This window comes from Meriones unguiculatus, chromosome 17 (genome assembly GCF_030254825.1).
Source record: "Meriones unguiculatus strain TT.TT164.6M chromosome 17, Bangor_MerUng_6.1, whole genome shotgun sequence".
NCBI classification, from domain to species: Eukaryota; Metazoa; Chordata; class Mammalia; order Rodentia; family Muridae; genus Meriones; species Meriones unguiculatus.
Window position 1 is genome coordinate 18,051,742 of NC_083364.1, and position 250,319 is coordinate 18,302,060.

At 50.1% G+C, this 250,319-nt stretch overlaps 13 protein-coding genes and 2 long non-coding RNA genes across 45 annotated transcripts in view; 7 read left to right on the forward strand and 8 right to left on the reverse strand.

Moving 5' to 3' along the window:
• Ncln (nicalin) overlaps nucleotides 1-300 on the reverse strand; it is a 9,706-nt gene extending 9,406 nt beyond the window's left edge. For both annotated transcript variants that reach the window (XM_021636887.2, XM_021636885.2), the window contains exon 1: nucleotides 3-300. In XM_021636887.2, coding sequence (XP_021492562.1) covers nucleotides 3-186 — 184 coding nt within the window. In that variant the 5' untranslated portion in view covers nucleotides 187-300. The remainder of the gene's footprint in view (nucleotides 1-2) is intronic.
• A 1,745-nt stretch (nucleotides 301-2,045) lies between these two features.
• Nucleotides 2,046-3,942, reverse strand: S1pr4 (sphingosine-1-phosphate receptor 4). The gene has a single exon (XM_021636888.2). It carries the CDS (start codon nucleotides 3,871-3,873, stop codon nucleotides 2,719-2,721), a length of 1,155 nt encoding a protein of 384 aa, XP_021492563.1. The 5' UTR covers nucleotides 3,874-3,942; the 3' UTR covers nucleotides 2,046-2,718.
• A 1,725-nt stretch (nucleotides 3,943-5,667) lies between these two features.
• Nucleotides 5,668-27,332, reverse strand: Gna15 (G protein subunit alpha 15). Of its 2 annotated transcripts, none has more exons than XM_021636833.2 (7): nucleotides 27,188-27,332; nucleotides 18,896-19,080; nucleotides 17,311-17,462; nucleotides 16,738-16,866; nucleotides 10,889-11,018; nucleotides 10,199-10,352; nucleotides 5,668-6,648 (listed from the first exon to the last, which is right to left on the reverse strand). In XM_021636833.2, exons 1-7 carry the CDS (start codon nucleotides 27,330-27,332, stop codon nucleotides 6,422-6,424), a joined length of 1,122 nt encoding a protein of 373 aa, XP_021492508.1. In that variant the 3' UTR covers nucleotides 5,668-6,421. The 2 variants fall into 2 exon arrangements, with proteins under 2 accessions (XP_021492508.1, XP_021492507.1); XM_021636832.2 differs by having other exon boundaries at nucleotides 17,311-17,465.
• LOC132648774 (uncharacterized) lies at nucleotides 25,446-29,824 on the forward strand. The gene is made up of 3 exons (XR_009587182.1): nucleotides 25,446-25,717; nucleotides 27,133-28,527; nucleotides 29,072-29,824. It is a non-coding gene; the product is annotated as an uncharacterized LOC132648774 (long non-coding RNA).
• Nucleotides 29,825-31,869: 2,045 nt separating this feature from the next.
• Gna11 (G protein subunit alpha 11) lies at nucleotides 31,870-48,100 on the reverse strand. The gene is made up of 7 exons (XM_021636884.2): nucleotides 47,772-48,100; nucleotides 38,565-38,749; nucleotides 36,388-36,542; nucleotides 35,497-35,625; nucleotides 34,392-34,521; nucleotides 34,157-34,310; nucleotides 31,870-34,044 (listed from the first exon to the last, which is right to left on the reverse strand). The coding sequence occupies exons 1-7, from the start codon at nucleotides 47,905-47,907 to the stop codon at nucleotides 33,854-33,856; spliced, it is 1,080 nt and encodes a 359-aa protein (XP_021492559.1). The 5' UTR covers nucleotides 47,908-48,100; the 3' UTR covers nucleotides 31,870-33,853.
• An 8,723-nt stretch (nucleotides 48,101-56,823) lies between these two features.
• On the reverse strand, nucleotides 56,824-60,897 carry LOC132648776 (uncharacterized). The gene is made up of 3 exons (XR_009587183.1): nucleotides 59,016-60,897; nucleotides 57,062-57,314; nucleotides 56,824-56,952 (listed from the first exon to the last, which is right to left on the reverse strand). It is a non-coding gene; the product is annotated as an uncharacterized LOC132648776 (long non-coding RNA).
• A 172-nt stretch (nucleotides 60,898-61,069) lies between these two features.
• Tle5 (TLE family member 5, transcriptional modulator) lies at nucleotides 61,070-67,720 on the forward strand. Of its 2 annotated transcripts, none has more exons than XM_021636839.2 (7): nucleotides 61,070-61,295; nucleotides 62,827-62,924; nucleotides 65,575-65,638; nucleotides 66,085-66,129; nucleotides 66,279-66,341; nucleotides 66,726-66,800; nucleotides 67,002-67,720. In XM_021636839.2, exons 1-7 carry the CDS (start codon nucleotides 61,269-61,271, stop codon nucleotides 67,221-67,223), a joined length of 594 nt encoding a protein of 197 aa, XP_021492514.1. In that variant the 5' UTR covers nucleotides 61,070-61,268; the 3' UTR covers nucleotides 67,224-67,720. The 2 variants fall into 2 exon arrangements, with proteins under 2 accessions (XP_021492514.1, XP_021492516.1); XM_021636841.2 differs by having other exon boundaries at nucleotides 67,005-67,720.
• A 7,408-nt stretch (nucleotides 67,721-75,128) lies between these two features.
• Tle2 (TLE family member 2, transcriptional corepressor) lies at nucleotides 75,129-90,977 on the forward strand. Of its 6 annotated transcripts, none has more exons than XM_060371192.1 (21): nucleotides 75,129-75,327; nucleotides 76,517-76,629; nucleotides 76,738-76,835; nucleotides 77,180-77,243; nucleotides 77,472-77,516; nucleotides 78,746-78,808; nucleotides 81,221-81,295; nucleotides 81,427-81,610; nucleotides 81,832-81,851; nucleotides 82,753-82,860; nucleotides 83,871-83,915; nucleotides 84,196-84,345; nucleotides 86,125-86,263; nucleotides 86,749-86,906; nucleotides 87,346-87,416; nucleotides 87,583-87,832; nucleotides 87,922-88,169; nucleotides 88,247-88,394; nucleotides 89,077-89,227; nucleotides 89,874-89,950; nucleotides 90,753-90,977. In XM_060371192.1, exons 2-21 carry the CDS (start codon nucleotides 76,606-76,608, stop codon nucleotides 90,858-90,860), a joined length of 2,226 nt encoding a protein of 741 aa, XP_060227175.1. In that variant the 5' UTR covers nucleotides 75,129-75,327; nucleotides 76,517-76,605; the 3' UTR covers nucleotides 90,861-90,977. The 6 variants fall into 6 exon arrangements, with proteins under 6 accessions (XP_060227175.1, XP_021492510.1, XP_060227174.1 ...); XM_021636835.2 differs by lacking the exon at nucleotides 75,129-75,327 and adding an exon at nucleotides 75,628-75,833; XM_060371191.1 differs by lacking the exon at nucleotides 75,129-75,327 and adding an exon at nucleotides 76,101-76,251.
• Nucleotides 90,978-91,412: 435 nt separating this feature from the next.
• On the reverse strand, nucleotides 91,413-100,184 carry Tle6 (TLE family member 6, subcortical maternal complex member). 5 transcript variants are annotated; one of them, XM_060371196.1, is made up of 16 exons: nucleotides 100,054-100,184; nucleotides 99,278-99,357; nucleotides 98,673-98,734; nucleotides 98,255-98,300; nucleotides 96,589-96,654; nucleotides 96,295-96,514; nucleotides 96,160-96,176; nucleotides 95,931-96,006; nucleotides 95,778-95,830; nucleotides 95,664-95,701; nucleotides 94,620-94,872; nucleotides 94,280-94,527; nucleotides 93,354-93,495; nucleotides 92,319-92,469; nucleotides 91,738-91,814; nucleotides 91,413-91,658 (listed from the first exon to the last, which is right to left on the reverse strand). In XM_060371196.1, exons 2-16 carry the CDS (start codon nucleotides 99,320-99,322, stop codon nucleotides 91,554-91,556), a joined length of 1,599 nt encoding a protein of 532 aa, XP_060227179.1. In that variant the 5' UTR covers nucleotides 99,323-99,357; nucleotides 100,054-100,184; the 3' UTR covers nucleotides 91,413-91,553. The 5 variants fall into 5 exon arrangements, with proteins under 5 accessions (XP_060227179.1, XP_060227178.1, XP_060227177.1 ...); XM_060371195.1 differs by having other exon boundaries at nucleotides 95,778-95,860; XM_060371194.1 differs by lacking the exon at nucleotides 96,160-96,176 and having other exon boundaries at nucleotides 95,778-95,860; nucleotides 96,278-96,514.
• A 598-nt stretch (nucleotides 100,185-100,782) lies between these two features.
• On the reverse strand, nucleotides 100,783-105,701 carry LOC132648777 (large ribosomal subunit protein eL38-like). The gene is made up of 2 exons (XM_060371200.1): nucleotides 104,340-105,701; nucleotides 100,783-102,630 (listed from the first exon to the last, which is right to left on the reverse strand). The coding sequence occupies exon 2, from the start codon at nucleotides 102,571-102,573 to the stop codon at nucleotides 102,394-102,396; it is 180 nt and encodes a 59-aa protein (XP_060227183.1). The 5' UTR covers nucleotides 102,574-102,630; nucleotides 104,340-105,701; the 3' UTR covers nucleotides 100,783-102,393.
• A 10,318-nt stretch (nucleotides 105,702-116,019) lies between these two features.
• Nucleotides 116,020-121,388, reverse strand: Sirt6 (sirtuin 6). 4 transcript variants are annotated; one of them, XM_021636871.2, is made up of 8 exons: nucleotides 121,229-121,388; nucleotides 120,240-120,367; nucleotides 119,484-119,666; nucleotides 118,830-118,889; nucleotides 117,915-118,010; nucleotides 117,759-117,839; nucleotides 116,943-117,066; nucleotides 116,020-116,862 (listed from the first exon to the last, which is right to left on the reverse strand). In XM_021636871.2, exons 1-8 carry the CDS (start codon nucleotides 121,292-121,294, stop codon nucleotides 116,614-116,616), a joined length of 987 nt encoding a protein of 328 aa, XP_021492546.1. In that variant the 5' UTR covers nucleotides 121,295-121,388; the 3' UTR covers nucleotides 116,020-116,613. The 4 variants fall into 4 exon arrangements, with proteins under 4 accessions (XP_021492546.1, XP_060227200.1, XP_060227201.1 ...); XM_060371217.1 differs by having other exon boundaries at nucleotides 121,249-121,356; XM_060371218.1 differs by lacking the exon at nucleotides 121,229-121,388 and adding an exon at nucleotides 120,710-121,071.
• A 786-nt stretch (nucleotides 121,389-122,174) lies between these two features.
• Nucleotides 122,175-140,338, forward strand: Ankrd24 (ankyrin repeat domain 24). Of its 13 annotated transcripts, XM_060371205.1 has the most exons (22): nucleotides 122,175-122,314; nucleotides 123,628-123,692; nucleotides 127,973-128,059; nucleotides 128,163-128,293; nucleotides 128,364-128,452; nucleotides 128,963-129,027; nucleotides 129,674-129,731; nucleotides 131,324-131,394; nucleotides 131,547-131,653; nucleotides 131,806-131,993; nucleotides 132,501-132,538; nucleotides 132,908-132,988; nucleotides 133,075-133,182; nucleotides 133,843-133,887; nucleotides 133,988-134,086; nucleotides 134,923-134,995; nucleotides 135,247-135,365; nucleotides 135,459-136,877; nucleotides 137,850-138,017; nucleotides 139,072-139,203; nucleotides 139,577-139,642; nucleotides 139,891-140,338. In XM_060371205.1, the coding sequence occupies exons 2-22, from the start codon at nucleotides 123,657-123,659 to the stop codon at nucleotides 139,966-139,968; spliced, it is 3,258 nt and encodes a 1,085-aa protein (XP_060227188.1). In that variant the 5' UTR covers nucleotides 122,175-122,314; nucleotides 123,628-123,656; the 3' UTR covers nucleotides 139,969-140,338. The 13 variants fall into 13 exon arrangements, with proteins under 13 accessions (XP_060227188.1, XP_060227186.1, XP_060227184.1 ...); XM_060371203.1 differs by lacking the exons at nucleotides 122,175-122,314; nucleotides 123,628-123,692 and adding an exon at nucleotides 126,093-126,241 and having other exon boundaries at nucleotides 128,163-128,283; nucleotides 139,897-140,338; XM_060371201.1 differs by lacking the exons at nucleotides 122,175-122,314; nucleotides 123,628-123,692 and adding an exon at nucleotides 126,096-126,241 and having other exon boundaries at nucleotides 128,163-128,283.
• Nucleotides 140,339-141,592: 1,254 nt separating this feature from the next.
• On the forward strand, nucleotides 141,593-155,705 carry LOC110548524 (zinc finger protein 431-like). Its single transcript, XM_021636870.2, has 4 exons — nucleotides 141,593-141,739; nucleotides 153,116-153,242; nucleotides 153,425-153,485; nucleotides 154,195-155,705. Exons 1-4 carry the CDS (start codon nucleotides 141,737-141,739, stop codon nucleotides 155,402-155,404), a joined length of 1,401 nt encoding a protein of 466 aa, XP_021492545.1. The 5' UTR covers nucleotides 141,593-141,736; the 3' UTR covers nucleotides 155,405-155,705.
• A 22,657-nt stretch (nucleotides 155,706-178,362) lies between these two features.
• On the forward strand, nucleotides 178,363-194,737 carry Znf554 (zinc finger protein 554). 3 transcript variants are annotated; one of them, XM_060371213.1, is made up of 5 exons: nucleotides 178,365-179,147; nucleotides 191,974-192,026; nucleotides 192,202-192,328; nucleotides 192,526-192,586; nucleotides 193,166-194,737. In XM_060371213.1, the coding sequence occupies exons 2-5, from the start codon at nucleotides 191,991-191,993 to the stop codon at nucleotides 194,298-194,300; spliced, it is 1,359 nt and encodes a 452-aa protein (XP_060227196.1). In that variant the 5' UTR covers nucleotides 178,365-179,147; nucleotides 191,974-191,990; the 3' UTR covers nucleotides 194,301-194,737. The 3 variants fall into 3 exon arrangements, with proteins under 3 accessions (XP_060227198.1, XP_060227196.1, XP_060227197.1); XM_060371215.1 differs by lacking the exon at nucleotides 193,166-194,737 and having other exon boundaries at nucleotides 178,363-179,147; nucleotides 192,526-192,590; XM_060371214.1 differs by lacking the exon at nucleotides 191,974-192,026 and having other exon boundaries at nucleotides 178,366-179,147.
• A 19,216-nt stretch (nucleotides 194,738-213,953) lies between these two features.
• Nucleotides 213,954-225,165, forward strand: LOC110543096 (zinc finger protein 431-like). Of its 2 annotated transcripts, none has more exons than XM_021629533.2 (4): nucleotides 213,954-214,198; nucleotides 218,279-218,405; nucleotides 218,610-218,670; nucleotides 219,412-225,165. In XM_021629533.2, the coding sequence occupies exons 1-4, from the start codon at nucleotides 214,196-214,198 to the stop codon at nucleotides 220,976-220,978; spliced, it is 1,758 nt and encodes a 585-aa protein (XP_021485208.2). In that variant the 5' UTR covers nucleotides 213,954-214,195; the 3' UTR covers nucleotides 220,979-225,165. The 2 variants fall into 2 exon arrangements, with proteins under 2 accessions (XP_021485208.2, XP_060227202.1); XM_060371219.1 differs by lacking the exon at nucleotides 213,954-214,198 and adding an exon at nucleotides 214,931-216,347.
• Nucleotides 225,166-250,319: the final 25,154 nt, after the last annotated feature.

Consider the following 250,319-nt stretch of genomic DNA (forward strand, 5'->3'; position numbering starts at 1 on the left):
ACCATATGGCTGGCCCTGCAGGTCGTACTGCTGCATGCGGTACACAGTGAACTCGTGCGCGGCGTCGGCGGCGGGCAGCGGCGGCGCCACGAGCAGCAGCACGGCGGGCAAGAAAACGATGAAGCCGAGCGGCAGGCACGACGCCTTCAGTACGTTCTCCAGCACTTCGCCCGCTTCCTCCAGCATCCCGGCGGGCGGCAGGCCGCAAAGGCGGCGGCGGACGGCGACGGGAAGCGGCCGCGGCTCCGCGGACTCAGCTCGGCATGGGCGGCCGCTGAGGTCCTTCGGGCAGAGCCACGGACAGCCCGCGCCTGCCAAAGGGTCCTTCGGGCAGCGCTGCGGACGGACCTGACTGTCGCGCTGCCTTCTGGGAAATGCAGTACTTTTTTTGTGAACTCCGCGGGGTAACGCTGGTAGTCGTAGAAACACTGAGACTCGTGCTACGTCCTCTCGGGAACTGTAGCAACCTTTGCGCGCAGAGCACTCTGGGAGTTGTAGTACCACTGTCGCGCTCCCAAAACGAAGTCATGGCGGACTGTCTACCGCTACTGAACTCATAAACTCCAATTCGCAAAACGGCAATGATTTTAAAGAACTATTAAAAGCAATTTACAGTAAAACTTGCTTAAGCCCAGTGTTTGGCATTAACATCAAAGACCCTAAAAATGCAGGACGTGACCTTCTGACCCGGAAGGCAGTAGGGAGAACGTGCTTTTTCTGGTGCCTTGATTCTCCTGGGAACTGTAGTCCTGTTGGGCAAGCACAAAGGATGATGGGAACTGGAGTCGTTCTGTAGTCTCTGAAAGAAAAGGGGTTTAAAATGTGCTAAAAAGCAGATGTGGAAAATGAAGGCTCCCATCTTTGTCTTAAAGGTGCCTAGAGCCCCGATCACAAGACACGGCACCCAGGATGGTGGATGTGTGAGCTACAGGATTTTAAAATGAATGAATGAACAGATGGTTTATAAATAAATAAATAATTACTATTCGGGCAAGTGGTAAGGTAGTAAAGAAGAAATTGGAACCGGCTTTAACTGAGCTTTAATGGGGGGCCTAGTGTGATGGTGCGAAGGTCTTTATTTTTCCTGTTCATATTTGGAACACAATTAACCTAAGTATTTTGGTTTGCCTTTTGCAAATGCAAATCAAATTTCAGAATACCCAATACTGCTACGGATTTGACCAGTCCTGGTGACTCAGGGTAACTTAAGGTGTGAATTAAAATTATATGTCACTCACACTTCTAGAAATACTTTAAACAAGAAATAAAAGACCGAACAATGCAGCCACCCACCTCCAGGCACAGGTAAGAATTCAACACACGAACTGTCATGCCGACTTTGAGTAAGGCATACAGTAGGTGCTTAGTGGTTGTCTTTAGAAGAATGCTCCAGCACTCCGGGAGCCAGAGGCAGGTGGATTTCTGTGAGTGTGAGGCCAGCCTGGTCTACAGAATGAGTTCCAAGACAGCCAGGGCTACACCGAGAAACCCTGTCTCAAAAACCAAACAAAAACAAAAAGAAGAAGAAAACTCCAAGCTTGTGGGGACTGGGGATGATGTGTGCTCTGGTGGCCTTGGCATTTGCCTGAGGTGAGGAAGTGGATATATATATATTTTTTTAAAGATTTGTTTTATTTATATGAATACTCTGTTTTCACACACACCAGAAGAGGGAATTAGATTCCATTACAGACGGTCGTGAGCCACCATGTGGTTGCTGGGAACTGAACTCAAGACCTCTGGAAGAGCAGCCATTGCTCTTGACCTCTGAGCCACCTCTCCAGCCCCAGGAAGTGGATTTCAATACTCAGACTCCTAGCCCTTTCCCCCAGGGTGATTAATCTGCAATGAATGGATGCCAGCTGTATACCACACTCCATGCTAAGCACGAAGGCAACATCCCATCAGAACTGACAGTATAGAGGAGTCAACAGATGTGTGCCCAGGACCTTGACCGTCTCCCTTCCAGAACTCAGCGACAATCACTGCTGTCCACAGAGTCGCCATCAGCGGGACTCTTACAATACACTGACGAACCCGACGTGTAGGTTTCATTCATTTTAATGATTTTTTTTCAGCCATGCCTGGCTTGTGGCTGCGCTATGGCACCATAGAGTCCAAGGCCTTCACAACACATCACCGTGGTTCAGTACCGGAAGGGTGAGGCAGCTGGGTTACTGGACCAGTCAAGATTGCCCCAGACCTGCGGTGAGGGGCCTCCACATACAGAGACAGAGAAGCTGAACTGGAGAGAGGCCGTGGGGGGTGGGCTGCTGTCCCAAAGGGGAAGTCACCGGGGAGAGGGGTGGCTGTCCCCCCAGCTCCACCTGCTGGTCTTTCAATGTATCAACAAAGCTGCCGCCTCAGACAAATGGCCTAGGTGTCCCCCACCACCGGGTGTGCAGACAAGGATCACAGGGGCTCGCACCCCGACACACACACACACACACACACACACACACACACACGTGTGACTGTGACAGAACCACAAGGCCCTGTCCTGTTCAGGAACCCGGACATGTCACCTCCCCTTCACAGCCTGGGAGCCCCATCAAGGCCCAGAACCACTGCATCTGGCTCCAGCCGCTCTCTGCCAGACATTCGGCAGGGGGGAGGGTCTGTGGAAGGCCCCCGGGGGCTGCTGGCTTCGGGCCCCTCCTCACCTCTCCCGGGAGGGCCTAGGCGCTGCGCACCCTGGGCAACCGGCTGGTCCCAAGTCTAGGTGCTCCGGACGCTGGAAATGCTGGACAGCGGCTCCCGCATCCTGAAGCTGAGGGACCTGGAAGTCCGAAAGCTGTCCCTGGGCCTCAGGGAGCTGTCGGTGGTGGACGCTCCGGAGCGAGCCTCGGTGAGCCGGGTCAGGCAGTCTCCGGGCCCGCGCAAGCCTAACCAGAGGCAGCCGCAGCACAAGAAGGCCAGCACGGCGCGCTGCACCTCGCGGCTGCGGAAGGAGTAGATGAGGGGGTTGATGGCCGAGTTGAGCACGGCGAGGGCCAGGATCCAATCCATGCCACGCAGGTACTCCTGGGCCCAGACGTTGGAGCCAAAGATGTCGGCCAGGAGCAGGCCGAAGAGGGGCCCCCAGCACACCACGAAGGCCACCAGGATCATCAGCACCGTGTTGAGGAGCCTGCGGGCCTTGCGGCGGGCGGGGGGCCGCGGGGCCTTGCGCCCGCTGGTCCGCACCACCCGGAAGATGGCCCCGTAGAGGCCGAGGATGGCCGCCAGGATGAGGGCGAAGACGACCACGCAGAAGAGCACGTAGCCCTTGGAGTAGAGGGGCAGCAGGCTGGAGCAGCGCGGGAAGGCGCACACGCAGTTCCAGCCCAGCAGGGGCAGCAGGCCCAGGGTGGCGGCCAGCAGCCAGCACAGGCCGATGCAGCCGTACACGCGGCCGCTCTTGGTGGCGCCGCTCTCGGCCACGCGCACCATGGTGGCGAAGCGCTCGGCGGCCGTGAAGAGCAGGCTGAAGGTGGAGGCGGCCAGCGCGGCGAAGAGCAGGCCCTCGCGCAGGAACCAGTGCGCCGGCGCCAGGCGGAAGGTGCGCGCCCCCGACAGCAGCACGTTGGCCACGTAGGCCAGGCCGGTGAGCAGGTCGCTGAGCGTGATGTTGAGCAGGCAGTAGTAGACCCAGCGGCGCGAGCGCATGCGGCTGGCGATGGCGGCCAGCACCAGCGCGTTCTCCAGCACCACCAGGCAGCCGGCCGCCACCGACGGCCCCCGCAGCGCGCCCAGCCCCTCCGCGGGGCCGCCGCGGCCCGCCAGCCGGCCGCTGTGGTTGTAGTGGAGCACGATGAGGAGGCTGTGGCCGCCGGCCGCCAGCCGGTGGCAGGCCTCCGGGCTCACCCCCGAGGGCCAGGTGCTGGCGTTCATGGCCTCCCCCCGGGGACAGACTGAGGGAGGCCCCGGCAGGGTGGAGTCGTGGCCCCGCGGCCCCGGCCTGGGTTTCCTGTTGTTTGAAATTTCCTGTTATTCTCAAGGTGCCTCGGGGTGGGTGGGGGTGAGACCAGGGCAGGGAGGGGCATCCTGAGCCACAGTTGAGGTGACTCTAGGGGCTCGGGGCACCCCGCCCCTGCCCAGCTGTCCCTCCTGGCCTCAGAGGGCAGGCGTGGACCCACCAAGGGCGCCGCCTGGCACTGGCCCCGTCCTGAGAAACACCTCACCCGCCACCTTCGGCCCGACTGTTCCAAGCATACTTACACACAGCAGGTGCCCAATAAATGTCAGCTGTACACAGAAAGCGCTTCCTAAGTGTTCGCCACTTGTACACAGCAGCCAGGCTTTAATAAAGGTCACCCAAAAACATCAGGCACCACCCACGCACAGCAGACGCTTAGTAAATTTTTTTAAAATTTTTTGGTTACTTTTAAAAATATGTCTTCTGTGTAGGGATGTGCGTGTGTCCGTGGCAGGTGCAGAGGTCAGAGGGCAACTGGCAAGAACCGGTTCTCTCTTCCCACTATGTGGGTCCCAGAACCGAGCTCGGGTTGGCGCGCTCGGCCACAAGCACCTTTACCCCTGAGCCATTCTCTGGTGCTCACTGGGGCAGTGTCCGCTGCATGCACACAGAAGGTGCTTAACAAATGTGTGACACATTGAGGGTAGCAGCCTTTATCCCAGCGCTTGGGGAACAGAGGCAGAAGACGCAGGTGAAGTGTGCGAAGAGGCGGTGGGCTCGGGACCCCTTCCTGCCCCCGTCGTGGGGCTCCGAGCAAGCCTGGGCTACCGGAGACAGGCTGCCTCACAACAAAACAAATAACAAATGTCTGCCACCCACACATAGTAGGTGCTGAATTAAAAGTCACCCAGTGAAAACCAAGCCACACACACACCAGGCACTTAATAGGATTCTGTCGCCTGAGCTGCGGTGCTTAATAATGTTTGTCCACACAGAGCAAGTGCTTAATAAATGCCCAAACCCAGCAGGCGCTTAATCAGTGTGCAAAGACTCCTACAACTCCCCTGGCCTCGCCACTCCCACTGTGGGTCGCTCCTGTAGGTCCAGGACCGTTGGGCGAGCCAGGGAGGGGGGGAAGAGGGGGAGGGGGGAGCCGGGGAGGGGGAGAAGCTGGGAAAGGGGGGGAGCGGGGGAAGGGGGGAGCCGGGTCTCTGTGTACGGGTGACACTGAGTGTGGTGTGGCCAGGAGGTCACTGGCACCCGGTGTCAGGTGTCGGCTCGGCTGGGGCTTCCCTAGGAGAAGGAGACAAACTTCCCACCCCTCCCCACCCCCACAAACCCCTCCCATCCCACCCCACCTCTCCTACCCCCAAACCCCCTCCCATTCCCTCCCCCTCCCCCACCCCCTCCCTGTCCACTGGAGGGGCCCGGACAGGACTGCCCTGAGCCCTGATCCCGGCCTTAGCACACAGCTGTGCTGCTCCTGTCCTGGCTGCAGCCACACCCTGCCCTGAGCCCCTGTCCCACCGCGATCTGAGGCTGAGCCCTTGCTCTGACCTGTGACCCAGGCGAGGCCTGAGGTCAAAGGGCCCTGGCCCCTTTGCCCTGACTCCCTAAGTCTCTATCCTGCACTGGGCCCTGGTCCCAGGATGGACCATCCCTGGCTCAAGGTGAGGATGCTGCGCTGTAATTCAGGACAAGAGACTCGCAATCCTCCTGCCTCAGCCCCCCTTAGAGCTGAGAACACACAGGAGACAGTATTTCTCTGTTCCTCAGTTTCCTGCTTTTTGGTTTTTCAACGACCTTTATTGATTCGCGCGGGGAGGAGTGTCACCATTGCTGAGGGGCTGGAGGACGTCTTGTGGGACTCGGTCCTCTGCCCCCCGCCCCACCCCCACCTCGGGCTTCCCCTCGGTGTCCGCCATGCGGAGGCTGTGGAGGACGCGAGCACACAGCGGCGCCGCACCGCGTGGAGTAGTGTCGTGGGCTGGGGCGTGGGTGCGGAGGGCTCCCCCCAGCTACGGATATGTCCAAAGTCTGTCCTCGGCCGGAGCTCGCCTCAGTCCCGAGTGGGCAGACACCAGGCAGGACTTCCTCGCTCCCCCCCCCTGCCACCCTTCCGCACCCCAGAGTGAGGCTGGGGAGGATGTGGTCGGCGACCCTGGGGGCTCGCAAGCCGCCACACTGTCCCATCCGGCCTTGGTTTCTGGTGTCTGACACGGGTAGCCCTGGCTGGCCTGGAACTCACAGAGATCCCCCTGCCTCTGCTTCCCGAGGGCTGGGGCTAGAGGCCCGACTCGCGTCCTTCCTCTAGTCACTAGAAGGGGGCGAGGGAATAAATTACAGACGGGTCGGGCCTTGGCGGCCCGGTGAGGAGCTGGGCGCGTCTGGGCCTGGCTTCCGCGCTCTGCAGGCGCCGAGGCAGGGGCGCGGCCGCGGGGAGTCTCCGCGCTGCGGTTCCAGGCGCGGCCGCCAGGGGGCGCGCTGCTCTGTCCCCGCCCGCGCCCGCAGGGACGTCCCGCGTCACAGCAGGTTGATCTCGTCCAGGTACCGGGCCAGCACCGAGTCCCGCACGTCCTTGAACACGCTGCGGACGCTGTGCGTGTCCGTGGCGCAGGTGAAGTGTGCGAAGAGGCGGCGCGCGCGGGATCCCTTCCTGCCCCCGTCGTGGGGCTCCGCGCAGCTCGCGTACACGCGCGCGTACATGTCCATGATGAAGCGCTTGGCGGCCTCCGCGTCCCGCCGGGGACCTGCGGAGAGGGCACGGGGGCGGTAGGCGCCTTTCTGTAGCTGGCCTCGAACTCCCTACATAGCCCAGGGCGACCCTGGATTCCCTGTGTAGCCCAGGCTGGCCTCCAGGTCAGCCTGTAGCCCGGGCTGGCTTCGAACTCCCGACCCTCTTGCCTCCACCTCCCCAGGGCTGGAGGGTGGGCGAGAGGCATCAAGCCGGGTCTGTGCGGAGCTGGGGAGTGAACCCAGGGCTTGTGACAGCTCTGGCCATCCTGCCCCCGGGCGGGGAAGGTCGGGCAGAGCCGCCTGGGCCGTCTTTGCCGAGGGCAGCGCCAGCTTTGCCATTCCAGCCAGCAAGCGTCACTCACGTGAGCAAGAACGGAGGGTGGGGCTCAGCTTGAGGAGCTGGGGGGTAGAGTGGGGCGGGGCCTGCTGCAGTCATATCAGGAGCCCTGCAGCTGTCCAGACCCGGGGTGTCTAGCCCACGGGGTCCTCTATAGACACTGTCCATCTTCTTTGGGAAGTGTGGAGTTCACACAGGGCTGAGGGGAGAAAACTCCAGGGGCAAACAGTGTGGGTTCGAACCTGGCTCCCAGGGCAGAGGCCATGGCCCTAAGACCGCTTGCTGCCAAGCACAAGAACCTGAGTTCGAACCTCCAGCTCTGATAGTGGCTGAGCATGCGCCTGCCGTGGAGGGGCGGAGGAAGGGCTCCTGTCGCCGCCCAGAGAGAAGGCCTGTCCCGAGGGAATGGGGCTCACTGGCAGCGCACAGCAGAGCCTCCTGCCTTGGCCCTGCACGTGGGCACCCTCCAGCCACCGGCTTACTGCCAGCCGGTGACTGCCTCGCTCTGTGCCTCAGTTTCTCCATCTGTGCAATGGAGATGTCCTATTCTGTGGGCTTCCTTCCTTCCATCTTTCTTTTCTTTCTTTTTTTCTTTAGGTTTTTCGAGATGAGGCTTCTCTGTGTAGCCTTGGCTGTTCTGGACTCACGCTGTAGACCAGGCTGGCCTCGATCTCACAGCAACCCATCTGCCTGACCCATCTGACTCTGCCTCCACCGCCCGACTTTGTTTCCTGGCAATACTGGGGATTGAATCCGGGGTCTCTCACTTGCTAGGCCATCTCACCCTGCCATCGAGGATTTCTCAGTCTTTTTAAGCAGTAACTATGAGAAAATTGTCACAGAAGGCAAAACACCGCAGTAAATACGGTCTCTGGAATCTGTCCACGGGGTTTGAGTGAGAACAGGCCCCACCAGCTACTGTGCTGGGATGCTTGGGCCCCAGTTGGTGGAACTGTTTGGGAAGGATGAGGAGGAATGGTATTGTAGAGGGTGTGGCCTCGTTGTAGGAGGCGTGACCTCTAGGGGTGTGGCCTTGTAGGAGGCGTGACCTCTAGGGGTGTGGCCTTGTTGTGGTGGCCTCCTTGAAGGAGGTCTGTCTTCTCGAGGTGCGTCATTGGTAATGGGCTTTGAGGGTTCCAAAGCCACCACCAGGGATCAAGATGTGAAGCCCTCAGCTGTGGTCCAGCACCAGGTCTGTCTGTCTCCCGCCGTGATGACCTCAGACTAACCGTCTGAGTTATAACCCACAACTGTAACTCTTCCTTTTTAAGAGCTGTCTCCGCGGCTCTTTGCAGGGACAGGACAGCGGTTAAGGCACTGCCCCAGCCCTCTGCTGAAAACGGCCCTTCCAAACCACTCACTTTCTCTTCCTGGCCTCTCCAGGCCACAGCCTGGTCCTCAGGACTGCTCAGCTAGACAGGGCTGGGAGCGAGCAGAACTTCACATCTGTACCCAGTCAGTCAGCCCTGGGGGATGTAGCAGCATGCTGGGGGGAGGGGGTTAGGGACTCTCGGCCTTGACAAAGTCAGTGGGAAAATTCTGGCGCCAGAGCTGCCTTTGGCGTGGCGTCAGGCATGGACAGTAGCCTGGACCACAGCTGAGGGGGGCTGGTGTCAAAGTGTCCCCCCCCCAATCTTAGCTGCCCGCATTGCAGATCAGCACCTGATCCTGAGTAGGCACGTGGTGCTTGCCAGTTTTGGGTCTCAGGTCTCCTAAGCTGGCGGGAAACTCACTTCTGCTGGCTTAGGGCCCTGAGCACCTTCCCTCTGTCCCAGCAGCCACAGGACAAGAGAGAGCTGGTTCCAAGATGGCCTCTGGCAGGCCTGCCTCACCCTCCAGGGTTAGACAGAGCGGCCTCGCCTCTTGCTCGGTCAGTTGACGAGCAAGATAGACGCACACAGACAGCGCTGAGGCTTGACCACGACAGGCAGGAGAGTCTGGCCACCCAGAGCCGGCCACACTGAGATGTGGGAGGGGGAGAGGGGAAGAACTCCCTAGTGCTCACAGCGCAGTACTCCTGGGAGAAGGCTCCTTCCTGGTGTCTTCCTGGTCCCACCCACCACGCAGTCTTACCCAGCTCGGTTCTTCCCAAATGCCTGACCATTGGGCTGGGCCCGATGGTGTACAGCTTTAATCCCAGTGCTCAGGAGGCAAGGGCAGATCTGAGTAACGAAAGGGCAGCTGCTCTACAGAGTTGAAGGCCGGCCAGAGCTACACAGTGAGACCCTGTCTCAAAAGGGAAAGAAAGACAGAACGAGAAAACCAAATTCCTGACTGTGGGACCTTGAGCCAGGCAGACTGGCGGGCTTAGGCAGGGAGGCCTGGCATGGCCTCCTGAGCAGCAGTCCCCGGCTCTTCTAACACTGTCTCCCCCAGGAAGGATCTGAGGGAGGGTGACAGTGCTCCCCACCTAGCTGCCTCAGCCTGCCTCATTTTGTGGGAGGCGAGTTCCCAACATTGTTTCCGAGAGTCGCACATTTCTGCATGAATATGCAGTCAAATGCGGGAGACTGTGGCACACGCCTATAATCCCAGCACTCAGGGGGCTGAGACAGGTGGATCTCTGAGGTGGAAGCCAGCCTGTTCTACAGGGTGAGTTCCAGGAAAGCCAGGGCCACACAGAGAAACCCTGTCTCAAAAAACAAAATGGGGGAAAAAAAAGGTTACACAAATGAAATAAAATAAAGATGTTACAGCCAGACGCAGTGGCACATGCCTGTAATCCCAGCACTAAGGAGGCAGAGGCAGGCAGATTTCTGTGAGTTCCAGGCCAGCCTGGTCTACAAAGGGAGTCCAGAACAGCCAGGAAACAGAGAAACTCAGTATCAAAAACAAAAACAAAAACGTGTGTGTGTGTGTGTGTGTGTGTGTATTTATGTGAATGCTACTAAAGAGAGTTGATGAAACTATGACAACCACAGTATAGGACAGAAGTGGGGATCAGCAGTCCAGCCCCGCCTAGAATTCCCCGTTGAGGGGCTGGGGGCGTGGCCGGGGGTGGAGCCTCCACCTAGCATCTCCCAGTGAGGTAGATTTTTATAGCATCTTTTCTTATTCCATGACATTTGCTCAGAGGGTCACCTTCACCTCCATTCCACAGAGGGAGAAGCTGAGGCTCAGGAGGTATCAGAAGCAGCTGAGCTGGGAACCCAAGACCCCTGAGTGAGGGCTGAGCCTTGGACAGGCTCTCGCTGGGGAGAGATACGGAATGTTCTAGAACCACTCACCCTGGAAGCTGGGAAAGTACGTGGCCAGGTGGGAGGTGTGGATCTTCTCTTCTAGGATGTCTGTCTTGTTGAGGAAGAGGATGACGGACGTACTCTTGAACCAGGGCAGCTCCAGGATCGTGCCGAACAGTGCCAGGCTCTCCTTCATGCGGTTCTGGGTGAGGGACAGAGGTGGGCAGTGACCCCAGGAGGATAAGAAAGACTTGGGGTGTCTCCCCCCTCTCTGGGTGTGGACCTTGTGTGCCCGACATCCTGTGTTGATTGACATATTTTTTGAGTCAGTGTGACACCAGACACCAAGAGGAACCTGGGACGAGGGGGGGCCTCCACACCTGCCCTCATGCTCCCAGTGCCCAGAAGTAAGAACCCTGTCCCAAGCCACCAAGCTGCTCTTTTTGGTCATGGCGACCACAGGACCTTGCTATAGCCACATGGGAGGTTGCGTCACCTTGTGTGACCTGAGGTGTGATCTCTTCTGGCCAAAGCTGTGTATAGGTGTGACAGCTGCTGCTCCTGGTGAGGGCAGCAGAGGATGGTAGCCTCATGTGTGCTGAGGTGGGCAGGTGGGGGGTTAAGATCAAAGTCGCCGTGAGACCTCACAGGACATTCCCTGTTCAGGCAGGTGGGGCTTCCTGGGTGGGGGGTCCTCCACCCCCAAGGGCGGGGTGCCTGTGACACAGCTCCCCTCACCTCCTGGTCATTCTCCTCCAAGCACTGGTCATACTCGCTCAGGGAGGCCAGGTAGATGAGGGCTATGACGTTCTCAAAGCAGTGGATCCACTTCTTCCGCTCCGACTTCTGGCCACCAACATCCACGATGCTGGAGAGAGACCAGGAGACCCACCATTCGGAGGTCACATGACCCAGTCCCTGCTCCGCAGTCCCCGGGAGGCAGCCGAACCGGACTTGTGAGGCTGTTATATCAAAGGACAGGCTGCACAGCTGTGTGGCCGGCCGTGGAAGCTGAGGCAGGAGGACACTGTAGAGGGAGCGTAAGGCCAGCCTTCCCTCCCTCCCCTTCCCTTCCCTCCCCCATAGGTATATATACATATGTTCCCTCTCTCTGTCCCCCTCCCTCCATAGATGTGTGTGTGTGTGTGTGCGCGCGCGCGCGCGTGCCCTCATGCACGTGTTAAGAGTAGAAACCTCAGGGCTGAGGAGTCGGTCTGTGGCAAGCAATGGGATGATGTGATTTTGGATTCCCAGCATGCAGCTGTAACCATAGCAATGAGGAGGGAGGATGAGCCCGAAGGGGGCGGAGGCTGGCTGAGGGGGTGAGCCCCAGGCACACCGAGAGACGCCGTCCGCCGAAAGATGAGAGTGAGTGGAGAAAACAGCCGACCCCAGCCCCACCCCTGGCCTCCACATGCACGTTTCTGCACACGCATGCAAACGCGTGTTCACACACAGAGATCACAGAACGCTCTTGGCGCAGGCCAACATTTTCTCTGCGACGGAAGCATCATCAGCACCGGGTCCATTTGGGCTGGAGAGACGGCCCAGAGGTTAGAGCACCGCGGCTCCTGCGGAGAACCCAGATTCCATCCCAGCGCCCCCGCGGTGGCTCACAACTCTCTGAGTCCAGTTCCAGGGGATCTGACGCCCCCTTCTGGCAGCTACCTGCTCACGCACACAACCCCAGCCCATCCCCCCGCAGGCACACATAATTAAAATCTTAATCAGTTAGTATCAGCTGTGTGTGAGACAGGAAGCTATTTAGCTGTGGGGCACAGGGGCTGATGGAAGGCAGGGGCTCTGCTCACACCTCCTCAGACTCAGTTTTCCCATCAGTAGAATGGGTCACTCTGCCCTCTGCTGGTCCCCAGAACGGATGCACCCTCCCTTCCACACACAACAAAAGCCAAGAGCATCCCCTTCCCGTGGCTTCTAAGAAACCGAGTCACTGATATCAAGCTCCATGTCATCCTCCCCAGAAGTAGCTGTGACTGAGTGTAGATTACAGACAGATGATGGCACTAAAAATTCTCAGAGAAAGGAGGGCACAGAAGAGGAAACTGAGGCAAGCAAGCTAAGCAGCTGCATTTGAGAGAGTTCCTCCATCTTCACATGTGAAACTTCAGTCACACCTTTCAAAAACCCACAGATGCCCTTTGCAGATCAAGCAATGTCACTCAAAAGAGGGCCCAAGCCGGGTGTAGGAGCACACGCCTTTTACTCCAGCATTCAGCATGCAATATCTCTTGAGTTTGAGTCTAGCCTGGTCTACAAAGAGAAAATCTGTCTCAAAAAAAAAAAAAAATAGTGGGGCTATGCTAACAGACAGGGCTGGTGACAGACTTCTGATATCACTGCCTCAAACTGCACCCCAGGTCATGAAAGGCCAACAGAGCATTTGTGAGTTTCTATGCCAGAGCACAGAAGACTCAAGCATCTCTCAAAGAAATACATGTCAGCTCTGCTTCCCATGTGCTTCTGAACTGGGCACAGTTCCTCAGCACTCAAAAACCATCCACCAACCCATCCACCCACCCATCCACCCACCCATCTATCCACCCACCCACCCACCCATCCATCCAACCACCCATTCATCCACTCGCCTACCCACGCATCCATCTATCCACCCATCCACCCATCCACTCATCCATCCATCCATCCATCCACCCACCCATCCATCCATCTACCCATCCACCCACCCATCCATCCATCCACCCATCCACTCATCCATCCACCCATCCACCCATCCATCCACCCACCCATCCACCCATCCACCCACCTACCCATCCATCCACCAACCCATCCATCCATCCACCCAACCATCCATCCATCCATCCACCCATCCATCCACCCTCCCACCCATCCATTCATCCATCTATCCATCCATGTTGGAGAAAATGATACATTTTTTCCCCTTAAGTTACTCTGTAAGTTTTTTTTTTCTTTACAATGGATAATAATGTCCTTACTGAGCTAGAGAATGGATACACATCAATCTTGGGTTTCTGTAAAGAGAGGATGATATTGCACTGCCCTGAGAAGCCAGTCAGTCTCCTTAGGAAGTGGGGCTCTCTTGGGAGAACTGGTGCCAAAAGGCGTTTTGGCCTGAAAGGGAAATTCTGTTAATCAGTGTAAGGACCCAGAGTTAGGCTGAAGGACGCAAGCTGCATGCCTCCACAGCCCAGAGCTATTGAGACCCGGCTGAGGTGAGGTGACAGCTCCTGCTCTGGGGAGCTGTCCTGTCCCCACAGACATGAGGTGCTCACAGGGAACAGGTGGCCACTCAACCTGGCACAGAGGGGCACAGGGGACAATATGGGGGGCGAAACGCAGGCCAGCCTGAGTTAGGTCCCAAACGCAGAGGCCACCCTCCTATGTTTGAAAGGCAAAACTACACATTTGCTGTGCAGAAAGGGCAGGGCAAATATAGCCACGCGAATGTAGAAAGCCAGGCCCAAGCCTCTAAACAGGCACAGTCTACGTAGGGCGGGCTTGAGCACTACAGGTAAAGAGGAGTTTAATTAAAACTGATATAAAAGGCAAGGCCTTCTCTGCTGCTCTGAGCAGCCAGCCAGGCCCCACAGATGTGGGCTCTCTCGGGGACAGGTGGTGGCTCAGCCTGGAGCCACGGGGCCCGAGGGCCCAAAATAAGATTTTTGACACCATACAGTCTTGTGTCAGTATTCACACCATCCTTTTAAATGGCACAGATAAATCGGTTTACAATCTAGACTGGCTTAAGGAAAGACAGATGCCTTTCTTCTGCTCGTACAAAGAACAACAGCATCTTTAACTGCCCTGTGCTTCCTGTGCATCTCATGCATTCACAATTTTAGGACTATGTATGACTTGTGAGAAATTATATGTTTTCAGAACAAAAGAATCGGACAAATCTGACGCGATTCAAACTGCAGGCTGCTGAGACGCTGACACATTTGTTCCAGCACCCTGCTTGATCCAGCTCAGCTGCTTCCGGTGCTGCTCCCCGAAAGTCTGCTCCCAGGACAGCGTCAGCGAAGCTGCTGATCTCAACTAGTCCAGCCTTTCAGACTGTTCCAAACAAGACTTTAATTAAGCCGAGATTTCACAGCATTTAGAGAGCGGACAACAAATGCCATTGCTAGCTTGCTTAATCAATTTTTCCAAAATTAGGCGGGCCCCCAAAAAGGACTCCTTTGCCCCCAAATCAGCAGGAAGCAACTTTGAGAAGAATGATGTGCCATTTCCCTTTAGGTGGGGTTGGTAGGTTTTTTTTGTTGTTTTGTTTTTTTTTTGCTGTTGTTATCATTTAGAGGATTTGGTTATAAGTTGTTAATTGTCTTATTAAGAGAAAAAAACAAGGTATAAAACTTAAAATCAGGGATTTATTTCTTTTTCTCTTTCTTTCTAAGGTAAGGAGAAAATGGTTGAAAAGAGAGGCGGAATATATAACTAGCTTATAGGAATAATAAGACAAAAGGTAAATTATTGAATCTATGTTTCAGTTTGTAGCTTTAATTGTTATTTTTTTTGTTTACATTGTTATGGACTATCGTATATTGATACAAATGTAAGGTTTTCAAGGTGTGAATTTTGGTGCATTGATACAAATGTAAGGTTTTCACTGTGTGAATTTTGGTGCATTGAAACAAATGTAAGGTTACTTTTTGTTACACACATATACATGTTTAATACAAAGCTTACTTCCAGTCTTTTTCAAAGCTGCTATTACAAGCTGTTTTGTATAGTTTAAAAATATAAATTAATAGTTAATCAAACTCATGGTCCTGTCAGATAGTCTAGTTTATCACAGAACTACACTTCCTATGTTAAATGGATAGTAAATAGCTAAAAACAAGCAATGTTTTGCCTATTCAGATATAATATAGGTGATGATGATATGCACAGTTAAATAGGTGGTCTTCAAAAGCCTCAGAGACCTACAGGGCATGGCATTTAAAGGTGTGTTTATTACCTTAAGGACTCTTTGATAAGGAGACAAGCTAGCTCCTGTATCTGCCCAGTTCAGTGTATAGACTTATTAAAATTATATCAGATTTGGGAGTGGTGGCACAGGCCTTTAATCCCAGCACTCAGGAGGTAGAGGCAGGTGAATCTGGCCAGCCTGACCTACAAAGTGAGTCCAGGACAGCCAGGGCTACATAGAGAAACCCTGTCTCAAAAAAAGAAACATAAAAATAATCCATCCGGTGTCTATGTCTTTTTAACTGATATGGTAGCAGATTAATAATAACTGCTATAATAATTATAAGCTATTAATAGTAAACATTAATAGGTTTATATTTTCTACAATACATCCACCCACCCACCCATCCATCCACCCACCCACCCATCCACCCATCCATACTTCCATCCACCTGTCCACCCACCCATCCATCCATCCATCCATCCATCCACCCATCCATCCATCCATCCATTCATCCATCCACCCATCCACCCACCCATCCATCCATCCATCCATCCACCCATCCATCCATCCATCCATCCATCCACCTATCCACCCATCCATCCATCCATTCATCCACCCACCCATCCATCCATCCACCCATCCATCCACCCACCTACCCATCCATCCATCCACACACCCATCCATCCATCCACCCACCCACCCACCCACCCACCCACCCATCCATCCTTCCATCCACACACCCATCCATCCACCCATCCATCCACACACCCATCCATCCATCCATCCACCCACCTACCCATCCACCCATCCACCCATCATCAGTCCTGTTCCTCTGTAGCCCCTGAGCATCCGTGTCCCTCCCCGTATCTCTATGCTCTTGGTTCATGGCTCCAACCTTGCTTCCCAGCTGTATCCTGCCTTGGGCTCTCTGTGGATCACAATACCTCAGTGGCAAACCCTGGGGATCACCTGGCTGGGATGGCCTGGGCCCTGTTCTAAAGCATGTGGAGGATCCAGACTAAGCTGCCTCAGGAATGTGCTGACCCTGACCGTGACCCTTGTGGCGTAGTGTCCCCCTGTGCCCAGCCTCAGACACCTGCTGGTGGCACAGATGGTTCTCTATCTCAGGTGGCGCCTAGCATCGATTGCATGGTCCCCTCTCCCTGTATTCTTGTTGACCCCTATTGACCCCTGTCACTGGCCCAGTCTCTTGGGTGACCTTGACTGCATGATGCCACTATTTAAATGGGGTTCCTTAATCTCTTTCTCTTCTTTGGTCTCCTCACTTGGGGCCTCTTGGCCTCCCTTCCCCCATGGATGTTAAAATATTCCAGGACTACCTCCCCTCAGCCCGAGCCATCCTTCCATCCCTGTGATGACCACACGATCTGTCCTTCCTTCCTTCCCCAGAGGCATCCTTTTGAGGGCTAGAACCAGAGAACTCCTGTCCATCCTGCAACACCCTAATAACAATGTCCATCCTCCACGAAGATCCGTGGTGGAGTTGTGGTACCTCTCGCTCTGTCCTTCAAAGTCTCGGGCTGGACCACAAAGGGTGCTGGAGGCGCCTATGTCGGGCTTGTCCTCCTTGAAGGACGGGACCGGAGAACTCATGTTGACCCCTCGGGGCCCCAGCCTACACCCGCAGGCACTCCCGGGTCAGGCCCCCACTCACCGGAGCTTGGTCTTCTGCACGGAGAAGCAGTACTCGTTGATGCCCGTGGTGGGCATGCGGCTGCGCAGCACGTCCTGCGCCGTGGGGACGTAGCCCTCCTCGGCGATGCGCTCCAGGTGAGACAGGTAGCTGTGAAGGGAGGCCTGTGAGGCCGGGCCTGCCATCGGCTGGGGCCCCTGAAAGCCCGGGGTGTGCGGTGCTGCCCACGGGCCTGGAAGGACACTGCCCTGGGGTCGCACATCTGGGCCAGCCACAGCTCGGACCCCACGGAGGACTCGGGTTCCCGGTGGAGCCAGGCAGCTGCCACTCAGCCTCCCCCTGGTCCCTCCTTTCCATCGCCCCCCCTCCTGGCTCCACATTCGGAGGCCCTGGCCACACCCCCTTGCAGACCCCTCTCCCTGGGTCCCACCCCTTCCGCGCCACGCCCCCGCGACCACGCCCTCCTCCCCTCCCCGTTCTCCCGCGGCCACGCCCTCCACCCGCCCCTTCCTCGGCCACGCCCTGAGGCCACGCCTTCGTCCTCCCCGTTCTCCCGCGGCCACGCCCTCCACCCCCAGAGCCCGCCACACTCACTACAGGGCGGAGTCCAGCAGGTGGAATTCACGCCTGCGCTCGTAGCACGCGCGGATGCCCGCGTCCCGCCACAGCTGCTGCATGGCCGCCGCGTAGGGCTTCCCGAGCGCGCTCACTTTGTAGGGGTCCTGGCTCATCACCAGGCTGGCGTGCTGCTGTAGAGACAAGGGAGAGGTTCGGCAGCCCGCGGGAAATGGGCCTCACACCCATCCCCGAAACACAGTCCTTCTCTCCCTTTAACCCACCCTGGTATCACTGCGGCCGAGCCTACAGCCCTACCTGGCCCACACAAGGAAAGGCAGCCTCTTGGGAGGGAACTCCTATTCATCCTTCGGTGCCCTTGTACAAATACCCCCTCCTCCAGGAAGGCCTCTCCCAGAGCGCTGCTGCCCCACTCTGGGCTCCGCCAAGGACCAGTCCTCACCCCAGATGGGCGGGAGATGTCAGGGAACAATGCCTGAGGGGTGGCACTGGTGAAGTAAGACTCCGTAGTTGTCCCATTTTATGGAGTGAGGCACAGAGAAGAGCATGGGTCTCCCAGGGAGGGGAAGGCAGGGGCAGGAGAAGGCAAGGGAAGGCAGGGGAAGGCAGGCCTCCCTCTGCCAGGCCCCGCTGTCCCTGCGGGGGCAGGAGGTGCGAGTGGGGGCACCGTTGTATGCATGAGACTTGAGGCCTTTTCTCCTCAGACCCAGGGGACCCAGCTGGCCAGGGGCATCTTGAAGACAAGCCCCCTGTGCTCGCTGCAGAGTTGCTGTTCTCTGGGGGGAAGGTCATCCCAGCTGGCCTGTTGCCCATTCCCACCCCCATGGAGGGCTTGGGGGTCACAGGACCCTCACCTGAGTGCCCAGCCTCTCCCTCAGCCTTAGGCTGGAGCCTGAAAGCTGAGGAAGGCTAAGGCAGGGGCCTGTTCCTGCCGGGTAAGGCTTTCTGGGGCCTGTCGGGGAGGAGGGACACCCGCTCCCCTCCGGCTCCTCCATGTGTTCTGTAAGGTGACCCAAATGAGCCCTGTCTGTCCTTGGCACCTCCGGGGGAGGAGGACGGAGTTGTTCATGCCTCTGCCTGGAGTCATGAGGGCGTTACAGGACTGGGGAGCATGTGGGTGACCCTGGGTGACAGGTAGGGGTGTCCCCAAGGGCCTGTCAGGAAGGCAGGCTGTTCACACAGAAGCAGGGACCCTGGGACCACAGCATGACTCAGTGTTTGGAGCTGGACCGTGAAGGCCACTCCATCAGGGTGGCCCTAAGCCAGCAGGAGTGAATCCTTAGACAGAGGGGACCTGGTGACTGGGGAGTCAGCTCAGTGGATAGAGCGTTTCCTGCGAACACGAATTTCACCCTCACGTTGGTTAGTGCGCTAATTTAACGCCAGCCCCGCGGGATCCAGCGCCCTCTTCTGGCCTTTGGGGGAATGCACTCACATGCACAGACACATAATTAAAAGAAGAGATCAGCTGCCCTAGGAAAGTCGTTTCCAGCATATGGGGGAACTTGACCTGTGGTTCTTGGAATGTTCCTGGGATCCCTGCTAGGAAATGCTGTTCATCCACCTCCGAAACGCCACGCCGCCCAGGGGTCTCTGTGCTCACCTTGCTGTCGGGCCTGCTGAAGGGGATCTGCAGCCGGTCCATGGCGTCTATCATGGCCTGCATGGAGATGAAGATGTTCTGGTAGACCAGCGGCCGGAACGCTCTGCGGTCCTCCTCGGAGTAGCCTGCGCCGTGAATGATGCGCATCTGCTTGATGAACGTGCTCTTCCCGCTCTCCCCTGGCCCTGGGGACAAACAGCGCGCTCGGGGGAAGGGTCCACGATGGGCGTGGCGACCCCCGGGACCTCGGCGACCACGGAGCCCTGAGCCGCTCCATGGGGACCAGCGCCTTCGTTACTCCTCACAGTGTTGTGACAAAATGTCCGGCTCGGCAGCATCAGACAAGGCTTGTGTGGCCCACAGCCACAGGGCACAGCCTCCCTCTAGGAGCAGATTCAGCTGCTCACATCCATCCAGTCCCGTCCCCGAGTCCATGGCGCCTTCACCCTCAGCTACCTCCGGCCACACAACCCCACCAGGCACAGCCTGAGGCTGAACTAGTCTGCATTTTTTCGTGCAGTTGCGCGTGAGGCTCAGAAGGTTTTAGACAGTCCAGCTGACCATCAGTGTGAAGCACGTGGGTCTCTGTTTTAGTTCATATTGTTATGATGAAACGCCATGCCCAAAAGCAAGATGGTGAGGAAGGGGTCTATCCGGTCTATACTTCCAAAGCATTCAAGGAAGTCAGGGCACTAATGCAAACAGGGCAGGAGCCTGGAGGCGGGAGCTGATGCAGAGGCCGTGGACGGTGCTGCTTACTGGCTGGCTTCTTGAGGCTTGCTCAGGCTGCTTGCTTATAGAACCCAGGAGCACCAGTCCAGGGCGGCACCGCCCACCATGGGCTGGCTCCTCCCCCATTGATCACTATTAAGAAAATGCCAGCCGGTTGGGGGGGTAACACATGCCTCTTTGGGAGGCAGAGGCAGGTGAATCTTTTTGTGAGTTTGAGTCCAGCCTGGTCCACATAGTAAGTTTGAGGCTAGTCTGGGCTATCTACAAAGAGAAACTCTGTGTCTAGATAGATAGATAGATAGAAGAAAGAAAAGAAGGTGGAATAGAAAGAGAAAGATGCGCCTGACATTGGCCTCTGACCTCAACATGAAGAGGCAGCAGCACCACACAAGCACGCAGAAACCCAAGTAAAAACATCGAAAGACAAGAACGACAGCGATGGTCACAGGAAGGCCAAGCCGGACCCCCTGTCCATAGCACGATGTGGCTGAGTTGTGCTCTGGATGGAACTCAGTGACTCAAGCAGGCGAGGCAGGCGCAGCTGAGCTGGGCCCCTGGCCACCAATAAAGTTTTATTAGAACCTAGCTCCTGGATTGGCTTTTGTGCTGAAAGGGCAGCAGTAAGAACTGGGTGTCTGCGGCTGGAGAGGTGGCTCAGCACTTAAGAGCAAGGTCCTGAGTTCAATTCCCAGTGACCACATGGTGGCTCACAACCATCCATAGTGAGATCTGGCGCCCTCTGCTGGCGTGCATCTGTACATGAGGACATAAAACACCCAAATAAATAAATGTTAAAAAAAAAAAGAAAAGAACACTGGATGTGTAAACTGTCCTGCCACGGGATGGGGTGGGGTCACCCACTCACCCACAGCCAGGTCGAGTGGCATTGGAACCACTCCAGCGCTCCTGCAATATTCTATGTCTGTTTCAGGAGGAGCAACATTTTTACATCGCTTCTTTCAGGTCTGTTAATTTTATTTTACATGGATGTCTGTGTTGCCTGCACATGTGTCTACATGACGCATGTGTGCAGTGACCGTGCTGTTCTGAGAGGGTGTCGGACCCCCTGGACCTGGAGTTGCAGACGGTTGTGAGCTGGGTGGTGCTGGGACCTGCACCGGGATCCCCTGCAGCCAGAGCTTGTAATGGCTGAGCCCTCTCTCCAGCTCATGCGCTGGGGTGGGACGCGCTCTCTGCCGCCTGGGCCTGGAGCTCACAGCCCACCTGCTTCCCGGGGCGGCGGTGACAGGCTCGCACCACCATGCCCCGGAGGAAGGTGGACCTCAGTAAGAGAGTGAAAGCTCCTGGCCGGAGCAGCCACAGCGAAGCCATGGCTCTAATGATCATATTAAAATCTTCAGGACGTACAGACACGCCGCAGCTCCCTGCCGCCTGACTGGGGCGCTGGGAGCACCCCCACCCCGAGGCCTACCAGACGGACCAAGCCTGGGGACAGGAACCAAGAGGCTGGCCCCAGTTGGTCAGCAGTCCACCCCTGGGACACTCCACACAGCCTTTCCAAGGAAGGGAAGTGGGGACCAACCACATGAGACTCCCCAGGTTGAGGGTCAGGGGCTCATGCAGGAGGAAGTGGGAAAAGCTACAAGAACAGAAAGAGGAACGAGGGCCGGGGGCCGCGGCCCGGGGGCTCACCTGTGGCGCGTGGTGGGTTCCATTCCCACACCACCTAAAGCTGGCACAGAGGCCCAGGCCCATCGTCCCAGAGCTCGGGCTGGGGGAAGGAGGTTTAGAGTTCAGGGCCATCCTCGCCGTCATAGCAAGTTCAAAGCCAGCTTGGGCTACCTGAGATACTGGCTAAGAAAAAAGGGGCGCGGGGTGGGGGGTGGACGGAACGGGACTCGGGCACTACTGTCTGCAAATCTGAGGGTCATGTGGACAGGACAGGCAGGGGCGTGCGCTCCTCTCGAGACTCAGTTTCCCAAGGCGTTCAGTCTCTTAGAAGAGTCCAGAAACTCCTTGTCATTAATGATGTTTGCAGGAAGACAGGGGTGAGGGGTGGAGGAAGCTGTGTGTGAGCCGCGTGGAACAGGGCCTGCAGATACCGGAGCTGGGGCCTCCTTCAAGGGGCTGAACCCAGATCCTCCTGCGCCCTAGGCAGGGCTCCACGCCCCAGCCCCTCACTGGGGAGTCTAGGCGGAGCTGCGCCATGACCACACCCCCATTCCCACCATGGCCACGCCCCACCCCTCTCTGGGGAATCCTAGGCGGGGCTCCACCATGACCGCGCCCTCAGCTCAACCCTGGCCACGCCCCCAGCCCCTCGCTGGGGAATTCTAGGCGGGGCTCCACCTCTGAGCCACTTCTGTTTACTCTTGAGACAGGGTCTCACTAAGTTCCCATGTTGGCCTGGATCTCACAAACCTCCTGGTTCCACACTCCACTCCAAGGGGCCTGGGTCACAAGCGTGCGCCGGGACCCAGCTGACTCAGACGCCAGGACGAGCCCGCGTTCCTTCCAGCAGCTTTTAGAGTGATGATGAGACCGAGTTCTCCTTGTGTCAGTGTCTCCTGAGATCCTGGCTCAGAGGCCGCACAGCTGCACAGCCGTCACAGACGACCAGCATTTCTACAGTTTCCCAGGACGCAAAATAAGGGCAGGAATCAGGCCCCCGAGGGCGCCATTAGCAGAACCGGCCACAGGCATCGGCCTGCGCAGACGGCCTCCGCCCCGTGAGGTTTTCCAGGGATGCTGTGCCAGGGGGTGGGGGTGGGGGGACACAACAGGGCAAGGACATGACCTGTGACCTCCTGCTCAACCCTAAATACTCACATCCCACTTCTGACTGAAGGGGGAGAACAGTTAGGGGCTCCCCGCACTCACTCTGTTGTAACTCAATGACCTGAGTTTTTAAATTTTGCCATTAATTTATTCTTCATTTTATTTGCCTGCGCGGCTCTGCGTGTGTGCAGTACCTGCAGGGGCCAGAAGAGGGCGGTAAGTCCCCTGGACAGGGATCGCAGGTGTTTGTGGGTGCTGGGAACGGAACCAGACCCTCTGGCTCTAACCACTGGCCCATCTCTCCAGCCCCAGCGACATTACTCCCCTCCCATGGTGGCACATTAGTGGTCACTGCTCCAGACACTGGCGCAAGAAGACTGCTACTTGGAAGTCACCCTGGGCAACATGGCAAATCAAAACCAAAACACAGAGCGTGGGCGCTGGAGAGCAGTCTGGGTGGCTAGAGAAACGGCTGCTCCTACGGAGGACCCAGGTTCGGCGCCAGCACCCACATGGCGGCTCACGCCCGCGTGTGACTCCCGTTCCAGGGAATCCTACTGTTATCAGTGTCTCCTGGCCCCTTCAGGTACCGCACACACAGACAGACAGACGCCCAGACACACAAACTAAAAATAAAGTAACCCTTTAAAAATTACTTAAGCCAGCCAGGCGTGGTGCCTGCACTCCACAGGCCGAGGCAGCTGGATCTCTGTGTCTCTGCCAGTCTGGTCTACAAAGCGAGTTCAGGACTTTTACACACACAGAGAAGCCCTATCTCTAAAAACAAAACAAAAAGAGAGTTAATCTGGGCAGTGGTGACTCATACCTTTAATCCCAGCACCCGGGAGGCAGAGGCAGGTGGCTCTCTGAATTCCAGGCCAGCCTGGTCTACACAGAGTGAGTTCCAGAAACCCGTTCTGGAAAAATAAAAGCAAGCCAGGCTCGGTGGTGCAGGCCTGTAATCCCAGCACTCTGGGAGGCGGATGCAGGCGTGTCTCTGTGAGTTGGAGGCTGGCCTGGCCTACAGAGTGAGTCCAGGACAGCCAAGGCTACACAGAGAAACTGTGTCTCAGAAATCCAGAAAGAGAAAAAGAAAAACCAAGACAAAAGTCAGTTAAAATAACACAGCCAGGGCCAGCCACGAGTTAGCCACAGGGGGTCCGGAGGCTGATGCCTAGGGAATCTGTGACACTCTAGCAAGAGACTCTGTCACAAAACGAGGGGCCAGCGACTGAAGCAGGTGCCCTGCGTGGACTGTGGTCTGCAAGTACAGGACAGAAACCCAAGGCCCAGGAAGAGCCTGTGACAGTCTCTGCTGGAGCTCTGAAGCACACAGAAGCCGATGCAGCTCTAGGGCAAATCCTGGGGCTCTTCTCCTTCCAGAAACTTCCATAGGGGGTTTGGCTGTGGCAACAGCTCTCTCCACCTGGCCAGGCTGCCCAACCCAGACAGGAAGTGGCTGCTTCCTTCTGGAGATGGCAGGAGGAAGTGCAACCAGGCTGGGGACAGCAATGTGGGGGTAGTCATGCCAAAGGCGGGTGCCACGAGGACTCAGCATCTCACACCCAGGAAATGGGGCACGTGGGGAGCCCAGCTACCACATCTGGGTATGCGCATAGCTGTGCAGACCCCAGACAGATGCTGACACCTCCCATGACCAAGTTTCCTTAGTTGTCATTTGATATCTGGGTTCTTCAGTCCTTGACAGAAGCACACGTGGAATACAAGCCTGAGAAAGCACACTGTGAGCTGTGTGGCTTCGGGCAACTTGCTTCACCTCTCTGGGCTTGCTCAACAAAGCACTTTTCTGCATTAATCCTGGCTTTTCACTCTTGGTCACATGCTGGCTGCCGCATTCTTGATGCAGACAGTCTCTCTCAACCCCGCCTCGGCTCAGCCCAGCCAGCTTCCTCAAAATCCCTGCCCACTCCAGGAAAAAAATAATATGCTTTTGGATTCGATTCCTGTTTTCACATGGAGTGAGAGGCATCCACCAAGAAAGCGCATGGCAGTGCCCAGGGGCCGCACAAACCCCAGGGTCCACCTGACACTGGAAGAGGGGACAGGATATGCAAAGAGGGGAACACCGAAAGGTGGCTGTAGGAGACAGTCAGAGCAATGCTGGGAAGGACTAGAAGGAATCTGTCCTGAAAATGGAATCATTCATCCGTCCATCCATCTTTCCATCCATCAAAACTCACAAATAAAACTCTACCTACCTACTCATTCATCCACCCATCTGTCCATCTGTCCATTCATCCACCCATCCACCAACTTACCCCCTTACCCACAGATCCACCCATCTACCCACCCACCCATCCACCCACCATCCATCCACCCACCCATCCACCCATCCACCCACTCATTACCCACTCATCCACCCATCCACCCATTCACCCATCCATCCACTCATCACCCACTCATCCACCCACCCACCCATCCACCCATCTCCCACCCATCCATCCACCCACCCATCCACCCACCCACCCACTCATTACCCACTTATCCACCCACCCACCCATCCATCCACCCATCACCCACCCATCCATTCACCCATCCACCCACCCACCCACCCACTCATCCACCTATCCACCCATCCACTCACCCACCCATCCACCCATCCACCCACCCACCTATCTACCCAACCATCTATCCACCCATCCACCCATCCACCCACCCACCTATCTACCCAACCATCCACCCACCCATCCATCCACCCACCCATCCATCCACCCACCCATCCATCCACCCATCCATTCATCCATTCATCCACCATCCATCCATCCATCCATCCATCCATCCATTTATCCATCCATCCATCCACCCATCCACCCACCCACCCACCCATCCACCCATCCACCCATCCACCCATCCACCCATCCTTCTCTGTGTTTACTGAGCTCCACCTGAGTGTTCTTACTGTGCTCTGCTCTGGGAATATAGGACTGAAGACAGGCTCGGCCCCTGCCCTTCTTTGTTGTGTAATTAGAGACACAATCAGTTAGGCAAGTAGAGGGCTTTGGGTACAAACTGAAATGATAAAGAGGAAGGAGATATGCGGGAGTGTGAAAGTGGCCTGGACACCAGACAATGCTGTTTTCCCAAGAGCTGAGCCCTGTTCTCAGACTCACATGGAGCAGAGCAGGCTTCGAAATGCCTGAGGTCCGGAGGCTGAAGGCTCAGGTGAAGCGGGGCAAAGACCCTGTGGCGGAGCCAGGGATACTAAGGCACACCAGAAATACTGCTGAAATGACAAGCCACAGGCATGACGGATCCAGGGCGAGAAATGACTTACAGGAAGCAGGCTCAGTCAACAACAGTGAGAACCCCGACTCGGGATGAGGGGATCAGGTAATCCGGTATTCTTAACGGCTCTCCGTTTCTCTTTCTGGTTCTGAGCATGGATCCAAGGCCTCACAGGCACTAGATGGGTGTGTTCCCCAAAGATGCCTGCCCCGTCCCCTCACCCCTGAGCAGTACTTTCTGGATACAGAATACACTCCTCTCAAGTGTGAACATGGGATGGGGAGCGGTGTCATGGCGTGCATGTGGAAGTCAGAGGTCTATTTTGGAGAGTCTCTTTTCTCCTTCTGTCTCAGTGCAGGCTTTGAATGCAGGTTGTAGGTCTGTGCAGCAAGCCCCTCCCCTCCCCACCCCACCCCCAGAGCCATCTCACCACCCTTGAGAATTCAAAACCTTCGTGCAAAGCTTTCTGGGCTCGGAAGACTTCTTTATGAAAGTGACCGAACATTGAAAGAGGAGAGAATAAGGCAGAAAAACAGATGCATCTATGCAGGACTGGGGGAGAGCCGTGGGGACTCCCTTCTGAGGAGTGAGGCTGCGGTGGAGTGTGGCTTTATGCCAGAATTAAAGGGGGAGAAGAATTCTTCCTTTCAGAAATAAGAATTAAAAAGCACTTGTTGAACACTATTTCATCTGTCCTGTCCTTCAGTGAAGATGCCATTCTTGGATAATGATATCATCATCATCATGATTATCATCATCATCATCATCATTTGGACTGGGTCTCACTGTGTAGCTCAGGGTAGCTTTGAACCCATGACAATTCTGATTTATCAGTCAACCAAGTGCTGGGACTACAGGTGTACACCACCAAGGCTTCATTTTCAAACCAGGGTGTCATGTAGTGCAGGCTAGCCTCAGACTCCTGTAGCCCAGGGTGATCCTGCACTCCTGATCCTCTTGCTTCCATCCCCTGGGTGCTGTTTGACAGATGGGCACTCCTCACATCTGGCTCGTGTGGCCCTGGGATGGAAACCAGGGTCTCCCTGACACTCAGGGATCTTTCTTCCTGCCGATCTGCCCCTCCCCCTTTTGTTGATTTCTGAGACAGTGTTCAAGCTGGCCTCTAATTCACAATCCTCCTGCCTCAGGGTCCCGAGTACTAGGTTGAGAGGCATGGAGCACTTTGTTTGGTTCAAGAGTTCAGAGTTGATGAATGAATGAGTGAGTGAGTGAATGAGTGACTCAGTCAGCCCACTGATATACATAGGCCCAGAACAAAGCCCTTGGTGGCCAGGACCCAGTGGCTGGCAGCCTGGAGCCCTGGCTCGGGCGGCTGGAGGAAGAGGCTCAGCCCCTGCCCGGGCTAGCCTGGACAGACGCTCACCTTCATTCCCTTCCCGTGACACACATGGGTGTGTTTATGGAGCAGCGCCCGCCGGGGCCACCTCCCCACAGTCCGAGGCACAGCTGAGCCTTTGGCGAGAGACCCAGCTTCCTGAAGCCTCGCTCTTCCCACCTAGAGAACGGGGCTGCTGTCGCCGGAGTCGCCGACCCTGTGCCCGGCCGCACACTCACCCAGCAGCAGCAGCTTCAGCTCCCCGCGCTCTTGCTTCTTCTGTTCCAACAAGATCTTGTTGATCTCCTGGTCGATTCTGGCAGCCGTCTTCTCCTCCTCCGTCAGGCACCAGGGACAGCAGCCCCAGGTCAGAGACCTGGCCATGGTGGATGTCTCACAGGACAGCAGGTGACATGGTTCCTGGGGCCCTCACAGCCCCAGCTATGGGACTCTTCCTTCTCTGGATGGAGGGGGGTGGGGGCCGCTCCAGGGGCCCTGAGGTTCCTGCCTAGGGCATGCAGGAGCCCAGCAAGGGCTACGAGAGAGGCCTGGGTGCTGGAAACAGGGCGGGGACCTGGGTGCTGCCTCCCGCCCCCTCCAACTTGCCTAGACCTGGCCCTGCCCGCCAGACAGGTCGGTGGCGAGGCGGGAGGCTCCAGCGATGGGAGGGAGGGGTGGCTGCCTCCTCACAGCCCGGTCCCCGTGGTGTCTGGCTTGGGCCTCCTTCCTCCTTTCCAGAGAGGGTGGCCTCACCCCTGAGCCTCTGACGCTGCTGGCCCCAGCTGGCCCCCTCCTCTGGGCCAAGAAGGAAGCAAGAATGGGCACAGCTATTGCTCAGAGATCCTTTCAGAACGGCTGAGGTGGGAGGGAAGCCCGTGCTTCCGTGTCTGTCTGGGCTCCCTCAGCACACACCCCAATTTGACAGCTGAGGAAACCGAGGCATGGGGTAAAGGCAGGGGCTTTCCCGAGGAGAGAGGGGGGAAGCCGAGGGAGCTCACGTCTGGCACCCTGGGTCCCAGAGAGATCAAAAGAAGCAGAAGAACCAGAGAGGGCCTGGGGCCTGCATTCCTGAAGCACCTAGACGGGGAGGGCTTCTGTCTTGCTCCACATGGGACAAAGCAGAACTTTTTATGTGAAGTCGGGGGTGACAGCTGCGCCCCAGCCTGACGCGAGTTGTCCCCAGGCTCAAGTGGCGGGAGGAAAACCCAATTCTACAGGTTGCCCTCTGCCACCCACCTAAAACCAAAACCAAACAGAATGATGAACCCCTCAGGGCGCCAGGTGGTGACACATTCTAAGACCAAAGTGAGGCAGAGCTGTTGACGGCTGGGGGCGTGGCTTTAAAGAGTCTGCAGAGGGCACAGCGACACTAAAGGACTTCGGGAGCTGAATCTCCGCGCACGGCCCCAGGCTCCTCAAACTACAAGCTCTAGACCACTCGGGCTCCCATAGCTCTAGTCCGCAGGGAGCCTGCGGGCCTCACGACTTGCCGCCAACGAAGCAAAGGCGAGGTTCAGAGAGGGCGCGCACAGCCCCCAGGGAAACACAGCTTCTGCCGTCTCTCCCTCCCGCGCCCCAGGTGGGTGGCCCACGCCTGCCCCACTGACTTCGGTTGACAGTTGGTTCGCTTCGCAGCAGATGGAAAGCGCGATAGGGCCGGGCCGGGTCACCGAGGCCACAGGGAGCTTTCCCCCGCCCACTGAGGCTGGGGCGGTCCCAAGACTTGCTCTGCGGGCGGGCGGATGGGAGCAGCGCGCGGGAGCGGGTGGGCGGGGGGGGGGGGGGGGGCGTCAGAACCGGCCTGGTGGTAAGGAGGCCGGAAAGACAGCACGGTGCCTGGCCCTTTGGGACCAGACACTCAGGGCTCTCAGGACACCACGGTGTGGACCAAACGCTGATACCCTGCGTGACTCCCACCTTCGACGCGGCCAGGATTCTGGCAGATGGAGCCTGTGCTACACAGGCTGGCCCTTGTCTCAGACTTCACAGGGTCTTGTACTGGGCAGTCAGTTTCCTGTACCTCTGGGAGAACATTGCATCAACCAGGAACAGGAACCTTTTCTCTATGTCTAATGTAATAGGCACCTTTCTCTTTTTTCTTCTTCCTTTGTTTCTTGGGACAGGGTTTCTCTGTGTGGAACTGGCTGTCCTGGAGCTCACTCTGTAGACCAGGCTGGCCCCAGACTCCAAGCTCTGACTGCCCCTGCCTGCCCACCCTGAGTTCTGCTTACATGTCCACCTGCACGACACAAGAGGACATCAGATCTCACTATAGATGGCTGTGAGCCACCATGTGGTTGCTGGGACTTGAACTCGGGACCTTTGGAAGAGCAGCCAGTGCTCTCAACGTCTGAGCCATCTCTCCAGCCCCTGACCTTTTTTTTTCTTCTTCTAAGAAAAAAGCTGGATGGTGGTGGCTCATGCCTTTGATCCCAGCCCTTGGAAAGCAGAGACGGGCGGATCTCTGAGTTCCAGGCCAGCCTGGTCTTCAGAGTGAGTTCCAGGATAGCCAAGGCTACACAGAGAAACCCTGTCTCAAAAAACAAAAGCAAACAAACAAATCTCTTTCTTCTGTGTGTGTGGATGCTCTGCCAGCGTGTGCATGGAGTGCCCACAGAGACCAGAAGAGGGCATTGGATTGCCCAGAGCAGGAGGCACAGGTGTGAGTGCTGGATTTGAACCCCTGTCCTCCGAAGCTCAGCCAGACCACAGCTGCGTGGCAACCCACTACATGGCTGTTGCTGAGCAGCACCCATGAGCACACTTGCGGACCTGCTGATGACTTTCGGTTTATGTCACTGCCCTTCCTGCATATGGCGTCCAGCCGCAAGGCCGCCCTCGAACCCAGGACCCTCCGTCCCTAGCTGCAGTGACGGGGGGGGGGGGGGGGGGGGGGGGGAGGCGGCCTGGATGCAGCTGTGTATGTCATCTGGCGACACCTGCTGGCCATTGGCGGAGCGGCAGGCACCTGCGCTGCGGAGGGGACCAAAGACCTCCACCACCTCCACAGCCTTGTCCAGTCTCGCCCACCGCGGCCTGGTTCCCGCCTAGCTCTGTGACCGCACGGCCGAGTCCTCCCCGCTCGCCCAGACGCGCCTGACACTCCTCCCTCTGCTACGGCCACACAGGCCTCAAGCTCCAGCCGGACCCCAGAACCCACACGGTGGAGGCCCGACCCCTGCCAGCTCTAACCGCCTGTGTCCTCAGCACCGACCCGGCTGCTCGCCCGGCACTGGGACACAGCTGGAGCCCTCTTAACCAGTGATTAAAGGAGGAGGGCCCAGCCTACGGTGGGTGGTGCCATTGCTGGGCTGGCGGTCCTGGGTTCTAGAAGGATCGGGCTGAGCAAGCCGGGGAGCAGTGCCCCCCCGTGTCCGCGCCGGCTCCTGCCTCCAGGCGCCTGCCCTGCGTGGGTCCCTGTCCTGACTTCCTTCAGTGGGAGGCAGCGCAGTGGAAGTGTGGGGAATAAACCCTCTCCTCATCAACGTGCTGTTGGTCATGGGGTTTATCACGCCTACAGAAAACCTAAGAGCAGGGTGCGCTGGTGCACGCCTGTGATCCCAGCACTCGGGGAGGCAGAGGCAGGCAGAGCTCTGTGAGTTCGAGGCCGGCCTGGTCTGCAAAGGGGATCTCTGAGTTGGAGGCCAGCCTGGTCTTAAGAGTGAGTTCCAACAGGACAGCCAGGGCTACACAGAGAAACTCTGTCTTGATAAAACGAACAAACAAAACAAAACGACAAAAAAAACCTAAGATACTCTAACACAGGAAAAAGAGAAACAGTTTTCTGAATGACTGATGCAGGATACCCCTCCCTTTTCTCTTTTTTTCAGTAAAAGTTGTGTTATGATGGGAACTGCGCTGCTGGGGCACGGTGGGCTTCCCGCAGTGGGCCCTGCAGTCCCTGTGACTGCTGACCCCGAGGCCATCTGAACGGATGAGGGTAGTCCGGAACTGTCTCCCATAGCTGGTGGGACTGCCACAGCACAGAAGCCGAGAGAAATGACGATGGTTTGTAAAATGCAGAATCACCGTCACCATCCTGCCTACTCGGGGGATGGGCTCCAGGGCACCGACAGCCAAAGGCTGAGGACACATTTGCACATCTGCATTCCTGTTAGCCAGGTTCACAGCGGCCAAAGAGCCAGAAGTCACCCCAATGCTGCAGACACACACCACGGGCCACCCCAGCCAGAAGTCACCCAATGCTGCAGACACACACCACGGGCCACCCCACGGAGGCAGGGAATATTGCTCAGCTGTGAAAAGAAAAAAGGCATGTGACCCCTGTGCCAGTGGATGGCCCCGGTCTCGGGCTCAGTGGTGCCACAGGACCCCACACCCAGGAGAGACAGGGGGTGAGAGGAAAGGGGTGCCAGGGCCTGGGTATTAATGCTGAGCGAGGACAGAGCTTTGGTGCAGACAGGATGCTTTGGAGGTGGACACGGGGACAGCTGCACAGCTGTGGGAAGAGCTCATGCCCCTGGATATCTTTTCCATCTTGTGTGTGTCCCCACGTGCCTACGGAGGCCACCCATATCTTTCTCCATCGCTCCGCACTGGAACCCGGCAGCTCACGGACTGAGGCGCACTGGCGGTCAGCAAGCTCTAAGGGTCAGCTCATCCCTCTGTCCGCAGCGGTCCCTGGGGCACCCCACCAGGCCCACCTCAAAGGATAGGATTGAACTTGGGTCCTTCTGTTTGGATGGCTGACACCCTACCCCCTCAGGCATCTCCCTAGCAAGGCTTCTTTGAAGAAGTGTGGGGCTGGCCTTCCTCCCCGTGAGGAGCTGGCAGAGCCCTCTCTCCAGGCGAGCAGCACAGGCTGGGCCTCAGTCTCCCGGGAGGCAGGGCGTCAGGTGACCAGGTGAGGCCTGACCCCTCCCCTCTTATACCCATAACAATAACCCCAAGGGAGCCTGAGTTTAGGAACAAAATTTATTCCAATTTAAAACAGAATTCAAGAGAAAGATATGAAAAGGTGGCTTCAGCAAGATCCTCTGGGTTAGGGGGTCAGGGCCCCGACCTGCTGCTTGCACCCTGGCGCCCGCCCTTCGTGGGTCTGCAGGAGCCTGGCACCGAGACGGGTGCCTGAGCCCCCCCACCCCTCACACAAGGAACATGCTTTGCAAAGGACAAGGGTTAAAAACAGTGTTTTGAGTGTTCTCTTAAATAGGCTGAAGTTTGAAATCAGGACTGTGTAATATACAAGGGTCGCGGCAGGCGCTGGCAGCCACCGAGGGCCACGCCTAGGCTCCTGGACCAGGCGCTCGAAGGCGGTTGGCACTCCCAGTGCGCTGGGGCAGACACAGAGAAACCAGGGTCCCCCCTGGGGAGGGCCAGGCCGGATGGAGGGAGGCTGAAGTCCCCATCCTGACCTTGCGGCACACCCCCAAAGGCCCCAGCATGGTCCCGACAGAACCCGCCGCCCGCCGCTCAGGCGAGCTGGGCCCAGGGCTTTGGCTGTGGCCCCCATGGCCTGATACACTTGGCACACTGTCTAAAGAGGCTAACACTTTGCCAGCTTGGGGTGGCCGGCCCTCGGACACCTGTACAGTCCCAAGTCCTCTTCCTATTGTGCGACACAGATGCCCATTCTCTGAGGACCGGGAGCTCCCAAGGGTGGCTGTTTGGCTCGGGTGGCCTGGATGACCTTGCCTGGCACCCATGCAGCCCTGCAGTGGGTGGGGTGGTGTGAGACTGCGCCTCAGCTGCAGACAGGAGAGAAGCCCGGGGTGGGAGGGTGGGGGACCCATGGGGTGGAGGCCAGGAATGTGGGGGACCGTCACGGCCACCCGTCCACACCCTAGGGCTCTGTCATGTCCACTGGTCCCTTGTTTCCTTCTGCCTGGGACGGCAGTGTAGCCCACTGCCCAGATTGGCGTATGTCTGAGTGGACAGTCTGGGGCCTGGAGTCCAGCGTGGCAGGCAGGACAAAGGCATGGCTGGATATCCAAACCCAGAACGTACGTGCAAAAGTAAAGAAATCTGACAGACAGACACTGTAGTGTATATGAGCAGCAGGGGGCCGCCTGTGTCCTCTCTGGCCATGGCCATCACCTCCTGGACGCTGGCATCCGGCCTGGGAAGCACCAGCACGGTGCAAAGACTGGAGCCGGGGACCAGTGCGTGGGGCGAGGCCACTGCCCGTGTCTGGGGACAGACCTGAGAATATTCGGAAGGAGCCCCTGAGCACCCCGCTCTCAACGATGGGGGGTGGGTAGGGGCCTCACTGAGCCACAGGGCCTTGGACGGTCCCTCCAGCTGCCCCTCAGGCTCCCTAGGGCTGCTCCCAGCCAGGCCAATGAAGAGCAGATCTTGGGGACACAGGGGTGAAGGTCACTCAGAGCAGGAGACCCTGTAGTGTGTCATCTGCCCTGACAAGCCATAGTGGAGCAGAATATATCTCTTTTCTTCAAAAACAAAAACAAAACGAAAACGATTAGGCACTTCCCAGGGTGGGCACAGGGGCCGCCCACCCCCACTTCTTGGAGTCTAGGGAGCGGAGGGTGCGGGCCCCGAGGGCACATGGGATATCAATAACTTAGAAAAGGGGCAGTCCGTGGTCCCCCAGCCTGCAGCCTTCCCCCAGGATAAGGACTGGAACTCAGGACCATGGGCTCGGGCTGAGCGGCCCTGACCTTGAGAGCCTCGTGGCTGTGGGGAGTCCCTGGGGAGGGCACGCTGACGTTCATGGTTTTTTTCTTTTTTGTTTGTTTGGGTTTTTTTTTTTTTTTTTTCCTAGAAAAAAAAAAAATCCCTCAAGCCACAAGGAGTCAAGGCCAAAAAGAGGCCACCCCTGCCCCTGAGGAATGGTGCCAGGGACAGCAGTGGGCAGGAGGAGAGGCGCCCAGCCCGTGCGCCCAGGCCCCGGGTGCAGGCGGCTGGACTTCGGCGGCTGGGCCAGGTCACACCAGGTTATACTCCTTGAGGTTCAGCTGCAGGATGGTGTCCTTCACGGCGGCGAACACAAAGCGGATGTTCTCCGTGTCGGTGGCGCAGGTGAAGTGTGAGTAGATGATCTTGTCGCTGTCGGGGTTCAGGTCCACAAACATCTTCAGGATAAACTCACGTGCAGCCTGGGCGTCCCGCTGCGGCCCTGCAAGGAAGTGGGCGAGTGCCCAGGTCAGTGGCCTCTCTCTCTGGGGCCCGGGGTGGTCGGAGGCAGCAGGGCCCCGGGGGTGACAGTGGGGACGAGGGGTGGGGCTCACCGTCAAACTCAGGGAAGTAGTCGACCAAGTGAGAGTGCAGAATCTTGTCTTCCAGCAGGTCCTTCTTGTTGAGGAAGAGGATGACGGAGGAGTTCTGGAACCAGGGGTAGGTGATGATGGTGCGGAACAACGCCTTGCTCTCCTCCATGCGGTTCTGTGGGGACCAGAAGGATGCACTGGTGAGCAGGCTGCCTGTGCCCACCCCTGTCGGCCTCCAGTGCACCCTCAGCCTCACCTCGTTGTCCGACTCCACCAGGACCTGGTCATACTCGCTTAGGGCCACCAAGAACATGATGGATGTCACGTTCTCGAAGCAGTGGATCCACTTCCTGCGCTCTGACCTCTGCCCGCCAACATCCACCATCCTAGGGGAGACCGCACGGCCGCTCAGCTTGCGGCTGCTGCCTGCAGCTCGGCCCCATTCCCCAGGGCCAAGGTGGCCGCAAGCCCAGGATGACCAGGCTGATGTGCCTGTGGACGCACAGGTCCAGAGGGTTCAGGGTTTGCCCAGAGCCTGGGTGGCCTTGCACACCTGAAGCGGCTCTCTGTGGCGCAGAGGCACAGTGCCTGCCCAGGTGGGGCATACTCCACTTCCCCATTTGTGTGGACGTCGTCCGGCCAAGCGGGACATGATGGCCTCTGCCCACTGACCATGAAGCCAGAGGGCTGCCCGCCTGTCCAGATCGAGGTCCCTGAGTGTGCACCGTGGGCCCTGCCCTGGCGGTGGCGGAGGGACACCTGCCTGGGGGAGGGTCTCTCCTGGGGAGATGGCTGCGTCAGTGCTGGGGAGGACGACACTGTAGGGGCCACCAGTGGGACCTGAGGACAGGGATGGACATGGACGTGCCCACATCGGCACCGTCTACCCTGCCCAGGGAAGGCCTTTAAGTGGGCACAGGTGTCTGTCCTCTGTCTACACTGTTACCACCAGGAGCCTTACGGAAAGCAGGTTAAGAGAGGGAGGGTGGGGTCGGAGATGGCACCAGATGCCTGAAGAGCAAAGGCCCGAGCACAGGATGATGGGGGGTGGTGCCTAGGCAACTGTCACCCAACTCACCCTGACCTCCTCCTGCCCTGGCCCTTCTGAGTCTGTGGGTGAGAATGCTGACTCAGAGCAAAGTGTGTCTGTGTCCATGCGCCCCACTCATCTCCAAGGCTTCTCCTGTGCCCTTCAGCTTCACGGGGCCCCCAGGGAGGAGCCCTGGGAGGTTGTCCAGCTGGAGGCCACAAGGCCCAGCACTCCAAGCCCCAGGACCCCTGCCGACCCCCTCGGCCAAGCCCGAACACCTCCTCCTGCAGCCCCTGACCTTCACCCCTGACCTGCAGCCCCGGACCGTCACCTGAAGATGATGTTCTCCAGGTCGAACGGGTACTCGATGATGCCAGTTGTGGGCACGCGCACCCGCAGCACGTCCTGTTGGGTGGGCAGGTAGCCCACTGTGGCGATGCGGTCCACGTCCGTCAAGTAGCTGCAATGCAGAGGTGTCTGCTCAGGAGCCCAATGGGGACCTTGGGCACCTGGGACATGGCACAGAAGCCACACCCACAAACAGACAGGGACTTGGCACTGGGTACTGGCCGGCCTGGGGGCCTAGCTGAAAGCACACTGCCTCCATGGGCCTGGGGTCACAAGTGTCCGACATAGGGACATAGGAAATGATCCCCAGAAGAGACGAAGTGCTGCAGACAGCTGGAGGGTGGGGCCCACAGCGCAGAGGTGCCCACAGCACAGGGGACACCTCATAAGGCTCAACTCAGGGTCAGGGTGGCTGTGTGTGGGCTCAGAACAGGCAGGCCAGACAGGAAGTCCCGGATACCTGCCACACTCACTACTGACACAGGTGTCTTGCTGAGTCCCCAGAGCCCTGTCAGCTGGGACTGTGTAACAGCCTCCCAGCCATGGACTCCCTGAGCTGTGACTGCCTCCTAGATGCCTGCATGGTTAGCCCTGAGGGCAGCCCGGGCCAGGGCTGGGCTCTTCTCCCAGCCCGGCACGGACACATGGTCAGAGGCTACAAGCAGGATGGCCAGCTGGACCAGCTGAGCCCTGCGTCTTGCCCCTGAGGCAGGCATGCTCAGTGGGTGGTCAGGAGAGCAGACTGCTGGCCGACTGTCAAGGATGGCCAGCTCTGTGGGTTAGGAGGCTGTGGACAGGCTCTTGGGCCTAGGTCATGGCCACTCTGACCCTATCTGTGTCCACTGGGTCAGCCACGCATGCCAGCCCCACTCACTACTTAGCCGAGTCAGAGAGCTGGAACTCCCGCCTGCGATCGTAACACTCCTGGACGCCAGGGTCACTCCACAGTGTCTTGATGGCATTCACATACTGGTGCTCGAAGGTCGTGACCTTCTCCACATCAACCTCCCGGATCAGGAGTGCATTGGCCTGAGGGAGGGGGGAGGGTGTGAGCCCTTGGGAGGACCCTGGCCAAGCAGGGAGCCTGCAGGGCGGCGAGGGGAGCTGGGGCTGGGGTTCGCAAGGCCGAGGCCTCTGGGAAGCAATGAGGCTGCAGGGCCCCAGCAGCCCCCTCCTGTGCTTCCTGACCGCTCAGACTCAGCTGCAGTCATTGTGTGGGTGGATGCTCGGGCTGGGAGACGTGAGCACAATCTGCGTTTCCCTTTCTGTGCTCTGCCGAGGTCTGAAGTGAGGTCTTGTGTAGCCCAGGCTGACCTCCGGATGCAGCAAGGATGACCTTGACTGCAGGCTCTACATCCCCCACACTGGGATGGCAGGTGGGTACCGAATGAACTGATTTGCTGGGGATGGACCCAAGGCAAGCACTCTACCCCGGGGGGCCCACTCCTGGACTGTTCCCTGGACGGCCACACAGGGCACGCACGGGGCGGAGCTGCCTCCCTCGCAAAGGCACCGGGAGGCGGTCCTTCCACACCCCAGACCCCTGAGGGCCTGACCTGGATCACAGTCTCCCCAGCGTGGCCTGTCTTGGGCCACTAGATGCAGGCATGGCTCCCGGCCTGACAGCGTGTGGCTCTACACTGCTCACCCAGCACCCAACACGCCCCAGGCTGCCTGGGCCTCGATGGGCCCTGGAGGGGTCCTTTGGAAGAGCAGACAGTGCTCTTAGCCACTGAGCCATCTCTCCAGCCCTGACTCCTTTCTTTTTGAGATTTATTACATATACAGTATTCTGCCTGCAGGCCAGAAGAGGGCGCCAGATCTCACTATAGATGGTTATGAGCCTAGACCACATGGTTGCTGGGAATTGAACTCAGGACCTTTGGAAGAACAGTCAGCGCACTTAACCTCTGAGCCATCTCTCCAGCCAACCCTCTCCCCCCACCCCAGCTTTTAGTTTTTCAAGACAGGGTTTCTCTGTGTAGTCCTGGTTGTCCTGGACTTACTTTGTAGACAGGCTGGCCCTGAACTCACAGAGATCCACCTGCCTCTGCCTCCGTGTCCTGGGATTACATGTGTGCCGTCCTGCCTGTCTGACTCAGGGCTCTTTTTTTTTTTTTAACATTTATTTATTTTATAATGTACACCTGAATGCCAGCAGAGGGCACCAGATTTCATTATAGATGTTTGTGAGCCACCATGTGGTTGCTGGGAATTGAACTCAGGACCTCTGCAAGAGCAAGCAGTGCTCTCAACCTCTGAGCCGTCTCTCCAGCCCTGACTCAGGGTTCTTAAGAGAAGAGAATACCTGGCACTGGGGAGACTGCAGTGGAGGGGTGGCAGGTTCCAGACCGACCTGGGCTACTGAGCAAGAAGGCCCTGTTTCTAAAGCACAAGAGTTGGGCGCTTGGCTCAGTATGAGTTCAGGCCTAACAGGTCCAAGACCCTGAGTTGCATCAATTAAAAAAAAGAAAAGAGAAGGGAAGAGAAGAGAAGAGAAGAGAAGAGAAGAGAAGAGAAGAGAAGAGAAGAGAAGGAAAGAGAAGAGAAGAGAAGAGAAGAGAAGAGAAGGAAGGAAAGAAAGAAAGAAAGAGAAGAGAAGAGAAGAGAAGAGAAGGAAGAGAAGAGAAGAGAAGAGAAGAGAGAGAAGAGAAGAGAAAAGAAGGAAGGAAGGAAGGAAAGAAAGAAGGAAGGAAGGAAAGAAAGAAGGAAGGAAGGAAGGAAGGAAGGAAGGAAAGAAGGAAAGAAAGAAGAAAAGAAAAGAAAAATCCAGCCCAGTGGGGAAAGAACAGAAAAAGTGAGGGAGAGGAAATAATAAGATCAAAACAGAGGAAATTCTCAAAGAATAAATACCGTTATTTTTAAATGCTACTAAAAACCACACAAACAAGCTGGAGAGGCGCAGTGGGCATGGGTCTCCAGGAAGCCAGGTGATACTGACACCCAGGCACCAGGCACCCGGCACCCAGCCACCCCTTACCCTCCACCTTCCGAGCCCCGCCCTCAGGAGAGAGCCTTGGGGGAGCAGGCCCCCCACAGGCCGGCCCTCACCTTGTTCTGCTCATACTTGTAGAGGATCTTGAGGGTCTCCATGGCGCGCACCATGGCCTGCATGGCGGTGAAGATGTTCTGGTACACCAGCTTGGTGAAGCCGCGCTTGTCCTCCTCCGAGTAGCCGGCGCCGTGGATGATGCGCATCTGCTTGATGAAGGTGCTCTTGCCGCTCTCCCCAGTGCCTGCGGACCACACCCGGCACAGTCACCTCGCCGCGTGCCCCAAAGCCTCACCCACCTCCTGCGGGGCGCCATACACCCTGCCACCGGTGAGCTTCCGCAAACTCGCCTACCCAAGAACTCGGGGTGCTCCCTTGGGGTGCTGCCCACGCCCCAGCTGCAGCAGACAGGAGGCCAGGAGCGACACGTGTCCCCTGGCCTTGCATCTCTGAGGTGTGCCGTGGCCGAAGGCCCAGCAGCTGCTTAGATGGCAGTGGCACCTGGGGCCTCGCCACCAGCCTGTGTGACAAACAGTCCCCAGAGGCCAGTTGCTAATTCCCACTGACCCCTATCCTGCAGCCAATGGGCCAGGCCTGCGTGGGGTCAGCCCAGGAGTGCTCACTTGGTCACCGCAACTCTGCTCTCAGCGGGACCCTACCCACACCTCCTGAACTGAACGTGTGCCTGGCACCCCACCCACGGAAGGCGGCAGAGAGGCTGCTGGGCCTCAGGCGGAAGGCTGGGGACGCGCGTGCAATCGCCTGCTGTGCGTGTGGCTCCCCCAGGACCCCATGCTCTTAAGCACTTCAGTTGTCACGGCTCTCTGGACGCCTCAGCCATTATCCCCACTCACATGCTTCAGCCACATCTGAAAGGGTCCCAGATCCCCAAACTCTAGCTGTTATGTCAGCACTCAACAGTACTCTCTTGAGGCCAGCCTGGTCTACACAGAGATTCAGGCCAGCCAGGGCTACATGAGACCTTGTCTTTAAAGAAAGAAAAGGAAAAGCAGAGAATGCTATCAGTTCTTTGGCTGTGTATGTGTGTGTGTTGCACATGTGTGTTACACACCTGTCCACACATGAACGTTTGTTCAGAGGCCAAGGCAGACACCTGTGTGGTTGTCAATGGCTTCTCCACATTTTGTTCCAAGGACGGGTAGCAAAGAAAGAAGTAACAGCAGGCTGAGGGTTGCTCTGCAGTCCAGTGTTGGCTGTGTCTGCCGAGGGCTGAGTCAGGAGCCCAAGCCCACAAGGACCCTGGGAGGTGAGGGCACGGTGCCCACCTGTAACCTCAGTGCTTGGGGCACACAGAGCACCCTGCTAAACTCGCTAATTAGCAAGCTTGGGCTCAAGTGAGACTGTGGCTCAGTTCAGTGGGGGAGTGGCTGAGAAAGACACTCAGCTTATATCCCTTCTGGAGCTGCAGATTTTAAATAGTAAAACCCAAGGCTCAAGAGGTAATGCTGGCTGCTTTTGCAGAGCACCTGGTTTGGGTTCCCAGCACTCAAATCAGGCAGCTAGAATTCCTGCTCCAAGGGATCTGTCGCCCTCTTCTGGCCAGCACAAGAACTGCACTCGTGCACAATCCAACACATACAAAGTTTGAAAAAGTAAAATGAAATGTGAACAAAATTACTAAAATCTCCATGCTCACTTGACCCAGGCTCACAGAGACACACGGGTGTCACAGCTTTTCATCAGTGTGCTTTCGCCTGCAGCCAGCAGGTCCCAGTGCCCTTTTGACCCACTGAGCTCAAACCCAACACATTGCCTGAGGATGCCACATGCAAGCAACTGCCAAAAGGTGATGAGACATGATAGAGGTTGGAGAAAGGCCATTGCAACAATGGGCTCAGACCAAGGAAGGCCACCTTGGGCATCAGCCGAGGCCTGGTTGGCCTTGGGCTGAATTCAGGCTACCCTTTGGTACTTGGCTACAACCAAACAGCATGTGCCAGGGCCAAGAGAACAACTCAGACCAGTACCCAGGCTGGGCCACTCCAACACATGTGGCTTCATCAGGGGCAGGTCTCTGGGAGCCAAGTTTGCCACCTGTCATGTCCTGTCACCAGCACCTGGGGGCTGGATACAGGCCCAGGATCCCCATGCATCAGACGAAAGTCATGCCTGGGACCCAAAATGGTACCCCGTGTCCATGGTCAGGGATGGGGCAACATTACGGAGCCTGGGGACTGGAGTTCCTTCCCCAAAGCACCCCCCACCGTGGCTTGCATGCCTAGGGTGGGTCAGGGTTCACTCGTGGGCTGGCAGCAGGATAGGATGCTGGAATCGGTGTCCCTAGGTCTGACTGCTCAACCCTATCCACCCCCGAGCCCACAGACAGCAGACTTTACATGCATGTCTTGACAGGCCAGGAGAAACACTGAGCCATGGACCCTGGAGTCCTCGGCAGCAGGGCCAGGGTGCCTGATGTTGGAGGGCTCCTCCTCCAGGGGTTCTTCCACCTGGCCACATCCACCTGAAGCTCAAGGTGACCCGTGGAGAGGGGCAGGGGCTGGAGCTGCCAGATCACACAGAAAGCCCACCACACCATCAGGAGGGGCCGTACTATGCCAGCACCAAGCAGACGCCAAGAAAGGCTGGCCCCGAGCCAGACCTGAAACAGGCCACTCAGAGCTCCTCACACAGGGAGACAGGACATGGGGGGACTGAGCCTCCACCCTGGGAGGACGGCAGGACAGACAGGTGGATAAATACATGGCTGAATGAAGGGATGAATGGATAAGTGTGGGGAGAGGGAGAATGAATAAGTGGGTGGGTGGATGGGTGGGTGGGTGGGTGGATGGGTGGGTGGATGGATGGATGGATGGGTGGATGGATGGGGAGGTGGGGGTGGATGGGGGGTGGATGGGTGGATGGGGGGTGGATGGGTGGATGGGGGGTGGATGGATGGATGGTGTATGGATGGGGGTGTGGAGGGTGGGGGCGTGGATGGTAAGTGGGTGGATGGATGGATGGGTAGGTGGGTAGATGGGTGGGTGGGTACATGTGTGGGTGGATGGATAGGTGGGTGGATAGGGGGGTGAATGGGGGATGGATGGGTGGATGGATGGGTGGGTGGATGGGTGGATGGATGGGTGGGTGGATGGGTGGATGGGTGGGTGAATGGTGGGTAGGCAGGTGGACGGATGGGTGATGGGTGGGTGGATGGGTAGTTGAGTGGATGGATAGGTGGATGGGTGGGTGGGTGGATGAAAGAAGAAATGAGTGAGGAGGGGAAGCATGTGGGGAGAACGGGGTTGAAGGCACGCAGCCGCTGGCTGTGCTACCTATATCCCTGACCTGATATTCACAACTGGACTCAGTGTCTTACTTAGTAAAGGCCATGGGGGGTCAGAGCTGCCTCACAGAGGTCGCCAGATGGCTCTTGGTGCCGGGGACTTGGGTGGGAAGCCCAGGCAGGAATGCCCTCAGACCCTGGATAACCTCATCTACAGGTGATGCTGGACAGGCAGGGCCACCTGTTTGTATACCCAAGTTTATGCCCTCCCTGGGGAGGTCCTCAGAAATCCTGGAGGAGGTGAGGAAGTGTGGCCCCAGGGCTGATGTGGAATCCAAGCCACAGCAGCACCCACGGGGCCTGTCACTGGGAGCCGCTTGATGTCACATGGCTATACGTGACAGACCTGAACACGCCTGTGTGCTGTGGCTGAGGCCAGGTCCCTGTCCCCGTCTCCCGACAGTGCCCTGGACGGTGCAAAGCACAGCTGCACGCGGACGCCTGCACCAACAGTCACAGGCCACAAGCGGCAGCCTCTGCGCCCCAGCCCTGATCTTATCTCTGGGCCGGTGGCAAAGGCTCTCAGGGGCCTCAACATGTGGGCACTGCTGGCCTCAGAGGGCCGTGGGCCATGCCAGTGGCTAGTAGTGGGGACGTGTTCCCTGCCCCAGGTGGGGCCTCCAAAGCCTTTATGAAACTCCACAGAGACAGGGAAGCCCGGTGTGACCAGGCTCCAGTACCAGGCCCCGAAACGCTGCCGGCGGCTGATGCTTGCTGACAAAGGTTTGTCTTGACTACACGTTGGAAGGTTTTGTTTGCTCAGTTTTCTTTTTTAGGATCTCACTGTGTAGCCCAGGCTGTCCTGGAAGTCACAGATCTGCCTGCCCCTGCCTCTCCAGGGCTGGGATTGAAGGCGGGTACCACACCTCGGGAGTCTGAAGGTTTGGCCTCCGAGCTTTACCTGTCTGAAGGAAATGCACAGAACAGCCCACCTGCGCTATGGGTTGGAAGTGGGAAACCAGCTTGAGCTACATAATGGGGCCCAGGCTCAAGAAAGACCAGGGCAGCAGCTACAGCTGAGCGGCAGAGCACCTGTCGGGCACTGTGAGGTCCCGAGTTCCATCCCCAGCACCCCATAAACCATGCTCAGTGAGTGGCCAACTTCTGCCATCAGGAGAATCAGAAATTAAAGGTCACTGTCAGCTACCTAGTAACTGTGAGGCCAGCCTGGGCTACAAGGCAGAAAACAAAATCCTGTTCCTTATACAGGAGAGGCACAAAGAAGAGCAGCAAGGCTGGGTCCCTGGCCCCTCAGAGGCCTTCCCTGTAACACCTCATGCCATCAGGCTCCTGGATCCAAACAATGCCAAGCCAATAAACCTGTGTCCAGCACACGGCCCTGCAGGACACTCTGTGGGCTCAAACCGCAGCCCTCTGGGGCAGGGGCAGAGCTGGGCTGCAATGAGGGTCAAGGTTACCGGGGAGGAGGGTGGAGTTAAGGAGCACAGACCCTGGCCTAGCAGCCCTCGTCCCCACTCTCTCCCAGATGTGTAGTTCCCCGGCGCAGGGCTGCGCTGACTGGCACCTGTGACAGGCTTGTCCCCACCAGCCGCGGCAACGCTGCCAGGCCAGGCCTGGACTCAGGACTGTCAAGAGCAGGCCCGGCTCTGCAGTCAACTAGCCATGGCAGGGGCCCGCTGCTGGCCACGTGTAGCACAGAGGACAGCCATGAGGCAACATCACTGTGATCCCCACAGTCACCACATCCTGTCACACGGACACCCTCAGACCTTGCGGTGACCCAGAAGCTGTGGGGCCTGGGGACACCAGTACCACCCCAGCCCAGGCGTAACACAAGACAGAAAACCCTTATACCTGGCAGCTTGGCACCCCGAGCACCGCAGATTCTGGGGACACTCTTTTATGTGCACTTGGGTCCCCAAATACATACAAGTGTGTCAGAGAACACTGCCCTAAGTGCCACACTGCCTCACACTGAACCCAAGTATTTCCCACGGAGCAAGGACATTGTTCCCATTTGACAGATGAGGAAACTGAGGCCCGGATACCCAAAGAACTACTTGTGGCCTTAACCAAAGCATATCCCCACTCCCCTCTGGCTGTCATAGGGCAGCCTGAGCTAAGGGCCTCCTGGGGGCTGCCCAGGCTGATCCCATTGGCCAAAGGGCACTCCGTTAGAACAACCCAGCCCACGCGTGTGGGTGACCTGCACTAAGCTGAGGGCACAGAGCATGGGGGCAATGGTGGTACCTGATCCCATCCCAGGAGCCTGTTGGGGTCACGTGGGACTGCCACACTGGGGGAGCTCCTGCCCCAGCAGGTGGAGACTGCACAGTGCCCTCCAGGGTCTGGGGTGACCCACGGGGAGCAACAGCCAAGAGAGGCCTGTGTGTGGTGGTGGTGCAGGTGCTGAGGAAACAGCGGAAAGACGAGGCACAGACCTGCAAACACAGGTACCGGGACAGCGGGGATGCTGAGCCACAGTGAAGGCCCACCCAAACACACTGGCCCGCCCACATGCTTGCCACTGCCCGGACCCTGCCGCACACGGCCCTGGCCTCGGCCTGGGCTATGGTGGGGAGCTCCCAAAGCTACGGCACACATCCGCATCCCCAGGCTGCTGGCACCCCAGGCTGCTGGCATCCGAGCACTGGCACCCCTCGAAGTCACAAGCGCCACAGGGGCTGACTCGTATTATGGTTCCAGCTGAAGCAATGGGCCCGTCTGTAGAGACAGACGCAGACCCTGCTTCCCAAAGGCGGCAGGCCACAGCACAGGGCCATGCAGACACTCTCGGGGAAGTGCGGGCACAGGGTTGGGCTGGTCACCACTACTCCAGCCACCACCACAAAGTGGGGGCAGCACTGTAGTGGTAGAAACTCTGAATCCATAGAGATATAACCTGTCCCTTTGGGAGTCAGGGTCTCATGTAGCCCAGGCTGGCCTTGAGCTCCCTATGTAGCCTGAGATGACCCTCAACTCCTGCTCTTCCTGCCTTAACCTCCCGGGCCTGTGCCCAGGTGGTGCTGGGACAGAATACATCTTGCTGGCAATCAGTTCAAGGACCCCATGGAGGAGGGGCAGCACGGCCTTGGCCTCCTGGTGAGTGGCCTGAAGCCACCAGGGTCTGGGGACAGGAGCAGCGAGTAGGGAACCAGCTGAGGCCTCCTTTCCAGGGCGGGAGGCCAGCCCAGCCCTTGGGCCACCCCCGCCGGATCCCCGGCCTTTGGCCGCCCAGCCCGCGGCTCGGGACAGGAAGCTGGGAGCCAACTGCCTGCTTTATTTAGAAAGCTGGGCCCAGCCCTGCCTGGCCTCGGGGACAGGGATTTCCAAGGAGAGTTCTGGGTGGCTGGCTCCCCAGTGCAGCTCTGCTCTGCCCCGGCCTGGGGCTGCTCGGGGAGTCGAGGGCCCCAAGATCTGCAGAGTCTGAGGACCACAGGGACCACAAGGGTGGGAGCAGAAGCTTGCTGGCTGGAAGTCCCACCAGGGCTGCCAGTGTCACAGGACAGTGGGGAGGTGCGCCCACTCCTGTGTGGCTCCAGTTCTGAGAACTTGCTCGGGTCCCCAGTCAGTTTTGCAAGTTGTTATTTTACATCAGGCACCACCATGCGTGACATGGGGAGGGGGCTCTACGCCTGGGGACACTGAGTGATGTCTAGGGATGCAGTTCATTGCCCACCCCGAGGACAAGCCGTAGTCAGTCTCTGCCTGGCTGAACAATCTCCCCAGGCCACATGGGGACTGGCAGGACAAGATGGGATGGGACACGGCGGTGGAAACTCATTCCCAGACTGTTCCCCAGGAGTGTAGACCCATTGGAAGGGCAGTAGCTTCCAGCCTGGGGAAAGAGGCCAGAACCCTCCTCGGAGGGGGCTCAGGGTACGGGGTCCCTGCTGCTCCAGAGGGCAGGGCTCCAGGACACTAAGGCCTGGCTTGCTTCCACCTCAGGGGGTAGGACAACAGGGGTTCCACGCTCCATACAGCTGCTATGAAATGAGGGATGGTGCAGGAGCGCAGCTGCCTGTAGGGGGGTGGGGCAGGGCTCATAGGCAGACTCTCTCTGCACTGGTCACAGTACCCACACCCCCCCCCCAACGCCCAAAAGCAAAGACTGCTAAAGAGCCAAGGTCACGGTCACCTCCTCCGGGAAGCCCTCCCAGCAAGGCCCTGAGCAGTGCCCAGCGCTCATTCCTGTCCTCCCCCTTCCCCTTCTGCTCCCCTAAAGCAGCCACTCCAAAACAGGACAGGAGCCTTCTGTGTAATGGGTGTGACTGCAGACACAGGTGCCCCGAGGGAACAGGTGGGAGCTGAGACCAGCAGTGCCCAGGGTGGAGGCACGGCACTGTATGCAGGTCAAAGCAACGCCCTTCAGCTGCTGGCCAGCTTACCAGGCTGCAGCACGGAGACCAGGGAGTACCCCTGAACGTGAGGGGACTCTGAGGCCAGGGTCCCGGGGACAGCACAGAGCTGGGAGGACACGCTACTCTGCTCATTCACCTGATGTCCCCCTGATCCACCGTCCCAACAGAGAGCTGCTGACTCTGCAGAGGTCAGTTGGGGCCACACTGTGGCCCCCCAGTGGCTACCCTGGGGCCTCTGCTGCCCCCTCTGGGCTGCTCTGTCCTCTCCTCACTCTTCCCTTCCTGGAAAGCTGCTTGGAACTCTGAGGGAATCCCAGAATTGTGGGGGGAAGTCACTGAGGCTCTGCCACCCTGAGACCCACAAGGGCCACAGCAAGAGGAGGCAGTGTGTCCGCCCCACTTGTCCCCTCTTTGGGACAGTGATGGCATCGCTGCCCTCTACCCCTCTTAACCAAAGGCTCTACACAGTCCTTTCCTCAGGTCATCCAAGGCCACCTTTTGCCCTGAACACCCATTCCGGGTCTTTGGCTCACCCAGGAGCTGGGAGGGGAAGGCAGAGCTCCCCACTCTCTGTTTTGTAAACCTCCATAGGGCCCGGGCCACCCTGCCCTCATTCTGGGCTCTTATTTGAAGTGACAACAAGAGGACAGCTGGATCTGGGCTCCCTGGCTCCCAGCAACAGGTGTGTCTTGAGGAGTCAAAACCCCAGGGAGCAGGAGACACAAGTTGAGCTGCTCTGGGGTAGGTGTCCTGGGGAGAGGACAAGCCTGGGCGCCAGGGAGGCAGGACCAGGGCAGGGAGGGTGCAAAGCTGCTTGCTGTCAACCTACCAGGCTCAGGCGCAACAGAAGCCCAAAGGAGAAAAGCCACCCACTCTCCAATGTGGAGGAATTCAGAGGATCTATGGAACACGGAGGGAGGTTGGGGAGTAGCCACGGAAGGAACCAACCATGAGCAAAGCAGGACCTTTTGGGCGTATAGTCCTTGGAGGAAGAGAAGTGGGTGCAACCCTTTGGGAACTGTCCTGGGGAATCTGGAAATCAAAGGGGTATCATGGGGGCAGAGCAGCCCACAGGGCAAACCCGGGGCTATGTGGGTACAGCAGAGAGGAGAGAGCCGCCTTGGTGCGGCAGGGCCAGGGGCCAGTTTTGTGCAAGAATTCTCAGGAGGGACAGAAAGCAAGTCTCCAAGGGTCCCGGGGGCCCGAAGTGGCCAGCAGATGCAGAAATCCCGCCTCGGATAGCAGACGCAGGAGGCTGACCCCCGAAGGAATCTGCGGCCTGGGCAACAGAGGCTGGCCACAGAGGGTTGCATAGGCTGAGCCCCGGGGACGGCACGGCGGAGGCTGGCCACCACAGGCCCAAGCCACCTGCAGAGCTAGGGTGCAGCGATCCCGGAAGGGCTGACCGCTGCGGGGCAGCGCTGACCAGTTGCACCGGGGACACCCGGGGTGGCCAGGCCGGCCGCGGGCAGCGGGCTGGGGGGTTCGCGGGGAGCTGTCACCACACACTGCTCGCCCAAGACCGGAGCTCCCGCGGGTGCGGGCGCCCTACGCGCGTGGAGACCCCGGCCGGGCCCGAAGCCCGGGTCGCCCACCCGGTCCCCATGACAGAGGTACCGCGGTACCGGGACGCGACTCACCGAGCAACAGCAGCTTGAGCTCGCGCCGGGCGTCGCGCTTGTCCCGCCGCAGTTGCTTTTCGATCTCTGCGTTGATGCGCTTCGACTCCTTCACCTCGTCGCTCAGGCAACACGCCATCATGGACTCCAGAGTCATCGTCGCGGTCCCCCGGCCGCCGCCGGCCCGGCCTCGCCTCGTCCCGGTCCCCCCAAGGCCCGGCCCGGCCCCAGAGGCGCGTCCGCCGCCCGCGCCGCGCAGCGCAGCCGCCGCCGCCACCCGCAGCCGCCGCCACCGAGCGCCGGCGCCCGAGGACCTGAAGCGCTGCACGGGCCCCGCGACGGGCAGGCGGCGCGGCCAATGGGAGGGGCCGCACGGCTGCGCGCGCGCGCGCGCGTGTTATGTGTGTGTGCGCGCGCGCGCGCGCCGCAGGGACAGGGCTTGAGCTCGGCGGGGGCGGGGCCTCGCCGCTCGGGGGCGGGGTCTGGAGGGCGCAGCGCAGGCGCGCGTGAGATTGCGTCGACGTGGGAAGGGGCTGAGCGGTCCGCGGCTGGGCGTGGACGCCGAGGATTGTGGGAATGGGGAGGACTCGGCGGTCCGAGCTCGATTCCTTTCTGGAGGCGAAGCTTCACGAGGTTCCTCTAAGGAAAGGCTCCGCTCGGCTCGGGGAGGCGCCGCTCGGCTGCACTCGGCTCCGCTCGGCTTCACTCGGCTCCGCTCGGCAGCACTCGGCTCCTCTCGATTCGGGGAGGGGCCGCTGGACTGCGCTCTGCTACACTGGGCTCCTCTTGGCTCCGGGAGGAGCCGCTCGGGCGGCGCTGGAGCCTTCTCTCTTGGAGCCTATCAGATTCCGGCTCCGAGAGGCTGGTCTGGGTTCCTCTCCGGGGCAAGAGGCCGGGACAGAGGCTGAGGTTCGTATCTGACGTGAGCGCCTGCAGAGGCTAACACCGCCTGCGGATATGCGGAAAGGCCCAGGCCTGGCTCGCGTGCCCACTGTTAAGCAGGCCTACTGTGTGCCAGGCAGAAATGCATGCCCTACTGTACATTCGTGCAGCGCCCGCTAAATACCACACAGGCCACCGTACGAACGGAATGCTTACTGTAGCGTATGCGCTGATGCGGCAGCCTCCGGTAGCTCAGGCATTAATGTCTCGTCTACTGTATACCAGCCTAAGGGAACACGTGATTATATAACTGCCACATTCAAGACAGGGTACATGAGCTGAGTGTTTTCCAGCGGACACAACGTGTGCCAAGAATGAGTGCTGTGCCTGCTGTATACCAGACACTGTATGCAGTCCCTACTGTGTACTAGGCACTGATGCTGCACCGCCTATTTCTCCACTGTGTATCAGACATGATAGAGCACCTGCTGTCACCCAGACACCCTACCTGCCGGGTGAGGAGCAAGCATTAACAGTCTGCCTGCTGTATACCGAACACCAACCGTGGCTGTGCGTATGCGCACGCGTGCATGTTTGGTGTTTTCCAGCGCTGCGGTGGAACCCGGGCCCCGTGTTGGTGGGCCAATCTGAACCCTTCCTCGTGTTCTCCACCTTCCAGGTGGAGGCATGAATACACACTCAGTGCCAATCGGCGAGTTAAGAAGAGACAAAGAACTTGAAGGCTAGGCACTGTCTTGGGCGCAGGTCTTGGACAGAGGAGGGGGAGGGTGCTGGCACCTGCTCCCGGGGCTGTCCTGCCTGGCGGACCGCTGATCGCCCAGCCTTGAGATAAGAGGCAGGAGGAGGGTCAAAGTCTCCTTTTACTAGCTGATTGGGGCCGTGGGGAGATTACTCCCCGAAACTCTCCCATCAGGCCTCTGTCCCCACCCCAGGTGTTCATGGCCCCCGCAAGGGGCTCTCCGGTGGCCGGGGAGGTCAAAGTTCCTCTTGCAGTTCACAGGTTTGGCCCCTCGGGCCTTCCCAGATGCTGGGTGACAGGCACGTGCCAGCATACCTTCTCACACTTAGTCCTATTTGATGTGCACTGAGGTTTGGCCTGCGTGCTTGTGTGTGAGGGTGTCGGATCCCCTGGTGGCTGTGAGCAGCCTTGTGGGTGCTGGGAATTGAACACGGGTTCTCTTCGAGAGCAGCCGGGGCAGAGCCGGGCTGAGCTGTCTCTCCAGCCCCCACAGTTTCCTTTTTCTTGCTGCATTATATTCCGTCCTGTGGCTGGAGTGAGTTGTCGGGCCACTCCTATCCTGGACAGTGCAGTGGTTTCCAGCCAGGGAATGGCCTGAGTCATATTCCCATGAGTGACCATGGCCCTGTGTGGATCTGTGCTCTGCTTTCTTCCCGTTTTTAGAGATTGATTTTATCTAAAAGAAAAAATGTCAGTTTGTTTATTTTGTGTGTGAGAGGGTGTTTTGCTTGCATCTGTGCACACATGTGCAGTACAGGTGGAGGCCAGAAGGGGGTGTTGGGTCCCCATACATCTGAGTCACAGGTGGGTGTGAGGTGCCTGGTGGGTGCTGAGAATCGAACCTGGGTCCTCTGCAGGAGCAGCTGGTGCTATGACTGCTGGGCCTGTTTCTCCAGCCACTGTGATCTGCTCTGTTTGGGGTTCATGACCCAGTCATCAAGAAATTAACCCTCCCCAGGGGATGAGGGGAGGGCTCAGCTAGTAAGAGGGCTTAGTATACAAGCATGAGGACCAGAGTTCAAATCCAGCACCCACATATGGCTGTGTGCGTGGGTGACCCGCACTGAGGTGGAGAATACCAGATGGCCAGCACACCCTGGCCTCCACCTGGGCGCACATAGGCAAGCATAGCCTGCCCAACAGAGGCTCTGGAACCCAGACTGTCCTGGGCAGTCTGGACCGCAGCTTTTTCCTGCCTCAGCCTGAGTGTGGGCCTGGTGAAGGCGCCTCCATCCCTGTGCTCAGCATGGTGGGACCTTTTAGGGGCCAGATCCAGGCTAACTCTTGCTCTCAGTGATGGTGACGCCTGAGGCCCTGGGCAGGGACACCCAAGGCCATTAAAGAACCCAGAAAGCACCAGGTACAGTGGCACACATCCTTTTCCCCCTACATAATATTTTTTTGATTATCTGGGAATTTTACCTCATGTACCACGCTCAGCTCCCAGTCCTCCGATGTCCTCCCTCCACCCTTGTGACCACCCTTCCCCCGAAAAAGGAGAAAAGAAACTGAGAAATAAAACAGTTGTGTCCAATTTGTGCTACCCATGCTCACTGGAGCATGGTCAAAGCCCTGGTGGCACGCCAACCCTGCCAGGAACCATCAGCTGTGGAGAGAGCTACACTTGAGCATCCTTACCATGATTTTATTTGTTTGTTTTTCTGAGACAGGGTTTCTCTGTGTAGCCTTGGCTGTCCTGGACTCACTCCACAGACCAGGCTGGCCTCGAGCTCAGAGATTCGATGGCTGGCTGTCTAGGCAGTTGCTTTTGGTGGGTAAGTGTAGGGTTGTCTCCTAAGCCCTCCATGTCCCGCTCTCAACTGAGTCTGCAGCCATCAATACCTTAGCGAAAGTGCTTCCTGCCCCTTACAGTCAGGGGAGCATGGAGCATAGTGGTCCCCATCGGCAACATGGCCCATAGACCATGGCATTAAAGGCCTGAATGTGTCACTACATCCCCAGCACTTGGGAAGCAGAGGCAGGCGGGCCTCTGAGTTGGAGCTAGTGAGTTCTAGGACAGCTTGGTTTACATTGTGAGACCCTGTGTGAAATAAAACAAAAAATACAGCAATCCAAACATCTGGGCCTGTGATGTAGGCCCGTGATCCCAGCAAGGAGGAGGCCGTGTGTGGCAGGGGCATGGCGACTCTGAGGGTACCCTGCAGAGCGGAATCTGGAAGTCACCCAGTGGCTTACTGAGCCTGGGTCTCAAAGAGCAGCGGGGGTTACCACCAACACCAGACAAAGGGAAACTGAGGCCAGAGTAGAGGCAGCGACCTAAGTAGACTCCCCCTTGAGGCCCCAGAGCCAAAGTCCAGCTGCCACATCCTGAGGCCTGGCTGGCCGCTCCCTTCTTTCTCAGCCTTGGCCTGTGGACCTTGGGGATAGAGGATTTATGGGACCATCTTGGGCTGGGGACAAGGCCACTCCCTGTCTCAGAGCCCGGACAAAGGTACAGAGGCCACACAGGCCTTGGGGAGCTCATTGAGACACTCTGGGTGGGAGGACCCAGGGCCTTTGCACAGCCAGGAGATGGCTCCCCAAACCCACCACGCCCAGCCATGGGGAGCTGTCTGCCACCTCTGCCTCCAGCCTGTGACTTGCAGAGCCGTCCCCTAGCACCCCTGAGGGACAGGCTCACCCTGTCCTACTCAAATTAAAACATCTTTAGTTCTCTCCTTTACTCTCATAAACAAACAAAACAAAACAGAAACTCTTAAGATCTCACTATATAGTCCAGGCTGGTCTGGAACTCACAGCTACCGCCCTGCCTCTGTCTCTGAGTGTTGTGATGGCAGTCATGACCCACATGTCGGCTTTCAGGTCTCCTTTGAAGTCAATAACTGAGAGTTGCCTTCCCAGGCTGCCCCTCTCCATATTAGTGGAAGTGAACACAACCCCCACCCCCGGAGGGGGGCAGGAAGGACGATTACAGCGACCAGGGAAGTCAGCAGGAGGCTCACAGCAAGCTGGTCCCAGCCCCACAGGCAGGGGAAAGGGCTGCAGCCCCGGGCCTCAGCACACACAAGGTCCCGGGTTCCATCCCAGGGTACATACACCAGGTGTGAGGCACACTGGTCACTGGGAGGCGGGTCAGTAGTTCAAGGTCATCCTCAGCCACATGGTGAGTTGGGGGTTAGCAGGAGCTGCAGGAGATCCTGTCTCAGAAACTCTGGTAATGAATAGTGATGGAAACCAAACTCCTCTGTGATCCTTACAGCCTCATTCAGAAAACCCCAAATGGGAATAGCCCAGTGTTTGTGAAGGTTGATGGGCAGGCGGTGCTGTGCCTCACACACTGGAATATAACTCAGCCATGAGCAGGAGTGAGGCTCTGACAGCTCAGAGCGGGAGGGACCCTGGAGGACAGGGTGCATGTGTGGGGGTGGGACAGAACTGAGTGAAGATGGCATATTCTGGATCAGAGTTGAACCCAGTCACACACTCTGCAATGTGAAATTCATAACATTTGAATTATACTTCAAAAAAATATACCAGCCTGAGTGAGGTGGTCCCGGTACGTGGGAGGCTGAGGCCGGAGGGTGAGTGAGGAAGTGAGTGAGGGCCTTACTGGTAAATCTCCAAGACTGTCCCAGGCAAGGGGTCACAGCCTGTGCAAAGGCCCTGGGGCAGGATGACCTGTGCTGGGCAGCCAGGAGGCTCCTGTGGCTGCATGGGAGGAAGTGGCAGGGAGGAAGGAAGGAGGGGAGAGGGTGGCAGGGAGAAATGTGGCACGGACTGGGCTTTGACCCTGAAGGATGGTGGGGGAGGGTATGTGTGTGCTCTGGCTCTTCTATGGCGCCCTCTGGTGGCTGTGTGAAAAGGAGAGCCACAGAGGAGGAGCCTGATGGGGAGAGCCTGCGGATCGGCCAGTTCCGGGGTTCAAATCCCAGCTCTCCCTTTTTGTTCTTCCAACTCCATGCTCTTATAACACTACCCCGAACCCTTGGCCCAGCCTCTTGGGGGCACCTCCATTTCCTGCCTTCCAGGCTGCTTTGTGTTTCCTGCCTGCAGATAGCTGTGGGAGAAATTTGGGGTGGGGAGTGGAGGTGGGTTTTGTTTCCTTTTGTTTGAGACAGGGTTTCTCCATGTAGCCCTTGGCTGTCCTGGAACTTGCTGTGTAGGCCAGGTTGGCCTCGAACTCAGAGATCCACCTGCCTCTGCCTCCTGAGTGCTGGTATAGATATTACTTGTCCCTCACTTTCTCACACTCACTGCAATCCTCCTGCCACAGCGCCACCACTTAGACACGCACTCCCCAAGAACTGTTTTTCTTCCTTCCTTCCTTCCTTCCTTCCTTCCTTCCTTCCTTCCTTCCTTCCTTCCTTCTTTCTTTCTTTCTTTTTTTTTTCCTCCCAGCCTCTTTTGAGACCAGACCCAGTCTGGCTTCCTGCAGGACCAGGACCCGTGCTGTCCTGTCCCCGGGGTCAGGCCAGGCAGTGAGTAGCTGCCTCCTTCACCTGCTTAGACCGGCTGTCCTAACAGCAGTAGTGAACTCCTACGCTTGCTCCAGAGCCTCAGCGCAAACGCTCCCTCCTCCAGGGAGCGCTCTTCAGTGTTATCCTGTGAGATGTTCAATCGACCTCCCCGTGGATTCACCCAGGCCCAGTCCTTCCTTCCACCCCAGCCAAGAATCACCAAGCTTCCAGTGAAAACACGAGCTGCCTCTCACACAGCAGGCCTTGTAGCCTTGCAAATTCAAGGCCTACCAACCCTTAGTGAGGGGCTGGGGGCGTGGCCAGGGCGGAGCCCCGCCTAGAATCCCCCAATGAGAGGCTGGGGGCGTGCTCAGGGTGGAGCCCCGCCTAGAACGCCCCAGTAAGGGGCTGGGAGTGTGTGTGGGGTGGTGGAGGGTAGGGAGAATTGGCTCAGCCCTCAGTGAAGACCCCGGAACATAGCTGTCACGCTGGGAAGAGCTCCTGGCGTGCAATGGGTGGAACACGCTGTGGACCCCAAGATGCCCCACGAGGGATGACGTAGCCCCGGGTCTGCATCACCCTTACGGGCCCCCCTGGCCACGCTGCGTCAGTCTTGAGGCACCCTGAGGGAGCCCGAGCTCGCCAAACCTGGAAATGACGTCACCACCCGCCAGGCCTTCCACGAGGGGGCGGGTGGTGGGGAAAGCCAATTCTGGGGAGCCGCCGCCCCCGAGTGGAACATGCTGGAACTGCAGCCTTCTGCGAGGATCCGGCATTTTCTCACTTTGGATGGTGAAGAATTGGGTGTGGTCCTGGAACTTCGTCTCCCGCGTCTCCGGGGGCGGAGTCGCTGCGTGGGTCCTGGAGGGCCAGCGGGAGGGTCTGCAGGAATGACCCATCCGTGGCTCCGGGCCTGGCCCAGGCTTAGGAATTAATGTACTTGGAGAGCTGGCTGCTTCCGGATTCTTTTTAACTTAAAAGCTCAAGTTCCAGATACATGTTTTTGTTTTGTTTTGTTTTTTCGAGACGGGGTTTCTCTGTGTGGCCCTGGCTGTCCTGGACTCGCTCTGTAGACCAGGCTGGCCTCGAACTACAGAGATCCGCCTGCCTCTGCTTCCGGAATGCTGGGATGGCAGGTGTATGCTACCGTGCCCGGCTAAGTTCCTGCGTCTCTACCTCAGGCCCAACACCCATTTCAGAGAAAAAGCCACAAAGGAGCAGAGACGACAGAGCTTTGTGCTTTCAAGAGTACCCCAAAAGAGAAGTGACACGGCGTGGGAAGGCACACGAGAAGAATTATGGGAAGCAGGTGAACAGTCCCTTCACAAAGGACCCAGGTTCAGCTCCCAGCACACCCCAGGGCACCAATAACATGGCTTGCTTCAGTTCTCAAGACCCCCAGAGCCATGAGCTGGGGAGATGTGTGCTGGGCAGTCATGAGGACCAGAGTTCGAATCTCTCCCTCGCCACACAGTATGGCCATCAGACATTCCAAGCAGTAGCAGAGGATGACAGTGCCAGTACGTGGGGACACCAGTTCACCGTGGGGTTGGTTCTTTCAAGCCAGGCTCCAGTTCGAATCTCACTTTTCCCAGGAAGCTGTGTGTCCTTAGACTGCTGTGTGGACCTCACCGAGCCTCTCCCAGCTTCTTACTGGGAGAATTCCCAGCTTCAAATTACAGAACTCATGATGCTCAGCCTACTGTCGCAAAGGAAGCACAAACTGGATTCACTCAGGATGACTGCCGCTGCCCACTCTCTGTCCCCTGGCTGCGACTGCCCCTTCCCTGTACTAAATGGCCGCGGTGGTTTGAAGCCAGAGTGTGGTGGCACTAGGGAGGCTGAGGCAGGCAGATAACTGAGTTCGAGGCCAGCCTGATCTACAGAGACCCTGTCTCAAAAGAGAAATGCACTCTGGCCTCTTTCCTTACTAAGCTGTTTTGTTTCTTCTTGTTTGTTTCTTTGTTTTAGATTTCTTTATTTTTTTATGAGTTTATCCGCTTGTCTGTGAACGTGCATGCAGTTCCCACAGCGGCCAGAAGGGGGCGCGTTGGGGTCCCTGGAGCTGGAGTCGCAGGCGGATGTGCGCCCGCAGTGTGTGCTGGGAACCGAACCGGGGTCCTCAGCCGGTGCTGAAACCACTGAGCCGTCCCTTTAGCCCCTCCATTTTATTCTGGGTCTGGAGTGCAGCAGTGAGGCTGGCCAGCCAGGGCTCCCCAGGGCTCCTTCTGTGTTCCCGTCCTGCACACAGGAGCGGCACCTGCGCCACCAGACATTTTGAACCCAGGTCCTGGTGGGCCCATGAGAAGTCCCCTACCCACTCAGTGGACCTCCCAGCCACATTTTTTTTAAAGATTTATTTATACTTATACAACATTCTGCCTGCACACCAGATCTCACTATAGATGGTTGTGAGCCACCATGTGGTCGGCTGGGAATTGAACTCAGGACCTTTGGAAGAACATCGAGTGTTCTTAACCTCTGAGACATCTCTCCAGCCGCCCCCCCCCTTTTTTCTTTTTTTTGAGACAGGGTCTTCTGGAGAAAGACTGGCTCCAAGCTCAAGTAAGTAACAGAAGGTGGCCTTGAACTCCTGACCCTCCTGCCTCAGCCTCTGGTGGGCCACCCCACAAACAGACGATGGACATCACCTCACTCAAGGCCTTGCCTACTGAGCACCTCCGGAATCAGGAAAGGCCATCTGGGAGTAGCCCAGGCCTTTCTGCTCTCCAAATAACCCCAGGTGTTTCCGGGGAGACGCATTCAGCCTCAGAATTACTCTGATGGACCCCCTGGGAGGCTGGGCGAGACCTTGAAAGCCCTTAAACACCCAGGTGACTCCCTGATCTGGGGTGCCCTCCCCCAGGGGTGGGTCAGGTGGCCTAGGCAGAGGGAAGTCTCACAGGCACAAGCCTCTGTCCCTGAGGGGCCTCGGGGTGGGCCTTGGGCAATTTCCAGTCCCCCCAGCTAGGCCGCAGGCTCCATCAGCTTCCGCTGTCTCCACATAGCCAGTGGGGCACTGGGCGCCAGGCTCGGTGTTGCGAAAACCAGGTGTGGTGGCAGACAGCTGTCATCCATCAGGTATTCCGGCTCAGCCTCAGCTACAGAAGGAGTTGGGGGCCAGCCTGGACTACATGAAACCCTGTCTCAGAAAGAAAAAAAAAAAAATACACCCAAACCTTTTAAGTGTTGGTCCTTGCCCCAGGCTTTGGAGATGGATGGAATAAAGGGATGAGGAAGAAATTAAATACCTAAATGCACACAGCACCAACGGGTGGGGAGGGCGGAGCTCACGGCCGCCATGGGTCGAGGCTGAGTGGTGGAGAAACAGGAACCCCAAGGTGGCCGAGGAGGGTGCAGCCCTGGCCTGTGTGTGTGGCCAGTTGGTTTTGTCATTTGCAGCACTGGGGAACCCATGGCCTGGCAAGCCTACACTGCCCGGCCTGGAGGTGATCCTCCTGCCTCATCCAAGAGGGATGACAGGTGTGTGCCCACCATCCCTGGCTTAAAGGGAAGAAAAGGAAATATAAAGTCCTAGAAATACAGACTAGCCCCTCATCCAGTCTTCACTGCCTAGCTAACACAGGGAACCGCCCACAGCTTGTGCAGAGGCGCTGGGGCAGGGCTGTCGGGGGCACACAGGCCCGGGGGGCCAGAGCACCAGTGAGGGGGCCCGTGGGGGCGGGGGCGGGAGGGCCAGGACACCTCTGGGCTGGGGCTGCAGGCCCTCTGGAGCCTGCTCAGCTTTAAGGTTGCATGCCCCCACTTAGAACCAAGCACCTGACAGTCAGTGCCCAGTAAACGCTCACAGGGGGAGCATGTGGGAGCTAGTCCACTTTGGAAGTGATCCCTTGGGTGACAGCCTCTGCCGCGATGACCGGAAACTCACCCCAGGATCCACAGCCAGGTGTTAGCCAGGGTGGCCGACCTGAAGCTCCAGATCTGGACGGAGGAGCTCCACTTTCACCCCAACTCCCAGCCCATCCCCCACCCCACCCCCACTCCCCACCTCACAGAGGGAGGCCTTGCTCCCCAGCAGCCACCCTGGCCTTGCACTGACTGCAGGGAGCCCAGGCGCTCAGTGCTGTGGCCTGTTGCTCATTTATGTCCAGGCAGGAAGGCTGTGAGTGTCCCGAGGTTGGACGCCCGAGACAGGGCACCATCCTGAGTGGCCCCAGGACGCAAAGCTGCAGACTAAGCCTGAGGGGTGGGATGTGGCGTCAGAGGAGCCGGGACTTCCACAGTCCAAGCCCCAAACTGTCTAGGTGACGGTTTGACAGCCCCATTCTGAGATTTTTAGGTGAGCTTCTTTTGGGAGGTTCTCCTGAGGCCCAGGCTGGCCTCAGACAGATGCGTCCCTGAGGCTGGCCCTGCACTCCTGATCCTCTGGACTCCACTGCCCGGATACCGTGGTGCATGCTGGGTGTACTCTACCCATGGAACACCGTCCTTAACTGGGGGCGACAGTGACGCCACTGGATTGATGTCTGGGCATGTGTGTCACTCTTAGCATGGAGTGGGTGGGAGCCAGGCATAGCGGTCAGCATTAGCAGGACCCGGGATGCCCCCAGGGGAAAGCCAGAGGCTGAGAACCCGCACTGTAGCGCCTCGGGTTGCCCAGCCTTGGCTCGTAGCCCGCTCCAGCCAGTGTCGCAGAGTCGCCTGCCTTCATGCCACCTTCCAAAAGGGCCCGACACAATGCAAACAAGGCTACACTCCCTCTGTCAACTGCTGTGTGACTTTGGCCCTGTCCACGCCCCTCTCTGTTCTCCATTCTCTTAGGGACACTGGCAGTTCCTTCCCACTCAAGTGTTTAAGCCAGAGCCTGGTGCAGACAGGGAGCTGGAGGGACCAGGGTTCAGCAACTAGAGCACGGGCTGCTCTGCAGAGGACCCAGGTTCGATTCCCAGAACCCACATGGCAGCTAGCAACCACATGTGACTCCAGCTCCAGGGGACCCGACGCCACCTTCTGGCCTCTGTGGGAACTGCACACACATGGTGCACAGACTTGCATATAGGGATGCATGAAATCTTTAAAAAACAGGCTGCATGGCCCAAGTCTTGTCATCTCAGCTTTTGGGGCGCTGAGGCATAAGAACCCCAAGTTCAAAGATGTCCTAGACAACTTAGGGAGACCTCAGACATATATATCAGCTCATTAAACACAGCTTGACCATAATTCTGTTCTTCCCAGCTTACATACCATAGAAAATTGCTTGTTTGTTATCCATCCATCCATCCATCTCTGGGCTTTTTGGGGTCTTACGTAGCTCTGACTGTCCTGAAGCAGTCTCTGTAGATCAGACTGCCCGTGAACTCGCAGAGATCTGCCTGCCTCTGCCTCCAGATCGCTGGGATTAAAGGCCTGCACCACCACCATCCAGCTGACAAATGTCTGTCTCGAAACAGCTGCCATGCTGAAAGGCAGCTCTGTGATTCCTGGGTCGGCAGCAGCCTGTCCTGACCTCCAGCGTCCAGGCCTGTATCTGGCTCCTCCGTCCACACAGTGGCTGGCTGACCTTGCCGGTGTGCCGTCATCTTGGGCTGCCAATGCTAGCACTGAGTAGTTAGTTCAAAAGAGACTGTGCCATGCCGGGGGGCTGGGAAGTCAGGGCAGGGACGTGGCCACACAGGGCCAGCTGCTGCTGTGACACTCTGGCTGTGTTGGAATCAGAGGCTGCTGGCAAGCCACGGAAAGGCTGTGTGTATGTCCCAAAGTGGGACAGGAGGATGGTGACAGGGAAGGCTGGCCTGCTGCAGGAAGCTCAGGAGTTCAGGGTTATCCTCTGCTACAGAGTGCCAGGCCAGCCTTGGCCATATGAGACCCTGTTTCTATAGGACAAACTAAGACAATGTCACAGGCCAACAGTGGAAACTTTATGAAAGCCCCATCATGAGCAGGGTCTAGGTCAGCACTTGGCCTCCTGCCTCTGGAGTAGTGGAGTCTGAGTCCTGACCCAGGGCTTTGGCCCTGTCTCGTGAGGCCTGGAGTCTCCATGGCTCCCTCTTCCCCTCATCTGCCTTCTGTGGCTGGGGAAGGCACCCAGCTCCTCACTGGGGCTCACTGCAGTGACATTGCAGTGGCCTGGCCAAGCCTTGTTTCTCCTCTCTAGCCTCACAGGTCATGTGAGCATGGCTCTCGATGTTATTTGTCCCCATGTGTCCTGGGACTGTTTGAGACAGGGTCTTGCTATAGGGTTCATACCGGCCCGGAATTGTAGGAACCCTCCTGCTTCACCTCAGCTTGATCTGAAATGTTAGGCTAATAGATATTAGCCAGGGAACTATTTTCCTTTTATGTATTTATTTTATTATTATGATTTTTGAGACAGGGCTCCTTGTGTAGCCCTGGCTGTTCTGGGGCTCACTCTGTAGACCAGGCTGGCCGTGAGCTCACAGAGGTCCACCTCCTGAGTGCTGGAACTAAAAGTGTGTGTTACCATGCCGGGCATATTTATTTCAGATTTTATTTTTTTAGACAGGTTTCACTCTGTAAACCAGGCCCCAGGTTGGTGCTGAAGTTGCAACAATCCTCCTGCCTCAGCCCCTCCAGGTGCTGGGATGGCACTAGGACCTGGGAACTCTTACTTTTTATTTACGACACAGGTCTCACTATGTAGCCCTGGCTGTCACAGAGCCATGTAGACCAGGCTGGCCTCAGACTCAGAGACTCTCCAGTCTCTGCCTCCTGAGGGCTGGGATTAAAGGCGGAGGCGGCCACCATCTCCTGTAGCCCTCTTTAACTCTTTGATGTTCTGAGATAGGGGCCCCAATAGCTCAGGTTGCATCAGACCTCACTGTGTAGACCAGGCTGACGTCCACCTGCCTCAACCTACTGACCACAGGTATTACTGCCTTGTACTTATATACAAACCGTCTTTTTTTTGTTGTTTTGAGACAAGGTCTCTGGTAGCCCAGGCTGGCCCGGAACTCTTGATGCTCCTGCCTTCACACCATAGTCAGTCTGATAACAGGCCTGGGCCCCCATCCTACCTCTGTGGGACAGGTGTCACTCTACTGCCCAGGGTGCCCCCTGAGTGTGCCAGCCCTCCAGAGAGGACATGCCAGCCCATAGGGGCTTCATAGCTTCACAAATGCACCCTGAAGCCTGGGCGCCCAGGCTGTGAGTCTGTGGCCCGAGGGGTGGGGGTGGGGACACTGAGGCAGGCCTGGGGGGGGGGGCGGGCTCCCGGCCGTGGCGGGGGCGGGGCGCGCGGGGCCAAGGTCACGGGTGGGGCGTCCGGGCCTGCGCAGTGCCGGGCGCGGCAGGTGGAGCGGGAGCCCGGGCGGCACCGCGTCGCCATTACACAATAGCGCGGGCGGCGCGGGCGGGCGGCGGGCGGCGCAGGAGGCGGGACGCGGGGCCCCGGAGCTGCCGATCGGGGACAAAGCGCGGCCGCCCGGCGCCCCCCGAGCCGCCCGAGCCGGGGCGCAGCCCGCGCCCCCCGCGACTGACATGATGTTTCCGCAAAGCCGGCACTCGGTAAGGAGGACCCCTCGCGCTGCACCCCGGAGCTCGCCCTGAACCCCAAGCCCAGTTCACTGCAACCCCCCATCAGGGCCCTGCACCCCCCCCAGCTCAGATTCCGTCTGTCTCCCCGCCCAGGGCCTGTCCCCGGGCTCCCTATGCGCCCCAGCTCCCATAGGCCTGTCCCCCAGCCCCAGGCTCTGTCTCCGGGGTTCTTGCACCCCAGCACCCAGGCCGTGAGCACCCCACCAGCCCAGCACTGTACCCTTCAGCTCGGATCCCTGAACTTTGATCCCGGCTCTGAGTCCTCCCATCCGCCGCCCATCCCGACTCCACGGTCCTGTCTCGTCACCCCCGCCCACCCCCCAGGCCTGTCCTTCAGCCCTGGGCCCCGCACCCCACTACAGCCGCCTTCGGCCTGTCTCCCAGCTCGGGGACTCAGGCTCAGAGCCGCAGCACCCCAAGCCCAGGCCCTTCATCCCCTCACCCCAGGCCGCGCATGTCCTCCAGCCCAAGACCTTGCACCCCCACCTCTGTGCTCTGCACCCCCCAGGCCCAGCTCTATCGCTTCCAGACTGGCCTGCCCCCAAGTCCAAGGCCCTGCATCCGCCGCCACCTGGGCCCAGCACTTCCTTCCATCTCAGATCTGCCTGTCCCCAAGTCTGGTGCCCCGCACCCCCAATCCAGGCCCCGCACCCCGTCTCTCCCTCCAGCCCTGTCGGGCCTGGCGTCACCATCCGGGCTCAGCGCCACCCCCCAGCCTGGCCCAGCGTCCCTTCTCCAGCGGCAGGCCCGCACTGGGCAGTCTGCCTTCTCCCAGCCCTCATGCTGCACCCTCAGAACCAGGGTTGGGGACACCCGGTGCCCCTACAACACGCAGTGCTCCTCTGTCCGAAGCCGGATACTGCCCAGCCCCCTCCCCGAGCTCCAGGCTCCCCCCCCATCCAAGCCCGGGCCGGTCTGCCTTGCTTCTCACCCCAGCTCCCAGTGGCTCTGCACCCCACACGCTGCTCCTGGCCGTGCTCCCCAGATCCGATAATCTTAAACCCCAACTTATAGCCTTGTGCCCCCAGCTGCCGGCCCTGTACAGCCCCCCCCAACCCCGGCCAGCCCCCCTCCAGCTACCAGCTCCCTGCCTGATTCTTCCCCGAGGCTTTGGCTGGGGTCTGGGGGTAACCCCACGAGGCAGTCCCGGGGCTGGACAGCTTTGGGAGGGTCCCCTCCTGGAAGAGCACTCCCCCGAGGAAACAGGAAATGTGGGATGGTTAAGCTTGGAAGGTGCCTCTTCCAAGCCGGTTTTGAAGGGAGGCCTGTGCCCTGCCTGGCTTAGAGGGGGCTCTCTGGGGAGCCCTCGGGGCAACTGCAGATCAGAGGTGCAACCCCCCAATGGGTGCCTGACCCCTAATGACCAGAGCATTAGAGCGCCCCATTGCGTAGGGGCCTCACAGCCCCCTCCTGGCTTCCTCCGAGTGTACTGCTGGGGCCTGTAAATTGCAGCCCAGGAAGTGGGGTGTGGGCGGGGCGCTCACCCTCCCGCACCCCGCAGGGCTCCTCCCACCTCCCCCAGCAGCTCAAGTTCACCACCTCTGACTCCTGCGACCGAATCAAAGATGAATTCCAGCTGCTACAGGCGCAGTACCACAGGTGAGCCCGGGCTGCGGGGGACCCAGGGATCCCTGAAAGCCGTAGAGTTTTCCAGGGCGTGGAAGAAGGCCAGGCGGGGGTGCTCCTGTCCTCTCAGGGCCCAGGAGGTGGGGGCAAGCAAGTCAGCAGGTCAAGGTCACCCTCAGCTGCTTAGCAAGTTGGAAGCCAACCTGGGCTACATGAGATCATGTGTCTAAAAAGGAGCAGGCGGCCTGTGGTGCAGAGGAGGAAACTGAGGCGCACAGTGTTCATGGCTGCAGAGGTGTCATCCCATGTATGGCTCTCAGTTAACACAGGACAGACCGGGGTCGCAGAGAGGGCTAGGAATAGGCCCAGGGTCACACAGCCCCCCCCTTCTGTTTCTGTCCAGGTAGAGTGAGGGGAGCTTGCGGCTGCCCACAGAGCCATTCCAGCCTGCTTGCTCCCACCACAAATCCTTTTCCCCGTTCTGACTTGAAACTCATCACCCAGAGGGGTCACAGCTTCCAGGGGCAAACTGCAGGGAGGAAGGGAGGGATGGCCCAGAGGTGGGTCCCTGCCACAGGGCCTCACTTGACCCTAGGCTGGACCCCCATTTCATATAACCCAGCGGTGAGTGGGGGGACTGCAAGCCCAGCATTCCAGCTCTCAGACCCACAGGCAGGAGGATGTCCATGTTCTGGGCTAGTTTGAGGTACAGAGCAAACCTGTCTCAGAAAACAAGCTGATGGTGATGATAATGATAAAGCCTTTGAAAGTCCCTTAGATTTCTCCAAGAAAAAAAGAACATAGCTTTTGTGGAGTTTTTTTATTTTCTTTTTTAAACTTATTATTGTTTAATTTTATGTACATTAGTGCTCTGCCTGCACGTATGTCTGTTTCTGATGGTGTCGGATCCCCTGGAATTAGGATTACAGACAGTTGTGAGCGGCCATGTGTGTGCTGGGAATTGAACGCAGGTCCTCTGGTAACTGCTGGGCCATCTCTCCAGCCCTGGAGTTCCTTTATTTTTAAAAAAAAATATATATTATTTTTAACGGTGATATTTATTTTGAGACAGGGTCTTGAGTAGCCCAGGCTTTCCCCAGCTTCCTATGTAGCCGAGGCTGACCTTGAGCTGCTGACAGTGGATGCCAAGTGCCGGATCAGCAGTCTGCCCACGGGGCTGCACCCCCGACTTTTTCCACTTTAAAGAGGAATTTAGGACACTATTGCTGTGCCTGCCGTGGCTCTGGGTGACCTCGTCCTGGATCTGCGGGGTGCGTGGTGGCCAAGGCACTGTGCATCGTCCGTCTCCTAGGGTCTCCCGAGACCGGGGGCTGGGGTTACAAGCACTCCCAGGAGCTGGCTTTTCATGGTGCTGGGATTCGAACTCCTGTCCTTGTGACTGAGCTGCAGGCCCTTGTGCTGACCCTTGTGCACGGCCACTCACTCGTTGGTTTGTGAAAACAGGGTCTCTCTGTGCGGCTAGGTGGCTCGGGGTCCAGCGCTATGATGCTTGCCTGGCTTTATTTTTTTTTTACTTTTGACTTTTTTTCAGGACAGGCTCTTAATTACTCTGTAGACCAGGCTGGCCTCAAACTCACAGAGATCCTCCTGTCTTACCCTCCCAAGTTCTGAGGGGTGTGTTGGTTTGTTGGTCTCTCCTATTTTGATGAGTGGTGATGGCACATCTCTGTGATCCCAGCACTCGGGGAAGGAAGAGGCAGGTGGATCTCAGAGTTCGAGGCCAGCCTGATCTACACAGGGAGTCCAGGACAGCCAGGGCTACACAGAAACCCTGTCTCAAAAACAAACAAATGGACAAAAAAAAAAAAAAAAAAAAAAACATTGAGGGATGGCCCCACGGTGAGGTCAGGGAACAGCTTTGGGGATCACTGCCAGGCTTGGTGGCAGGTACCTCACCACCGTGAGCAGGCCCAGCCCTCTGATGGACTGACCCCTCACCCTCACCCTCCTGGCCAGGAAAGTTGCTAGTACAAGGAAGAAGCAGCTAGGGCCTAGACAGACACAGCAGCTGGCCTTGGCCTAAATCACACAGCAGGGGGAGGCAAGGCAGTGCCCTGCCCAGAGAGGCAGCAGGCTGGGCGTGAAGAAAGTTCTTGATGCCAGGACCCCTTGGGGTGCCCTTAGCTCTGTTCCCCATAGCCCTGGGCCAGGTATCTGTGTGTGGAGAATTCTCCCTGGGTTTTTGGGCTACTGATGGTTGTATGACCTTGAAGCACTCACTCGCCCTCTCTGGGCGTCCAGTAAGTCACACGTTAAGATGAAACAGACAGATGATAAGTTCTGCAGGCCTCATCTGTCCCTTGGGAAGGCACCTCTGACCTTGAGACTGCTTTTGTAATTTCACAGTGGGGGAAACTGAGGCAACCTGCCTGCCAGGATTGCAGGAAACCCAGGGGTGCAGCCAGGCATGGTGTTTGGCCCCTTCTCAGTTTGCAGCTTAGGGCTGCAACCCTGTTGGTGGCACGTGCCTGTCATCCCAGCATCAGTGGGTGGAGGCAGGAGGATCAGGAGTTCAAAGTCATCCTCAGCTACATAGTGAGTTCAAGGCCAGCCCAGGCTACATGAGACCCTGTCTCAACAAACAAACCAAAAAGTTTCTAGCTTGACTCTCCAGAGGACGGGCCCCTGAGGGGGACCTCAGCTGGCTCCCTTGTGTCCTCAGCCTCAAGCTGGAGTGCGACAAGCTGGCCAGCGAGAAGTCAGAGATGCAAAGGCATTACGTCATGGTAAAGCCCCCTCTGGGACCTGGGGGCTCGGGGCGGGGCGACCCCAGACTCCCCACACACCGCAGGTGTCGGCTACTGAGTTCCTGCGGACCCAGGGCGGCCTGGCCGCCAGCCCAGGTAGTGGCTGAGGTGCCAAACAGCCTGGGCCTGCCAGGTCCCCCGCCGTCCTTGGTGGCAGGAGGAGGAGGTGGTGTGGAAGCCAGCCACAGCCAGAGAAGCAATGGTCCCCTCCCTGCAGGCCATCCTGCCAGGCATCCCTTAACCCTTCCAGGACCAGAACCCTACCCCACCCCCACCCGCAGTTCCCAGCAGGGGAGGTTGCTGGGGTCTTGAAGAACAGGAGCTCAGTGAACAGGGTGGGTTGGCATGGCGTGGCTGGACCGTGCAGGGAGAGCCAGGCCACCCAGAAGGCCCTTCCGGTCCCTGACGCCCCTCTCCACCCACAGTACTACGAGATGTCTTACGGCTTGAACATCGAGATGCACAAACAGGTAAGCTTCAGTTTCCCCCCCGCCGTTACCCCAGTGCCCTGCTCGTCCCACGCTGAGCGTTGAGGACACTCCCGTGACCCCCAGAAGTGGGCCCTTCTGTCCCCTCGAAGTGCCCCCAGGTACTGAGGGGGGGATCCTGTGTGTTCCAGGCTGAAATTGTCAAGAGGCTGAATGGCATATGCGCCCAGGTTCTGCCCTATTTGTCACAGGAGGTAAGCAAGCCACCAGCAGGGGGCAGTGGGGTTCGCCTGGGGGCACAAGCCCGCCCTCTGTGAACTTAGCAGGGGTGAGAAGAGCGGGAGCTGGAGTCGGACCCCTGTGGCAGTCTTTCTTGCATCCAAGGCAGAAAGGAGGGCCCCCTCGGTAGGCGGGGCACGGGGGAGAGAGACCCGAGTGGGAGGGTGACTGAATAGTAAAAGCAGATGGTTCCTGCAGACCAGCTTTCAGAGGAAAGCCCCTGGACAGCCCCCACCATCACCACCAGCCCCCCGGGCCCAGGCTGTCGCCCCCTTTGATTTCCATGTACCAATCCCTTTCCGGCTTGCCTGCCCCGTTACCCGAGAGAAATGGCTCTGACCCTACTTTGCCTGTTCCAGCATCAGCAGCAGGTCCTGGGAGCCATCGAGAGGGCCAAGCAGGTCACGGCTCCCGAGCTGAACTCCATCATCCGAGTAAGTGTGAGCCCATGCGAGACAGGTGACTGGCGGGTGACCTGGTCTGGCAGGGGAAAGATGACTTGGACTGACAGGTGATTGACAGGTGTCCGGGGTGGACAGGGGGACAGGTGGCCAGGATGGTCAGGTGACAGATCATGGGGACCCGGGTGTGCAGGTATCGGGACCCTGGGCTGACCTCTCCCCTTCGCCCCGCAGCAGCAGCTCCAAGCTCACCAGCTGTCCCAGCTGCAGGCGCTGGCCCTGCCCCTGACTCCGCTGCCCGTGGGGCTGCAGCCGCCATCGCTCCCTGCCGTCAGCGCGGGCACGGGCCTGCTGTCACTGTCTGCGCTGGGCTCTCAGACCCACCTCTCCAAGGAGGACAAGAACGGACACGATGGGGACACCCACCAGGAGGATGACGGCGAGAAGTCGGATTAGCTCCTGGGGAGGGGGGCGGGGGAGGGGGGGACACCGGGGAGACAGGCACAGAGAGGGCGCAGCGTTCCGAGGGCCACACAGCACACAGCTGGGTCGCTAAGCAAGCTTCCACCCCCAGTCCTGGTTCGGCCTTCTCGCTCTGCACCCTGGGCCTAGGGGACCCCCAAAGGGACACCCCAGACTACAGGGAGCCGGGAGGAATCCCCCACCTGCAACAATTACCCGGGCCACAGCCACCAGTCTTGGCCCAGAATGTACACAACGCAACGCTAGCTGCCCCTTCCAGCCCTGTGCGCCCTGAACTTGGCCCCTGTCCCCCTTCTCTGCTTCCCGCACTGCACACCCGCTAGGTCCAGATCCGCCCCGGCTCACCCAGCCCCGTTCCCTCACCCACAAAAGAAGGGGACAGAGGGAGCGATGGCGCGGGGACTGCAGTGGGGTGGGCACCCCGCAAACTTCCCTTCTCCCCTTCCCCCAATAAACGTGAGGGTTCTGAAGTCGGTTTCTTCATTATTTTGTCGTACCAGTATTCTATAGCTTGTCTTCTGAGAAAGAAAAAAAGATAAAGACGTTGAAAACACAGAAGCCCCATGCGTGTCTGTGTACATAGTTAGCTTTGGTGTGTCGTCTTGGTCTCCGCCAAGAGAAGTGGAGGGTCGCTGTACTGAGGGTGGGGGTCTAGCTGTGCCTTTAAAATAAAAACATGAAAAGGTTGGCTGCCGTGTCCCTGCCTCTGTCTTGTGGGGTGGGGACCCCTTTATTTCAGGGCACCCCGGGTCCCACAACATGGCCTCCCTGGAGCAAGCAAAGGCCCAGAGAGGATGAGCTGGTGACCGGGGGCCGCATAGCACAGCTCAGTGTTGTTCCAGAGTGTCTTGGTTATCTGAGAGAGAGCCTGAGTGCTCTCAACCGGGAAGCCTCAGCATGCCTCTCTGTTTGGGGCCTGTTTCGTGTTTTTGTTTTTCGCTGTTTGACTTTTGCACATGTACTGGTTTGTTGTGTGCGTGTCGGTCTGAGGACACCGTGCAGGGAGGGGTACCCTGTGGCCTGGGGAGCAAACTCCGGCTGCCAGACTTCACAGCAATCGCCTCCACCAGCGAGGCCGTCTCACTGGCCTAGTTTTCCTTGCTTTTTGAGACATGGACTCACTGTGTAGACCAGGCTGGCCTCACAGAGATCCCCAGACTACATTTGTGTTTTGGTGCAGGTTCTTGCTAGAGCCCACGCCCAAGCCCCATGAAGCCTGGAGTTCACCCTGGATCTTGGGGTGCTGTGCCTACTTGGGTTCTTAAGCTAAAGAGAGCATCAAGAGTGACCAAGGCTTCTCCAACCTGTGCTTCTGGGAAAGCAATTGGAGGAGTCGGAATCGGGGTCCCTTTGTCCCCAGGGCTCCTGTGGGAGAGTCCTGCCAGCAGCTGGGCTGGGGGGGGGGGGGTCATTCCCAGGAAGCACTGAGCAGCCTGACCTTGGGAAATTGATCAGCTGAAGGGCTGTTGGTGGCTGGTAAAGGGAGGAGGGGCAGGGAGAGGGATGAGGCTCTCAACTCCATGCCCAAGACTGGAGCCCAAGGCAGCTTCAGGGACCGGTGACCCCCTCCCTGCTGTCCCTTCCTCAGGGATTTTGCTGATTTTCTGGAGTGCCCCAGGGGACCTTCTGCTACTCTGGCTCTGTGTCCCCATCCACTCTGTGGCTCTGACATCTTTAGTCCTGGGGTCAGCCTGTGGCTTGGAAACTCTTGGGACTGTAGGTCTCCACAGGGCCAGGCCACTTCCCACAGGCACTAAAGCTTCATGGAGGCTGGAGGCCCAGGGCTCACACAGACCCTACCCTGTCCCCAGCAAGGAGAGGACACCCCAGGCAACGACTGTCCCCCTCTACCCGGCCTGAGAGACTGCACCCTAAGGCTCATCCTGGGGTGACAATGGTGAAGTGGATCTCAGATATGCCCCACTTTCCTGTTGTGAAGATGGGGAAACTGAGGTCCATGAAGGCTACAAAAGGAGGCTAGTCCCCTCTGGGTGGCTAGTCTTTGTTGGGGACCCCTATAAAGACAGCAAGCGGGGGAGACCAAGACAGTATCTCCAAACCAGCACTGAGGCTTGCTGGGCATTACCTGGCTTCAGCTGACACCTGAACAGGAGAGAAGCCCAGAGATGGAAGCAACAGGATCAGGTCCATAGCTAAGCATGCTTTTTTTTTTTTTTTTCTTTTTCAAGGCAGAGTTTCCCTGGCTGTCCTGGAATGCTCTCTGTAGACCAGGCTGGCCTCGAACTCACAGAGCTCTACCTGTCTCTGCCTCCCCAGTGCTGGGATTAAAGGCATCTGTCACCACCACCCAGCTAAAACCCAACTTTTTCAAAACCTGTTTTAGTGTAAGAGGAGAAAAGAGAAGTCTATAATAGTGATGTGGGGAAGGGAGGGATGGGGGGGGGACAGCCTGACCAGACTAGACCCAAGTGGTGGACAGGGAGTGACCTCCTTTCCTGGTCTTTTTCCTGACAGTTTCTGACCCCGGACAGGCCACTGTGGCAGCACTGCATTTCCAGGACCCATAGTGTCATCCCCGCGCCCCAAGATGCTCTGAGCTCCAGGAGAGAAAACTGCTCAAAAGCTCAGGGGAGAGGGGCACCTCGGTCCTGCTGGGGTGCCAGGGGCCATGGGAGCCTTGGTGGGTGTTTGAGCAGGAGCGTGGAGCAGATGTGAGCAGTGCATGATCAGCTGGGACCAGGATGAAGAGGGAAACTGAGGCTGGACTCCAGAGAGGGAGACCTCATGCTGCTGCTGCCTCTTGGGGTCCTCCTGCAGCTCTGCCTCTGATTTGCACCCCCTTTCTCTGTTCCCTCAGGCTGTGAAGCTCTTTATCCTTTGCTGTTCCTGCTGAGTCCCTCCTCCTCTTCCCACGTGTGTCCTCCTCACCCTCCCCTACAAACTGCTCCACCACCCGGCCCCCTGGGCCCGGCTGCTGGCTGCCAGCCAAGCCCCAGACAACCTTGACCGCCTCTTGCAGCAGCTTTCCCTCCTCCCCTCCCCTGCTCCTCCTCCTCTTCTCTCTGCTCTCCTTTCCCTCCTCCCCCTCCAGCTTCATATCTCTTCCCCTCCTCCTCCCAGCTCCTCATCCAGGCCTGCAGGATGGCCCTCTGGTCTCTCTGCTGTGGCTAAGGTCCCGGAGCAGGGGTAGAGGTGGCCTGTATTTGGCCTTAGATGTGGTATTGGTAGCCCCCAATACCATCCTGGCTCATGAAAAGAGCTATTTCACTTTGCTGTTTGGCCCCAGGCTGGTCCCCAGCCCTTTCTGGGCCAGTTTTACTGCCCTGCAACCCAGATGGATAAAGGAGAAACAAGGCCTAGTAGGTGCAGTAGGGGAGCTTTCCCGGCTAGCATGGACCAGGCCCTGGGTTCATCCTCAGCCCCAGAAAAGGAGACCCTCCAAAACACAAACCCTCAGAACCAACCAAACCTGTTCCCACGGCTAACTTCAGTATTTATTAGGCATCACAATATGGCAGGCTGTGACTGTGTGCCAGGGACCCCCAGCAGCCCTCCTCCCCTAGGACACCCATAAAAAGCGGGTGAGGGCAGGAAGGCAAGAAATGGGGCAGATTGCACAGTGGCAAGAGGTGACTGGAATAATAGAAGGTGACCAGGACAGGCATGGCCGCTACAGAAACCGTGGGAACCAGCCCACTTAGGCCTGGTTCCCACCCTGACCAGGACCCTGCCTCTCACGAGCCAAGGTCTGGCATTCTGCAGCAGATGCAGGGGCCTCCAGGTCCCAGCCTGCTGTCACACAGCTAGGCAGTTTAGAGATGTTCCTGAGGACAGTTGGGAGCTATGGAATGTCCTTGAACTTGGGGTGAACACTGAGGCGGGGTTCACCTTTTAGAGGGTAATCAAAGATGTTGGGAAATAAAGTCACAGCCTTTCTGCGCCGTGTAGAGTGACATCTCCTTTCCTTCTTTCTCTCTTTCCTTCCTCCCCCTCTTTATTTTCAAGGCTGGGTTTCTCTGTGTAGCCCTGGCTGTCCTAGAACTCACTCTGTGGGACTCAGAGATCCACCTGCTTCTGCTTCCCTGAATGCTGGGATTAAAGGTGTGCAATCCCATGCCGTGTGTGTAAGCATTTTCTAACCTCACTGTAAGTCTTTTTTGGAACCTCCTAGTTCAGGAGGAGGCCTGGAACGGCCCCCTAGGAGCAGGGTTCCAAGGTTCACAAGCCCCCTTCATCCACCTAGCGGCTCAGTTATTGCCTAGCAAGAAAATGCGGCTCCCTACATCCTCAGCCAACCCTGGTGCTTCCCCAGCGTGCCAAAGCTGCAGCCCACCCTCCCTCTACTTCCCCCAGTCACAGTCAGAAGCTGACTCAGGGGCCCACAAGCAAGGCCAGGCGTCAGAGCTCCCCATTTTAATTCGACCAACATTTAGTTAGAGGGATTGCTAATGAGCCAACTCCTATGCTCTCTGCAGAACCCCAGTATAAAAACGCTACATCTAGGAAGCCTTGGGAATTTTCTAAGCAGCTTTGTGACTCCAGGCTCGGCCTTCCCGGGTTTGTCTCCTCCTGAGTCCCCTTGTTAGCCTAGCCCGGGCCACAGCAGGGGGCAACTCTCTGGGAAAACCAGGCACTAAGTTTGGGGTAGGGGAGCTCCCCCATGTTCTGGGGGAGAAAATGAATGTATGTGCATGATTTTTTTTTTTTTTTTTTTCTTGCCAAGCCAGGCAGGGAGCTAGGGCTCAGAGGTCACCCGCGAGCCCTGGGCCAGCAGGAGGGGACCGGCCTGGCTGGTGGCCCAGTGGCTCAGCTGGGGGCGCGGGGAGGGGGAGGTTGGCGCTGTCGGAAGCCAAAGGCTTTGGCCTCCCTGAGGGAGCCGCTTTCCCGGCCCGGGTCGGATCAATGGGCTGTAATTATACCGCGCTGGGCCGGGAGCCGGCGGGGAGGGAGCGGGAGCTGGCAGGAGGGACGCGGCGGGCGGGGGCGCGGGCCGAGCGGACCCACGTTACTTTGATTGACAGCCTGAGCCGATGCGGCGCGCGGGAGCTTCTGGGATACGTAGTTTTTGCCCCCTCCCTAGCTAGAACGTTTGCTAGCCGCTGCAACGTCCTCGCTGGTAAACCGAGGCACGCTCAGCACCTCTAAACTTCCAACTCCCTGTAAGCCCGTTCCACGCCCTCCTGTGATTTAATGGGTCAAAAGACACAAGCTTTGGACGCGAACCGGGATAAAAAGAAAATCTCAGCCATTCCCTAGGCGGCCAAGGTGACTTCGGTATTCTTTGCCTCAGTTTACCTATCTCTAAAACAGACCGAAGGGCGCAGTGGCTGCCGGGCCCTGGCAAGTAGTCACTGAAGTGAGGGACTTATATATATATATATATATATATATATATATATATATATATATATATATATATATTTTTTTTTTTTTTAATATGAGATGTTTTGAGACAGTAGCCCACCTTGGTCTCCACCTCGCACCCATCCTCCTGCCTCAGTTTCTCAAACGCTGGGATAGCAGGCACCCTCTGCCACAGCCGGCTTCCAGGGGCTTTTATTTCTAAAAGGGACCCGGAATGCTAAGGGACCACCACGCGGGTCCCCTCTCTCTCCGGGTGGGGGAAAGCCGCACTCCCCAGCCCCACCGGGAGCTTTCCTATTGGCCCAGCTTAGCCCACCGCCTTCTGCTATTGGCTGCCGAGTACCCGGAGTTCATTGGCCATGGCTCCGGGTGACGTCAGAGACCCATGTGGGAGCTTCGGGAGGCGATTGGTGGGCGCGTCCGGCCAACCACGGCGGAGGTAGGCCCATCCCCGGCCGCGGGGCGGCCAGTCTGATTTAAGGTGGTCCGAGCAGTCCCGCGTCCGGCTCAGAGTCGCAGCCTTTTCCCTCTTTCCTCTGCTTTTTCTCCGCACCGTGGAGAACCGCGGAGCCTGCTTGCACCGAGGCAGGGGGCGCACTGGGGGACCCGGGGACCAGGCTGACAGGGAAAAGGCGGCTCAGAGGGTGGGAGGCTCCGCCGGTGCTCCCCACTTCGCTGGGTGTGATGGCTGTGCGCCCCACGGATGGGGTTCAGGCTGTCCCAAGGGAAACCCCAGATCATATCCTCCGCTTTCACGGAGGCTCAGAGCCTGTGGCTTCCCTGGTCACACAACAGAGAGGCAGTGGTCCCCTTCTCCAGGAAGCCCTTTGGGTCCTAGAATCAGGCCTTGACCCTCTCTAGGGAGGAGTTCCTCTTAACCTTGGCTTTTTCTTCATAGCTGGCCTTCTGTGGAGAGGCTGCAGAGGGTGGGCTTGGGCTGATCTTAGTAAGATGGAGATAGCAGTGGAGGGGCGGGGGAGATTCCAGGAAATGAGAACCCAAGGGTCAGAACTCAAATTAGGTCATCCGGGATAGGGTGCTGGAGCAGAGTGTGGCCAGCACAAGTAATGCAAAGAGGGACTGTGTCCTCCGGATAACAGGGAGCCATGGGAGGCTGTTCAGGGTTGGAGCACCGAGTGTCCCTAGCAGGAAGGATACGTGGGGCGTGAGGGCGGGCTGGTCTCAGAACTGTCCAGTGACATGGTGACGCACACCTGCGGTCCTGGCTCCCCAGACTGAGAGCTTGATTTGGGGAGACGGGGAGGGCTGGCCAGGGCGATGGCGCAGGGGGAGGAGATTCTGGGGTTCCAGGGCCTCCGGGGATCAGAAGTTCTCAGACCCCAAGAGCTGGGAATCAGCAATCGTTGGCGCCTGGGGGTGGCGTGTGGGACATACTGTTTTCTCAGACTCCCTGGGAGCCAGGAGTGTGCCCGTGTGATCCTTGGTCTCGCCCCATTGCCCGCTTCAGTTCTGAGCCAGGCCCTGCGGGGGTGGGGTGGGGTGTCTGTGGCCTGGGCAGCCACAGGGACAGAACGACCTGCAAGGAAAAACGATCAGTAGAGAGTAGACCAGTCTCACAGAAACCAGGACGGAGGAGTAAAGATGTGTTCCGGGTAGCAGGTGCTGGGAGATGCTCCAAGGGGTACCAGGAGAGGCCTTTGCAGGGGAGAAGCTGAGTGGTCGGAGCCGGGAGAGAATGTTCCACGGAGAAGGAACCGATCACTGTACGGCATCTGCAAAGGCCTTGAGGCTGGACTTTGCTAGTCTCACTCCAGAGACTGACTCCACTCCTGACCACGCCCCCAGCCCCTCACTGGGTCACTCTAGGCGGGGCTCCACCATGACCGCGCCCCCAGCCCCTCACTGGGGGATTCCAGGCGGGGCTCCACTCTGACCACGCACCCATCACTCACTGGGGATTCTAGGCGGGGCTCCACCCTGACCACGCCCCCATCCCCACACTCGGGGATTGTACGTGGTAGTGGCTCTCCACGGAGTTAGTGAACGCTCAAGAGGGCTAATCTTTGGGTCCTTCTTACTGTCACTTTCTGGGCCCACGGACTTTGTAAGGTTCCATCTACGACGTCAGCCTCACGGAGCCCTCCCTCACACATATGGCACCAGCGGCTCGTGTTTGTTACCCTCTGTCATCGCCTGTCTACATTCTTGCTGTGTACACGCGGCTCCTGACCAGACAGCTGTGATCTTGGCTGGTTTGTGGCTCATCTCCCGGTCTGATCAGAGAGAGCTCCGATCTGTCCTTTCATGCTGGAAGTCCTGGGTTTCGGCTAATATCCTTCTGCTACAGAGCACTGTCCACGAGTCCCGCAGAGGCCCTTGTCCCCCGTAGATAACAGAGGTCCGAATGTTAGTCTGGGTGTGAGGTCTTTTCCCCATGATCGTGACCCACTGTTTCCCAGCGCATAGCCGTCCACAGGCATAATACACTTTACCGATGACAGAACGATGAGGTGTCTTCCTTTCTTTCTTTATTTTGTTTTTCCTCCTCCCCTCCCCCCATTTATTTACTTATTTAATTGTTTTACAGCCTGATTCCAGGGTTTTGGTTCTGAGACAGGGTTTCTTTGTGTATCCTTGACTATCCTGGAACGCGCTCTCCGAGACCCGCCTGCTTCTGCCTCCTGAGTCCTGGGATTAAAGCCGTGCACCACCGACACCTGCTTCTGGGGTTTCTTCCGTGTAAAACTATTGAGTAAAGAGCTGTCTCGTCCTGCCAGATTTGGAAACAAAGGTTGGTTCCTGGGAAGGGATCTCTGGTGACAAGTGGCTTCTCAGCTCTGAGAGACACAGTTAAGCTTCACGTCAGACCTGAATGAGCCCAAATGCACAGGCCTGTCGTCCCAGCTGAGACAGGCTCCCAAGCTCAGGTTTTGGAGGGGCAACTTATCAAGGCCTTGTCTTTAAAAGTAAAAGGGGCGGAGCCCCCGCCTAGACTCGCCAGTGAGGGGCTGGGGGCGTGGTGAGGGTGGAGCCCCGCCCAGAATGCCCCAGTGAGGGCTGGGAGCGTGGTCAGGGTGGAGCCCCGCCTAAGATGCTCTGGTTTTCTGTACTAAGTTTGAGGTGTCTGGCCTCAGTCTCACGGAGGAGGCCACCCAATTGTCTGGAGGTGGTACCAGCATGCAGGTCAGCCCTGGGCTCTGAGCCTGGCCAGGCTGCCCTGGGCTCCGTCCTGGTCCTCCCCAAAGTTGGGGCAGCATTGGCTGGCAAGCATAGCCTGGGTCTGCCCTTCTGGGACAGGTGTGTGTCTCTGCCTCGTGCCTGAGGGTGTTTATGCTTCGTGGGCGCAGTGTCTCTCGGGTTCAGAGAAGCCACTGGCAGCCCCAGGGCCCCCAAAGCGCGCACTGAGATTTTTTTCCCCCTAACTTCTCTCTCTCTTTCTCTCTCTCTTTCGAGTGGGGGTGGGGCGGGAACACTAGGCTCCAACCCACGCCTCAGTTTCCCCAGCGGGTCTTGGGAGCCGAGGAAGCAAAGCAGGCGGGGGCGGTGGTGCCACCTTAAGGCGGGTCCCGCCCGCGGCTCCCAGCCGAGCCCCGCGGAGGGAGGCGGCTCCGCAGCCACCGCGGCCACCAGCGCCGACCCCGGGCGGCGGCCAAGGACCTGCGGTGCAGACTGCAGCTGCCCCCGGGCTGGACGATCCGGGGCGCGCTGGCGGGAGGTGGGGGCGCAGCGCGGGGTCCGCGTCCCTTGCCCCGGTAGGCTCTCCCTGGCTGCTCTTTCTTTGCGTAAAAAAAATCCCTCCCCCAGCTCCGGCTTCTCTCCCGGCTTTTCCAGCCTCAGTCTCTCTGCACCCCAGCTCTAGCTTTGCACCCCATATTCTACCACCAGCTCCGCCCCCGCACCCCACATTCTATCCCCAGCCCTGCCGCGCATCTCACATTCTCTTCCCAACCCCAGCACTGCACCCTAAATTTCTCTCCCAGCTCTACCTCTGCACCCCAGTTTTTCTTTTGCCACATCTCAAGCCTCCACGAAGCTGGGGGGACCCTTCTCCCACCCGTCCATCAACAGGATGTACCCCCAGGGAAGGCACCCGGTGAGTACGCAGACCCCCCCGGCTGCAGGAGGTGGGGACGAGGGAGGGGACCCCTGCCTGCTGGTGCCCTAGAACTCACCCCATGCCCTTCCCCTCTGCCCCTCTCAGAGCCCTCTGCAGTCTGGCCAGCCTTTCAAGTTCTCAGTCCTGGAAATCTGTGACCGGATCAAAGAGGAATTCCAGTTTCTCCAAGCTCAATACCACAGGTGAGGGGGCCCCAGCTCTGGGCACTGGGAGGCCCCAGGGGTGTGTGTGCTCGCGCGGGGCATCCTGGAGAGGGTGTGGTCTCCAGGGCAAGGGGCGGAGTTCACTGGGCCTACCGGAGGGCTTCCTGGTAGAGGTGGTTCTCCCAGGGTGAGGTGAGTAGGTTCTAGGAAAGCCTTCCCTGAGGAAGGGTTTGATCCCAGGAGAGCAGGCCTGACTTCACCAGGGCTGGGAACGGTGTCCAAAAAAGTGGGGAGCAGGCAGCCCCCACCTGTCACTGTGGAAACGGACCCATGTGGGCTGTGGCAAGGGAGCTCCCCCTTTTCTGTCCGATCTTCCCACCCAGCCTCAAGCTGGAGTGTGAGAAGCTGGCCAGCGAGAAGACAGAAATGCAAAGGCATTACGTGATGGTAAGGTCCACGCTGTCCCTTCTGTGTGTACCCCTCCCTCTGCCCACCCCCACCCCGTCCTAGGGACTGCCTGTTTGTCCCATCTCTCTGAGCCCAACCACGATCCCCCAACTGGGTCCACGTGGGACGTCTGTGTCCTGCCCCCCCCGCCCCCCGCCCCGGCTGGGCCCCTCAGGGCCCCCAGGGTGGGCCGGCTGTCCACACTGGCCAAGACTGTCTCCTTTGCAGTATTACGAGATGTCCTACGGGCTCAACATTGAGATGCATAAGCAGGTGACTGCGGGGGCGGGGCGTCTGGGGAGGGCTCAGCACACTCGTGGGGGCCTGGCCTCGGGCATCTGGAGGCCCCCCCGGGAGATTTTAGCCTGTGACAGGAAGTAGTCTCAGCACTTAGGGAAGGCGGCCTGAGTGGGAAGAGTGGGGGAGTGGAGGGTCCCCATGAAGGAGGGCCTGGGCCCTAGGCCAAGATGGTCTTGGAGGCAACTTCCGTCCCAGTAGGGGCTCCATTGCAGTGCAGACGCTCCTCAGCTGTGTGATAGACCTCGGGAGCCTGTGATGGACCCTGGGAGCCTGTGATGGATTCCAGAAGGTCATGAGGACCCAAGGTTCTGAGATAGCCCTGAAGGTTCTGACTTAAGGTTCTGAGATAGCCCTGAAGGTTCTGACTTAAGGTTCTGAGATAGCCCTGAAGGTTCCGAAGGCTCAAGGTTCTGAGATAGCCCTGAAGGTTGGTTCTGAGATAGCCCTGAAGGTTGGTTCTGAGATAGCCCTGAAGGTTCTGAGGGCTGGTTCTGAGATAGCCCTGAAGGTTGGTCCTGAGATAGCATTCCAAGTTACACGGTTGGTCTCAGGCTCAGACCTGTGGTGCTGGGGTTCTGAAATGTACTCTGGGTTGTAGAGATTGACCCCAGAGGCCTGTAGCTAACCCTGGGTCCCCAAAGTGGCCAGCAGCTCTAGGGGTTCGTGAGGGCCCAGAGACCTGCAGATGAATGGATTTATAGACTCAGGGCCCAGTGCTGGGCTCCCTGCTGTTAGAAGAATGGATGGGGATTGTGGGTACCGGCGTGCCTGGCCTGCCATATGCTTCCCCGGGTTTCTGTGGGCCTCAGTGCTGATGTGAGCAGTGGGAGGGCCGTGCCCCCTTCCCCCCCCCCAGTCCATACAGTAACTGCCCTTCCCTGGTGGAGGACACGGGTCCAGTTGGGAACCAGAGGCGACCACAGAGCACCCCCAAAGGGCGTGCCAGCTGGGCACACGCCCTTTCACACAGCTTCTCTAGGACGTCGGAAGATGGCCACGGTGCAGCCTTGAGAAGCTATCGGTCTAAGTTGGCATCTCTGAGGGCTTCCTGGGGCAATGGGGAGGGGGTGTCTCTGGCTGGCAGCATAGGGAGGCCACGATTCCGCTGGCAGTCAGCTCACAAATGCCCGGGACACCTGGGGGCTGGGTGATGTTGGTGGCTGTCTCCTCCGGACCCATCCAACTTGTTGCTTCCCTGCCAGGCTGAGATCGTGAAACGCCTCAGCGCGATCTGCGCCCAGATGGTCCCGTTCCTCACGCAGGAGGTGAGTGTGCCTGCGCGGAGCCTGTGGGGAAGGGAAGGGACAGGGCGGGTGTCCTGGGCCCAGAACCGCTGTGCAATGGCGGCCGCACTGAAGGGACCAAGTGGATTGAGGGTGAGGACCAGGGACTTTTCTGCTCCTCACATATCTGTGTGCGCGTGCATGAGGATGCCAGAGGTCAGTCTCGGCGTCCTTCCCCTGTGCCATCCATCTTCATTTGCTTTTAGCACAGTTTTATGTGTTTACTTAATTTTATTTGTACGGGTGTTTTGCCTGCAGAGGCGGTGCGCTGCATGTGTGCAGTACCCGCAGAGGCCAGAAGAGGGCGTCAGGTCCTCTGGAGTCGGAGCCACAAGTGATTTGTGAGCCACTGTGTGGGTGCCAGGAATGGAACTCTGGTCCTCTGAGAGAGCAGCCAGTGCTCTTAACCACTGAGCCAACCCATTATTTACTTTTTTTGGGGGGGGGGTGAGTGGGCCATAGCACTCCTGGAGGCCAGAGGCCAGCTTGCCAGAGCGGGTCCTCTCCTCCCGCTCTGTGGTTCTCAGGGATGGAACTGAGGTTGTCAGCAGGCTTGGCCGCAGTCATTTTCACCTCCAGAGCCATCTCACCACACCACAGCCCTTTAATAGACCAGACTCTTGACTGGCCTGAAAGTTCGCCAAGCGGGGGATGCCGTCTGGCCAGCTGTCTCCTCGCCCGTGCTGGATGCAGGCGCGAACCACCGTGCCTGGCTTTCCTCAGGGCTTCTGGGAGCTGGAATCTGGTCCTCAGGCTCACCCGCTCCCTCTCCTCACTCGGCCGGCCGTTCTCTAACCCTGGCTCTCTGCTCCGGATGGCTAACTAGGGGGACACCTGCCCCTCACTGCTCACACCTGCAGCCAGGGCTGCAGCTGTGCGTCCTGGCTGCGTGACCTTACGCAGGGCGCATGGCTCTCTCCTGGTTACCGTGTCCCGAGGGTTAGGTGAACAAGCGCAGGCCTAATTCTTACAGAAGGTGCTTGGGGGATGGGCCACACCAGGTTCTCCTCAGGTTCACACCTGAGGACCCTGACGTCATCAGACCCAGGGCCGGGGGAGGGGAACGTGAGCAGGGCCTGGGACAGCGCTCCAAGGCACGCGGTTGGAAGGTTCTGGAGACTGATGGTGGGGAAGGCCGTGCAGCCCTGTGAATGAGTGTCATGCCTCAGAGCCGTGGGCTTGAAGTGGCTCAGAAGAGTAAATTCTGTCAGGTGTTCTTAGTACAGTGATTTTGAAAACGCAGAGTCACTGTGGACAGAGGGGAGCTGGTGTGAACTGCTCGCTGAAACATCAGAAAGCTTCATTTAGGAGCTTCGATGCTTCATTGGGAGCAATGCCTCACTCCCGCTGGCCACAGGTCGGTGGTGTTGGCTGTTGCCTCTTCTGTGTGGAGCTGTTCCTCCAGGCACACGGGCAGGTCCCACTTCAGGGTGGTCACCCTGGGTCCCCCACAGAGTTCTGTGGAACTCAACCTCAGAGTTCTGTGGAACCCGCTGCCCCTGAGCGTAGGGGACAGATCACCTCACAGTGAGGCCAGGGGTACACCTCGCCACCCCACGTCCCACGTAGGGCCACCGGCCATGTGTGCTCCAGTCTATTGAAATCGTCTGTGCTTGATGCTGTTGTGCTGGGTGGGCCCTCTCCCACACTGAGCGCCCAGCCCCGGGCTGCTCCTGGGGTGGGTGCTTGGCATATGTGAGTCCTTGGAAAGTGGGTGCTTGTTTACGACACAGCTCTTTACAGGGCGGGAGCGGGGCATCACGCTGAGCTCCTGCCCAGAGCCCTCAGGATGTCCCACAGAGCGCTGCCTTCGGCTTCCACCCCAGAGCCTGGGGAAGAGGCCGGGACTCTGAGCTGTCAGTTCCCATCATCCCAGCTGTCATCCCAGCACTTGGGAGGCCGAGGCAGGAGGATTGCTGGGAGCTTGAGATCAGACTGGGCTGGGAGTGAGACCCTGCCTCAAAAAACCAGAGAGGGGCTGGGAAGGTGGCCCAGTGGGTAAAGCTCTTGCTGAGTTCAGATCCCCAGCACCTGGAAGAAGACAAGCATGGTGGCCCTCACCATGGGAGAGAGGACAGCAGACCCTGAGGCCGCTGGCCAGACCCCAGCTGGGCTGTGAGACCCCATGTCAAAACAAGGTGGAAGGCAGCCAGCACCTGCCTCTGCCCTCCACAGACAGAGACAGAGTCAGATAGACAGGGACAGAGAGAAAGACAGAGACACGAGAGATAAAGACACACAGACAAGCAGAGACACAGAAAGAGACAGATAGATGGAGACACACAGAGACAGACAGACTGAGATGCACAGAGAGAGGTAGGCAAACAGACAGACGGACGGAGGCAGGCTGGGCCGCCCTGCTGTCCACTCAGCACCCTCCCCCCGCCCCAGCAGCACCAGCAGCAGGTCCTCCAGGCCGTGGACCGAGCCAAGCAGGTGACCGTGGGAGAACTGAACAGCCTCCTGGGGGTGAGTTCTGCCCCTCCTCGGGGACGCCCTGCGCCCAGCCTGGGCACCCTATGGGTGCTAACCTGCATTCATGCCCGTTTGCCCTCCTTGCGCCCCTGCCCTGCCCCCGCCGCCGTCCTCTCCCCCTTCAGCAGCAGAACCAGCTCCAGCCGCTCTCCCACGCTCCCCCTGCGCCGCTCACCCCTCGCCCGGCCGGCCTGGTGGGTGCCGGGGCCACGGGGCTGCTGGCCCTGTCCGGGGCGCTGGCTGCACAAGCTCAGCTGGCGGCTGCCGCCAAGGAAGACCGCGTGGGTGCGGACCCCGAAGGGTCCAGAGGTGAGTGGGTGGCCAGGGCGACCCTGGTGGGGAGGGGAATGGCTAGTGGAGGCTGCAGCTCTGGGGGTCTCCTTGGGAACACCTCTGGCTGTCTCTGGGCGTCTCCCCGGGATGTGGGAGGCCGGCGGCGGGTTCTGACCGGGAAGGGGCTGTTCTGTGCTCTGAAGCCCTGTACCAACCCTTAATTGTCTGTTTTCTCTTGGCTTCCTGCCGTTCGCCAGTGGACAGAGCTGTGAGCAGGGTGAGTGACATCTGTGACAATTTGCCTATGTTCATGTGGGCGGGGGGGGGGGGGTTGCTCGGCGAGTCCCCAGGCCTTCACCACCTGGGGGCTGGATGATCCCAGCGCCATCACACCTGGTGCACGGGGTGCTGGTCCTGGAACTCAGGGCCTGGTGGACGAGGTGCAAGCGCTGTTATTCCAAAACAGGGTCTCACTATGCAGCCCTAGCCGGCCTCCAGCTCAGAGACCCTCCTGCCTCTGCTCTTTGAGTTCTGGGATTAGAATGGTACACCACCAAGCCAGCTATGGATATTAATTTGGGCCATGGTCTTGCTTGTAGTCCACGCTTCGTTGGACTCATGGCAATCCTTCTGCCTCCGTCTCTTAAGTTTTGCTATACTGCAGTGCCTCAGCAAGACCCTCCTGGGTTCTCATGCAGGCTCTTCTCAGCCTTGGTCTGGCTCTGCTGAGAGTTCCCATCCCTCTCAAGGGGTGGCTATCGGTGTTTGGTGGGTTAAGAGTCCCACTGTAATGCATTTTCATGGGACTCAGTTTCCCCACCTGTCCAATAGGATTATCTATTACTGCATTAGCTTACAGAGGCAGAGAATTAAGTACTGAGGCTGAGAGAGAACTTCTGCCTATAATCACCGAGTGAGGGGCTGGGGGCGTGGTCAGGGTGGAGCCTCGCCTAGAATCCCCCAGTGAGGGGCTGAGGGTGTGGTCAGGGTGGAGCCCCGCCTAGAATCCCCCAGTGAGGGGCTGAGGGCGTGGTCAGGGTGGAGCCCCGCCTAGAATCCTCCAGTGAGGGGCTGGGGGCGTGGTCACCACCTAGAATTCCCCGGTGAGGGTCACTCAGTGTTGGCTGAGAATAGTCTGAGAACCCACCTACACCGTTCCCCCTCCTGTCCCCCTGTAGAGTGCTTCACCCTCCCCGCCTGAGAGTCTGGTGGAAGAGGAGCACCCTAGCAGTCGTGGTGGCAATGGCAAGCCGCAGAGAGAAGACAAGGATCTGTCAGGGCCTTATGTGAGCGCGGGACAGAGAAGCAGAGGACTGGGGTGGACTGAGATGGGCCCAGACTGGCTCCTGGTCAGATCCATGGGAACTGGTGACGCTCACTCTATAGCCCTCTGTAGCCTCGCATAGTTTGTCGAGCGCCTGGCAATCAAAAAACGCGTTGTCCTACTAGGCTTCACTGCTAAGTGTCTGTAGCCTATGGGCCATGCAGCTGTCCTGATATATTTCCACTGTGGGCTGAGGTGCTGGCAAGTGCTCAGAGGGAGAGCACCCGCCTACAATTCCCCAGTGAGGGGCTGGGGGCGTGGTCAGGGTGGAGCCCCGCCTACAATTCCCCAGTGAGGGGCTGGGGGCGTGGTCAGGGTGGAGCCCCGCCTACAATTCCCCAGTGAGGGGCTGGGGGCGTGGTCAGGGTGGAGCCCCGCCTACAATTCCCCAGTGAGGGGCTGGGGGCGTGGTCAGGGGTGGAGCCCCGCCTACAATTCCCCAGTGAGGGGCTGGGGGCGTGGTCAGGGTGGAGTCCCACTTTGAATCCCTCAGTGAGGGGCTGGGGACACGACTTAGGGACAGAGAGCTTCCAGGAGGCCCTGGGCGCCATCCTCAGCAGCTCAAAGGAAGGTGTGCTTGGGAGGAAAGTGGGAGACAGCAATTCTGCAGAATTCAGAATTCGGGCCCCTCCCGGCGTATCCAGGTGTGGTCTGTCCTACTGTCTGGGTCCAGAATCAGATCCAGCATCTGGGAGTGAAGCTGGAACTCAGTGTTCCTCCAGAGGGCAGTGGGAGCCCGAGAGGGTTGTAGAGCAGAGGTCGCAAGGTCGAAGGGAGCCTCCCGGGCAAGCGAGGGCCAGCTCCTTGAAGGCAGCGAGGCCGGGGGACGGGGGCGGCTTGGGAGTGGGTCGGAGATGGATCCACACGCCTGCATGAGAAGTTAGTTGTGCTGAATTGAGGCGGGGAGAGGGCTGCGCATGGGTGTGGAGGCAGGGGCATGACCCAGGCTGAGTGCTCTCTGTCCTCCCCTAGGAAAGTGATGAAGACAAGAGTGATTACAACCTGGTCGTGGATGAGGTGAGACAGTGGGTCCTGGCTGGGCAAGGGAGGGACGGAATTCCTGGCTGTGTCTGGCACGCTTAGACTGGGGAGTGTGGAGCAGGCTGTTTGGAGGACTCTGGAGGAATGCCGGTTACAGCACAGGTGGGGAAACTGAGGCCCGCGGGACCGTGGAAGTCGTGAGGCCGAGCCCCACCGTGGAGGCTCCCAGTTTCCCGCGGAGTGGAGGGCCACGTGGCGGCTGTGGGAGCCTGTCCCTCTTCACGCTCCCCACTCAACCACACCTTCTCAAATTCAGGACCAACCCTCAGAGCCCCCCAGCCCTGAGACCACCCCCTGTGGAAAGGGGTCCCTCTGCATGTCTGCTCGCAGGGACCTTGCTGACAGTCCGGCCTCCCTGGCCTCCAGTTTGGGCTCACCGCTCCCGAGAAGCAAAGACCTAGCCCTGGTAAGGAAGAGGGTGGGGGTGTGAAACTCACTTTATTCACCTCAGGGTGGCCTGGAAACAGACACAGGAAAATGGGCAAGGCAACCAGGCTAGGGCAGTGTGGGCTCTCACAGTGTGTCAGCTTGTTTTCGTTTTGTTTTATTTGGAGACAGTAGTTCTCAGCCTCCGACTCTTCGTGTGGTCTCGGATGGCATTGAATCCTAACCCTCCTGCTTCTACCTCCCCAGTTCTGAGTGACTAATGACTTTTTCTCTTGACTCTTTGGGCCCATTTTTTCCCCAGAAGACTCTGCTGAGCCTCAGGAACCATTTTAAAAGCAACTTAGTGACCAAGCTGGGCAAGGAAATAGGACCCGAGTGGGGTCACTCACTTTCCACAATGGCCGGACCCCGAGCGCCGGCCCCTGGCTGGTGTGAGGTTCTGTCCCCAGTGTTAGGTACTCCTGGCACCCTGCAGAGATGGTCCAGAAGTCCACTCCCTCCCGGGGTCTTGCCCAGACCCTCTGCCCTCCGCTTTACCCGGGGAGAGAGATGATCTGTTTCTAGGCCTCCGCCACTGCAGGTTGCCATGGCAACCACCAGCCATCGTGTGCTCCCATTTTATCTAATCCCCTCCCTACCCAGAGAGACCTTGGGGGTGCAGGGCCATGCTAGCCCTCTGGAGAAGCCCCCAAGGGCGTCCCTCAGACCACCAGGGTCACCTCAGAGTGTGGACCTGTGTGGGAGTCAGCCAGGCCAGATGGTGAGGGGAGTCCCCCGGGGTGCAGCAGGCCAGCCAGCACCAAGGAGCTGGAGGCTGCCTGATCCGGAATCCAAAGTCAGCTTAGGGCTAGCCTTGGCTGCCCGAGTCCTTGCCTCACAAAATGTGTCTCCGAAAGCCAGAGGCCTGGCTAGCGCCCGATTTATCAAGTCTCCCCCTGGGGAGGGACAGAGGTGGGTGACATACCCTGCCTGGGGCTGAGGACCCCGCTTGAGCCAAAGGCCCCATTGCTCTGGCAGCCTGTGATTTTCTTCAATTGTTTTTGAGACAGGGTCTCACTCTGTAGACCAGGCCGGCCTGGAGCTCACAGAGATCCACCTCCCTCTGCTCTGAGGTGCTGGGATTGAAGGCTGTCTCTAAATTAAAACCTTTTTTTAAAGCCAGGTGGTAGTGGCCCGTCTTTAGTCCCAGTCGGGAGGCAGAGGCAGATCCCTGAGTTCGAGGCCAGCCTGGTCTACAGAATGAGTTCCAGAGCAGCCAGGGCTACACAGAGAGACCCTGCCTGAAAAAAAAAAAACAAAACAAAAACCCAAAAAAACAAATAAACATTTTAAAAACTGTGTATGTCTCTGTGTGTGTTTGTGTGAACACAAGTGTTGTATGTGCGTGTGGAGGTCAGAGGTCAACTCTAGGGAATCTGTTCTCCTTTTACCATGTGGGATTTTGGGATTGAACACAAATTGTGTCTGTGTTTGTGTCTCTGTGTGTATGTATATGTGTCTGTGTGTGTGTTTGTCTATTTGTGAGTGCCTCTGTGTATCTGTGTCTATGTGTTGTGCCTGTGTATGTCTGTGTCTGAGTGTGTGTGTGTCTCTTTGTGTGGGGGGTTTGGGATTGAACACAGATTGTGTGTGTGTCTGTGGGTGTGGGTCTGTGGTTCTGTGTCTCTCTGTCTGTGTCTGTGGGTCTGTGTCTCTCTGTCTGGGTGCATGTGTGTGTGCGCATGCGCGCGCACCCTCGCTCTCCTCCGCTGGCCTCAGAGTGGGTTCTGCAGTGACAGGAGCCTTTCTGTCCCCACAGACGGATCTTCCCACGGGCACTTCTGCCTCCAGGTCCTGTGGCCCCTCCCCACCCCAGGACTCATCCACCCCGGGGCCCAGCTCGGCCAGTCACCTCTGCCAGGTAGCGGCTCAGGCAGCTCCGTCTTCAGACAGCATCGGTGAGTCCCTGCCTGCCCAGTACCAGGTAAAAAGGGGGAGAGAGGCTGGGGTGGTATACGCATTTAATTGGGGGGGAGGGTTTGAGGCAAGCCTGGGCTACATAACGAGACCCTGCCTTAAAAAAATAGAGTAAATCAAACAAAGGGTGAGAGAGGCTCGTGGCTTGGGCCTCAGGCCCCTAATTTCCTACCTACAACTTCTTTTAACCCCCAGCCAGATGTTGCTGTGGGCCTGGGTTTCCTTGTTGCCACTGCTTAGGAAAGGAAACTGAGGCCCAGAGTCAAAGCGACTTGCCCGATTGATTGTGAGACAAGTGTGTGCCTTCACCAGCTCTGTGACCTCAAGCTAGTGGCCCAAGCTCTCTGCTCTTTGGTTTCGTCCTCTCTGTGGGTCTGGGGTTTTGAAGACCGTGTAGGAGTTCACCAGCTGGAGGGCAGGGAAAGCGGGATTTGAGTGTCTGAACGTGTGTCCCGGCCCTTCTCAGCCCTGAGGAGCCCCCTGACCCTGTCCAGCCCCTTCACCTCATCCTTCAGCCTGGCCCACAGCACCCTCAACGGGGACCTGTCCGTGCCCAGCTCCTACGTCAGCCTCCACCTGTCCCCCCAGGTCAGCAGCTCTGTCGCATATGGACGCTCACCCCTGGTGAGTCCTCGGGGTCCGGACCACCAGGATGGCCAGCAGAGCTGGGGGGCGGGGGGCAGCGTGCTGCCCTGGAGTGCACAAAGCCTGGGGCACCATCCCAGCACCCTCTGAACTGGGCCTGTGGTGCCGCTTTGTCACCCCCGGCACGGAGGTGGAGGCAGGCAGATCAGGAGTTCGAGGCCAGCCCCCACATAAACCCCCACTTCAGAAAAGAATGGGGAAAGAGGAGGCCCTGTCCAGCGTCCGTGTGGGAAGCTGAGCTCCCAGCCCCTCACTCGAGGGGCTAAGGCTGGGTTCAAGAGCCTGCCCAGGAGGCTATTTAAAAAGCCCAAATAGTCATCTCACAGGGGTTCTACTTGACTGGGGAGGGGTGTGGGCTGGAACCTGGGTGAAGGGTGGGGCACGCCCTGCCTCGGGACACATCTCTGGCCTCCGGCAGATGGCATTTGAGTCACACCCTCATCTTCGAGGCTCGTCCATCTCCTTGCCTGGCATCCCCGGGGCTAAGCCGTGAGTACCACAGGGGCCGCGCCGTCCCCAGGGCGTGTGGGAGGCATGGGTCCCTGTGAAACATGCCTGTGTTTCACCCCGAGTACCTGTCCCTGCCATCCGGGGCCCCTGTGCAGGGCTGGGCTGGGCCGGGCCGCCCACCCTCCGGTCCCCGTGGCCTCCACAGGGCTTACTCCTTCCACGTGTCCGCGGATGGCCAGATGCAGCCGGTGCCCTTCCCGTCCGACGCCCTGGTGGGCACCGACATCCCTCGCCACGCCCGGCAGCTGCACACGCTGGCCCACGGCGAGGTGGTGTGTGCCGTCACCATCAGCGGCTCCACGCAGCACGTGTACACGGGCGGCAAGGGCTGCGTGAAGGTGTGGGACGTGGGCCAGCCGGGCAGCAAGACACCCGTGGCCCAGCTGGACTGCCTGGTGAGGGCGGGGCCGAGCGGGGCGGGGGGCGGGGCTGTGGAGACCTGGCCGAGCGCCAACCCCCTGGCCTTCCTCTGGCCGTGTGGCAGAACCGGGACAACTACATCCGTTCCTGTAAGCTGCTCCCCGACGGCCAGAGCCTCATCGTAGGCGGCGAGGCCAGCACCCTGTCCATCTGGGACCTGGCAGCACCCACGCCGCGCATCAAGGCTGAGCTGACCTCCTCCGCCCCGGCCTGTTACGCGCTGGCCGTCAGCCCCGACGCCAAGGTCTGCTTCTCCTGCTGCAGCGACGGCAACATTGTGGTCTGGGACCTGCAGAACCAGGCCATGGTCAGGTGCGTGTGGCGGCCCGAGAGTTGGGGGTGGGGGTCGCAGCTGGCTGCAGACCTGGACGCCTGCCCTCCCTCCGCAGACAGTTCCAGGGCCACACGGACGGGGCCAGCTGCATTGACATATCGGACTACGGGACCCGGCTGTGGACCGGCGGCCTGGACAACACGGTGCGCTGCTGGGACCTACGTGAGGGGCGCCAGCTTCAGCAGCATGACTTCAGCTCCCAGGTGCCCCCACCATCCTGGGCCTCACCCAGCCTGCCCCTCCCCAGCCTGAACCACGACAGGACGCGGGGTCTGTGGAGACGGCCTCATGGGCAAAGCGTGCCCGGCGAGCACAAGGACTTGAGTTCAAGTCCCCAGAATCTGCATAAGAAGCCGGGCAGTTATAGGCATAAAGAACAGGCCTGTGACTCCAGGCGTGTGGAAGCAGGGGAGGGTCAGATCAGTCCACTGAATGAGCTCCACGTTCAGGGAGAGCCTCTGCCTCAAACACAAGGCGGATGAGCTGGGTGTGAGGACGCAGCGAGGGGAGGCGGGCAGGTGGATGGATCTTTGCGAGTTCAGTCTGAAAACTACATGGCGGGTTTCAGGCTGGCCAGAGCCGCATAGTGAGACCGTCAAAAATACAAAATAACAACAATGAACACCACCAAGGGAAGAGTGACTCAGTGCAGCCTCTTCCCCCTCTCTTCCCCCAACCGCCATCAGTCAAAAGCCAGGCTCAGCCCAGGCCCCTGAGCCGCCTGTGTGGCGTCCTCTGCCCAGCATCCTGCCGTTCTGCACATCCCCCCTTAGTGCCAAAGTGTGACAGCTGCCATTGGCCACCTTCTCATGCCCACGTGGGGCAACCCTGGGTCTCCAGCGTCACGAGTGGCCTGGGGTCTCAGCACTATCTTTCTTGCCCTAGATTTTCTCGCTGGGCCACTGTCCCAACCAGGACTGGCTGGCTGTGGGGATGGAGAGCAGTCACGTGGAGGTCCTGCACGTGCGCAAGCCGGAAAAGTACCAGCTCCGCCTGCACGAGAGCTGCGTGCTGTCACTCAAGTTTGCTTCCTGTGGTACAGGCCAGGGGACCCCGTGGGGGAGGACCGGAAGACTGTAAGGAAGGCTGGGGTGCCCCAAAGGCTCTAGTTAGACGATCTAGCCAGGCTTGTCCACCCAGCCGCTTACTGAGGTCAAAGCCAGTCTAATGCCCAGACACATGGATGTTACAGAAAGAAAATGGACTAAGCGAGGTGGCACACGCCTTTAAGCCCAGCACTGGGGAGGCACAGGCGGATCTCTGAGGCCAGGCTGGTCTACAGAGTGAGTTCCAGCACAGCCAGGGCTACACAGGGAAACCGTTTCAAAAACAGAACTGTTGAAGACACCCCATGTTGACCTCGCCTCCACACCCCAAAGATAAAACTGTTTCAAAACCACAATGTTTTCCTCATATGAGCAGACAACTTTGATTTTTGAGACATGGTATCTGCTGGGAAGCCCAGGTTGCCTTCAAACTCGCAGCAATCCTTCTGCCTCAGCCTCCCCCCATCCACGGCATCCATGGAGAATGTAGCCAGTTTCCCGGGCTTGACGGGCAGCAATCGGCTTTTTGACACTGCAGAGTTGCAGGCTTGGGGTGGAAAGCACTGGGGCACCCGGGAGGGGGGGTAGCTGAGCCCATCCTGGGCCCTCCCTCCCTCCTCTCTGTCCCCTCACCAGGACGCTGGTTCGTGAGCACAGGCAAGGACAACCTGCTGAACGCCTGGAGGACACCCTACGGGGCCAGCATTTTCCAGGTACCGCCTCCCCCAACTGCCGCTGTCTCTGCAGTCTCCCGTCCTAGACGGTTCCCGTTATGGAGCCCCGCACTTCGGGTTCCTTACTGAGCACAATGTCCAGGGTCCCCCCATGTGGTGTCAGTGTCAGGGCCCTGCTCCTGTTCATGGCTAACCACGCTGTGTGTGCTGGGGGCCCTTTACTCCCTTCAGCCAGGACGATAGCTGCTGCAGCGCACAGCTGCGTTTCCCTCTGGATTTTCATTTCTCTAGCGTAGACAAAGTGAAATTTGGAGAGGGGCTTGGACCTCAAGTTCCTGCCTCAGCTGCCTGGGCGTGGGATGGCAGGTGTGGGGGTGCTGTAGATGGAGCCAGGGCTGCACGCGTGCTGGGCAAGCTCTCCCCGCTCGGTCCCAGGCTTCCAGGGCAACTTCTGCCAAGCCCCTTAAACCTTTTGTGGTACCCACGGTGGTCTTTCAAATTTCACATTCACTGCACCCAGGAGCCTCCAGTCCAGGGTAGCACTGTTCTGAGTTAGACCCTTTTAGTGATGTGGAATCTCTTTATGTCAACCTCTCACGTGTGAGGGGTACCACTGTCGCCCTGGATGCGGCGACCCAGATCTTTGATCCCAGCTCTTGGAAGGGTGGGACAGGCTTGTCTGTCCTCCGGGGGGAGGGGGGAAAGGAGGGGGCAGGGCGGCGCTCTGCTGTGAAGCCACATCTCTAAGTCACCTGTCACACTAGCTAGGTCCCCAGCTGGAAGGCCCTGGTCGCTTCTGGCCACGCGAGGCTGCCCCTCACCTCTCCCCTCTCTCTCTCAGTCCAAAGAGTGTTCTTCTGTGTTGAGCTGCGACATCTCCAGGAACAACAAATACATCGTGACAGGCTCGGGGGACAAGAAGGCCACTGTGTACGAGGTGGTGTACTGAGCCCATCTGCCCGCATCTGCAGGTCACCTGTCCTGGATGGCCACTCGGGACATACTTCCCTCCGTTCACACCTTGGCTCTCTCCCTCCTGGCTGGGGAAATATAACCTATTCATCAACCCGCTTTCCTCTGTGTGTGCATCAAGCTTTCGGAGGCAAGGGACCTGCTGGGTGTCCGCCCCTAGTGCTCTCTTACCCCAATATTCAAACAGCGTCCAGACCTCCTAACGCGGCCTGGTAGGCAGGTCAGCGAGCTCCAGACTCCCACCTCCACTCACAGCTGGATCAGGGATTCAAACTCAAGTCCTTCTGCTTGCCTGGTAATATGTTACCAACTGAGTGATCTTCCTAGCTCTCTTTAGAAACAAAAAGCAGGTGGGGGTCTGGTTTGCCCCCCAGAGATCAGATCGCCTGCTTCTGCCTCTGGAGTGCTGGGATTAATGGAGAACTATTAATGGAGAAGTTGGAAGGCTCAGAGCCACAGTCTATCCAAAACCTGGGTAAAGAAGGGATGGACAGACCAGTATCCCTTCAGAGGACAGACAGGCCATCTCTGCCTTCTCAATTGGTTTATTATGTGTGATGAGGGGTCTTCACAGCCCATGGGACTCTCCAGGATCACTAAACCCTTCACACCCACCGCCACCCGCCACTGTGCAGCTGGGGAAAGATACAAGGGGAGGGGGTTGAAGCTGTCAGTACTTGATCTGGTACACCGAGGCACAGTCCCCACATCCTGCGACAACCAGCTTGCCATTGTCTATCACGTCACAGCATGTGACAGAGCCAGCCTCCCGGACCTGTGTGACAGCATGCTGGGTGAGCCCAGTTCCTCTCCACCCAGAGCTTCAGCCCCCCCCCCCGCCTCCCTCCAAGTACCTGTAAGAGTTTCACTCCTGTGGGCATTCTGTGGATAGTGATGAGGTTGTCCATCCCCACGCTCACCCACCACTGGCCTGGGAGGCAGAGGGGGACAGTGAGCTCACAGGTGACCCCACCCACTTACTATCTGGCCGCCGGGTGCCTCGGGAGGCTAAGGCAGGCAGGCTGACAGTGTGAGAAGAGGATTAGCCTGGGCTACATGAGACCCTACCTCAGAAAACAAAAAGGCAGAACAACAAAAGCTTCCCTGTTTTGTCTTTTGTTATGTTTTGCGGTTTTACGTCATGACACAGCCCAGGATAGCTTCAAACTCCCCAAGCAACCAGAGGTGAGCCTGAATGCCTGATCCCTGCAGGTAGGTTATGGCAACAAAAGGTGTTAGGGTGAGGGGAGTGTCAGAGCAGTGGTGGGCACTTATTTTCGCTTTTGAGACAGGGATTCTCTATGTAGCCCTGGCTGTTCTAGACTCGCTTTGTAGACTCAGCTGCCCTGGAACTCAGACCCGCCAGCCTCCGCCTCCCCGAGTGCTGGGATCAAAGGCGTGCGCCACCACCACCCAGCCTCAGTGGCCTGCTCACCGTTTGGGGAGAACTTGAGGCCTAAGATGGTCTTGTCCTTGGTGCTCGCAGTTTGCACCTGGTTCGTCTTGCTGTTGAACAAGCAGTGTTGGCCACTGGCCAGGCCCAGCAGCAGCCAGTCTTCCGTCGGACTGTGCAACAGGCTCATGATCTGGGACCAATGGGGCAGAGGCAGAGATCAGACCCCAGCCTGCCAGGTGGCAGGGGCCCCAGGACTCAACAGCCTGGCGACCACCTAGCTGCTTCCTGTCACACAGTCCCCATTCGTCCCTTTGCTGATCTGTAAAATAGGCACAAGGCCACAAACTTTACAGGGTTAAAATAGGACTGAAGAGCTGGGTAGTAGGTGGCACACTCCTTTAATCCTAGCACTTGGAAGGTAGAAACAGATTTCTGCTGGGTTCAAGGCCAGCCTAGTCTACATAGCCAGTTCCAAGACAACTAGGGCTATACAGAGAAACCCTGTCTCAAAAAAACAAAACAAAAAAAAAAAAAAAAGAGGGAAGAGTCTGTTTCCCTTTTCCAGTTTTATTGAGACAAGGTCTTACTCTGTAGCCTAGGCTAGCCTTGAAGTCCAGCATAAAACATTTGCACATTTGCAATGACAGGGAGACAGGGTTTCATGTAGCTAGGCTATCCTTCAGGGCACTGTTTAGCTGAAGATGAGCTCAACCTTCTGATCCTCTGACCTCCAGCTCCCCAGTGCTGGGGTGACAGGAGCTGTTAGGCACAATGCTGCAGATGGAACCCAGAGCTTCATGCATGGTGGAAAAGCATTCTGCCACTGAGCCCCTGCCCTTTCCTTTTTTTGTGAGGCAGAATTCTCACTATGTAGCTCAGGATGGACTCACTTTTTCATCCTCCTGCCTCGGCTTGAGTACTGGGATGACAGCCTTTACCACCATATGCAGTATGACACAAGGTGTTTTACAGACCCTAGCGACTTCTCAAAGTCACTTGAGCTGATCTGGGATGCCCCTTTCCCCACGATGAGCCCACCCACAGGCCCGAGCCTGCCCAGCCCAGCCCGTGCACCTGGGACTGGAATGTGCACTCCACCACCACCTTGGCTGTCCGCAGGTCCCAGCACCGCAGAGAGGCGTCCAGACCCCCTGTCCAGACTTTGTTATCTTTGACCATGAGGTTCTTGGCTGCACTGACAGGGCCTTCTAGGTCCCTGGCCAGAGAGACAGCAAAGGCGTAAGCCTAGGCTTGGGAATCTGCCCGCCGTCCCCCAAAGCCCTGCTACCAACCCAACCCCCAGGCAGTTTGCCACCTCTGGCCAGAAGGGACAGCGAGGTCAGCCCAAAGTCCCTGCCCCTAAAGGGGAATGTATGCTCCAAACTAACATGGGTGTGGTGGAACACAACTATAAATCCAGCACTGAGGCGGCTGAGGGGGGAGGACTGCCATGAGTTCCAGGCCATCTTGGGGTACACAGTGAGACCCTGCCTCAAAAATGGGGGATGGGACCCGACACTGGCTATGATGACTGAAACCTGCCACCCCAGCTACTCGGGAGGCAAGTTAGAGCCATCCCACAGAGGGAGGCTAGGATCTGACCTCAAGTTAAAAACTGAGCAGGTCTCGCCAGCGCAAGCCTGTCAGCCCAGCACTCTGGAGCCAGGGGGATCTCTGAGTTCCAGCCTAGCCTGTCCTACATGGTGAGACCCGGGTGAGGTAGCCCAAATGAAAGTGTTGGCCAGGTGGCTTCCTGGGTAAAGGAAACCGGAGCTCCATTTCTAGGATCTACTTGGTACAATGGCAGGCTGCCCTGAGCCCCATCCCACACTCTCAACTTGGGAGGTAAAGGCAGGAGGATCAGGAGTTTAAGGTTAGCCTCTGTGCCTGAGGCCAGCCTGGGCTACAGGAGACACTTCTACACAAGAAAAAAGGAGGACTAGGGGCGTGGTCAGGAGGTGGGGCCTCAGCTCACTGTGTTCCTGGCCCCCGGTCCGCACCTGACCACTCCCTGGCTTCGTAGGTCCCATATCCTGATCGTGCCGTCTGTGAAGCCACCAAAGGCCACGCTGCTCTCCGTGTCGGCCAGCGCCTGGCAGGACAGACCCTGGCAGGGCAGCTGGCACTTCTCGTACAGGGTCGGGGCAGTCAGATCCCACACTGTCACGCAGGCCAGGTTGTGTCCCCCCGCGAACAGGCTCCTGCTATTGGTGGACAGCAGGCAGGTGCGCAGGTAGGCCCCACTGGCCTGCGGAAGACCGTCCCCGTGAGTGGAGGGCCAGCCTCGCCGGCGGCTCTCCCGGCATCCTCCCGCTACCAGGCACCTTCCCTGCCCCTCACCTGGCTGCTGCACTGCAAGTAGCTTTCGGGGAACCTGTCCTCGGCCACCTCGCTTGTGAGGCTCCACACCTTGATGCCACGGCGGCTGCAGGTGAAGATGTGCTGCGTCAGGCAGCTCACGGCCATCGAGAACAGCAGGTCCTGGTGTTTGAGCACGCGCACCTTCTGCAGGGCCTGTGGGACACCACCCGATTGCCAGAGCAAGTCGTCAGGCCTTTGGCAGCTGGGTTCCAAGTCCTCGTAGTCCCATGACCTGGGGGTGGGGGGCACGGGGCATGAACTTTTCAAGACAGGGTGCCACTTAGTCCAGGTTCTATTCCAACTATGTAGCTAAGGCTGGCCCTGAATTCTCCCGCCTCCTCTCGTGTGCCGGCACCCTGGGCTCCAACCACAGACTCTTCAATTCTTGCCATAGCTGCTTTGCTCCCTCCCACCCCCCACCCCCGTTTAAAACGCTTTGCCTGGGCTGGAGAGATGGCTCAGAGGGTAAGAGCACTGGCTGCTCCTCCAGAGGTCCAGAGTTTGATTCCCAGCACCCACACGTGCCTCATAACCATCTATAATGAGATCTGGCACCCTCTGCAGGCAGAACACTTGTATGTTATTTTAAAAGTGCTTTACCCAATTAGACTAAACTCCTATCTACTCCTTAGGACCCTGATTATTAGACTCCCTTCTCCAAGTCATCTTTCTTTAAGATTGGGAGAACCTGTGCTGAGTTTTAAGCAGACATTCCTTCTCCAACCCTTTAAAAGTTGTTCTTATGTTTACTCATTAATATGCGCATGTGGAGGCAGGCAGGGTAACTTGTGGGAGTCATTTTTCACTTCCAACTAGGTGGGTCCCAGGGATCAAACCCAGGTCCAGGCTTGGAAGCAAGCACCATCACCGGCTGAGCCCTCTCACTGGCCCCTCACCTTCTACCACCAGTAAGCAGGACAGGGGAAAGTGACCGGGAGGCAGGAGTGGAGGGCAGGGCTGGGAGTTAGGGGCGACAGGGCAGCCTGCTTTCTCCCTGCAGAGGCCAATAGAACCCATACTCACAGGGGCATCAGAAACATGTCAGCTCTTCCAGAAGATTCCTGCGGTACAAAGAAAGAAACTGACCCTGCTGGCTTGCAACTGCCCTCCCCGCCTCTGTCCAGGCCTCCTGCTCACCTGGGTCTCACACTGCGACTGGCTGATGTCCTTCTGGGAAAGATCAAGCAGGTCTGAGGGAGATGTGGTCAGGATGGAGGGAGCTGTGAGACAGCAGGATTTAGGACCCTCACCCCTCGGGGGCACCGCCCCTTTGTGGCCACGCCTTCCTACCAGAGTCACTCAAGCTGTTCCTGTGCCTGAGCTTGCGGTCCAGTTTAGAGTCATGCAGGCCTGAGTCTTTACTTTCCTGGGAGACAGAGCTGGGTCAGCTGGGGGACACATCACCGGGGGGCGGGGGTGGAGGGTCAGAGTGCAGGGGTGAGGCAGGAGGGTACAGGGAGGAGGGTAGGGCGGGGGAACCCTGGGGCAAAGCCCAGGGGTCCCAGTCAAGGGTACTCACCAATCCCAGCAGCTTCTCTGGTGCCATGACAACAGACAAGGAGGAGGGAGGAGGGAGGGAGGAGGGAGGGAGGGAGAGGTGAGATCTGTGGCTGGGACACAAAGGCGCTCCCCCTCACCTTCGAGGGGCCCTCACCCCCATTTCCCTGTTGGTTCTTGTAAAGTTCCCAGAGTTCCTGGGTCAGGCTGTCTCGCCAGAACTGGGGCTCCCTGTCCCAGACGGGCTGTTGTTCCTGTTGCTCATCAGCATCTGAGAGGAACCGAATTCTGGTGCAAGGCTGAGGCCTTGGGGTGGCTTTGAACTTGGGGTCCTGTGGGGCTTGCTTGGCTTCTTCCTTAGCTGAGCCCTGGGTGGTCTGGACAGAGACCGTGAAGCCTCTTGAGACACAGGCCATGGCCTGTCCCCTCCAGCCCCAGGATGGGCACTCACCTTGACCATCTCCAGCATACCCTGGGACCTACTGAAGGTCTCCATCATCTGGGATAAATTTTCCATCTAGGAAAAGTTAGGGTTGGACTTAACCGAACGCGGGGAAGGGGAGCGAGCTTGATAGAGGCGAGCTCTCTGCACTCAGGGGTGAGCCACACCTACTCATCCAAGCATGGCGGTGTACACCTGACCACTCTTCCCTGCAAAGGCTGAGGCAGGAGGATCAGGAGTTCAAGGTCATCCTTGGCAACATACCGAGTTTGAGATTGTGTCTCATAACAAAAACTTCGACTAAAGAAAAAAAAGACCAGTAACAACACAATTAAGGGCTTGGGGTACAGCCCTTGATGCACAAGGCCCTTGGTCCCCTCCACAGCAAGGCTCAAAGCTTTAGTGTTATTTTGCACACAGGTAAACTGAGGCCTGGAGACTCAAAGCAGCAGCAGCAGCAGCAGCAGCAGCAGCAGCAGCAGCAGCAGCAGCAGCAGCAGCAGCAAGGGGACATTTGTTCAGCAGCCTTGCTCCTCCCCTGAGCTTTGGGAGAACCCCAGGGTTGGAGCCAGAGTGTGTGTGTGGGGGGGGGGCGGGGATGGAGGGAGTGGAGCCTTTGGGGAGGGTGGGGAGAAGCCCCTGGAATAGATGGGGTGGGTGTAGGGGAGCAGGGGAGACCCAGGGAGGGGATGATGGATTCCAGGGCAGCCAGCCTGGGGCTGTGCAAGGCCCAGGGGAGCCCTCCCTATTCCCCCTGGCTCATTAATGTGCAATTTACTGGCACTTTAGTGTGCCTGGAGCTCAGTGTGAATGAAGGGAGAGCTGTTGCTCCCTCCTGCTGCTCCCAGGGGATGGGGGGGGGGGCGTGTGCACTGACACAGCAGGGACTGGAGAGTGAGGCTTGAAGGGGGTGGGGTTGAAAGCCCCATAGCAGGGGTTGGGTGGGGGAGAAGCCGGGAGCTGCCAGAAACTTCCCAGGATGTCTCAGGCAGCAGCTGGTTCTGTAAATCTGTCAATCATCCCCTGAGTGACCACTGTTGCCCCTGAGGCCACAGAAGCTTTCCAGGACTCCCACCAACCACAGGGTCAATGCCCAAACTCTCTGCCACACCCCTAATCCCTGCCCTGTGTCCTCCTGCCTCCTGTCCCTGCCCAAACTGGCCCTGAGCCTTTGCAGATGCCTGATCCCTCCTGCCCAAAAACATCCCTCTCCCAGAACATCCTTTCTGCCTCTGCTGACCTACTGAGTGCATCTTCCTGACTCCCCTTCAGCTGCAGCCCACAGTGCAGCCCCTGCCTTGGAGCTCTTGGCTCTCACCTTGGGCCCCTTCAGCCCCCAGTCCTCGCTCTTTCCCTGCTACCTCTGCTGGCTGGCAAATGGCTGCTGCTGAGTGTCCTGAATGAACAACCATGTTCTTGGGGCTTCCTGTCCCCCCCCCCTTGCTGCCCATGCCCCCTCCTCCCGCTGAGATGCAGTCTTGGCTCTGGCTTCTGGCCAGCAACATCTGGCCCTCGGCAGCGCCTCCTTCCTGTCACTGCCCTTGAGAAAGGGCCAGGTGGCAGGAGGAAAGGCGGATGGGGACACAGGTGCCTTGGCTTGGGCAGGGGTGGGGGGGGTGGTAGGGTGGGAGAAGAGCCGGGCACCCTCATGGGCCTAGCCTCTGCTCGGGCTCACCAGGCTTGTGTTGCTGTCTAGCCGGGCCATGATTTCAGTGAAGCCCCTGTGGGGGGAGGGAAGGAATTGAGGATCCTTTAGAACAAACTCATGCATCTGCCCTAGGGGATGAGCCACCTAATCTAATTTACAAACGGAGGGGAAGATGTCATCCAAACCCTTAAGGCTGACCCAGGCCTTTGCACAAGCTGGGCAAGTGTTTTTCAGTGCTTCTCTGAAGACAGGTTTTGGTGGCTGTGTGGCCCAGGCAGGTCTGGAACTTGCCATCCTCCCGTCTCGGCCTGAACTACTATAAAAATCACCCCCCTGGCTTAAAAACAAACCAGAATGAACAGTTCACTGGAACCCAGGCTGTACTTCTGGCTGTCTGGGATCAGCGACCCGACCCGCAGCTGTGGGCCCTGAGGGAAGTCCTCACCGGTTGAAGTCCTCCTGCAGCTGTTCCACGGCAGACAAAAACTGGTTCAAGAAGTTGGAAGGCTGGAAAGGTCAAAGGTCAGAACCATAAAGTCTGCAGCCCCCACCCCAACTCCCAGACACCCCTACAAGGTGGGAAGCCCAACTCCAAGCCCTGGGGGCTCTTTGAGTAGAAGACTGGATGTGCAGAGTGCACGGTAGAACCTTCTAGATCCTAGAGTGTTGGTTTCCAACCTTCCTAATTCCGCTACCCTTTAGTACTCCCCTGGCCACGACCCCTGTCCATCACAGGGTCACCATGACCACGCCCCCCGCGGGCGGGCCCTCACCGGGCACTCGGGACCAGGTGAAACCCTAGGGTTAATCACTAGGTGATTGACATTGGGAAAGTGTGGCCCCTTCTATTGTTTTCACCTGCACAAGCAGGGTCACAGGTGCAGAGGCTGCAAGGGGCTCGGGCTGGGGTGCGGGGCTGTCATCCTAGCGAGGCAGGCAGGACTGCCGAGAGTTCCAGGCCGGGCTGGGACAAGGGAGACCCAATCTCCGAAACCCCAGAGAGGCCCGTGAGGAGAGCAACCGACTGCGCCCCTCACCACCCTCTCTTACCAACGTTCCGCCCAAGTCGCCATGGCCCTGGCTCTCGGAAGCCATCTCGAAGATTCTCGAGGTCACGAGTCAGGTAAGTCCTACAAGGAGCAGATATGGGTTTTCGGAAGACAAAAAAGCCGACCCCCACCCATCCCTGCAGCCTCTCCACCGTCAGGAGCCCGCTGCCCCTCGAGGAGGCCCCTTCCCCATCCCCGCGGCCTCTGCGTTCCCTAAGCCCCAGCTTTACTAGCCGCCTACAGGGGCGGCACTTTCAGAAACCCCGAGCTGAGCACCGGGGCCTCATCCCTTCAGACCCCGAGACTAGAGTCCCAGGCACCTCAACTGCCCGGCGGGAGCACTCAGCAGTGTGGCCAGTCGGCGAGGGTTTCAGTGAATTAGTAAGATCTGGCCCAGCGGAGTCATCAAGCGTGCACGGGATGCACACACTTAAAACAGTTCAAATTTAGAGCCGGGCAGGGGTGGCGCGCGCCCTTAGTCCTAGCACTCGGGAGGCAGAGGCAGGCGGGTCTCTGGGAATTCAAGGCCAGCCTGGTCTACAGAGTGAGACCAGGACAGCCAGGGCTACACAGAGAAACCCTGTCTGGAAAACCCAAGACAATTAAAAAAAAAAAAGTAGGAGACAAGAGAAACGACCCTTGGTTTGCTCCCAAATCACTCCTCCCGGGTAAACTCCCCGCTGCAGTCGGTTCTGTGAGGGTCAACACCCCCTTCCTCCGCCTCCCTCTCCCGCCCCCACCCGCGCAAACCGCCCGCAGGAAGCCGGCTGCCCTCACCCTCCACCTCCGAGGATGGGGAGGCCCAGAGGCTCCCGGAGGAAGCCGCGAAGGTCAGCCAAGTTCAGGCCGGGAGGAAGCCCCTCCTGCGGGGCCCCGGGCCATTTGACCCCTCCGGCCCCGCCCCGCCGCCCAGGCCCCGCCTCTGACCCGCCCCCCCGCGCCCACTCGGGGACGCTCGTCCGGAACCGAGCCACAGGTGCACGTGGGCTCAGGCCTCCGCCAGCCGCCCCCTGCCGGCGCTGGCCAATCAGGACGCCGGGAGCCCACGTGGGCGGCGAGCCCGGACGCTCATTGCTCAGCTTGCGGCGCGGTTGTCAATCACCGAGTTCCAGGCCCCGGCTTAACCCGCGAGTTCCCGGTGCGGTGGTTTGGGAGCTGGGAGGGCTGGGGCGGCCGAGCGGGGTCAGCAGGTGGAGGTGATTGCGGCCTAGCCTTTTGATCCTTGGAACCCGCAGGGTGCACGGCGAACCCACTCGTTCCCACGCGCGGTGTTCGTACACACAGACGCACACACACGCACACCAGATAATTATCTTTCAAATCTGGCTGAGATGGAGGGAGTACCCACTGCCGTTTTAGAAAACCTGGGTTCGAGTCACACCTCCCTGTAACTCCAGTTCCAGGGGATCTGTCGCCCCCAGGTCTGGCCTCACTGTGCACACACATACCTGCAGGCAAAACATCAGACCGCATAAAATAAATGCATACTTTTAATTCAGGGGCTGGAGAGATGGCTCAGAGGTTAAGAGCATTGGCTGCTCTTCCAGACGACCTGAGTTCAATTCCCAGCACACGGTGGCCCACAAACATCTATAGTGAGATCTGGTGCCCTCTGCTGGGGTGCAGGTGGACATGCAGACACAACATTGTTATACATACACTATTATATACATAATAAATAACTCTTTAAAAATATTAATTCAAAGATAATAAATAAAATCTGGGTGCTCGGCTTTGGAATCAACAACTCATGTCTGGGGTGCGCAGACAAACTGGAGGGCAGGAACTTGAGAACCCCAAAAGTTCCCGTGAGAAATGAGTCTCCTGTGAGGTGACAGTGACCTGCTATGTGATCCAGGCTAGGCCTGGCTCCTCTGCAAGCCGAGACAGGAAGATCAGGACTCAGCCCTGCTGGCCTGCACGTGCCCTGAGCTCTATCCTCAGCACTGATTAAATCAGACATGCTCATCACCCCAGTACAGGGGTAGGGGAGGCTTGGAGGCAGGAGAGTTAAGAGTCAAGGTCATCCTGGGCTACACAGCTAATTCCTGGAGTGAGCTGAGGGTGGCCCAGGTTGGCGCGGCGTCTCTGGACCGCCTTACTCTCAGCACCGCAGCCTTCCAGACTGCATGAGGGATGGAGAATGAAACCACGGGGTCTGTGATCTCAGCCCTCTGGACACAGGCGGGAGGTAATCGTTGAGTTTGGGGCTAGCCTGGTTTCCGTAGGGAAGAGAGGGTCGTGAGAGGGCTCAGTGGGTGAAGGCGATTGCTGCCAAGCTGGATTGCTTGACCTTGATCCCTGAATCCCACACAGTATAAGTGAGAATTCCCAGGAGGTGGGCCCTGACCCCCAACCATGTGAATAAATAATTGTAGCTCAATTCGGCCTCTGTCACAGTAATGTTCCCCTCATTAAGAAAATATTTTAAGGGGCTAGAAAGATGGCTCAGCAGTTAGGAACACTGGCTGTCCTTCCAGAGGACCTGGGTTCAATTCCCAGGACCAACATGATGGCTCACAACTATCTATGATGTGATCTGATGCCCTCTTCTGGCCTGCAGGTGTACATGCAGCTAGAACACTCTTAAAATCAATCAATCAATCCTTAAACAATATTTTAATTTAATTTTTGTTTTGTTTTTCAAAACAGGGTTTCTCTGTTTTAGCCTTGGCTGTCCTGGAACTCACTCGGTAGACCAGGCTGGCCTTGAACTCACAGAGATCTGCTTGCCTCTGCCCCCGAGTGCTGGGATTAAAGGAGTGCACCACCACTGTCAGCTTAAAAAAAGATATTTTAAAACCAAGTGGAGGTGGTGGATCTCTGTGACTTCGAGGCCAGCCTGGGCTATAGATGAGTTCCAGGACAGCCAGGGCTACACAGAGGAACCCTGTCTGGAAAAAACAGAAAAGCAAAAAAAAAATGTTTGCTCTTCATGCATGTCACCATGTGTGCCTGGAATCTAAGAAGCCAGAAGAGGGTATTGGATTCCCTGTAACTGGAGGTGGCATGTGGGTGCTGGGACTGGAGCCTGGGTCCTCTGTGGGAGCATCTGTACTGTTAGCTCTGCCCCTCCCCCCCTTTCCAGATGATTGGCTCATTTCAGCTCCTTCACTGTCAAACCAGGGGCAGGGACCGCTTGAGCTTCTCTGCCTTCTCAGCTGTGATGAGCAGGTGTGCCTGCTGCAGCAAACCTTGGACTTCACCATCCTCGTTCTTCTTGATCTTGGCAGATTGGGCATCCTTCCGCAGGGCTGTGAGCAGAAAGGCCTTGATTTCCTCAGTTTTCTGAGGCATGGCGACGGGTGCTTGGCACTAGCAACGACACAGCGGCCACGAACCTAAGAGAGGGGCCTGAAGAGACAGCTCAGAGGTTAAGAGCACTGGCTGTTCTTCCGGAGGTTCTGAGTTCAATTCCCAGCATCCACCTGGTTGCACATGGTGGCTCACAACCATCTACACCGAGATCTGGAGCCCCCTTCCAGTTCTCAAGCACACAGGCAGGCAGAATACTGTATACATAATACATAAATATATATCTAAAAAAAAACCAAAAAGAATGGAAAAAGGCTACATGTGTGAATGTATATATATATATATATATATATAATATATATATATATGCGCGCCCACACACATATAGACACACACACACACATATATTCCAGCCCCTTTGGCTCTTCGAGACACAGTTCCTCTGTGTAGCTATGGCTGTCTTGGACATCCTTGGTAGACCAGGCTGGCCTCAAACTCACAGAGATCCGCCTGCCTCTGCCGTCCTGAGTGCCGGCTTCCAGGCGTCCGCCACCGCACCCAGTGACGTTTATATTTCAGTTTCTTTCCTGGTCCTGCTCTGCTTCTGAGCCCAGGACTTTTACATGCTAGGTCTGTGCGCAAGGCATCACTATTCCTTTCAGCCAGGACTGTGACCGAATGGGATCAGTGGGACTCGATCTTTATTCCCAGAGGCCTGCGCCGGGTCTGTAAGCTGAAGGAGGCGGTCTCTCGCGCCCTCTGGTGGTCATGCGTATTACGAGCTTGACAAGTAATTTACTTGAGATGATGTCACCACCTCAGCTCACGAGACAAAAATATTCAATCATGGCTACCGTCCATGTCTGAAAATTAAGGTTTCCTTTGCCAGTTTTGGTGGCGAGGCCTTTAATCCCCACACTCTTGGGAGGCAGAGCCTGGGCAATCTCTGTGAGTTCAGGTCCAGCCAGGACTACATAGTGAACTCCTGTCTCAAATCATCCGCGATGATAATAATAAATTTTTTAAAACTCCCATTTTTTTCGTCCTACAGAATCAGGGCCTTGTATATGATGTACAATTAATTTGTTTTATTTGCTTTGTTATTGTTTTACTTCAAGCTTTCTTTCTCTCTCTTTTCTCTGTGTAGCCTTGAGTGTCCTGGAACTCACTCTGTAGATCAGGCCGGCTTCGAACTCAGGGATTTTCCTGCCTCTGCTTCCTGAGTGCTGGAATTAAAGGAGTGCGGTACCGCCTCCTACACCTTACTTTTAAATGTTGATTTAATCGTTTTTAATTGTGTGTGTGTTTGCTCGGGGTGTGTGCCTGAGAGTGCAGCTGTCTGCCGAGGCCAGAAGAGCATCTAACACGGTGCAGCTGGAAACCGGAGTGCTGGGAACGCACTGCGTGCTCCGGAGCCGGAAGCGCACCTAAGTGCTCTGGTTCCCTCCAGAACCTTTGTTATATTATTATCTATTGTGTTTTCTTTTATTGATTTTACTTCATTTATTTTACTTATTTAATTTCATTGTATTTTTTTTAGAAAGATATTTTTACTTATTATGCATAGTATCCTGTCTGCATATACATCCACACGACAGAAGCAAGTACGAGATCTCACTATAGATGGCTGTGAGCCACCGTGTGGGTGCTGGGATTTGAACTCAGCACCTCTGGAAAAGCAGCCAGTGCTCTTAACCGCTGAGCCATCTCTCCAGCTTCTACCCCACTGTATTCTTCCTTCCTGTCTTTTTTTCTTTTTCTTTCTCTCTCTCTCTTTCTTTTTTAATTTGTGTTATTTCTTTACTTACTTATTCGAGGTTTTGATTTGGTTTGGTTTGGTTGGTTTTTTTTCCTGACGGCTTTTCTCTGTGTAGTCCTGGCCGTCCTGGAACTCGATCTGTTTGCAGCCCAGCCGGGTATTAATTCACAGAAATCCTCTTGCCTCTGCACCACCATGCCCAGCCCTTTTTATTTTAAAATTTATTTTTATATACAAATGCGCGTGGACTTTGTGATCCTCAGGAGTCAGCTTCTGGGAATAACTGTAGCTGGGTTCCCAAAAGGCAGGAGAGCAGGACACACACACAATTTTCCGTGCTCGGTTTTCTCCCTCCTGCCCCCCCCGTCAGTCTGGGGCGCAGACGTTGATAGAATATTTGCTGGAGACACGCGAGCACGTTGGGGCGTCTGGTGCAGGGTGACCCCAGTTGTCACCGACAGGAGGTAGAGGCTTTTCCTTCTGGAAGCCATGCAGGGTTCCTCCCGAGCTCAGGCCAGCGAGCGCGGGCGCCATCTGCTGGGCGGAGCCGGGCCCCACAGGCTTGCAGACGTGGAAGGAGAAGAGTGGGTGCCTGGCGCTGGCTGGAGGGTGGGCGGGGGGCGAGGAGGCGGCTGGCGTTGCTGGTCACGCTCCGGACAGGGACTCTCTGAGTTCGAGGCCTGCTCGGTCTACCTGGTAAGACCTTGTCTCAAAGGAACAGAAAATAAAATTAAAAATGAGGAAACAAAGTGAAAACTAAGGAGGAACGATGCCCCGCGTTGATCGTAACGTGTGCTTTCAAGGGAAGGTCGTAGCAAGGGAGGGCTAGGTCAAAGCTTTGTTTCATTTGTGTCTGCGCACCGCGTGCATGCGGTGCTCGTGTCGGCCAGAAGGGAGCTCAGGTCCCTGGAGCTGCAGTTACAGGCGCGTGTGAGTCACCGGGGTGCGGAGAATCGAACCCCGCCCTCTGCAAGGGCAGGCAGTGCTCTAACCGCGGAGCCTCTCGCCAGCCTCAGTCCATTTTGTGTACGTGTGTGGCCACGAGAGCCGCAGGACATGAAGTCAGTCTGAACCCCCGCGGGGCTCAATGCTCAACCTCCCACCACCCGGGACTCCAACCCGGGGCGTCAGTCCCTTGCCGAGCCGAAGGACAGGCACATCGGCGGTGGCGGCGACTAGGGCATTCGGGCAGCCGGAAAAGGCCTCACTGGGGCCTTCTGCCGTAGCCACGCCCCGGGGCGGGGCAAAGGAGAAACCCCGCCCACCAGCCATTTTGCTTGGATGAGCTGTCAAAGGAGCGTCTCTATCCAATCAGCTTGGAGCAGAGGCGGAACTAGCGGTGCTGGGGTCGGCGAGCGGCGGGCCGAACGCGCCTGCCCACCTCCAGCAGTCCACCAGTCCCAAAGCCCAGACCAACGGAAGTCCTTTGTACGGAAAACCGGAAGTCGGCTGGAACCGGAACAGGATGCGGAGGATGACCGGAACTGGTTGTGAACTTCGAGCAGAAGAGAGCTGGGAGCGGAAACGTAGTGCTTGGCCGCCTCAGCCTTCGTCGCTGTGGCAACCGGGCTTTTGACCCCCAAACAATCCTCTTCCTCCCCACGTGTCCTGAGCCGTGAATGCGCGGCTACCACTGTGTCAAGATGGCGTCGCCTGTGGTCCAAAAAGTTAAAGGTCGATGAGGAGGTCAAAGGGCAGGAAAGGGTTTCCGGTAGTTTGGGGAGTGGGTCAGGCGGGTTTGGGCATAAAGCGTGGTTATTTGAGTTTGTGGGAGGTCGTGAGCTTGGTTAGGGTACTAGGTAGGATTAGCCGCCGCGGAGGACAAGCTGTGTGGGCCTCCGCCGAGCTACGAGGGACGCGACGCGGCGCTGTTTCCCTGGGAACCAGGAGCCCACTAAGCTGCGCGTGCGCGTCAGCGCTGCACCTAGGCCGCAGAGGCACAGGCAGTCGGTGTTGGAAGGTTGTAAGGAAGGTCTGGGAATGTGGCTTGGTGCTCCCTCAGGAAGCATGCAAATAAGTAAATATAGAAAACTAAAGGCCTGTAGAAGGGCTCGGTGGATTTGCCGCCAAGCGTGATGAACTGAGTTCGGGCCCCGACACCCACAGGGTGGAAGGAGAGACCTCTGGAGTCACGCTTTTTTACGTGCCCCTCAGAGCAAAGATGTAGCAAAGTTCGGGGCAGGATGTGGGCGAATTCTGCCAAAACGGTTTGTCACCACATCCGAGGGCCCGTGAGCCGCTCGATTTGGGGCTCTCCCGTGGTCCAGGTGCCAATTCTGCACAGACACAAGACCTTAACTATGTCTAGTGTGCGTGTGTGGAGACAGAGGGAACCCCGGGTTCTCGGTAGGACGCACCACCACTTTTCCACATTGTCTCTCCGCGACCTGCCACTTGCTGCTAAGGCTGGCGGGTCAGCGAGCACCAGGGACCCTGCGGGCTCTGGTGACCCCGGCTTTGTGCTCGGCGGACCTTGGGCCCACGCGCTTTATCGACATCGAGCCCTGAAAACCCAGAGTGTCTCACCCAGGCTCCAGCTCCCCTGCGGTTTAAATTACCCTAAAAGCCAAATAGTGCAGGGTGTGGCCTTTGCGTCTTGGAAGGGTCCTACTGTGTAGCTCATACGGTTCACAAACACTAATCCCTCTGCCTCCACCTCCTGAGTGCGGGGATGACACCGACTGTTCTGCACAGGAGCTGACTTTAGGTTCCAGAAACCACAGGTGGCCAGAGCTTCCTGGAACTCCAGTTCTAGATCCAGCGACATCTTCTGCCCTCCTTAGCCACCCGAGTCCATTTTCATGCGCGCGTGCGCTTACTTCAATTAATCTTTTTTAAAATTTGGAATCCATTTGAAAAGAGTCTGGCCAGCATCCTACAGCACAGAGTGCAAAGGCTCTCTAAGAAATAAGGACCAGGGCTAGAGAGATGGCTCAGAGGTTCAGAGCGCTGGCTGTTCTTCTAGATGGTCCTGAGTTCAATTCCCAGCAACCACATGGTGGCTCACAACCATCTATAGTGAGATCTGGTGCTGTCTTCTGGCGTGTAGGCTGTAAAAATAATAAACAAGAAGAAAGAAAGAAGAACCAGGGGATGTTTTACTGTGCTTTTTAATGGATACTATTTTTTGAGACAGGGTCCCTCTGTATAAACCAGGCTGGCCTTGAACTCACAGAGATCTGCCTGAGTGCTGGGATTAAAGGTGGCAAGTCTGACTGAAGTCAAGGATTTATATGTGTTTTGTGTATGTGCGTGTGGAGGCCAGAGGTCGGGATTCTGTCTTCCTCCATCCCATCTCTGCTCAGGCCTATACTGAGCTCTGGCTGTTTTCACCCCTCATCTTCCCTCATCCCCAGCCCCTAATGAGCCCCTAATGAGCAACAGCAACCCTTTTCTTAATGTTCCCCACCTTGTTTCTGGGGCAGGGCCAGCAATCCCTAGGGATACTCCTGTGTCCTTTCCCTGTGCTGGGACTGAACTCGCCCTCATGGTGGAGGGACAAGCACCTTACAGGTTGCTTTGACTTCCCAGGCCCAACACTTGATCTTTCTTCATCTGCGGTCTCCATGTTCGCTAGGTTTTGCCTGTGTGGGCATTCTACCAATGCAAGGTCCCTTATTGGCCACACCCTTCCTCTCCCCATCTGTAGTGAGAATTCTGGAACTAAAAAAACAAAACAAAACAAAAAAACACAGAAATAGGGGGGCCAGAGAGATGGCTCAGAGGTTAAGAACACTGGCTGCTCTTCCAGAGGTCCTGGCTCACAGCCATCTGTAATGAGATCTGGTGCCCTCTTCTGGTGTGAAGGTGTACATGCAGGTAGAACATTGTATATGTAATAAAACCAACAAATAAATCTTAAAAAAAAAACCACAGAAATATTATGGTTTTTCTTAAATCTCAGGTGTTGGATATGAGCTGCTTCAGATTGCTCACAGCAGCTGGCTATGATTTACCTGGTGCTGTAGCAGAGGCGTGGTTTTGCCAGCTGTAGATAGTTTCTGCAATTGTGTGACATCTGATATTCTGGGAACTTTTCAGAGGGTATATAAATGTGAGGGTGCCAATAAATAGATGGTTGTTCATTCCAGGAGGGTTGATTTTGGTTTGTTAGGAGTCGTGTTCAAAGAAGGAGCAGGAAGAAAAATTAGATTCAAGAATCTGTGTGTGTGTGTGTCTGTCTTCCCTCTATTCTTCTTTCTCTCCTATCTAGTAAAAGGGGGTGAAGCCAGGGGGGATAAAGGGTGGGAAAAAGAAGGACCCACAAAGTAGCCAAATCAAGCTACATCCATTGTCTTCTCCCCTCTCCTCCCTTTGTTCTTTCCCTCCTTTCCTTCTCATCTTTTCTTTCTTCCTAGCTTTCTGTACTAGAGATTGAACTGAGAGCCCCACACATGCTGTGCTAGTCAAGGGCTTTCCTATCATCCGTCTTTCCTCATTTTGCCATTTTTGGTCAAGATGGCATTGGCACTATTTCAGATCCCTGCAGCCAAGGTGACAGCAGTTTGCCCAACCCTCCGAAGTATCTCATAGAGAACAAAGGAACCAATGGTGACACCATCAGACTCTCAAGCGGTGATGGTGAATGCTCTGCAGACGGGTGTCAGGGCCAGCAGAAGCATCTGAGGTGAAAGCACCCCAGGCAGAGGTGGGGAGATCTTAGTTTTTGGGCTACAGCAAAGGCCTGAGTTTGAATCCCTAGTATCGGTGTAGAAAGCTGGCATGGTGGCTTGCTGTCCAGTCTGCTTATGCAGGGTTCGGAAGTGGAGTGTGACTGAGGAAGACTCCAGCTGATATCTCCCCTCCACACATGCAGATTCATATAATCTTAGTAGAACTGAGTGAATTCCAGATGTGAGGGCAAGTGTGGGCTTGATGGTTAGTGCAGATGTGATGGTTAGTGCTGTTCAGCTGATCAGATTAAGTCACAACTAGACATCTCTAAAACTCACTTCTGGATGTATCTGTGGGCATGGTTCTAGAGCACCAGATCATGTGGACACCAGTGAATGCCAGTTAATTTTTTGACATATTCAAAATGTGATGTCATGAGGCCAGGCATGCTACACCCTCCCCTAACTCCAGTGCCCAAAGAAACTGAGGCAGGAAGATGTCTGAGAGTTTGAGGCCAGCCTAGTCTACAGAGTGAGATTCTGTCTCAGCACACTAACTAACTATGTGTCTTCAAGTATTGAACTCACATCAGCCAGCAGGATAGGCAGTGTCTTTACCCACTAAGTCATCTCCACACAATGCAAGTTTTGTTTTGTTTTTCCCTGAGACACAATGTCTCAGTTTTATTGCTGTGAAAAGACACCATGACCACAGCAACTATTTTTTTTAGATTTATTTATTTATTTTATGTATGAATGCTCTATCTGCATGTACACCTGCAGGCCAGAAGAGGGCATCAGAGCCCAGTATAGATGGCTGTGAGCCACCATATGGTTACTGGGAACTGAACTCGGGACCTCTGGAAGTGTAGACAGTGCTCTTAACCTCTGAGCCATCTCTCCAGCCCGGGTACGGCAACTCTTACACAGGGAAACACTTAATTGGGGCTGGCTTACAGTTTCAGAGGTTTAGTGCATTAGCATCATGGCAGGAAAATGGAAGCATGCAGGCCGACATGGTGCTGGAGGAGCTGAGAGTTCTACATCTTGACCGGCAGGCAGCAGAAAAGACTGTCACACTAGGCCTAGCTTGAGCATTGGAGACCTCGACCCACCTCCAGTGACACACTTCCTCCCACAAGGCCACACCTAGTAGTGCCACTCCCTCTCCCTATGGTCAAACATTCAAACACATGACTATGTGTGTGGGGGAACCTATTCATTGAATTAAAGTCATTTGTGATCTCTGATGACTCCTTAACCGTTCTTCCTGCTTTGGCAGTCCTGTGGTAAACAGAGTGTGAAGATAAAGGTGGCTCTGGCCAGGGAGGGTCCTGCTGTGTTCTGTAGTGTCCCAACTGAAGGTGGAGCCAGTGATGGCACAAGGCTCTGGAGAGCCTCTGAGAACCAGAAAATGCCCCTCACAAGACACAGGTCACAGCCTGGTGAGAACTGTGGAAAGCCTTCTCTTGCCCCTCATGCCAAAGCCCTCAGCTGGACACTGGCATTGTGGAGAGTGCCCACAAGTGTGAAGACTCTGGGAAGGAACCCGAGAAAAGCATACAGAGTTCTAGTAGGACATAGATTTTGGAATGTATGAAACATGGGATGTTTTTCTCTTGTTCCTCCTCCATGAAGGAACACAGAGCAGAGAAAAGCCATGCATGTGTTATACCCAGTTCCTGAGACCCCCTAAACCCACCAGGAATCAACTCCACTGCAAAACACATCAGGATCTTTTTATTACAAGGTCGAGCCTAGATCGAAGCATTCTCCCTGGTTGATAGGAGGAATGCAGCCCCTGGGTTTAGGGGAACAAGTTTTTTAAAAGGCAAAACCACAAGCAGGGAGTTACATGCCTTGGCGTTACATGATTGGGTAAGGGAAATTGACATTTGAAATGATTGGGTAAGGGAAATTGACATTTGAAATGATTGGGTAAGGGAAATTGACATTTGAAATGATTGGTTTACTTTAGGCATCAAGACCATCTGGGCTGGTTTCCTAGTAACTGTATCTCTAGTGGTCAGGAAAAGAATGCAGTAAGCTGGTTCCTCCCTGAAGGTGGCTGGACATGTCTCCATTTGGCTGGCCTTTGTTCAGGCTTATAAACCAATACCCACTAATTTTTAATTCTTTGGTCTCTCACATGTGAGGTGTGTGGGAAAGCCTTGAGGTCCCCCTCCCACTTCTGTGATCACACAAGGACACACACTGGAGAGAAGCCACGCTGTGTTGTCCACACTGTGGGCAAGCCTTCTCTTGCTACTCATCCCTCAGGGAGCATGGAAGGCCACACAGTAAGGAGAAGCCCTATAGATACAAGGAGTGCGGCAGAGCCTTCAGGTATCCCGAGTCTTCGACGCACACTGGGTACCAGTCCCTGCTATGTGAGCCGTGTGGGAAAACCTTCAGCTCTCGTGCCTACTTCCAAAGGCACCTGAAGATGCACCGCTCGCCAAAGCCACACACATGTGCACGGTGGGGGAGGGCCTTTGGCTTTTCCGAATCCCTCAGCATCCACATGAGGACACGCACCGGGGAGAGAGCCTATGAATGCCAGCAGTGTGGCAAAGCCCTCACTCTATTCCATCCCTTCGAGGACATGTGAAAAATCATGCTAGAAAGCACCTGCAAGGGGCCACTGCTGGAGTGTGACCTGGTGGTGGGGTGCTGGATAAGCAAAGCCCCAGAGCATGGCCTCAACCCACATAGAACATCATGCTCCTAAGAAGCATCCTCTGGTGAGTGGGAAAAAGGCACATCCCTCTTCCTTGGAGGACCTGGAAAAACCTTAGCTGTGTCACCTCATCTATTCTCTTTGTGAGCCCTCTGAGGAGGCAGAAATCCCTCACAAGCTCCTTGAGGGAGGATCCCACTATGTAGCTGAAGGAGACTCACGCTTCAGTCCACCCCCTACCTCCATCCATCCCCATACCTCTGCCTCCCAAGTTCTGGAATTATGCACATGCACAAAACACACCTGGCCTTCTCAATTTATTAAAAAAAAAAAGTTTTATTTCATTTGTAGTTATATGTGTGTCTGCTTGGGTTTGTGCACATGAGTGTCATGGCCTTTGGAGGCCAGAGGGGTCAGAGCCCACAGACCTGATGGGTGTAAGCCACCTCTTGTGGCTGCTGGGAATGATCTAGGTCCACCATAAGAGCAGTGGTCACCCTTTACCTCTGGGCCATCTCTCCAGCTCTTTTCAATTATGACTATGGCACCATCTTCATTTTCTCTTGTTCTTTCATTTTGGGGGTGCTGGGGATCAAAGCCAGGGCCTGTCACCCTTGCTGGATGACCGTTCTGCCAGCAAGCCCAACCCAGCTCAACCCTGCTGTTGCCTCTAACGTGCCAAAGCCACAGTACAGAGTCAGAGGGCTTTAATCTCTTGTTACGCTTCTGATGAAAAAGTTAATAAACATCCTGTTCTGTACCATGCCAGCTATCAGCTATACTGCGTTTACTTTAGATTTTGGACTATAAGGTTGGTGTGGTTTATGTGTGTGTTGATGTAGACAAATTTATTAGTCTTTAAAAACATTCTTAAAAAAACTAAAATTTTCTCTTAATAGTTGTTTTATAAAAATTTATTTTCAGTTCAGGTACATTGGTATTTTGCCTACGTGTGTGTTTGTGTGAGGGTGTCAGACCCTCTGGAACTGACGCTACAGACAGAGAGTTGAACTCAGGACCTCTGGAAGCGCAGCACCTCTGGAAGTGCTCTTAACTGCTGAGCTGTCTCTCCAGCCCCCAGTGGTTGTTTCTTTTAATGACAGTTTATTTGTTATTTTATTTTATCTTATGTGCATGGGAGTTTTGCCTGCATGAATGTCTGTGTGCCACTTGTATGCCTATTGTCCACTGAGGCTGGAAGAGGGCTTTGGCTCTGTGTGCTCTAACCATTGGGCAATCTCCCCAGCCGATGCATGTATCCTAACACTGACTACACAGCATCTGTTCAAGTGCTTACATAACGGCACAGTCAGGACAAAGTCCCAAACATCTTGCTCTGGATCCCATCCTGCAGTCACTGTGCTCAGGGGGGACTTCATAAGCATCTGAGGAGGGGGCCCCGGGAAGGGAAATCCCAGCCCCAGTCATGTGTTCCTGTGAGGACGTGCATATGTGAACACACGGAGACCAGAGCCAACAACGGTGCTCTGGTCTATCCTTCACCTTTTGTGTGTTCATGTATGCTCACACGTCTGCACGGGAAGGGCATGCACTTGCGCATGCATGGAGAGCTGAGAAGGACGCTGGCGTCCTGATCGGTCCACCCAGCCTTATTCCTTTGATGCACCTAGGGTAAGCTGGCAGCCAGCAAGTCCCAGCAATCCTCCTGTCTCCACTCCCACAGCGCTGGGGTCAAAGGGCCACAGGCCACATGTGGTGCGGGGTCCTCACACTTGTGTAGCAAGCCCCCTTACCCACTGAGCCATCTCCGTAGCCCCTCTTCAGTTTTTGAGACAGGGTCTTTGCCTGAACCTGGATGTCATGGCTTCCCTCAGGCTGACTGTCCACTGAGCCTCAGGGAATCCTCCTGTCTCTGTCCAGCCGGCGCTGGGGTTACAGACGTTCACAGCCTCAGCTGGCTTTTACTTAAGTCGCTGGGGATCAGCGCTCATGTTCTCATGCTTGCACAAGAACTTTGCCCACGGAGACATCTACACAGCTCTGATTACTATTCTATGATTCAGACAAATGCTCATGTATCTCACTATGTAGCAAAGGCTAGCCTGGGCTACATGAGACCCTATCTGAAAAATGGTGGTGGTGTGTGCACACAGGAGAGATGGTTCACCAGTTACTTGTTGCTTTTGCAGAGGCCTTGGGTTCAGATCCCAGCACATGGTGGCTCTCAGCCATTTGTAACTCCAGTTCCGGAGGATCTGATGCCCCTTTCTGGCCCTGTTAACACGAGGCGTTAACAGATACAGTAAAGCACCCCCACACATAAAGGAAATACTTTTTTGGTTACTTTAAAAGACACATATTCTAAGAAGGTGTTTTCATTTAAATCCCAAGTGTGGGGATATGGGGCTTCTTTGACGGTAGCAGCTGACTATGATTTGCCTCGTGCTCTAGCAAGGGGTGGTTTTGCCAGCTGCAGATAGTTTCTGCAATTGTGTGACATTTGGAATTCTGGGAACTTTTCAGAGGGTATATAAATGCATACCCTGTGGAGGTGGGGTTGGTGGTCCCAGAACGGCGGCCATTGGTTGTGGTCTGTTAGTAGTCATGCTCAAAGAAGAAACAATAAGAGAGGAAATTAGATTCAGGGGTCTCTCTCTCACACAAGGTATCAAAGACCAGTTACAGGATACTGGCTAACTGAACCTCTCCCCACGGTTGCTGACACTCACAGGGCTGCTTTCCTGTGTGGACTTTACCTGAAGGCTTTCCCACACAGCTGACATCTGTGTTTCTTTCTGGTGCCCTTTCCTGTCTTGGTAAAGACGGCACATGAATGCAGGCTTTCCTGCACTGTTGACATTCAGCGCATACTATCCTGTCTTGGAAAAGTTGAGGGATGGCTGATGAATGGCCTCCCACACTCCTTACATTGTGTGTGATGGCCCGTGTCTGTGGAGTGGTGACCCGGAAGGCTTCTCTCCAGTGTGTTTGGCCTGACGTCGGGAAAGCCTGCTGTCACTTGTCCTTAGGGAAAAAACAGGCTCAACTCCCTTTCTTCCATTAGACCCTGTTCAGCAGTCATCGGGAATTCCTGGGATTCCACGATATGCTAATGAGATCTTAACTTTCAACCAATGACCTTTTCCCATACCTCTAACTGCGGTAGCAGGAGTTCTCCCAACCCCCACGCCCACAGGATAAGGAAGTGCTGTCTTCTGCTATGGTAGGACTGTACTGCCGCGTGTAGATGAAGTGTGCCTGGCACTCCTCGCCCCAGCAAATCAGACCCACTCTCCCGGAAACCTCCCACTGCCCACGGCTTATAACGTCCCCGATTCAGGAAATAAACCTGCTCTCTTCAGCCTTCCACCACGGGCGTCTGAGGAAAGAAGGGCTCCCCTCTTCCCCAAAGGATCCTTCCCTGGACCCGGTTTTAGCTTCCTTGCCTCTGTCACTGCTGAAGCCCGCTCCACTGACCCCCACAAGCAGCCGCTAGACCTAAGGGCCTCCATCCTGGCACAGCAGCGTAGCTGAAGGGCTGTGACGCCGCGGCCTTTGCCACTTGTATACAGTGGAAAACTCGCTTCCACACCCCAGCTAAGATTGGGAGTCGGCTCGCAGCCCTCCCTCTGCGGGTCTAGCTGTTCCAGAGGGAAGCAGAACGTTTGACCCGGATTCAGCCTGGCCTGCCCAGCTTTTCCCAAGGAAGAAGAGCGAATTTCCGGCTGGGCGGCAGCGGGAGGTGTGGAAACAGGGTTGGGTGCCTGGTGGGGCCCGAGTTTCCGGGAGAGGACCCAGAGGCCCAGGAAGCATGACCTGCAAACCTGACCTCTGCCCTGGCACCGATGGCCGTGTCCAGGGTGTGCCGTGCCGGCTGCATGCAGACTTTGTGGGTTCACACTGTCTCTCAGGACTGGGGAGGGGACTTTCCGGTCCAGGTGAGGATTTGGATTATGAAGATGCCTTCATAGTGAACAAGATCTCTGAGGCGTCCCTGCACCATACAAGTGGGGAAGTGGGGGTGGGGAGTGAGTGGCGCCACTGCCACTCGCGGGGGGGAATCATGATTCTCTGCCCTGCGCTGACTGGGCAGAGCCGATGTGGTGCTCCTGATTGGGCGCGTGCCCGGCCCCACCTCACTAGCCATCACCGGATTATCTCAACTAGGAGCTCCCATCCCTAGCACCTGGCTGTTTCTCCGGGTCCTGCCCCCAAAGACTGAGCGCTCAGGTCCTCCAGGACCCCGTGTGGGGGCCGGGTGGGCAGCCTAAGGCTTTCAGGTGGGGCTGCCGGAGCACTCAGCTGGTCAGGGTGCTTGCGGCCACGCTCGATGCCCTAAGCTCCATTCCCAGGAGCCGGACGGTAGAAGAGAACTGAGCCCTTCAAAGTGTCCACTGAGCTCCACACATGACCCTATGCCTCGAACACATGCACGCACAAATGAAGTAACTAAATGTAACAAAACTGGAAAGAAATGGAAGGGATTCTGTATTTATTGCGAGGGTGCTCTCAGAACCCCAGGGCCCTTGTCTCTCTCCTATGCATAGATGGGTCCCTGGCCGCTCTGTGTCCAGGTGGGGTCAGGGTGAGGGGCAAGTGGGAGGGGAGAAAAGGGGGTGCGCGCAGGGGGCAGCAGGGGTGTGTGGAGTGTGTGGCTGCTGCTCCCGGCACATCCTGAGTCACAGCGGGGTGTGGCTCACGGAGAGGCACGTGGATCCCGGGACACCGCCTCTTCCAAGTGTGGGACTCCCCGTGCCCCGAGGTTGCCCAGAGAGACCTGGACCAGGGCACAGTGAGACTGGGAAGGAAGGAGCTGTGCAGGACACGGTGGTGCCACCTGCCGTCCCGCCTACTGTGGAGGCTGAGGCAGGCACGGCTCTAGACTAGCCTGGGCTACAGTCGTGAGTTCGAGGCCAGCCGGAGCAACTTCGGGAGCCCTGGTCTCAAAGAAAAATCTGAAAAAGGCCGGGGCATGGCCCGTGCAAGCCCGGGGCCCAGGCCCCCAGGTTATAAACTTAAAACCGTCAACACGTGTGGTCCTCCACGCACCTCCCGCCCCCACGCCCGGGTCAGCTGGGGGCGACCTCCGTCTTCACTCTTTTGGGCGGCTTGTGGGGTCCGGGGCTGTCGGGGTCGGGCTTGTAGGAGCCGTTGAGGTGTGCGGGGGGCTCGGGCGCCGCCGGGCGCGGCAGGGTCGGCAGGGCCTTGTGCAGCACGCAGGGCCCGCTCCAGGCGGGGATCTCTAGCCCCAGGTGTTTCATGAGCCTGCTCATCACCTCGTCCACGTAGCCGTGGATGCGCAGGTCGGCCTGGCGGTCCTGCCGGAGGGAAGGCCGGTCAGGCCGGGCGGGGACCCCGAGGGAGGCGCAGGGGCGCGGGGCGGGGCGCTGGCACCTACGTGTTTCGTGGGCTGCAGGTTGACAATGACCAGACGGCCCCCGCGGCGCTTGGTGGCGAGGGGCAGGTTCCCGCTGGGGCGGATCTGCAGCGAGGTGCCCAGGGTGACGGACAGGTCTGCGGCCCTGCAGCCGGAAGCAGAAAGCGGGATCAGGCCCACCTCAGGCTCCAGCCCTCGGCGCACCCAGCAGGGATCGAAGTATCTGGGAGCCGAGATTCAGTCTTCGTGTCCACTCTGACCCACCATCCATTTATTGTTTAAAAAAATAATGGCAACCAGGCCGGGTGGCACAGGCCTGTTGTCCTGGGTGTTCCATAGGCCGAGGCAGGACGTTCAGCAGTTCCGCGCTTTCAGTCAGGTCTAGAAGCGCTCGGGAGGCAAAGGCAGGTAAGATCTCTAGTGAGCTGACGCCCCCACCCCCTCTACACTGAGACATCTCAAAAAAGAAAGGCAAAGGGTCCTGCCGCTTGGAGGGTCCAAAGCTGAGGGCGTGGCCAGGGTGGAGCCCCGCCCAGAATCCCCCAGGTAGGGGCTGGGGCGTGGTCAGGGTGGAGCCCCGCCTAGAACCACCCGAGCCCAACGAGGCCGCAGGCGCCTTGCAGAGTCCTCGCTTAGTGCACAGGAGGCTCAGCTCAGTACTCTCCCCACTAGCACAAAACCCCCGAAAACAGGAACGCAAACAAACCTTCCCACCGCCCTGTGTCTCAGGGTTTCCTCTGAACCCATCTCGCCCACGGAGGTGGGTGATGGGGGACACCCCTGAGTCCGACCTCCTGTGAAGTCTATGCAGCCGTCCCGGTCCCCACCCATTCCCACCTGCTGGCCTCGTCGGCAAGCGTCAGGTCGCGGTCGGGCAGTGAGTCCTCCCAGTCCAGAATGGTGTCCCTCAGCTCCCCCCTGTGGAAGGTCAGGGAAGGTGGTCAGGGGGCCCTCACCTCCCGACAGGTGTGGGCTGTGAGGAGAGTCACTCACCTGCAGGCCCGAAGGCCCCTCGCCTTGGCCACGGTGCAGAGCCGGCCCGTGGCCTTGAGGCCCATGGTGCCCACGACTGTGTCTCTCACGTACTGCCTGTACAGGAGGAAGAGTGTGGGCTTCTAACGTCTCTCGAGGCACTGGCGTGGTGTAACCAGGCTCAACCCCCGGGCCCCAGAGCAAGCCAAACAGCCGAGGGACAGACAGACAGAGTGCTGGGCATGCTAACGTGCGCTCTGAGTTCAGTCACCAGAACCTTGTAAAAAGGTGGGGCAGGCCTGTTATCCCGCACAGTGAGGCTGACGTGGGGACCCGGGAGCTAAGCACAGGTTCTGAGAGACCTGCCCCAGAACACAGCGGAGGGACAGCCTGACGTCAGCTGCGCCATCCACAGAGGGGGCGGGGCCGGGGTGGGGGATGGGGGGACGGAGCCAGACAAGATGGCTCAGACCAGTGATCTCAGCCCTCAGGAAGGTGAGGCAGGAGGATGGCAAATTCCAGGCTAACCTGGGCAACTTAATGAGGTTCTGGCTGAAAAAGCACCCCAAGGGGGGAGGGGTCAGGGGCTGGAGCTCAGGGGCCATAGCTCTTGCCAACAACACCCTGAGGCTCTGCTGTCATGTAACAGGGAGCCACAGCAGGGGCAGGGCGAGGAGAACCCCTCATTTCCAAGGGCATGACTTGCGTCTCCCCATTTAGTAGCTCCTCCCTTGGGGGGCTGCGGAGGAAGGGTTTGCCTGCTGGCCTACCAACCCTTGTTGCTCTGTTTTTATTTGCCTGTCCCGGGATACGGGGACATCTGGCCTTCCCTGGGGCTGGCTTCCCTGAGCTGACTTGGGTGAGGACCGGGAGGGGTGCCCACCCTGGGAAAGCCTGGCAAAGCCCCGCCCCCCAGCCTCGATATTTGACACTCACGTCTTACACTTGGGACACTCCTCTACAAACATGTTTCCATGAAGCTCCGCCAGCTTGTCCCTGCTCAAGAGGATGTGAGTGAGGACCCTAAATCCGGAGGCTTGGCCCAGCTGCTCAGTCTCCTCCTCCAGAAAGCCTTCCTAGGCTGCTCACCCACAAGGTCCACAGGCTTCTCCTTCCTGGAGCCTCACCTCAGGGGAGGCTGCCCCAGCCTGTCCCTGCCAGAGGAGCCGCTGCAGGCACAGCTGATCCTATCTTCCCCAACCCACAAACACCTGCTTCCCACCACAAAAACCTGTTGGCCAGCTGGGCACTTGGGACGCAGTGGCAGGCGGCTCTCTGTGAGTTTGAAGGCAGGCTGGTCTACAGAGTGAGTTCCAGGGACAGCCAGGGCCACACTGAGGAACCCTGTCTTGAAACTCCATCCCCTCAAAAAAATCTTTTGGCCTTAGAGCACCCACCTAGATGCCCCCCGTGAGGGGCTGGGGTGTGGCTGGGAAGATGGATCTCTGCCTAGAACCCCCCAGCTGACCAAGTGCTGCCCTGCTCTGGGCTCCAGCCTTCCCAACTCTTTCCAGTGCTTGCGAGCTCAGGCACCCTGTTCCGTGAGGGGGAGGCAACAGCGCCACACTCCTCGGCCCGCCCCCATCTGACCTGGGGAAGCCGGAGCGAACGTGCAGCCCATCCACGTTCTGGCTGACCAGGAAGCTGAGGAAGCCCACGCGTTCCAGCTGCACCAGGGCCATGTGGGTCTTTGAGGGCCGCGCACTCTCGAAGGTGGTGTCAAACTTGGGCGCCAGGCCCCGCTCCTCCATGGTCCATACGCCATGGGGACCCCTGAGGACAGCGAGCAGACGGAGGAAGAGAAACAGGCACAGAGGTTAAAAATTCATTTTCTGGACTCTCCCCATTAGTGCTGACGTCAGCCCAGGCTGGGTGGTGTTGGGGGCCAAGCGGCCGCCCAGCTCTGCTTGTGCCTCAGTTATGGAATCTGTGGGGGAGACACTGGCAGCCAGGTAGGCAAGGGCTCTATGGAGAGAGGAGGAAGTCTTCATGAAGGAGGCTGAGAGGCTCAGGGCCTGGAGGTAAACAAAGGCAGGGAGCTCAGGGAGCTGCGGCTGAGGACCAGTCTGGACTGGCTTTGGTATCCCAGGATGCTCTGCAGTGGACATAGGGAGCCACAGCAGGTTATGGACAACAAAGCCACTCCGTCCCTACAAAACCCAGGGGCTGGCCTGAGCCACACCAAGAGTACATTTTCCAGGATCCCTTGCAGCTATTAGACAAGTGGAGTTTCTGCTGGGCCTTCCAGAGGCGTAGGAAAACGGAAAGGTCCCTCTCCCACCTCACCTTAGTCCCCAGAGGTATCAGCAAGAGCCCTGCCTCAGTGTCCCCTCCTTGTTCACCGACCTGAAGTCGGGGATGCCAGAGGCGGTGCTGATGCCGGCACCCGTGTGGAAGACCACGCTGGAGGACTGCCACATCAGCCGAGCCAGCTCCCACACTTTGCGCTCCAGCTCCTCTGGGGGGTCGAAGATCTGGGGGATCAGAGGGCAGGAGCGGTCAACATGTGCCTCCCAAGTGGCAGGGGTCAACGCTCTGTCGCCCCATACCCCCCAACATCCCTCAGTTCCAGCCGCAAAGGGCCGTGGCTCTGTCCTATCCCAGGGCCTCAGCACGCGCTGAGTCTGCTTCCCAACCTGCTGTTCCAGAAGGCACCGCTCTCCTTGGCCTCCATCAGGTGGTGGTTCACATGACCCCAGTGACGTCACCCCTGACCCCTGACTTTAGATAACTCCTGTCTCTCTCCCTTACATCAAGATGCGGCCTCATTTGTCTACAGGCTCTTAGCAGGGCACGGTGGCACAGGCCTTTAATACCTGCACTCAGGAGGCAGAGGCATGAGGATCTCTGTGAGTTCGAGGCAAGCCTGAGTTACAAAGAGACCCTCCGGACACACCCCCGTCTCAGAAACAATAAAGACTGATAGTCCCACCCTCGGAGTCCCTCTGACCCAGCCTCAGCGAGGAGAGCCAGGTGGGGTACAGGAATGCCCCCCAGAAGCGGGCGCAGAATTCCGGTCCCGCAGAATTCTGCCCTTCCCACAGCTCCAAGTTCTCCCTGACAAGCCCACTTGGTCGCTTCCCCACCACCCTCATTGTATTACAGCGCCCACTGCCCGGCCTAGCGTTTGGGTCTTGTCCCCTCACTCCTTCCCTGTCCCAGGTCTGTCTGTGTCACTCGGGACAAGCAGGGGGCGTTACTTCCCGCCCCCCCTTCCGGGGAAGTCCCTCTCGTTGTCTAGACTCTGCGCTTCTTGCTGTTCCCACAATGCCCCGCTCCGCCCGGCCGCTGCCCGCCTGGGGTCTTCCAGAGACGCGGACCCCCCCGGCCCTCACCTCGGGCAGCCCGCACTTGCCCTTATCCGCGTACGGCGACAGCCCCGCTGCATAATTCACCGACATCGTCGCAAGCGCCGCCGCCCGGGAACAATAAAGTTTCCCTTGTTGAGGCCGCTTTCCGCCGGAAGTGGGGCAGGGAAAGAGGCACCGCCTTCTCTAGTTCCGAGCCGGGGGTGGGGTGTAGGCTGGGGAAAGAAGCGTCCTCCCCAGGACGCATGCGCCTCGCTGTCTTCTGGGCTTTCCTCAGGCCTGGGCGCGGGCTGTAGGGGACCAGAGCCGGGAAGTTGATGGGGCCGAGGCAGGTGGATTGCGAGTCCCCGCTCCCACCACTGCTGTGTAGTGAGACCCTGTTTCAAAACAGAAACAAAATCGGCAACAAAACTCTGAAACCAAGCCAAAGCAAACCCCTTAGGGCTCTACTCCGTGGGCAGAGTCCCGCCCGCGTGCTGGTGGGAGGGACAGCGAGTTTGAAGCCACTCTTGGCGGCTCTGCCGTGGGACTCTGCGCCTTAGGCTAAAATGAGTGGTGATCCCCGGACTCCTGCTAACATTTCCCGTTTAGTTTCTGCGGTGCGCTTCCTGCGATGGCACACAGCATCCCTGGGGGTCAGGTCCCCAGAACCGAGCCACACAGAGGTGCCCAGACATACAGGGAAAGAGATGAAGAGGGGAGACCGAGGGCGCACAAACCTGTGGCCATCTAAAGACTGGGAGGCACCCTCCTGACCCCTTGCCTGTTGGTGGTCACAGACTCAGCACTAGGTCATGGTGATGGTGCGTAGGGCCCCGGGTGAAGGGCACTACGTGACTACAGGAGCCTCCTGACCGCCCTGTGGGGACCCCCAGAAAGGCTTCCAGGACGCAGGAGCGCACAGACCAGTGGGAGAGGCCGTGCCCACCTGAGCACGCTGGCCAACAGCAGCTGTCTCCTCCCCTGCTCATCCCGTCCCCCGGGACAGACGCTCCACCCTCCCCCCCAACCTGATCGGGTGTCACCCCGACTCTGCTGCTGGCAGCTTGCAGCTGGAGCGGGTAACCAGAGAGGCTGCGGTGGACGCTGGGTTCCAGCCTGGAGTGCCCTGAGGTAGGGGCATAAGGGTGAGGGAGGCCAAGGCAGACCTTGCCCTGGGTCCCGAGAAAGGGGAGGCCTGGGTGCTGGTGTTGTGCCATGGGGTGCTACCTGCGACACTCCGAACACATCCACCTGCACGCTCGTGACAGGTCCACACACCCCACCCGCCAGTCGCGGCCCTGGCGCAGTGCGCAGTCTCCTCCTTGAACCACTGTGTGAACCCACAGGCCACTGGACCTGGGCTGCGGTCACCTCTTCCAGGAGGGAGACCTCTAATTCACAGGCTTTCTTCAACGCCATGACACATTCCCTCCCGACTGGAAACATGTAGACGACTCTATTGGGTGTCCTGTTACCCACCCTTGGGTGTGATTGAACTTTACAGTGTGGGGTGACAATGAACCGTCACACTGATTAGTAGAGGAGGCAGGATCAGTGGGTGGATGGGTGGAAGAACAGATGGATGGACGGATGGACAGACGGATGGACAGACGGATGGGTGGGTGGATGGATGGATGGGTGGATGGATAGATGGGTGGGTGAATGGATGGATGGATGGGTGGGTGGGTGGTTGGGTGGATGGATAGATGGGTGGGTGTGGGAGGATGGGTGGGTGGATGGATGGATGGGTGGATGGGTGGGTGGATGGATGGATGGATGGATGAATGGGTGGATGGGTGGATGGATGGGTGGGTGGATGGGTGGGTGGATGGGTGGGTGGGTGGACGGGTGGATGATGGGTGGATGATGGGTGGGTGGGGGTGGGAGGTTGTGCTCTGAATAGATGGCTCTTGAGCCGTGACAGTTGTGACTGGACTTTCCTGCAAGGACTGACTGTGCAGTGTCCCCTCCCCTGCAGCTCCATTACCTGAGAAGCCAGGTTAGAGGTAGAGGAAGAGACCCAGACAGGGAGAGTGCAGGATGCTCCATTTTGGAAGGTAGAGTTAGTTCCATCTGGGAGAGACAGGCAGCACTGGTCAGCCCGTGGGCTTCTATGAACAGGAGTTACACAAAGAAGTGTGTGTGTGTGTGTGTGTGTGTTAGTTCATGGCATTGCACAAATACCAGACAGCAGAGTAGTGTGAGCTGCTGGTGGTTGTGGTGATGCGTGCACATTACTGTCCGTCAGCCCCGCTTCCGGGGACTGCAGAGAGTACTCACAGCTGCCCAGCCACGGAGGAGTCATTGTCTCTGTTACAGCTGAGGACAGTTTCCTCAGAGAGGGCAAGTAACTGCGCGATACACCGCAGACAGGTGATCTGCCCGGCTGTGCTGTGGCTAACCGCGCAAGCACCGCACCCCTCACCCACCCACGCATTCCTCAGCTACAGGACTAGAGGCCCCAGCCGGCGTGATGAAGACCCTGCGTGCGCGGTTCAAGAAGACAGAGGTGAGTCTGCAGGCCTGGCGGAGGGCGTGAGTCCACCAGTCTGACCTCCTGCTCGAGCCCCCACTGCGGCTCAGAACCCGCGGGCCCATGGCTCTGTCTCTAGGCTCCACCTTCTTCTCCCCGCCTCCTGTGGCCCCAGCTTCATGGTCCAGTTTCTCAGAGCCAAATGCTGACCTCGCGCTTGGGTCCTCCGACTCCCACCGACGGCCCAATTCTGTTCTCCCACCCCGACTCCAGGTCATAGTGGCCACCGTGGCCTCGTTCCCTCCCTCCCCTGCCGCCTCCCCCAGGTGGAAGCAGGGCCTTTGTACATCCTGGCGAGGAGTCGCTGAGAGACAGCCAACTCTCTCCAGCCGTTTTCATTTTAATCGGTCTGAATTTAAGTGCTCTGCGCTGTGAGTCCTGGCCGCCCGCTCACACTGAGTCTTCAAGGAATGGACTTATATCGTTTGCATTTGAAACACGCAGGGAGGCTCAGGGAGGGTGTGGAAGCCTCCGAAGTCACACAGCTAGAAAGCAATACGCCTGCCTTCTGTGGGAGCTGAGTGCCAGTGGGTGTGACCTGCAGGGGGAGCGGCGGTGGAAGGGTTTGTTGAGAGAGAGAGAGAGAGAGAGAGAGAGAGAGAGAGAGAGAGAGAGCGCGGATGCTTTCCTACACAGTAAGGCTGGATTGGCCCCTAATATTTTCCACCTGGTCCCTCATTGCCTCAGGTAAGTTTTTTTTTTTTTTTTGGTTTTTTTTTTTAGAATCTCTGGTTATCGCAGTCAGTTGGAAATCAAGTCATTGCAAAAGCTGAATAGAGGCTGGCAAGATGGCTCAGCGGGGAAAGGTGCTTGCAGCCGATCGTGCAGACCTGAGGGTTTTAAAAGTCTAGTTTATGATTTTGTGTGGGGGCAGTGTTGCCCGCATGTCCGTCTGTGCACGTGGGTGCAATCCCCCCAGAGGCCAGAAGGGGGCGTCGGGTCACTAAGGAAGTGGAGTCACCGGTGGTTGTGAGGCACCATGTGGGTGCTGGGAACCAAACCGGATCCTCTGAGGAGCAGCCAGTGCTCTAACAGCTGAGCCGTCTCTCCTGAGTTTAGTTCTCAGAACCCATATGGTGGAAGGAGAAGATGACTCCACAAAATTGTCCCCCGACCTCTGTCTCCGTGCATGTGTGCATCACACACGTTACTGTCATTTTTAAATTAATAAAAACGTATTTTCTGAAAAGCTGAATTAGGCCAGCTGTGATGGCACAAGACTTTAATCCCAGCACTCGGGAGGTAGAGACAGGCTGATCTCTGAGTTCGAGGCCAGCCTGGTCTACAGAGTTCCAGAACAGCCAGGGCTACACAGAGAAACCGTCTTGCAAAAGATCCACCTATTTAAAAAGCTTAATTATTTCAAAACCTTGCATCCCACCTCTGGCAAGAGACACCTAGTTTGAGACGAGTGTGTGTTTCTGTGGGGCACTGAAGGGGCAGGGGTGTTGGCACTGGGCCAGCCTGGGCAGCAGATGGCAGGTCTGGACCTCCCCTCCCAGCCTGCACCAGCCTGCACCACCTCTGCCCGCCCTTCTCCGGTTTCCACTGGGCAGCCAGAGTGAAGCCCGGCTTTTGTCACTGCAGCCCCTAGGGAAGAAAGCGAACACCCACGGCTGCCTGGGAGCTGCCCTAGGCCTCGGGGTCCCCTCCTGTGGTGGCCAAACGCCAGGCTGCACCCAGCAAATGTTAGCTTGGGCCCCAGTTCTCATGCTGTCCTCCAAGACCTCTGCAAGGGTGCAGTGGGCTCTAGGCCCCAGTTTCCCTTGCATACATGGGAAGTACCGTCTGGGGGCGCCCTCTTTGATCTTTGGACCTTATTTGAGGAAAATCCCTCCAGTGCAATGACAGATACTTTTAAAGGTGGTTGTGTAGCCCTGGCTGTCCTGGAACTCACTCTGTAGACCAGGCTGGCCTCAAACTCAGAGATCCTCCTGCCTCTGCCTCTCAAATGCTGGGATTAAAGGGGTGCTCAGTATTCTCTTAGAAAAAAGTTGGTGTGTGTGTGTGTGTGCGCGCGCGGGTGTGCTCGCAAGGCAACCGAGTAAACTCCTCAGTTCACTCCAAGTTCTGCCTCTCTGGGACTTCCATCCCACAGCTACTCTCTTGTGTTGCTGCCTGCTCCCCTGTCCCCAAAGGCATTCAGCAATCACTCAATATCGTGGTGCCAACTTCCCCTGCCCTTCCTCTGGGTGTCAGGCCGGGGGCCAGGGATGCCTCTGGGGGTCCTTTGTGGAGGGCTCTAATTCCAGACAAGGCGGGAGTAGTTTCCTGGAGCAGAAATGGGGGCTGCACGTTCCTCTCTTTCAGCTGATCTAATGATGCATGCACTGATTCCCACGGCCCAGCCTGGGAGCTGTGCGCAGGCCCGGCTCCGCGTGCCTGCTGAGCGACGAGAAGCTTTTGTTGCATGCTCACTGAGAAACGGGCCTGTGCAGGGAGGCGCGTCCGGCCCAGGCTCCGCTCGGTCTCCAGAGCTGTCTGGCAAGTCTATGCGAAACCCGTTGTGCACGTGAAGAGGGCGGGTGAGGTCTAGGTCAATCCCATAGGTGAATACCGGCGGGGCAGGCTTGGGGTTCAAGTGTCTCGAGGGCCGCTGGACGGGAGCCAAGGATGAAGGAGTCATGGATGGACCGGTAGGCCAGGGAAGAAGTGAATGGATGAGAGAGGATGTGTAAGTGGGTGAAGGAATGAGTGAGCCAATGCATCTGCCAATGAAAAGATGGGTTAGTGCATGGGTGTATGAAAACATTAACAAATGTATGAATGAGTGTTGGAGAGAATGAATGTGTGGAATGATGGGTGAACGAATGAATGAATGAAAGATAGGCGTGAATGTATGAATGAATGGAAGATAATGGGCCACCTGCCAGGAAGAAGCGCAAGGTGAAGCGCTAGGGGGCTGGCACCCAACAGGAACCGAGCGGTAGGAGAGGGGGCGGGGCCTGCAGGTGGGGCGATGGAGAGCGGGCCACACCGCGGGTGGGAGGGCGTGGGGAAAGGGGAAGCAGCCTGGAAGAAGGAAAGGATGTGGGCGGGGCCTGAGCCGGTGAGGCGTGTGGGGCGGGGGAGGAGAGTGCTGATCTTGGGGAGGAGCTGGGCGGGGCCTGTGCCTGGTGAGGTGGTCAGAGGTGGAAGGGGGTGCTGAACCTTGAGAGGAGGGGGAGGGTCCCGTGCCGGAGGATGAGGGCGGGGCCGCGAGCCTGGGGAGGTAGGAGCGGCCTGTCCTGGCCCCGCCGTTCTCCTGTTTGCCATGAAGCAGCTGTGCCTGTGCGCAGTTACGTCCTCCTCCGCGGTAGGCGTTTGGGTCCCTCTGCGCCCTCCCCTTACTCCTGGGAAGATGCTCGGCGGGGCGGGGCACCTGGGGTCCCCCGGCAGGGCGCGGAGGGCGGCGCCCTGGGAGTCTGTGCGGACTTGGGGTCTGCAGGGCACTGCGGGATGCCCGGCTTGGAGGACACTGCGGACAGTGACTTGGGAACTGTCCGTGCAGCTGGGCTGCGAGTGCTGCTGGGGGATGATGGAGCTTTGGCAAAGCAGCTGTGAAGGGCGGGGGTGAGGTCGTGGGCTCAGTGGGCACTGGAGGATGGTTTGCAAAAGCATTCGGAGGTTGAGGCAGGGATCTTTGAGTGACATAGTGACACCCTGTCTCCAAAAACTATACAACAGTAAAATAAATGTGAAAGGCTTGGCGACGGCCCAGCGGGCAGAGTTTAGTAGCCACCCAGCCCTGGTTTCCATCCCACGGTCCACACCTTTTATCCTAGCCCTGGGGAGGGAAAAGCAGAAGCATCAGTGATCCTTGACTCACAGGGAATTTGAGGCCAGCCTGGGCTACATGACACCGACTGTTACTCTAAAACCGAAACCAGAGCTGGGGCATTGAGGACCTCACCTTTAATCCCAGCACTTTGGGGCAGAGGCAGGCCTATCTCTGTGAGTTTCGGACTAGCCTGGTCCACTGAAGAAATGCTGGAGCCAGGCGCGGTGAGGCATGCCTGTGACCACAGGACTGGGGAAGGCAGAGACAGGCGGATCTCTGTGACTTCGAGGCCAGCCTGGTCTACAAAGCGAGTCCAGGACAGAGAAACCCCGTCGAGAATAAAAGCAATTTAGGATTAAGGCACACTGAGGGGAGGTGGTTTGAGGGTTGGTGTTTGGAAGCCGCTCTGGTGGTGGGCCTGGAGATACATGCTGGGGGATGCAGGTTTCAGAGACGCCGTCTCGAAGCCCCCAGCCCAGGACCACCTACCCCACAGCTCCGGCTCAGCCCCACCGACCTCGGCTCCTGCCCGCCCTGTGGCCCGTGCCCTATCCCGAAACCCGCAGCCAGAGGCAGGCGTCAGGCAAGTGCCCAGGGGTGGGTGGGTGAGAGCTCGGAGCAGATGTTCCTCGGTGGGGAGGGGAGAGTGGCCCACTCGGTCCCTCGCTCTGGGTGTGCCGCTGCAGGGCCAAGACTGGGGCAAAAGCGACCAGCGCCTGCTTCAGGCTGTGGAGAACAACGATGTCGCCAGAGTGGCCTCGCTGATCGCCCACAAGGGGCTGGTGCCCACAAAACTGGACCCCGAGGGCAAGTCTGCGTGAGTGCCCAAGCCTGGGCTGGGGTGGCTTTGCACACTTCTGGGTCTGACCCCTGACCCCTGCCTCTAGATTCCACTTAGCAGCCATGAGGGGTTCGGCGGGCTGCCTGGAGGTGATGCTGGCTCAGGGCGCTGATGTCATGAGCACGGACGGAGCAGGTACTTCCAGACACGCCCCTGGGTGGGCGGCAGGGCTGACTAGGGCAGGGACCACAGGTCTGGCTGTCCACACTGCAGTGTAGCTCAGAAGGTTGGACATTCACCGAATAAGAGGGAAGCCCTGAGGTCTGTCCTCCGCACCAATGGCACACGCCTGTCGTCTGGCACTGGTGTGGAGGCAGGAGGATTGGGAGTTCAAGGTGATTCTCAGATACTTATGAACTGGAGACCAACCGGAGGTATATGAGACTGTGCCAAAAAAAAAAATAAATAAATAAAACCTTTGATTGCAGCATCCAGGTGGCAGAGACAGGCCGGTTGATCCCTGTGAGTTCCAGACCAGTCTGGGCTACTTGGGACACCGTCTCAAAAACAAAGATAGCAAACAAATACTGCAGTAGAAAAGTCTGTGGAAGCAGAATGGTTTAAGAAGCAGCTGAGTCTGAAAGTTCAGGCGGGGGAGCAAGCTGGTCACACCTGGAGGACATCTGCCCTTCTCTTCCCCCCTAGGTTACAATGCCCTTCACCTGGCAGCCAAGTATGGGCACCCTGAGTGCCTGAAGCAACTCCTGGAGGTCCTGATACCCATCCTCTGTGCACTTGAACTCCAGCTACCTCCCTAATCCCCAGCTGTTCCTGGCCCTCAGCCCTGCCCCTTTTTGTTACTGTCATCAGAGCAGGGTCACCAGGAGGGCTGGAACTTGGGTTCTCAGGTCAGAAAGATGGAGAAAGGAAGAAAAAGAGCCCAAGGGGCTGGAGAAACAGCTCAGTGGTTAGAGCACTGGCTGCTTTTGCAGAGGACCGGGATTCAATTCCCAGCGCTCTCATGGCATTTCACAACCGCGCATAACTCCAGTTCCAGGAGATCTGACTGACACCCCCTTTTGGTCATCCCAGGCACTGCACTCATGGATTTAGGCATGGGCATGCACACACAGACACAACATAAAATAAATCTTAAAAACAACGAATCTGTGGGTCAGTGAGAGATGTCTCAGGAGGTAGAAGCATTTGCCCCAAGCCTGATGAGCTCTGATTTTGTTCCTTGGGAACCCCTTGAAACATGCTGTGCCGAAAGTAGGCATGCACACACACAGAAACAAAGGCAACAGAATAGCAATTTAACGAACAGAAGGCGAGAGACAGCCCAAGAGAGCAGGGGGACGGGAGGAATCAGCCGCTCAGGAAACAGAGATGATATCACCTGTCACTCCTTTCCAGGCTTCCTGCGTGGTGGACGTTGAGGACAGCAGTGGGTGGACAGCCCTACACCATGCAGGTGGGCAGCCAGGGCCTCTGAAATTCAAGGAAGGCTCTCTGCCAGCCCCTCACTGGGGAGTCCTAGGCGGGGCTTCATCCCTGACCACGGCCCCATCCCTCACTGGGATATTCTAGCGAGGGGTGGGGTGGGGGTGCAGGGGAGGGCTCTACCTCTGACCTGCAGGTCCTGAGCTTTTCTTAGTCTTTTATGGCATGTGTGTCCATGTGTCTTTCTGGGTGGGGTTGTCAGGCAGTCCTCCCCCCTCTGAGCTAGCATCTCTCTCTGAACCTGGTCTTCACAATGTAAGCTAGGCTGGCTGACCAGTAAACTTTGGATCCTCTTGTAAGCTTTGGATGCCTCCCTGGTGCTGGGCTCACAAAGATGCACCCCATCCCTGACTTATGTGGGCGGGGGAATTAACTCAGGAGCTCACTCTTAGAGATTAGAGACTGGCTATCTTCCCAGCCCTGACCTTACTTATTTTGATAGAGAGTCTCTCTGTAGACTAGGCTAGCCTTGAAGTTGGGGTCCTACTGGGTCAGCCTCAGTTTCTGGGTGACGGATGTGGGCCACCATCTCCAGTTGCTTTTCTTGTTCTGACCTGTGTGCAGCCCAGGGCTCAGCTCGAATGCAGTCCCCACCTGAACCAGGCCCTTTTGCTATTGCACAGAGTCAGGCTCATGTACCAGTGGAAGAACCCTATTTCTTGGACCCCAAAGCACAGCCTGTGGTGGACGAGGCTGGGGCCTAGCATTCTAATTCCGTCCAGGATCTCCTGGGTAGCCCCTCCAGCACACCCCCAGACCCAGGCTTCCCACGCAGAGCAGCCAGGAACTTACTGGAGCCCATGTCCTGCCAGGGCCAGGGGCCAGCACACTTGGGTTGACTTTGGGAGCACCGGTAGGAGTGGCACGGGCAGGTGGTATCAGTGCCACAGGCCCTCTAGGGATATCTTAAAAACTGAGTTGCATTTATTCATATGGCGTGAGGGAAGCATCATTCATGTCATGACGCTTGAGCGGCAAGCGGAAGACAACTCTTGGGAGCTGACTTTCTCTTGCACCGGGTGGGTCCTGGAGACTGCACTCAGGTCTTTACAGCAAGCATCTTTACCATCTTTCTGAGCTAGCTGTTGTTATTTTTTTTTTTAGGTTTTTTATTTTAAATTCTTTCAAAAAATATTTTATTATTATTTTTTTATGTGTGTGTGTTTTACTTGTGTGGATGCCTGTTCCACATAAGTGCCTGGTGCCATCAGGGGCCAGAAGGGGGGCATTGGATCCCCTGGATCTGGAGTCAGGACTGTTGAGGGATGTCATGTGGGTGCTGGGAATTGAACCTGGGTCCTCTGCAGGAGCAGCTGGTGCTCTAACTATTGAGCTGAGGTTTTGGTTGAGGCATGGTCTCACCCTGTAGCTCCTAATGTGCAGCCCTCCTCCAACCTGGGCCTCGCAGCTGCTAGGGTGACCAGTATTAGCCACCACGCTGCACAGTGAGTTCCAGGCCAGCCTAGGCTACAGACTGTGACTCCACCTCAGCGACAAACACAGTGGTGTTCCTGGCAAGCAGCTGCCTCTCCGGCCCACTCTCCTCTCTCTTGTCTTCCCCAGCGGCTGGTGGTTGTCTCTCCTGCTCAAAGCTGCTCTGTTCCTTTAAGGCACATATGAACCCCCGGGACCGGGTGAGCTGCTGGGATCGTGTCGGGGGCGGGGAGGGTACAGTGTTATTCTTGTGGTAGGTCCTCACCACGGGCGGCATTCCAGGCATCATCTGCAAAGTGTGGGTGAGACTCTAGGGCAGCCATCACTCATGTCATGTCATCCTCCCCACCAGTCGGGCGCCACGCCCCTCATCATAGCGGCTCAGATGTGTCACACAGATCTGTGCCGCCTCCTCCTACAGCAGGGGGCTGCCATAAATGACCAGGACCTGCAAGGCAGGTGAGCACCTTCCCTCCTGACCATCATATGCCGTGTGACTTGGGGCAAGTATCTGGACCTTGCTGAGCTGGTGACCCTCTTCCTCCCTTCCCAGCCTGGGTGCAGGGGCTGGCGACAAGTCTCCGCCCCTCAGCAGACCCTTTACTCCACAGGACAGCCTTGATGCTGGCGTGTGAGGGGGCCAGCCCCGAGACCGTCGAGGTGCTCCTGCAGGGTGGGGCCCAGCTGGGCATCACTGATGCACTGGGCCAGGACGCCACTCACTACGGGGCCCTGACTGGGGACAAAGTCATCTTGCAGCTTCTACAGGAGTGTGCCGGGCGCCCTTCCCCTCCCAGTGGTGTGCAAGCCTATCCCTGTTCTCCTTGTGGGCAGTTTCTAGTCATCCCCTTATTTGCTTACTGATAGTTTTGAGACACCCCAGTCTACCAAGTCTGAGCATTTTCATGTCTCCCCTGCTCAGGGCACTTTCAAGGAGCCCCCTTAGTATAGAGACTCTCCCTTTTCTAAGAGATGGCAATCCACACGCCCAGCCCAACCTGGAAGCTCCATTGCCCTCAGTTTCTGAGAGTTTCAAGGCCCCTCTTACCCAGGATTCCGCCTATGTAGGTTTCTACCTTAATGTCCCTGAATCAGAGGCTGGGTTTTGTGGTCCACAGCCAGGAAAGTAGAGCAGTTAGATCTGAGTTTGGGGCTAGCCTGGGCTACAGACTGAGATTCTCAGTATGAACAAAAAAAGCACTTAGGCTTCAGAAGAGCCCTCTGAATACCCCGGGCTGACCAGGGGCCTTCCTGGAGCTGAGAATGCAGAACTAGGTGCCCGACTCAGTTTCCCCTCTCTCCCCAGCCTCTTTAGAGGATGATTCCGGAGAGGCCTCATCTCAGGTAGGAACCTGGAAGGTGTGACAGTCCCTTGCCCTGTACACACACTCCTGTGGCGGTCACGTGAATGCTGGCAATCCTACACGCTGGGGATGGTACAGCTGAAGGCTGATTCAGGCTGAGGAAGAGGCTGGCCTGGCCACTTTCTATTCCCATGCTCCCTGGTCTTCTGTGTCTCTGGCTTCACAGGGAATACAAAATGACCCAGAAGCCGATAGAGCCAGGGGGATCTACAATGAGTGGGGAGGACACGGGCCTATCAGTGCATAGGAAGTCAGGGGCAGTGGAGGCTGCTGGGGGCTGGCTACACTGCAACCCCTGTGTGGATCCTGGCCTGTGCCCGGGTCCTACCTTCCCCTGTGCCCACACCAGAACTCAGTGTCCAGCCATGAGAAGCGAGGGGCCCCCAAGAAGAGGAAGGCACCCCAGCCTCCGGCCAGCACACCTGTTCCTGTAAGAGATGGGGGTAGCCTGGGGGAGGGCGGTGCCACCTAGAGACTTCACCTAAAGCGCTGTCTCCTGATGTGCTGGGGGGAAAGGACGACCGGGATGCTTATGAGGAGATCGTGCGCCTCAGGCAAGAGAGAGGCCGGCTCCTGCAGAAGATCAGGGGCCTGGAACAGCACAAGGAGCGAAGAAGGAAGGAGGTGAGGGGCTGCAGGGCCTGTGGTCTGGGTGGGGGAGCAACTCCCTGGGAACCCATGCCGTACTTCCTGTCCTTCGTTCTCCCTCTTTCCTGCCTTCCCTTTGCTCCTGACACTCGGCCCCCTCACTGGCCTTCCAACGATCCAGACTCTGTCCTGCGCAGGGCCTTTGCCCATGCTGTGTGCAGTAAGAACGGCTGCCCCTCCAGCTGTCCTCAAGGCTCCCTTCCTCACAGCCTCTGCCTTTTCCCAACCTGCACCTCCCCTGCCCACCTTAGTTAAAATTGTACCCTCATTTTCAGCTTCTTTCATTCTCTCCATGGCACTCCACCACTCAAATGTGCACCCATGAGGGCAGGTGAGGGTTCTGAGCTTAGAGCACAGAACACTGGATGAATGACGGGCGCATGGTGCGGAGTGAAGGCATGAATGAGTGAAGGAATGAATGACCTGGCACAGGATCTGCTATGGAGCAGGCCCTGGGCCAAAGCACCTTGAGTAAAGTGAGAGAACAGAATGGGGTCTGACACACAGCGTGAATGCCCAGTCAGCGTGGCACACAGTAGGTGCTCGTTGTACGTGGAGAATAGAGAGATGGCTGCCAGGCACTGGATGGCACATAGCTGGCCAGCCCTGTCCAGCCCCAACCACTTCCGCCCACAGCCCCTGGAGGCAGAGGCCAGCTCAGTACACAGCCTGGAGAGACAGGTAGGTGGGGAGGGCACAGACAGTGCCTGGGAGGGAGGGTGCTCGGATGCCAGGCTCCAGGGGTCCAGTGTCCTCAGGTGCTCACCTACCACCTCTGCAGGTGCAGGAGCTGCAACAGCTGCTAGCAGAGAAGCAGGAGGAGAAGGAGAGCCTGGGCCGGGAGGTAGAGAGCCTGCAGAGCCGCCTGTCCCTGCTGGAGGTAGGGGGGCCTGGGAGCGAGAGCCTCAGCCGGAGGGGCCTGAGGGGTGAGGGTGCTGCTGTGTGGGCAGGGCAAGAGGCTGGGTGGGCTGGGGCCTGGGATGGCAGTGGAGGTGTGGGGAAGTGTGAGGACTTGGAAAGGGTAGGAGCAGGGCATCATCAAAGTGTGTGGTGCCCGTCCTAGGAGGGACAAATGGCGGGATCACTGCATAGGGCTGGGCCAGAGAAAGGAACGGGAAGACCCAGGGCAGGGGTTGGTGGAGACAGGATGGGTGGGAGGGGCTTGGTGAGTGTGGAGGAGTCTCTGCCGCGCCAGGCCAACCCTGAGGTGCCGGAGCTTCAACCAGGCGCCATGGTGCAACCTCAAGGTCCTGGCCAGATGTGAAATACACAGACACACAGAGATGAGCGTCTACTTTGGAAGGTGCTGGGACACGAACCCAGAACCTTGATCCTATGCTGGGAATGGCCTTCAGTCTCGAGTCCTTGCCTAGCGTGTGCAAAGGCCCCGGTCCACCCCTGTTCCTCCCCCCGCCCCACAGGGCTTCTCAGTGTAGCCCTGGCTGCCCTGGACTCACTCACTCTGTAGACCAGGCTGGCCTGGAACTCAGAGGTCCCCCTGCCTCTGCCCCCCTGAACGCTGGGATTAAAGGCATGCGCCCGGCTCATTAGGAGGTGGAAGGGCATTTTGGATGCTCACTGAATACAGCCATTCCACCGTGGGAGTCTCCATAGTGTTGTGTGGATATATGGACCTCACAGTCCCCTGTCAGTTTGGGAGGTGACTGGAGTGCCAAGGGGCAGGACCTGAAGGTCTACTTTGTATCCCGACCCCAGAATGAGAGAGAAAACACCAGCTATGACGTAGCCACCCTGCAGGATGAGGAGGGCGAGATGCCGGACTTCCCAGGTGAGTTCTGAACCCCACACCCTCACCGCTGCCCACCTGGGATTCTGAGGGGTGGATGGCCACGTGGAGACAGAGCCACAGCCATAGCCTTCCACGGACGGGAAGTGTGATGCCAAGAGGGCGCTACAAGCAGTGAGTGCCCCTCCCGCACCTGTCCAAGGCAAGGGGAGGTCCACGCTGAATGGCTCCTGTCTCTGCCCTCGTGGTGTACGCCCCCAGCCTGACTCAGTGCTCTTCCCCGACTCCGTCAGGAGCTGAAGCAGTGCTGTCAAAGAATCTGAGTCCATCGGCTGAGGAGATAGTGGCTTCCCTACAGGAGCAGGTGGCTCAGCTCACCAGGAAGAACCAGGAGCTGCTGGAGAAGGTCCAGGTAGGGAATCTGAGGCAATGGAATCTGGGGCCTTGGGGGTGGCGGGGAACACGGGGAGGCCGCCTCCTAGCCTGCCTGCCTCCCCACTCTCAGATCCTTGAGGAGTTTGAGAAGGACGAGGCACAGATGGTGGAAGACAGTCAGCCTGACGTCGTCCCCCTAGTCCTGTACGACTCCCTTCGGGCAGAGCTTGAGCAGCTCCGGCGGCAGCACGCAGAGGCCATGCATGAGCTGCAGCAGCAGAGGGCGCTGCCCAGGGCTCCTGGGGAAGAGACCGCACACCCGGAGAGCAAGGACAAGGGTATCACCATCCAGAATGGACCCAGTGTCAATGGCACCACGTATCCAGATACCACTGCAAATGGAACTGAACTCCAAGCCGGAGGCTCCGTGAGCATCGTGAACAGCGAAGCCAGGCTTTCAGAAGTGGCACCCACGGAGCCTCAGGCTGCAGGTTCAGAGGCCACGGGGAAAGATGGAGTGTCAGCGGAGGCCATGGACACTAGAGCCGCTGTGACTGAGGCCCAAGATGCGAAAGCTGTAGGCGACAATGCTGAAAGTGAGCCAGTGGCGGCAGAGGCTTCGGGCAGGAAAGAGAATCCAGGAATGAAGACTGATGGAGAGGATGCGGAACAAGCAGGGCTCCCGGCACCAGGGATGAGAAACATGGAGGCCACCAGAGCAGAGGCCAAGGAAGTGCGGGATACGGGAGTGCAGGCCACAGGCGCACAGGCCACGGAAGTGAAGACCACGGGAGTGCAGGCCACAGTGGCGGACGTTATAGGAGTGAAGGTCACAGGAGTTCAGGCAACAGAATCCACAGCAGTGGAGGCCAACACCGTGGAGGCCACAGGAGCCGAGGCTACTGGAGCGCAGGCCATGGAGGCAGCAGACAGCACAGGAGCGCAGGCCACGGCAGTGGAGGCCACTAGCACGCAGGGAACTGTGACGGACGCCACTGGCGCCCAGCCCACGGCACTGGAGGCCACGGGCGCGCAGGCCCCTGGGACGGAGGAGGCCACGGACCCCTGCGCTGAGGTCCTGCCCCCGGGGGCGGCGGCGGCTGCGCTGCAGGCCGAGCTGGAGACCCGGATCCGCGGCCTGGAGGAGGCGCTGCGCCGGCGGGAACGGGAGGCGGCGGCCGAGCTGGAGGCCGCGAGGGGCCGGTTCGCCGAGGCGGAGGCGGAGGCGGAGGAGGCGGCGCGGGGGCGGAGCCGCGAGCTGGAGGCGCTCCGGGACCTGCTGGCCACGGCCACGGCCACGGGCGAGCGCGCAGGCGCGGAGGCCGCCGAGCTGCGCCGGGCGCTGTCGGTCGCCGAGGCTCAGGCTGCGGAACTCAGGGCCGCCCTCGCCGCCGCCCGCGAGGAGCTGGAGCGCGTGCGCGGGGCCTCGGTGCCTGCGGACGAGCACGAGCACGCGCTGGGTGCCCTGCGTGAGCACGTGGCCCAGCTGCAGGCGCAGCTGGCGGAGCTGGCGCGCAGACACGAGAGGACGAGCGCGGAGGTCTTCCAGGTGAGCGTCTGCACCAGGCTGTCCTCACCGTGTAGTTCTGCGTGGGTGTCTGTCCGCGTGTCTGTCTGCGGCCGCGAGGCCGGAAGAGGGCGTCCGATTCACGGGAAAGTTGGAGTTACACATGAGCCGCCACGTGGGTGCTGGGAATCGAACCCTCGTCTTATGCAAGAGCAGTCAGTGCTCTACCTCCCTCACCATCTCTCTGGCCCATAACATTTTTATTTAGATTTAATTCTAAGTGTGTGCCCACAGATGATATGTTGGGATAGACATATGGGAGCCATACCCTCTACCATGTGGGTCCTGAAGACCAAACCGGGCCTGTCAGGCTTGGTTGCAAGCGCCTACCCTCAGAGCCTTACTCTTTTTCTTCTCATTGATTTTTGGGTTTCGGTTTTAGAACAGAGGTTCATGGGGTCCAGACTGACCTCGAACGCATGACCCTCCTGCCTCTACCTCCCAATTAGAGGGATGGCAGGTATGACCACTAAGACCTGTTTACACAGAGACCTGGTGCATGCTGGGCCGGCCCTCTACCCGCTGAGTCCCACCTGAGAACATTGATACCGCTGTGCAGTGAGGCCCTGTCTCAACCAAACCGAATCAAGCCAAACCAACTTCCTTATGAAGGATTGCATGTGTGTGTGTGTTTTCAGGCAGTCTCTCTCAGTTCCTGGGCTGGCCTTGAAATCACTGTAGCCCTGGAACTCCAGATCCTCCTGCCTCAGCTTCCTGATACCTGGATCACAGGCTTGCTCCACTAAGTGAGGATGCCAGAGCACAGAGAGGCCCAACTTCCTGTCCAGGGACACAAAGCAGCCAGTGGGCAGGACCAGAATGTTTCCAGGGTTGGGTGGGAATCCTTGAGGCGGAACAGCATCAGCTCAGCATGGAAGGGTGGGAAGAGCCCTAGGATCCAAGCCTCTTTGGGGTCTAAATGTCCCGAGAGTCACACGTGGGCTTGGGCCACAGGTGCAGCGTGAGGCATTGTTTATGAAGAGCGAGAGGCACGCGGCCGAGGCCCAGCTGGCCACGGCCGAGCAGCAGCTCCGCGGGCTTCGTACAGAGGCCGAGAGGGCGCGCCAGGCCCAGAGCCGTGCCCAGGAGGCCCTGGACAAAGCCAAGGAGAAGGACAAGAAGGTGGGTTCCCTCCTTGCTCACTGTCAGGGCCCACCAAGCCGAGGTTACACAGACCTGAAGAACCTCCCAGCCAGCAAGGTCTTGTGAATTCGGCGTGTAGCTCACATGGGAAACTGAGTCACAGCGAAGGATGAAAATCTCATGTAGAGCCGCTCTGGCTGTGGGTGCATCTGGTTATCTTAACCATGGTAACAGATATCCAACCCTTTCTGCTCTCCCTAATTATCTCCATTTGAAGTAAGAAGCACAGAGAGGTGATGTCAGAGCAGGATTTGAGCCTTAGTTTACCATATGTACATTAAAAACATTTTTAAATTACTTATATTTATTTATTTTGAGTGAGGGGTGAGGGCATGCATGCATGGAGGTCAGAGGACAACTTGTCTGGATCCGTTTTCTCCTCCAGCCACGTGGGTCCCAGGCACTGAACTCAGGTAGAGAGGCAGGCTTGGCAGCAAGTGTCTCGATCCCTGAAACAACTCACGAGCCCCGTTGTATCATTTTGTGTGTGCGTGTCCATGTGCGGAGGTCACAAGCCAACCTTGGCTTCCCATAAAATGAGATAAAAATCCCAAGTTGTCTTTATGGGTTCTGGACATGGTGAAACAGCTCCAGACCCTAGTCATTAACTGGATGTGCCAACACAGACCCTAAGATCAGGGGAGCCAGGGCATTTTTCTATGAAGGACCAAAATAAATAGTGTTTACTGACCTGTAGGCCACAGTGTGTGGTTCCTGTTTGCTGTGAGCAGACAGAACAGCGTAACAATAAAACTTTATTGATAAATGTCATAATGTGATTTGGATTCCCTTCATGGGTCACAAAATAGATCTTTCATTGGATTGGGGTTTTTTTTTTTTCCCCTCTCTCCAAACATTTAAAAATGTGAGGAAGGTTTTTCAGTCCTGGGCTGTACAAATTGAAGTTCTGAGTCAGCTTAGGTTCTGGCCCAAGAATCAGTGACCCTGTTCCAAGCCACCCAGGAAAGGTGCAGAGGTCCCTGGTTTCTGCCTGGCTCAGCGTGGCCGCTCATGGAGTCCTGCCCCTTGCCAGATCACAGATCTGTCCAAAGAAGTCTTTGCACTGAAGGAGGCTCTGAAGGCGCAGCAGGCACCCCCAGCCAGCTCCAAGGAGGAGGAGGAGGCCCTTCGAGGCCAAGTGACAGCTTTGCAGCACAGGATGGAGGTACTAGCTCTGTGTAGCAGGGGAGGGGTGGTGGGGCCACAGACAGAGCAGTTCAGGGTGCTGGTGGGCATGGCTGGCAGGATGCAGGCTGGGCAGGGTGCCTCACACACACCTCCCTGATCCAGCCGTCAGCAGCCACTGAACCTGGGGTTTTGACTCAGGCAGAGTGTGTGGGTGTGTCTCACTGTGGCTGGGCCTCCAGTTCTCTCCCCTTCCCTCCCAAATCCCCTTCTTCCCTTCCCTTCTTGTTCCCTTCCTCCCTGTCCACCTTTCATGTGAGGCAGGGTCTCATGTAGCCCAGGCTGACCTCAAACTCACTATCTAGATGGATGACCTTGACTCTCTGACCCTTCCCCTTCCTCTGTGTCCACAGGAGGAGGCCCGGGAGCATGGCGCTGTGGTGGCCTTATACCGAAGTCATCTCCTGTATGCCATTCAGGTGAGTCTCCTGCCTCATGACTCCACCTAAGGGTGCCCACCTGGCTTTACCATTATTCTGGCACCTCCTGGGCCCAGTCTCTCCTGTTCAGAGCCAGCCTGTGGCTTCTGGGAACATGCCTGTGCATCAGGGACCTTCCTCATGGAGCACTGGCTCTCTTGGGTTTGAGAGACTTGCAAGGGGCAGGGGAGCACCCAGCAGGTGCACCGGAGTCTGCCTCTGTCCCCTCCCACCTCCCACCTCCCCAGGGACAGATGGACGAGGACGTACAGTGCATTCTCAGCCAGATCCTGCAGATGCAGCGGCTGCAGGCGCAGGGCCGCTGAGGACTCAGCTCAGACGTTCAGTCTCCATCCTTCACCTCTGCAAGCTGAAGCCACAGACATCACCACCTTCCCGTGCACCTGAGGAACAACAGGACTCAGCATGCAGTGGGAGACCAGCCTGGGCCTCAGCAGTGGAGCCCAGCTCACCCCTCACCCCACAGCTCCCTGCACTGTGGCCCTCTGATTCCTGTCACTCCCCAAGCTCACTGAGAGAGAGAGAGAGGAAGAGAGAGAGAGAGAGAGAGAGAGAGAGAGAGAGAAGCAGTGTGGGACGCTGGGTGAGGGCATGCTTGGGGCTGGAGGACTCAGAACACAATTTGGTCTTCTGGATCCATAACACAATTACAGCAATAAATACAAGTGCTGTGCAGTGTTTAAAGTTGTGCCTCAGGGGTGGAGACCCCACCTAGAACCCCCGGGGGGAGGGCGAGGGTGTGGTCTGGGGTGGAGCCCTGTGACCACTCTAGATGTGGTAGGATCTGGGACAATGGAGTTGATAATTGAGGCAGGCTGCAGTCTCATGCAATAGCCAGCTTTATTCAGAGCCCAGACTGTAGATGCTCTGAGGTTTAAGGAAGGTTGCCAGGGCTACACAAAGGAACCCTGTCTCAAAACAAACAAACAAACAAAAAACCACACACACACAAAAAGATTAAAGAAGTAAACATTTTTTTTCCATGGAGGCATAAACATTTGTTTGAATAAGAGTAGCAACTAGCAATAGTGAGTAATCTGAAGTAAAGTCACTCCTATCCAAGAAAGCTGGGAGGAGCCGGAATACACTGAAGTCCCAAGACTTGTTTTCAAGAGTGTTCTCTCAGGCACTCAGAATTCTCCTAACATGACTCAGTTCCTGGACCATGTTCTGACATGCAAAGCCCACTGATGCCAAACTTTCTTTTTTTCTGTCTTTTTTTCTTCCCTCCAAGACAGGGTTTCTCTGTAGCCCTGGCTGTCCTGGAACTTGCCCTGGCTGGTCTCAAACTCAGAAGTCTGCCTGCCTTTTTCCTCCCCAGTGCTGGGATTAAAGGCGGGCACCACCACTGACTTGCCCATGCCAGACTTCTGTTTTTATCTTCTCATCCCAGGTCCTCACCCTGGAACCTTTACTTTGGGGACCAGAATTGCTGGTGTTTCCCGTCTCAGAGGAAGCCGTTTAAACTTTCGATGTCCTGCCTTCTCCCAAATGCTGGCACAATAGGCCACTGCCGCCGCAAAAGGCCAGGAAAGTGTTAATGATGTGCAGCTGGGAGAGGTGGGAGCAAAACTAGTGTCCCACGGAGATGGCTTATGCGTCGTGATTATCACTCTGGTACCTTAAATCTGGGCTGAATGAGCTGGAAGTCATTTCAGCTGTGAAGCAAGGGATCCCACAATGCACTCGTTAATATGCTAGAGCCCCTGTCACAAGAAGGGACAGTGCCTGCTGAGTCAGAAAAAGTGCAGGGATTAATTTGCGGTCCAGCCCAAGTTCCACCGCAATGCCCAACTCCTCAGCTCTGGACAGTTCCGCGCCTGGGGTGGAACCAAAGGGCTGGGAGCCTCTGTGCGGTGACGCTTCGCAGCACTCTGCCCCTAAGGGGGGTACTCCTGTCACTCAGGCCTCACTAGCCAATCGGGGGCTCGAGGTGGACCCGCCAGTCAAAATGGGGAGGTACTTCCGGTCCTCTGGACTGACGGCTCGGCTAAGGTACTGGGGAAGTCTGTCCTGGTCGTGTGAGCCGCTGCCGGGAGCCGAGGAGAGCGGGGCGAGCTCGGAGTCCGCGCCATGGTGAGCGGGGCCGCCGTCCCCACGCGGGGAGGAGCCGCGGGAGCCCGAGTGGGTTCTCTCCGGGGGCGGGGACCGGCGGCGAGAGGAGGGGTCTGGTGTGATTCTGTTCCTCGGAGGTCCCGGCACCTCCCAGGCGGAAGCGGGACCTCTGAGTGACTCGGTTTCCCTGGCGGCGCCTGCGCACAGCATGGGGCGCGGGAGCCGGTGCTGGGAAGTTGCAGGTCATCCCGCAAGCTCGCCTATGTCTCCAGGGAAGGCAGATTTGCAGCCGGTTAGAGCCCTAGTTTCCCTAGTGTCTTCTGCACGTTATCCTTGACATGCGGGTGTAGGATCCGTCTGCAGTTAATTCTGTGCAGGTGGGAAGTCTGTTGTAGAGGAGTTGTAATCAAGAAACATGGCTGCTGTGACAAGGGATCACACCCCAAGACCTAGGTCTGTGTGACCTATCTGGAATGCAGACGTGCCACACACCTTCGATCCCTCCGCTTGAATACAGACACGCCCTTGGTGCACCCCTTTAATCCCAAAAGATGAAGGTGAATTAGTTTGTAGAAGGAAGCAGGGGTGATAGCTAACCGAGAGGCTGACAAGTGACTAATCCAAGATTTGAGAAAATGAGCCAGAGATAGACACCCAACGAGAAGAAACAGGAAAAAGAGGACTTAGGAGAGCAAGGCAGAGAGGGAAAGGGAGAAGGCAGTTTTGCTGGGACAGTTGTACAGAGACGGGTTACAGAGAGAGAGAACACGCTAGACACAGGAGAATAAGAGAGAATAAGCCAGAGGATGAGAAGGAGCCAGAACAGATTGCTAGGGTTAGTTTGAGACCAAGCAGAGCAATTCAGTCAGAAGATGAGCAAAGCCAGATTGAATCAGTCAGCTTGAAGAGGAGTTTGAGCCAGAACGGCTGAGTTGAACCACTCAGAATTCAGAAAGAGCTAGAAAGAATGAGCTTATTCAGCAGTAAGCCTCAGGCTGAAAAGACTCTAGGCCTAGATTAGATTGTATAAAGGCTAGAAGCTTCAAGGACTAGGCCTAGGTTAGTAGATAGAGGCAGAAAGCCTCCAAGAAGACAATTAGATCAGGCAAATAAAAGTTACTTTTCCGCTGTTATTAACATATCCACATGTAGATACCAAGGTGTCCCATGTGTTAGTAAGGCCAGACTTACTGGGTTTCCTGGCCTCTTGTATCAAAATTGACCCAATATTAATTGTGCTTTTCTCTGTAAGTGTTCTCTCATGTTCTATTGATCTCTATTCTTTCCCAAACAGCACAGTCTTTATTGCAGGTGTATGAAGTTTTGAAATCAGATGGTGTCACTGTGTGTGTGCTGTTCATTCAGTCTTGTGTCAGTCATGTTTTCATTCAAGATGACTCTTTGTCATCAGGTTTCTGCTTTTCATAGCATAAATCATTAGACTTGTTTTTTTTTAAGACAGTTTTTCTGTGTAGCCCTGCTTGTCCTGGAAACTTCTCTGTAGACCAGGTTGGCCTTGAATTCAAGGAGATCCCCCTGCCTCTGCCCTCCGAGTGCTGGGATTAAAGGCCTGTACCACCACTACCCAGCAAACGTTATACTTTTCATTGGAGTTTTCTTGAATCTATACCTCAGAATATGTAGTGAAATAATATTGAGGCTTCCTCTCTACAATCAAGGAACTTCTCTCCTTTGATGGAGTGCCATGAAGACACACATGGAACACAGTGGAGCCAGAACTCTTAAGATGTCAAGTAACTTGGGGCGTGAGGCTGGGAAGTAGCAAGTGTAGCAGAGGGTTAGGCTGCTCAGTTATTGTGCTTAAAGCTCGTTGAATAAATCTCTGCCTCATTATTGGGGAGCTAGCTGAGACAGAAAAAGCTGACTATACATGCTGCTTGTTCACAGAATGTGGACTTTGGGGGTTGGCATTAGGAAAGCATTTGAACACTTTAAATGAGGCTTAATGGTCTATACTAGAAGAGCATGGAAGACAGTGGTGCTGAGAGCACTGTAGATTAGGATGGCCTGGCTCAGGAGTTTTCAAAGGAGAATATAAGTGGCCTAAAGACCATTCTTGAGTTATTTTATGAACAATGTGGCTGCTTTTGGCCCTTGTTCAAAAAAAAAAAAAAATCTTCATGATACTAAAGTGAATGGTTTGGATTAGTGGTGTCAGCGTGGGTGATTTAAATACAGCCTAGCACTGACAGTGGCTGTTAGTGGTTATTCTTATGCAGACTTACAATAAAAGGAGCAAGGAAAAAAAACTACAAAATATACACCTTGAAGAGAAAAGGAGCACAAGGATGTGTAATTCAGCTAAGTCCAGGGCACAGGGAAATTAAAAATTTAAAGATTTTTAATTTTTAATTTAAAAAATTAAAATGTTTTATTTTTTTTAATTCCAGCCTGGGGCTGGAGAGATGGCTCAGAGGTTAAGAATACTGTCTATTCCTCCAAAAGTCCTGAGTTCAATTTTCAGCAACCACATGGTGGCTCACAGCATCTGTAAAGAGATCTGTGCTGTCTTCTGGCGTACAGGCAGAACTCTGTATAAATAAATAAACAAACAAATAAATAAACAAAACCTAGCCTGGTGGCATGTGCCTGTAATCCCAGTCCTCTGGGAGGCAGTGGCAGGCAGATCACTTTGAGTTTAAGGCCAACTTGGTCTACAAAGGACAGCCAAGGTTACACAGACAAACATCTCTTGTGTGTGGGGGGTCCGGGAGGGGATCCATAAGAAAAAAAATTCAGAGAAAAGTGTGGTGCTAAATAGAATAAAGGGAATGGTGACCTCAGGTCAAGACCTTACCCAGCTAAACGTTCAATTTATAAAAAGGAGTTAAAAAAAAAGCTTAAGTAATGAAAGAGAAAGCTGATATGAAAATAGTTAAAGAACAGGAAGAAGTTCTAGCTTCAGCAAGTAGCAGAACTTGGCAGCTTTAGCCAAGTTGTTCTGGTTTTAGAATCAAGGATACAAGAGGTTATGGGATCTGAACAACTGTGAAGAGCCTCTGAGGACAGGTCTGTATCAAGGGGTGTGCCTGCATGGAGGCTTAGAGAGCCCCTTACATGAAGCTGGACAAGTGAATCTTGGGTACACCCAAGAGGTTGGAGATGTCAGAGCCCTGGGATACCAGCCAAGGAAACCTGCCAACGGAGGTGGAGCCAGCACAAGACAGAACAGTAAGTTGTAGTCAGCAACTTGGAGATGAAGAGCACTTTGACATCATTCATGGAGCTGCAGAGATTTGAGTTTTCCCCGCTGGTTTTTGGTCTTACTTTGGTCCAATATTTGATCACTGTGCTTCCTTTCCTCTCTTTTGGACTGGTAATGTATATCCTGTACCACTGTGTGTTGGAAATATGGGATTGCTTTTTGCTTTTGACTTTACAAAGCTTACAGTTGAGAGGTTGCCTGAATCTCCGGAGAGACTTTGAACTTTGGGATTTTAAACTTTGTTGAGACAGATAGACTGAGAGGTTTTGAAGTTAGATTGGCTGTGTTTTGCATTATGATATGGTTGCCAGCTGTGGGGCCAGGGACTAGCATGTGGTGGATTGTGTAAGATGGCTCCCATCCTATGTTTGAAATCTTAGGTGGGAGTGGCCCTGCTTGAGAGGGATTAGGAAGTGTGGTCTTGTAGAGGAAAGTGAGTCACTGGGGTGCAGTTTGAGGTTTCAAGGGCCCAAGCCAGGCCCAGTGGCTTTCTCTCCTCCTGCTGCACACAGGTCCAGATGTGAAAGTCTCAGATACTGTGTGTGTCTACATGTCGCCATGCTCTTCACTGTAATAACAATAGAAAAAACCTCTGAGACTGCAAGCATGCCCCAATCAAAGGCTTTCCTTTGTAAGAGCTGCCGTGGTCATGGTGCCTCTTCATAGCAATGGAACTAAGTGTCTTAGTTAAGGTTTCCATTGCTGTGAAGAGACACCATGACCGTGGCAGCTCTTATAAAGAAAACATTTACTTGAGGCTGGCTTACAGTTTCAGAAACTTAGTCCTTTATAATGCAGGAATCATGGCAGTGTCCAGCAGATGTGCTGGAGAAGAATCTGAGAGTTCTATGTCTTGATCAGCAGGCACCAGAAGAGGGGGACTGTTTCACTGGCCAGACTTGAATATGTCAGGGACCTCAGAATCAACCTCCACAGTGACAGTTTTTCCAACAAGGCCACACCTACTCCAACAAGGCCACACCTCCTAATGCCACTCCCTAATCATGACTCTATAGGGGCATACCTAATCAAACCATCACACTAAGCCAGATGTGAATACTTGGCTCTTAAAAGAGATAAAAATAACTAGAGAACACTTAAGTATATTGTTTTAAAACAGTAAGTTTTTTTTTCCTGGAAGAGGCAATGCCATTAATAAGAGACTGCATGACCTGCTCCGTGTAAAATGTTAGCTGCTGATTCCTGTATGCTGACAGACAAGTGACAGCCAAACGCCTGTGTCCCCATCCTCTCACCAGACTGAAGTGAGCCAAGCAGGTGTGCACTTACCCATATGAGAGAATTGTCCAGTTGGAAATTTCATTTGCCCAAGGTAACATCTCCTGATTGTATACCCACCAACTTGGTTTGCCTTCCTTTCTAAGGTATGGATGAATGCACGCTGGGAAAGTACACAGAAGATCACTCACCTGCCACATCAGAAGATACATAATGGTGTCCCCTGCAGCTCACTGACTTAAACAACCTGTAATGCAGCGATTGCCTAGCCTGTTTCCCTCTACAGTGTACACAGTAAACTATTCCTTCTAGTCTGGTTTCAAGAAAGCAACCATGCTCCACACACAAATTGTTTTCCTGTCACTGAAATGGGCAGCCCACTCCATGACTCAAATGGGTATTTTTAGAATTGTGTGGTGCTACAATCCTTTAATCAAGAATTGAAAAGGTTGACTCAGAAGGGCAGTAAGGGCTGTGTGCCTACACAGTGGGATGAAGGCAACCTGAGTCAACATGAGAACTTTTCTTCACAAAAATATTTTCCTGAAAGCCTGCAGGTGAAGCTGGTCTGGAATGAATGTGTCTTCACAATGTGAAATCACACCACACACTTAGAGAGTTTAGTAAGTTAAAAGCTCGTTATAATAACAAGCTCTGGCTAGCAGATTTTGCTAACTTTATGTAATTATACACTGGAGATTTAGGCGTTCCACATGCTGTCGACCTGGGAAACGCTGCTGACTGCCTGTGGTGGTGTGAATAAGAGTGGTGCCCACAGGCTCAAAGATTTCAGTGCTTGGTCACTAGAGAGTGGTGCTACCTGATGGGCTGAAGCACCTTTGTTGCAATTTGTGTAGCCTTGTTGGAGAAAGTATGTTACTGGGGGTGGGCTTTGGAGTTTAAAATGCTCAAGTGAGGTACATGCTTTGTACATCTAAAACTGCCTGTGCAGTGTTGGAAATACAGTAAGCAAAAAGGAAAGAGAGACAAGGGAATGAATGTTCTAATGGAGCCTAGACTTTTATTGGGAAGTTTTTTTTTAAATTAATTTATTTATTATGTATACACTGTTCTGTCTGTATGTGTGCCTGTAAGCCAGAAGAGGGCACCAGATGTCATCATAAGTGGTTGTGAGTCACTATGTGGTTGCTGGGAATTGAACTCATGACCTCTGGAAGAGGAGCCAGTGCTCTTAACCTCTGAGCCATCTCTCCAGCCCCCTTATTGAATGCAAAGGGGCCTTTGTAAGAATCGGAGTCCATTGTCTACTGGCAAGGTCAGCATAGAGAAAGGAAGGTAGCAGGAATGAAGTTGAATATTTTCCAGTTTTGTCTGCATTTGGGATTATCAGATTAATTAGATAATCAATTTTAGGCTGTTGATAAAATTACTGATAAATACTGCTTTTTAGCCAGGCCATGGTGAAGCGTGCCTTTAATCCCACCACTTGGGAGGCTTAGGCAGTTGGATCTCTGTGAGTTAGAAGCCAGACTAATCTACAGAGCAAGCTCCAGGACAGCCAGAGAAACCCTGTCTCAAAAAGCCAAACCAAACCAGACCAAAAAACCAAACCAAACCAGAAGAAAACAAGACAAAACAACAACAACAACAAAAACAAACAGACAAACAAAAACAAAACTTTTTAAGGTCCACAAACCAGAGCAAACAAGAATATGAATAAAGAAGTGAATTTCCTTTTAGAAACAGAATTACTCTAGTTCCACTAGTTCTACCATAGCAGAATAACTGATGTGGTTCTGCCTAACTGACCTCTTATTTTTCTTGCTGAACACATAAAGCCCAAGAAAGAAGGTATAAGTTATCCTTTGTGTGCTACAGTATAAATTGTTAATCTCTTGAGCACATAGGGCCAGAAAACTTGTTTCAGTGTTTTAAAAAATATTTTTGAGATCATAATTACTTCAGTTAGCCTTTCTTCTCTTTGCTCTCTAGATGTCCCTCCTTGCTTTCAAATTTGTGGCCCCCTTTGCTTGAATTGTTGTTCCTCTTTGAATTTGACCTAAGGTTGGCTGCAGGAATTTTCAGGTCTGAGTAAATGGTTGGCTGCACTGGACCTTGAGGGTGAAATGGACTGTGCACACTAGAGACCCTACACCAGAGGAGAAACAAAGTTCTCAGCAAGTTCAACTGCAATGCAAATTTCCAGTAGAGTGTTTCTCAGTGCTAATGGAATAGAAGGCAGAGATGGGAAGAAGCTGGTGTTGTATGATTCATTTGATCTCTGATCACAGTAGAGGGGAGTCGCCACTCTAGTGAGGTCTATTAGCTTGGTGGTCCTTGCCAAAGAGGGTCCTTGGGCAGGCCTTGCGATGGGAGCATCAGTGAGCAGCAGCATGGTGATTCTTTCCAGGGTTTTTCTCCATTGGCAACATGTGAGTGTACTGTGTCTACTGTGCTGTTATGTATCCGAGTATCTGAGCCATGTTGCCATCCCGGGAATACATGATGTTGAGTAGATGGATCAGGAAGATTACACCTCATGTGCTGTAGCCTATGTGGCAGGAGGCAGGTGTTAAGGTGTTTTGTGTGTTGGCGTGTTAGAAGTAAGTTCAGGGTGACCAAGAAACAGACCACCACCTCAATCGTAGTGTCTGGACAAGTCAAACTCTTGATCAAGAGGCTGTGTTTCTGCCCTAAACAGGCTGCACTTGGATTTTATTAAAAGGAAGGTGGTGGCTGTATCTTTTGTTCTTTGGCTGGTGGTTTGACTTCAACCTTATTTATTTGGGTATTCTGGAAAGAATTGCTACATAGGAAGTGAAGGAGGAGGGGGAAGAGGCACTTCAAGTCATTCAATTTCTACCATAGAGAAGTGGATCTTTGAGTAAACAAATGTTTTACTGGGTAGGAGAGATCAAAAGGATTTGAAATTCCTTGTTTCTAAAACAAGCTTGATAGTATTTGACGGAAAAGACTCATTTAATTTAAACAAAATTTTTTAAAATTTTTTTACAAATCCCTCCTCTGTTTTCAAAACACTTTTTTTTTTCAAGGTCATTAATGTTTTGACACTCTGTCTTATGTTGGAATAAGAAAGTGTATTAGAGAGGGGGTACTTGTTTAGCATTAGTTGATTATGTAATCCTGTGTATATAATTATTACTTCATTAGTATGGTTTGAGCTGAGTCTCCCAGTTAATACAATGGTTTCTTGTCAGAGACATTGACCTATCTTCATTGGAATATTAGGCCTGCACCCAGGCTGTTGCAGGATATTTGATCACACCATGACCCTGGATATTGTGTTGGTTACTGGAAAAACCTGTTTCTAATTGTGGTGTGGCTCAGGCCTAGCACACACCTTTAATTTCAAGCCCTTTCTGCTTGAATATTAAAAACAGGATTTCAAGAGGTTTAGCAAGCAACCAGGAGTAAACATAGGAAAAAAAACTGGAGAGTAAAAGGAAGTCAGGTTCATGGATAGAAAGATGGACAGGAAGTTGGAGGGAGGGACATTCAGTTTGAGGGCTTTTGAGATAGCATTGTGAAGGAAGCTTTCTTCTTTTGGAATGTTGTCTGAGTATGAAGGTAGGTGGGTGCATTCTCTGAGCTAGCAGGCTTTCTTTTTTTTTTTTTTTTTTTTTTTTTTTTTTTTTTTTTTTGCTAGCAGGCTTTCATACCAGCATCTGGCTCTCAAGTCTTTACTGGTAAAATTGAACAATTGAAATGTTATTAAAAACAACACCAGACTGTTTCTTTCTCTCTTTTTTTTATTAATTCAATTTATATCTCAGTCATAGGTCCCTCCCTCCTCTCCTCTCAGTACAACCCTCTCCCCTATAATAGGGGAGCCCCCCTACCCAGACACTCCAGCTCATCTATTCACTTGAGGACTGAGTTTGTCTTCCTCCCTGTGGCCTTGTAGGGAAGTCCCATCAGAGCTAAATGATCAAAAAGCAGGCAACATAGTCTGTGTCAGAGATATCTCCCACTCACCAGACCGTTTCTTAATCAGGGGCTTTCTCTTTTTCTCTCTGTTTTTTGAGGCAGTATTTCTCTGTGTATCCTTGGATTTCTTAAAAGCCACACTGTTGGCCAGGCTTCCTTCAAACTCACAGAGACCCACCTGCCTCTACCACCCAAGTATGGGATTAAAAGTATGTGGCACCATTGTCCAGCAAAATCAGTAAAGTTTTAATGGCTGTTAGTTAGGTTTTTGGCTCCCTTGGGGGATAGATAAACTAACATTCTCTAAACATCTTTTTGACCTTCTTCTCCAAATTTATAATCCATCAATCTAAATAGAATTGAGAATGAAAGAAATAGACTAAATTCCCCATTTAGAGATGGTTTTATGAGTAGGTGAGGCTGCCTGGGTTAGAAAAGGTAGAGACAATAACATTGCGGCCTGCATCAGTGTCCCCAAAGGTCTGGGACACCAGGAAGCACCTACACATACTGTGGCAGGGTGCGGCAGGAAGTGCGTTAGTAGGTGGTGGAGAAATGAAAGATGAAGAGAAGCTGAGCTGTGTTTGTATGTTACGAAGTGAGGCAGAGCTGGAGATATGAAGGTAGTTCTGTTGTTTTTCCTTGGGAAACGGTTACTTCTACTGTCCAATAGAGCCAGTAACAGACAGAAGTGCCAGTGGGCCTGTGTGTTCTTCCTTCGGGAAAACCTGTCACTGTGTGAGTCACTGTGACTCCTGGAGTAGCATCTAGGCCAGGAAAAGAGGCAGTATGTGCTGTCACATTCTCTCACAACTGACTTGACATGTTCTGTGTTTGCTTCTCATCGTTGGCCTTTCTGCTAATCTCTCTAGTTTTGGTGGAGGTTCAACCATGCAAGTGGACCATTCTATGTTGAGGTACAGTTTTGCTATGTTGTGTTTTAACTTTAGCCAGAGATTTCTTTCTTTTTGAGATCTTTGGGTTGGACAAACATTTGAGGACATCTGATGTTAGGATCTAAATATCCAAAACCACTCAAGCAGGGGACAAGAGTCCACACAAAGCAAGATCTTTATTTGAATTAGGCAGCAAAAACTGACAGGTTAGGTACAGCGGTTAAGCACAGACCTGGGAGCTGACTGTGTCCCCAGATGTTCAGCTTACTAACTAAGCAGAAAAATCACAAACCCCACAAGCATCTGTGCAGAGATAGTTACAAGTTTGCATCAGTCAAAATCATTTGTTATTTTCTGGTTAGGATCAATCATTATGTTTGGGGGAACAAAAGAATAAGGAGGAAGTTGGCCAGCAGTGTGGAAAATTTCCAGGTCCCTCTGAACTTTGGAACTTGAACCAAATTTCACCTTATGATCAAAATTGAATCTGAAAATAAAATGGCAGTATTTAGGATAAATCTCATTTGATTGATCCCTTATCTTTGTACCTTATTCAAATCTTCGATTATCTGTTTCAAAGTAGAGGGGATTGTGTTGGGTCCTTAGGATCCTGAGTTTAACTGTGCTGTCAGTGTTTATACCCTCACCATACTTCTTTGTATGTTCGCTGGTGGTTCAGACTGAGCAGCCCACTTCCTTTTCATGTAGCCACACCATCACCACCATTGTAGTTTCCATCCCTAAAACACATAAGATAGGTGGCTGTAGAGATGGCTCAGAGGTTAAGAGCACTGGCTGTTCTTCCAAAGGTCCTGGGTTCAATTCCCAGCAACTACATGGGTGACTCACAAACATCTGTAATGAGATCTGGTGCCTTCTTCTGGGGTGTAGGTATACATGCAGGTAAAACACTGCATACATAATAAATAAATACATCTTAAAAAAAGATAACAGCAATTGCTTATTCTTATTAAGTTTGTTTCTAGCCTTGTGTTTTTAATTTTATATTTTTGGCTGATGGAATTGGGTTTGTTTTACATTTCAAGTATTTACTCTATTGCTGAGCTTTACTCACATCTTGACTTTCAAATTTTGGCAGAAGGTATTTTTTTTTTTTTTCACCAGGATGGCATGCATGACATTAATACTGAGTGTTTAGAATCATTGGATTACAGGTGTTCACATTCTCTCCACTTTTGTCTGTATTTTTTATTTTAATAAATGTGCATGAGCCTTTTGTATGCGCACACACACACACACAGACACATATACAGATACATGGATGTGCACCACCCATGTGCCTGCTGTTCACTGAAGTCAGAGGAAAGCATTGGATGCTCTTGACCTGGAGTTACGAACAGTTTGGCGCCTCCACGGGAGTGTTGAGGATTGATCCAGGCCCTCTGCAAAAGCAGCTCATGATCTTAACTGTTGACTCATCTTCCCTGTACTTTTTGGTTTTGATTTTGGATCAACATTTAGTTGCTAGTATTTTTTAGAGCTCTTTGATGTGTCAGTCACTATCTTATTAAAATGCATTCCTTTGTAGGAATATCATATTCCATTTAGAGTTTAAAGTGGGACACTGGAGTTTTCTGATAGTCTAGTATTGAGCTGAATGTTTAACTCTTTGGAGGAATTTTGAGTGAGTCCCTGAATACTTTTCAGCCTTTTGTTTGTTTTTGTCTTTGAGAGAGGGTCTCACTATGTTACTCTGACTGTCATGGAAATAGACTAGGCTGGCGTAGAAATCAAAGATTCACCTGTCTCTCCTGAGGTCTGGGATTAAAGGTTTGCATCACCATATCCATCTTGTCCATTCTTTTTTGAAGTTAAGGATTTTGCTACAATTTTGCTACTATATACTCAATAGTGTCGATCTGTATTATCTGTTAGTTGTCATTTTTCTTGCAGTGGCATATGAAATTTAATGGGCCCAGAAATGAGAGGGGTGATCTCCCTTTTCTGTTTCCTTCTAAAATGACTTTGAGACTGCATTTGAAATCTGCAATATGGAATAAATGTGTGGAGTGCCCAGAAATATGTAAATATATTCTCAATGAAGTGTATGTTTAGAAGGCAGTAAGTCTCACCATTTCTATTATGTATGTGTGTTGGCTACTTTAGGATGCAGTGACCTATGAGGACGTGCATGTGAACTTCACTCATGAAGAGTGGGCTTTGTTGGATTCTTTCCAGAAGAGTCTTTACAGAGATGTGATGCTGGAGACCTACTGGAACCTCACTGCTATAGGTGAGAATGTTAGTTTTCTTTCATTTTGTAAGTAAGGCTACCAGCATTTCTTGGTTTCTGGTGCACTTCTGTGACTTCAATTGTTAAAATGGAAAAATGTGGTGAATAGTCAGACATGGTTCTCAGGTTTACCAAACATACTAACTTAAAATTTGCGTAAATTTTCTGGTACTGTATTTTAGGCCACAAATTGGAAGACTACAATATTGAAGAACATTGTCAAAGTTCTGGAAGACATGGAAGGTAAATTTCATGTGCTTGCTGATAGAAATGCATCACTGAAGAAATTTTAATGTGTCCTGAAGTTTTAAAGAAGAGCAACAGTAAGCTGGGTGTGGTGGCACATGCCTTTGATCTGAGCACTCAGGGAGGCAAAGGCAGGTGGATCTCTGTGAATTCGAGGCTACCCTGTTCTATAAAAAAAATGGGTTCAAGATAGCCAAGGCTACACAGAGAGAGAGAAAGAAAGAAACAAAAAGAAAAAGAACAACAGTGTAAATAAGTGCACCACACTTTAATCTTATTTTAATAATTGATGATTATTAAATTCTCACAAGACTGTGTACTTCAATTTCATGTAGCTGACCAGTGTTTGCAAGGCATTGCTCTATGAAACAATATCTTAACATATGACACTGTTTAGGTCATAGCCCCAAGAGAGCCATGGTGTAGAACTGTCAGTCCATTTAGTTTCGTACCATTCAGTTAACATAAAGTGCATACACCTTGATTAGGTGATCAGTGTATGTCAAGACCTTTTTTTTCTGCAGGTAGTTCATAATAAAGCTAGCATTACTCATGTAGTAAACTTCTCAAAGTTTAATGAGAGGAACAGTTTATGGGAGGGAAGAAAGTTGTAGAGAAACCATAATCCCTATAGCTCATGTTTATGGGGAACAAAAAAATTAAGTTATGTGAATGAAGTGTGAAAATCTTTTGTTTGTTATTTCAGTCACTCTGGATACAAGCCATATGAGCATAAGGAATATGGAAAGAAGCAAAATACCTTTACACAGAACAGTTTTCTTCAAATATATGAAAGAGTCCATACTGAAGAGAAACCCTATGCTTGTAATCAATGCAGTAAAGCCTTTACAAATTTCCTTAGTCTTCGAAAACATGAAAAATATCATAATATAGAAAAACCCTATGAATGCAATCACTGTGGTAAAGCCTTTCCAAGTCAGAGTTCTCTTCAAATACATACAAGAACTCATACAGGAGAAAAACCGTATCACTGCAATGAATGTGGTAAAGCATTTGCACGTCACAGTAATCTTGATATACACAAAAGAACTCATACAGGAGAGAAACCCTACGAATGTAATCAATGTGGTAAAGCCTTTGCAACTCGCAGTCATCTTCAAATACATGAAATAATTCATACAGGAGAGAAACCCTATGAATGTAGTCAGTGTGGTAAAGCCTTTGCATATCGTAGTAATCTTGAAGCACATGAGAAAACACATACTGGAGAGAAACTTTATGAGTGTACTCAGTGTGGTAATGCCTATGCAAATCGCAGTAGTCTTCGAAATCATGAAAAACATCATACTGGAGAAAAGCTCTATGTATGTAATCAATGTGGTAAAGCCTTTGCACGTCGCAGTAGTCTTGAAATACATGAAAGAACTCACACTGGAGAGAAACCTTATGGATGTAATCAATGTGGTAAAGCCTTTACACGTCGCAGTCTTCTTCAAATCCATGAAAGAACTCACACTGGAGAGAAACCTTATGAGTGTAATCAGTGTGGTAAAGCCTTTGCGAGTCGTACTAGTCTTCAAAGTCATGAAAAACATCATACTGGAGAGAAGCCCTATGGATGTAATCAATGTGGTAAAGCCTTTGAATTAAAGTGTAATCTTCAAATACATCAAAGAGTTCATACTGGAGAGAAACCCTATGCATGTAATCAATGTGGTAAAGCCTTTGCAAGCCGTCGTTATCTTCAAAATCATGAAAAACATCATACTCTTGAGAAACTGTATGAGTGTAGTCAGTGTGGTAAAGCCTTTGCAATTCGCCGATATCTTCAAAAACACAAAATAACTCATACTGGAGAGAAACCGTATAAATGTACTCACTGTGGTAAAGCTTTTGCATATCGCAGTAATCTTTATAGACATGAAAGAAGTCATACTGGAGAGAAACTGTATTAATGTACTCAATGTGGAAAAGCCTTTGTATATTACACTAGTCTTCATCATCACAAAAAATGTCATACTGGGGAAAGAGTCTGTGAATGTAACTGAGGCAGTAAAGTTTTGGCACATCAGTGTAATCTTCAAGCACATCAAAGAACTTATACTGGAGAAAACCCCTCTGAATATAATCAATGTGATGGTGCCTCTGCATGTTACAGTCTATTCAAAGACAGGAAAGAATTCCTACTGGACAGAAACACCATAAATCTTAATACTTTGCTCATGTAAGATCCATTAAAACCGTTTCTTCATTAAATTATTGTCTTGTTTTCAAATTGTATACAAATTATTTAAGAAGAGAGGGACAAGAATAATTTGAGTAGTAAAACCTGTTTGCAAATGAAAATGTTATTTATGCTGTCATCCATTTTTATAGGTTATGCTCTGTTAGTTTGTTCTAAAGAATAAACTTGTTCTGAATACTTTTTCAGAAACACTAATGAATGGCCGAGAATTGTCTCAGTGGATAAAGGTGGTTGCTGCTAAGCAGATAACCTGCATTATTTCTCTTGAATACCCTCATTACTCAACCAAAATTTTCTCTGATTTCTACACTTTGGGCTTTGACAACACCACACAAAAATGTAAATATTTTTACAACCTAAATAAGGCACAGTGAGTCCATTCACCTCACCCATTGAAAGCACTTGCTGCAAAACTTGACTACCTGGGTTTGATCTCTAGAAGTCACCCAGAGGAAATAAGGACTAGACATCAGTTGTCATCTGACTGGTGCATGCACCCTGGATCAGGTGTATACACATAGGTAAAAGTTACTGATGAAATTAGGAAAGCAAAAAAAGTAACAAAATACTAAGGTCATAAATGATTTACCAGTCGTAGTTAATGTAATGTATTCCAATAAATGTTTCTGTTTATCAAAAGAATGATGGTTCCTGTTTAAACCTTACATAATCCTTTTATTCTCTGATTTAAAGATAGGCCATTTAAAAAACTGCTGGGTGTAGTGGTGCATGTCTGTAATCCCAGCACTTAAGAGATAGAGTTAGCTTGAGTTCTGGGTTTGAGGCCTGCTTGGCCACATAGTTCCAGGATGGCATAGCTATGTAGAAAGACCATGTTCAAAATATCCAAACAACCAACAAACCAACAAAAGCTAAAAAACCACCACCAACAGAATATCCCAAATAACACAACCATATTTCCCATCATTGATTTCTTCTGGGGTTAGAATTTTGTAATTTTGGTTTCTTTGAGAAGCAGAAATAAAGGAATATGTTTTTGTTTTAATGCCAGGTGTGGGGATATGGGACTGCTTCACAGCAGCTGATTATTATTTGCCTCCTGCTCTAGCAGAGGTGTGATTTTGCCAGAGGCAGATAGTTTCTTGTTGGTGTAATGTTCTTGTGGAATGTATACAATTTACCCTTGTTCATTCGAATGATGATTTCTCTACCCGACTATCTGGTTTCAATTTGGACATTGCATTGTGATGTTTATTCTAAGCATCACCTTTCTCAAGTTTATGTAAACATGCCACCATTTGTTCTCTGTCAATCAAACAGCCAGTGCTGCATAATGGAGAGAATAAGGTGGGACATCCTAGTCCAGAGGTAAGGAGAGCAGAGTTTGGCAAGAGAGGACTTGGAGTCATGAGGAGAGATGAATTGGACCTAATATGTACCAAAAGCAAGTATAATGTATAAAATCTGAATGGCAGGAAACTGTGGGCTTTAGGTAATTAAATAATTCCTAGTCTCTGGTGATTTGGGTATACATCTGGTTTAGGAATAACTGCTGTTTAACTAAAAGATAATAGTAAATATTAATATCCAACAACAAATGGAGTACCAATGTGTGGCAGAATTTATCGTAATCTGGCAAGAACTTACATAGGAAGTAAAACTATAGAGCAGTTTTTTAGTTCTGTTCCTTAAAAACAAAGCAAAGGTAGTTCCTAAACTAGGGGCTCACAGATTCTTGGTTATACAGACCCCCTGCAGAGCAGCAAGGTCTCCAACAGGCTGCAGAAAAACAAAAATTGATATATACAAACCCCAAAGAGCCAGTTTCTTTAGGTAGAGGAAAAAAGTGACTCTTTAACAAGGAAGCTTCTCAAAGCCAGACTCTGTTAGCCAAGGCAGAGAGTGAAATCCCTTTGAGAAGGGGTTCTTGCCCGTCTTAGGAGTAAACATTTGTGGACTTTAACTTCCCAGAGTGAAGAAAGGGTCAGGATCCAGTGAAGGAGGCAGAAAAAAATATCTCTCCTTGGAAGCAGGAGCCAGAGACAGAGAAGCTTCAAGCATCTGAACTGGTAAGGTCTAGAAGAGAAGCTGGGCCTAAGAAAGTAAAGTCCTTAGGAAAAGGTTTTGAGATTAAAAAAGAATTTTCTATGTTGAAAATGGAGGAAGACACAATGACACGGTGCTTCTGGGTACCATTTGAGTTTGTTTCTCTTTGTATACAAATATTTTTTTCACTGATTTCAGTTTTGTATATTCTCTTTGGGAAAGATCAGGATAAGACAGACTTGGAGAAAGAAGAGACTGAGAAAATAGATGCTAAATTAAAGGTCATAGAACAGAGGTTGGGGGAATCTTTGAATCAAGAGTCTTCAGAGAAATCCAATCTGAAATTTACAATAACCCCAAACGGAGTTGCAGATAAGAGAAGTCCACAGTGGCTTGAAGATATTGCAAAACTGGCAGCCTATTGGGATGTTAGAAAATCTTCAGTTATAGGCCAACTTGGTCAGATTGGATATTGTGTATGTATTGTTATGGTTCAATTACTAGATGGTCTATATGCTAAAGTAGAAATGCAGATCCTGTTTAGTGTTGTCTTGGAACAAGGTCATACAGTGACTGGTGTGCTCCATTTTACAGAGTTTGGAGAACTAAAATACATGCACCATGCCATAGGTTCATATTCAGAATTCCAGTGGGCTTTTGCCTTAAGTTCTGGAGAGCAAGATCCTAAGGTTATATATTTGTTAGAGATGGTGAATTTTTTGAGATGTCCTTGCAAAATTGGGGCTGATGGTGCTTCAGCATGTATAGCCATTGGAATTCAATATTTTAGACATTATGACATGAAACATGTTACAGATATAACTTAAAATCCTACAGGTCAAAGAGTTATGAAAATATCCAACAGTAACTTTAAAAAAGTCATAAAACAGAAGAGAAATATAAAATATCCCCAAAATAGATAATGACTTATTAATCTTAAAATGTTTAAATGATATAAGTAGCACACCTGCAAAGACACAGTGGAATTTAGAAAATGACTGCTGAATTAGAGCAGCAAATAAAGCTCCTAATTTCAAAATGAAGAACAGGGAATATATTATATTGGGGAAGAGGTTTTGTGTATGTTCATAAAGGAGAAGAGAAATTACGGGTTCCATCAAAACTAATAAAAAACAGATATGACAGAGGAAGACCACCTGAAGATCTTGGCCACACATGAGAGAAATCAAGACCAAACAGAACAGGTAACATAAATTGATGGTCCCTTCATGTGGGAACAACTCTAAAATTGACTGAGACATAAAAAAATGTCTCTAGCCAGAACTTCAACAAATATGCCATTCTTTTAATTGGCATAGATAAAATTGGTTTACAGTTTAGTCTCATCCTGCACATCTCATATATTTATACTTTTAGGACTGTATAATGCTTGTGAGAAATTATATGTTTGCAGAACAAAAGGACTGGACACTGGGATCAAACCTGACAGAATTCATCCTTCCAGCATGCTGAGACATTGACACATCTGTTCCAGCTTTTTGCATGTTCCAACATTCTGCTTGTTCTGCCTCAACTGCTTCAATTGCTGTTTTTCATCATTCATGAGAATGACATCCAATTTCCTTTAAGGGGGTTGGGTAGGTTTTTGGTTGTTTTCTGTGGCTATGAATGTTTATTGTCATTGTCAGATGGTTATAAATTATTAATGGTCTTATTCAGAGAGAAAACAAAGTTAGATTGAGGGATTGCTCTCTTCCTTTTTCTTTTCTCTATTTTTCTTAGATAAGGAGAAAAAGATTTAAAAAGAAAGAAGGGAATACAGGGATAGCTTATAGGAATAATAAGACAAAAGGTAGATTATTGAATCTACTCAACTTAAGGCTTTTTTATTCTCAAATAAGGTGATTTTTAAGTCTGGTATAGCATTTTGTATATTGATGAAAAAATAAGTCTAATTATAATACATTGGTAAATTTTAGTATATTGATACAAATTCAAGGTTACTTCCAATACTTTTAAACTGCTATTACAAACTGTTTAGGGTATTAGGTAATGCAAGTTAATTGTTAATTAACTCATAGTCATGTCAGACACTTTTAATTTATCACAGGAGTCTACCTGTTAATCCTAGGTTTAACAGATAGATACAATTTTGTAGACAGGTTGATTATATAAAGATAGGTAAGTCTTTAAAAAAACTTCAGAGACCTGCAGAATATGGCATTTTAAAAATATTATTATCTTAAAGATTTTTTTAACAGTGAGACAGGTTATCTCCTGGCAGCACCTGCCTACCTCAAAGAAGATGATGAACATCAAAGAACCTCCGTATGGAGATGGCATCATATGTGGTGAATGAGCCAAGTGGGCAAAAAGAAAATGCCCTCATTTCACAACAGACAGAATTCTGCCAAAAATGGGAACGCTTAAATGCAGGACAAGTCAACTGTCAAACTCTACCAAGACAGGGTAAACAAGGCCTAAATAGTTCCTGCTTCACATACATGTCTGTCAAATATTCTGAGCTAGAAGGCTGAAGATGATGCTCCGTTATAGAGTTATGGGTGACTGTTTAGGCAGCAAACTGCCTCTGTCAATTTTTTATTTTTTGGAAGCTGCTAACATGTACTTTCTATTTACTCCAGTAACTGATTTTATTCCTTCTCAAGCCTCTGGTGGGGTGGAAGACCAAATAGTCATAGTTCCACAATTAAGCTTAAGTTGTTTAGAATTTAAGAAAATGTTTTCATATGGGTAATACCAATAAGGATGAAAGTTAATTTAGGTATAGAACTCTATAAACTTGTCAAGATAGGATAGATAATCTAATATTTTAAGTTGCCAAGCGCATGTGAACTGGACATTGCACATGTAAATCTTACCTAATAGTTTTCATAACTTTTATAATTATTGTATTGAAAGAAAAGGAGCCTTTTATTGGACTGAAAGGGGGAAATGTTGGTATAATATTCTTGTGGAATGTATACAATTTACCTGTGTTTATTCAAATGCCGATTTATCTACCCCACTATCTGGTTTCAATCCGGACATTGCATTGTGATGTTTCTTATAAATATCAACTGTCTCAAGTGTGTGTAAACATGCCACCATTTGTTCTCTGCATTTTCAGTTAAACAACCAGCCAGTGCTGAGCAATGGAGAGAATAGGGTGGGACATCCTAGTCCAGAGGGGAGGAGAGCAGAGTTTGACAGGAGAGGACTTGGAGTCATGAGGAGAGATGAGTTGGACCTAAGATGTACTAAAAGCAAGTATAATGTGTAAAATCTGAATGGTTGGAAATTATGTGGGCTTGGAGGTTTAGGATGGAGTTTCAAATGCATGCCCAAGGAAAAAATTTTCTCTTCTTTATACATGCACATACATAATACATATGTGGACATATGTATGTATGTAACATATATATGTATATATACATATGTATGTATGGGACATATATATGTACATATATATGTTAATTTGGGTATAGAACTCAAATATGTACATATGTGTACATATGTGTATGTGTACATATGTGTATATACATATATATCTCCAAGCATTCTGCCAGGTGTTTCCTCAAGAGCTGCTTTCAGAACTCAGGTGCTCCAGCTGAAACCTCACAGACTGCTCCAGCTGGGTTTGCAATTTCCTAGCTACAGATGGTCTCACAGAACCTGAACAGCCTGCTCTTCCTGGACTTGGTCAACCTTCCAGCTTTTTGCTCTCCCATCCCCAATATTGACACCATCAGTGTCAGGAGGAAGTAGCCAAAGACGATTAACTACTTCACCCCTTATCCATTTATTATCAATGAGAGGCTGGGATGTTTGGTTTCAGACATCTCTGGGTCCCTGCTGTAAGGCATGACTAGCATACCCTGCCCTCTACCCTGAATTCCCCAGCCTAGGGATAGGGCTTCCCCTCTCCCAGAGTCCCTTCCTCTCCCACCCTCCTCCTCTCTGTGTCTCCTCTTCTCCCCATCCTGTCACCCTCCTCCCACTCTGCTCCCAATAAGCCTGCATTTATATCTATCTTTGTCTGCTCCCAATAAGCCTGCATTTATATCATTTATATCTATCTTTGTCTTCCAATTAGCCCATTCCATTATTTCAGTCATCCAGGCAGGGACCCAGGGATATCTGAAATCAAACAAATGGTACTGCTCCTGTTGGATGCCCAACTGTGTTTCCTAGCAGTCCCATTAGATGGCTCAGAACTACCTGTAATTGCAGGTATAGAATTTCAAATGCAGTCTTCTGGGTTCCTTGGGCACCAGGCAAACAAATTGTAAACACACACACACACACAACTCTATACTTAAAATATGCTTTCTTCATGCATATATAAAATTAAATTTATGTGTATTATTGGAACACAGTCCTGGAATGGAGTCATATGAGAATTCTGAATGATCGTGAGAACACTCCAAGAAAACAAGAGTCTTGTGATTTCAGTTCCTTTCAATCACATACTTGCTCTTGGTACGTATTTTTATGCTTCTCTCAGATGTGACAGATAAGAGTGAGATAACTAATTATTGATTGCTGTTGTTTAACTAAAAGTTTAAACTAGAGCTGGGTGTGGTGAGGCAGGCCTGCTTTTCCAGCACTCTGGGAGGCAGAAGCCACTCTATGAGTTCAAGGCCAACCTGGTCTACAAAGTCAGTCTAGGACAGCCAAGGCTACATGGAGAAACCCTGTCTCAAAAAAACAGACAAAAAATGTTTAAACCCTTCTTCTATGTCTGTACCATATGTGTGGTTGTTCTTGTCAGTGTAACAGCTTGAATTCATGAGAACTTTGCTCAGATGTTATGTCTTAATCCTCAGAGTACAAACTGACTCGGGCTCTGTATAAAGTTGGCCATTGCATGAGAGTTCAGTCCAGTTCTTCTACTGGCTCCATTCTACCAGGTCCCCATGTCTCAAGCAGTGACAAGAGCTAAATAGTTGGAAATCGGCAATGGGATAAGAGAGTGAGGACCCTCAAAGGAGGTGAGTGAGAACCATAGGCTGGAAACCAGGAAATGCTTTGCCTTGTGTGGAGTGGGTGCATCATTTTTGAATAGAGCACACTATTAAGATCACATCTAATGGCATTCTTGCAAGTTGTTCATGATTACGGTTCCTGGTTTCCAGAAGAAGAACTCTTTTTTGTTTTGTTTTTGTTTTTTGAAACATGTTTTCTCTGTGTAATAGAGCCCTGGCTGTCATGGACTCACTTTGTAGAGCAGATTGGTCCCGACCTCCAGAGTGCTAGAACTAAAGGTTTGTGTCAACATGCCTGCTTTCAGATGATGGACTTCCGATAAAAATGTATGGGATAAAGTCCAAGAGAAAACAAGGAAGATGATCTAGGGAGAAAAATTCCTGTTCAATTCTGGGCCACTTGACTATAAACTTGGATTGTTTACAAAATACTTAAGGAAGATGAGGAGGTTATTAATCATGAGGTAAAGAATTCTTGAATAAATCAAAACTGAAAATCAAACTTTAAAATTGGTAAAAGAAGGGGAAAAAAAAGAATATTTTCCCTGTTCAAGCAAAATAGAAATGAAAAACAGCACCACTGACTAGTGTCCAGGTGACAACTCTCTCAGCTCCCTCGCTATATTTTCATTTAGCTAGAGATGCTCCATTGCCTGAAAAGCATGGTAAAGTATTGGATAAGGAACCTGATCATCAATCGAATCTTAAATAAGTCTTCCTGGTGAGGACTTATGAGAGCCTATGAACCAGCTAACTTTATAACCTAAGCAAGCTAGGGCACACAGGGAAGAGAAATTTCTTAACCAATTCCTTTTCTGCCTTGTGAACTACACTGGGTATTTCAAGTAAATTTCAGCAAAATAAAAATGTTTTACACCTGATTATGCACTAACCAATCTGTTTAAAATACTAGAAATGTAGATGGCATTGAACAGTCCTCACAAACCTGGACAGGCAAGGGAAGAGCTACAGCTATTGAACTCAGACTAAAACAGGCATTTGTGGATCCTGTGGATCCTAAACTGAAGCTGAACTAACTTACTTTACCTAGAAAACTGTCTTCTACAGGTCTTAGAATACCAGACAACACACCTTTGGATTGAATTTATTTACACCACAAGGGTCAGAAGATGTTAGCTGCTTTGCTTAATCTTGCTCAATTAGTAAATCTGGGGATGACCTGTTGCTGCCTATCAGTTATCTCTGTGATACTTGCTGCATTGTATTGCCCCTAGCTAACTATGTGTTTTCAGAGCATTACACAGTCTACAGATTTTCAGATCTTATTTGTAGATTACCACAGAAGAATAGGAAGTCATTATCTAGCTGGCAAGATGTGGGATTCTTGCATAGAAACTGAATTTGTGATTACAAATTGTCACAATTACAAATCACAAATTTTGTGATTACAAAAATTGTTCACCCTTCTCCCGTCCCACAGGCAGATACTAATTTTATTGGTGGCTAATTTAATGGTATAGAAGGGATTCATGGCCCAGATATTCATTTTTTTGTCTATTAATAATTCTTTTCTTCAGCCCAACAGGTGGAACTGGCTGTTTTAGATTCATCTATTATGATTAATTCTGTTATGGTTAATTCATAAACCCTTATGTATCATTTCAGATTCTGCTTATGTTGTAGGATTATTCCCAGCAATAGAAAGTGCTTTAATTTCATCTTCACTTTCTGTTATGCTCCCAGTACAATTGGAACTACAACATCTGGTTAGAATCTGTCCACATCCTTTGTTTATATTCATTCATGCACACTCTATCATCTCTGTTTTTTTTTTTTTTTTTTTTTTTTTCAGAATGGGATAGGCAGGCTGATGCACTAACCTGCTCTGTTTTTACTTCTCCAGAACAGGAACATCCACACCTACACACGAATGCTAATAAACTTCATGCACCATGTCCTGCTTAGACAAATGTGACAAGTGTGCAGGAGGATCCTATTTGGGCTCCCTTACACTGCCCTAGTATGTAGCTGCAATTAATCCCAGAGGAAAAAATACTAATGAGTTATGGCAGATATATGTCACTCACTTTGCTCTGGTGAGACAGATGCCCTCTCTGAACATTTTCTTTCTTTTCTTTTCTTTTCTTTTCTTTTCTTTTCTTTTCTTTTCTTTTCTTTTCTTTGCTTTTCTTTGCTTTTCTTTGCTTTTCTTTCTTTCTTTCTTTCTCTCTCTCTCTCTCTTTTTAAAATTTACTTATTATTATATATAGTGTTCTGCCTGTACTCCAGAAGAGGGCACCAGGTTTCATTATAGATGGCTATCAGCCACCATGTGGTTGCTGGGATTGAATTCAGGACCTCTGGAAGAGCAGCCAGTGCTTTTAACCTCTGAGCCATCTCTCCAGCCCCCCCTGTACATTTTCAATGATACATTTTATATCTATCTATCTATCTATCTATCTATCTATCTATCTATCTATCTATTTGGGAATAGTTCCTCAGTCCTCAGAGAATGCTTCTGCAGTGTGCTCTTATACAAATATTTGTTGTCTAGGAGTTATAAAACCTGGTAAAGAACCAGACTATAGTAGTAGCTAGTTTAAAAAGTTCTTTAACAAATGGAATATTAATCATATTACTAGCATTCCTTATAATTGTCACAGCAGGGCATAATTATAAGAACACATAGAACATAGAACACTAATTAATAAAAAAATGAAAAGTGATGTACAAGGGGTATTCTTGTGATTTTTAAATTTTTAAGCTTTAGAAATTTGTCAGTATGCTCTATATGTTTAAGATCTCAGAAGCATTTCTCTACAGAGCATTCTGAACTTTCTTGAGTGGTTTAAACAATTTGAGACTTGGATGCTCCTGGCTGAAGAAAATTGGGAAGCAGTATTTTTCTGTCATTGCAGGTAGATCTATTGTGTGAGATATATTTTAATAAGGTAAAAACATTACAATGGATCTGACATTACTATTTTATTTCACCAAAACTGTTTGTTCATAAATGTCAAGAAAAGGAGAAATTTAAGAATTCACTTTCTGTGCCATCAAGCCTGGTTAAAGGTGCTTGCAGCCAAGCCTTATAACCTGACTTCAGCTCTTAGAATCCATAAGGGACCAACTTCTCCACACTGTCCTCTGACCTCTACATGTGCACAGTGGAATATAGAGTCACTTCCCACCCTGCAGCATCTGTGCATACATGTACACCCACCCAGAAGAAATAAGCACACAAGGGCATAAAAAAATGTAATAATATCACGTTTTTCTTTGGTAATGACAAAGCTCTTGCACCTTTCAGTAATAATTGCCATTTCACACTAATACCAAAGCACCTGGATAAAATGAATTCTGAGTTTACAATTTAGAAAAGCTGGACTCTTTTTATTTTATATCTCTCTCTATCTATTTTTGGTTGAAACATTTTTAAAAATTTATTCAATCATTCCCTGTCAGCATAGGAGAAAGTGGTCCACAGAGAATTAAAAGATTTAATGCATGTCATTAAAAACAGTACTGCTCTGCATGTCATCAAGGACAGAACAACTTCAGTAGACAAAGCAAAAAATTCAGGAGAGACCAGAAAACAAATAGTTCGGAAAACTGCTATAAATAATCAGAGACCTAAACTGACAATGCAAATAAATGACATTGAAATTGAAGGTTTGGTAGACACATGAGCAGATGAAACAATAAATTTACCAAAATCTTGGCATCCAGATTGGCCTCTCCAGGAGGTAAATATTCAGCTTCTAGGGATTGAAACATTATCTCAGGGAAAACAAAGTTCAAGATGGGTTGAGCATATAGGACCAGAAGGACACATAGGATAATTAAAGCCATGTGCTCTTTTGGGCCATGCAGGAGGAACAGCAAAACAGGTTTAGAGGTCATGGACTGCGTCCCCACGCCACCGTGGTTAGCACGGCCATGATGTGTGTGCCTGGGGAGGGAGGACTTCATGCTTTGTGGAGCATCGCTTGGCTTGTTGCCTCATTATGTACGAGTTCTGTGTAAACTCTAAGGGGGCTTCCTGCCCCTCCCTGGGCAGTATCACTGGCACTTGCAACAATAATGCTTGATCTTTTCTGGCTTTGCTGCTTGAGCAGATTAATGATTCAATTACCACCTTTGAAAAGAACCTAGAGATGTAGATTGTTAGCAATGGTCATTTTAGAAAGAATTTAGAAAAACAGATTGTTCAGTAAGGCCAGGATAAGATGTTTTTGCTGGTGGTCTGGATGTAGAAAATCTTAGGGAATGATTTGAAGTTAAGAAAAGTACACTTGTAGCAGTAAAGCTAGGGATTTTTTGAGGTTAGTGAGCAGGGACAGTAGCCCTTAATAGCGCTGGCTGATGGGACTCTTTCAAGGTGGGCTGAGACAAAGACTAATTTTCTTATACTCATTTTTGCCCTCAGTTTTCTGATATGGTTTAATATCAGGAATAAAAATTATTAATGAGTAGATGCCCATCCTGAGAATTTAAAGTAGAATAGATGATTGTTTTTATACAAAAGTTTAGATCTGTGATTCTTTTAAGATTTTTATAGGAATACCTTTTAAGATAATTGAGTCTTTCTTTGCAGTCTGCTGGTAAAGAAAAGCTGGCTGAGAAATTACCTTGCTTGCTCACTCTGTTAATATACAAGTTGCTTAGTCAAAAACATATATGGGTAATTGGGAATAATTTGTTTTTCAGCTGTAATACATGAAGCATTTGATCATGTGAGGGTATTGTTTTTCTTCAGTATACTAACTGTAATCGTTCACTTAAAGAGGAATAGAATGTAACTACATTGTGATTTTTGTACTGCTTGAAAGATCTTGCTGGGATATATAAGCTGTGGGAAGAATAATAAATTGGGTTGAAATATTTTTCCATCCACAGAGATGTGTTTCTGTGTATATGTACATATGTAGAGATATGTAAATGTGGGTGGAGCTTGCTCCTTGGAGCTTGGTTACATGTATCTGTGTATGTATGTATGTATGTTATGTATATATGTATGTATGTATGTATGTTTGTACGTGCATATATATGTGTGTGTTCGAAGTTGCTGAAGTTTGTTGAAACTTGTTGCCTGGAGATTGTCTTGCTTTGTCATCAAGTGTAAGTGTGCACATGTGTGTGTGTGTCTCTGTTTGTGTGTATAGTCTTTTTTCCCCCCTCTCCTTTTTTTCTTTTTTTTTTTTTTTTTTTAAGACACTAGCTACAATCAGTAGCAGCCCCCAACAAGAGCCACCAGCTCTGGCCCCCTGCCAGTAACAATCAGTTCTGGCCTCTGGTTACCACCATCATGGGAAGTTCCTATCAGATCAATCAGTTCTGGCCTGGAGAATTAAGCCTTTTACACTCAGAAAATGTCTGCTGGGTGATTAGCCAGCAGCCTATCTGTGCCTGCCTCAGTTTACCCTGTGGTGTTGAAGCTGGTCATGAGGACATGATTCATTGCAGCAGCGGAAAACACAGAAACAAACCATAAAATAAAATAAAAAATGCTTCTGAGAAAAATACTAAAAGGTATTATCAAGAACAGTCACAGACTGTCCAGGCTGTCCATAAGCAGGACACAACAGGTGCTGGTCTTTCAAAGTTACCATTGAGTCCGACTCTTTTAGCATAACTATAGCCATTTTGTTCCAGGCCCACTGGCCACTTTATATTGTTGATGCTGATACAGAGAAAGCTTTCTGTAGGGTCAAGTTGACTACTTACTCTGTTTATGCTCAATGGTTTTATTATTCCTGACATACTGTGTGGCCTTGCTATTTCTGGAAATTCCCCAAATATAAATGCAGCTGGTCCTGTCCACAGGCTCCACTTAGGACCAATCAAATTAAAGGTCAGCTCAAACTCTCTATCTAGTTGGCAAAAATAACTTGAGTCAGAGCCCACCACTCTGGAACACTTTCCACACCCATGTATGAGCCAGTTGTGATTGATGTTTGCCTTTACAAACTGACTCTGGAAACTATTCTCAGCTCTGATTCTGGGCTGCCTCTATGATCAATCAGTCTTGGGGTGTGTGTGTTCAATAAACCATTCAAATCTGACTGAAACCAGTGTCTGAGTGGTTTGTGTAGCTATTCCTGGACCCTAACAGTACCAACCAATCTACGTTTAAAATGGTTAACTAGGCATGAAAAATAAAAATAATACTATAAAATGATAATTTATCAAAGGCACACTTGCCTTCCTGTCATGTACTGAAAAATGGATTCTCTTAAACCATGTGTCTTAATTCCATTTTGAAATGTTAGACTGTAGATTGGCACATGGCCCAGCTATCTTGGACATCAGCTTTTGAGTTTTCTTCTGAAATAAAAAGGATATTTTTTGGGGGGAGGAAGGAGGGGACTACAAGGATGTAAAGCAAATAAAATAAATAAATGGGGAAAAGGATATTTTGTTATTTGGTATTAAAAACACAGTTAAGATATTTAAAATGTTTTAAGTAAATTCAGAGGGTTACTACAGTTCAGACTTGTTTTCCAAATTTCTAAGAGTTAAAGTGGTTTGGAGCTAAGATAAAATATTTGAGCAAGGTGGTGGTCCATGCCTTTATCCCAGAAGAGACAGGAGGATCTCTAGAAGGTAGCTGTTTTATAAATTATAGAGTTGCAATGAACAGTGGGTGGTGGTTTACACCTTTAGTCCCAGCACTTAGGAGGCCTTTTATCCAGTACTTGAGAGGCAGAGGCAGGCACATAGAAATTACAATCGTTTAAATTTAAAAGCTGATTGCAAAAGGCAAAATGAAATTCAAAGAGAATTTCCTTTGTGATCTAAAATTAAATACACTTATACCTTGAATTTATGTATACAAAGAGAAAGGAAATATAGGTATATTTATCCACACATACTAAGGTTTATTTTAGTTTCAAAAATTTCAAAAGAATTTTTAAAGTTTAATTGAAAGATAATATTTTTTATTGCAAACAAACAAACAAACCCAAATGAACATTTTGAGCTGGACATGGTGTGGTGGTGCGAGCCTGTGATCACAACACTCAGGGAGGCAGAGGCAGGTGGATCTCTCTGAGTTTGAGGCCAGCCTGGTCTACAAAGCAAGTCCAGGACATCCAAAGCTACACAGAAAAACCCTGTTTCAAAATATCAAAAAAATCACAACAATAACAACAACAACAAAACACTCAAACATTTTGTCCTAGGAAAGATATAATCTGCCAGTAAACAAACAATCAAACTAACAAAACCCAGAGTCAGGGTTCAGGCAGGGCTTTGTTTTTATCTTTCCAGGAGAATAAAATTATTCAATAAAGGAATCCAGAGACCACTGAACAAATGAAAAATCTGAAGAAAAAGGATGGGTCAAGAGAAAAATGTCCCAAGAAATGGAGTAAATTGCCCAAATGTAATTGTCCACTTCCATCTTGTCTCTTCTGCCCTCTACAGGCGTAAGTGGCAAGTGGTCTTTATGTGGTCACAAGTCAATTACAAATTAAGGCTGGCTTTGCAGTTGGAGCATGGCTCTCTCCTCTAAACCCACACATGCTTGTTAAAGGAAAATCCAAAATCTCTGTCTCATATCAGAAGATCCACCTGGTATGGGGCAGAGGAAAACAAAAAATAAGGGACTATTTTATTGCCACTAGTCTCATAGTCTTTTTTTGTTTTCATTTGACTCTTTAAAACATAAAGTATAAATATTATCTCAAAATTTATAAGATTGCTATGTATATATCAACTTTCTGTCATGATACTAGTAGTTATACAAAGCACTAACTAGTTCTAGAGATAAGCTTCATCTAGCTTCCTGCATGTTCTCAGGTTTGGGTCTGAAGCAAGTAACTGGTAAAAAAGTTTATCTACCTCAGATGTTCTTAATAGATTATTGCCCTTAAAATCTTTCCGAGATCAGCTGAATATGGCACTCTACCATCCCTAACTAACCCTTTAGGTTTCCAAGAAGGTGGTGGGGCCCCACAACAATAGATCCACTGGACAGTGTTAATGGTACCACTGGGCAATGTTGCCTCCTGCCTCTACTGCTGCTAGGTTCTGCATAGTGGACACCTTTGAGTTGGCTGTTACGTTCTACCTAGTCAAGATTGTCACTAAGCTGACAATCACCACCCAAAGATCAGCTTTGGGGCTACACATTCAAATTTGGGGCCAGGACATTAAAATTGTTGAGCTCATATGAGATGGACACTAACATTTTACAACACTTTTAACTCAAAAATACTTGATCCTAAGACTGCCAAATTCAACCAGCATGGACCTTGAGCTTGGCACAAGTAGCTTTATCATTATGAGTAATTTTACTGTGTTAGAGTTAAAGCCTTTCTTTTTTATTTAGATGAAAAAGGGGGAGAGTCGATGCCTTTCATCTGCTCAGATAAAGAGCAAAGATTCATCTTTAACTGCTCTGTGCATACTGCACATTCTATACATATGTTTTTGCGTGTGTTTTTACTTGTGAGAATTTACATATTTACAGAACAAAAGGACCAGATACCAATGGAATGGAGACAGCCTTGACCATGGATTCACCCTCCTGGACGCTGAGTTCTCGAGGCATATTTATTCCAGTATCCTGCTTGATCTAGCCTCAAACTATCTCAGTTTCTGTTTCATCAAAACTTTCTTCCAAGAGAACTTCAAAGCAGCTAGCTTAATTGGTCCCATGTAGAAGATTAATTAATAAAACATCAGCTCTCTTTGATTCTGTTAGCTTACAAAATAATTGACACAGAGAAACTATGATTTATTTTACAAGCTTAAAGCACTGGAGCTGGGCAGATATTAGCCCTCTAAGCTATTTATCTGCTTCTCAGCTACACAACCCAAGTTACTTGCCAATAAGTTGTCTTGTCTGCTCCGGATCTGCTCCATGAGACCACATCCTCTTTCCTCATCCTCTTTTTCTCTCTTCCTCTCTCTCTCTGCCTCATGTTCTCTGGACCCTTAAGCCCAGGAATGTAAACTCTTTTGCCATATCAGAGGCTTCAGCATTTTTATTAACCAATCAACATTAAATTTGGCAGAACAAGGTTTATCCAACAAAGACAGGTGAACATGAGAATGTGCTCCTCTGTGGGGCAACCAGCTCTCAGGGCATTGAAATCAGCATCTGAAAACATAGTGAATGAGACCCTCTCTCCAACTGGTCTAGCCTTTCTGATTATTACAGTCAGGACTTCATTTAACCTGCATTTTCACAGCATATAGAGACTGGACAGCAAATGTTACTGACAGACCAAAGAAATAAAAATTAGGGTTTTTTTGGGGGGGAGGGGGGAGTATTGGTTTAAAGTTTAAAGCATAAGCCTGAACAAAGGCCAGCCAGGCAGAGACATGTCCAGCTGCCTTGGGGGAGGAACCAGCTTAACTGCATTTTTTTTCCTGTCCACTAGAGATACAGTTGCTAGGAAACTGACCCAGATGGCCAGGCCAGAACTGTTTATGGTCTTGGCACCTAAAGTAAGCCAATCATTTCAAAAGTCAATTTTCCTTACCCAATTGTGTAACACCAAGGCTTGGAGCCCTCCCTCCCCAACCCCACCCCCGCCACTTGCTGTTTTCCCCTTTAAAAACCTTGTTCCCCTAGACTGCCCTGTCACATTCTCCTGCTTCCACAGGAAGTTTTGCAACTGGGGCTCGAGCTGGTATTAAATAAACCCTCATGTGTTTGCAGTGGAGTCCATTCCTGGTGGTCTTTGGGGGTCTCACGAACTGGGCATAGCATTAGAGCTAGCTTTAAATTAAATAATTTTATCTATTTTGAAACAGAGTCTCTCTGTGTAGCCTTGGCTGTCCTTGACTTGCCAAACTCCCAGAGTGCCTCCTGCCTCTGCCTGCCTGAGTGCTGGGATTAACAGTGTGCACCGCCATGCCCCACTCAGCTAGCTTTCTTAAGATTTGACCATTTCCCTAATTTCTTGGGCCCTTTAAAGGAATATACATCTCAATGTTAGGGTCCAGAATATGCTGAAAGAAGGACCCCAGACTTGAGTAGCATGCAAACAACAAAGGGTGTTTATTCTGCAGAAGTCCTGTATGCTGGGACACCACCTTTACAACATGGTGGCTACGTAATCTTGATTGGGATTGGCTGATGCCCATGGAAGCTACATGACTGTGTCAGGATCTGGTAGTTAAGCAACCTTATCTTCCTCAGGCCAGATGTCTTGGCTGTTTCTGATTGGTTGCTCATTTTCTGTCTTTTTTTTTTCCTTATAACTCTTAGGCCTTTCTGTCTAGCAAGAAAATGAAGCCTGTCACAGAGTTGGTCAGGAAGAAATTTTAAGAGAGCAAGCCCCATTGTCAAAAGGCAGGGTGTGTGTGTGTTTGGTCATTCAGTAGGTTATGGATGTTTGTTGTCATTTAGGAAGATTGGTGGCATGTTGTTAAATGGTCTTGGTCAGGGAGGAAACAAGGTATAAGAGGTTAGAGTCAGATATTTCTCTTTCCTTTCTTCATGTTATCTTATGTAGGGGGTTAAGGGTTGAAAAAAAAGTGGTGATACTAAAATAATAGAAAAAAGGGCAGCTTATTGAATGTACTCTTATAGATCTTTGTATATTGATAAAAATTAAGGTTATATTTGCTTACATTGGTAAAGATCTCTGTATATTGATACAAAATTAAGGTTATATTTTGGTTATAACATACTATGTATCAACTCTTTTTAAGGTATTGTACCTATATAATTCTTAAAAATGTAACAATGTTTTAATCTGTTTGAGAGCTACTATTACAAACTGTTTAGGATAATTAAGAAATGGAAGCTAGGGGTCCTTGTTCATTTGGGTTATCTGTAGTTGGGGAGTTGGTGAGAATTGTCACTTCTGATGTAAATGGTGCAAACTACATCCAGGAGCCTACAGAAAACTGATGGCTTCTCTAGCCCTGAGGAACGTTCTTGGTTCTTCCACCTTTGTCACCAATTCTTCCTCATGTTCATCAAGAAAAGCTGATAACAAACCTGCAGGAGGGAATCCAGTTTGTGTGCACTCCACTCCCAAGTGGCAAAAAGACATTGGAGAATTCTTCAGGCTGTCCCCCGAAGGTTCCAAAAAAAGAGAACAAGGTTCCTGAATAAGCGGGAAATAGTGGCTGAGGAAAAGCAAAATTACAAGTTCCTTTGTAACTTGATCACACAGATAATGAAGAGAACATATGAATAATGTCTTTAGTTTGCTTATGTATTGTAGGATGTAAATTTAGGGAGATGTTTTTGTTCAATTGGCTTGTTGAATAGGAATTTAATTAAAAAATGAAGCTAGAATTTAGCCATTAAAAAGGAATTGGCTATAAAAGTAGGTAATTTTTACAATTTGTAAGTTCTAATTGCATATTCAAATTTATAATTTTATGTGCTGCTTTTTTTAAACCAGTTAAGCTAACGTCAATATTACATGATGCTCTAATTACTAATCTACTGTCTTTGAGGTTTGCTTAGTTCTTTGTACTGATGCCATTTTATGGTCACGGATTATGGAAATAGTGCCATAATGTTTTGACTTGTTTGCTTAAATTTTTTTTTTTAGAAATGTTTTTAAGATTTATATATTTATGTAGTTTATATGAGTGTTCTATCTGCATGTATGCCTATATGACAGAATAGGGCATCAGATCCCATTACAGGTGGATGTGAGCCAGCATGTGATTGTTGGGTATTGAACTTAGGACCTCTGGACGAGCAGACAGTGTTCTTAACTGCTAAGCCATCTCTCCAGCCCCCACCCTTTTTTATTTTTCAAGACAGGATTTTTCTGTGTAGCCTTGGCTGTCCTGGACATGCTTTGTAGATCAGTATGACCTGGAAGTCATAGTGATCTGCCTGCGGTTGCCTCCCCAGGTACTGGGATTAAAGGTGTGTGCCATTGCTCCCAGCTTTTGCTTAAAATTTTTGACTTAGTCTTTTTCACATAAAAAAATTCAGTATTAGGTTGGTTGTGGTAGCACACGCTTTTAATCCTATCATTCAGGAGGCAGAGGCGAGTCAGATCTTTGTAAGTTTGAGGGCAGCCTCATCTACAAAGTCAGTTCAGACTTTCTCTGTGTAGCCAGAACTACACAGAGAAACCTTGTCTCAAAAAAAAAACAACAACAAATTCAGTTTTTAATAAAAAAAAAATGCAAGTTAATAGTTGGTCAAACTTGTGGTTTTATTAGGTACTAGTTTAGTTAATCACAAATATTTTCTACATTAATCAGATTGAAAATAAGTAGAGACAAGCAACATTTGCCTATTCAAATACACTAGATAGATAGATGGTATTCAAAAACCTCAGAGATCTATAGAATAGGTATTTAAAGATGTTTTATTAATTTCAGACTTTTTTGACAATGAAAAATGTCAGCTCCTGGCAGCACCCCCATACCACTTCAAAGACGATGAAGAGCATTGGAGAACCTCCTTATGGAGTTTGCTTCAAACGTGGCAAGCTGCCACTGGGCGAGAAACTGCCATTGCTTCAACTGCTGATAGTATGCTGTCCAAGCTGTGGACAAGCATGACACAAAGAAAGTTGACTGCTGAACTTTGCCAGGACAAGGTAGAGAAGTCCTTAATTCTTGCTTCACAGAAAAAATCTGTCAAATAATCTGGGCCAATAGGCCAATGAGATGGATGCACCAATGTTGCAGAGAAAGCTTGGGTGATTGTTTAAATGGCCAACAGCGTCTGTCATTTCTATAGACTTAAGAGCTGCTTGCTCTGCACTTCCTGTTTATTCAGCTACTATTTATTTTTCTCAGGCTTCTGATAGGGTTGAAGACTAGATAGTTATAGTCTCACAGTTACACTTAAGTTGTTTGGAATTAAAAAAATTGTTTTTAGGTCTAAAAAGATGTTTTTAAGGTGATAAATGTAACTTATGATAGAAAGTAATTTGAGGGGGTTGGAGAAATGGCTCAACAGTTAAGAGGCCTGTCTACTCTTCCAGAGGTCCCAGGTTCAATTCCCAGCAACCATATGGTGGCTCACACTCTCTATATTAAAATCCCATGCCCTCTTCTGGCATGCAGGTGTACATGCAGATAGAGCATTCATATACATAAAATAAACAACTCTTAAAAAAAGAAAGTGATTTAGGTACAGGACTTTGGACTCCCCAAGATAGAATAGATAGTAGAGTACTTTCTCCGAGGTTGCTAAAAACAAATGGACCAGACATTGTGAATGTCATTCTTACCAGATAGTATATAGCTTGGTGATGTTAGAGAAAGACTCTTTTATTTAGACACAAAGGGGAAAATGCAGAATATTTGATCAATTTTATACCCAGAGATTTGAATGGAAAACAAAAACAAAACAAACTTGTTTCTTGCAGTGAGACTCAGCTGTAGCACATTAACACAAGAGTTTTCTGTAAACAAGAACTAAAAATCAACTATAGGTTAAGAGGCAGAGAAAGTAATCAGTTGACAGGGAGTGAAACAAGGAAGTGGAAAGGAGGGACATTGACTGGAAGGGTATTTAAGACAATGCTCAGAAGGGCTTTTTCCTTCTGCCATGGATTAGGAAAGTCATCTGGGTGCCTGTCTGAGCTAGCAGGCTTCCCCCCAGCATCCCCCCTCCTGAATCGTCACTGGTAAAATCAAACAATTTTTTAAAAACAACAATTTTCAGCCTCATTTTAAGGCTACCATGCATTACAGCAGACCCTGTCTCAGAGCAAACATATGAAAAGCCAGTTGGGAGGGGAAGGCTGGACTCCATGTAACAAATAATGCATGTAAGAAACGCCCAGGATAAAGGGTCTCAGCAGTATTTATGTAAATAACCTATAAAGATAAGGGGCTGGGGAGATGGCTCACAGGAAAAGCACACTTACTGTGCAAAGCATGAGGCCGAGAGTTCAATATTGCATCCTCTGTGTGGATTCTGGCCTGGACCCCATGTCCTGTCTCTCCCTGTGCCCAGAACTCAGTGTCCAACTATCAGATGCAATGGTACCCCCAAGAAAAGGCACCCCAGCCTCCAGCCAGCACATTTCTTCCCATAGGAGATAGGGTAGCCTAGGGCGGAATGGGGCTCTGCCTCACATAGTCTATGCCAAATTACAGGTTCAACTTCCTCTCTCTCTAGCAAACACCTGGAACTTCTCTTCATGTAGATGAAGCATTCCAAGCACCTCTGTCCCAGCCAATAATGTACACCCAATAATGTACACCCATCCAGAAAACCCTACCCACTCCCCAAGTTTATATAGCCCTAGTTGGGCCTGAATAAACATGACCTCTCTCTCTGAAACTGAGAAGTCTTTTTTTTTTTAATAATTTTATTTACTTATTTAATTTTTTTGAGACAAGTTTTTTTTTTTAAAGATTTATTTAGTTATTATTTATACAGTATGTAGTACTCTGCCTGCATGTGTGCCTGTAAGCCAGAAAGAGGGCACCAGATCACAGTATAGATGGCTGTGAGCCACCATGCGGTTGCTGGGAATTGAACTCAGGACCTTTGGAAGAACAGCAAGTGCTCTTAACCTCTGAGGCATCTCTCCAGCCCCCTGAGAAGTCTTTCCAAAAGTATTTCCCCCATACTCCTGGCTGCCTGAATGCTGCTTGAAGCTTCTACTCCCCTTGCCCTCCTGGTTTGGTGGTCAGTGACCACCGAGGAAGGGGTGACCCACAGCTGCGCGGCTTGGAGTCTGGAATAGGGGTAGAGGTGTGGGGAAACTCTGAGGGCAATGACAGGGCAGAGGCAGGGACATCAACAAAGTGTGGGAGGGGCAAAGGTCAGGGTAACTGCATAAGGCTGGGCCAAGGAAAGGAATGGGAAGAACCAGGGCAGGGGGTAGGTGGGGCCAGGATGGGTGGGAGGGACTTGATGAGTGTGGAAGCGTCTCTGTCAGTGACAGGCCAACCCTGAGGTGCCAGAGTTTCACCCAGACACCATGGTGCATCCACAATGTACAGGCCAACATGACTTTCACAAACCCACACAGCTATGAGGACTTCTCCGAACACACACATGCAAAGATGGCAGCCACACTGACACACGTTACACATGCCCCAAACATGTAATATACCAGCCTCACACAGGCCACATCCCTCAAACATACACCCACATACTGCTCAAAGCGTACAATTAGAGTCAGCGAGATGAAACCCCCGGTAACTGCTCGCTGACAACCCTCTGACCTGTGTTCACTCGGCACATGATGGCAGGAGAGAACCAATTCTCACATTGTCCTGATTGCCACCTATGCACTGTGGCATATGTAGATAGACAGACACACAAAAATGAAATGTGATAAAACATTCTTACAAGGACACAATTACACAGACATGTACAGTGTCTGTAAATACCTGCTGAGCCTTCCCCGAGCCCTGGTCATTTTTTTTTTTTTGGGTGTGTGTTTATTATAGAGCCTCATGTAGTTTAGGCTTACCTTGAACGCATGACCCTCCTGCCTCTACCTCCTAATTAAAGGGATGGCGGGTATGACCACTAAGACCTGTTTACACAGAGGCCTGGTGCATGCTGGGCTGGCCCTCTACCAGGAGTCCCATCTGAGAACATTGATACCGCTGTGCAGTGAGGCCCTGTCTCAACCAAACCAAACAAACTTCCTTACGAAGGACTGCATGTGTGTGTGTTTTCAGACAGTCTCTCTCAGTTCCCGGGCTGGCCTTGAAATCACTGTAGCCCTGGAACTCCAGATCCTCCGCCTCATCTTCCTGATACGTGGATCAAAGGCTTGCTCCATCAAATTAGGATGCCAGAGCACAGAGAGGCCCAACTTCCTGTCCAGGGACAAACAACTACAGAAAGAAACTCCGCCTAGAGAGGGTGGGGGTAGAGAGGGATTTAAACAATGAAAAGAAAGAAAAACGGAGAGGCCTAAACATTTTACGGAGAGGCCTAAACATTTGTTTGCCGAAGAACAGCGAGCAATAGGGAAGAGTTGGAAGTAAAGTCACTCCTATCCAATAAAGCGAGACTCCTTCACTTCTCCCGAATGACAGGCCAGCGCCACCTCAGAAGCTGGGGAAGTGTTGACGTTTCGCTGACGACGTGCAGCTGAGAGAGGAGTGAGCAGCCGTAGTCCTGTCTTATTGTAGCTGCTGATGCCGGGTGACTATCACTCAGGTGGTTTAAACTTGCCGTGGCTGGGCTGGCTGTCCTCACAGCTGTGAGGCGGGAGGACCACACAGCGCACAATGAGCATCGGTCTGTGTGTGCCAGAGGCCCTGTGCCCAGAACGAAGGGGCAGTGCCTGCTGAGGGCAGGAAAAGCGCAGGGACGACGCTGCAGTCCAGGCGCAAGTTCCACCGCAATGCCGGACCCCGCAGTCCCCACAGATCCGTGCGTGAGGGGGAAGCAGGGCTGGGAGCCTCTGTGCTGAGAAACTCAGGGTCCTAAGGGAGATGCTCCTGTCACTCAGACCGCAATAGCCAATCAGCGCCTCCAGTCAGAAAGGGGGGCACTTCCGGTCCGCCATACTCAACGCTCGGCGAAGGGACCGAGGGAGGCTGAGATATTCTGGAGAGCCGCGCGGCGAGCCGCTGCCGGGAGCCGAGGAGAGCGGAGTCCGCGCCATGGTGAGCGGGGCCGCCGTCCCCACGCGGGGAGGAGCCGCGGGAGCCCGAGTGGGTTCGCCCCGGGGGCGGGGACCGGCGGCGAGGCGAGGGGCGGTGCCCTGTGTGACTCAGTTTGTTCTCTGAGGCTCCTGCACTTACCAGGCGGAAGCGGGGCCTCTGAGAGACTGAGCTTCCCTGACTGCGCCTGCGCACAGCACGGGTGCGGGGGGGGGCTGTTCGGAAACTACAGTGGCTCGAGTGCGCGCGCATGCGTGGCTTTCACTGTGTCCAGAGATGGGCCGATTTGCTGACTCATAGAGGTCTAGTTTCTCTAGTGTCTTCTGCACGTTAATCCTTGACATGCAGGTGTAGGATCCGTCTGCAGTTAATTCTGTGCAGGTAGAAAGTGTTGTAGAGGAGTTGTAATCAAGAAACATGACTGCTGTGACAAGGGATCACACCCCAAGACCTAGGTCACACACATTTAATCTCTCTGAATACAGACACGCCCTTGGTGCACCCCTTTAATCCCAAGCAATGAAGGCAAATTAGTTTGTAGAAGGAAGCAGGGGTGATAGGTAACCGAGAGGGTGACAAGTGACTAATCCAAGATTTGAGAAAATGAGCCAGAGATAGGAGACACCCAACGTTCACGAAAAGAGACAGGAAAAAGGAGAGGAAGGCAGAGGGAGAAAGGGAGAAGGCAGTTTTACTGGGACAGTTACAGAGACAGGTTACAGAGAGAGAGAGAGTAAGCCAGAGGATAGAACGAGCCAGAGAACATTAGAACAGATTGCTAGAGTTAGAGACCAAGCAGAGCAATTCAGACAGAAGCTGAGAGAAGCCAGGTTGAATCAGTCAGCTTGAAGAGGAGTTTGAGCCAGACAGCCACATTGAACCAGAGTTCAGAAAGCTAGGAAGGATGAAAAGACTCTAGGTTTAGATATATATTATATGGAGGCTAGAAGCTTCAAGGACTAGGCCTAGGTTAGCAGAAAGCCTCCAAGAGGACAATTAAAAAAGGCAAATAAAAGTGACTTTTATTTATTAACATACGCTGTTATTAACATATTCACATGTAGATACCAAGGTGTCTCATGTGTTAGAAAGGCAAGAATTACTGGGTTTCCTGGCCTCCTGTCAAAATTAACCATATATATATGTGTGTGTGTGTGTTTTAATTAATTTATTTTTATTTTATGTACATTGGTGTTTTGCCTGTGTGTGTTTGTGTGTGTGTGTCAGATGCCCTGGAACTGGAGTTGCAGACAATTGTGAGCTGCCATGTGGGTGCTGGGAATTCAATTAACTTGGGTCCTCTGGAAGAGCAGCCAGTGCTCTTAACCGCTGAGCCATCTCTTCCACCCCCAAATTGACCCAGTATTGTGTTTTTTTCTCTCAGTGTTCTCTTGAACTCTGTTCTTTCTCAAACAGCCCAGTCTTTATTGCAGGTGTATATGAAGTTTTGAAGTCAGATGGTGTCACTGTGTGTTTATTCAGTCTTGTATTGGTCGTATTTTCATTCAGGATGACCTTTTGTCATCAGGTTTCTGTTGTTCATGGCATAAATTGTGAGATGTTTTGTTTTCTGGAGACAGGGTTTCTCTGTGTTGCTGTGGCTGTTCTGGAACTGTGCTGAGTAGACAGCACTGGCGTTGAACTCATGGAGAGATCCCTGCCTGTACCTCCCCAGTACTGGGATTAAAGGCGTGCACCACCACTGCCCAGCAGTTGTTTTACTTTGTATTGGAGTTTTGTTGAATCTATAGCTCAAAATGTGTAGTCAAATAATTGTGAGGCTTCCTGTCTACAATCATGGAACTTATCTTTTTTAATTGATTTTTTTATTTTTTTAATTACAAAGTTATAGTTTTGGCTACAGATATTTGTCACATTTTTATGTATTTCTGGCCTTTTTTTCCCATGCTGAAGTATAAAAGATTTGGGGCTCTGTTTTTTAATTTACTAAATTTCTTTCATGTGCATGAGTGTTTTGCTTACACGTATGTGTTTTCATCACTTGAGTGTTTGGTGCCACAGAAGATAGTATCAGATGCCCTGCAACAGGATCTAAGGATAATTTTGTGTCACCATGTTAATGCTGGGAACCAAACCCAGTTCTTCTGCAAGAGCATTAAGTGATCTTAACTGCTCTCCAGTCCTAAACTTGACAGATTTCCAAAACTTTACTTGCATGTGTGCACACACATACAACGAAAACTAAGTGTTAAAAGACTTGAGGTTTGCTTACAAATCTGTCTGTCAGGGCTAGGAGATGACTCAGTAGGTATTCTGGTTAGATTTGGTCAGCTTGACAGAAGCTAGAGTCAGACTGGCATGTGAAGAAATGTATAGGGTATTTTCTTGATCAGTGATCAATATAATAGTGCTCATTCCACTGTGTGTGGTACTACCCTGGGAAGGTGATCTTGAGTTGAATAAGAAAGCAATTTTAGCAAGCCGATGAGATCAGGGCAGTGTCTTCATCAAAGGTCTATTGTTGTGAAGCTTCACAACAATAGACCATGGCAACTTCTATAAAGGAAATCATTTAATTATGGCTGTCTTACAGTTTCAGAGGTTTAGTCCATTATTGTCATGGTGGGTAGTATGGTTGCACACAGGCAGACATGGTGCTGAAGAGAAGCTAAGAACTCTAAATTCAGATTAGAGGGGACAGGAAGAAAGACACTGGGCCTGGCTTGAGCGAAGTGAGAATTGTGTAATTTTGGTTACTTTAAAAAACACAGAAATGTTATTGGAACATGTTTTTGTTTTGGGGCTACTTCACAGCAGGTGACTTTGCCTCATGCTCTAGCTGAAGCATGATTTGTCAGCTGCAAAGAGTTTCTGCGGGTGTTTCACATTTGAAAATTAGTGAATTTTCCAGAGAATGCCTCAATGCTCAGCTATCTCTTATACAGGTCTGCCCACATGCTGACATTTTCCATACCATGATGACAGTGGACTAAACCTCTGAAACTGTAAGCAAGCCCTAATTAAATATTTTCCTTTCTAAGAATTGCTGTGGTCAAGGTATCTCTTCATAGAAATAGAACACTGACTAAGATGAAAGCTGGGTATTTCTCTGACAGGCCTTACCATGTTTCTTAAAGGAGGGTCTTGTGTACTGTGCATTCAGATACTGATTTCTGTGCCCTGAGATTTGGTTACAGTGGGGGCACGGATGTATATTGTCATAAAATTTGAACCATCTCCTGTATCAATGTGGTATTGATACAGTTATTTCTCATTGGTTAATAAAAGGGTGAACAACCAATGACTTTGCAAAGGAAAGAGGTAAGCAGGACTTCTGATAATGAGCCAGGGGTTCTAGAGAGAGAGAGTGTGAGAGAATGAAGAGGAAGAGGAGGCCCATAATGTGGTAGGAGAGGGAAGGGCGCCAGAATTGGGGATTGTTAGGCAGGATGGATCATGAACATTCACCATGAAGACACACATAGAACAGATTAAGCCAGAACAACTCTGAGAGGGCAAGTAACTCAGGGAGTGTGGCTTGGAAGTAGCAAATATAATGAAGAGAGTTAGGTTGCTCAGTTATCATGCTTAAAGCTCATTGACAATCTTAAGGTCTTTGCCTCATTATTGGGGAGCTAGCTGAGATAGAAAAAGCTGCCACTTTTAAATTTCCTACTATACATGCTGCTTGTTTGCAGAATGTGAACTTTGGAGCTTTGGATTAGGAAAGCAGTTGAATGCTTTAAGTGGGACTTAATGGTCCATATTAGAAGACTAGAAGAGCATGGAAGACAGTGGTGCCGGGAGCACTGTAGATTAGGATGGCCTGGCTCAGGAGTTTTCAGAGGAGAATATAAATGGCCTAAAGACCATTCTTACACTATTTTGGTGAATAATGTGGTTGCTTTCAGTCCTTGTTTAAAAAAAAAATCTGTGTAGTGGGGCATGGTGGCACGTACCTTTAGTCCCAGCACTCAGGAGGCAGAGGCAGGCAGATCGCTGTGAGTTTGATGGCAGCCTGATCTATAAAGCAAGTCCAGGATAGCCAAGGCTACACAGAGAAACTCTATCTTGGAAACAAACAAACAAACAAACAAACAAAAAATAAAAGCCAAAAACAAAACAAAAACTCCTCTGTATGAGGCTAAAGTGAAGAATTTGGATTAATGGAGTTGGCAGAGGAGGTTTCAATATAGTCTAGTATTGACTCTTATCATAAGGTCATTCATGGTTACTCTTATATAGATTTATAATGAAAAGGAGCAAGGAAAATACAAAATGTACAACTTGAGGAGAAAGGAACACTAGGATGTAAAATGGAGCTAAGTACAGGGCACAGGGAGGTTAAAAGTTTAAAGAAAAGTGTGATGCCAAATGGAGAAAGGGAGTGGGGACCTCAATCAAGACTTCACCCAACTAACCTCGCAGTTTGTGAAAAGGAATTTAAGAAAAGCCTAAGCAGTGAGAGAAACCATCAGCAAGCTAAAGCCGATAAATAAAGAAGAGGAAGAAGTTCTAGCTTCATCAAGCAGCAGAATTTGGCAGCTTTGGCCATGTTGTTCTAGTTCTAGAATCAAGGATAAAAGAAGTTATGGAGTCTCTCTCTATGACTAAGAAAGGCCTTTGAGGACAGACAGGCCTATTTCAAGGGTGTCCCTGCATGGAGGCTCAGAGAGGCCCTTGCATGAAGCTGGAAAAGTGAAGCCTGGATTGTCCTGGGGACTCCAAGAGGTCGGAGATGTCAGAGCCATGTGATACCAGCCAAGGAAACCTGTTAACAGAGAGTGGACCCAGCACAGGACAGTGTATTGTCAACTACAGTATGTTGTAGTCAGCAATGCTAAAAGGAGTTGGGAGATGAAGAGCACTTTGACATCAGGCATGGAGCTGCAGAGATTAGAGTTTGTCCAGCTAGTTTTAGTCTTACTTTGGTCCAATATTTGGTCACTGTGCTTCCTTTCCTCTCTTTTGGACTGGTGATGTATATCCTGTGCCACTGTGTGTTGGAAATATGGGATTGCTTTTTGCTTTTGACTTTACAAAGCTTACAGTTGAGAGGTTGCCTGAATCTCCGGAGAGACTTTGAACTTTGGGATTTTAAACTTTGTTGAGACAGATAGACTGAGAGGTTTTGAAGTTAGATTGGCTGTGTTTTGCATTATGATATGGTTGCCAGCTGTGGGGCCAGGGACTAGCATGTGGTGGATTGTGTAAGATGGCTCCCATCCTATGTTTGAAATCTTAGGTGGGAGTGGCCCTGCTTGAGAGGGATTAGGAGGTGTGGTCTTGCAGAGGTGAGTCACTGGGGTGCAGTTTGAGGTTTCAAGGGCCCAAGCCAGGCCCAGTGGCTTTCTCTCCTCCTGCTGCACACAGGTCCAGATGTGAAAGTCTCAGCTACTGTGTGTGCCTACATGTCCCCATGCTCTTCACTGTAATAACAATAGAAAAAACCTCTGAGACTGCAAGCATGCCCCAATCAAAGGCTTTCCTTTGTAAGAGCTGCCGTGGTCATGGTGCCTCTTCATAGCAATGGAACTAAGTGTCTTAGTTAAGGTTTCCATTGCTGTGAAGAGACACCATGACCGTGGCAGCTCTTATAAAGAAAACATTTACTTGAGGCTGGCTTACGGTTTCAGAAACTTAGTCCTTTATAATGCAGGAATCATGGCAGTGTCCAGCAGATGTGCTGGAGAAGAATCTGAGAGTTCTATGTCTTGATCAGCAGGCACCAGAAGAGGGGGACTGTTTCACTGGCCAGACTTGAATATGTCAGGGACCTCAGAATCAGCCTCCACAGTGACAGTTTTTCCAACAAGGCCACACCTACTCCAACAAGGCCACACCTCCTAATCATGCCACTCCCTATGAGTGAAGCATTCAAACACATGACTCTATTGGGGCATACCTAATCAAACCATCACACTAAGCCAGATGTGAATACTTGGCTCTTAAAAGAGATAAAAATAACTAGAGAACACTTAAGTATATTGTTTTAAAACAGTAAGTTTTTTTTTCCTGGAAGAGGCAATGCCATTAATAAGAGACTGCATGACCTGCTCCGTGTAAAATGTTAGCTGCTGATTCCTGTATGCTGACAGACAAGTGACAGCCAAACGCCTGTGTCCCCATCCTCTCACCAGACTGAAGTGAGCCAAGCAGGTGTGCACTTACCCATATTGAGAAAATTAGCCAATTGGAAATATTATTTGCCCAAGGTAACATCTCAAATTGCACCAAATATACCAAATTTGGTTTGCCTTCCTTTCTAAGGTATGGATGAACGCATGCTGGGAAAGTACAGAGAAGATCACTCACCTGCCACATCAGAAGATAGATAATGGAGTCCCCTGCAGCTCACTGATTTAAACAACCTGTAATGCAGCGATTGCCTAGCCTGTTTCCCTCTACAGTGTACACAGTAAACTATTTCTTCTATTCTCGTTCCCACACAGAACCCATGCTCCAAGCAGAAATCCTTTTCCTGTCACTGACATTGACAGCTCATTCCATGACTGAAATAGGTATTTTTAGAACTGTATTGTAGTACAGTTCTTTAATCCAAGACTTGCAGAGGTTGACTCAGAAGGGCAGCAGGGCCTGTGTGCCTACACAGTGGGATGAAGGCAACATGAGTCAACATGAGAGATCTTGTCTTAAAAAAAATTTTTTTTTTAAAGCCTACAGGTGAAGCTGGTCTGGAATTAATGTGCCTTCCCAATGGGAAATCATACCACATTAGAGATGAGTAAATAAAAATATCTTTATAACAATGTCTCCAGCTCTGGTTAACAGATACCCATAGGCTTATGCATTCCACATATGCTGTCAGCCTGCTAAATGCTGCTGATTTTCTATGGTGGTTTGAATAAAAATGGTGGCCACAGGCTTATAGATTCCAATGCTTGGTCACTAGGGAGAAGTGCTATTTGACAGGGACTAGGGCCTTTAGCCTTGTTGGAATAAGTGTGCCACTGGGGTGGGCTTTGGAGCTTAAAATGCTGAGGTGCAATGCTTTGTATAGCAAAAACTGCCTTTGCTGCTCAGGTCTGGGAATACAGGTATTTAGGTCATCAAAAAGTGAATGAGTGTTCTGATGGAGCTCAGGCTTTTAGTGGGGAGCTGTGAATGCAGAGGGACCCATGTTAGAATTGGAGTTCATTGTCCACTTTCAAAGTCTTGTCAGATTAGAGAAATGGGAGGTGGCATGAAAGAGGTTGAATGTTTTTCAGTTTTGTCTGCATTTGGGATTATCAGAAATTAGTCGGGTAATCAATCTTAGGTCATAAAGGTATTGATCAAAACTGCTTTTAAGCTGAGTGGTGGCGGCACATGTCTTTAAACTAAGCATTTTGGAGGCAGGTGGATTTCTGAGTTTGAGGCCAGACTGGTCTACAGAGTGAGCTCCTAGACAGTCAAGGCTACTCGGAGAAACCCAGTTTCAAAAAAGAACAATAACAAAAATACTGTTTTTAAGGTCTATAGACCAGAGCATACAAGAATATAAATAAACAGGTGAATTTCTTTTTAGCAACAAATGTACTCTAATTTCACTAGTTCTCCCCAAACAGAAGAGCTAGGTATATTTGTGTGGTTCTGTCTAACTGACCTGTGTTTTTTCTGGCTGAACACATAGAGCCCAGAAAAGGAGGAATGAGTTATCCTTGGTGTGCTACAATATAAAATGTTAGTTCCTGAGCACCTAGGGCCATAAAGCCTGTTTCAATATTTTAAAATGTATTTTTGAGATCATAATTACTTCAGTTGGCTTTTACTTTTGTTTCACCTGGCCCTTCATTTACCCTCTTTGCTTTCAAATTCATGGCCCTATTTTGCTTTAATTGTTTCTCTTTGAGTTTGACCTAAGGTTGGCTTCAGGACTTTTTAGGTCTAAAGGAAAGGGCCACTTGTTGCCATGTAAGCAACTGACACCATAAAATCATACCATGAGAGGTTTACTAAGGGGGGAGGATATAGAGACAGCCTCTGGATAGGGGTGGAGGGAAAAAGGAAAAGGGGGAGGAGAAACAGGCCTTTTATAAGGGGATATAGTACATTCACAGAGGAGGACATGTGACTACTGGTGACAGTTGGAATGTGTTGCTTGTTGGCAGCTGGTGATGGGGAATCCTACTGTCACTGAGTCCCTGGGGCTGGCTGTGGAGGTGCCTGATTGCTAACTTTGGCTGCATTGGGCATTGGGTGTGCACACTAGAAATTCTAATGTGAAACATAAACTTCTCAGGAATTTCTACTGAAGTGCGAATTTCCAGTATAGTGGACATTCTTTGCTCATGAGGTGGAAGCAGAGCTGGGAAGACCTGTGGTTGTGAGTAAGTCATTTGATCTCTGAGCACATTGTAGAGGAGTTGCTGTTCTAGTGATGTCCTTATAGCCTTTTGGCCCTTTCCAAAAAGGGTCTTTGGGCTGGCTGTAATGGGAGCACCAGTGATCAATAGCATGGGGGTCCTTTCTAGGGTTTTCCAGGGGCCAACATGTGAGTCTACTGTGCTGCTATGTATCTTAAGTATCTGTGCTGCATTGTTTTCCCAGCAATATATGGTGTTGAGCAAGTGGCTCAGGCAGATTATACCTCATGTACTGTGTAGCCTATGTGCCTGGTAGGAGGCAGGTGTTAAATTATCTTTAAAATTGTTTGTGTGTGTTGGAAGTTCAGGATGACCAAGAAATAGATCACCACTCCAATTGTAGTGTTTGGAAAGGCAGACTTTACTCTTAAATTGAGAGGCTTTCCCCCTGCCCGATACATAGGCTGCACTTGCTTTTTGTTTTTGTTTTTTAATTTAATTTATTTATTATATATTCAGTGTTCTGCCTGCATGTGTGCCTGCACCCCAGAAGAGGGTACCACATCTCATTATAGATGGTTGTGAGCCACCATGTGGGTGCTGGGAATTGAACTCAGGACTCTGGAAGAGCAGCCAGTGCTCTTAACCTCTGAGCCATCTCTCTAGCCTTATACTTGGATTTTATTAAAAGGAAGGTGTGGCTATATCTTTTATCCTTTGGCTGGTGACTGACTTCAACCTTATTTATTTGGATATTCTAAAAAGAATTGCTGCATAGGTAGTAAAGAAGGAAGGGGAAGAGAGGCACTGCTCTAAGAGTCTCTCTTAGAGTCTCTCTCCAGGTCATTAATTTCCTCTCACAGAGAAGTGAATATTTTAGTAAACAAAGGTTTTACTGGGTGGGGGAGATCAAAAGGATTTGAAATCCTTGTTTCCAAAATGAGCTTAATAGTATTTTTTAGAAAAGACTTAAATTTGATTTTTTTTGACAGATCCGTTTTCCTCCTTTCTCCTCCTCCTCTTTCTCTCCCTCCTCCTTGTTCTTCTTGTTCTTACTATTATTCTTATTCTTTTTACAACATTTTTTCCCAAACTCATTAATATGTCGGTGTCCTGTCTCATGTTGGAATAAGAAAGTGCAATGGGGAGTAGTAATGGGAATACCCATTTAGTATCATTTGATTGAATAATTTTGCATCAGTCCTCTAGTGCAAAAAATAATTATTACATCTATTTTATTAGTATGGTTTGAGCTGAGTGTCCGAGTTCATACAGCAGTTTCTTGTCGGAGATATTGACTGATGTTCATTGGAATGTTAGGTCTATGCCCAGACTGTTGCAGGATATTTGATCACACTGTGAATCCCAAGATTGTGTTGGTTACTGGAAAAACCTCTTGTGGTGTGGTTCAGGCCCAGCACACACCTTTAATTCAAGACCTTTCTGCTTGCTTATTGTAAACAGGATTCCATAAAGTCAACCATCAGTTAAGAGGTGGGAGTAAGCAACCAGTTGACCAGGAGTAAACATAGGAAAAAAAGCTGTAGGGAGTAAGAGGAAGTCAGGTTCATGGATAGAGAGATGGACAGGAAGTTAAGAGAGAGCCCTTCGTTTGGAGGGCTTTTGAGACAACATTGTGAAGGAGGCTTTCTTCTTTTTGGAGGTCGGCTGACTATGAAGGTCAGCTGGGTGTTTTCTCTGCCTCTGAGCTAGCAGGCTTTCATTTCAGCGTCTGGCTCTCAAGTCTTCTCAAATTGACTGATTAAGATTTTTGTTGAAAACAACACCTGATCATCTCTTGACCGGGGCCTTCCTTTTTCAGTTTTTTGAGACAAGATTTCTCTGTGTAGCTTTGGCTGTCTTAAAACTGGCTCTGTAGACTGGGCTTGCTTCACACTCACAGAGATCCACTTGAATCTGCCTCCCAAGTGCTGGAATTAAAGGTGTATGTCACCACTGCCCAGCAAAATCAGTAAAGTTTTCATGGCTGTTAGTTAGAAAGGGTTTTGGTTTCTTTGGGGGATAAACTTCCATCTTTAAATATTTCTTTGACCCTCTTCCCCAAATTTATAATCCATCAATCTTTGTTATATTCTTCAGTCTAAATGCAAGTTAAGCACGAAAGGACTCGGGCTACATTCCCCCTTTAGAGATGGCTTTATAAGTGAAGCTGCTTGCTGTAGAGAAGGTACTGTAGAGAGAACATTGCAGCCTACACCACTGTCCGCAAAGGCCCAGAACACCAGGAAGAGCCTATAGAACACTGGGGGGGGGGGCAGAAAGTGAGTTCATAGGTGGTGGAGTGATGGGAGAAAGGGAAGCAAGGAAATAGGCTGTTTGTGATCTATGAAGTGATGCAGAGCTGGAGATATGAAGGTAGTTCTGTTGTTTTTCCTTGGGAAATGGTTACTTTTACTGTCTAGTAGAGCCAGTAATAGACAGAAGTGCCAGTGGGCCTGTGTGTTCTTCCTTCAGGAAAACCTGTCACTGTGTGAGTCACTGTGACTCCTGGAGTAGCATCTAGGCCAGGAAAAAAGGCAGTATGTGCAGTCATATAATCTCACTACTCACAACTGATTTGACATGCCCTGTTGTGTTTGCTTCTCATCGTTGGCCTTTCTGCTAATCTCTTTGGTTGGTTGTGGTGGTGGTTCAACCATGAGACTGAATAACTCTATGTTGAGTTACAGTTTTTCTGTTTTTTTTTAAACTTTGGCAGAGGTTTCTTTTTTCTTTTTTCTTTTTTTTTTTTTGCATCTTTGGATTGGACAAACACTTGACACCCAGTGTTATTGTCTGAAGAATATAAAACAACCCAAGTAGGCAAAAGAGTCCATGCAAAGCAAGATATTTATTTGACTAGGCAGCAAAAACTGACCATTCAGGCACAACAGCACGGGCTTAGGAGCTGACTGCATTCCCAGATGTTCATTTTAATAACTTTTTAAGCAGAAAAATCACAAACCACATAAGCATCTGTGCCAAGATAGTTACTATTTTCCAGAATCATTTGTTGTTTTTGATTAGGAACAATCATTATGTTTGGGGAACAAAAGAAGAATAAGGAGGAAGTTGTCAGCCATCTGGAAAGCTTCAGCTCTCCTAGAACCTGGGTATTTGAACTGAATTTCACTTTATGATCAAAATTGAGTCTAAAAACAAAATGGCAGTACTTAGGATCAGTCTCATTTGTTTGCTCCCAACATCTACCTTTGTTTTCGTACCTTATTCAAATCTTTGATTATCTGTTTCAGAGTAGAGGGGAAATATGGAGTGTTGGGTCCTTAGGATCCTGAGTTTAACTGTGCTTTCAGTGTTTATCCCTCACCATACTTCTTCATATGTTCACTGGTGGTGCAAACTGAGCAGCCTACTTCCTTTTTCTGCAACCACACCATCATAACTATTAAAGATTCCATCCCTAAAAATGTAAGATAAAACACAGCAATTGATTTTCCTTATTAAGCTTTTTTTTTCTAGCCTTGTACTTTTATGTTTACATTTTTGGCTGATGGAATTGGGTTTTTGTACCTATCAAGCATTTACTCTAGTGCTGAGTTTTACTCACTTCTTGACTTAAGTTTTGCAGAGGACATTTTTTTTTTCACCAGGATGGCATGCATGATTTTAATACTGAGTGTTTAGAATAATTGGATTGCAGGTGTTCAGCATTCTCCCTCCCTCTGTGTATATTTTTGATTTTAATAAACGTGCATGAGCCTTTTGTATGTACACACACACACACACATATACATATACCTGGAAGTGCACCACCCATGTGCCTGCTGTTCACTGAAGTCAGAGGAAAGCATTAGATGCTCTTGACCTGGAGTTAGGAACTGTTTGGTGCTTCCACAGGAGTGTTGAGGATTGATCTAGGTCCTCTGCAGAAGCAGCACATGACCTTAACTGTTACTCATCTTCCCTGTACTTTTTGGTTTTGATTTTGGATCAACATTTATTTGCTAACATTTTTTTAGAGCTCTTTGATGTGTTAGTATCTTATTAAAAATGCATTCCTTTGTAGGAATATCATATTCCATTTAGAGTTTAAAGTAGGACACTAGAGTTTTCTGATAGTCTAGTATTGAGCTGAATGTTTAACTCTTTGGAGGTATTTTGAATGAGTCCCTGAGTGCTTTCCAGCTTTGTTTGTTTTTGTCTTTGAGAGAGGGTCTCACTGTGTTACTCTGGCTGTCATGGAAATCAAAACATCGACTAGGCCAGCCTAGAAATTCACCTGTCTCTGTCTGCAGAGAGCTGGGATTAAATGTTTGAATTACTACATTCTTGTCCATCCTTTGTTTTTTATTTTTTTATTTTTTGAGACAGGTTTTCTCTGTGTGGCCCTGGCTGTCCTGGACTCACTTTGTAGACTAGGGTGGCCTTGAATTTACGGATATATACTTGCCTTTCCTTCCCTGAGTGCTGGGATTGCAGGCATGTGCCAGCACACCTGGCTTGTCCATTCTTTTTTGAAGTTAGGAATTTCAATACTGTTTGATAATATATACTCAGTTGTGTTGATCTGTTTGAATCTCTCTCTCTGAAATATCCATTAGGTGCCATTTCTCTTGCAATGCCATATGGAATTCAGTGGGCCCAGAAATTAGAGGTGATTCTTTTTTTCTGTTCCTTGTAAAATGACATGGTATCTCCATTGAAATTCTGTGATCTGGAATAAATGTGTGGAACATTCAGAATTATGTAAATATATTCTCAATGAAGTGTACATTTACAAGGCAGTAAGTCTCACCATTTCTATTATGTATGTGTATTGGCTACTTTAGGATGCAGTATCCTATGAGGATGTACATGTGAACTTCTCTCAGGAAGAATGGGCTTTGCTGGATCCTTCCCAGAAGAGTCTCTACAAAGATGTGATGCTGGAGACTTACTGGAACCTCACTGCTATAAGTAAGAATTAGTTTTCCTTCACTTTCTAAACAAGTAGACAGCATTTCTTGGTTAGGTGCACTTCTGTGATTTCAGTTGTGAAAGAGGAGGAATGTGGTGAATGATCAGACATAGTTCTTAGGTTAACCAAAGATACTAACTTAAAATTTGCATAATATCCAATGATATATCATAAATTTTCTGGTACTGTATTTTAGGCCACAAATTGGAAGACTACAATATTGAAGAACATTGTCAAAGTTCTAGAAGACTTGAAAGGTAAATTTCATGTGCATGCTGATACAAATGTGTCACTGAAGAAATTTTAATGGGCCCTTAAGTTTTAAAGAAAAGCAGCAGTGTAAACAAGTGCAGCCCAGCTTTATGTACATTGATGATTGTTAAATTCTCACAAGAACCTGTCAGAGTCAGGTAGCTGACCTGTATTTGAGAGGCACTGTAAGAAATAAGACATGGAAACAATATCTTAACACATGACACTGCTTTAGCCATAGCTCCCAAAGAGCCATGTTGTAGAACTGTTGAGAGAGCTATGTCGTAGCACTGTCAATCCATTTAGTTTCATACCATTCAATTAACATGAATGGTATATACATTGATTATGTGATCAGTGTATGTCAAGACCTTTTATAAGCATATAGTCCATAGTAAAGTTAGTGTTACTCATATGCTTTTAATGACTGCCTATGGTTTAGTGAGAGGAACAGTTTGTGGGAGGCACGAATGTTGTTGCCATGGGACAACCTTAATCCCTATAACACATGTCCATGGGGAACAAAAAGTTAACTTGTGTGAATGCAGTGTGAAACCTTTTGTTTGTTATTTCTTTTTTAATAGGTTTAACAGTCACTCCGGATACAAGCCTTGTGAGGATAAGGAGTATGGAAAGAAGCAAAGTACCTTTGTATGTAAAAGTTCTTTTCAGATATATAAAAGAATCCACACTGAAGAAAAACCCTATGAATGTAATCATTGTGGTAAAGCCTTTGCAAATTTCCGTAGTCTTCGAAAACATGAAAATAATCATACTAGAGAAAAACCCTATGAATGTAATCAATGTGGTAAAGCCTTTCCAAGTTACAGTAATCTTCAAATACACACAAGAACTCACACAGGAGAGAAACCCTACCACTGCAGTGAATGTGGTAAAGCCTTTGCACGTCACAGTAATCTTGATATACACAAAAGAACCCATACGGGAGAGAAACCCTATGATTGCAATGAATGTGGTAAAGCCTTTGCATATCTCAGTAATCTTAAAACACATGAGAGAAAACATACTGGGGAGAAACCCTTTGAGTGTGCTCAGTGTGGTAATGCCTATGCAAGTCGTAGTAGTCTTCAAAATCATGAGAAAAATCATACTGGAGAAAAACTTTATGGATGTAATCACTGTGATAAAGCCTTTGTACATCGCAGTAGTCTTGAAATACATGAAAGAACTCACACTGGAGAGAAACCTTTTGGATGTAATCAATGTGATAAAGCCTTTTCACGTCGCAATCTTCTTCAAATACATGAAAGAAGTCATAGTGGAGAGAAACCTTATGAATGTAGTCAGTGTGGTAAAGCATTTGCGAGTAGTAGTAGTCTTCGAAATCATGAAAAACATCATACTGGGGAGAAACCCTATGGATGTAATCAATGCAGTAAAGCCTTTGAATTAAAATGTGATCTTCAAATACATCAACGAATTCATACTGGGGAGAAACCCTATGCATGTAATCAATGTGGTAAAGCCTTTGCACGTCGTCGTTATCTTCGAAATCATGAAAAACATCATTCTCTTGAGAAACTCTATGAGTGTAATCAATGTGGTAAAGCCTTTGCAATTCACAGTCATCTTCAAAAACACAAAATAACTCACACTGGAGAAAGACCATATGAATGTACTCACTGTGGTAAAGCCTTTGCATATTGCAGTAATCTTTATAGACATGAAAAAATTCACAGTAAAGAAAAACTGTATTAATGTACTCACTGTGGTAAAGCCTTTGTATATTATACTAGTCTTCATAATCAAAAAATGATGTACTGTTGAAAACCCTATGTATGTAATTGATACAGTAAAATTTTGGCATGGCGGTGTAATAGTCAAACACATCAAGAACTCGTATGAGTGAGAAACCCTATGAATGTAATCAATATGATGATGCCTCTGCATGTTACAGTATTCAAAGGCAGGAAAGAATTTCTACTGGAGAGAAACACCATAAATCTAATAAACTCAGTAAGGCCTTGCATTCTAAGCACATTTCTTTTCACTGAGCCATCTCACTGTTGCTCATGTAAGATCATTAGAACCATTTCTTTATTAAAATATTGTTTTCAAAGTGTATGCAAATTGTCATCTTAAGGCTAGAGGGACACAGAATAATTTGTGTAATAAAACCTATTTGCAAATGAAAATTATACTGCCACCTGTTTTTATGAGTTATGTTAGTTTATTCTGAGGAATAAATACTTGTTTTGAATACTTTCTCAGAAACACAGATGAATGGCTGCGAATTGTCTCAGTGGGTAAAGGTGGTTGCTGCTAAGCAGATGACCTGTGTTATTTCACCTGGATACTCACATTACTCACGCAAGTTTTTCTCTGATTGCTACACTTTGGGCTTTGACATATGCACACACACACAACAGCACATATGTACATAAATATTTTTACAACTTAAATAAGGCACAGTGAATCCATTCACCCATTGAAAGCACTTGCTGTAAAACTTTACCTGAGTTTGATCTCTAGAAGTCACCTAGAGAAAACAGGGACTAGACACTTGTAAGTTGTCGTCTGACTGGCCCATGCACACTGGATCAGGCGTATACACACAGATAAATGTTATTAATGATGAAATTAGGAAAGCAAAGTAACAAAATACTGAGGACATGAATGATTTACCAGTCATAATGCATTGTAGTATTCCAAGAAATACTTCTGTTCATCAAAAGAATGATGGTTCCTGTTTAAATCTTACATTGTCCTTTTATTCTCTGATTTAAAGATAGGCCATTAAAAAAAAACATCTCAGCTGGGTGTAGTGGTGCATGTCTATAATCCCAGCACTTAGGAGATAGAGTTAGCTTGAGCTCTGGGTTTGAGGCCTGCTTGGGCCACATAGTGAGTTTGAGGATGGCATAGCTAGGTAGAGAGATCATGTTCAAAAAATCCAAAACAACTAACCAACCAACCAAAAAGCCAAAACATCAACAACAAAAAATACCCCAGACCAACCAACCATGTCTCCAGAGGTGTGATTTTTGCCAGAGGCAGATAGTTTCTGCAACTATGTGACATTTGGAATTGACTGGATGCTGTTGATTGCTGCTGTTCATGGCTGCTGCTTTTTTTCTTTTTTTAGATTTTATTTATTTGTTATATGTACAATGTTTTATCTGTATGTAGACCTGCATGCCAGAAGAGGGCACCAGATCTCATTATAGATGGTTGTGAGCCACCATGTGGTTTCTGGGAATTGAACTCATGACCTCTGGAAGAACAGCCAGTGCTCTTAAACTCTGAGCCATCTCTCCAGCCCCTGTTCATGGTTTCTTATGGTCATGGTTCTTTTCATAGTTGTGTGCAAAGAAATGAGGAAATTAGAGATGAAGATCAATCTCACTCTAAGGATTTTGAAACCACGAATCAGTAGGATGTAGTTTAATGATAGTGTCTCCCTTTTCTCTTCTATCCTTTTTTTTTTTTGTCTCTAATCTAGTGTTAGATGTTTGAAAGAGTTGAAGAGGTATGGAAGAGGTTAGAAAAAAAGAATTCACAAAGCAAGTGCTGCCTACATCTGAACTAACCTCTGCTTAACTAAATTTGTTAGCCTCACTGTCATCAAGAGAGCTGTGTTAAAAATGACAATAAGAAATACACAGAGTACATTCATAAAGGGATAGATATTCATTCAGTTCTTCAGTGTACCAGGGAGTTTCTTCACCTGCCAGTGATAGGAAACAAGGAGTAGGGGCATCATCTTCTGCATTATAATGACGTTTGAGGTCCGAAAAGTTGACTGGTAGGTGCTTAACTGTTTCCTAGCACCCCAGTCATATGACATAACTACTTGTAGTTCCAGGTACAGAGGTTCTGGGTTCCTTGGGCACCATGTATGCAAATGTAAACACACATGGGACTCCATAGTATAAAATGTGCTGTCTTCATGTATACGTTATTTTTTTTTAGAAAATAAAAACAATTTAATTTATTTGTATTGTTGGAACACAGACTTGGAATGGAGTCATTTGAGATTCTGAGTATGTATGAGAACACTCCAAGAAAACAAGAGTCTTGTGACCGCAGTTTCTTCTAATCACATAATTGCTCTTTGGATGTGTTTTTGTGCTCCACTGAGGTGTAGGCAGATACGAGTAAGTGATATTATTGATTGATGTTCAATTAAAAGTTTAAATTATGTTTCTATGGGAAAACATGTTTGTGCTATGAGGATTGTCAAGATAAACCTTATTGAAGCCCATAGGGAATGGCCAGTGAGGCGTCAGCAGCTCCTACCTGAACCACTGCACACAGTGTTCTACTAGGCACTCTTGACATACTAGTGAAATCTCAAAATGGATCCAAGGCTAGGGCAGTGACTGCTTCCACCTTCTTTACAAAAGTCTCCTGAGGGGACCTTGCCCTACATTTTCTTTATAGTTAACACCAACCCGATTGATTGTTATTAGTGCTTGAGGCTAGCATGGGATGGTTTGATTGTCTCTTCACTCATATAAAGGCTTATACACTGCACCATAAAGTTAGACCTTGAGTCTGGTCTCCGGAGTCTGATTTTTGGAAATCTATGTGGGCTCCATCAGCACTCATCCCCCTTCTCTTGGTTCTGGATCCCCACCTTGTGCCACATGTGTGCTTGTTCTTGTCATTGTAACAGCTTGAATTCATGAGAACTTAGTTGACATTTCTTACCCTCAACGTACAAATTGACTCAGGCTCCGTATGAACTTCACTATTGCAGAAGACTTCAGTCCAGCTCTTCCATTGGCTCCATTCTAACTTGTCCTCACATGTCTAGAGCAGTGACAAGAGCTAAATAGGAATTAGAAATCAGCAATGACATAAGAGAGTAAACACTCTCCTAAGAGCTGAGTGAGAACCATGGGCTACAAACCAGGAAATGTTTTGCCTTATGTGAAGCTTGTGCATCATTTTTGAAAGAAGCACAAGTATTAAGATCACATCTATTGGTGTTCTTGCAAGTCATTTAGGATTGTAATTTCTGGTTTCCAAAAGGAGGATTTTTGATAAAAAAAAATGTATGGGGTAGAGTCCAAAAGAATATCAAAAAGGAAGATGATCTAGGGGAAAAGATCCTTGTTTAATTTTGGGTCATTTGATCATAAATTCAGATTGTTTACAAAATCCGAATCTACTTAAGGAAGATGGGGAGGATATTAATCATGAGGAAAAAATAAGTTCTTGAATGAATCAAAACTGGATAATCAAACTTAAAAAATGGCAAAAGAGGGAGAAAGTGTTTTCCTTGTTCAAGCAACATAGAAATTAAAAACAGTGTCCAGGTGACAACTCTCTCAGCTCCCTCACTGTATTTTCGTTTAGCTAGGGATGCTCCATTGCCTGAAAATCACAGTAAAGTGACCCGTCCTGCAGGTCAGTCAAACGAGACCCTAAGAGAGGGGGTGAGAATGGGGTGGGACAAGAGATGTGAAGAATGAAAACCAAGACAGGTTGTCTGATCAACTTCTTGGTTTATTATTTTTAGTATATCCTTTAATAGGCAGGGTGAAAGGAATGTAATTGCCTTTAGCAGGGTTACTAAGTAACTAGAAATCACAGGATGACCCACCAGAGGAGGAGGAGTCACAAGATGTGCTAATAACGGTGTATCACAGGACACAGGACGACCCATCAAAAGAGTCACAAGGTATCTTAATAACGATTGTTTGGAAAGTTCCTCAAAAGTGTTACTCAGGAAGCCCTGAGGGGGAAGGAGGGTTTAAGGTGTTTCAGGATGATGACTTTATTGCAAGCCCCAGGTCAGCCAGGAATGCACTACTGTCATTAAACATGCCAAGAATTCTGGGGGCAGCAAAGTGCCAGAAGGCACCCCACAGTAAAGCATTAGATAAGGAACTTGATCATCATCATCAATCTAATCTTACTTAAATACCCACCATTTCCTGATGAGGACTTATGAGAGTCTATGAAACAGCTAATTTTACAACCTAAGCAAGCTAGGGCACACAGGGAAGAAAAATTTCTTAACCAATTCTTTTTCTGCCTCATGAACTACACTTGGTATTTCAAGTAAATTTCAGCAAAATCAAAATGTTTTATACCTGATTATGCACTAACCAATCTGTTTAAAATACTAGAAATGTAGATGGCATTGAACAGTCCTCACAAACCTGGACAGGCAAGGGAAGAGCTACAGCTATTGAACTCAGACTAAGACAGGCATTTGTGTATCCTGTGGATCCTAAACTGAAGCTAAACTAACTTATTTTACCTAGAAAACTGTCTTCTACAGGTCTTAGAATACCAGACAACACACCTTGGATTGAATTTATTTACACCACAAGGGTCAGAAGATATTAGCTGTTTTGCTTAATCTTGCTCAATTAGTAAATCTGGGGATGACCTGTTGCTGCCTATCAGTTATCTCTGTGATACTTGCTGCATTGTATTACCTCTAGCTAACAATGTGTTTTCAGAGCATTGCACAGTCTACAGATTTTCAGATCTTATTTGTAGATTACCACAGAAGAATAGGAAGTCATTATCTAGCTGGCAAGATGTGGGATTCTTGCATAGAAACTGAATTTGTGATTACAAAAATTGTCCACCCTTCTCCCATCCCACAGGCAGATACTAATTTTATTGGTGGCTAATTTAATGGAATAGAAGGGATTCATGGCCCAGGTATTCATTATTCATCTATTAATAATTATTTTCTTCAGGTGGAACTGGCTGTATCATTTGAGATTCTGCACACTATCATCCATGTTTTTTGTTTTTTGTTTTTTGTTTTTTCTTTTTATGCAGAATGAGATAGGCAGGCTGATGCACTAACCTGCTCTGTTTTTACTTCTCCTGAACAGGAACATCAACACCTACATACGAATGCTAATAAACTTCATGTACCACGCCCTACTTAGACAAAGGTGATAATGTTCTGCCCAGTTCACGAACCCCAAAAGACCAGAAATAAACAGACTCCGCTGTAAATACATGAGGTTCTTTTTATTGTAAATTACAAGCTGCAGCTTGGGCCCACACCCCCCAGCTCAGAACCGGTGGGAGCTGAGCGCCCTGTGCCCAGGTTAGTTGGATGATTTAAAGATTCTGGTCCCTCCCAGCATGCCCAAGGCAGGGCGATTCCTGCCTGGCAAGCATCTATTGGTCAAAATGCTACATTTTGAATTGGTTGGCTATAGGAAGGTTCCCAGACCATTAATGACCTGGTGTCCCTCCCTAGGGGGAATGGGTCAGTTTCCTAGCAACTGTATCTCTAGTGGGTGGGGGAAGAATGCAGTAAGGCAGACCTTCCCCTCAGGGCATTACTGGACTTCTCCACCCATCTAGTTCAGGCCTTAATTAATAATGGCTGCTAATTTTTAATCTTTTGGTCTCTCAATAACTGTGCAGGAATGTCCTTTGTGTGTTCCTTTATACTGCCCTAGTCATGTAGCTGCAGTTAATCCCAGAGGAAAACATACTAATGAGTTATGGCAAGTATGTCATTCACTTTGCTCTTGTGCGACAGATGCCCTCTCTGTACATTTTCAATGATACATTTTGTATATATATATATATATTTTTTTTTTTTTTGCGGGGGTAGTTATTCAGTTCTTTGAGAATGCTTCTGAAATCTGCTCTTCTCTTATACAAACTTTTGTTTGCTGTTATGGAAGTTCCTATTTTTATAAAGTGTGACAATGAGCCAGCCTATAGTATTAAGAAGTTTAAGAATTTCTTTAACAAATGGAATATTAATCATATTACTAGAATTCCTTATAATTGTCACAGCAGGGCATAATTATAAGAGCACATAGAACTTTAGAACACCAATTAATAAAAAAACAAAAAGGGGAGTACCAAGGGATATTCTTGTGCTTTTTTTCACTCTTAATCTTCAGAAATGTGTCAGTATGCTATATATGTTTAAGATCTCAGAAGCATTTCTCTACAGAGCATTTTAAACTTTCTTTAAGTTAGGCCTTTGTGGTTTAAACAATTTGAGACATGGATGCCCCTGGCTGAAGAAAATTGGGAAGCAGTATTTCCTGTCATTGCAGGTAGATCTATTGTGTGAGATATATTTTAATAAGGTAAAAACATTACAATGGATCTGACATTACTATTTTATTTCACCCAAACCATTTGTTCATAAATGTCAAGAAAAGGAGAAATTTAAGAACTCAATTTCTGTGCCATCAAGCCTGGTTAAAGGTGCTTGCAGCCAAGCCTTATAACCTGACTTCAGCTCTTAGAATCCATAAGGGACCAACTTCTCCACACTGTCCTCTGACCTCTACATGTGCACTGTGGAATATAGAGCCACTTCCTACCATGCAGCACCTATGCTTTATACTCACCCAGAAAAAATAAAAATCTAACAATATCCAGTTTTTATCCAGATGTTTGGTAAGGACAAAGCTCCTGCACTTGTCAGTACTAATAGTCTTCCCACACCAATGCCACAGCACCAGGATGAAATGAATTTTGTGTTTACAGTTTAGAAAGGCTGGACTCTTTCCATTTCATATATTTATTTATTTTTGAGCATGATATCACACTATAGTCTACACTGGCCTGAATTTGCAATATACCTCTGACTGGGCTGGAACTCTCAGAATCCTTCTGCCTCAACATTCTAAGTGGTGAGATTGCATGAGGGAGCCAAGATGCCCAGTATCCATCTGCTTAAAGCAACAGACTGAAGCCTGAAGGAGGACACTTCTAGATTTTATAATTTATGTATTTCTAGAACAGACCCCAGAATGTCACTGACAATTTGTCATGAACCTATTCTTGTCCAAGTGTGGTATAATAATATTGTGTGAGCAACAGGCTGATGTGCAGAGAGAGACATCAAGTCTGAGATATGAAAGAATCCGGGGGCTCTGGCTGGAGCTCAGTTTGCAGACTGCTTATGTGGAATGCACATAGTCCTGGCTTCTATCAGCATAGCAAAATCCAGTTATGGTGGATAGCTTCTGTCATTGAACACTCAGGAGACAGCAGTTGGAAGCTCAGGAATTTGAGATCATTTTCTGATGAAGGATATTTGATCATATTCTGAATCTTGAGATTGTGAAGAGGAAAAATCCATTTCTTGTAGTGGTGTGGCTCAGCCCTAGCATACACTTTTAACACAAAAGCTTTCTGTAAACAAGAGCTAAGTAAAGTGAACCATAGCTCAAAAGGCTGAGCAAGTAACCATTTTACAAGGAGTGAACACAAGAAAACACAGAAAGCAGAAAGGAGGGACATTGACTGGAGGGTATTTAAGATAGTGTGCAGAAGGAAAAAGGACCTTCCCCCCCCCCCCGACATTGGTGGAGTAGGAAGGTCAGCTGGGTGTTTTCTCTCCTTGAACTATCAAGTTTTCACTCCAGCATCTGGCTCCTGAGTCTTCATTGGTAAAATTGAATTATTGGGATTTTGTTTTAAAAACATTTTGGTGCTCCAATTTGTGGCATGAACCCACAGAGAGAGAGAGCAATCCAGCTATGGATAACAGAGATGCCATCAGATTTGGTAAGTCATCTGGGAAGTCTTCAAGAACAGAGTTAAGGATGACATGTACCATAATAGAAGACTTTAGGATCCTGTATAGTGTTACTCTAGATGGCTTGAAAATAGAAGCAGAAAATGAAAAGATAAATAAATTAATTGAAATTGGATTAATGCCAATTATGATTATTATCATTTTGGTATTTTGTACTTTATTCCTAACAGCTATAATGGCTTTCTGTGCCCACTCAAAGATACAAGCCTTAGAAAGAAAATTAGAGAGACTTATAAATAAAAATGCGAAAACTACTCAGGCACAGACATCGGAATTTTGTTTTTTAGACAGCGGAATTTAGATAAGACCTATAAATGAGAAAAAGAAAAATTCTCAGATGCCAATGGAGCAATTTAGACAAGCCATAAAAAGACCTAAAGAAATACTCAGACACAGACAGAAGAATTTAGACAAGCCTTTTAAAAAATACTCAGAGGCTGGAGAGATGGCTCAGAAGTTAAGATCATTGGCTGTTCTTTCAAAGGTCCTGAGTTCAATTTCCAGCAACCACATGGTGGCTCACAATGATCTATAATGAGATCTGGACCCCTTTTCTGGTATACAGGCATAATACTGTATAAGTATTAAATGAATAAGAATTTTAAAATAATGTATATAAAAATACTCAGACACAGATGGAGAAATCTACATAAGTCTTAGAAAGACCTAAGAAAAATACCCAGATCCAGACAGAGGAATTTAGATAATCCTTAGAAAGACAGATAAATGAGAATAAGAAAAATATTCAGACACACAGAGAGGAATTTAGACAAGAACCTACTTTGTCCACTGCATAATGAAAGTGAAGGGGGTCATCTTGAGGTTGTTAGAAAACCAACCTTAGTTATCCAGTGACTATACAAGACCTACCAAGAGATGATAGTGTTGGTATAAAGTTCTTTTGGAACGTATACACCTTACCCTTGTTTATTCAAATGCTGATTTCTCTCCCCCACTCTCTGGTTTCAATCCAGACATTGCATTGTGATACTTATACTAAGCATCACCTGTCTCAACTTTGTGTAAACATCCAACATAAAACAACCAGCCACAATGTTGAGCAATGGAGAGGAAGGAGTAGGCAGGAGAGGGTAGGAGCCAGAGGAGAGGAAGGAGTGGGAAGCAGAGGAGGAGGAGAAGCTGGGAGAGAGAGGCTAGAAGAGAGGTCTTGGAACACGTGGAGAAATGAACCAGACCTAAGATATCACTAAAAGCAAGTATAATGGGTGAATCTGAATGGTAGGAACTATTTGGTCTTGGAGGTTTAGGATGGAGTAACTATTGCCCAGCATTGTGTTCTAGGTCAACTAAATAAATCCTAGTCTCTGTGTGGTGATTTGGTTATACAGCTGTTTAGGATTAACCACAACTTTACTAAAATATATATCAATAGTAAATATTAATAACCAAATACAACATGATAGGCACCCTCAAGGTTATGGAAATGTTAAATGGAATTCTATAGACACACTAGATTTGAGGAGAATTAAGGAAGCAATCATTTCCTTTGGTATGCATTCACCCTATGTGAAACAGCTATTAAATGCATGGGTAATTCAGAACAGAATTATTTCCCAAGACTAGAAAAATTTGGCAACAACAAAGTTTGGAAGCAAGTTCTCAGTTACAATGGCAAACATGATGTAAAGGGTATGCTAGGACCACAGAACAACAATATAAGGCTAGAGGTATTGATATTTTTCAGGATCAATTGCTAGATGAAGGTCAATATGATGAGTTACAAAGGCAGTTTGAATTTGATGACCACACCTTGGCACTGTGTCATTTAGCAGCTTTACATGCTTGGGACAAGGTGGAAGGATCAAAAAACAGGTCTGAGTCATTTACTAAAATTATACAAGGCCCAAAAGAAGCCTTCACTGATTTTTTGCAAAGATTGACTTTAGCTGTAAATAGAATAATATCAGATTCAGAGGTCAGAAAAATACTGATTGAATCTTTGGCTTTTGAAAATGCTAATTCAGAATGCAAAGGGTTAATTATTCCTTTACAGAAAAGATCAACACCAATAGAGGAATATATTAGATCTGACGTTTATGATGCCTAATCTGATAGGATAGGTAATTTCTAGAATTCTTAAGAAAAACCAAAATTTCGGATGTTTTAATTGTGGTAAGCAAGGTCATTTAAAAAGGGATTGTAGGCAAGGTGTTCCTAGTAACAATTTTTTTTTTTTTTAGAAAGAATTCAAGAAGTAGGCCTCAACCTTCTGGAGTATGCAGAAAAAGTGTCACAAATCTGGCATTGGACTAATGAATATGGATCAACAGTAAGTTTTTGCCATTGGGAAACACCCTAGGGGGCCTCCTGCAGGCCTTCATAATACATTCTATTCAGTCATTCCCTGTCAGCATAGGAGAAAACCGTCCACAAAGAAATTAATAGATTTAATGCCTGTTGTTAAAAACAACACCACTCTGTATATAATCAAGGACAAAATAGCTTTTGTAGATAAAGCAAAAAATTCAGGTGAGACCAGAAAGTGAATATTTTGACAAACTGTTCTAAATGATCAGAGACCTAAACTGAAAATACAAGTAAATGGCATTGAAATTGATGGTTTAGTTTTTCCACAGGTGAAGTGGAAATTTCTGGTTTCCTTGAAGACTCAGTTTTGTCATGTGTTATTTTGCTGCAAGCTGAGCAATGTGGTGTTTTGCTGGAGGTTGGCTGGTGAGAGGGCATGTGATGTTTTGCCGTGAGCTCTCACGTACAAGGGCTGTGACTTTGGCCAGCAGAGAACATCCATGGGTGGACTCTAAGGAGTGGACATAGTAATTCCATGCATAGTAATTCATTGGCTTTTTGGATGGACATGGCTGCTCTGATCTTTATGCTTTAACACTTGACTTTGCAGAGAGAAATGTTCCAGAGAGCTTCTTTGGGCAATCCAACTGAGTCTTGTAAGTCTTGCTGACTTTGTGTTGCTACTTCCTGTTGGCCTTTGGAATGGACTGCTGGTGTCTGAGGACTGAGTCTGATAATCCCCTAAAGATCCATGGAGCCTAATCAGCAGGAAATAGATAAAAGAAGTCTACAGCCCTTGTCCCATACTAATCTCCTACTTAAGGTTGTGTATGTGTGTGTGTGGGGGGGTTGGAATGGAGATAAAGGTGCTTAAGAACCATAAAGAAGGTTTGGTGAAAATTTAAGCCTACACACAACCTATGTAACAATAATTTGGCATCCAGATTAGCCTCTTTAGGAAGTAAATATTCAGCTTTTAGGGACTGAAACTTTATCTCAGGTAAAACAAAGTGCAAGATGGGTCGAGTGCATAGGGCCAGAAAGACAAATAGGATAATTAAAGCCATATGTGGCTAATATAGGGATGAATTTACGGGAATGCGATTTGTTACAGCAATGGAAAACACAGACTAACATTCCTCCAATCTCAGAAACAAATTATAAAATTAAAAAATGTGAAAACATCAAAAGGTATTATCAAGAACAGTCACAGACTGTCCAGGTTCTTCATAAGCAGGACATGGCAGGTATTAGTCCTTCAGATGTCCTACCTTTAAAATGGCTGACAAGACTGTATGAATGGATCAATGGCCTATGAAGAAAGAAAAATTACAGGTACTAGAACAGCTGGTACAAGAGCAACCAAATGCTCAACACATTGAGGAATCTACCAGTCCATGGAATTCCCCTGTGTTTGTTATAAAAAAAGAAATCAGGAAAATGGAAGATGTTAACAGGTTTAAAAGCTATAAATAAGATGAGTCAGTCAATGGGCTCTTTACAGCCTGGAATCCCATTGTTTTCTTTATTACCTAAGTCAGGGCCTTTGATAGTAATTGATTTAAAAGATTGTTTTTTGTTTGTTTGTTTGTTTTGTTTTTAACAATCCCTTTGCATGCACATGGTAGGGAAAGGTTTGCTTTCTCAGTACCAACTTAAAATAATAGTGGTCCTATAAATAAATATCATTGAAAAGTCTCACCACAAGGATTGTTAAATAGTCCTATCTTGTGCCAATATTTTGTAAAACAACCATTAGAAAAAAATTGTAAACAGTTTCCTCAATCTAAAATTTACCAATATGTGGATGATTTCTTACTGGCTGATTCAGATGCAGATACCTTAGAAAAAATGTTTGATGAAGTAAAGAAAATTTTGCCTTGCTGGGGATTACAAATTGCTCCTGAAAAAAAATACAAGGAGGAGGCTCTATCAATTACCTAAAATATAAGATAGGTTTACAGAAAAGTCAACCACGGAAAGTACAAATCAGGAGAGATCAATATAAACTTAATGATTTTCAAAAATTCCTCGGATATATTAACTGGCTATGGCCCATAACTGGATTAATTATTCAAGAGCTGAGTAATTTATTTTAAACCTTACAAAGTTTAAATAACCTTAAATAGTCCAAGAAAATTAACAGCTGAGGCTGAGAGAGAATTTGCTCTGGTAGAAAAGAAACTACAAGATGCACATGTGGATTGCTTGGATCCAAAGATAGCTTGTATTCTGGTTATTTTGCCTTCTACTATTCTTCCACAGGAATTCTTATGCATAGTATCTTACAATGGATATTTTTAGCACACAAACAGTAAAAATTAAAGATCTATAAAGAAAAGATTTCTGAATTTATTCTGAAAGGAAACACAAGACTTCATCAATTAGCAGGAATAGACCCAACAGAAATTGTGGCACCCTTTACTAATGCCATAATTTGCCTCATTATGGGCAGAAAATGAACACTGGTAAAGAGCATGCAGTAATTTTTTGGGAGAAATTAACAACAAATATCCCAAAAGCAAGAGACTTCAATTTATAAAAAGAACTAATTGGATTCTCCCTCATATAGTAAAAGGGACACCAGTTTCTGGAGCACTTACATTTTATACTGGTACAAGTAAACCAGGAAAGGCAGGTAATAAGTCAGGAAAAATAAGTGGCTCGGAACCCTTATGATTCAGTTCAAAAATCAGAGTTGTTTGCCATTCTTATGGTATTATGTGATTTTCCTGAATCTCTTAATATAGTTATCGATTCACAATATGCAGAAAGAGTTGTTTTACATATTGAAACTGCTGAGTTTACTCTGATGATTCATAATCAACTTCTGTATTCAATTACAAGTAATTAGAAATAGAAATCATCCTCTGTATATCACACATATCAGAACTCATATGGGTCTACCAGGCCTTCTAGCAAAAGGTAGTGATGAAATCGATCAGCTGTTAATAGGAAATGTGCAAGAAGCCTCAGAATTTCATAAGAAACACTGTGTTAACAGCAAAGGTTTGAAGAAAGATTTTTTTCGATCACTTGGCAACAAGCTAAAGAAATTATAGGGTAATGTCCTACTTGTTTTTTTCTTTAACCAAACTCCATTTCTTGCAGGAAGTAACCCTAAAGGTACCCAAAGAAATGAAATTTGGCAAATGGATGTGTTTCATTTTGCAGAGATTGAAAAAGAAAAGTATGTGCATCATACCATAGATACATATGGAGGATTTCGATGGGCAACTGCTCTAAGTTCTGAAAAGGCTGATTCTGCAATTACACATTTATTAGAAGTTATGGTTATTAGGGGAACACCTGTTCAAATTAAGGCTGACCATGCTGCAGCATATGTCTCTAGTAAAATGAAACAGCTTTTTTGCATATTACAGCATAAAGCATTTTACAGGTATACCTACAGGACAAGCAGTTATAGAAAGATCTAATCACACTTTAAAATATATGCTTAGTAAGCAGAAAGGGGTAATAAAGACCCCCGGAGATAGATTATACAGTGCTTTATTAACTTTAAAATATTTAAATGCTAATGAAAAGAGAACAACAGCTGCTGAGAGAGATTGGGTAATAGAAAAAAACTGCTGAATTAAATCAGCCTGTATATTTTAGAGTGTATATTTTAAAGATGTGTTGACCTCAGAATGGAAACCAGGATATGTGTTACATCGGGGAAGAGTTTTTGTTTTGTTTTTTTTTTTTTTTAAAGAGATTTTTATTTATTTATTATGTATACAGTGTTTTGCTTATTACTCGTATACCTGCATGCCAGAAGAGAGCATCAGATCTCACCATAGATGGTTGTGAACCACCATGTGGTTGCTGGGAATTGAACTCAGGACCTTTGGTATGGAACAGCCAATCCTCTTAACCTTTGAGCTATCTCTCCAGCCCCGGGGAAGAGGTTTTGCCTTTGTTTCCACAAGAGAAGAAGGGATATGGATACCATCTAAAGTGATAAGGATTAGATTTGAACAAGAGAGATATGAATAAAGAGAGGTAATAGTTCATCAGAGAGCTTGGTAATTCAGTTCAAACTAATGTATGAAGATCTGAGTTTTCTTCTTATTTATAAAAATGATATTTTCATTGTTTGGTATTTTAAAAAAAACACAGGAGATTTAAAAATGTTTGGAGTAACAATTTGGAGCTAAGCTAAAAAATTTGAGTAGGGCAGTAGTAGCCCATGCTTCTAATTCCAGTAGAGACAGGCAGTTGCCTTCTAAATTCTAGGGTTACAATAAACAGGGTGATGGTGGTTCACACCTTTAATCCCAGCATTTGGAAGGCACATGCCTTTGATCCCAACTCTTGGGAGACAGAGGCAGGCACAAAGGAATTACAGTGATTTATTTTCAAAAGCCAGTTATAAAAGGCAGACTAAAATTTAAAGTGAATGCCCTTTATAATCTAAAAATAAATTTGCTTAAAGGTAAATTTAATTTTAAATTTTCAAAAGAACCTTTTTAAAATTTCAATTGAAAAATAATCCTTTCTATATTGCCCAAAAAGCATTTTGTGCTAGGAAAGATATAACCTATCAAAAAAGACACCCCCCAGAGTTATGGTTGGGGCAGGGTTTTGTTTTTATCTTTCCAGGAGAATTTAAAATATCTAACTAAAAAATCCAGAAACCACTGGACAAATGAAACATCTAAAGAAAAAGGATGGATTGTCAAGCAAAAATGTGACAAGTAAAAGAGTAATTTGACCAAGCAGTATTGCCTACCTCCATCTTGCTCCTTCTGCTCTCTATAAACGAAAGTGACAAATGGTCTTTATGGTCTATTTCAATTAAAAATTAAAGCTGGCTTTGGGGTTGGAGCATGGTTCTCTCCTTATCTAAATCCATGCATGCTTCTTTAAGGAAAATTCAAAATTTCTGTCTCATATCAGAAGAGCTACCTGGTATGGGACAGAGGAAAACAAAAAATAAGGGATTGTTCTGTTGCCACTGATCTCATAACCTAGATGATTATTATGTATATATAAACTTTTTGTCATGATATTAGTATTTATTAATTTCTTTTAGAAATAAATTGCATCTAGTTTCCTATACATGTCTCCGGGTTTGACTCTGAAGCAAGTAACTAGAAACAAAGTTTGTACACCTCGTATGTACCCAGTAGATTATGGTCCTCAAACCTTTCTGAGATCTGCTGAATATGGCATTTAAAATGTTTAGGTTTTCTACCACTCCTAAGTAACATTTTAGGTTTCCAAGAAGATGACTTGGCCCCCAATGTCGAATCCACCACCTGGATTGTGTAACAACAACCACTGGAAAAAACTGCTCCATGTTTCTTCTGTTGTTGCCTAGTTCTGCACAAAGAATGGACACCTTTCAGTTGACTGTTATGTTCTGGCTAATCAGGGTTGCCACTTAGCTGACAATTACCACCCAAAGATCATCTTTGAATTACAGACTGCTTAGGATATTCAGAATGCTGAGTTCATATCAGACTAACATGAACATTTTACAAAACTTTGAACTAAAAAAATACTTAATCCTGAGACTGCCAAATACAACCAAGCTGTACATTGTGGAAAGCTCAGCAAAAATTGCTTAACTTTTGTAAATAGTTTTACTGTATCATTCCTTTTTATTTAGACAAAAAGGGGGATATAGAAATAATACAGGAACAATAGGAAAAAACGGTAGACTACTGAATCTACTCTTATAGGTCTTTGTATATTGATACAAAATTAAGGTTATAATTGATTACTTTTGTATAAATAATTTGTATATTGATACAAAATTAAAGTTATATTTTGGTTACAGCATAGTATCAATTCTACTCTTTTTAAGGTATTGTACTTATGTAATTCTTAATAATGCAATGTGAAGTTCTAGTCATTTTGAAAGCTACTGTCATAAATTGCTTAGGATAATTAAGAAATGCAAACTAATAGTGAATCAAAATTGCGGTTTTGTTAGATAATAGTGTAATGCTAGGTTCACGGGACCCTCAGAGACCACCAGGAGACGACTCAATGCAATAGCAAGAGAGCTTTATTACAAGAGCAATCAAAATCTACTGACGCAGCAGTAGAGAAGTGGGACCCTGAGCCCTGGGTGAGCAGGGGGTTTCCTTGGCAGGAAGCAGGGGGGCTCAAGCCTTGGTGCTACAGAATTGGGTGAAGTTTAGCAGGGCAGATTGACCTTCTCTGAGGCACATAATCACAATGACCAAGGCATATAATCACAGTGGGTAAAGCATATAATCACAATGGCTATTTTTCTAAACCATACCTGAAACATTGGGGAGAATTTTCCCATTTGATTCTCAACTGATTCTCATTGATTATTGCCAGGGAGTTTGTCTCTATTTTCTATGAAGCATTTATTCTGTTATATTTCCTGGAGGCTGTTTCTAGGAGAGTTAACTTTGTTCTCTGCCAGGTGTACATTCTGTGATATTTCCTGGTGCCTGAATTCAGTTCCCAGTCAAAAACCTTTGTTTCAAAATGGGGTTATACTCAGGCTAACTTAAACTCTTCAGTAGTTAAGCACAGATGATGTTTTCTAAGTTAATCAGTTGGTATATAGCTAGAAACAAATAATTAAAATATACTAGAGATAGATGGTCTTCAAAAACCTCAGAGATCTATAGAATGTGGCATTTAAAGATGTTTTATTAATTTGAGAACTTTTTGACAATGAGACATGTCAGCCCCTGGAAGCACCCCATTTCAACTTAAAAAAAATGATGAGCATCAAAAAATTCTCCTTTAGGAGATGGCTTCATAGGTGGCAAGGTAGCCACTGGGCAAGGAATGCCCTTGCTTCTATTGCAGACAGAATGCTGGGCAAACTGGTTGCAGGAAAGTTGACTGTTGGGCTTTTCCAGGACAGGGTAGGCAAGTCCTTCAAAATTTCCTGCTTCACAAAAGTCTGTCAGATATTAGGAGCTGGAAGGCTGAGGATGATGCTCCAACATTATGGAGATATCTTGGGGGACTGTCCAGGCAGCCAGCAGTCTCTGTCATTTCTCTAGTTTTGGAAGCTACTTGCTCTGAACTTTCTGTTTATTCAGATAATATTAATCATTCTCAGGTCTCTGATGTTGCTGAAGACTAAATAGTTATAATCTTATAATTATGATAAAGTTCTTTAGGATTTAAGAAGATGTCTTAGGTCTAAAAAGATGTTTTTTGATTGGTATTGCAAGTTTTGATACAAAGTGATTTAGGTACAGAACTTAGGACTCACCAAGATAGGATAGACAGTAGAATACTTTCTCCAAGGTTGCTAATTACACATGGACTAGATATTGTGAATGTAATTTTTACCTGATAGTATATAGTTTATTGATGTCAGTGAAAAAGTTTTTTATTTAGAAAAAAGGGGGGAAATGTTGCAGAATATTTTATCCCATTGTGATCCCCCAGATAGTGAACTGTGAAACCATGTTTCTTTGGTATGGTTGAATCCTGTCACACACTTTAATCCAAGAACTTTCTGTTTATTGTAAACTGGTGATTATGGTGTGGTTCACCCAGCCCTAGCACACAGCTTTAATCCAAGAGCTTTCTGTACACAGGATTTAATAAAGTTACCCTGGGTCAGGGGGCAGAGCAAGAAACCATCTGAGTAGGAGGTACTTTGAGTTTAGGAGTTTTTTTAAAAAGCATGAAGAAGAAGAAAGGGCTTTTAGCTCAAGCTCTGGCTTTAGCTTAGGCTTCAGCTACTTAGCTCCCTGGCTTTCTGGGCTTTGAGCAGCAAGCCTTTGGCTTAAGGTTTGTTTTCCTGGACTTTTAGCTGAGCTAGTAAGACTTTGTTTTTTTCCATCCAGATCTGAGCTGAGAAAGAAGGTCAGCTGGGTGCTTTCTCTGCCTCTCTGAGCTAGCAGATTTCCACCCCAGCATCTGGCTCTTGAGTCTTTATTGGTAAATTAGAACAACTGGGATTTTCCTTCATTTAAACAACATGGATGAGGATGTATAGTGCATTCTCAGCCAGATCCTGCAGATGCAGTGGCTGCAGGCTCAGGGCCACTGAGGACACAGCTCAGATGTTCAGTTTCCATCCTTCACCTCTGCAGGCTGAAACCACAGGCACCAACGCCCCAAGTCCTCAGGGGGGTTGAACAGGACTCACCATGCAGTGGGAGACCATCCTGGGCCTCAGCAATGGAGCCCAGCTCACCCATCAACCCACAGTGCCCTGCACTCAGGCCCCTCCGATTCCCATCACTCCTCATCTGATATATTCCGACTCCTGATATACCACTACATTACAACTGACTACCCAGGTGTACAAGCTCACTGAGAGAGCAAAGCAGTGTGGGACGCTGGGTGAGGGCATGCTTGGGGCAGGGAGACTCAGAACACAATTTGGTCTTCTGGATCCATAACACAATTACATCAAAAAATGAGTGCTGTGCAGTGTTTAAAGTTGTGCCTCAGGGGTGGAGACCCCACCTAGAACCCCGGGGAGGAAGGAGGGTGTGGTCTGGGGTGGAGCCCTATGACCACTCTAGATGTGGTGGGATCTGGGACAATGGAGTTGATAATTGAGGCAGGCTGCAGTCTCATGCAATAGCCAGCTTTATTCAGAGTCCAGACTGTAGATGCTCTGAGGTTTAAGGAAGGTTGCACAAGGACAGCCAGGGCTACAAAAAGGAACCCCATCTCCAGAAATAAAAAATAATAAATAAATTAATTAATTAACAAAAAACAAGAAAAATAAAAGCATGTTATTCCCAAGAGCATAAACATTCGTTTGAATAAGAGCACCAAGTAATAGTGAGTAGTCTAAAGTAAATTTACTCCATCTAATAAAGCTGGTAAAAGCATGAAAACAAGATTCTGGTCTTGTTATCTTGGAGTGTTTTCACAGGCAGTGAGAATTTTTCTAAATCACTCAGTTACTGGTCTGTGTTCTAACAAGCAGGAGTACAATTAGCGTATGCAAGAGTCAAACTTTTTCTTTTCTCTTTTTTTTGGTTTTCTGTGACAGGGTTTCTCTGTGTAGCCTTGCCTGTTCTGGAACTCGCTCTGTAGACCAGGCTGCCCTAGAACTCAGAAACCTGCCTACCTCTGCCTCCCGTGTACCAGGATTAAGGATGTGTGCCACAAATACCAGAGAGGTCAACCTTTTATCTTTATCATCTCATCCAGGTCCTCACCTTGGAACCCCAAAGGGGACTCCAATTGCTGATGTTTCTGGTCTCAGAACAAGCTGGTTTAAGCTTTGATGTTTTGCCTTCTCCCAAATGACAGGCCAGCGCCGCCTCAAAAGCTGGGGAAGTGTTGACGTTTCGCTGATGACGTGCAGCTGAGAGAGGAGTGAGCAGCCGTAGTCCTGTCTTATTGAAGCTGCTGATGCCGGGTGACTATCACTCAGGTGGTTTAAACTTGCCGTGACTGGGCTGGCTGTCCTCACAGCTGTGAGGCGGGAGGACCACACAGCGCACACTGAGCATCGGTCTGTGTGTGCCAGAGGCCCTGTGCCCAGAACGAAGGGGCAGTGCCTGCTGAGGGCAGGAAAAGCGCAGGGACGACGCTGCAGTCCAGGCGCAAGTTCCACCGCAATGCCGGACCCCGCAGTCCCCACAGATCCGTGCGTGAGGGGGAAGCAGGGCTGGGAGCCTCTGTGCTGAGACACTTCACTGTAGTCTGTCTAAAAAAGCTGCTCTGGCTGTCACTCAGGCCTCACTAGCTAATCAGCGCCTTGGGGTGGAGTGCCTGTCAGAAAAGCGGGGCGCTTCCGGTCCGCCCTACCGCGCGCTCCGCTACGGTACTGAGGACGTCTCCTGTGGTTCCGTGAGCCGCTGCCGGGAGCCGAGGAGAGCGGGGCGAGCTCGGAGTCCGCGCCATGGTGAGCGGGGCCGCCGTCCCCACGCGGGGAGGAGCCGCGGGAGCCCGAGTGGGTTCGCCCCGGGGGCGGGGACGGGTGTGACTCCGTTTGTCCCTGAGGTCGCTGCACTTCCCAGGCGAAAGGGCCCTCTGAGGACTTAATTCAGCTAGCTGCGCCTGCGCACAGCCCGGGAAGCGGGCGCTGAGCTTTTCCAAGTGTCCCGCAGTGCGCGCGCGGCTGTCATTGTCAGTGAAGTCAGGTTCTTCCGGAAGTTCTGCTCTTGGCACTCGACATGCAGGTGTCGGATCCATCCGCAGTTAATTCTGTGCAGGTGGAAAGTCTGTGTTGTTAACACATTTGCATGTAGATGCCACGGTGGTCCGGTCCCGCGTGTTAGTAAGGCCAGACTTCCTGGGTTTTGTGGTCTCAGGTATCAAAACTGACCTTAGAGTTTTTCTAAGTGTTCTCTCATATTTTGTTGATCTCTTTATTCTTTCCCAAACAGCACAGTTTTTATTGCAGGTGTATGTAAGGTTGTGAAGTCAGATGGTGTCATGGTATGTGGTGTTTATTCAGTTTTGTGTTGCTCATTTTTTTCATTCATGATGACTCTCTGTTGTTCATAGCATAATGTTAGACTTTATATTGGGTTTTATAGTTCCAATTCTGTACTGATATAATATTGAAACTTCCTGTCCACCTTCATGGCTTTTTTTTTTTTTTTTTTTTTTTTGTGATTGAGTTCCTTGATTGTTTTAAACATAAAGTTACAATTTTGAGTACAGAACTTTGTCACATTTCTACTTCCTGACCATTTTATCCATGCTGGCATATATGAGGTGTGGGGATGTGTATTGTTAATTTCCTAGGTACATGAGTGTTTTGCTTCCATGGATATGTTTTCATCACTTTGGTGTTTGGTGCCCAGAGAAGACAAAGACTGTATTGCATGCCCAGTAAGATGACTTAGAAGGAATGCTGGTTAGATCTGGTCAGCTTAACACAAGCTAGAGTCAGACTGGTTTGTGGGCAAATGTATAGGGTATTTTCTTGGTTAATGAGTGATGTAATAGTGCTCATCCCAGTGTGCTTGGTGCCACCCTGGACAGGTGGTCTTGAGTTGAATAAGAAAGTAATTCTAGGAAGCCAGGAGATTAGGGCGGTGTGTTAGTCAAAATTCTGTTGCTGTAAGAGACACCATGACCATGGCAGCTCTTCCAAAGGAAATCATTTGGTTAGAGCTGGCTTACAGTTTCAGAGGTTCAGTCTGCACAGTGCTGGAGAGGAAGCTGAGAGTTTTAAATCTAGATCGGCAGACCTGAATTAAGCATTGAAACTCCAAATCCCACCCCCAGTGACACACATCCTCCAAAAAGGCTAACGGTCCTAGTCCCTCTCAAGTAGCACCACTCCCTAGTAACCAAGCATTCAAATCTTTGAGTGTAGTGGGCCAAGGTGGAGCACATCTGTAATCCTGGCATTCTGGGAGGCAGAGGCAGGTGGATCTCTGTGAGTCGAGTACAGCTTGGTCTACGAGTCCAGGACAGCCAGGCTCCACAGAGAAACCCTGTCTCAAAAAACCAAAAGGAAACCAAACCAACAAAAACCATTTTAGTGTGTGGGCACCATTTTAATTCAGAGGAGCACAGGCAGTCAGCAGCATTTCCCAGGTCGACAGCATGTGGAATGCCTAAATCTCCAGTGTATAATTACATTAAGTTAGCAAAATCTGCTAGCCAGAGCTTGTTATTATAAAGAGCTTTTAATTTACTAATCTCTAAGTGTGGTGTTATTTCACATTCCAGACCAGCTTTCCTCCAAGGCTTTCAGAAAACTTTTTTTTTTTTTTTTAATACGAAAAGGTCTCTTATGTTGACTCAGGTTGCCTTCATCCCACTGTGTAGCCACACAGGCTTTGCTGCCATTCTTCGTCAACCTCCTCAGTTCTTGGATTAAAGATTTGTAGCACCACACAGTTTTAAGAATAGCCATTTGAGTCACGGAGTGCACTGTCCATATCAGTAATGGGAAAAGGATTTGTGTGTGGAGCATGGCTTCTTTCTTGAAAGCAGAATAGAAGGAATAGTTTACTGTGAACACTGTAGGGGGAACAGGCTGTTTAAGTCAGTGAGCTGCAGGGGACTCCATTATATATCTTCTGATGTGGCAGGTGAGTGAGTCTGTGTACTTTCCCAGTGGGCATTCATTCATATATTATGAACGAAGGCAAACCAAGTTGGTGGGTGTACAATCAGGGGATGTTACCTTGGGCTAATGAAATTTCAAGCTGGGCAAGTCTTATATGGTTATGATGGTTATGTGCACCCCTGCCTGGCTCACTTTAGTCTGGGGGAGAATGGAGACAGAGGGCCATTGGCTGTGGCTTATGTGTCAGCATACAGCACTCAGCAGCAAACAATTTACACGGGACAGATCATACAGAGGAAAGGGAAGCTATTTCATGGGCAATGCAGAAAGAGGCAGTTTTACAGAGAGAGGTTGAAAGAGAGAGCAAGCTAGACACAGGTTAAGACAGAATGAGCCATAGAAGGAGAAGGACCAGAAGATTAGAGCAGATTGCTTGAGTTAGTTTGAGGCTTGAAGCCAGACCGGATCAGTGAGCTTGGAGAGGAGTTTGAGCCAGAACAGCTGAATTGAACTAGCCAGCCAGAGACCACTAAGAACAAGAAAGAGGAAGCTTAATAAGAAGCGAGTCTCAGAGGCTGAAAACATTCTATTCCTAGGTTAGATTGTAGGGAGGCTAGAATCTTCCAGGACTAGACCTAGGTTAGTAGATGTAGGCAATAAGCCTCCAAGACAACAATTACAGTAGGCGAATAAAAGTTCCTTTTATAGGGAAGAGAGGCACTGCTCTAAAGGAGAAGAATCCTTTCGTTAGGTCATTACATCTCTACATCTCTACATTCTGTAGAGAATGGGATCTTTGAGTAATCAGAAATTTTACTGGGTGGGGAGATGAAAACAATGTGAATTTGTTGTTCCCAAATCAAGATTAATAGTATTTGATTTTTTTTTGACAAATCCCTTTTTTTTTTTTAAAAAAAACACTTTTTTTCAGACTCATTAATGTGTTGTCACCCTGTCCTATGTTGGACATTCTCCCTTCTTTGGTGTATGTTTTCAATTTTTAATAAATGCATGAGTCTTTGCATATATGTACATACATTCAAAACACACATATGTACATATGTACTATGTACAGTGTGCATCACTGTGTGCTTAGTGGTCACTGAAGTCAGAAGAGCCTGGGATTTCCTTGACCTGGAGTTAATGAATAGTTGTGAGCCCCCAAGTGAGTGTTGAGGATTGATCCGGGTTCTCTACAAAATCACCTTAACTATTGACCCATTTTTCTCATATATCTTTTTGGATTTGATATTGGATCAACATTTATTTGCTAATATTTTTAAGAACCCTTTGATGTGTCAGTCAGTAACTTAAAAATGTTTTTTTTATGTTTTTTTTATTTTTTATTTTTGTAAATAGGAATATTGTATTCCCCTTATGGCTTAAACTGGGTACTCCAGTTTTCTGATAGACTAGTATTGAACTGGAGTGAATGTTTAACTCTTTGGATGAATTTTGAGTGAACTTCCAAGTGCTTCCTATTTGCTTCCTATTTTTATTTTTTAAAGACAGGGTCTCACTATGTTACTCAGGCTGTCATGGAAATCAGTAGGCTAGCCTAGAATTCTCATAGATTCACCTGTCTTTGCATCCTGAGGTATGGGATTAAAGGTTTGCATTACCACATCCATCTTGCCCATTCTATTTTGAAGTTAGGGATACAATTTTGATAGTGTATACTCAATAGTGTTTATGTGTTTGAGTCTCTCTCTGTATTATCTGTTAGTTGTCATGTTTCTTGCAATGCCGTATGGAATTCAATGGACCCAGAAATGAGAGGTGATCCTTCTTTTCTGTTTCTTGTAAAAGATGTGGTGATCACATTTGAAATTCTGGATATGGAATAAATGTGTGGAGCACCCAGAAGTATGTAAATATATTGTCAATGAAATGAACATTTATAATGCAGTAAGTCTCACCATTTCTATTATGTACATGTATGGAACATTTTAGGATGCAGTGACCTATGAGGATGTGCATGTGAACTTCACTCATGAAGAGTGGGCTTTGCTGGATCTTTCCCAGAAGAATCTCTACAAAGATGTGATGCTGGAAACCTACTGGAACCTGACTGCTATAGGTAAGATTGTTCGTTGTCCTTCACTCTCTACACAGTGGAACAGGCTTTTCTTAGTTATTGGTGCACTTCTCTGATTTTACTTGTTAAAGATGAAGAATGTGGTGAATAATCAGATATGGTTCTCAGGTTCACCAAAGATACTATGTTAAATTTGTATAATCTTCAACAATAATATATCATAAAATTCCTGGTACTATATTTTAGGCTACAAATTGGAAGTCCACAATACTGAAGAACACGGTCAAAGTTCTAGAAGACATGGAAGGTAAATTTCATGTGCATGCTGATACAAATGTGTCACTGAAGAAATTTTAATGGGCCCTGAAGTTTTAAAGAAAAGCAGCAGTGTAAACAAGCGCAGGGCATCTTTATGTGCATTGATGATTGTTAAATTCTCTCAAGAACCTGTATTTCAATGTCAGGTAGCTGAGCCGTGTTCACAAGGCATTCTTCTAATAAAGAAGACAAATAACAATATCTTAACACATGACACTATTTTAGTCATAGCCAGGAGAAAGCCCTTTTGTAGAATTGTCAATCTAGCTGGGTGGTGGTGGTGCACATCTTTAATGCCAGCACTTGGGAGTCAAAGGCAGTCACATCTCTGAGGTTGAGGCCAGTCTGGCTATAGATAAGACAGCCAGGACTATACAGAGAAACCCTTTCTTAAAAGTAGCAAAACAAACAAATAAACAAACAAATAAACAAAAACCCCACTTGTCACTCCATTTAGTTTCCAGCCATTTAAGTTTTATAAATGGCATATACATTGGTTAGGGGATCAGTGTTTGTTCAAGACCTTTTGTGAGCAAATAGTCCATATTAAAGCTAGCGTTACATATACTCCTAGGGACTTTTCAAAGTTTAGTGAGAGGAACAGTTCATGGAGGCAAGAAGATTGTAGTCATGGAGAAACATTAATTCCTTTAGCACCTGCCTATGGGAAACTAAATGTAAATTTGTGTAAATGTTGTGTGAAAACTTCTTGTAATTTCTCTTTTAACAGGTATAGTATCAGTCATTCTGGATACAAGCCTTGTGAGCATAAGGGATGTGGAAAGAAGCAATGTATCTTTACACATAATAGTTTTCTTCAAATATGTGAAGGAATCTGTACCGAAGAGAAACCTTCTGAATGTAATCAACCCAGAAAAGCCTCGGTAAATTTTTGTACTCTTCAAAAACATGAAAAAAATCATACTAGTGAAAAACCCTATGAATGTAATCAATGTGGTAAAGCCTTTGCAAGTCGCAGATATCTTCCAATACATGAAAGAACTCATACGGGAGAGAAACCCTATGTTTGCAATGAATGTGGTAAAGTCTTTGCATGTCGCAATTCACTTCAAAAACACAGAAAAACTCATACGGGAGAGAAACCCTATGATTGCCATGACTGTGGGAAAGCATTTGCACGTCGCAGTCACCTTCAAATACACAAAAGAATTCATACAGGAGAGAAGCCCTATGATTGCAAGGAATGTGGTAAAGCATTTTCAACTCGCCATCATCTTCAGGTGCATAAAATAATTCATACAGGAGAGAAACCCTATGTATGTAATCAATGTGGTAAAGCCTTTGCATTTCAGAGTGGTCTTGAAGCACACGAAAAAACGCATACTGGAAAGAAGCCCTATGAGTGTACTCAATGTGGTAACACCTATGGAAGTCGTAGTAGTCTTCGAAATCATGAAAAACATCACACTGGAGAGAAACCATATGTATGTAATCAATGTGGTAAAGCCTTTACAAGTCAGAGTATTCTGCGCAGGCATGAAATAATTCACACTGGAGAGAAACCCCATGCATGTAATCAATGTGGTAAAGCCTTTGCATGTCGCAGTAGTCTTCAAGTACATGAAAGAACTCACACTGGAGAGAAACCCTATGAGTGTAATCAGTGTGGTAAAGCCTTTGCAAGTCGTGCTAGTCTTCAAACTCATGAAAAACATCACACAGGAGAGAAACCCTATGAATGTAATCAGTGTGGCAAAACCTTTGCAAGTCATGCTAGTCTTCAAAATCATGAAAAGCATCATACTGGAGAGAAGCCGTATGGATGCAATCAGTGTGATAAAGCCTTTGCCTTAAAGTGTGATCTTCAAATACATGAAAGAAGTCATAGTGGAGAGAAACCCTATGGATGTAGTCAATGTGGGAAAGCCTTTGCAAGTCGCAGATATCTCCAAAAACATAAAAGAAGTCACACTGGAGAGAAACCGTATGAGTGTTCTCAGTGTGGGAAAGCCTTTTCATGTCGCAGTAATCTTTATATACATGAAAGAAGTCACACTGGAGAAAAACCATATGAATGTACTCAATGTGGTAAAGCCTTTGCATGTCGCAGTTATCTTCATATACACGAAAGAAGTCACACTGGAGAGAAACCGTATGAATGTACTCAATGTGGTAAAGCCTTTTCATGTCTCAGTAATCTTTATACACACAAAAGAAGGCATACTGGAGAGAAATCATTTGACTGTACTGAATGTGGTAAAGCCTTTGCATATCCCATTAGTCTTCATAATCACAAAAAATGTCATGTTGGAGAGAAACTCTATGGATGTAATTGAGGCAGTAAAGCTTTGTTATGTTACTATAATATTCAAGCACTTCAGAAAAACCCATACCAGTGAGAAACCCTACAAATGTAATCTATGTGATAATGCCTCTGCATGTTACAGTCTTCTTCAGAGGCATGAAAGAGTTCATACTGGAGAGAAATACTGTGATTCTAATAAATGCAGTCAACCTTTGCACTCCAAGCACATTTTCCCCACTAATGCATATTGCTGTTGCTCATGTGAGACCATTAGAACCCTCTTGGTTGGTCTATTTAAAGTTGCTAGGCCATGCATAGCCATCCTTATCATCTGTAGATCAGCATTCCTTACCCAGTGTTTTCTTCTTTTTCACTTAGTGCCTAAGCTGTGGTCTCTTTGATTCTGAGTATTTGTTTGTTTTAAAAGCAATTCACATTGTTTTTCTGACCTGTCCTGCAGGTCAGTCGAATGAGACCCTAAGAGAGGGGGTGAGAATGGGGTGGGACAAGAGACGTGAAGAATGGAGACAAGACAATTCTGATCAAGTCTCCATTTATTGTTCTTTAGGTTACAGCTTATAAGGAGTAAGAATGGGCAATTTGTGGGGGAGGAACAGGTTTCAGTGAAAATCACAGAGAGGTCATTCTAAAGGAAGTTCTCAAAGCAGGAGGAAAGTCCTCATATTATACCTTCCAAATCTAAATGGTTGAGCAAACCATTTAGGAAACAAAGAATACCTACAGTCCAGGGGTGTAAAATCACCATGCCATGCTAGCCACAATGTGCCTCCTGGATTTCAAGCAGGCAAGAGTCAAACAGCCAGTTTATGGCCCCACACATTTTTCTAAGTGGCATTGAAATCTGCTGATATATGTCTTTGAACAGTGCTGGCTCAGTCGAGCTGAGGGTAGGTTGGCCAGTCCAGCTGGATGTCCTCTGTGGCTGAGCTGGATGGTGAGTGTCGAACGGTTCTTGAGTTGGGTGTGAGGATTAAAATTAATAAACACACAGCACACAGGAAACTTTTTAGAGGTCCAGACTCGACAAAAGGCAGACTGCTGTAGCAAGTCTCAAGTCTGCCTCCTCCTCTGCCTCTAGCCTTCTCACCACTTTATTATTTGAGGAGTTCCTTTAGCCAGTAAAACATCTCAGAACAATCGGTTAATTTGCACAAGGAGCCTGAGGAAGAGGTGTAACCCTCACCAGCTATCCCACCTGTTGTCACAAACAAAAGGAGATGGACTTGCAAGTTCTCCTCTGCCATTAGTAAAAGGCCTCCTAAAAGCCATCTCTCTGCTGAGATTTAAATATCAAAGCAGGCCAATGAGTCTGGGCTCCTGACAGACACAGAGCCAGGAGATCTGTTGAAGTAGGAACTCCATTTATTAAATTAAGAAGCCCCTTTTATAGGTTTGATCAAGGGACAGGATTAAGGAAGTGAGGTAAGATAACGTAGAGGGTGAGGTTAAGTGGTGTAAGGTGAGGTGGGCCAGTGACAAAACTCCATGTAACAGTTACCAAGCAGGGTTAATTTTAAGGCGGATATGCTGAATCACTTTTGCCTGGAAGTGGCGCCTCTTAAATCAGAAGCTAAAGACAGGTCTCCAAACTTGAGCCAGGCTCAGGTAGATGCAGCAGGCCTTATCAGGCCCAACAGAACAGCATAGGGTTCTAAAGCAGATAATTTTGTTCAATGTCTGTAGGTCCCCTGTGGGGACTTAGAATGTTCATAGCATTAATCCTTGGCAATCTTCATTGGTGTTATCAAAACCCAGGTGTTTTAATGTTACCCCTTGAATTTGTTGTCCTTTTACCTGTTAATAGCACCTTTGAGTCTTCCTATGAAATCAGCCTAAGGCTCAGAAGGACCTTGTATGATTTTTACATGAGTAGAACTGTAGTCAGGTTTGAGGGTGCCATGTGTAGCTGAGATCACCATGGGTGTGTTGAGGGGATGGCTCACTGCATGGCAGAGTCCCTTTAAGCTTTTAGCTGTATGGCAGAGATCCCTGTGATTGCTTAGAGCCATGTCTGGCCCTTGGTCTCTCTTGGTCTTCTTGTTGTTGCTCCTGGGGTTTTCATGGTGATCAGGAAAATAATGAGGGCAGGTTATGGGGGAATGGAGAATGATTCCCTCAGGGAGGAAAACTATGTGACTAGATGAAAGTTCAACACCTCTTTCACTCCTACTCAGCCTGAGTCTCTGACTACCCCAAATGCTTTAAGAAATGTTACTTTATCTGAACCCACTAAAGGTTCTTTAATGTGTCCTGGTGATTGTATTCTGAGAGGCACTGATCCCAGGAAACATTTTTTGGATAAATGGTATGAGGGACTTAGTGGTACACTAGACACAGGAAGCTGGAAGATCTCTGATTACCTGGAGCAAGGCTTAAAGTCTACACTTGTGCCTAGAATAGCTGGTGCAAGATCAAAGGGGCAGGGGGAAGGTATGCTTACAATTAATTATAAAATTGCTTGCAGTTAGGTCTTAGTTTCCAGACTATGCAGACTACTGATTGGCAGGAAGAACTTGGTATGCACCCAGAGGAAAGAATTCTGTTAAAAGTGGAATTGTCTTGACTCCCTCTCTGCCATATACAGGGGAACGCACAGAAGGAGTTAGGATAGTACAGCATCATGGAAAAGGAGTAGAATATAACCATCTTCCTTTGGGAATGTACGAGCAGAGCAGGGCTGGCTTGTAGACCTAAGGTACAGAGGAATGTGCTTCAGAATGAATGCTTAGTGTGCTAGAATAGGGAGCAGCTTGTGCATTAGGCCTCTTAAAGAATAGAATAACTCTGAGATTTGTTTCTCAAGACTCGGAGTCTGGCAGGTTATGCCCCGAAAGGGCAGTCTGACAAAATATCTTAACTAGTACAGAAAGACTTAGTCATTTGCTAACCTCAGGGGCCAGCTGTTTCCTGCCAGACCTGCTGAGAGGGGTGGAGCTCTTTAAATGTAGGGTTGATGGCCTGTGAGTAACTTTTGTTCCCTGGACATGGAAGGAAGAAGTGGGAATCATTGTGAGGCAGTCTTGAAAGTTCTTGGAAATTGGTTATGTAAAGCCAAGCTGCACAGACTTTGCTGCACAAAATGGTTTTATTAGTGAAAAGAAAATGAAAGATGTTCTTTGTGTGAGAAGGCAGAGAGTGTGTGATCAGCATGTCCCTGTGTGTCTCCATTTCTCCCTTGGAGACCCCGCACTTCCTCAGAAACTGAATCCTGCTGGAGCTGGACTCTGGCATCAGATCCTGTATCAGCTTTCCTCCAGGCAGCCTTGGCTATGTCCCTCACATGCAGGAGGGCCGCAGCAGCTCTACTATGCAACTGATGACTTATTGGTACCCATCTCCACCCTGTCAGCATTGCAGCATTCCCAGGATTATGCCTTGGTCCTAGTTGTCAACCTTCTGCATTCATTTCATTACACACCGCATCAAGCACTGAAATAATTAGGAAGGGTTAAGAACAATTTTAGAAATTGTGTGACAGTTATATGGCAGCCATTGTGCATCATTGCTCCAACAAAAAACACATTCATAACACTGTGGACCTGTAGGTGCAAAGGAAGAATAAGCCCTTTTCAAATCTTTCATTTTGTCTATGTCTAATCCCTGATTCATGTTTGGATTTTGCTCAAATTGTACAGGAAATACCAACCACACCTCACAAGGCTGGAGAATGGTTGGTAAACAGTTCCTCTTCCCCGCCATGACAGAGTTTGCAGAGATTGTAAGGTCAGCTTTCTCATCAAAGAGTGGAGAAGATTCAAGATTATAGTGATATCCAATTCCTCATCTTATGCTTCTGGGTCCTTTTCAGGCAATAGAGGATACAGATATTTGAAGGAGGCTTCAGCAGGGACAATGAGGGAACCATCAGCTGGCAGAGCTCTCAGAGGCACCATTTTTACCTTTAATTTTGCCTAAGTTGGAGAAATCTTTTTTTTTCTTAAACCAATTTCAAAATGTGAGCATTTTATGTTAACTCAAGTTAGTATAACTCATTTCTTCCTCAGGATTGATATTCTTCTCTTCCTAAAGTATTTTGATAGCAATCTGAATTAATGTCCAGGTGACCCAAATTGAACAGGGACATTTTCTGGTTTATGTGCCTTTTCAGTGTTCTATCAGACCCTCTTCCATACTTCTTTTCCTAAAGTTCCTTTTTCTGGAAACCAGGAGTTATAATCATAAACAACTTGCAAGCAATCTAATGGCTTTGTGTGGTTTTCCTCCTTGCTGGGGGGGTGTTGTTGGCCACCAGCCCATGAAGGCAGGAGGAGGAGCAGGTGAGGCATTGAGCTTGGAAAGCCCTAAGCACAACAGAGGTCAAACACTCCAGGAACCATTTCAGGGAGCTAGATCAAGTTTAATTCCAGAGAACGAAGTCTATATACCCCTTGGGTTGTAGTTGGGAGGCCCCTAGGATGGATGTACATAATTGCATGGAACTAGGCACTTCAAGGATGCTTGGTTTGCATTAAACAGAACATTCCTATCATGAGTGGGAGCAGAGTAATTATCCTGTAGGCTCAGGGAGGTGATGACAATCAGGGAGCTGTGTCAAAGGCCATATATCAAGTATGGTTAGGGGCATCTATGTCTAAAGACACTGTCCAAGTGAAGTCAGGCAGATAGCAGGAGGCCCTGTTGGAGACAGGGAGTCCTGCACCTTAATGCTGAGCTCAGAATGGCTATGTAGACTAGGAGGACTGCCAACCTCGAACAGGACGGTTGTTCCAACAGCTGTGATTTTAATACTTGTGCTCCCCGTTTCTTTAAAACATGATGGAGAAGCCTTCCTTGGATTCTCATTCATCTCCTTCTCTGAGGAGTCTCACTCTCTTCTATCATTGCCAACTTCAGGTTCTTGTTCCACGTGCCATTTGGTGCCACTCTACATTTGGTAGGACCTGGGTGAATGGAATCGATAAATGAGGGGACTAAAGCCTCATGCAATAGCCAACTTTATTCAGAGTTCAAGACAACTTATATTCTTGAGGGTTAAGAAAAGCCATATAAAGGCAGGTGGTGGTAGCCCATATTTTTAACCCCAGCGCTCGGGAGGCAGAGGCAGGTTGTTCTCTTGAGTGTGAGTCTAGCCTGGTCTACAGAACAAGTTCCAGTACATCCATCGCTACAGAAAAGACCATACCTGGAGAAAAAAAAATGGCCATATGTGTAAAGTTCTCGTGAGTTCAAGTTGCAAACAATGACAAGAACAAGCCAAAGGTGGTAAAAGCATGTTTCTTATAGAGCCATCGAAAGGGTAGTTTAAACTTAATAAATAGCAAGCAATAATTAGCAATCTGAAATAAATTCATTTTTATTTGCGACACCTGAGAGAAGCACAAAAACACATTCCAAGAACAATTTGTGTCTTGGAGAAACTAACATGACAAGACTCTGGCCTTTTTTCTTTGAGTGTTCTTCACAAGCACTTAAAATTCTCACACAATTCCATTCCTGGACTGTGTTCTGACACTGCACCTGAATATATTAACTTTAACTTTAAAATATATGTGAAGAAAGCCCTTTTTACAATATGGACTAACACACACACTGTCATACTGCAAAATGTATATGTTTTTCTTTATAAAATCAAAATAATTTGATTTAGGCATAAATAATATATAAAAGGTATATATGTCTTTATACCTGGTACCCAAGGAAGCCAGAAAATTGCATCATCCCTATGAACCTAGAGTTATAGTTCTGAGCCATCTGATGTGGGTGCTGGGAACCAAACTTGGGTTCCTCACCGCAGCTCTACTACTGAGTCTACCTTCCAGCTCCCAAAGGTGTCATTGTAATGAGGAAATAAAGAGGTGCCTTTCCTCATTCTGCCTTCCAGCACGTGCACGTGATGAAAGCCCCTGCTGCATGCTCATTGCATAGTTGAGTGGCTTTTTATCCTGCAGTGAGTGGACTCTGCACATTGCTCCTTACTGTCAACACTTTTCTTTGATGTGACTGAAGACAATGACAGATTTAGTTGGGTAGAGATGAGTTCGGATCATTTTAGAGAATTTCCATAATGTGACATACGTTATTTTTGTTTTGTTTTGTTTGTTTCTTCTGAGGCAGGATCTTTATATAGCTATGCCCCATTTTGGAACTCACTATATGGACCAGTCTGTCCTTAAACTCAGAGAGATCCACCTGCCTCTGTCTCCCAAGTGCTGGGAGTACAGGCATTTACCACCACAAGCAGCTGGGGTGTTTTTAGAATGACCTACCTTTGAATCAGAGAATGAAACGATGATTTGAAGAGGAGGGACAGGTGGCTCAGAGGTTAAACGAACTGGCTGGTCTTCCAGAGGTCCAGAGTTCAATTCCTAGTAGCCACGTGGTGGTTCACAACCACCTATGATGAGATCTGGTGCCTTCTTCTGGTGTGAAGGCACACATACAGACAGAATATCATATACATAAGAAATAAATTTTAGAAAAGTAAATAAGATTCAAAGGGGAACCATCAGTGTTTCGATGAACAGAAATACTTCTTGGAATTGAACAATGTGTCAATTTCAACTGCTGAATTGTGTTCTATGTCTTCAATATTTTGCTTATTTGCTTTGTTAATTTAATCTTTTTCAAAAGTTTTAACTGTATACACACCTGTGCCATGATGTGCACCTCACACTCAGAACAACTGACTGATGTCTGTTCTCCATTTCCTCTATGCAAGTACTGGAGATGAAACTGAGACAGTCAAGCTTGGCACCAAGAGCTCAAATGGCTTGAATCCAGAGTGATAGCTGATATACCTATTCAAGGCAGAATAACAAAAGGTTTTCACACTGCATTCACAAAGGTTAACTTTTTGTTTCTCATAGACATGTGGCACGGAATTCAGGTTTGTCCACCACAAGCTTTTTGTCTTTCATGAAGTACTACTCTCACTAAACTAGTGTATGCCACTACACGTGTGTGAGTAACACTAACTTTACTATGGACAATTTGCTTATAACAGGCCTTGCACACACATTAATACACTAATCAATGTGTATGCTTTTTTTGATAATTGAATGGTTTAAAACTAAGTAGATGGACAGTTCTAGATCATGGCTCTCATGTGGCTATGTTAAAATTGTGACATCTGTTAATGCATTGTTTCCTATGGAATGAAGGCCTTGCCAGCACCGATCAGCTACCTGACATTGAGGTATATGGTTGTGTGAGAATTTAATAATCACGCAAATCTGTGCTTATTTAAATTCTTTCTTTTCCTTCACACTTCAGAGTATATTAAAAATTTCCTCAAGGTTCATATGTATCAGCTTGCACATGAAACTAACTTTCCATGTCTTCTAGAACTTTTATGATGTCCTTCAGTTTTGTGGTCTTCCCAAATAGAGCCTCAAATATAATACCAGAAATTGTATACTATTAGAAATTATGCAAATGTTCTTAGCCACATGCCTCTAACAATAACCAGGTATCAAAGGAAGCTACTAATGTTCTACGATGCTTAGACTTTAAAGACTCACATGAGTTTGCATCAGCCATCCTTGGAAAAGCACATATCCCCAGGGAACCCCAAAAAATAGATTTCTGGGTACTAAAATTTGGCCAAAATCCCTCACAGGTGTGCCCTCCATTTTTTGGTTTTATTTAATTCCAGATGTGGGCAAGTTCTCCTGGTGGGAGAACTTGGGTCACCTAAAGGACAGGGCCATTCAAAATGGTGTCTGAAAAACAAGATGGTGTTAGTTCTGCTCTTGTTCTCTCACTACCACTGAGCTTCAGCCCCAGCCCCTTACTTCTTTCATATGTCAGTCTTGATGCTTCTGCAAGAATAGCCAAGAATAGCCATTATTTGGCAGAACATCTTGTCAGGATATATTCAAGGTGTGATTCAAAGTCCACAGGGTATGTTAAATTCCAGAAACAGGTTAAAGCATAGTAAACTTGAATTTACAAGAAACAGAAATGAACATATTCTGACCTTATAACAAAGTAGCTTCTATCTTTTAGATGGAGTCCTTTTGGTTCATCAGAAACCAGGACACTGTGCATCCTAGGCCAGCAGTCTATGTCTAGATCACGAGACACCCCCCTCCAAGAGACCACCAGGAACACATGTCCAATGCAAACACACAGGGGTCTTTATTAAAACTTGAGCTTGGGCTGTTAGTCATCCCTGATGCAGAAGTTTAGCAAGAGCAGCCCCGAGCCTTAGGAGGGCAGAGTTTTTAAAGGGAAAAACTGCAATTGGTGAATTCCAAGTCTTGGCATTACAGCATTGGGTGAGTGTTTAGCAATCAAAGTGACCTTTAAGCTGATTGGTTCTGGCTGTTATGCCCAGTTCGTGAGACCCCCCAAAGACTATCAGGAATCAACTCTGCTGTAGATACATAAGGGTTTATTGTATATGTGTTCAAATACTGATGCAGCAGTAGGGAAGTGGGACCTGGAGCCCTGGATGAACAGGGTTTTTAAAGGGAAGAACCACAAGCTGGGGCGTTCCGTGTCTTGGCATTACAGGATTGGGTAAAAGTCATAGGGGTGAGGTGACTCTTTAGCTGAAGCTTAACTACAATTGCTATTCTTCTAAACTATATCTGGAACATTGGGGAGAATTTTCCCACCCAATTCTGACTGGTTGTTGCCAGGGCAATTGCCACATCCGTCTCGCCAGCTGCGCAGGCTGCAACAGCCCTGTGACAAGCTTGGTGAAACCTGTAGGAGCATGAAGTTCTCCAAGGGGATGGATAAGGCTCTGAAGCCTGGACATTTGTTTAGGCGAAGACTCGGGCCTCCTGGGATGAGGAAATGGCTGGGGTAACTCGGATGGCTTGGTTTCACTTTTGAATTTCTGCTTTGTCTCATAGCGATTGCACACACTTCTTGGAAAGAAATGGGGGCATCTTTGAAAGCCCTGCTTTCCCAGAAATTATGTCTCAATAGAGGAAATTCAATTCATTGAGACTGGGCTTGAATCAACTCTTAGAAATGCTATATGTAACAATTCTGATAATATTTTCAAGTAATCAGTTGCAAAATAATTCTAGTTTACCACTAAATTTAGCTTTACTTTATCTTCCCAGGATAGGAACGTATTCTGTTCCAAGTAGCTGATGCAGTTAGTGAACCTTATGCTAGTACATGGCGTAAAAGGAACAGGGGATGGAAAGCAGAGGCAGATGTCTGTAAAAGTTATGAAGCCTGAAAAGAACATTTTGAGAACGTTTGGAATCAAAGGCAAGATTAGCATAAGAATGTCTATACTGAGCCTAATGATCTGGAACTTGTCCCGCTATGGTCTTGATCAGGGGTTAAGCAAGGTTAATTGATCACGCTTGTTATGATAATATCAGCCTTTTTTAGTTGAACCTTTGACCTTTTTATGGTCTTTTCTTAGAAGTTATGTTTGATGACTATCTGTACTACGTGGCCACCTATCTTGGCACTCTTACAAATTCCTCTTAATGGTTTTTTCTGACTGTATAAATTGACTACTGAAACAGTAAAGTTTTGCAGCAGCATAAGAACTCACTGAGTCTGTGTTGTCTGTCGCGCCGAATCCTTCCCTCCTGAGATCTTCCAAGGACCCTGAGTCGGACTTTGCCCTGACCTCCCGGGCCGGTCGGTGGCAGGTGGCGCCCGAACAGGGACTTGAAGACAGGTAAGCACAAAAAGGCAATCAGGGAAGGATCGGATCCTGCCACAGGGTGCTGCAGACCCGCCACAGATAAGCTTGTGGTTAAGGGCAGGGAATCAAGAATATCATGGGGATTTCTGGCTCAAAGGGCAAGCGTATGTTCCTGTCCATTCTGAGGCATATGCTCTCAGAAAAGGGGTTACGAATTTCAGATGAAACTGCTTCTCAGTTTTATGAGTATATGTTGAGGGCAGCACCTTGGTATCCCCTGGAAGGTTCCCTGACTCTACCAGATTGGAAAAGGTTAGGTAAAGATTTGAAAAAGTATGCTGTTGATCATCCTGAGGAACCAATACCTAGGCAAATGTTTCCTATCTGGTTACAGATCAGAGATGCTTTAACAGAAAAATCTGATTTAGAATTATTAACAGAGGAAATATGCTCTAATTTTGAGGAACAACCTTTAATTTTGACTGAGAAAGATTGTAAATATGGAGCTACAATAAAGCCGCCTATTAAAGAGCCTCTAGGTCTAGAATTGGGAGATTCTGATGATTTGTTTGATGAAGAGCAAGCTTATAAGGATGAGATGTATCCAGAGGACAGAGATCATGACTTTTTTACAGCCATGGCTGCTTCGCCTAAAGCATCTCCATTTGCTCCTCCTGTTCCTAAACTAAGGAGAAAGCCTCATCCTCCAATTGGTTTTCAAGCCGTATTACAGGAAGCTAAGCAAACTGGAGATATAACATTTGGCTTCCCAGTTATTAATGCAGGGCAAGATGATGATGAACCAAAATGGGAGCCTTTATCTCTAAAAACTTTGAAAGAATTACAAGCGGCAGTTAAGACTGCTGGACCATCGGCTCCTTTTACTCTTCAGGTATTGGACCTGATTGCAAGTCAATGGTTAACTCCTAATGACTGGCATCAGACGGCTAAGTCAGTACTGTCTCCCGGAGATTATGTATTGTGGAGAACGGATTATGAGGATAGATGCAGAAGATCTATGGCTACTACCTTGGCACCATTAGGGAAAAAAGGAAAAACAGCTAACTTGGATATGTTATTAGGAACTGGAATATATATTACTCCCGAAAGCCAGACTAAACTATCCAAGGAAGTTCTTAAGGAGGTTATGGCCAATGCTGTTTCGGCATGGAGAGCTATTCCTCCTGCTGAAGGATCAGGTACTGTGCTGGCAGGAATTAAACGAACGTTGGAAGAACCATATCAGGCCTTTATAGCTAGGCTTGAAGAAGCTATTAATAGGATGTTGCCTCCTAGTGAAGGGACTTCCCTCCTTTTAAAACAACTGGCATGGGAAAATGCAAATGCTCTGTGTAAAGACTTGATTAGGCCCATTAGGAAAACGGGGAACCTTCAGGATTATATCAAGGCTTGTGCTGATGCCACACCAGCAGTAATGCAAGGAATGGCATATGCAGCTGCCATGCATCGAACCCCTATTTCTAAATTTATCAAGGCCACCTATGGGGGTGGAAAGAATGAAAGGAGTTTTACCTGCTATAATTGCGGGAAACCAGGTCATAGGAAAAACGCTTGCCCTGAAGATGACCAGAATAAGGGAACAAAGAAAGGAACTACAGCCCCAGGAATATGTCCTAGATGTGAAAAAGGGAAACATTGGAAAAATGAATGTAAATCCAAGTTCCACAAAGATGGAACTCCTCTGACTGAAAAGGAATCAAAAAACTAGGAGAGGGGCAACCTCTTAGCCCCACTCCAAGAGAGGAAAAAAAGAACTCTTTAGTAGATAAGAGTTTACTTAATCCAGATGCTCCTTGTTTTAATATAAGGAATTTACCCCGTGCGACACCGGAAAGTGCAGGGCTAGACTTAATAGCTCAAAAAGACTATGTGATCTCATCCTTAGATGGGGTGAATGTTTTGGATACAAGTGTTAAAGGAGAGCTTCCTATGGGAATCTTTGGATTTATAATAGGAAGAAGTTCTAATTTTAACAAGGGAATAGAAATAATCCCTGGAATTGTGGACTCTGATACTAAAGAGACCATTAAGGTACTTTGCAAAGCTAATAAAGAAACAATTATAATAAGAAAAGGTCAAAGAATAGCTCAAATAATCCTGATACCTTATTATTATACTCCTAATCCAAATTTAATGGAAAAAAGAACTGGACAATTGGGATCCTCAGATGTGGTAGCTTGGACTCAGGGAATCACTTCTGATAGGCCTTTCCTGACCATATTAGTACAAGGAAAAGCTATTAAGGGACTCCTGGATACTGGTGCTGACAAAACTTGCATAGCAGGCCAAGACTGGCCATCTACGTGGCCTGTCACTAGAACAGAGTCTACCTTAATAGGACTGGGAATGGCTTCCAATGTGGCAAAAAGCACAGAATTTATTCCTTGGGCATTTGAAAATAATCAGGGACATATTCAGCCTTATGTGATACCTTCTCTACCTTTTACTTTATGGGGAAGAGATTTGATGCAAAATTTAAATTTAAGCCTAACTACTGTTCCTATTGATGAACAGTATTTTTCTTAGGGGCCATTGATGAAAACTTATATGCAGACAAAATACCTTGGAAAGGTGAAAATCCTGTTTGGCAAAATCAATGGCCCCTTACTGAAGAAAAAATTAGGGCCATTCAGGAAATAGTTGAAGAACAATTAAATAAAGGACATTTAAAGGAAAGCAATAGTCCATGGAATACTCCAATCTTTGTGGTTAAGAAGAAATCTGGAAAATGGAGATTATTGCAAGACCTAAGGGCAGTTAATGTGGTCATGGAAGACATGGGAGCATTACAATTAGGATTACCATCTCCGGTAGCAATCCCAAAAGAATGTCATCTTATAGTAATTGACTTGCAAGATTGCTTCTTTACAATAAAACTGCATCCTGAAGATTGCAGAAAATTTGCTTTTACTATCCCTTCTATTAATCACAGGGAACCCTGCAAATGCTATGAATGGCAAGTACTTCCACAAGGAATGAAAAATAGTCCTACTTTATGCCAGAAATTTGTAAATATGGCAGTAAGCCCTATTAGAGAAAAATATATGAATGCATATATTATTTATTATATGGACGATATACTAATGGGGCATAAAGATAAAGAAATAGTGGAAAAAATACTTGTGGACTTGATAAAGTCTTTGGAAGATTTTGGACTGATCATTGCCCCTGATAAGATTCAAAAGGAAAGGCCAATTAGATATTTAGGGCATGAAATTCATGATCAGCATTTAGCATCCCAACATATGCAGATTAGGAGAGATAATTTATGTACATTGAATGATTTTCAAAAACTGCTAGGGAATATTAATTGGATTAGGCCATACTTAAAAATTACCACAGGAGAGTTAAGTCCTCTCTTTAATTTGTTACATGGTGACTCACATCCTAAATCAAAAAGAGTCCTAAGTAAGGAAGCTATAGAGGCTTTGCAATTAGTAGAGGAAAAATTAAATGGAGCAAGATTGCACCAAATAACTTATACCTTGCCTTGGTCTCTTCTCATTATTAAAACATCTTATACTCCAACAGGATGTTTATGGCAGTCTGGGATATTGGAATGGTTGCATTTACCCCATACTCAAGCAAAAATTTTAACATCTTATGCTGATTTGGTAGCTCAATTGATTATAAAAGGAAGAAATAGATCGAAAGAAATTTTTGGAAAAGACATGCAAGAAATAATAGTTCCATATTCCAGAACTCAATTTGAGTACTTGTTACAGGAAAATGAGAATTGGGGATTAGCTCTAACAGGATATGCAGGACAAATTAAATATCATTTGCCAAAACATCCAGTATTAGAATTTGTTAAAGAGACTGAAATACTGTTCCCCGAGAAATGCTCCATAACGCCCTTGGAAACAGCTTTTACTATTTTTACTGATGGGTCAAATAATGGTACTGCAGCTGTCTGGGTAGAAGGGAAACCACCTATAGTTTCTCATACTGATAAGACATCTGCTCAGCAGACTGAACTAGTTGCGGTTACTTTGGCTTTTCAACATTTTCCACAAAGGTTTAACCTTTATACAGATTCTAAATATATAGTCAGCCTGTTTCCTACTATTGAAACAGCTTTAATAACGGGCACTACAAAAATTAAGGAATAATTGAGCAATATGCAGCATTTAATTCATAAAAGAAAAGAGAAATTTTTTATAGGACACATCCGGGGACACATGTCTTTACCTGGACCTTTAACTTATGGTAACTATATGGCAGATTATTTTACAAGACCTGTCCAAATTAATAATGTATTGGAAGCTGAACAAAATCATGCCTTACATCATCAAAATGCTAATGCTTTAAGGTACCAATTTAAAATTACCAGGGAACAGGCTAGACAAATTGTAAAGAATTGTAATACATGTCCACCTGCTAGACAGGTACAAAAGATGGGAGTTAATCCTAGAGGATTAAAACCAGGACATTTATGGCAAATGGATGTAACACATTGTCCTCAATTTGGAAAACTCTGTTTTATTCATGTATGTGTGGATACTTACTCACATGCAATCACTGCCTCAGCGAGGACTGGAGAAGCGGTGAAAGATGTCTTACAGCATTTAATTATGTCTTTTAATCTATTGGGAAAACCGATAAAGATTAAAACAGACAATGGACCTGCCTATTGTTCAAAAGCTTTTAAGCAATATTGTGAAACTTGGGGAATATTGCATGTAACGGGTATCCCCCATAATCCTCAAGGGCAGGCTATAATAGAAAGAGCTCATCAAGATTTAAAAGGACAAATACACAAGTTGAGGGAAGCTCATAAATACTTCTCTCCGCATCATCTTTTAAGTCATGCATTATTCACATTAAATCATGTGAATGTTAATGACCAAGGAATATCTAGAATGGAATTGCATTGGAATCCTAAAATGGAAACTGTAAAACCTTTAGTAAAATGGAAAGATTTATTAACTGGTGCCTGGAGAGGCCCAGATCCCCTTATAACTTCAGGGAGAGGGTATGCTTGTGTATTTCCACAGGATGAGGACTCTCCCATCTGGATCCCAGACCGCCTCATCAGACACTCCTCGCCGTCGAAATCGCAATCGAAAAAAGATGAAGAGACTGCAGCGGAAAATGAGAAGGCTTGCTATGATGACAACGAACAAGTCAACACTCCTTCCTACACTGCAGCAGATGACAGTCCTCTTGGAAAAGGGGAAAGATATAGTACTAGCAGTGGGAAAAACACCCTCTCTAGCTAATATTTTTCTTGCATGTATACTTTTACTCTCAACTGCTCCAACTCACGGTGATTCATATTGGGCATATGTCCCTAAACCTCCCATGGTTCACCCAGTAACCTGGACTGAACCAGAACATATTAAAGTTATGACTAATGTGACAGGAATTTTGGGGGGAACTCCAGTTTTAACTACTGAGAAAAAATATTCCTCTGTATTTTCCTATGAGGGCAAATCAGACTCCGCCCCAATCTGCCTTGGCCTTTCAGGGATCTCAGTGCCTGGATGTTTACCAGTTTCCTATAGAACATTTGTGACTGATACACTAGATCCTAATGATCAGGCAAGGAGGTTAGTATGGGAACTACAAATTAAGACTCTGGGATGGTATACAGTAAATGAAACATTTAGTTGGTACGAAGAGCTTCCTTTACCCGATTGTACGAAAATTTATTATAATCCAGATATCCCATGGGTTTATAATGAGCAATATCCTAATTGGCTTTCTTGTGGATTTGAAGTAAGAGGAATGCCCTTTAAGATCACAGATACGAAAGAAATTATTTGGGATTTCTCTGCATCATCCCCGTTTAGGGATAGTTCTATTTATTTTAAAAAGTATGCTTATAGATATAATAATTATAAACCCGATAGTGTTATTTATAGATATTTTCACCTGGATTTGTAGAACCAATATGGGTATCAAAACATCGAAATAAAACTAAGATTCAACCTGAATTATTTAGATTAGCTGCAGCCATAGACATGGTATTATTAAAAAAACCTAAGGCTACTACTTCTGAAGCTATTTCTATGAGAGCATGCGTCCCATACCCTTATGGAATTTTTTTAGGAAGCCAAGACCGTTTCTCTATAATAAAAATTTCTGAGGTTTCTTATCATATTACCTGTACTGCATGTATATTGACTAATTGTATAGAAAGTTCCTTAAAAAAGGAATATAATATTATGTTTTTAGTAAAACGGCCAGCTTATGTTATGCTCCCTGTAAGGTTAAAGGAATCCTGGTATGAAGATACCGGGTTAATGGTTATGGAAAAATTTAGTGCCTTGCTTAGACTGAAAAGATTTGTGGCTGCTTTGATTTTAGGAATTACAGCTTTAATTGCCATTTTGACCTCCTTTGCTGTTTCTACTGCAGCCTTGGTGAAAAATATACAAACGGCTCATTATGTAAATGATATGCATAAAAATATATCTACCATCTTAGCTGAACAATATATTATAGATAAGAAGATAGAAGCAAGAGTAAATGCTTTGGAAGAAGTGGTTTTAGCTATGGGACAAGATATAGCTAATATTAAGATAAGAATGTCAACTAAATGTCATGCAACTTATAAATATATCTGCGTGACTCCAGCGAGATATAATATTTCTGATGATTGGAACAAGACAAGGGCTCATTTATTAGGAGTTTGGAAAGATAATGATCTGACACATGATTTTGAGGAAATTCAAAAACAAATCTCAGAAGTTAGTCAAGCCCATCTAAATGAATATGGTTTTGAAAATCTGGCGAAAGAGTTGTATGATAATGTGAAAGCTCTTAATCCCTTACATTGGTGGCATTATATAATTATTGCTGCCGTTGCATTCGTGGTAATCTTTGTAGTATTCATGGTGTTTCCTTGCCTTTTTAGAGTCATTCTCTCAGCCATTAAAACCACTCAGAGAGATATCGAGGAATTTCGTCTTAAAAACAAAAAACCGGGAACTGCCACGTCCGTCTCGCCAGCTGCGCAGGCTGCAACAGCCCTGTGACAAGCTTGGTGAAACCTGTAGGAGCATGAAGTTCTCCAAGGGGATGGATAAGGCTCTGAAGCCTGGACATTTGTTTAGGCGAAGACTCGGGCCTCCTGGGATGAGGAAATGGCTGGGGTAACTCGGATGGCTTGGTTTCACTTTTGAATTTCTGCTTTGTCTCATAGCGATTGCACACACTTCTTGGAAAGAAATGGGGGCATCTTTGAAAGCCCTGCTTTCCCAGAAATTATGTCTCAATAGAGGAAATTCAATTCATTGAGACTGGGCTTGAATCAACTCTTAGAAATGCTATATGTAACAATTCTGATAATATTTTCAAGTAATCAGTTGCAAAATAATTCTAGTTTACCACTAAATTTAGCTTTACTTTATCTTCCCAGGATAGGAACGTATTCTGTTCCAAGTAGCTGATGCAGTTAGTGAACCTTATGCTAGTACATGGCGTAAAAGGAACAGGGGATGGAAAGCAGAGGCAGATGTCTGTAAAAGTTATGAAGCCTGAAAAGAACATTTTGAGAACGTTTGGAATCAAAGGCAAGATTAGCATAAGAATGTCTATACTGAGCCTAACGATCTGGAACTTGTCCCGCTATGGTCTTGATCAGGGGTTAAGCAAGGTTAATTGATCACGCTTGTTATGATAATATCAGCCTTTTTTAGTTGAACCTTTGACCTTTTTATGGTCTTTTCTTAGAAGTTATGTTTGATGACTATCTGTACTACGTGGCCACCTATCTTGGCACTCTTACAAATTCCTCTTAATGGTTTTTTCTGACTGTATAAATTGACTACTGAAACAGTAAAGTTTTGCAGCAGCATAAGAACTCACTGAGTCTGTGTTGTCTGTCGCGCCGAATCCTTCCCTCCTGAGATCTTCCAAGGACCCTGAGTCGGACTTTGCCCTGACCTCCCGGGCCGGTCGGTGGCAGGCAATTATCTCTATTTTCTACCAAGTGTTTACTCTGTGATATTTCTCGTACCTGAGTTCAGCCCCAAGTCACAGGTGTGCACAAGATGGCTTCCCATTTCAAAATAGAGTTACCCAAGCTAACTTAAGCTCTTCAGGGCCAGTTGGCCAAACTGCAAGGGGGGAAAAAGGCTATTGGAAAGGAAGATCTTGACCTGGGCAAGACCCGGAACTGTGTGTGTACTTTTATTTCGTTGGTTGGTTCTAAGTGCGGGGCCAAGTATTCTTGCCAAGTTCCTCATGTAGGCCTATCTGCTCCTGTCAAGTTCCTCCTGTGATTTTTCACAGAAGTTCCTTCTGTGGTTTTTTATTTTTACTTGACAAGTTCCTGGTGGGAGAACTTGGGTCACCTAAAGGACAGGGCCATTCAAAATGGTGTCTGAAAAACAAGATGGTGTTAGTTCTGCTCTTGTTCTCTCACTACCACTGAGCTTCAGCCCCAGCCCCTTACTTCTTTCATATGTCAGCCTTGATGTTTCTGCACATCCCACCATTTCTGACACAATGTTAATATACTACACTTGCCCAAGAAGGAGTTCCTGACAAAATTATCATTGACATTCTGGAGTCTTTTTACAAAGTATGTAAATGATGAATTCTAAAAATGGTGCTCCATAGGCTATTATTCTGCTGCTGTTAAGAGATAGAAACTGAGCATCTTGGCTCATGCCTGTACTGTTTCCACTTAAAATGCCGAAGGAGGAGGATTCCATGAGGTCCAGCCCAGTCAGGGGTATACTGGAAGTTCAGGCCAATTTGGACTATACGGTGATATTCCTGGTAAACATAAATAAACAAAGGGGTAAAATGGAAGTTCACCCTTTGTAAAAGTGAGCTCAGAATTCATTTCATCCTGTGTAGAGTAATTTTAATTCAGAACATGGCTGTTCTGGCAAGAGATCACATCCAATGACCTCCTAGGTCTGTGTGATCCAACTGAAATACAAACACGCCTTTAATCCAGGAGAAAAAGATCTGAGTTCAAGGCCACCCTGCTATAGAGCAAGTTTCATGTAAAGAAAAGTTTAGGTTCAGGTTGGTGGTACACAACTTTAATCCCAAACAATGAAGGTGAAATAGGTTTGTAGAAGGAAGCACCCATGTTTGAAAGTGATGTCTGATTGAAAAAGTGACAAATCAGAGAAACATTTGACAGAATAGGATATGCCCAATTCTCAGGAGAAGAGAGAGGCAAAGGAAGTTACTTAAGGGGCAATGCAGAGAGGAGACAGTTTGACTGGGAGAGTTTCACAGAGAGAGGTTTAATGAGAGAACAAGCTAGACATAGGTGAAGGCAGAACCACCTAAGAGAATGAGAAGGAGCCAGAAGAGTAGAAATAATTGCTGGAGTTAGTTTGAGGCCAAGCAGAGCCTGAGAGTAGAGCCAGATTGGTTAAATTAGCAGGGAGAGGAGTTTGAGCCAGAACAGCTGAGTTAAACCAGCCAGCTATGAGCTCAGAAAGCACAAGAAAGGGTGAGCTTATTAAGCACTTGGTCTCAGAGGCTGAAAACATTCCAGGCCTAGGTTAGATCCCATGGAGGCTAGAAGCTTCCAGGACTAGGCCTAGGTTAGCAGACAGAGGCGGTTGTCCTTGGAGACAACAGCTGAAGCACCCCAATAAAAGTTTCTTTCACAGTCCTGGTGCACTGGGCTCGGTGCCAAGACTATTAGTGTTGACAGAAGAGACGTGTCATTACTAAACAGGGATACGAACTTGACATTTTTACATTCATTTATTTCCTCTGGGAGGGTCATATGTGTGAACACGTGCTGAAGGGTGGAAGCAGGAAGCCGCTTTACATGCAGCAGTGCATGAGGAAGTGGGAAGAGACTGTGCAGGAGCTGCTTCCCTGTGGACTCTAAGAGTTGAACTCAGATTGTTGTGCTTGGCTGCACGCACCTTTCAGCAGTCAATTCCTGTGCCTTAAATTTCTCCTTTTCTTGGCATTTATAAACAAAAGGTTTTGGTAAAATAAAAGTGTAAAGTCAGATTGATTATAAAGTTTTCACTTACGGAGGTGCAGTTCACATAAGTGAAACTCACCGTTTTAAACTGTGGGGCTCACCATTGTCACTACCTTATTTACACATCACTGCTCAAATTCCCAAAACATTTGAATATGTGATACCCTATCTGTACAAAACAAAAGTTCGCACGTTTCTGCTCACACATTTTTGTTCTCAGCACCCAGAAAGGAGAGGCAGATAAATGTCTGTAACTACAAATGCAGCCTGGGCTATCTATACGGTACATTCCAGACCAGTCAGAGCAGCATAGTGCGACTTCATTTAAAATAAATAAATAAATAAAATTTTAAAAGTTGACTTTTTTTAAACCTTGTTTTTCTTTTTCTTTTCTTTTCTTTTTTTTTTTTTGTTTTGTTTTGTTTTGGTTTGGTTTTTCGAGACAGTGTTTCACTGTGTAGCTTTTGGTGTTCTGGAATTAGCTCTGTAACCAGGCTGGCCTTAAACTCACAGAGATCTGTCCACCTTTGCCTCTCAAGTACTAGGATGAAAGGAATACACCACCATGCCTGGCTAAAAGTTAAATCTTAATGTGTATAATTTTCATTTTACTTTTTAAACTTCTTTGCATCAGGGTCTGACTCAGAGCAAAGTGTAGCTTTTAACTTTCAGGGTCCAGAGTGTCCTGAATTTTAGAATTACACATCTATGCATCTCAGAATAAACGTGGTAAATTTATGCTCACATTAGTAAGATTTCAGCCTCTCTTTTTTTTTTTTCTCAGTAGACTTCCCCTGTGAGAGGGGACTTAGCCTCCAGCAGGGCTGAGCTCCCCACTTGATATACAATACAAAGGGGTTAGCTATAACATCGTGTACACACAAACGACGAAGACAGACCTGGCAGGCCGTACTTAAACTTGTTCATTTGTACATATGCATGCACACATGTAACACAAAGAAGGACAGGGAGGCAATCAACTGGAAAGTTAGGAGGCATGGAAGGAAGTCGGAGGGAGGGAATATGAGAGTATCTGGGGGCAGAGAGGGAAGTGGGAACTCGATATAATTACAGCTTAATGAAAATAAAATTTAAATAATAACTTAAAACCATAGTGATGTGACTGCCCTGAGCCACACAGCAGCCGGGCTATTTAGAATGCTCTCTCTGTGGGACTCCATGGAAGCTGCTGTAGCGGTCCTCTGAGCCATTCTGCTTAGCGGCACATCAGCCTTGTTCTGAGGGTACAGTAGCTCACGATGGCACCCACAGTGGCGAGGGGTGACTTCTCCTAGTTTTCTGTTTTTATGCTCTATGTCATTTGCATTTGTGAGAATTTTGACATTGATATGACTATCTTTAGATCATATATCTTGGTTAACAGAGAGCACTGGCTCTTAAACAATCTACTTTCACAGTATCATATGTTTTGTTTTCAGGTAAGACGTTATGGTACAATATGAACATTCTAGAAGCATTTCTACCAGTCATTTTTATATTTTACGTATGTTCCTGCATGACTTTGAGCTAGGAATGTCCCCAAATGTTTCCACTTTTTCACTGTGGCCATATTCATGAATGTGTCCAGAGCCCCTCAGTAAAACCCTTATGTTGAGGGTTGGTCTGATGCTTGTATATTGACACCTGTCCTTATTGTGTAAACTGGCCTAAGAATATACCTGATTGGTTGATTAAAAGGCCTATACCTGGACAGGGCAGAATGGGGTAGGCATGGCTAAGGTTCCCAGGCTTTTGAGGACAGGAGAATCATGGGAAAAAATGGATGGGAAGAGAGAAAGAAAGAGGATGCCAGGATGGGTTAGCCCACCACATGTGCTGGGAGGAAGGACTCCAATAATGGCATGCAAAGGCCCAGATGAAGAACACAAGCAAGTATCTTGAGATTATGGATGGAAGATAGTCCAGATAGGAAGGATTAAGGTGATGGCATTGGATGGGGGCTGGGAGGTGGATGGTGAGGTTATTGAGACAATGTAGGTGAAATATCTGCCCAGCCCAAGGTACATAAGTCAATTAAAAAACCTAACAGATGTCTGTGTCTTATTCTTTCTAATAGTAGGTTAGATAATACAGCCATGACAATCTTAGAGCTAATAATAAATAAAATCAGTATCCAAGTGGGTTCCCTAGTAAGGGGAACAGGGACTATTTCTGACATGAACTCAATGGCTGGCTCTTTGACTTCCCCCTACCCCTGAGGGAGGAGCAGCCTTGCTAGGCCACAGAGGAGGACATTGCAGCCAGTCCTGAAGATACCTGATAAGCTAGGGTCAGATGGAAGGGGAGGCAGACCTCCCCTATCAGTGGACTTTGAGAGGGGAATGGGAGGAGATGAGGCAGGAAGGGTGGGATTGGGAAAGAATGAGGGAGTGCGCTACAGCTGGGATACAAAGTTAATAAACTGTAACTAATATTAATTTTTTTTTAATTTAAAAAAAACAAAAAATAAATAACATTATATAGCCCAACACTTTTTTTTAAAAAATTTACTACAGCATCTCCATGTTGCCTTTGCTCAGGAAAGATAACCTTAGAAATGAGTCCCAGGCTCTCCTTGACCGCTGCAGGTTAGAACTCTTTCTCTGCTCATGTGTGTGTTGGCTGTGTCTGTTTTGTCTTCACGCTCAGGCAGATGGAAACCAATGATGTAGGATAATAGTTCTGTTATAAACAGCACCCCCATTTCCATTCATATTTGGCTGTACTTTTCATTGTGATTCACTTGTCAACAGACTGATGGAGACAGACACATTTGTGAGTTTGAGGCCAGCTAGGGCTGTATAGTGAGAACCTGACTGAAATAAGCCTTAAAGAAGACAGGTTGTAGTGGCTCATACCTTTAATCCAAGCACCCAGCAGGCAGAGGCAGGCAGCTCTTTGAGATCAAGGCCAGCCTGGTGTATGATTTCCAGGGCAGCCAGGGTTAGACAAAGAGAAGAGACTTCATCTTCAAAAACAAAACAAATAAAACCTTCAGTAAATTGGTATGACGAGTTTAAAAAGATTGATTCAAAGTCTCTCTGCAAAAACAGCATGTGCTTTTAACAGCTGAGCCATCTCTCCAGCCAAAAATCCAAGTATTAAATTTTAAAACAACAGGTTTACTTTTTAAAACAACAGGTTTACTTTTTCAAACACTTAAATGTTGGTTCTTTTATCAATATAAAAGTTTTCAAATAATCATGAGGATCATTTGTTTGAGAAAAATAAATTCACATGATATAACCAGTGATCTTCAAGAATTATAAGAATTTCTGCTTGGCACTCCCATTCCATATATGCATATTTTAAAATTTTGAGACCAGGTTATCACTGTGTAGTCCTAGCTGAACTCAACTCACAGATCCATCTGTCTCTGGCTCCCACCCCAAGGCATAAGCCACCATATCTGGATACATTCATAATCTTTATGTAACATTAACCTAAAATCTCACAGGTTGATACATTAAGTTAAAATGCCTTCCCATTTTCAAGTAAATGTACACTCTTTGTAGCATGCTTCTTTTTAACATTGTCTGGGCTTTCCCAACGGGTTTTGTTTTAATTTCTTTATTGAGTTTTATTTGCTCGTTTTATTTTTGTTTGTGCATGGTTGCGTGGATGTGTATGCATGCTTACTGCTCTCAGAGGCCAGAAGTGGGGGTCAGATGCCCTGGACTTGGAGGTACAGGCATGCGAGCCAACCTTCATTTGTGTTTGCAACTATATTCAGGTCCTTTGCAAGAGCAGCGTACAGTCTTGACAGCTGAGCAGAGTTTTGAAGCTAACGAACAGTCAGTGTTCTGGGTTAAGTGAAGGAATTTATTGAAGAAAGAGAGACATTACGAGATGAATTTAGGCTTTTCAGCAGCAGGGGGATCAGTTCTAACGAACTCAACACCAGCAGCTTCACAGAAGCACTTTTTATTGATTGTTACAAAAAAGCCATTTAGCAACTGAATATCTGCATACCAAAATCTCTGGTCAGATCTAGGAGTTTTTTTTAGCCAGCCATTACCTAAGCAAACACAGTCATTATAAGAATTTCGGGTTTGCCAGAAATGTCTTATGACTGATGCCAGAGATTTCCCAGAAAGAGCAACCCCATGAATTTCATATATCAATCACTGGTTATTTACAAGATAGTATTTCATGGCTAAGTAGCCATCACTCCTTAGTAAATGCCAGGTGAAGTGGCTTTTCTAAAATTCTGCTACAAAACCCAGAACTAAAGAAAAATCATTTTACTTAAGTTTTCTTTTCGAATGATTTAAACTTGCCATCCAAAAAACATTACACTCAACGGACCCTGAAATGGAGCAAGAATCGCTGCCGAATTCTTGGTCATGGTCATCATGTTCACAAGGAAGATGGTGTCAATAAACATAAATTTACACTTTGAAAGTGCCAGGTACTCGCTGTTCAGGAATGTGAAGATACCTGTCCCCATCAGGGTCACCTTGGAAGGGAGAGCCATCTTCAGCCACCCATCCCCTGCTGCTTTCCAGTCCTTTTAGAATTTGTTTACAAGTTCAACAGCTGTCTGGCCATTCTATAATCACCGTTAGCATGTGACTCCACCTGCTGTTTTCCATGTTCAGGCAGAAACAAGGAGCCCTGGGAATCTAGATTACCTGTGCTCTAAATAATACAGTATGCCAGATTGAAATTGCCAATCAAGCATTAGCGTGGGTTTCAAGAAACCTCAGCGAAAGGCCTGCAAGCAGGACAGAGGCTAAACTTCCCCCACAAAAGCAGTGGAACTTAGCAGCAAAGCACCTGGATGGGGATTCTCATGCCGTTACCACTGCTGCTGGCTGCTGCCTCAGCACCTTCACAGAGGCCAGGCAGGGATTAAATAGAAAGTGGAATGTGGACCACAATGCCCCATTCCCATGGGGACTCCAGGACAGAGACTGGCACAGCTGGCCCAGAGAGCTGTGTTGACAGAGGCTTCTCACACTGGGCTATTCGCGTATTTGAGGTAGGGTGTCACTTAGAACCCAGGCCTGCCTAACCTCACAGTGATCCTCCTGCCAGTGTCCTCAGCACAGAGGACCATTGAGTGCCACACCCAGCTTCTTTTTATTTGGTGACTACATATGCAGAACTAATAGAAGTCAGACACGGTAGTGCATGCCTTTAATTGTAGCACCGTGCAGTATAAACAAACTGATCTTCATGATTTCAAGGATAGCCTTGTCTGCCTATTGAGTTTCCATCTAGCCATGGCTACAGAGTGAGAACCTGTGGAAGAAAATAAAACAATAGGATGATGTAAAAATACTTATTCTTAATTTGGTTTACTTAATTTTCACAAATGAATGATGCAGCATTACAAGAAAAGAAGCCTGTAGATGAATGTGTCAAGTAGGCAGTAAATTGTCTATAATTTAGTCCTCAGAACATGAAGAGATTTTATAGTAACTATGGAGTCATTAATTTTAAAAAGTCACTTTGATCCCACAGGGTTGAATTGATTAAAACCTTGCACTTATATCAATGGGCCTCTTAGATGGAATAATGATTTATGAAACTGCAGATTCTTGGTGCATATTTTTTTTTAATCAAACTTCCTTTTTACAAAAATGACAATCACAGCACATTTTCCACAGCTGTCCTGAGGCTTAGTTAGCCCACAAACTGGTAAGATTCTTTTTTACTTTCTCGGTTTCATGGCAAACTAGCCAGACTAGTTGAAAGGCTCAGACTAACTTTGTAACCTATATGTCTTCTAAAGCCTATAGTTTTGAGTTTTAGGCCCAGGTTAAGCTAAAGCCTCTTAGTACCTTTCCAGAGAACGGAGGAATGTGACCCTGGCCATCTGTGAGGACAGATATAAAAAAGCGAGCAAGCAATGACCTTCACTCAGCAAAAAGAATGACCAGACCCTTGTCTTTGAGATAGTGTTTCTTAGCAACCAGCCCAAATGGCCTCAGTCCTTCTGAGTAGCCCCTGACCTCTGGCCAAAAGCCCGCTGCCCCGATCTTCAAGGATGAGGTAATCACCCCCACCCCCACCTTTAATTGCAGCTGCATCCACACTTGGCAGGACTGGCCAAGCTTGAGCACCTAAGACTAACCAATTATCTTACTTTATAGCTTCCTCATCCAATTCTAAATTGCCAAGCCTGCAACCCCTAAAAATTCCTGCGCCTTATCCTTTAAAAACCCAAGGCCTTTGTCTCCCAGTCTTTGCTGACCAGCAGGGGTGACCCCATTGCACGATGATTAAAATAAACCTCTTGCAATTTTGCATCCATGAGATCTGGTCTCCTGATCTCTCTTCATTCCTTCTGGAAATTAAGCTCGTGCTGGGCCTAACATAGTGCCCCCAAGAAGCTAGTCAGAGTTGAGGTCTGGCCCAGCAGGTGGCTGATGCCGGCAGAGGTTTTGGCCACCATACTTTGCTTTCTGGCTGGGATGGTAGGAGCCCTCACCTCACTCTGTAGGTTACTGTTGTATAGCCAAGAGCTTGGGGCCACAGTGTACCTCTGAGATCAGATACACTTCCCTAAGCCTGCAGGCTTGGGAGGGTGGGGCCTCCATCACTGAGCCATTCCCAACTTCCTGTAGTCACTGCTTCAGCTGCTGGGGACACAGGCCTAGGAGCGCAACAGAAGGGTGGTGTTGGTATAATGTTCTTTTGAAATGTATACACCTTACCCTTCTTCATTCAAATGCTGATCCCCCCCCCCTCCACTCTCTGGTTTCAATCTGGATATTGCATTGTAATACTTACTCTAAGCATCCTGTCTCAACTGTGTGTAAACAGGCCAAAACAAAACAACCAGCCATAATGTTGTGCAATGGGAGATCCAGAGGACAGGAAAGAGGGAGGAGCCAGAGGGCAGGAAATGAGCGGGAGGAGAAGGGGCGAGAGGAGAGCTAGGAGAACGGAGCGGGAGGAGAGATCTTGGAGGACGTAGCGCATGAAACAGACCTAAGATTTCACAAAAAGCCAGTATAATGTGGGAAATCTAAATGTTAGGAAACTATGAGGGCTTGGAGGTTTAGGAGGGAGTAACTATTACCCAGCATTGTGTTCTAGGTTAACTAAATAAACCCAGTCTCTGTGTGGTGATTTGGTTATACAGCTGTTTAGGATTAATAGCAAGCTTTACTAAAAGATAATTATTAGTAAATATTAATAGTATTTACAACAGGGCAGGAAAGGAGCAGGGTATCACTTCACCTGACAGGCAAAAAGGCCCCTGAGTAGCTCACCAGCATGGCTGGGGGAGGCATGGCCTGTCCTGGGGTTTCAAAACTCAGGCTATGGAGGCTGTAAGACAGCACAGCATGACAATGATGCTTGGTGGTGAATCTCAGACTGTTTGGTGGGGTCTGTTGGATGGAAGGCGTGCAGCCAAGCCCTTTGGTGCTTGTCCCACATCTATATAGCACCACAGTAGGAGGTTGGCCATGGTGGTTGTCATTTACCTGTCACCTGTGTGGACTTCCCAAAGCATACGTGAGTGTCACAGGACAGCAGTGTGGACCACTCACACATGGCATCCAGCACCTTAGCCCCTGAGGGAGTCACTGCCCAGATGTGTGATCAACAGCCCTCTCTTGAGGTCCCAGATCTCAGGGGTGAGAAGGGCCTACAATAAACTGTTTGTCAGAAAGGAGCTCATTAAAGAGCTGAAGGCCACAGAACAGACTTGAGTCTGGATGCTGTGTAAGCACTGCCTGAGTATGCCTGAGGCAAAGTCCTCACCACAGAGTCAGACCTTGATCCATTCTACATCGGGTGTTTTGGGGGCAGATCCTGTGTTCATGTTTATTGCTCATTTTATTAGGAATTCTTTTTCAAATTTCTTTGCTTTCTGTCCCTCCTTTCTCTGATTTTCTTTTCTCTGCCAACTCAGAGTAGAGTTAGTTGTTTAATGCAAAAGAAAAACTCATTTGTTCTCATTTTTACCCTAAGGGATCTGCGCTTGAATAATTTTGTAACTTAGTAGGAAGTTTACTGTGAATGCTTTGCTTCATAAATATTCGTTCTGGTAGTGTGCACAAGGGTTCTGTTTCGGTGAATAGTTGTCCTGACTTGACACATAACTAGGTGTTTTGCTGGTTTTCTTGCTTTTTGTTTTTTATTTCTTATTCATTTTCTTCTTTAAAATTCTAATTTTGGGTCAGAATAAAGAAACATATCACAGCACGTGTGTGAAGGTCAGGGGACAAGATGGAGGAGTGGGTTGTCTCTTGGGTATAGACCTCAGGCTGCAAGTTACTCACTCAGCCAACTAGCTGCTTCCGGTACAGGATTCCTGTCTGCTCCACCTACTTCAGTGTGTTGGTTGTAGTTGCCTTGTTTTCACTTTTGGAGAGTGAATCCTGGGTACGCATTCTAGAGCCTCTCCCTTGCTTGGCCAGTGTCTGTCCACTGAACCTTAAACAAAAAGTTATTTTAAGGCAGGGTTTGCTGTTTCCTAAAATTTTATGTCAAGTCAATCTGTAGTCGTTGCAGGTCTTAAAACTTGTGATGCTGCTGCCTCAACCTTCCATGTGGTGGGATTCCAGGACAAATTGAAATTCATGTGAGAAAATAGCAATTTGAGTCTGAAAAGTAATATAGCTAAGGGCATGTCTTTAAAAATCAACTATTGGTGTCATTAATATTTTCTTATTTTTTGTAATGTGGATTTAATCTGTAATCTCTTTCTTTCTAAGCCCTATTTTTCCATGCATTAATCCTTTTCTTTGTATTTTCCTATGTGTTAAGGGCAGACCTGGCAAGGCCTATTTTGGTACTTGATGCAGAACCTTAATGGCATCAAGACAATCAGGCTCTTGAGCGTGAAGACTGTAGTTATCAGTCCCAAGGCCACCATGTACTCAGTCTGAGGTCTCGCGTGTTCTTGCCAAAATTGTCTAATTAGCTTTCTGCTGATTCTGTCCCATTCTCCTCCTGCAAATTGTGTATCAGCGCTGTACTTCTTAATAAACTTCCGTAGCATGAGCTGTCATGGTCTCCATGGACACCTCCCCTGTGGGGACCCTAACTATTGGTGTTTTGTGTCCTAGCCCAAGCTGGTTTAAACTTTTGATGTCCTGCTTCCACCTTCCAAAAGGTGGCTTGATCGGCCGGGAAAGTGTCAACGTTTGGGTAACAATGTGCAGCTCAAAGGGGTGTGGGCAGTCCTAGATGTGTCTTACTGAAATTGCTGCTGCCTGGTGAATATCAGTCAGGTGACTTAAACTGGACCTGAATATGCTAGACGCTCAGCTGTGAGGCAGGGGGATCACTCCCCTGCACATTGTTCAGTTATGGTCTGTGTGTGCCAGAGGCCCTGTGCCCAGAACGAAGGGGCAGTGCCTGCTGAGGGCAGGAAAAGCGCAGGGACGACCCTGCAGTCCAGGCGCAAGTTCCACCGCAATGCCGGACCCCGCAGTCCCCACAGATCCGTGCCTGAGGTGGAAGCAGGGCTGGGAGACTCTGTGCTGAGAAACTCAGGGTCCTAAGGGAGATGCTCCTGTCACTCAGACCGCACTAGCCAATCAGCGCCTCTAGACGGACCCGCCAGCCAGAACGGGGAGGGCACTTCCGGTCGGTCTTGCTTAAAGCTCGGTTAAGGTACGGAGGGAGGCTGAGACAGTCCAGTGAGCCGCGAGGTGATCGGCTGCCGGGAGCCGAGGAGAGCGGGGCGAGCTCGGAGTCCGCGCCATGGTGAGCGGGGCCGCCGTCCCCACGCGGGGAGGAGCCGCGGGCGCCCGTGTGGGTTCGCCCCGGGGGCGGGGACGGGTGTGACTCCGTTTGTCCCTGAGGTCACTGCACTTCCCAGGCGAAAGGGGCCTCTGAGGACTTAATTCAGCTAGC

Excerpts from the sequence above, each read along its gene's own strand:
- LOC132648777 (XM_060371200.1), bottom strand. The coding sequence starts at position 102,573 with ATGCCTCAGAAAACTGAGGAAATCAAGGCCTTTCTGCTCACAGCCCTG.
- Znf554 (XM_060371213.1), top strand. The coding sequence starts at position 191,991 with ATGCCATATGGAATTCAGTGGGCCCAGAAATTAGAG. Across the intron at positions 192,329-192,525 it reads CTGGAACCTCACTGCTATAA|GCCACAAATTGGAAGACTAC; the intron begins GTAAGAATTAGT and ends ACTGTATTTTAG. Across the intron at positions 192,587-193,165 it reads AGTTCTAGAAGACTTGAAAG|GTTTAACAGTCACTCCGGAT; the intron begins GTAAATTTCATG and ends CTTTTTTAATAG.
- Tle6 (XM_060371195.1), bottom strand. The coding sequence starts at position 99,322 with ATGGCTTCCGAGAGCCAGGGCCATGGCGACTTGGGCGGAACGTTG. Across the intron at positions 95,702-95,777 it reads AGTCGCAGTGTGAGACCCAG|GAATCTTCTGGAAGAGCTGA; the intron begins GTGAGCAGGAGG and ends TTTGTACCGCAG. Across the intron at positions 94,528-94,619 it reads ACTTGCAGTGCAGCAGCCAG|GCCAGTGGGGCCTACCTGCG; the intron begins GTGAGGGGCAGG and ends GGTCTTCCGCAG.
- Tle5 (XM_021636839.2), top strand. The coding sequence starts at position 61,269 with ATGATGTTTCCGCAAAGCCGGCACTCG. Across the intron at positions 61,296-62,826 it reads TTCCGCAAAGCCGGCACTCG|GGCTCCTCCCACCTCCCCCA; the intron begins GTAAGGAGGACC and ends CGCACCCCGCAG. Across the intron at positions 66,342-66,725 it reads TGCCCTATTTGTCACAGGAG|CATCAGCAGCAGGTCCTGGG; the intron begins GTAAGCAAGCCA and ends TGCCTGTTCCAG.
- LOC110548524 (XM_021636870.2), top strand. Across the intron at positions 153,243-153,424 it reads CTGGAACCTCACTGCTATAG|GCCACAAATTGGAAGACTAC; the intron begins GTGAGAATGTTA and ends ACTGTATTTTAG. Across the intron at positions 153,486-154,194 it reads AGTTCTGGAAGACATGGAAG|TCACTCTGGATACAAGCCAT; the intron begins GTAAATTTCATG and ends TTGTTATTTCAG.
- S1pr4 (XM_021636888.2), bottom strand. The coding sequence starts at position 3,873 with ATGAACGCCAGCACCTGGCCCTCGGGGGTGAGCCCGGAGGCCTGCCAC.
- Sirt6 (XM_021636871.2), bottom strand. The coding sequence starts at position 121,294 with ATGTCGGTGAATTATGCAGCGGGGCTGTCGCCGTACGCGGATAAGGGC. Across the intron at positions 118,890-119,483 it reads GTTCGCTCCGGCTTCCCCAG|GGACAAGCTGGCGGAGCTTC; the intron begins GTCAGATGGGGG and ends CCTCTTGAGCAG. Across the intron at positions 118,011-118,829 it reads GAGTGTCCCAAGTGTAAGAC|GCAGTACGTGAGAGACACAG; the intron begins GTGAGTGTCAAA and ends CCTCCTGTACAG.
- Gna11 (XM_021636884.2), bottom strand. The coding sequence starts at position 47,907 with ATGACTCTGGAGTCCATGATGGCGTGTTGCCTGAGCGACGAGGTGAAG. Across the intron at positions 38,750-47,771 it reads GCTCAAGCTGCTGTTGCTCG|GCACTGGGGAGAGCGGCAAG; the intron begins GTGAGTCGCGTC and ends TGTGGTCCGCAG. Across the intron at positions 34,311-34,391 it reads TGGTGGAGTCGGACAACGAG|AACCGCATGGAGGAGAGCAA; the intron begins GTGAGGCTGAGG and ends TGGTCCCCACAG.
- Tle2 (XM_060371192.1), top strand. The coding sequence starts at position 76,606 with ATGTACCCCCAGGGAAGGCACCCG. Across the intron at positions 76,630-76,737 it reads ACCCCCAGGGAAGGCACCCG|AGCCCTCTGCAGTCTGGCCA; the intron begins GTGAGTACGCAG and ends TGCCCCTCTCAG. Across the intron at positions 77,517-78,745 it reads ACATTGAGATGCATAAGCAG|GCTGAGATCGTGAAACGCCT; the intron begins GTGACTGCGGGG and ends CTTCCCTGCCAG.
- LOC110543096 (XM_060371219.1), top strand. Across the intron at positions 218,406-218,609 it reads CTGGAACCTGACTGCTATAG|GCTACAAATTGGAAGTCCAC; the intron begins GTAAGATTGTTC and ends ACTATATTTTAG. Across the intron at positions 218,671-219,411 it reads AGTTCTAGAAGACATGGAAG|GTATAGTATCAGTCATTCTG; the intron begins GTAAATTTCATG and ends CTCTTTTAACAG.
- Gna15 (XM_021636832.2), bottom strand. The coding sequence starts at position 27,332 with ATGGCCAGGTCTCTGACCTGGGGCTGCTGTCCCTGGTGCCTGACGGAG. Across the intron at positions 19,081-27,187 it reads GCTGAAGCTGCTGCTGCTGG|GGCCAGGGGAGAGCGGGAAG; the intron begins GTGAGTGTGCGG and ends GTTTGTCCCCAG. Across the intron at positions 10,353-10,888 it reads TGGAGGAGAATGACCAGGAG|AACCGCATGAAGGAGAGCCT; the intron begins GTGAGGGGAGCT and ends TCCCTCACCCAG.
- Ankrd24 (XM_060371201.1), top strand. The coding sequence starts at position 126,127 with ATGCTCACTGAGAAACGGGCCTGTGCAGGGAGGCGCGTCCGGCCCAGG. Across the intron at positions 134,087-134,922 it reads GCCGCCTGTCCCTGCTGGAG|AATGAGAGAGAAAACACCAG; the intron begins GTAGGGGGGCCT and ends TCCCGACCCCAG. Across the intron at positions 134,996-135,246 it reads CGAGATGCCGGACTTCCCAG|GAGCTGAAGCAGTGCTGTCA; the intron begins GTGAGTTCTGAA and ends CGACTCCGTCAG.